Source organism: Halichoerus grypus, chromosome 1, assembly GCF_964656455.1.
Source record: "Halichoerus grypus chromosome 1, mHalGry1.hap1.1, whole genome shotgun sequence".
In the NCBI taxonomy this organism is placed as follows: Eukaryota; Metazoa; Chordata; class Mammalia; order Carnivora; family Phocidae; genus Halichoerus; species Halichoerus grypus.
In genome coordinates this window covers 80,044,255-80,332,612 of record NC_135712.1, presented here as the reverse complement: position 1 = coordinate 80,332,612, position 288,358 = coordinate 80,044,255, and the positions used below count along the sequence as shown (strand labels likewise).

At 40.9% G+C, this 288,358-nt stretch overlaps 4 protein-coding genes across 13 annotated transcripts; 1 reads left to right on the top strand and 3 right to left on the bottom strand.

The window, feature by feature from the left end:
• Nucleotides 1-4,014: 4,014 nt before the first annotated feature.
• On the bottom strand, nt 4,015-51,179 carry EHHADH (enoyl-CoA hydratase and 3-hydroxyacyl CoA dehydrogenase). Of its 2 annotated transcripts, XM_078068200.1 has the most exons (7): nt 51,003-51,179; nt 45,229-45,332; nt 38,323-38,495; nt 34,805-34,916; nt 26,792-26,896; nt 14,896-15,237; nt 4,015-6,929 (listed from the first exon to the last, which is right to left on the bottom strand). In XM_078068200.1, the coding sequence occupies exons 1-7, from the start codon at nt 51,074-51,076 to the stop codon at nt 5,668-5,670; spliced, it is 2,172 nt and encodes a 723-aa protein (XP_077924326.1). In that variant the 5' UTR covers nt 51,077-51,179; the 3' UTR covers nt 4,015-5,667. The 2 variants fall into 2 exon arrangements, with proteins under 2 accessions (XP_077924326.1, XP_077924325.1); XM_078068199.1 differs by lacking the exons at nt 45,229-45,332; nt 51,003-51,179 and adding an exon at nt 39,511-39,633.
• A 10,599-nt stretch (nt 51,180-61,778) lies between these two features.
• On the top strand, nt 61,779-222,788 carry MAP3K13 (mitogen-activated protein kinase kinase kinase 13). Of its 7 annotated transcripts, XM_078068187.1 has the most exons (18): nt 61,779-61,877; nt 63,744-63,870; nt 69,480-69,628; nt 69,745-69,827; nt 70,451-70,494; nt 181,906-182,465; nt 189,304-189,487; nt 193,730-193,921; nt 197,807-197,965; nt 200,357-200,515; nt 200,954-201,062; nt 207,347-207,456; nt 208,233-208,349; nt 209,049-209,186; nt 213,570-214,356; nt 218,027-218,097; nt 220,655-220,952; nt 221,759-222,788. In XM_078068187.1, the coding sequence occupies exons 6-18, from the start codon at nt 181,991-181,993 to the stop codon at nt 221,858-221,860; spliced, it is 2,901 nt and encodes a 966-aa protein (XP_077924313.1). In that variant the 5' UTR covers nt 61,779-61,877; nt 63,744-63,870; nt 69,480-69,628; nt 69,745-69,827; nt 70,451-70,494; nt 181,906-181,990; the 3' UTR covers nt 221,861-222,788. The 7 variants fall into 7 exon arrangements, with proteins under 7 accessions (XP_077924313.1, XP_077924314.1, XP_077924311.1 ...); XM_078068188.1 differs by lacking the exon at nt 69,745-69,827; XM_078068185.1 differs by having other exon boundaries at nt 69,480-69,827.
• A 5,105-nt stretch (nt 222,789-227,893) lies between these two features.
• On the bottom strand, nt 227,894-236,480 carry TMEM41A (transmembrane protein 41A). Of its 3 annotated transcripts, none has more exons than XM_036084703.2 (5): nt 236,253-236,480; nt 234,519-234,672; nt 232,184-232,345; nt 231,281-231,435; nt 227,894-229,715 (listed from the first exon to the last, which is right to left on the bottom strand). In XM_036084703.2, exons 1-5 carry the CDS (start codon nt 236,369-236,371, stop codon nt 229,571-229,573), a joined length of 735 nt encoding a protein of 244 aa, XP_035940596.1. In that variant the 5' UTR covers nt 236,372-236,480; the 3' UTR covers nt 227,894-229,570. The 3 variants fall into 3 exon arrangements, with proteins under 3 accessions (XP_035940596.1, XP_035940595.1, XP_035940597.1); XM_036084702.2 differs by having other exon boundaries at nt 231,297-231,435; nt 236,253-236,479; XM_036084704.1 differs by lacking the exon at nt 234,519-234,672 and having other exon boundaries at nt 231,297-231,435.
• A 7,693-nt stretch (nt 236,481-244,173) lies between these two features.
• Nucleotides 244,174-271,049, bottom strand: LIPH (lipase H). The gene is made up of 9 exons (XM_036084700.2): nt 270,684-271,049; nt 269,381-269,489; nt 264,141-264,242; nt 262,127-262,216; nt 258,734-258,901; nt 257,316-257,411; nt 255,305-255,416; nt 246,070-246,243; nt 244,174-244,848 (listed from the first exon to the last, which is right to left on the bottom strand). The coding sequence occupies exons 1-9, from the start codon at nt 270,969-270,971 to the stop codon at nt 244,761-244,763; spliced, it is 1,227 nt and encodes a 408-aa protein (XP_035940593.2). The 5' UTR covers nt 270,972-271,049; the 3' UTR covers nt 244,174-244,760.
• Between the last annotated feature and the right edge of the window lie 17,309 nt (nt 271,050-288,358).

The following is a 288,358-nucleotide window of genomic DNA, read 5'->3' as shown; positions in this document are numbered from 1 at the left end:
AGGATCTGGGTAAAGGATCACATAAATTTTAGTATACATCTCTAATATGTAGGATGTTTATAAATTGTATAATTTCACTATTATATTGATATATATGCACATTATAAAACACAATAAAATAGAGATTTATAAATGGGGGCACCTGGGTGGCTTGGTTGGTTAGGCATCCGACTCTTGATTTCAGCTCAGGTCTTGATCTCAGGGTCCTGAGTTCAAATCCCACATTGGGCTTCACACTGGGCTTGGGCCTACTTAAAAAAAAAAGACAGAAAAGAAATTTTTAAATGATGAGTTGATGAAATAAATAATGTTAAAATATTTTGCTAATAGGTGATGGTTTTGTCCTATTATTAACTAATATAAGACACAATACACACTTAGGGCAAGCTTCATCATGAATGGTAGATTATAAATCAATATTCCTAATAATCTTCTTGATAATTTCAAAGCTTTTTGGTCAACTTCTTGCTGGATCTGACTAAATAATTCTACTTTGTAATGCGCCTGACAAAAAGCTGGTATCAGACCTACCAGCTCTGCAATTTTCTTGTTGTTTACCTTTGTTTGTATTATTTGCATTATCTTCAATTGTGCTTTCTTTCAAGGAGTCTTTTGTGAGGGTTAATTTAGTTAGATTAAATAATTAAGTCTAAATATCCACTTATCCCAGCATACGTAATCTGCAATATCTCTCAACATGCTGACAGCAAATGAAAGAGGGAGGAAGCCTCTCTGTATGTTGGAATTTGCCCTCTCCCTGCAGGATACTTCATTCCTGACGTATGCCTGTCTGAGATGCAACCTGGTGAGGCCAACAGTGTCCATATATACGTGAAATATTAATAAAGATTAATTTCTTATTTTTTAGACAAAGATAAGTAGCAATCATTTCTAATATTTTCTGCCTGTACCTCTATGAATCATCTTTTACACTTCTTTGGGTAAAGGCGCCCCATTTTGGAGATCTCTGATCTACTGAGCGGAAAGTTCCTGTACTTCAGATTTATCACCATCCTTCTGGTCAGTGCTGAGAGATATTATTTGTTTAATTCAAGATATCTTTTCTTGAATTATTCTTCTTTTCCTTCGTGCCATTGTTGACCACCTTTCCTTCCCATAATGCAAACTTTCTTTGGGTGTTTTTGTCTCTCATTAAGTAGGAGTCATCTGAGGTTCAAATAGGACTGTGAGACTAATTCCTACTAAATATTGATTTAAAGCCCTATTCTCAGGTTCTTTGGCATCTCCATGAACTGCCTACAACAATTCTACATGAAACATAACATAAAAATTTATGAGCAATTCAATATCAAGTTGAAAATCACATCACACTGGCAAATTTTTTTCTTGAAATAAGAAATCCTGTTTAATGAGACTGGATTCTTGAGCCTGCCTGTGCATCAGAATTACCTATGGCACTGAGAAAAACACAAACAAACAAAAACAAAAACCCACTGATTCCTGGGCCCTACCTGTGATAATTAAAGACCTACAATAACACTGGCTTACTTACACATGATAGGAATTGATTTCTCTCTCACATAAGTGGCTGTTGGAAGGCAGAGTGGCAACTCTGCTCCAGGAGGTCTTTGGGGGACCAAGCTCTTTACGGCCCTCCATTCTGCTATCCCTAAGGCATTACCTTTGTCCTCATGGCCCAGGATAGTGGTTGGACTCCAGCTGTCACATCTGTGTTCCAGGCAGCAAAATGGAAGAAGGGACAAAAAAGAAATGGGCAAAGGAAGCACATCAGATGACTTCTAAGGGAGGTTCCCCAAAGCTGCCATGTGATGCTTCTATATACATCCCATTGTCTAGATCTCAGTCACATGTTCACAACTGGATGCAAGAGAAGCTGACAAATATATTGTGTATTTTGAGCAGCCTAATGCTCAGCTAAAAAAATTCGAGAAATGTATTACTACAGAAGAAGAAAAACATTGGGGGACAGCCAACAGTCTCTGCCAAAATGTACAAATTAACAACTGTCTAGGCCTTGGCAGATTCCGGGAATCCAAGTGCAGTGATGGTTTGGTTGGAGAAGGTTTTGCCCTACCTACCCTAAGGATTTCACATTATGGCTAGAATTAACAACTGTTTCCTCTTAGAGAAGGTGGAATAACTGTAACCACAGTGAAAGAGATAGATTGCATCAGCTCTGCTCTTGTCACCTTATCAGATGCATTCAGGCACTCATTCTGCTAGGCTATTTTAAGTTTGGTGAAAGAGAATAAATAAATATTACAATTGAAATGTCCTGGAACACTTTAGACAAGAATTAAAAAGCCCTGTTCATCTCTTATGTTCCTCTTTGTCAGAATGCTAGAAAAAAAAAGTACTAAGATGAACAGACAAGATGAAATCTTTGTAAAATTTTGGTCTCATTAGAGACACCAATCTAAAGGGAAACTTTCCTTTTGTCAGCTAACTTTTGGTTATAAAGATACTTATAGCAATAAACAGGAAAGAGTTTTTGACTTGAAAACAATACCAGGTGTTGCACAACTCTAGGGGGTGCTATTCACATTATTTTTATGTGAATGCCCACCTCTTGGAACACACTATGAGTGGTGTCCTTCAGAGTTGTATAATGCTGCTGTCCTACCAGGAAGCAGTGCAACTTGTTTGTTAATCTCAAAATTATAAGCTGGCAAGATGAGCAGATGGCATTGATCATCTCAAGAATAGTCAAAGACTATTCTGTTCTTGCAGAAGGCTGTTTGTAGTCCAGAGAACTTCTTTTCTATTATTCTCATCAATGGCCACCGAGAAGGGTCAGCCAATCTAGTAAGCCTACAATATTTCTGATTTTTAGGTGTCTAAAGACAAATGTAAGACCCAAGAAATTTCAGGTTCCTAACTGCTGTGGGGTATGATTTGCATACACAATTCTGAAACATCATTAATCAGGGGAGTTTAGGATCCCACACTTTATCACTCTCACGCACACCTGTTCTTGCTGGAAGTGAATAAGTAGATAGCAACCACAGCTGCATGGTGGCTTTACTGATTTAAGGAACATCGTTAGTCTCATCTATAAAGCTGGAGAATTACGGCAAAGCTTCAAGAGTGCTTCTAATATATAGTTCTCGTCAGAGTCGATTACCATTAGAACACATTTTTAAAATGTCATTCTGAGGCTGTTTTTTTTTAAAAAAAGACAGGCAGTTTTAAAGTTATCAATAACAACAACAAAAGAAGCCTTTGAAGCAAGTACATTTTCAAGGATGAAATAGAATATCCTGGACAGATTTCATCATATTATCCACTGTTGTATGTAGGACCCAAGAAATTTAAATTAGTTTTGCCTCTTTGATATAAAATAAGAATAAATGAACTCCTATTTCTTCTTCCCATATTATATAGAGAATATTAATCCTTAAAACCTTTATTGGGTCACAGACACTTTTGAAAATATGACGTAAGACGTGGTACCTCTTCTAAGCAATATACTCATATACATATATACAAACATCAGCATCAGATTTCAGGGATTTTTGACTCACAAAATCTATTTATAGACACTCCAGTTTCAAAGGTCCACCCTAGAGGGTAGTGTAGGGTGAAAATGAGTTTTAAGAACTCAAAATAAAATCCACTCAGGGTCTAAAGAAGAAAAGGTGTGTGTGTGTGTGTGTGTGCGCGTGTGTGTGTGCGTGTGCGTGTGTGTGTGTGTGTGCAGGCGCATGCACAGGTCAGTCCTTTAACATTCATTTGAAGATAAGTCAATTTGCAGACAAAGTCACCACTTCCCAAATTTTTTAAAATTTTCTTTAATTTAAAGGACCAATTTATATAAAATCCAGCAATACACAATTTAAAAATGATTCTAAATTAAACTACAATTGAAGGCACACTCTAGAGTTTTTGTTTTTGTTTTTGATAATGGAAAACTTACAGTATATTCATTCAAGATTCCTCTATCAGAACTTTTGCTAATTTTGCTTGGATTCACAGGTGAAAATACAGTGAAAATAGTTCATTTACATCACATTGGAGGACAAATTGAGCCCATTTGTTTATTTACTTATTTATTGACAATTCTGAGTTATAATTCACATACCATACGATTCGCCCATTTAAAATTATACAACTCAATGGTTTTTAGTAGATTCACAGAGTTATGTAACCATCACCACAGTAATTTCAGAACATCTTCATCAACCCAAAAAGAAACCTGTCCTCATTAGGTCCCTCCCCATTCCCTAGCTCCTAATGATTCCAGCCTTAGGCATCCTCTGATCTGTTTCTGTCTTTATAGATTTGCCTATTTTATTTCACATAAATGTCCATACAACATATGGCCTTTTGTGATTGGTGTCTTTGATTTAGCATAATATTTTGAAGGCTCGTTATGTCATAGCATGTATCTATGCTTGCTTTATTTCGTTCTATGGCCAAATATTCTACCCTACGACTATTCCACACTTTGTTTATCCATTCATCTGTTGATGGAGCTTTAGGTTGTTTCCAGTTTGGGGCTATTATGAATAATACTGCTATAAACACTTGTGGACCAGTTTTTGTGTTGACCAGCCCCTCAACTTTTAACCCCACAAAAAAGTAAAAAGAGAAGAACTCTTATAACAAAACTATACAGAATCTGTTTTGCAGTAATTTCAGACTTTCCAAGATTCAACAATTTCCATACCCAGCATCACAGAGGCTCATCATGACAGAGAGACTGGCATCATGACTCTATCATAGAATCAGAGGAGGTTAGACATGTTTTCTAAGATAAGATCCCTTCCTACATGAAGTCAACAATTGCTACTTTCTGTTACTTCTCCATGCATAGAAAAGAATGATAGACATCCCCTGGTCCCCAGGAAGTTATCAACAAACGTTACTGAGCCCCTTGCAAGCAGCAAGCACGACTGTGCACATGTAACTGCTCTGTGGACAGAAGTCATACGCCAAGTATGAGCTGCCAAGCTACTCTGAGTTCCCCATTCTAGTCTGAAGCACTTGACGCCCTCACTACTTCCCACCTGGGTTCTGCCTATAACATTAGCACTGTTATACCTTTGACACCCTGCCTTTCTTTCTGGTTACTCCTTCCGCCTCCCCGTGGGTGATGTTCCGTACTCACAGAGACCCTCCCTGCTGACTCGACCCTGCCAACTATCTCCACTCCACCTCTGAGACTATGGCCTAAGCTTCATCACAGCTTTCCCTGCTGAATTAATGCCCCTCTGGACTCTGGGTTTGCCAAGTGCTGGGCAAAATGCTCAGGAGGTGCACAGTGAATGTTTGTTGAGTAGAGGACCCGTAAGATTTCCTATCAGGGCCGTGTGTGTGAGGTGGAAAGGGGTCAGAATGAATTTGTGGCTTAGTGGCATTTATCAGTGATTAATTGTTGACATCTCCAATGATCAAAGCACTTGGAAACCTCAACTTAATCCTGAGTCTCTCTCCTTAGCTATTATGGTATTAATACAAGTTTATTCACTGGGATCAAAATGATTTATCTGATAAAGACAGACTCAGAGGCATAGGAAGCACATTCCTAAAGATTTGACCCACTAGAATAATCAGACAGAAGACCCAAAGAGAAGGTTTAGCTGACCACTTATTTCTTTTGCTTTGTATTTCAGAGCAATCTTATTTTGGATCTTTGGATTTAATATCAATGAAATTCCATGAGGCATAACCTGGAAGGCTGAATCATAATCTACTGTTACGGGGTCCTGCTAAGCTTTGCCATTCTTTCAGAGGAGGGTTGCCCAGGGAAGCCAATTTTTTCAGATAGTCACAAGGCTCTAGTTGTGGAATATCAGGATTCTGCCTGTAATATTTTTGCAACTTCTCTAGCACTGTGGGCAACCCAACTGTGGAGGCGTAGAACATGGGCCCACCCCTGTGCCTTGGCCATCCATACCCATGTAAATAGACAACATCGATGTGCTCTGGAGTACCAGCCATCCCTTCTCCCAAGATACGGAATGCTTCATTGATGAGTGAATATAAGCAGCGCTCAAGGATCTCATCCTGACTAATGATACGTGCCTCAATGTGATACGTTTCTCTGTACCGTGACAGAAATTCAGAAAGCCAGGGGTCAGGTTTGTGAATCCTACCCAATGGCTTATCATATTGGTACCAACCCTTACCTGTCTTCTGGCCAAATCGTCCTGATTCACAGAGCATATCAGGAATTGGGCAATATCTCCCATTGCCTCGCTTTCGGGCAGGAGTTCCTAAAGGCAACATAGGTCCAGTAAGACCTTGCCCTTGTCGAGATTTCCAACCCACATCCAATCCAGCAAGATCTGACACTCTAAAAGGTCCCATTTTGAAACCAAACTCTTCCAGCACCTGATCGATCTCCTCTGGCTTACTGCCTTCTTCTAACAAGAAATACGTCTGATTGTAATAAGGCTTCAACATTCGATTGCCAACAAATCCAAAACAGTTACCTACAACTACTCCAATTTTTTTAATCTTTTTTGCTAAATTCATAACTGTGGCAATGGTAGTGGGGGAAGAGTACTGGCTGGGAATAATCTCTAACAACTTCATCACATGAGCTGGTGAGAAGAAGTGAGTGCCAATGACCAAGTGAGGGCGATGAGTGGAAGAAGCAATCTCATCAATGTCCAAGGCTGAAGTGTTGGTGCACAGAAAAGCTTCTGGCTTGCACACAGCTGACAGTTCAGCAAAGACCTGCTTCTTCAGGTTAATTTCCTCAAATACTGCTTCAATGACTAAATCCACACCACCAAGCTCCTTCATAGATGCAGTTAACCTGGGTTTTGGTCCTAACCAAGGGTGGCTGTTATGCTGCATTTTGGATGCTTCCTTTTCCAGGAGGGAGGTTATTATCTTATCGGCAGTCTCTAGCTGCTTCTTGTCCGAGTCCATAGCAATCACGGGGATCTTGGCCTTCGCAAGAGAAATGACAATGCCCCGGCCCATTGTTCCCAAGCCTGCAGATAAGAGTGAAGAAGAAAAAGAATGATTCAATGATATTGGGAACTGAAACATTACTCAGTAAATGGGAGGCTTCTGTGGCAATAGGACATTTAAAGAGATCAATTCAAGGAATACAAATGGATTGAATATTAATTAAGATTAGGCACTGTGTTAAGTGCTCCAGAGGATGTGACATTGAGTAATATTCACGGACACGGACACACACACACACACACACACACACACACACACTGTTAGAATTAATAAACAAGTTCAGCAGTGGTTGTATAATATAAGATCTATATACAAAAATCAATTGTATTTCTATATACAAGCAATGAACAATCAGAATATGAAGTTAAGAAAACAATTCTACTTATAATAGCATTAAAAAGAATAAAATACTTCAGAATAAATTTAAGAAAGAATTGTAAGACTTACACACTAAAAACCACAAAACATTGCTGAAATAAAGAAGACCTGATAAATAGAAAGACATCCCATGTTCATAGATCAGAAGACTTAATATTGTTAGTATGGCAATACTACACAAACTGATCTGCATCTCCAATGCAATCCCTACCAAAAGTTCAACTGGCTTTTTGCAGAAATTAACAAATTAAATTAAGCTGATCCTAAAATTCATACATAAATCAAGGAATCAAGAATAACCAAAACGATATTAAAAAAGAAGAACAAAGTTGGAGGATTCACTCTTCCCAATTTAAAAACTCATGACAAAGCTACAGTATTCAAGACAGTGTGGTATAAGGGTAGACCTATAGATCAATAATCTCATAACTTATGGCCAATTGATTTTTGACAAGGGTGCCAAGACAATTCAATATGGAAAGAACAGTCTTTTCAACAAATGATGCTGGGGCAACTGGATATCCACAGGCAAAAGAAATGATGCTGGACTCCTACTTCACACCATATACAAAAATTAATTCAAAATGGATCACAGACTGAAGTAACATCTAAAACCATAAAACTCTTATGAGTAAATCTCCATGATCTTGGATAAGGCAATGGTTTCTTTTTTTTTTTTAATTTAACTCTTTTCTAAAATTTAAATTCAATTAATTAGCATGTAATGTATTATTTGTTTCAGGGGTACAGGCCTGTGATTCATCAGTCTTATATAATACCCGGTGCTCATTACCACACATACCCTCCCCAATGTCCATCACCCAATTACTCCATCCCTCCCACCCTCCACCCCTCCAGCAACCCTCAGTTTGTTTCCTATGATTAAGAGTCTCTTATGGTTTATCTCCCTCTCTCGTTTTGTCTTGTTTCATTTTTTTCCTCTCTTCCCTTATAATCTTCTGCCTTGTTTCTTAAATTCTACATGTCAGTGAGATCATATGATAATTGTCTTTCTCTGATTGACTTATTTCACTTAGCATAATACCCTCAAGGCAATGGTTTCTTATGACAACAAAAACATAAGAAACAAAAGAAAAAAATAGATGAATTAGACACCATCAAAATTAAAAAATTTTTGTGCTTCAAAGGACACCATAAAGAAAGTAAAAAGAACCCATGGAATCATATATCTAATAAGGGACTTGTATCAAAATATATAAAGAACTCTCACAACTCACAATAAAAATACAATTTAATTTAAACATTTCTCCAAAGAAAATATACAAATAGCTAATAAGCATATGTGAAGATGCATCATTAATCATGAAGGAAATGCAAATCGAAACCACCATGAGCTACAACTTCACACCCACTAGGAGAGATATCATTAAAAAGAGAGATGCAGAGGTGAGGAGGTAGTGAAATTAAAAACCTGACACATTGCTGAAGATTGTAAAATAGTGCAGCTGCTTTGGAAAACAATTTGGAAGTTCTTCAAAATGCTAAACATGGAATTACCATATGACCCAGCAATTCCACTCCTAGGTAAGTAGGTAAGCAGGTGAGTTTGTGTATATATATCCCCAAGAGAATTGCAGACATATGTCCACACAAAACTTTTACATAAATGTTCATAGCAGCAATATTCAAAATAGCCAAAAAGTAGAAAGAAGCTGAATGTCCATCAACTGATGAATGGATAAACAAAATGTATCCCTACAGTGGAATATCATTCAGCTATTAAAAGGAATGAAGTACTGATATGAATAAAGAATGAAGTCCTATAACATGGATGAACCTTAAAAACATTATGCTAAGTTAAAGAAGCTGGACACAAAAGGCCACATATTGTATGATTCTATTTATATGAAATGTCCAGAATAGGCAAATCCATGCAGGCAGAAAGTAGATTAGTGGTTGCCAGGGGCTGGGGGAAGGGTAATGAGGAATGACTGCTAATGGGTACAGGGCTTCTTTTTAGGGTGATGAAAATGTCCTAAAATTGATTGTGGTTGGGAGCCTGGGTGGCTCAGTTAGTTAAGCATACGACTTTGGCTCAGGTCATGATCTCAGGGTCCTGGGATCGAGCCCCGTGTCAGTCCCCGTGCTCAGCAGGGAGCCTGCTTCTCCCTCTCCCTCTGCCCCTCTCCCTGCTCATGCTCTCTTTCTCTCTGATATAAATAAATAAAATCTTTAAAAAAAATTTTTAAATAAAAATAAAATTGATTGTGGCAATGGTTGCACAAGTTTGAAATACCTAAAAACTATTGAAGTGTATTCTTTTTTGGGGGACATTGTTACAATGCACTTAAACTTCTTTTGAATTGTGGTAAAATACACATAACATAAAATTTACCATCATAACCATCTTTTAAGTGTGCAGTTATCGGCATTTGTATATTGACATTATTGTGCAACCAGTACCACCATCCATCTCTATAACTCCTTTCATCTTGCAAAGCTGAAATTCCATACCCATTAAAAAATAACCCATCCCTGTCCTCCCTCCCCAACCCACTGCAATCATCATTCTACCTTCTATCTCTATGATTTGACTTCTCTGGGTACCTCACATAAGTGGAATCATATAGCACTTGTTCTTTTGTGACTAGCTTATTTCACTTAGCAGAATATCCTTAAGGTTTATTCATGTGGTAGCAGAATTTCTTATCTTTTTAAGGCTGAATAATATCCCATTGTATGTATATTCCACATTTTGTTTATCTATTCATCTGTCAGTGGACACTTGAGTTGCTTCTACTTCTAGGCTATTATGAATGATGCTGCTATGAACATGAGTGTACAAATATCTGTTTGAGTCCCTGCTTTCAATTCTTTTGGGTGCATACCCGGAAGTGGAATTGCTGGATCATACAGTAATTCTATTTTTAATTTTGTGAGGAACTGCCATACTGTTTTCCATAGAAGTTACTCTATTTTACACTGAACTGTGAATTTTATTGTATATGAGTTTCATCTCAATAAAGTTGTTATAAAGAATATGAGTAGTATCAACCTTCAGTGAGCTTTTAATCTAGAGGCGGGAAGAAGAAAAGTTCACAAATATCCATTCTATAAGGTAAAGGAAGTGATATGAGAAGTTCAAATTTCTTTGATGAGTCAAAGGAAAGAGATTATTTTTGGTTGGATGAATCAAGAAAAGCTTCAAGATAAAGTTATTTGTAGAAATATTTGAGGAAAGATCATATTGAAATAGGTGAAACTGGGGAAGTTGAACCAACCAGACTGGGGAAGGGAAAAGGAAAGTATTACTTTAGGCAAAGGCAAGAAGAACAGAAAATGTAGACAAATTATTTGATGACAAAGATGTCACTGTTACTTCCCCATACCATTTCATTTTTCTTCTGGGCGCATAGAAGACTATTCTGGACTCTCCGTATCCTGATAGGGCCTGTGACTAATTCTGGTCAATGAAATGGGAAAGGAGGGTGGTGTGGGATCACGACTGGCCTCCAGAATCTCCCACAAGACCTTCATTACTACCAGGATGTAGAGGATGCAGAGAACAACTGTAAGCCTTGGAGGAGACCCTTGAGCAAACTAGTGTCTGTGCGCCAAAGCCATCCTAATGCCTATTTTTGTACTGCCTGTGAGCTAAGAATGGTTTTGCCTTTCAAATAGTTGAAAAAAACCCAAAAGAACAACATTTTGTGACACATGCAAATTATGTCAAATTCAAATTTCAGTCTCATAAATAAAGTTTTATTAGAATACAACCACATTAATTTGTTTCCATATTATCTGTGGCTGTTTTTGTGTGCAGAGTCGAGTAGCTGCAAAAGAGATCATATGACCCAGAAAGCCTAAAATATTTATTATCTGGCCTTTAAAAAAAAGTTTCCTGCCCTTGTTCAGGAGAATGGCAGAGTCATTTAGTTAGAAAAAACCTTGTCCTAGAATGAACCTTATGGAGCAAGCAGGAAATAAATCTTTATTGTGTTAAACCACTGAGATTGTTATCTGTTACAGCAGCAAGTTATGTTACCTAATCAACCCATTGTGGTTGAAGCCACATATTTATTTTTAATATTTACATATTACTCTTCTATACTTCTCTTTGATTAGCTTTGGGGATTGGTTTGTTTTGTTTTGTTTTTTGGGAATTGGTTTTGAATATAGAATGTTATCAGTCATCAGAAATCCTTATTTCTCTGGAATATATTTAATTTTCAAATTGCATTAACTTATTTAATTTAATAAACATATTAAATTATTTAAAAACATTTCATTTTCCAAAATTAATAAACATCTGCATTTCACCCAGTAGCAAGAGGGCTGGATAGCTCTCTCTGCTATAGCAACTTGTATCCGAAACTTTAGCCTGGGTAAGTAGGAGGTAGAGCATGGGGTTCAAAAACGCTGGCCTCCCAGCTTTTGGTCCCAAGCTTCACATAAAATTTCTAACAGTATAGAAATTATAATCTCACAGAGACAATGAGGACTAACAAGATGCAATGTGAAAGTACTTTGTAAAGTGTCACGTAAGGTAGGTGAGATCTCAGAACCGACCACAGAGCAGTGAAGGAAAGGCACCTGCGAAGGTCGAGCGCAGCTCTTCAGCGCTCACCTCACGGAGCAGATCTGCTGAATGACCTGTGGGGCTACAAATCAACTTAGAATCCAAATCATAAAGTAGACCAGACTAAGGCTTTTTGCAAGTGTCCTAGCCATAATTTTAGATTCTCTTTAGCCCTATAAACGGACACATTTCATATAATCACCGAAACAAAAACATACATGAAAACACAATATATATTTATTTCAAAAAGTTCTTAGCTCCAGGGTGCCTGGGTGGCTCAAGTCAGTTGAGCGGCTGACTCTTGGTATTGGCTCAGGTCAGGATCTCAGGGTTCTGGGATAGAGCCCCACATACGGCTCTGCACTCAGTGGGGAGTCTGCTTGAGATTCTCTCCCTCTCTCTTTGCCCCTCCCCCTGCCCACACACGCTCTCTCTCCCCTCTTCTCTCTCACCCAAACAAATAAATAAATCGTAAAAAAAATAAACAGTTCTTAGCTCCCAATTTCTCTTCTCACAAACTTGTGGTCTCAAAGATCTCCAAAAAAACCCCAAGCTTTTCACTGTTGGTAATTATGTTTCCAAAGGTGCATATTATATTTATATTGAATTTAGTTTCCTAAGTTTTCCTCATTAAACACATAGAGGGGTAAGGGGTCTCGCTTCCCTAACAACTCATTGCCTTTAACTGCCATGGAATTAATTCTGGTCAAGAACCTCTTCTATTGACAGAAGTAAAGAAAGAATAAAGGATGCTTTCACTATTGGTTCTGTAGTTTTGGTCAACTGCGTCTTCTCCCTTTTGGATGGCTCTGAGAGCCCAGGCAAGGGGGGTGGACATGAGCTTGCAGTGCTGCTGACCCGTTCTGAGAAGCCTGGAAATGGGCTCATGGAGGTGCACACCTGGGGTTTTGCCAGGGGGCAGAGTGAAAGGGCGATGAGTCACGGAGTTCGAGGACCCTGACAAGACAGTGGCTGAAGGGATGACCCTGGAAGTGAAATTTGAAAAGAGAAGAAAGTAAAGATAAGGGGAGCCGATCAAGTAATGGATGTAGACGGAATAACCAAGGAAGAGATGTAGGAAGATACAAGGTTGTCGGGGAAAGGTCAGAGTTTGAATTTCAGACGGGGAGAAATATTCAAGGTAAAGGCAAGACCTACGGAAAAGGCGTAAGTAGGCGTCATGGAAGGGAAGTGAGGTGAACATCACTGGATCTGAGGAGGCAAAGGCACCGGAAAGCAACAGCACCGGATGTATTGTCCACACAGGCGATGAAGGCAATCAAGGTGGCAGCAGGATTTGGGGGAAAGTGGATAACTGTGAGCCAGCCACAATTTTCGGCAAACGGGGGTACGAGGGGTAATGACAGTAATGAGGAGGGAGAGAGCGATCAGACCAGATGGCAGAACCACAGAGGAGCGTCCTGAAAGAGACAATGGTCTGAGAAGGGAACTGGGAAGTGGCACCGGGGCCGTGGACTGTGAGAGAAGCAGCAGTATTCTCCTAAGAGGCCTGCAGGAGGAGCGGGTGCCCAGAGTAAGCCGAGTCTCAGGCAGGAAGCAGATCAGGCTGTAGGAACGTTCCAGAGGGCACAGGGAGCCGCGGGAGGCTGCGTCACAATGATCACGTGCGCAGCAGTATGGGGATAGACGTGACAAAGGGGGAAATGACCAAACTCTCTCTCACTTTATTTGTATCCAAGTTATCTTCCATGGATTTTAAATGCTTCTTCAAATATTTTTCTGAACAATACGGGGTACACTTAAAAAAACAAAACTACAAACTTTTAGACATTTCATGCCAGACATGAATCTGAAATCTTTTTTAAAAGGCTCACAACAAGGAAATAGGGAAACTCTCAAACAATGGTTGATGAACACAATACTGATAAATTTCATCTTTGCTGTTATATTGCATTAATTATTCTTGGCTTGAAGGAACATAGGGAAGAAACAGAGTAAGTGCACAGCAACTAGAAACAAGTATTGGCGTTGCTGAAAAAAAGCACAAAAAAGAAACACTCAGAGTTCTCTGTCACACTCTCTGTTCACCTCCTTTAAAAATCACGAGTGGGGAGATGGGGTAACTGGGGGATGGGCATTAAGGAGGGCACATGATGGAATGAGCACTGGGTGTTATATGCAACTGATGAATCCCTGAACTCTACCTTTGAAACTAATAACACACTATATGTTAATTAGTTGAATTTAAATAAAATAAAATTTTAAAAATCACAAGTGAACAGAGTCAATGCCAGAAAGAGCACAGTGTGACTGATAACAGAAGACTGAGAAGATGTAGCGTGGGGTCTTTCCCTCCAAACTGGGTTGGTGCTGGACAGCTGGGTGAGGGTTAAGAAAGTTGACACTTTCAGTAAACTATGGACCTCCTTCCTCAGAAGACCATATATAAGCTGACACATACAACATTTTGCTTACCATTTCAGGGGAGTTTAAAATCCACCAAAGACCATTCTTGGGTCAAGACTAAGAACAAGGGAAGCTTAGGAAAGTAGCCCAAAGAAGCCAATCAGAAGGCTAGCTTCTGAGGAAAGAAGACGTTTTGTTTGTAAAAATTCCAGAGGGAAAAAGTAGGGAGGTCACTGTTTCAGGGTGCAGAGAGATTTGAGGACAGTGGTGTTGAATGAGAAGTGAATGAATCCAGGGAGCAGAAAAGGCAAAGAGCCTTCATTCCAAACACTTAGCTACAAGAGTGACAGACCATACTTGGAAATGTGGTACAAATAATAATCATTGCTGGGAAATCCAGGAGTGAGAGATTCATGCAGGGAAGAGGAGGCAATGAGTAAGGAAAAAATACCCAGAGTCTAGAGTCAGACAGACCTAGCGCCAGACCCTCACACCGCTTGTGTTTAGCTCACTCTTGAGGAGGTTGGTGTCTCTAGGCCTCACATGTAGAATGAAGATAACTCACAGGCTGGGGTGAAAACCAAGTTAGCCACACAAATAACATGCTTAGTATAGAGCCTGGTACCTGGTGGCCCTAAGCAAATGGCAGCACTTCCTATGTGCAGATTTGGAGAATGACTTTAACCCCACCACGTTCTTACCAACAACGCCAACCGAGGAGATGGGCTGTGCTGTTGCTGTTTTCCAGGATGCTCCCGAGGGGGTTGACCACTTACTGGCATTCCTCTCCGCAAAGAAAACATATTGCAGGGCTCTAGCCTGCCCTGATTTCTGAAGGTACATGAACAACTCCTCCTCCTTCTTGATGCCCACTTCATAGGGATACTGGACGGCAGCCTGGACTGCACGGACACACGTCTCCTGAGAAAGGCACCCAGGATGCTGCTTCCGCATCTTCAGAAGGGCTTCACTGAAAATGCTGTCCATGTTGGACAAGCTCTGAATTGGCTTGTTGCAGAGTCTACGGGATTCTAAAGGCTGATCTGGAAGGAAGAAGAAAGAAAATCAGATCTTTGGAAATGTTACTTATACCAAGGGACTAGGAGTATGTAATAATAATAATAATAATAGACAACAACCTGCTCCAATTCAAAGCACAAAATTAAATACTATTCATCAAGATATTTTAACACTAACATCAAAATATCTGATGCACCTTAGTCTGGTAAGATAGAATTTAACAGATTCGACGCAATTTTCAAGTTACCTCATGTAGGCATAAAAGTTTCCTTTTCCTTCTGTTCCAAAGCCAAGACAGTGTTATAATAGATTAAATATTAAACTCTCAGTGAGTTTAAGGAAAATATTTCTGAGTTAAGAATATTTTAGATTCAAAATAATCTCAACTCCATTCCTGATAGTAACAAACACTTAAAAAGACCTAGAAACAGAAGGGAGTGTTATATTGGTACAAGGGGAGACATACGAATCAGTGGAAGATAATTGAGAGTTCAGAAATAAGTCCTGGCACTCCGAGCCAACTGATTTTCAGCACAGGTGCCAAAACAATTCAATGAAAGGAGAGTTTTTTCAATAAACAGTGCTGAAATAACTAGATAGCTATATGCAAAAGAAAAAAAAAATTAGATCCTTACCTAGAACCATATATAAAAATTAACTCAAAAAATTGGATCATAGGGCGCCTGGGTGGCTCAGTCGGTTAAGTGACTGCCTTCGGCTCAGGTCATGATCCCAGAGTCCTGGGATCAAGTCTCACATCGGGCTCCCTGCTCTGCGGGAAGCCTGCTTCTCCCTCTCCCACTCCCCCTGCTTGTGTTCCCTCTCTCGCTGTGTCTCTCTCTGTCAAATAAATAAATAAAATCTTTAAAAAAAAATTGGATCATAAATCAAAATGGAAGAGCTAAAACTATAAAAACTTCTAGAAGAAAACATAAGGAAAATCTTTAGGACCTTGGGTTAAGCAAAGTATTCTTAGCATGATTCATGAACGAAAAAAAAAAAAATCAATAAACTGGATGTCATCAAAACTTAAGACTTTGTACTTCAAAGGATACCATTAAGAAAATGAAACGATAAACCATAGACTGGGAGAAAATATTTGTATGGTAGGCAGAGTAATGCTGCACGCCCCCAATGTCTACTTCCTAATCCCTAGAACCTATGAGTATATAACCTTACATTGCAAAGGGACTCTACAGATATGATTAATGGTAAAGAACTTGAGATGTGGAGATTATCCTTTCTTGTCTAGATGTTCCCAACCTAAGCATAAGAGTCCTTAAAAGAGGAGACCCTTTCCCAGCTATGCTGAAAGAGACATTGATAATGAGGAAGGGTCAGAGAGACACAACATGGGGAAGATTTGACCTGTTGGTGATGATATGGCTTAGACGATGGAGGAAGGGGGCCAAGAATCAAGGAATTCAGTGGCCTCTGGGCCATTCCCTTGACTTAGAACCAGCAAGAACATGAGGACCTTGGTCTTACAACACAAGATAGTGAATTGTGCCAACCACCTGAGTGAGCAGGAAACAGATTCTCCCCTAGAGCCTCCAAAAGGAGTATGGCTGCAGAAACCTGCATTTTAGACCAGTGAGACCCAAACAGCAGACTTCTGACCTATAGATCTGTAAGATAATAAATTTGTGTCATTTAAACTACTAAGCTTCCAGTAATTTGTTATCAAAGCAATAGAAAACCAATACAATTTGTAAATCAAATATCTAATGCAGTATTTGCATCCAGAGTATAGAAAGAATTCTTGTGACTCAGTAATAAGAAGGCAAACCACTCAGTTTTTTAAATGGGCAAAAACTTGAGTAGCTATTTCACCAAAGAGGATATATGAATGGCTAATACATATGTGAAAAGGTGTTCAACAGCATTAGTCATTAAGGAAATGCAAATAAAAACCACAGTGATAAAAAAAAACCATAGTGAATGTGGTGGGTTGTCTCTAAGTAATAGGGTGTCGTTTCTGAGATTAAGGTACAAAAAGACTCTGGCTTCAGTCTTGTTCACCCTCTCTTGCTCTCTCACTCGTTCATTCTGATGGAAGTCAGTTGCCACGTGTGAGCAGCCCTTTGGTGAAGCCCACGTGGCAAAGAACTGAAGGAGACATTCAGCCAACAGCCAGTGAGGGGCTAAGGCCCTCAGTCCAACAGACCACATGGAACTGAATCCTACTAACAACTACTTGAGTCAACTTGGAAGCAGATCCTCCCCCAGTCAAGCCTTGAGGTGGAAAGCCACAGATAATACCTTGAAGGCAATCTTATGTGGAATCCTAAACCAGAGAACCTAGTTCACCACGCCTATATTCCTGACCCACAGAGACTGCCAGGTAATAAATGTTTGATTTTAAGCAGTTAAATTTTGGAGTAATTTGTTATGTAGCTAGAGGTAACTAAGACAGACCCACTAGAATGACTATTATTGAAAAGACATCAATACCAGGTGTTGGTGATGATGTGGAGTAACTGGAATCCTCAGCCGTTGTTTGTGAAAATCTAAAACAGGACAGTACATCTACTTTGGAAAACAGTTTGGCAGTTCCTTAAAAAGATAAGCTTATTGTTCAACCCAGCAATTTCACTCCAAGGAATCTACCTAAGAGAAATGAAGACATATGTCCCCATACACCTTATATACAAATATCCGTAACAGTATTATTCATACCAGCTCATCAACTGATGAAGGGATGAAGAAAATGTGGTAGAGCTATGCAGAATACTGTTCAGCAATAAAAATACTATCCGCAAATTACTGATACATGCTGCAATTCAAATGAGCCTCAAAAACATTATGCAAACTGAAAAGAAGCCAGATCAAAAGATTACATATGATATGATGCCGTTCATGGTAAATGTCCAGAAAAGGCAAATCTGTAGAGACAGAAAGATCAGTGGTTGCCTAAGGCCGGGGGTGGAAGTGGGAGAAGTTGCAACAAAATATGAGGGAAATTTTGGGGGTGGTGACAAGTCCTAAAACTGACTCATGGTGATGGCTGTGCAACTCTATACAGTGAATCTACCTCATTAAAGCTATTTTTAAAAATGCCTAAAAATGAATTTATCAAGAAACATACAAGACCTTTAAGAAGATAACTATACCATTTTATTGAAGAACATATAAAGACTTTAATAAAGAGAGAGACTCCATGTTCCTGGATATAAACATTTCATAACATAAAAATATAAGTATTTTCCATATATATTATATATGAATTTCTAATCAAAACCCTTGTGGTTCTATATTTTTTAAAAAACTCAACAGGGGCGCCTCGCTGGCCCAGTTGGTAGAGCGTGTGACTCGATCTCAGGGCCATAAGCTTGAGCCCCACATCGGGCGTGGAACCTACTTAAAAAAATAATAATAATAAAAGTAAAAATAACTTAATGGAATTGAGTATAACTCAACAGAATGATGATTCTGAAGTTTGCATCAAAGGATAAATGTGTATGAGAAGCATTATCAAATAAGATGTGATATTAAACTTTAAATCTGTTATGTCCTGGTATAATGTTATCAGTCATAATTTTAAGATGTATGTCACAGAAATAACCAAATTCTTTTGCCAGTTGCAATATAATAAACTCTCTTGTCAATTGCATTAAAATAAATGCATTATCAGATCTTCAAATAAAAAGAATAAATGTGTAACAAATTATATTACCAAAACTGCTGTCTAAAACACTATGCCAGAAACTGTTTTTTTTAAAGTGTTACCATCTCTTCAAGAATACACCATTACATCAAAAATGCACACTTCAGTTAATTAGACAGAAAACCTACCAGAGGTTATAAAGCAGCTTCAGTATAAAAAGGCGTATGAACATGAACCTGTCTGGTATTGGTGTGTTACAAAGTGTGCAAGGGAGACTGAGTAAGGTTTGGATTTAATCATGTACACATGTAAGTTTATCTTTGAGGCACTGCATAATCTCAAACTTTTTTTAACCTAGGAGGCAACTAATACTTCCTAATGCCTGATAACTAAGTAGACTCGAAAATAATGGATTTTTATTTATTTATTTTTAAAGATTTTATTTATTTATTTGACAGAGAGAAAGAGGGAGAGAGAGAGCACAAGCAGTGGGAGCAGCAGGGAGAGGGAGAAGCAGACTCCCTGCCGAGCAGACAGCCAGATATGGGGCTCGATCCCAGGACCCTGGGATCATGACCTGAGCCGAAGGCAGACGTTTAACCGACTGAGCCACCCAGGCGTCCCCCAAAATAATGGATTTTTAAATTAATGCTTTCCCATATGATGTTGAGAACAGGAAAGGAGGGGAAGACAGTGGTTAGACATGTGGTCCCTGTGTGCCCTCCTATTGTTGGAGAGACATGAACTCTACCCAACAGGTTTCCAATGACTTGCTCAATTATCCAATGTGTTAGCCCAATCCTCAATTTCCAGGAAGGCAAGTTCAGCAGAAAAGGATGGAGCCCCTTCCAGGGTCTACAGCTGATTTAATTTCCTGGTGGCCCCAAAGGGAGGCAAGAGGGGACAAGTATGTGGAGGACGAAGTGCATGAGGAAAGGGGATGGAGCCGCCAATGCTGTGGCATGAACAGGCAGCTGGGGCAGTCTGTGCCGGGAACAGGGCATATCTTAGAGCTGAATCTCTGTCCTTGTGACACTACCAGAATTCCCATCTGATTAGGACTGATTCTCAACACCATAGTACACATCAAGAGTTATCCAAGGAATTTAAAAAGTTCAGATGCCCATGCCCCACTGGAGACCCAGCTAACAATATTTAAGGGTGGGGCCTACACATGTGTATTTTTAAAACTTCAACACTTGATTTTGAGGTGTAGCTTCTGGAAAGTGCAAGAGCAGAGCATTAGGTCAGCCAGGATCTGGATCAAGGACAGCTGCAGCTCCTGGCAAACTCTGCCCTGGACCAGACACTGAAAAGGGAAGAAAGAAAGAAAAAAACAAAAAACAGAGAGAAAAGAAAAAAGGAAAGCCTGCTTAATTGTGTGCAGTAATTATTGCTGATCAGCATAATGCTATTATCCTGGGGATACTCAGAATCTATCCGACTGCAGATGGGCATTCTGGGAACTACCTGTGGTGCCTGTCCAGACCAGTCTAGGGCCAAGCTGAGCACATCCACTGGAGAATTGTGGAGCCAGGCGCAAATACAGATGCTTTTTCCCTGCTCAATTTCCTATCTCTTTCCTGCTGCAGCTATAAAGGATGCTATTACCTTACAAATTCGTTCTATTGAACAAAATATATTCAGAATTTCCCCTTTGGGTCTACAGGTATGCTGTTTTCAACGTGTGTTTCTTATACACTTGGTTGTTTTAACGTCTTGGTGGTTTTAAATTCACTCAGCTGTACCTACAGAATAAGGGAGGCAGGTATGGGCAGGTCAGCACCAGCAAATGAGGTCAGCACCCAGGAAAATGAGGAGAAGAGGAACTAATTAGTGATTCAAATATGCTTATAATTGAATTCTTTCCTTGACCCATTCACATTTTTTTCTTAATTCTTTGAGGTATTGTAAGGCAGAAGAATACTCAAGTTTTGATTTAAAAAAAAAAAATAAGTGAATCACCCTCCTGAAGGAAGAATAGGAGGTGATTATTTTCCCTCTTTTCTTTCTGGTAAACTGACAGGAAGAGATTTTCTCTGCCTAGTTTAAAGAGAGGCATAACATGTAATTTACAGAAATGGTTACCTAAGGCATAAAGGATGGTTTCTTCTCCAGTTCTGATAAACAGTAAGTAAGCTGTGTTTGTCACAGAAGCTCTGCAAAGGACAGACAGGACAACTGTACTTTTTCAGTCTTGCAGGAGGTCACCCACAGAACTCTGGTATTACAAAAAAAGGCAGCTCAATTTAGACATGCGCTTAGGCCTTCTCTGTGAGGCAGGGTCACTCTGTTCTTGTGAAACGTGTATATAAAGGTTCACAGAGAGCAAAAATAAATTACAAAAAGCAAAAGATAAAATGGAGAGAAAGACGATGATACCATTAAGATTTGTTTAAAGTCACAAAATCAAAATGAACACACAGACCAAAGTCTGTAGGCAGAATTAGAATCACTAAAAATGGCTAACACGGTGTCATAACCATAACAGAACCAGGGTTTGTTACAGGGACAAAAACATCATTAGGTTCCTGAGTTGAGGCCCCCCAGCTGGATGTCTCCTGTGCCCATCTTTGAATAACAGCACATACTTTCAGCTTCATGCTAGAAACATGCACGTGGGAACGGGGAGTTCTTACTCAGTTTGGGAATAAGCAGGTTGCTGGCCAAATGCAAATGCAAATAAATAGCATTTTATGGGACCCTCTCCTCCCCAGTTGAGCCAAAGCAATCTGGTTTGACCAAGTAATTCTGAATTGCTCTGCTTAATCCATTGCACTGCAGTAGTCTGAGAAGCTTCATATAACAAGAGCACTGAGATGCATGACGCTAATTGACTTTCACAGTCAACTCTCCTCTCCAGGATGCATGTTAAATTGTAAGAGAAATTTGCAGCTAATTCCCAAATCATATATATATATATATATATATATATACTGTGGAGCTTGAACTCACAACCCTGAAATCAAGACTTGAGCTAAGATCAAGAGTCAGATGCTCAACCAAATGAACCACCCAGGTACCCCCAAGTCATATTTTTAGATACATGCTAACCTCCTATAATCCCCTTCTATCCATAACTGGTTCTAAACTGCTGATTGCAACATTGACCATTGGAAATTCCCTTCCTTCTCCCCTTTCTTATTGGATGTGGAAACTAAGTAAGTTCCTTAATCTTTTCCCTGTTATTACATTTTATATATATATATATACATATATACATATATCCTTGTTATTATTATTATTGTTATTGTTTTTATTTTTTTTTATTTTTTATTTTTTTTAAAGATTTTATTTATTCATTTGAGACACAGAGATACAGAGAGAGAGAGCATGAGCAGGGGGAGAGGCAGAGGGAGAGGGAGAAGTAGACTCCCCGCTGAGCCAGGAGCCCGATGTGGGGCTCGATCCCAGGACCCTGGGATCATGACCTGAGCTGAAGGCAGACGCTTAACCATCTGAGCCACCCAGGTGCCCCTATTGTTATTGTTTTTAAGTCAACATTTCAGCTGAAGAAGTTGATCAGGGGTTGGGGGTGAGGATGGGAGGGTGAGATGTAGGAATGGGGTGGGAATAGGCTTAATTAATGGCATATTTTTACAAATGGGAAAGGAGAACTCAATAATTTTACATGTATTTTAAAAATCAAAGTATAGGGGTACCTGAGTGGCTAAGTTGGTTAGGCAGCTGACTCTTGATTTCAGTTCAGGCCACGTTGGGCTCCGTGCTCAGCAGGGAGTCTGCTTGAGGATTCTCTCTCCCTCTCCCTTGCCCCTTCACCCACTCACACACACACTCTCTCTCTAAAATAAATAAATAAATTCTTTCCAAAAAATTGAGGTATAATTCACATACCATAAAAGTCACCATTTTAAAGTTTACAATTCAGTGGTTTTTAGTATACTCACAAATACCCATTATAAAATATAGATCTATATTTATAAAAGATTTTTGTGGAGCCTCTCCTTCAAGTCAATCCATCATCTTGTTCTGCCAAATAACCACATACTAATAGCTATATTTAAAAACAAAGACCAAAAAGAAGAAGAAGGAGGAGAAGGGGAGGAAAGTCTAGAACAAACAGAAAGGAAAAGAACAAGACCTTCAATGAAAGTGAAAGGCAAAATGAACAAGTCTCTCTACGCTATGCATTTTGTAAGATAATAAGTGGCAAATGTACATATGATTCTATGAGATAGTCCTTTGTCAACCTGCACTATTTCTCTACCTTGTATCTCTGGCATTTACCGATTACAAAACAGCACCAAGGAATTGTAGGATTCCAAATAGTGGAACTCATTTTAAAAGCAACAACAGGGGCACCTGGGTGGCTCAGTCAGTTAAGCGTCCGACTCTTGATTTCGGCTCAGGTCATGGTGTCAGGGTCGTGAGACTGAGTGCCTCCTCAGGCTCTGTGCTGGGAGTGGAGCTTGTTTGAGATTCTCCCTCTGCCTCTGCCCTCCGCCCCTCCCCCCCCCGCCAGCTCCCCCCCGCCCCCCCGCCCCCGGCTCATGTATTCGCTCTCTCTCTCTAAAAAAAAAAACAACAAATAAATAAAACCAAACAGGAAATTCCCAGAGTTTCCCAGGGGGATTCTAAGACTTAACCCCCAAGAGACACAGTGTGAGTGTGCATACACGGTGATGGGCAGAGAGAGAGGGAGAGAGAGAGAAGCAGACTCCCCGCTGAGCGCAGAGCCCTACTCCGGACTCTTGATCACACAACCCTGAGATCATGACCCGAGCTGAAATCAAGAGTCGGATGCTTAACTGACCGAGCCACCCAGGCACCCCAAGATAAACATTTTTTTAAAAAAAAAATCAAGAGTCTTCTTTAACTACCACCCAATACAAGCACTGACAAAATTTTTTTAGTTTATTTCCTTATGCAAATATGCATATGAAGACATATACATGCAACTGTGCATTTTCCTATCTGGTTGTTTTCTACAATATTACATGTAAGCATTTTCCCAAGTTCTTCAACTTTCTTTAAAAAATGGAAGTTTAAAAAAAAAAAAATGGAAGTTTTAATGGCTGAATGGGGTTGCTTCATTGTGATCTACCACCTTTTATGTAACTAATCCCCTAAAATTAAGAGTTTTGAGTTGTCTCCAATATTTTACAATGATATCCATACTATGGAATACTATTAGGTAATAAAAAAGAATGAAATATTATTACATGAAACAACATGGGTGAATTTCAAAGATACTATCCTAAGTGAAAGGAGTCAGCCACAAAAGGCTACCTGCTGTATTGTGATTCCAACTATATGCAATTCTGAAAAAGCAAAACTGTATTAACAGAAAGTAGGTCAGTGATTATCTGTGGCCAAGGGGAAGGGAAGAGAATCTACAGGAAAGGGGCATGAAAATACTTTTTTTTTAGGGTAATAGAACTATGTAGTGATTGTGACAGTAGTTAGACAACCATAAACAATTACAAAAATTCTTCAAACTCTACACTTGAAATGGGTGGGTTTTACTGTGTGTAAATTATACCCAAATAAAGCTGGAAGAAATGAAAACAGAAGCAAAGATTACTTATGAAATTTCTTGAAAATAACTTATTTTCATTTTTGCATATTTCCTTTAAATTTTTGGCTATATTCATACTCTATATAGCTATAATTATAGAATTTATGTAAATTTATATTTTAGACATTTTTATACACAATTTTACATATTTCTGTATAGTCTTCATAATTACAATTTAAAATAGTTATATATAATTGTCAAAAGCTAAAAACCATTTCCCTACTGTTAACAGGTGAATTACCAAATTTTAAAGCAGATGATTCCAAAAAAAACGGAAAGAAAAAAAAAAAAAAAAGCAAGTAATTCCTCCTCAATATTTGGATGCCACCAAGTGGACAAACTGTGCAATGTTGCAGAGACCGAGTAGGACATTTTATAAATTTTATAAATAAAAAAATTAACTTAATGTTTAGTTTTCTAATTTAAAAATTATTTTTAAAGTCAAGTACATTTTTAAAATTAAAACAGACCATTTTACAATTTACTAGACTATGATCCTCATCTATCTCTTTTAGTTCCTTAACTCTCAAATCTCAATCTAGGGAAATCAGTTAAGGAAAAGAACTTCCTGTGGAGACCTAGTTCTTTACAAACTAAAGCCATGGGTGTCAATGTTAGACATGGGTCTATCACCAGCCCTAAACCAAAAACTCTTGTACGCATCTCCAAACGCAAAGAGCCTTTGCTATCAGCCAATCAAGTGACTTCTAACACGACAATAAGCCCTCCCGGGAGGCCCAGTGAAATCAGAGACAAAAAGTTGGTGATGATTGTATGGAAGGCAGAGAACGATACCAGGAGGCTCATTCCCTTTTGGGCAAAGACTTGCTAATTCTCTATATGAGTCACAGGATCTTCTCTCTACAGTCCCTGGCTTCTCCAGTTCAAGCTTTTACGGTTGCCTTGAAACCGTAACTGGCTAGAGCCACAAAAAGAAAGATTATTTCAGGGAAGTGTTTGGTCCCTGCCAGGGTCGACAAAAGGACGACTTTTTCAAAAGAATGCCTTTGAATGACACTGAGCCTTTGCCTACCACCAAGCCGAAAGAAGAGCCTGAAGCTCTACCTGTGACCCAACACTGCTCCCCATTATTTTTTCTGGCACTCTTTAACCCTTTCCATCTTGCTGCCAATCTCCATAAATTGAAAAGGAAAAGTTGAAAAGAGGAAAAAGGGAAAACGCTAGGAGTGCCACTCCCAAGGACTCTTAAAGGAATGAATGCCATGAATCCATAAAGTGAGAAACCAGCGAGAGAAAGAAAATACAGCTCACGAGACGTAACTATGGTTTCATTGTGGCAAATTAGAGAGGCTTGTTTCTTTCTTTTTTTTTCCCCCCAAGATTTATTTATTTATTTGAGAGAAAGTAGGGTAAGGGGCAGAGGGAGAGAATTTTCAAGCAGACTCCCCGCTGGGAGTGCAGGCTGATCTCATGACCCTGAGATCATGACCTGAGCCAAAACCAAGAGTTGGATGTTCAACCTGTGCCTGAGCCCCCCAGGCACACTGAGAGTCTTGTTTCTGTTTGCTGAATTGTTGTTTGCTTGTTTTCATTTTAATTATATTTCTTACAGAAAATACATTATTTCAATCCAAATTCAAAAGTACAAAAGGGTAAACAATGAAAAGTTTTCTTCCAAGAGCTTCCCTGGCTGACCAACCCCATTCCCAGAGGCAACCATTAACCATTTCTTGTGAATCTTTACAGAAATATTTTATATGTAGATGAACAGTTACATATATACATTCTCCCCATATAGACATTCAGGTCCATCCCCCTTTTCTTTTTGCATAAATGGTGAACCACTATACACAATGATGTATAGGTTTTTTATTTTATTTTTTTTAAAGATTTTTATTTATTTATCTGAGACAGAGAGAATGAGAGAGAGAGAGCACATGAGAGGGGGGAGGGTCAGAGGGAGAAGCAGGCTCCCCGCCGAGCAGGGAGCCCGATGTGGGACTCGATCCAGGGACTCCAGGATCATGACCTGAGCCGAAGGCAGTCGCCTAACCAACTGAGCCACCCAGGCGCCCTAGGTTTTTTATTTTAAAGATATTTATTTATTTGAGAGAGAGAATGAGAGAGAGAGAGAGCACAAGCGGGGTGAAGGGCAGAGGGAGAAGCAGACTCCCCACTGAGTAGGGAGCCAGATGCGGGACTCGATCCTGAGACTCTAGGATCATGACCTGAGCCGAAGGCAGACTCTTAACTGAGCCACCCAGGGCCCCGGGTGTATAGTGTTTTTCACTTAGTAATACAATATGTCGTGGCATTTATAACGTATTAATATGTAGAGTTTCTTATTCATTTTAAAGCTCCATCATATTTTATCACATGGATGTACCATAAGACATTTAAGGAATTCTTTATTAAAATGAAAGTTTAGCTTGCTTCCAATCTTGTGCTATTTTTATTATTATCTTCTTACCAGAAATTCTCTGGGCTAATTTGATTGCTTCTTCAACCGGGTCTGAGTTCACAATTTCATCTAGAATACCCAGCTTGAGGGCTTCATCTGCCAAAACATGTCTTCCTAAAACAAAACAAAACAAAAATCAAAGAACAATGTGAGGTTAAAGCAAAAGCATTACTCTCTCTAGTAGGGAAGGTTATCTGTCCTGGATACAAACATCTATTATTAAATGAAATAAATAAGCAACACACTGACTATTATAGTAGAAAGGTCACTGTATAGGTAACCAGAAAACTTAGTTCAAGCTTCAGCTCTACCTTCTACTACTATTTGTGTGATGATGAAGAATTGTATGGGGACCACCCCTTCCTCCTAGGCAAATGGGAATAATTATGCTTACCTTGGTAATTCTGAGTATCAAGTGAGAATAACACATTTTCTTTATAGTCTATAAATCTCTATGGAAGCACTTTGTAAAGTATACATTTCTAGAGAAGAGATGATCAAGTTTTGAGACCAATAACAGAGATAGTAACAGCAGAGAGTAGCAGGATCTATCTTACACCAATATACACCGACACATATACCATCACTGATTACAAAAAAAAAAAAAAAAGACAGTCCTGAAACATGAATATAGGTGGGTAAGCAGGGGAAAATTATTGATTAGGTTGACATTATTGAAGTTATAATCAAAATTACACGGGATAAATGGGGTGGACTTGTGTCATTTTTTGCCTACCCAGCATCTCTCTTCGTTTGTGGAGTTGCTATTGTGTGAGTTTTGGAGCCCTGCCTTTTACCACAGAAGCTAAAAGGGAAGCAGAAGTGATCAGACAATTGTTGCTTCAGATCCATGCAGGTAGGGTGTAGCCCGTGACCCCAAGTTTGGAGAAAGGAGTGCTCTACAGAGGGTTGTCAGCCTGGAGTGAGGACAAAAAGGAGCAGCTGGCGACATCTAGTGTCTGATGGCGGTGCTACCAGGAGCTGCTAATGGCCAGGGGTGGCCCTGGCCACCTCCACTATAGAATGGCAGCTGTAGGGTGTTACGAAGTTTGATGAGCATCACTCCTGAGTTCTTCATTGGGTGTAAATACGTAATTTAATCTGAATATTCTGAAGAAGCGAGTTAAGGGATACGAGCATCCCTTAACACAGGGTCAGAAGAAAGGAGACAGTAACACCTTACTTGCTTTCTTGCCAGTACCATCTTGCCTTGTGGAAAAGTGATCATCAAATCAGTCTTGAAGGTAACAGTGTCACAGTCCTTGCTGCTCATACAGTGTTAGTGGAGGTCATCTTTGAGACAAACCCTCCATTCCTGGTTCTTAGTAGTGCTTCAGAGAGTTACAGATGGGTTTTCTTGATCAGAGAGACAGTTCAATGATTTCTGGCAGGGGCCACTCTGCAACATTATCTGGGTGGTGTTCTAGAAGTGCCTTTGAAAACAGGCTCCCAGATTTCCCCCTGGGGCGAGGAGGGCAGTGAAGAGTGGATGAGTGGCTGCAGGGGTCAAGTCTCCTGTATATAAGATCACTTGGGGGCGCCTGGGTGGCTCAGATGGTTGGGTGTCTGCCTTTGGCTCAGGTCACGAACTCCAGGTCCTGGGACCGAGCCCCATGTCGGGCTCCCAGCTCAGTGGGGATTCTGCTTCCCTCCCTCCCCCTGCTTGTGCTCTCTCTCTCTCTCTCAAATGAATAAATAAAAAATCTTTTAAAATAATAAAGTGTTAACTCCATAGTTGGTGTTATGATTCTAGATATCAGCTTAGGCTATGTTTAGTAAGCCTGTTTTAATGTTTCCCTGACTCATTCTTAAGTTTGCAAGGGAGTCTAAAGTGGAGACCCTAAAAAAAAAAAAAATCACTCGGGTAAGGGGTGAATGAATCAGCCTGCCCAGGTTAAGGGCACCAACGGCAGATAAAATGGAAAATGGAAACCTGAATACAAAAAGGATCTTTGGGGCAACTGAGTAGATAATGTGAGCTACCCAGAGGATGTACTGCAAATTCCTTCAGCTGTAATGATTGCTTCTAGCCTGGATTTCACACAAGTGGAGGTGTATCACGACTGTTCTTACAAAGTCAGTGAGATTCTGGGTGCTTTGATTCTGTTTCAAGGGCCTAAAGACACAGCTCTGTATATACAACCCAAATCTTCAGGCTCAGATTTAAACTTGCTTTTTCTCTTGCTGCCCTCGGTGTAGACAACAACCCCTGTCCAATGGACTTTAATAAGAGCCCTGCCTAGAGCTACTATAAGGAGACCCAGGGTAACTGAAGCTGAGATTTCTCTTCTTCAAAGTGGGTAATCTCGATTTTTTCCAATGTTCTTCATGGCTTCTTTTCCAACCTTTAGAAAATCTTTTTCAACATAGAATCCTTTCCAGATGTCATTTTAAAGTCCCCCTAAAATTGTACAGACAACTTAAAAAGATAGGTGTATGATTCTAATGTTAATTTTCTTCTAATTCACTGTGACCTTTTCTATGCAAATCAAAATCCATCATATCCTTACTGTTTGTACTTCTTTTCTTCATCAGGTTAAAAATAGTGATATTTCTATAAGCAGCAGTGCTTTGGAAAAGGCAATCCTTGTTCATTTCTTTTTTGTCAAAGAAGCCAGATTTCTTCTTGATTTTCCCCAAGATATGCTTGCCTTTGAGACTTAATGATGAAAACAGAGACACAAAATTCCTCAATATTTCCCCACATGCTTCAATTTAATAAACCGTAGACTTTACACTCATCTCACACTATTTTAATTTCCCCTATATTTTATTCTGCTTTGCTTCCTTCCTATTTGATCTTTTGCAGAATGAACTATCTTATGCGCTTTGAATTCTGTAGTATATTGGATTGTAAGCACCCTCTTATGAATTTTACATTAGATACTTAACATACTGTACATTCTTAAAAAGTGTACTTATCATACCATTGTAACTTAAGACAATTTCTAATTTAATTTATTGAAAGCAAGAAATTTAATACTTTTAGTTTTTCTAGCTACCCTTTCATACTCTGTACAGATTTATAACAACTCCCCAGCATTTAAAAGAAAAAAAGAAGCATTTTTATGCACATAGACTCATACTCTTTTCTAATTTGGGTCACATATACACAGTTTTGTATTGTGGTTTCTGTGTCAGAAAAAAATACGGATTTCAATTAGCAGTTCTCAAACTTTTTAATCTTAGGACCACTTTGCACTCCTAAAGATAATGGAGGACTCCAAAAAGCTTTTGTTTATGTGGATTATTTCTATCAATATTTATCGTATTACAAATTAAAACTGAGAGCTTTAAAAATGTTTCTTTATTAAATCACTTTAAAATAACAAGGATAAATGTCAATGTTAACATTAATGTTAATATGAATACATTTTAATGCAAAATAACTATATTTTCAAAATTTCAAAAGCTTAGTGAGAAGAGTGTCATTGTTTTACACTTTTGTAAATTTCTTTCATGTCTGGCTTAATGGAAGACAGCTGGGTTCTCATACCTGCTTCTGCATTCCGTCTGTTCTGACACCACATGGAATACAACCACCTCTGGAAAGTTCTTAGAGAATGAGAGTGGAAAAAGCACGTCACGTCCTATTGTTATGAAAGTAGCTCTGACTTCACGAACCGCCCCCAATGGTCTTAGGCATACCCAGGAGTCCCTGGACCACACTTGAAAACTTCTGATATAGATTACCATTTTAAAGATTGTATAGAATCTTAGAATAGGCTTATCATTTTAAAGACTGTATAGGATCCTACATTCATACAGTCTTTAAAATAATAATAACGTAGGGATAATAATGTATGACAAACGTATGGAACATTCATACGCTAGGATCGGGTATTATCTGATTTGATACACACTATCGCTGCCCCGGAGCCCTGGGTACTAGGATCATATATGAATGTTCCATATATTTAGCATTTATTTGTGGCTGGAGTGATTTTAGTTATTTTGAAAGTAATCTTTTGTTTTGTTTTTATCTTTTGGAAGCTTGCAGGATTCCATTTCCTGGAAGTTTAAAATCTTTACTAAAAATACATCAGGCAATTGATATCCCATCAGTTTTTCCCAAGAAAAACGGTGAGTTTGCTGAAATGTAATCTCTGGTTCCATTTCATATCTGAAGAGTTTCTTCTATTTTTTCCTTTGGTTACTGCTTCTCACCTTTTTGCTTCATGTTTTGGGAGCTCTTGTTATTCAAAGCAGAGACCTCGATTACATACCTTCTCTATCTTTTTGTTAAATTCTTCTGAATTTCAGAAATGTGTCTCTATCCTCCACGTTGCTGATGGAGTTGTCTGTTCGATTATGTCTTCTTTTTTTTGCTTCAAAAAGAAGTTATTTGGCCTAATGTTTTGATTTTAGACAGGGTGTTCTTATTTAACAAATACAATATTTTCTTTTCTAATTTAGATTATTTTCTAAAATTTTCATTTTCTTTCATCTTGTTTCACATTAATGCTTCACTCTTCTAATGCCACAGAATATTTTCATAGGTTTTGGGTTCAGTGTTAAATGTTTTTTTGTTTGTCTGTTGGTTTTGGTCACCAAATTATATTTGCTGATATATATTACTACTGCTTGGGAGCCCCGGCTACTAAAATTTACCCTCCACATCTTGTTCATATATAGAGAAAACTTACCTGGACTTAACCCACCTGAAAAGGCAGGTAGGATAAGGATGCCACTCACAACTTCTCCCTGACTATTCTAGGTGGTAAGAAGTATCTCCTCAAAGCCTAGCGCCTGAGGGTATCCCTGTCCTGGGAGTGACCATAAGGAAATTCATGGGCTGGAGCAAAGCTCGATGAGAACAGAGCAGAGACTTTCTATGCTATTCAGTGAACAAGAAGGACAAACCCTAAAAAAAGAAAGCAGAAGCAAGAGCAGGGCACTACAGTCCTTGTCATTTGATTGGACAGAGAACATCAGGGAATGAATCACAATGTGCTCAAGCATCTCTTTTGTGGTTACTGCGGAAGATTCAGCTGTTTTCGGGTAGCATTTTAAGGGAAGTGTGGAAAAGCAATGGTGGTTGTTGTAATTGCTCCACTTTCCAGAATTAGCTCTCTAATGGTTTCCAGAAGATCAGAAAAGGTTAGCTATTTACTTATTAATTTAATCTAACTCTGTTTACTTATTAACTTCCTATGGGCACAGTGCTTACCAAGCTGGTGTTTTTTTCAACATTAATATCAGCAGGGGCTCTTCAACATTCAATAACAATTTTTTTTAGCATACTCTGTTAGAAAAAAAAAAATTTCCAAACCAAACAGCAACAGTCTTAATAGCGTCATTGTTAATAGGTACTGTACTAGTCTCCTCTACAAATTCCCACAAACATAGCACCTTAAAACAACACACATTTCTTATCTTAGTTTAGGATAGCAGAAGTCTAAAATAGGTCAGCAAAACTGTCTGGGGGCTCTAAGGGAGAATCTGTTTCATGGTCTTTTCCTGCCTTTAGAGGCTGCCTGCAGTGCTTGGCTCGTGGCCATTTCCTCCATCTTCAGAGCCAGCTGGGTAACATCTTCTCTCCTCTCTGACCTCCTGCCTCCCTCTTCTAAGGACTCTTGTGATGAATTGGGCCCACCTGAAAAATCCAGAATAATCTCCCATCTTAAGATTCTTAATTTGATCACATCTACAAAGTCCCTTTTGATTATTAGGTAATATATTCAGGAGTTCTGGGGATTAGGACATGGACATCTTTGGGGGGGGGCATTATTTGGCCTGCTACAGTTACCATTCATTAAACGTCTTCTATGTGTCAGGTACTCCACCAGAAGAAAGTCATGTAATTGCATTATTCTTTAAAGCAACCGTGTGGTATTTTTACTGATTAGAAAATGGAGGCTGAGAGGAGATCAGAAAGAGCTCTGTCCTAAATCCCAGGCCAGTTTGTCCAACTGTCTCCTTGACATCTCCACTTGGATGTCTAATAGGCCTCTCAAACTTAACGTGTCCCAAAGTAAGCTCTTGTGATTCCTCCCTACAACCTGCCCCACCAGCAGCAATCCCCGGCTCAATAATGGTGCCACCCTCCCAGCTGCTCAGGCCACCAGAATCACTCCTTCTCCTCTTTCTCGCACATCTCACTTTTGATGGGTCACAAAATCCTGCTGGCTCTCCCCTCATAACACATGCAGAATTTGACCATGTCTCACCATGTACATGGCTACCACACAGGTCCCAGCTCTCCTCATCTCGCCCTTGGAATATTAGAGCAGGCTTCTGCCCTTACCTCCAGTTAATATATTTTCAACAGCCAGAGTGATCTTTTAAAAAAACATAAACGAGAGCACTTGACTCCCTGCTCAAAACACCAATGTCATTCTGCCTGATTTAGAAGAAGAGCCAAAGTTCGTTCTTTCATCTTCAAAGCCCTACACGATGCAACTTCATCCCCTACGTGTCTTCCCCTTACTCACTTCACTCCAGCTCTACCGACCTTCTTGCTTTTCTTTGACACTTCCAAGTACACTGCTGCCTCTGGGCTTTGCATTGGCTATTTTCTCCATGTGGAATATCTTCCTCCAGATATTGGCATAATAAGCCTCCTCACCTCTTTCAGGTCTTCTCCCAGATGTCATCTTGTAGGAAAGCCTTTTTAACCCCTCCATCCCTAACATTTTATATGAAAATATTACCCTTCTGTCCCTCACATTTTATATTCCCACTTTCTGTTTTATCTTTCTCTTTAGCACTTATGTCCATCTAACCTACTATATATGTGACTTACATAATAGGGACGCATATGTGTGAGCATACAGTTGGGGTAGCTAGCCTCCAAAGGGACTACCAGGGAGTTTCACCTCTCAGGGTTCAAGCCCCCTCCCATGTCAGGAAAGACCTCTATAATCAATATCATATATACATTATGTATACATGTATATTATATATGTATGCATGTACATTTTACATATATGTGTGTGTATATGTATATACATACACATATATGTATATACATATGTATGTGTGTGTATATGTGTGTGTATATATACGTATATATGTGTGTGTGTGTATATATACGTGTATATATACACATATATATCGCATATACATAATCAATCAGAAAAGATGGTGCAAGGCTCCAAAGCTAGGTCATAAAAGACATCGCAGCTTTCGCCTTGCTCTGTCTTGGATCACTCACTCCAGAGGAAGCCAGTCTCCATGTTGTGAAGACACTCAGGCAGCTCTAGGGGGAGGTCCATGTGGAGAAGAAATGAAGCCTCCTGCCAAGAGTCAGCACCCACTAGCCATCCATGTGAGGGAGCCAACTTTGAAGTAGATCCTTCAGCCCCACTCAAGTTTTCAGATGACTACAGCTCCAGTCAATGTCTTGACTACAACTTCATGAGAAACCCTGAGCTAGAATCCAACTAAGCTGGTCCCAAATTCCTGACCCATAGAAATAAAGAAAGAAGAAATATTGTCAATCAAAACGTGACTCTTTCTTCCTACCTTACCTCTACTGGAAATCTCTTTATAAGTCTTATGGTAGTTGGTAAATCTAGGGTGTCTAAATGTTTTCTAGTGTTGCATTGTTCACATTCCCTAGTGAGAAGGAACAACCTTTATTTGTAGCTAAAATCTTAATACTTGTGAAATGAAAAATTCAGTCATTTCCACACTAAAACCTGAAACCTTTCTGTGACAATTCTGGTTTTAATTCTTGTTTATATTACAATTTCTAAATTGGGTCTGAACATCATGCACCCTATGTGAATACCAGTGTCTGTGCATGGACACTCGAACTATAATAAAGCCTTACATATAATTGGCGCTTTGTATACACTTTCATTTAGAAGGCACTTACATGTGGTCTTCATGGTAACATCTGAGAAGCTCTCAGGGCAGGTACTCTTTCCATTTTACAGATGAGAAAATTGATCGTCAAAGAAGTTAAAGTATCCTCTTAAGATTAGTAGGGAATGGATGGTCAATATAGAATTTCTCTACATCCTAGTTCAGTTCCTCACATTGCTCTAGACGCTTGTTGGCAGGGTTTGTACTGACCTGAGGTAATTAAGTCAAGTGCAGCAGGAACTCCAATGAGTCTGGGGAGAAGCTGGGTTCCTCTTGCACCAGGAAGGATTCCTAATGTGACTTCTGGGAAGCCAATTTGAGCCTATCAAAGTTTGAAGACATGAAGATCATAAGAGTGAGATGACTTGTAGAGTCAAGGCAAGCATTCCCCTGATTTCCCACACTCTCAAAAACGCTGTTCCATAATATTTGGCAAGAGTTTCTACAGGGCAAATTAGTGTACACTCTACTTAACAGCATAAACAGAGCTGTGCTGTCCCTAAGTCTTCATGTTGAAACACATCCCTAGCTTCTTACACACTTTTTCTCTGACTCCATTATGACCTGTGTGGGCCAAAAAAATGATATTCTCCAGAAACAGCTGTATGGAGCCCTAAAAGAGCCAGGCAGCCAAGAAATTAAAAAGACAACCCACAGAATAGGAGAGAATATTTGCTAATCATATATGTAGAATACATAAAGAACTTTGTCAACTCAGTAATAAAAAGACAATCCAATTAAAAAGGGGCAAAGCATCTGCATAGACATTTCTCCCTAGAAGAGATACAAAATGGCCAACAAGCACATGAAGAGATGTTCAATATCATTAGCCATCAGGAAAATTCAAATCAAAACCACAACAAGATACTACTTCACATCCAATAGGATGACTATAATAAAAAGATAGACAATAACAAGTGTTGGAGAGGAGGTGGAGAATACAAAACCCTCATACATTGTTAGTGGAAATATGAAATGGTACAGTCACTTTGAAAAACAATTTGGCAGTTCCTCAAAGTTTAAACATAGAGTCACCATATGACCCAGCAATTCTACTCCTGGATTTATACCCAAGAGAAATGAAAACACGCCCCCCCACACACACACAAAAGGTACACACATTTTCATAGCATCATTATTCACAAAGGCCAAGAAAATGGAAACAACTCAAATGTCGATTAATTGACGAATGGAAAAAGAAAATGTCGTGTATCTATACAAGGGAATATTATTAGGCCATAGAAAGGAATGAAGTACTGATACAGGCTACCACATGGGTGAACCTTGCAAACATTATGCTAAGAGATAGAAGCCATAAAAGACAACATATTCTATGATTCCATTTATATGAAATGTCTAGAATGGGCAAACCCATAGAGACAGAAAGATTAGTGGTTGCCTAGGACTGGGGGAGAGGGTAGATGGTGGGTTACTCCTAAAGGGTATGAATTTTCTCTTTGGGATAATAAAATGTTCTAAAATCAACTGTGGTAATGGGTACACAACTCTGTGAATATGCTAATATACCATTCAATTGTACACTTCAAATGAGTGCATTATATGGTATGTGAATTTTATCTCAATAAAGCTACTGCAGAAAAATAATCAGGCAACAACCTCAGTCCAGACAAGAGGGTGAGCTTGAGTCCTTTATCACATGCCTCTCATGGCTATTTAAAGGGGGCTAAAGCTCGGGGCATCTGGGTGGCTCAGTTGGTTAAGTGTCTGGCTCTTGATTTTGGTTCAGGTCATGGTCTCAGGGTTGTGAGATCGAGCCCTACATCGGGCTCATGCTGGGTATGGAGCCTATTTGAGATTCTTTCCCTTTCCCTCGGTCTGCACTCCCCACCCCCCACCATCCCCCCTTCTCCCGCTCACACACACATGCTCTCTCCCTCTTTCCATAAAAAAAAAAAAAAAAAGAAAAGTAGCTAAAGCTCTGTTAGTCATCTTCCAGGTACAGGATGGGAGGAGGAGAGTGCTTTAATGCAGACTGTCATTTACCCACATTGTGATGCCAACAGCTCCAAAACAAATATTTGAGCCTCTCTCACACAAGGCTTTCCTAACAGTCAGTCATGATTTTTTCCACCACTGTTCATCCCCATCCCCTGACTTATTATTGCTCATAACTTAGATCTGCCCTCAGTGTGCAGAAGGCATGGTAAGAGGGACACAGAAAAAGGAGCACTTAGGATATATGTCTTTATTCATAAGCCTTTATAAAAATTAAAATGCCCTAAGGAAATAGTTAAATAAATTATGGTATATCTATAAGACAAAATTATACAGTCATTTAAAATGATATTTTTAAAGACTATTTACAATAAGATTAACAGCAAATTTCTCATCAGAAACCATGGAGGCCAAAAGGCAGTGGGATGACATATTCAAAGCACTGAAAGTAAAAACCTGTCAAACAAGAGCTCTATACCTGGCAAAACTAGCTTTTGAAAATGAAGGCAAATTAGGGGTGCCTGAGTGACTCAGTTGGTTAGGTGTCCGGTTAAGTGTCCGACTCTTGGTTTCAGCTCAGGTCATGATCTCACGGGTCATGAGATCGAGCCCAAGCAGGCCTCTGGGCTCAGTGGGGAGTCTGCTTCAAGATTCTCTCCCTCTGCCCCTCCCCTCACTCGTGCACACATGTGTGCATATGTGCTCTCTTTCTCTCTAAAATAAATATTTTTTTAAAAAAGATAGTAAAGGAAAAAAAAGCTGTAAGAAAAAAACTGTTAGGTAGGAAAAAGACCAGAAGAAAACAAAATAGAATGCTAATAGTGGTTATTTCTGAACTGTGAGTTTATGGGTGATTTTAGTTTACATCTTTGTAGTTTCCTGTATTTTCTAGTCTATTACAATGATCAATATTATCTTTATCATTAGAAAAACATGTTACTTACAAAAATGTTACCATTGTTAAGACTGGTATCACAGACCTCATCTACAGACCTAATAGACCAAATTAAATCTATTTACAGAAACAAATGGATTTACAGTTTTGTGCTATTTTCGAAGAGGAAATTGTCTTCTTAGGTACTGATAATCATGAGGGACCACAAAACCGAAACATTTGAGATAGGGAATAAAATTTTAGGGGCACCTGGGTGGCTCAGTTGGTTGGGCAACTGCTTTTGGCTCAGGTCATGATCCCAGGTCAGGGTCCTGGGATGGAGCCCCACATGGGGCTCCCTGCTCAGTGCGGAGCCTGTTTCTCCCTCTCCCTGCTGCTCCCCCTGCCTCTGCTCTCCTGCTCTCTCTCTGTCAAATAAATAAAAATAAAATCTTAAAAAAAATTTTTTTTAAAAAGTACACATACTCAGGATGATAGTCAAAATATTTTATACCTCATACTGCATGAACATGGCTCGGAGGAACCTGACCTGAGCCATACTACTGGAGCAGAGTCCTGGGGGCCCAGTACTGATCCAGGAGTTCCCCTTTAGGTGGTGGATCATGGGGAGACCCAAGGGACAGGGTTAGGGGAAGCAAAGGAACAGTCATGGGGCTCAGGCTAATAGCTATTTACCCATTGGAATGGACATATTTCACCAACTACTACCATTGTGCTGGTACATAGCAGCTGCAAAACCAGTGGCTAAAAATAGATGAGTTGTCAACCAGTGAGCTAGCCCTTTAAAATGAACACCTCTGAGGCTTACACTGCATTTAGGTTTTGCCTTAAAGAAAAGTCCCCCACACGAAGCTCCATACGGAGCTTTAGCTCTTACCTCTGCATGGGCAATCCTATAGTGACAGCCCAGGGCCAGCTCCAGTCCCCCTCCTAAAGCCAGGCCTTGAATAGCTGCCACCACGGGCTTCTCATTTCTCTGTATTTCATCTACTACATGTCCCAGTACGAAGTCAGACATTCTAGGTGTCCCGAAGCTGTGGATATCAGCACCTAAGGACACAGACAAGGAGAAAGAGAGCTGAGAAAGACGTGGGCTCTGTTACATAACAATAAGGCGACAGCTAACTCTCAAGGAATCTCAGACCTCTTAGGGCCCATGAAACATTTCATCCTTTAGTTGGACGCACAGTGAAGAAAAAACAGCCTGGAAAATGGAGAACAACCTGAGAGACAATCCCCAAATCTTTATCAGGAATCCTGTAATCTTCTAAAATATGTCTTTCCATATGATAGGTAGCCACCTTCAAAAAAAATTAAGGGGTGCCTGGGTGGCACAGTTGGTTAAGTGTCTGACTCTTGGTTTCAGCTCAGGTCATGATCCTAGAGTCCTAGGATCGAGCCCCGCATTGGGCTCCTTGCTCAGCATGGAGTCTGCTTGAGATTCTCTCTCTCTCCCTCTCCCTCTGCCCCTCACACTTGTGCTCTCTCTCTAAAATCAATAAATAAAATCTTAAAAAAAATTTTTTTTTTAATTAAAAAGCTCAGGGGCACCTGGGTTCAGTCGGTTGAGCGCCAACTCTTGGTTTCGGCTCAGGTCATGATCTCAGGGTCGTGAGATCCAGCCCCAGGTAGGGCTCCACACTCAGCAGAGTCGGCTTGAGACTCTTTCCCTCTCCCTCTTCCTCCTCCTATGCCCATCCCCCTGCTTACACGTGCACTCTCTCTCTCTCAAATAAATCAATATATAAAATCTTAAAAAAAAAACAAAAACATTAAAAAGCCCAGAGAAGGGAAATAGAGAATCTGAAGTTGAGCCAGCCCTTCCTATTTTTTTTGCATGGTATTCCTCACCAACCTTATTCACAGCAATTTAGACCCAGATCTTCATTAAGAGCATGAAGGCATTACAACATAAAACTTCAGCATGAAACATATACATATTTATGAGTCATATGTTCATCAACCAGCTTGGAATTATGTTTTCATAATAGATTTTTTTTGTGATCAAGAAAAGTAACAAAATTTATTGGTTTCCCTAATCATGAAAATAACACATGTGGGGCACCTGGGTGGCTCAGTTGGTTATCCGTCTGCCTTCGGCTCAGGTCATGGGGATGGAGCCCCTGCTCAGCGGGAAGCCTGCTTCTCCCTCTCCCTCTGCTGCTCCCTCTGCTTGTGCTCACTCTCTCTAATAAATAAATAAAATCTTAAAAAAAAATACATGCATTACAGAAAATTTGAAAAATATCCAGAATAATAAAGAACATAAAGACCACCTCAAAAATCACACAGAGGGGCGCCTGGGTGGCTCAGTCGTTAAGCGTCTGCCTTCAGCTCAGGTCATGATCCCAGCGTCCTGGGATGGAGCCCCGCATCGGGCTCTCTGCTCAGCGGGAAGCCTGCTTCTCCCTCTCCCACTCCCCCTGCTTGTGTTCCCTCTTTCGCTGTGTTTCTCTCTGTCAAATAAATAAAATCTTTTTAAAAAAAAAAATCACCACACAGAGATAACAATGTAATATTTTGGTGAATTCTTAGTTGTTTCCCAGTGCATATATGTAAATGGCTTTGTGACCTTCAGTAAGTTATTTATTTAGCCTTTTAATCTCAACACCTATCCTAAATGACTTATGAGAGAATTAAACGAAAGTTTATTATAATATATATTTAACAATATTGAGAGCATTCTATAACATCATTTTTCATATTTTCCTTTTTTCACATAACATTATAAATAATGAGCATTTTCCCTATAGCATTATCTATTCTTTAAAAACATTAAGCAAGGGTGTCTAGGTGGCTCAGTTGGTTAAGCCTCTGCCTTCAGATCAGGTCATGACCCCAGGGTCCTGGGATCAAGTCCGAATCAGGCTCCTTGTTCAGCAGGGAGCCTGCTTCTCCCTCTACCTCTGCCGCTCCCCCGACTGTGTGCCCTCTCTCTCTGTCAAACAAATAAATAAAATCTTAAAAAAAAAAAAAGCAGCTCTTTCTGCCCATGGGTCCTGTCCCTGTGCTTTAATAAAACCATCCTTTTGCACCCAAATATATAAATAAATGAATAAATAAAAACATTAAGCTTGGTATAAGTTAAAAAGTTAAAGCAATTATTTCATATTCAGCCTATTCATCTTTTTGTTTCTACCAGCTTCTTAACTAGCATTATGTTTTTTTCTTACCAATCCATTGTATTCACATTCTAATCTAGTGCTATTATTATTGTTATTATTTAGATTCCTTTTTGGCTTAAGAAAAACAAGATCTATTTCAGCCTGCATCTCAGGCCTATCAATCCTGTGACTTTAGATTTAAATGATTTTCATATCCTAAAGCAATTAGCACATATTGGATAAATACTTTACACTGTGCACTGGGCTAAGTAGTTTCATATATTCTCTTACTTCATTTTCTTAACACCGAGATTAAGTGTATAACAATCCCCATTTCACAGGTCAGGAAGGCTTTGAGCCGTTAAGTGGCTAGTTCAAACATATGACCAGTTAATGATTGGTAGAATAAGGATTTGAACTCAGGCAGTTTAACTATATAGCCCACATTCTTAAATGTTATACTACATACATCCTTCTACTTGCAACATAAGGTTAGTATTATTATCCCATTTTACAGAAACCAAGGCACAGACAAGAGTACAGTGATTTCACTTTTTAACTGTGTATTTCTGGCCTATAGAAATGTAATTAATTTTTGGATATTGATTGTACATCCAGCAAAATTCTCATATTAATTCTAACAATTTTCTAATAGATTATTTTGATTTTTCTGCAAACACTATCATATCTTCTGGATAATGAAGTTTCATTTTTTCCTTTCCAATCCCTATACCTTTCATGTGTTTTTCTGGCCTTACTGGGCTGGCCAGGGCCTGGAACACAATGTCAAACAGAAATGGTGATAGCAGCTAGCCATGTCTTCTTCCTTTCTCATAAGGAAAGCTTTCAATTTACCATTTTATTTGATATTTGCTGTAGGTTTTCCAAAATGGATAAAGACATTTTCTTTCTATACCTAGTTTACCAGGAATTTTTATTTTTAATACATGTCAGATGTTATCAAGTGTTTTTTTCTGCATTTCTTGAAAAAAAAATCACATGTTTTTTCTCTTTCAATCTTTCATATAGAATGAAAAACATTAATCTTCTAATGTTCAACCAATCTGGTATTTATGGGAAAAAGGTGATGTCTTCCACTTTTTATATGTTGTTAGATTCAATTTTATAATATATTGTTCAAGATTTTTTATATCTAGGTTTATGAATGAAACTGGCCTTTCATTTTGCCTTTTTTTTTTTTCATTGCAAATTTCATTCACAAATTTTGCTTTTTCATACTGGCCTTGACAGGTGTTGGTACCAAAGTTATGCTAGCCTCACCCAACAAATTGGGAAGTGTACTGGATTGAACCTATGACACTTACTTTATTGGAAATAGGGTCTTTGCAGATATAATTGAGTAATAATGAGGTCATACTGGATAAGGGTGATCTGTATAAGCTCAGGGAAATCTGGACACAGGGGAGAGGCCCATGGGAAGAGAGAGGCAGAGATAGGAGTGAGAGAGCAAGAAGCCAGGGAACACCAAGGGTTGCCAGCAACCACAGAAGCTAGAGAAGGCAAGGAAAGATTCTTCCCTAGAGTCTCCAGAGTAAGAATGGCCTGGCAGATATCTTGATTTTGAACTTCTGCCCTCCAAAACTATGAGAGAACAGATTTCTGTTGTTTTAAGTCACCTAGTTTAAGTCATTTGTTATCACAGCCCTAGGAAACTAATATGGGAAGTGTTCCCTCTTTTTTTACTACCTAAAACATTTGTGTAAAATTAGAATAATATTTTCCTTGACTTTTTAGTTAGAGCTTGCCAAGAGTCATCTGGGGCTGGAATTTACTTTGTGAAATTTTTGATTACTGACTCAATTTCTTTAACGGTTTTCTGTTTCCTCTTGAGTCATATTGGTAAGCCATAATATTTTCATAATATTTTTGTTATGTTTTTTAATGGCTACAACATCTGCAGTGCAATCCCATTCACCATTCCTTACATACATCGTGCCTTCTCTTTTTTTCTTGATCAATCTCTCCAGAGGTTTGTCAATTTTACCAGTCTTTCAAAGAACTAAGTTTTTTTAAAATTTTATTTTATTATGTTATGTTAGTCACCATTCATTACATCATTAGTTTTTGATGTAGTGTTCCATGATTCATTGTTTGTGTATAACACCCAGTGCTCCATTCAGTACATGCCCTCTTTAATACCCATCACCAGGCTAACCCATCCCTCCATCCCTTCCCCTCTAGAACCCTCAGTTTGTTTCTCAGAGTCCATAGTCTCTCATGGTTCGTCTCCCCCTCCAATTTCCCCCTTCGTTTTTCCCTTCCTACTATCTTTCAAAGAACTAACTTTTGACATAATCTTGAATCACATTTGTTTCTATCTCATTAATTTCTCCTCCTCCTTATTCCCTTCCTCCTACTTCCCTGGGTCTATTTCACGCTTGTTTTGTTAGTTCCTTGATACAGATGCTTAGCTTTTTTATGTTTCAGTCTGTTTTCTGATAAATACCTTTATGGTTATAAATCTCCTGCTAAGTTTTGCTTTAGCTGTATCCCTCAAGTTATGTATGTTGCATTTTCACTATCATTTAGTTCAAAATATTTTCTAAATTCTATTATGATTTCTGCTTTGGCTCAGAGATTGTTAAGAAATGAATCTAATTTCTAAACATATGGGTATTTCTAGTTATATTTTTGTTATTGATTTCTAGTTTAATTGCATTGTTGTCAGAGAATGCATTCTAAGTGAAATTTATTGAGACAAGTTTTGTGGTCCAGTATCTGGTCAAATTTGTAAATGTTGCAGATTTAAGAAGAATGTATATTTTCCAATTGTTGAGTGCCTTGTTCTATATAAATCCATTAAGTCTAACAACTTCTAATGCTTTTCTAGGAGAATAATTTTTTTCTGTCCTTGAGCTCTAACCACATTCTCTCTTTTCTACCTCCTTTCTTACAAAGAAATATCAAGTTCTCCATAATTGGGAGCCCTCTCTCCATGCCGCAAAGTCACGATCTTGGGCTCCTGACCTCAAGTTTTCAAACAACAATTAAGCCATTTAATAACTGGTTAACATTTAGCACAGTATTTTAATCTCTCTCGGGCTCATCCTTCTCATCCGTAAATGGAGATGGTAGAATCTACCGAGGGTTAAAATACAATATGTGTAAAAATACTGTTTTCATGGGGCACCTGGGTGGCTCAGATGGTTAAGCGTCTGCCTTCGGCTCAGGTCATGATCTCAGGGTCCTGGGATCGAGTCCCGCATCGGGCTCCCTGCTCCTTGGGAGCCTGCTTCTCCCTCTGCCTCCCTCTCTCTCTCTCTGTCTCTCATGAATAAATAAATAAAACCTTTAAAAAAAAAATACTGTTTTCATTATTAATAAATAAATAACCTACACAACTGGCACATAGTGGGCAAGGTAAATGGCAATTATTATAATGACTGACATTTTTACTTTTTGAAAAAAGATTTTATTTATTTATTTGACAGAGAGAGACACAGCGAGAGAGGGAACACAAGCACGGGGCGTGGGAGAGGGAGAAGCAGGCTTCCCGCGGAGCAGGGAGCCCAATGCGGGGCTCGATCCCAGGACCCTGGGATCATGACCTGAGCCGAAGGCAGACGCTTAACGACTGAGCCACTCAGGCGCCCCCATTTTTGCATTTCTTTATTGTCTTGATTCCAATATCTATTTCTTCTCAGGTTTCAATTAACATGTATTAAATTCCCTTGGCTGCAGTAAGATCACATAGGCCCTCCTATCCACGTGACTTTTGTTAAAGGGCATAAACATATTTAATTGGGAAAAGAAAAGTTGTCACAAATACCACTGAATCCCCATTTCAGATTCTTTTGCCATATGTTTTCAATATTTTTGCATCTTCATGGAATAACCCAATAAAGATCACCATGGTCCCTGAGATGGGTGACCCTCAGAAGAAAAAGAATTCCATTTCAAATTTCTGTGTGAAATAAAAAATAACATTGACTGAACATCTTCCGATGCAGGCAGGCACTGCACTAGGGACTTCCAGATATATCTCACGTAACCTCACAAAAACCTGTTAAGATAGATATTACTACCTACTTTCTCTTTTTTTAAAGATTTTATTTGTTTATTTGAGAAACAGAGAGCAGAAAGAGAAAGAGAGAGAGAGAGTGAGCACGAGCGGGGGGCGGGAGGGGCAGAGGCAGAGGGAGAAGCAGACTTCCCTTGAGCAAGGAGCCCGATGTGGGGCTCAATGTGGGGCTCGATCCCAGGACCCCAGGATCATGACCTGAGCAGAAGGCAGGCACTTAACCGACTGAGCCACCCAGGCAGCCCTACTATCTACTTCTAAGTAGAGAAACTGAGGTTCAGGAGATTACAGGGATTTGCCCAAGCTCACATAGGGTGGAGGTATATGCAGAGCAGAGATGTACGAACACAGTTGCTAGTGGTTAGTGTTAGTTAGTATATACTAGCAGGCATAACACCCATCAAGTCTGGCACTAAATGTCCTCCAAAGGCCCAATCCAATATAAAAGAGAGTAAGGTCAGAGTCTTCTCTGGGTCTCTTTGTGACTCTTTCTCTCTACAATGTTTCTCATTCCACTCAAGTCTCCCATATCCTTTACCCACCCTAAGGCATTACCCACAGAGATAGCGCATGCAGTATGGGTCTCAGTCTGTGGCTGGTTTCCGGAGACAGTGGGAGAGGGTGAGAGACTGGTTACCTGCAGAGAATTTGCCATCCGCTCCACAAATCACAATGGCTTTTACTGTATGGTCTGTTACAGCTTTCTGCAGTCCCTCTCGTATTCCATGGAGTACAGCCGTACTAAGAAAAAAAATACATGAGGCATTAGAATTTAATTTCTACCATCTCAGAGTTTCTTCCTTTTCTAACGATGAAAAATGAAACATACACACAATGGATAAAAACCCTAGTTACTTACTATTCAGTTTTCACTAATTTAATCAACTGACAATATGTATGTTGGGGCGCCTGGGTGGCTCAGTTGGTTAAGAGTCTGCCTTCGGCTCAGGTCGTGATCCCAACGTCCTGGGATCAAGCCCCACGTCGGGGTTGGGCACCCTGCTGAGTGGGGACTCTGCTTCTCCCTCACCCTCTGCCCTTCCACTCCACTCATGCTCTCTCTCTCTCTCTCTCTCTCTCTCGCTCACTCTCACTGTCTCAGATAAATAAAAAATCTTTAAAAAAAATGTATATGTCAACTGTGAATTAAGCACGAAGCTAAATAAATGAATAAACTTTTTTTAAAAAGTATTTTCCTGAACTTTGCTGTAACTTTGACCACTTAGAAGCAGTACTCATCAATTTTAAAATATTACTGTACATCCTCTATGTACTGGAAAAGGAGTTTACAACATCCTAGGAAATAATAAAATATCACACTAAGATGAATGGTGTAATAAAAGTACAAAAAAAGTGATGTGGACGTTCACAAAGAGAACTTACTTAACAATTTGTCATATTAGCAAAATACAAGAAAACTGAAATAGTCTAACAGAAACAACCTAAGAGATGTGTCAGGGGCTTCAAGTTACCCCAAATATCCAACCCTCCCCACTTTCTTCCAAGTATTAAGCATCTAGTTTTTAGCTGGATACATGACTGCCTAAAGTCAAGACTGCATTTTCCAGCCCGCTATGCAGTAAAGCCAGCGTACGGCATTAAGTTCTGGCCAATAAGATGGCTGCAACTTTGGCAAGAGTCCTTAAAGGATTGGGTATGCTTTTCTCTTTTCCTTTTCTGCCAGGAATGGGGATGTGAAGGGTAGATCATGAGCAGCCATCATGGACCAAGAGGTGGAAACCTTGTATTGAGGATGGCAGAGCAAGAGATAAACGGATGGGGTCCCTGATGATTGCAGAGCAGTCATACCACTCAAAGACACTGCTGTGAAAGAAATCAACTTCTTCTTGCTTAGTCCACTACTCTTTTGTGAGTTTTCTGTCTCTGACAGCCAAACCTAGTACTAAGTTAGGAGGCAAAGGCAAGGTCTAGGAAAGAAAAGGCATATAACAGACTGCTAAGTTTCATTGATGAGGGAGTCATCCATAGAAGAGAGTCGAGATTGAATGAGTCTGCCGAAGGAAAAGAGAGCTGAGGGTAAATCCGCTGGATACACCCTCATTGAAGAAGTGGGAGAGGCTCAGCAGAGAGATTCGGTACCAAGGGAGCCCAAAGTCACACAGATCAAGAGAAGAGAATTTGCCAAGAAGTAGAGGATCACTAAGTGCAAGGGATAGTGAAGGAGGAGAACCTAGGAAACGTGATGAGGAATTGCTTAAAGGAAAAATGACAGAACCAGAGTCCAATCAATTTTGCATTGGAATTCTAAGCATTCTGGGTGAAGTGTCTGTTCTAGTATACAGGGTGAAAAAAAAATCTTAAAACAAAACAAAACAAAACAAAACAACAACAAACTCCTAGAAAAGTCAGACTGTTCAGACCAGCAACTACGAATTAACACCTCGGGAAATAAAGGAGATACTGGTATATATTAACGCCCTTTCACCTCGTTACTTTTCATCATTTAACCTAGATGAAACCAAACAAACCCTCTTGGCTTTGACTGGTTAATTAGAAACCAAATCTGCTAAGAGTGCCTGGGCTCAGTTGGTTAAGCACCAACTCTTGATCTCGGCTCAGGTCCTGATCTCAGGGTCATGGGACTAAGTCCCCCAACACAGTCCCCCCCACCACATCCAGCCCCACATGGAGCCCCGAGTTGGCTCAGTGCTCAGCGGGGAGTCTGCTTGAGATACTGTCTCTCCCTCTCCCTCTGCCCCTCGCCCCGTGCTTGCTCACTCTCTCTCCCTCTCTAAAATAAATAAATCTTAAAAAAGAAGAAGAAGAAGAAAGAAAGAAAGAAACCAAATCTACTAATGAGATTTGGAACCATCCAGAATACTCAGAAGCCCAAAAGGCAAGTATTTCCTCTGGGTAAATAATGGCTGCAAAAGTAGCCAAAATCAGTGCCACTGAGGACAAGAAGCTGGCTTCCCCCATTTCAGCCAAACTCTACTCTTCTATTTCTTACGGTCTTGCTAATTTTGCAAAAATGAAACAAAGGGAAATGAAAATGGCTGTAAACAGATACAGCTTTACTAGATTCAAGCCAAGTAAAGGGACCACAGCCTTGTAGCAATGACAAGTTTACAGGGGCTAAGAAATTATTTTGTCCCCTTAATATTGTCCAGGTATGGAGAAATCTAGAGTAAAGATAACATTTTCATGGGTGCTGAGCAAAGCTCTTTAGCTTCTGTGACTTTAGGAGATCTTTCTTGTGACAGTTTTTTTAAAACAAAGGTCATCAAATCAAGTTTGTAGCTTGTGACCAGCACTTTTTAAAAGATTTTATTTATTTATTTATTTATTTGAGAGAGAGAGAGAGAGAGAGAAACAACATGAGAGGGGAGAGGGTCAGAGGGAGAAGCAGGCTCCCTGCTGAGCCGGGAGCCCGATGTGGGACTTGATCCCAGAACTTTGGGATCATGACCTGAGCTGAAGGCAGTCACTTAACCAACTGAGCTACCCAGGCGCCCCAGCATTTTTTTAATCAAAGAAATAGAAGAGAAGAGAAAAATAGAATATGACAAACTATATAACATGTAAGGATAAGGGTGGGGGTGGTTTTTTATTTGTTTTTATTTGTTTTTAGTAGGCTCCACCTCCAGCGCAGAGCCCAGTGCAAGGCTTGAAGTCACAACCTGCCCCCCAGATTCACCTGAGCTGAAATCAAGAGTCAGACGCTTTAACAGACTGAGCCACCCAGGCGCCCCATAGGGATAAGTTTTGTTTCACAAAACTTTGTTTTCATTTATGTGTGTGTATGTGTGTATATCAAGTTGCTATGTAAAACATGGGATTTCTTACTGTATGGATTACAGTAAAAAAAAAAAAGTATGAAAGCCATTGTTCTGCGAGACAGGCCTAGTAATCAGACATGTCCTATACTTATAAAGAGGGTTGGCATTCATCTGAATGGAAGGAAACTTCGCTGGCTAAACTTTTTGGGGGGACAAAAAAAACTTCAAGTAAGAATCAGTGAGCTAGAAAGAAATAATTTCCCATATACAAGTAGGAAGGGGAAAATGAAGGAAAGAAAAGTATAAAGAAAAGAAATGGGGGGAGGCTGCCCGGCTGGCTCAGTCAGTGGTACACGAGACTCTTGATCTTGGGGTTGTGAGTTGGGGCCCCACGTTGGGTATGGAGATTACTTAAAAATAAAATCTTTTATTTTTTTAAAAGATTTTATTTATTCATTCGAGACACAGAGATAGAGAGAGAGAGAGAGAGCATGAGCAGGGGGAGAGGCAGAGGGAGAGGGAGAAGCAGGCTCCGCGCTGAGCCAGGAGCCAGACGTGGGGCTTGATCCCAGGACCCTGGGATCATGACCTGAGCCGAAGGCAGACGCTTAACAATCTGAGCCACCCAGGTGCCCCAAAAATAAAATCTTTAAAAAAGAAAAAAAGACAAATATAGGCAACCTGTTAAACTTGATGAACATGCTGGGATACATACCTCTGTGTAAAATATAACTTCAGAATGGGTGCCTGGCTGGCTCAGTCAGTAGAGCATGCGGTTCTTGATCTTGGGGTCCTAAGTTCAAACCCCACATTGGGTGTAGAGATTACTCAAAAATAAAATCTTAAAAAATGTGTATATATAACTTCAGAAGAAGATAGAAGAAAGGGCGGGAAAGCATTCCCAAGTACAGAAAACTTGATGAAGCTGAAATAAACCCTGGGCAGCCAAGCCTGCTGGAGAGGCTTTCCATGATGGTAGCTAACACCTCCATAAGGACAGTTTATGATCTCCAGCATAGGTAAACTTCACCACAACGTTAGGAGATGATACAAACATTTCTCTTGCAAGGTGGGAAAGGGCAGGCTAAATATGAGAAACGTTTAAAATCGCTATGAGAAAATATTTCTAGTTACGGGTATAAGACTGTGAAACTTTATTCCCAAGTTCGTGATGGGCATGGTTACCTGTTATGAGCAGAGGCTGAGGCAGAGTCCTGATACCTAGTATCTCTAACTAAAACACAGACAAGTCCAAAATGGATATGTAATCATATCACTTATGTTTTTCTTCATCAAACCTGAAATAACAGATATTTTGGGGTTTTTTTTCTGTGAATGGCAAGAAAGTGGACATATTCTTGTATGATTTTATTCCTGCTCTTTTTTTGTATTATTAAATGCAATAACATTAAAAATAAGAAGTACATTAATACTCATGATAAAATCAAATCTGATGACACAGTTAAATTAGCAGATCTCCTCATTCCAGTCTCTTTTTCGACATACCGTAAGAATGTTGACCAAAGATCTTTCTCCCTGTTTTACATATTCTTTGTAAATTATAATTTCTGCTAATCCTACTCCCTGAGGATGGGTGGCTCTTTCCTGGGCTGATGGATCACTTCCCTTTTTACAAAGATATGTAAGAACCAAACCTATATAATTAAACATTTTTTAAATTAAAAACAGAAAGCCACCAGTTTTGAAAGCACGGCTTGTTAGGGGTGCCTGGGTGGCTCAGTCATTAAGTGTCTGCCTTCAGTTTGGGTCGTGATCCCAAAGGCCTGGGATCTAGCCCCGCATGGGGCTCCCTGCTTGGCCGGGAGCCTGCTTCTCCCTCTCCCTCTGCAGCTTCCCCTGCTTGTGCGCTCTCTGTCTCTCTGTCTCTGTCTCTGTCTCTCTGTCTCTCTGTCAAATAAATAAATAAAAACTTTAAGAAAAAAGAAAGCACGGCTGTAAGTACAGGGCACACATCTGTGGGAAACCTTAACAAGGAAGGTGCTCCATGATGAAATAAAAGAAGATAAACTGCACATTCGTTATTCAGGAAATGCGACTTAACGGGCTTCCTCCGAACGTTATCTACCACTGAAACACCAAGGCCTTGAGTTTAGAACAGATCAGGAGAAAGAACTTTGCATTTCTGCGCCACACCACAATTCACCTATTCTCACTGCCTTGGCATGAATGAGGACCTTTGTTAATTTTTTTTTTTTTTTTTACAAACGTGAAGCCACCTTCTCATCGGATTTTTAAATCTTTCAGTCACACACTGTTAGGGTGGCCTGGACTTGAGGTTGGGAAGTGAAGGATCAGGGTCCAGCCAGCATTGTACCTTTGGAACAGAACGTACACCCGAGGAGTCAAAGCTGCTAACGAGCAGAAGGGCTGAGCACGAAGCTGGCACGGACGACCCGGGTTCGAGCCCAGCCCGCCCACTTAGCAGCCATCTGTCTGCCTCTGAGCCTCAGTTTCCTCACCAGTGAAACAGGGATCAGAGCTCGCTGCGAACGTCAACCAAGCTAACCTAAGAGAAGGCCCTGGCATGCGCCGCGGTTCAATCTGTGCGGGTGTCTTTCTGCGTTTAAACCAGCAGGGGGGTCAAAGCCTCAGAGCAGGCAGGCGGCGAAGGGCCCACCGTCCCCCGGCCGCAGGCGACCAACCCCATTACCTGATGGCGTTGACCGGCGGGTTTCGGAGGCGGATCAGCGCCAGGCAGTTCCGCAGCCGCGTGTACTCGGCCATGTCGCGAAGGTCGCCTCCGCCTCCCGCCGCTAGGCGATGGCGCGTTCCCCACGCGCGGGGCCGGCCCCGAGAGGCGGAGCGCCCGCTGGGCCAATGCGAGCCCGGCGCCGCCTCCCGCCGTCCCGGGGCCCGGGGCACCGCCGCCGGTCCTCCCACCCGCTTCTCCCCCTCCACGACCCCAGCACCGCGCTCTGCAGACGCTTGTGGTCTCCTTCTCTGTGTTGGTTCCCATCATATCCTAGATCAGAGAGGACGGTGGAAAATGGGTGCAATTGCCAGCAAGTCGAAGTTTGCAACCCTGCCTTCTCTGGACAACTTCTGGGTTCACTAGGTTGGTGGAGCTGTCCTCATCAGTTTTCATCTTCATGATCCTTCTTAACCGGGATGGATACCTGGGGTCTTGCCAATTAGGTGATAAGACACATGCTTGGAACTTAAAATACATGCACCAGGAATTTCACCTAAACCGGTATGGTACCAACCACTTACAGAATAGTAATTTTATCTGTCATACTATAACGGTGCAACCTAGTGAAAGGTATGGGTATCTTGTCTGCCCCAACCTTCTCTTTTTTTCTTTTTAAACCCCCCCCGCCAGTTTTGTTGATATATAATTGACATACATCACTATACAAGTCAAAGGTGTACAGCATAATGACTCACATAGATTGGAAAATGATTGCCGCAGTAAGTTTAGTTAACATTCTGGCATCTCATATAGATACAAAATAGACCAAAAACAAAAAACAAAAAACAAAACCCTCTCTTTTCTTCTTCTGTCATTCCTAAGGATTGTGATTTCTAATGCTTCATTCATTCATGAATTGAGCAGCTGTTAGGAGCTTGGCCTAGGCAGGAGACTAAAGATAAACCAGGCCCAGGCCCTTCCCTCCAAAAGTGCACCACTGAAACAAGGTTTTTCTAGATGGTATCAGCCTCTGGTGGTCCTCACAGTCCATCAAGTGGTCATAAGGCAGTCTGGAAGTTTCAGAGGAAAACAAAACGAAACAATGGAATGATTTTGTTCACTGATGTTTCACAAATCTCAGCAATGATTAGGGACTATTTTCATATTCTTTTACCTCTTGGAAATAAAAACAGGTTCCAAGTCTGAGGAAAGTAGGATTGCCTTGAAGCCCTGGGAACAAGCAGCAGTCTGAAGGTATCCAACCCATCACAAACAGCCCTCATTTCTAACGGCCAGCCAATCACAAACAATACAGTGCACGCCTCTCAGGGTCAACATTTGACAAAAACCAGCTCCTACAGGTGAGATCTCTGATGCCTCTGAAAATTTGCCAACCCCTGAACTCCACCTTGCTCAAAAACATAATGAAAGATCAACAGTCTGCTCTGCCTGCGAGAAACTGCATGAGGAGCCTAGGTTTCCTTATTATAGGAAGCGACAAATTCAGCTTCATCTTCTTATTTCAGATACTGGTCTCTAGGGAAACAACTCCACAGAGGCCTCCTAGCAACCTTGAGTGTCTCCACAAAGGCCATGGAGGCAAGACTTAATAGTTCTGAATGGCCTGAAATTCTTCCTGGATCAAGAGTTGATGAGCATGGTGTGGAGCTGTCTTGAGGCAGGTTCTCACCTCTATCTTGGAGGTATTAGCCATAGGTCATTTCTCACCTAGTTCCCTAGTTTTAGTTGAATGCAGAACTTTCTCCCTAGTACAAGCTGCAAACTTCTATGTAAATCTATAGAACTGCTCAACAGTAGTTCTAAGGTAGGGACAGGGACTAAGGTAAGCAAGGGAGGCACCCAGTGGGCAAAATGTAAGAGGGCACCCACTCTCAGTTTCCTGCAAGTGCCCACCCTGCCCTTTTCCTCAATAACAGAGCGACTCAGGGTTCCTGTGATCTGTCATGTAGCCTCTATTTGGTGTCATCCTATGGGACTAGGGATACAGGAAGGTGATAACCATATCTTTCTTTTGCTATCTGTGCAAATAATAAACTGTCTGAATCCATTCAGTTTCGGGGCGCCTGGGTGGCTCAGTCGTTAAGCGTCTGCGTTCGGCTCAGGTCATGATCCCAGAGCCCGCATCGGGCTCCCTGCTCCGTGGGAAGCCTGCTTCTCCCTCTCCCACTCCCCCGGCTTGTGTTCAAAATAAAATAAAATAAAATCTTTAAAAAAAAATCCATTCAGTCTCCTTACGGACCAAATCTATGGAAGTGTGGCAAGCCAATCTATCAAGCGCCACCATACTGCCAATGACAGACTGCTTGACCCTTTGACAGTCTCTTGAGCATTGCAATGAATTTTTATATTCTTAAGTTGTCTTCTCATTTGTCTCAACAAGTGCTACTTAACAGGATGTCATTTCTCTTGGCTAGTGCCCTTCAACATCATTTGCATGTTGAATATTAGCTTGAATATTATGTCACTTTCATTGTTGTTGTGTTGCAACTTATGAAAATAGGTCAGTTAATCAGAAGAGGTTTTTGTGTGTGTGTGTGTTTAAGTAAACTCTATGCCCAATGTGGGGCTCGAACTCATGACCCTGAGATCAATCACGACCCTGAGATCAATAACAACCCTGAGATCAAGTGTTGCATGCTCTACCGACTGAGCTAGCCAGGCACACCTAGAAGAGGTTTTTAAAACTTATAAGACAAATAAAAGAATGTAAATATAGAACTTTTGTGTGCTAGATCATGCAAATATGTACTCACAGTAAAAATGGAGATGACTATCTAAACTTGGTTTGTGTTGTGAAACTTCATTCAATAGTGGCATGAAGCCATGAGGGCTAGGGCTGACTTCTCTGGTAAACCAATTAGATTGTTCTGGAACAAATGAAAAATATTGCTTTCCAGCTGGAGTGATAAAATCTTTCACATGTTCTCTTCCACGTCATTTCCCCTTTTACTGTGGGATATAAATGGGCACAAGGCCTCAGAGAAGGAGGGAGCCACAGATAGAAGAAGCCTGACTTCCCAAATGATCTTGTGCGGCAGAGCTGCCTGCTGACTAGAACCAACATGGACTGTTACAAGAGAAAGAAAGAAATGTGGGTCTGTTTGCTAAAGAATTTTAACCTGTCCTAACTATTACAGCAAAGAAATGGGCAGTGAGTACACTCTTCCCCAGTGAAGTTGGCTGACATTTGAGGAGAAAATCTGCTCACATAAGTACTTGAAATAAGAGATGTAATATAAATAATTTCTTTACTGTGCCAATAATATTAGTAATGACAATTTCTATAATTTCCAGTGGCTTGCTCAAGTGTTGGGCTTTGGAGATAACACACACACACACACACACTGTATTCAGTATCTTCATGATGAAGATAAGCTATCAGGATTCCTAAAGAAGTCTCAACTGTGGCAGAAAAATGTCTCAGTCATGTCAATTATCTTCACTGATTGAAATATCAGAGATCAATGATGTATTATGTATGTATGTATGTATTATTGAGCATATTTAAAGATCATGCCCATAGGCTGCAACCAAATCTGAGCTGAATATAGCCAAAACCTGAACCAAGAGCCTATTCACTGCTATCTCCCATATTTCAACCTCTCAGCTTTTCAGTGAGTGCTGCTTGTCACCTGTCATCAGCCAGATCATATTCATGTTTTCTTAACTCACATTCACTCCCTTTTTCCCTATCCAGAAAGACATTTTTCCTTCTAAATTTCAAGTGATATGATCTTTTTTTTTAAAGGATAATGAATTTTTAAATTGAGGTCTAACTCACACACTATACAATTTATTCTTGTAAAGTGTACAATTCACTGATTTTTAGTATATTCACAAGGTGTACACGATCACTACTCTCAAATTCTGGAACATTTTAATCATTCCAAAATAAACCTTGTACCTATTACGCAGATTTGCCTATCCCACATATTTCATATAATTGGAATTATACAACATGTGGCCTTTGCGCCTGGTTTCTTTCACTTAGCATAACATTTTTGTTTGTTTTAGGGAAGGAGTGGTTCCAGGCCTCTCCTAGCTTCAGGTACTTCCCTGGCTTCGTGGCTACATGACTGCAGTCTTCATGTGGTGTTCTCCCTGTGTGGGTGCATCTCTGCATCCAAATTTCCCCTTTTTATAAGGACACTAAATGATCCCATCTTAACTTGATCATCTGCAAAGACCCTATTTCCAAATCAGGTCACATTCACAGGTCTTGTTGGCTAGGACTTCACATCTTTTTGAGGGACACAATTCAAGCCAGAACAGCCCCATGCAGCCGCTGCAGTAGAAGCCCTTTTAGGGGGCAGAGCAACAAAAGTCAGCCTGAGCACCACAAGCAACCACGCAGTCTTGGTATTTGAAGCTACAGAAATGGCAATGACTTCCACCCCTCCGAACCATAAATTCATAGTTTAGGTTAGGTCACATTTGATTTTTCTTTTTTAAAGAAGGCTCCATGCTCAGTGTGGAGCCCAACATAGGACTGAAGTCACGACCCCAAGATTAAGACCTGAGCCAAGATCAAGAGTCAGTCAGACACTCAACCAACCAAACCACCCAGGCACCCTGATTTTTTTTTTCTAAAAGTAAGCAAAACTGTCCAGAGTAGAGAAATATTTATCCTTAAACAACCACACAAGCTAGCTTTTTCCATATAAATCACCACAAGAAGAAAGATTTGAACATTACCAGCCACACCCAAAGGTTACTGGACATTTTAGAAATTAAAATAAACAGAAAAGATGCAGCCTCCATCTGACATTATTTTTTAGGGGAAGGGGACAAAGCCCTTTAAGTTGACAGGATGCACGCCAAAGTAATAAAGGACAACATTTTGAAAAATGGGCTTTCGATGTTTCACGAGAAAAGGCTTAACACTTAAAATTGTGCAAGTTTTCTCCTTTAAAATATGCAGGTAGAACAGTTTATTTTTTTCTTCCATTTAGATGTTCTGTAGAACATTGTATTCAATCCTAACACCATATCGTAATTCAAGTGGTTTCTCCAGCTAAGTACATTAATGATAATAAACACAATAATACAAAATAAGATAATAATGAAACATTTCATTCTTCCCATGTGCCATGCTTTGTCCTAAATGCTTTGCATGTATTAACACATTTCGTCCTCCTCGAAGCTCATGGATAAGGCATCGTTTATCTCCATTTTATGGAAGAGGCACAGAGAGCTAAGTCGTCTAAGGCCACATTGCTACTGAGAAGTGGAACCAAAGTTTTAACCCACAGTGTCTGGCTCTGGAGGCCGTGTTAGCGTGTTTTTAAGATTCATCTATGTTATATAGTATGTATCGGTGTCTCATCTCTTTTAATGGCTGAATAATAGTTCATTTATGTATATACCACATTTTGTTTATCCAGTCATCAATTTATGGATATTTGGGTTGTTTCCACTTTTTGGCTATTTTTAAAAAAGATTTTATTTGAGAGAGAGAGAGAGAACGAGCAGGGGGGAGGAGCAGAGGGAGAGGGAGAAGCCAACTCCCCGCTGAGCGGGGAGCCCGATGCGGGGTTCGATCCCAGGACCCTGAATTCGTGACTTGAGCCGAAGGCAGATGCTTAACTGACTGAGCCACCCAGGCACCCCTCATTTTTGGCTATTGTGAATAATGCTGCTATGAATATTTTATGTGCAAATTTTTGTATAAACCATGATTTTAATTCTCTTTGGCATATACCTAGGAGTAGAATTGCTGGGTCATATGGTAACTATATGTTTAACTTTTAAAAACAATTTTTCTTTGATTGAACTGTAATTAACAGTGTTATATTAGTTTCAGGTGTACAATATAATGATTCAGCATTTCTATACATTACTCATTGCTCATCACAAGCGTACTCCTAATCTCTTTTAACTACTTCCCCCAATTCTCCCCCCATACCTCCCCTCTGGCAACCACTAGTTTGTTCTTGGTTTATTTGTTTCTCAAATTTCACATGGGAGTGAAGTCATATGGTATGTCTTTTCTTATCTGACTTGTTTTACTTAGCATTATATTCTCTAGCTCCATCCACATTGTTGCAAGTGGCAAGATTCGTTCTTTATAATGGCCCTATACTAAAGTTGAAAAGATAAGAATTATAGAGTTGAGTGTCTAGTCCAGAAATAAATGTACATATTTTTAGAAGATTTTATTTATTTATGGGGGGGGGGCATGAGCAAGGGGGAGGGGCAGGGGCAGAGGGAGAAGCAGGCTCCGCACAGAGCAGAGAGTCCAATGAGGGAAGACCCTGGGATCATGACCCGAGCTGAAGGCAGACGCTTAACCAACTGAGCCACCCAGGTGCCCAGAAATGAATGTATATATTTTTTCTCTTTTCTAGCCTGAGAATTGCCCTGGAACTATCGAATGTGTGTCCATCTCCTCTGTGAGTGTGCACAGTATGTAGATATGGGATGAACTGCTACAGCCATTTTGCCACCTTGAGGGAAGCTGGCCATAAACTGAAGCAGATCCTACTGAAGGCAGAGAAGAGAGGGAAAGAAGAATGGGTCGTGAATGATATCATTGAGTTGCTGGAACAACCAACGCTGATGCCTGTCATAACAGTCCATTTGCAGAGGTCAATACATCCCCTGTTGTTGAAGCTTTGTTCTGCTGTGTTTTGTGGAAGATGCAAAGAGGTGCTGCCCAGACTCCCCTTCAAGGAAGGACTTGCTGCACAACTCCAGAGAGTATGGCCAGCTGGCAGCCCCCAGCTGTTAGCTTCTCTGGGGTCTGCCTCAGGGGCAGAGTGCCACCTTGCTTGAAATTGTACCCTGCCCAAGGCAGACTGCATCCAGTACAAAGGGTTGGCCATTTCAGCCTGACCCAGGATACTCTCTGATGGCCACCACTCACTCTGCAGCTCTCTCCCAAGTTGGCTGAACAGTCCTTCAACCTGAGTAGCAGGTCAACAACTTCCTCTGACCAATCCTGCTCTTGTCCATTCCTAATAAAAATCCCCATTTTCATATCAATCTCTACTTCTCAAAAACACAATCTCTGACAAGATTTCTGTCACGTCAGTCAAGAGTATCCAAATTGAGATGCCATGGGAGAGTTTGAACTTGGTCTTAACTAAAGGAAGGGAAATGCACTCATTACCTTATTTTAAACTTTGTGGAAATTTTCAAGCATATACAAAAAGTAGAAAGAATATAATGAAACCAAATATATCCATCTCCAACAACATTAATATATGACCCATCTTTATTATCTGAACTTTTCCATATTATTTTAAAATAAGTCTCAGACATTACATGATTTCATCCATAAATATCACAGTGCACTGCTGTTCGCTTTGGGATGCAATGCAGTGCCTTTTGCATTCTCCTCCCAACCCAGTTCCTATGTGTTGTCTCCTCTTTTCTTCCTCTTTCCACCATCACAGCTTTCAAGAGTATTTGAATAGAAGAAAAGGCAGTAGTAGTAAGAGATAAAAGGGCCCAGAAAGAATCCTAGAATCCACTCATTCTTTCACTCATCCAACAAATATTTTAGGCCTGTCATCTCCTAGAGTCTTGGAATGCACGGTTGTTACTCATATAGGTGGTTGTTCAGATAGGTGGTGTAATGATGTCTTGGTCAGATGAACTAACAAGAAAGAAAAGAAAAAGAAAAGAAAAGAAAGGGAGAGAGAGAGGGTGGGAGAGAAGGATGGAGGGAGGGAGAGGGAGGAAGGACTGGAGGATGGGAGGAAGGAAGAGGAAGGGCAAGAAGGAGGGAGGAAAAGAAAGTGTGTCATCTAGTGGTTACAGTGGGAAATAAACATTGTTTTCTACTACACAGAACAAGACAAGGCTTACTCCAGACAGGACCTTAAAGAGGAAATTGCGGCCCAGAGAAGTGAAGTGATTTGTCTAAGGTCCCATGGCTAGTTAATAGCAGAGATAGGCATATAACCCAAACGCTGACTCTAATACCTATATAAAGATCTATGTAAATTGTGATTGTTTCAGACTCTTAAAAATGTGGTTCAAATGATTTTAAATATGATTAAAACATATTTTTTGCATTTATTTTTGTCAAGTTATGGTATTTTGGTGGCAAAGGGGGAAAAGTGCATTGACTGAAAGAAGGAACTAGATGGACCTATAATAATATTAACACTGAATTATTTTTCCATTAAAAGTTCTGCCTCCATGGGGCACCTGGCTGGCTCAGTCAGTAGAGCATGAGACTCTTGATCTTGGGGTTGTAAGTTTGAGCTTCATGTTGGATATAGAGATTATTTATTTATTTATTATAAATACTTTTAAAAAAGATTTTATTTATTTATTTGACAGAGAGAGCATAAGCAGGGAGAGCAGCAGGCAGAGGGAGAGGGAGAAGCAGGTTCCCCGCTGAGCTAGGAGCCCGATGCGGGATTCGATCCCAGTACCCTGGGATCATGAGCTGAGCTGAAGGCAGACACTTAACCGACTGAGCCACTCAGGTGCGGGATGTAGAGATTATTTAAAAATAAAATCTTTAAAAAAAAAAATAGTTCTGCCTCCCTCACAAGATATAAAATTCCTCAAAAGCAGATTACTTATTCATCTTTTTTTTTTTAAAGACTTATTTATTTGAGAGAGAGAGAGAGCATTTGGTGGGGGCAGAGGGAGAGAGAGAATCTCAAGCAGATTCCACACTGTGCATGGAGCCCGAAGCAGGACTCAATCTCACAACTCTGAGATCATGACCTGAGCCGAAATCAAGAGTTGAATGCTCAACCAACTGACCCACCCAGGCTTCATCTCTGTATACCCAGTGCCTGGCATGGTGTCTCTCCTGAATGAATGAATGAATAAGTGTATGAATGGAATCAGGAGTTTGAGAGTCTAGAACTAATCAGTTCTAGATTCTAGTCAGAACTAGTCATTCTAGATTCTATTCAGTTTTCTACTGACTGCCACTGGCTAACTTTGTGACTTTCAGATTATTTAATTCTTATGATTGATTCATTAAAAATGTCATCTTTTTTTAATGCTAGAGTTGGAAGAAACCTTAAATTTCATCTATCCCAACTACATTATTCTATGGGGTCCACAGAATTACCAGATTATTTGGAACACAGACTTAGTACCAATATTTGAATAATACCCATGCTAGCTTTGTTATATTCCTAGAACAAAGACTGAATATTTAAGAGAAATTGCTTGCAATAGATTAGTCTATAAATAGGATTGTGTCACTTTGGGGCGCCTGGGTGGCTCAGTTGGTTAAGCGTCGGCCTTCAGCTCAGGTCATGATCTCAGGGCCCTGGGATCAAGTCCCACATCGGGCATCGGACTCCCTGCTCAGCGGGGAGTCTGCTTCTCCCTCTCCCTCTCCCCCCTGCTCATGCTCTTGTTTGCTCTCTCTCTCTCAAATGAATAAATAAAAATCTTAAAAAAAAAAAAAAGATTGTGTCACCTCATTGGCAATGCAGTCTTTCTGTTTATCTTTGGTTACTGCTTGGATCAGTTACTTATTCCTGTCTAGCCAGCTAAAACAGAAGATAGAGCTCACAGGAGCTGATACTTAACCCCTCAGTTCTGGGTAAATATAAGAAGTTTCCAGGGGAGAGAGAGCTAACTATTTGAAATGAACTCAGCAGTGCCAGATCAGAACATTCAAATGATCATCAGAATCGTGTGGCATCCGCTAGGTTACATTGCCTCTCTCTCTTGGACTGGGATTTTCCTACTCCTTTTCACTTGAGAGTGAAGGTCTTGAAAGTGAATCTGCTTTTACCTTATTAACACCTTGAGGCAGATTTTGGGAATGGAAGGAGGTGGTGAGCATTTTGGGACTCCACTTCTGGTCCTAGCCCTGGCACTAATTGTGTGACTTTCAGTCAGTTGCTTCTCTGGGTCCAATTTTCCTTACTTGTAACATCAAGAGGTTAACTAAATTCACTTCTAACATTCTGTGAAGTTTTTGTTGTAAGGATAAACCCTCAGCTCAACTGGTCTCCTGTTTTTTCCTAGGTTAGCTTTCTTCCTTCCGTAATTTATTATCTCTATGTTTTTGAGGGCAGAGCCTGGGTTTTATTCACCTTTCTTCCAGTATCTAGCACAATAACCAAGCAGGTAGGTGACTTCAAGTAGGGCTGAAGTTGGTTCCTACACAAAACTCTATCTTTGGAGGAGCTCACACTTCAGAGGAAGGTGCCAAGTATTATTAATCACTTGATTAAAAGCTGAGGATACAACGGGTAACAAGAAAACTGGTTCCAGCTTTCCTAACCACTTACCAGTTCCAACAGGAAAGAAGAGAGTGCTTGTAATCGTTAACACTCGTTGAGCGCTTCATTGTGCCAGAGCTTTCCATGTGTTATCTCAAGAAATACACACACCAACCCTACGTTCTAGGTACTAGTGTCATCTCTGTCTCACAAAGAAACGGGCACAGAAAAGTTAAGTAACGTGCCAGGTTAACACCCTTACATGTGAGAAGCAGCGTTCGAAACTAGACAGTACCACCTCAGAGCCCGCGCTCCCGAGCACTCCACTGAGCAGAAAAATCGGAAAAATCTTGTGTTCAAGACAAAGAGGGAGCAGAGGGAAGTGACTGCAGAAGCCTGCAGAAGCTGGCAAACCAGTCTGAAAAACAAAAAATGAACTTCGAGCGGGACTACACAGCCGTTAAGGAACGCAGCGAGGAAAGAACCCCATAAACAAGATCCGGAGCGCGGGTGGATCCCGGGAAAACCAAGGAAAACGTCGGAAGTGACGTCACTAGCGGGGGTTGGACGCTAAGCGGGACCATCGGGCCTAGCGGAATTTCGGCCGGACGTGATGCACAGGAAGTTACGCCCTGGAGGCGGTCCCTGGTAGTGGAGGGCGTCGCGATGGGCGGGGCGGGGCGTCTGTAGTCCTCCTGGAACCTTGCATCCCGGGCAGGTAACGTGCGGGCCAAACTTGGACCCGGTCAAGGGTGGAAGTTGGTGTTGGTGGCCCAGGTAGTTCGGGCAGGGAGAGAGATGGATCTCGCATTAGGCTGAAGGAAAGTCTCCTTGGCGTCAGACTCCCTGGGGAGGGAGGGGTGCGAGGAACTTTGGGAACGGGGTTGTGAGGACCGAGGTCGTCGGGGAAATACAGCTTGAGACTTTCAGGAATCGGTCATGGCTGGGGGTCGTGGGCTCCTGAGCTTTGGCGCTCTGGGGTGAGAGGTGGAGCCTGGGCGTGAGCCGACGTAGAGTTCATTTCTTACCTACTCCAACCCCCGCCTCTGTTCTGCTAACAGGGGACAGGTACTTCATCTCTTAATCCAAGACAGTGCCTTGCCACTATTAGGCATTCTTTAGATGTTGCTGAACGAATGAATTATGTATTATGAACGCACGAACCAGATTCTCGCTCAGCAGGGGGAACTTCTCCCGAACTTCAGGATCTCTGAGTGTAGAAGTGAGTTCAACGTAGTTTGCTAACCAGTGATTTATGAGGATGCTGGGGGAGTAGAGATTCAGAACACTGTTGTTGTTTTGTGAGATTATTGAAACTTATAAATTTGTTTTAATATTTCGATGGTGGGGTAGAGGATAAAGCGATTAATTCAACTTCTTTCAGATTCCTTTATTTTTCTCGGAAGAACTACAGGTAATGATGGGGGAGGAATAAGCTGCGGTTGTAGCACTGAACTTCTAGTGTTCTAAGTACTTTCTTTTCAGCAGTATAAACTTACTTTCCATTTTCTTCATGTTTTCTTTCTTACATTGGGGTACTTCTTACATTTGAGAGGTAAATAAGAAAGATTTCATAACAAAGATGAAATTAATTTATAAAAATCCAGCCAGAGGTTTCACCTGGTGTGTTCACATAACATAAACTCCTTCCACAGACTTGTAGGAGGCCTCCAAAAGAATGAATCCCTGAAGATTAAATTGTCTTCTTCATAAAATATTTGTCTAGGTGTCTTAAATGTGATGAAGAGTGGCCATAGACCTAAAGAACAAGTGCTGTAACCAGATTGGTTTTGATTGTCAAGTGGAAAAAAGTGCAGAGGACAGACACATCAGGCTGTGTAATGGGATCTGGGCATGGATCATTATCTGGATGCAGTGATTTTGTGTATGGGCTTTGTGCTATCTAATGTGTAGTAGCTCCTAAGAGGTTCTAGAATCTTTTTTAGACTGGATATAATGGAGTAGAAAAACCTGAATTTATGCTTTTGTTTGTTTGTTTTTACAAAGAAGAAACTAGTAAGCATTTTTAGATTTAAAAATCCTAGGGGCACCGGGCTGGCTCATTCTGTGGAGCATTCGACTCCTGATCTTGGGGTTGTGGTTTGGAACCCCACCTTGGGTGTAGCAATTACTTAAAAATAAAATCTTTAAAAAAGAAAAATCCAAGATGTTTTTAAAAATAGTCTGAAAAAACCCAGAAAGTAGACATGTAAGTACATTATTGTAGTCATTTAAATTTTAAAAGTTTGCCTGGCTTTAAAATTTGTTTTCCCAATTTCTGGAAAGTGTTGGTATCCAAATCATTCCCATCTTTACAAGCTCTTACTATGGTGCCACCTTTAGAATACATATAAATATGGTACAAAGCTGTGTTTCGAGATCTTCTAGATTTTGTTAATAGTAATGTCTTACTTAAAAATAAAGTATAATTTTGCTACCTCATTCTGCTGTTCAATGTCATATCCACTAATTTTGCATATCTAAATGTCTATATTCATAATAATAACTTATAATTATTATTCATAATAATTTAGTATCTAAGTGGTAACTTAGGTATGTACATTGACATTCTTGAGGTTTTCAGTTTTGCAGAACACTGATATCTATGGACGCTAACATGGACTTCATTTAAAGAAATCCACGGACCATTAATGGACAAAAACATGAATCAGTTTATGTTGTGGCATTCAAATCCTAGCACTTTGGGAAAGGTAAGTTGTTGACTGTGTTTTATGGTAGGTGAGAAATAGAACAGCCTTGGATTGGTCTAGGAAATTTTAGGATTGTGATTGAAAAATACAGAACAAATCTTCAAATTTTGTTTTAATCTGGATCTTCCAAAGAGAGGTTTGTTCTGTATATATGAGGTAATTATTACTATTTCCTTGTAAAATTGATCAGAAATTAAAGAGATTGGCAAGTTATATTACTCCTGGACGATTACTGCTTTGTTCTCTTTTTTTGGGAGATCTCCTTTCAACACTTTAGAACCTGGTAGAATATATCAGCCTGTGGATACACTGTAGGAATGGGGTTTCAGATAGTCATTTAAATCATCTCACATCCAAGTTTGGCTCTGTGATAATATATGTACCAAATCTTCTGGCCAGTTTTACTTTATATGTTAGGTTAAAGCAAGAAAAAAAGTTTAAAAAATGTCTTCTTTCTCCCTTTATCTTGCTTTATGCTATTTTCCTTTCTTTTCTTTTAAAAAATCACTTGTGGGATTCATTCTACAAGCCTTTTATCTTTCTGTCCCGGGGGTAAATTTTCTCTTTTTTTTTCCTATTTTACCTTAGGAGTTTGTTAACTTTCAAATCTTTAACTTCTAACTTTGTGGTAATATTTGGCACCTTTTAATCACTAAGCATTATACTTGTAGTTTTTCCCAGTTTCCTTTGTAGAGACACTGGCTTCTTGTTTAGAATTTGCTCAATTCCAAAACCAGTTAGTACTTCTAGGAATTCATCTTTTAGATATATTTGCGCCTGCACACAAAAATTTGTATATAAAGATATCATTACTATATTATTTTAAATTAAGAAACAGACAAACTAGGAATAACCTAAACATCCCTCAACAGAGGTCTGATTTAATAAATGCCTTCATGTAATGTAGTACTTTATAACTCTTAGAAAGAATGAAGCTAATCCATAGGCAGAGGTATGGCAAAATTTGATACATTGTTAACAGAAAAACAATATAGAACTGTTTGTATAGTGTGTTTTCATTTGTGTTTTTAAAAGCATACATTTATATATATACGTGCAAAATTTCTTCGGAATCTGTATGAGGAACTATAGACAGGTACTCCTGGTGAATGAGACTATAGGTCTATGGTAGGAAGATGATTCATATTTTTTCTGTGTACTCTTTCTGGCAGATTGGATTTTTAACCATGAACGTGTTTTCATAATACTAGGAAACAAACAAATGACAAGGCTTTAGGTTAGTTTAAGAACTATGGAGCTTACAACTATTCCTTATGACTTTTGTCCTTATAATTATTTGCACTATTCAGAGGGAATGGGGTTGTATAAGTGAGTGAAGTTTTTGTCAGAGCTGCATGGAAGGTTTGGTGACATTATAATAGGTTTTTAACCTTGACATTACATTGTTATTCTTATGAACAAACTAAGTGCTTAGTGCTGCTGAATTTAATACTCATATGCAATTGTAGCATGTTACTGGCCTCCCTAGATAATATGGGTATTATCTTTGTTTGCAGGCTAGGTTTCTGTTGTATTGGCATGATCCTTCTGAGCCTCTCAGTATTACTGAATGTGATGGACTTTGTTTTATTTGAATTGCTATTGAGGGACTCTACTCTTTAAATAAGTCTTATTTACTATTTCACTTTGTTCTTGATGTTTAGAGCTGGCTTAAAGCATTTCAAAGAATGGCTTATTTTCTCTGTTAGCAAAATCAGTAAACCAGAAAGATCCTTTAGATATATATGGATAATCTCCTTTGAAGTGGCTGATTATTTGCCATGGGACTCCGCAAAAATTTCTTGTGACTTGTACTTCTCTAGCCGTCTTTGTCTTTCCACACTTTCATTGTGGGAAATTTGGAATAATAATAATAGGTGAATACAAGAATACAAGAAATTTAAAGATATAGTAATCTTCGTTCATTAGTAATGGGATTTTATTTGAAACTTGCTTGAGAATAAGCTTTGTAAGATACATACCTTTATGATACTACTGATTGTGTATCTTGTTAAAGTCAAAATCAAGGCCATTTATCTGGGGACTGAGTCATGATTAATGGAATAGAACAAATATGGTACGTCTGGTGGTACATAGAAAGGAGCACATGAACATAAAAGTTACATGTAGATAACATAGAATTGGGGAAGATACATGTATATGTGTGTGTGTCTATGCATGTAAATATGTATTTATAAAATGTGTGTGTGTGTGTGTGTATATATATATATAATTTTACACATAATATATATAAAATTTTCCGGAAAACCAGAAGTTCTGGATAAGAAGATATCCAGTTAGCACAGGAAGAAAAAAAGTCAGAATTTTAAGACCTTAGAGCTGGGCCTGTCATGGGCTAATTCATGATTATGAGAGCAGCTTAAAGAATTTTGTATGTTTTAAGATCATTCACAGGTTCAAGTGATAGGAAGGTAGATAGAAGCCTGAGAGAAAATTAAAATCTAGCAAACATGTAAGATTATGGTTGAGGGTATCTTTTAAGATTTGTTTGGTGGTATTATTTTGGGGAGGAGAAGAGAAGGGAGAACTCAAAAATGTATTGCTGTTCAATTTGGATTTGAGCTAGGACCGTAAGTCTTTCATAGCTTTCCAATTGTGTATGACCATGGATGAACTAGATCCATTAACTTATAAAACATTGTTCTACAAAAACTGATTTGATCATTAGATATACCTCAAAGAATAAGAGAACTGTTTTTTTTTTAACTTTTTAAAAAAAAGATTTATTATTTATTTGAGAGTGCGGGGGGAGGGGCAGAGGGAGAGGGAGAGAGAGAATCTCAAGCAGACTCTCCACTGAGCAGGGAGCTTGACACAGGGCTCAATCCCCAGACCCACGAGATCATGACCTGAGCTGAAATCACAAGTTGGTTGCTTAACCAACTGAGTCACTCAGGTGCCCCTGAAAGTTTTTAACCAGTTTTGTGATTATGTAAAAGGATAACTGTGATGATCTAGACTGAGGGGACTGGGACCATTTTGTTCAGAAAATAGAAGAATTTGGAAGAGTTGGAAAAACTGTAGGAAGCACAGTTGTTGTCTGTTATTTGAGGTCAAGTGAGAGAAGGTATAGAACTAGTCAGCAGGGGAGCAGGTTGTGTCCAGAGGCAGTGAACTTTGGGTCATTAGGGCTGTTTAAGCAGAGTTTGAACATCAGGAATGTTGTAGAGGGGATTTCTTACTGTATGGGAGATTGTACTAGATTATTGTAAAGGTTCCTTTCAAATCCTAAAATTTTTTAATACTGCAATGAAGTGTTTATTACAATATGAGTATACATTCTGTTATCCCTGTCTTTAAATACTGATCCCTACTTACCCACTCATCATTTATCCACCAACCTCAACTTCCATGTAACCAGAAAGTAAATTTAAAAATTACCTGAGCTCCCAAATTATAAGACATAAAACCCATACGCTTTTTCTTAGGTCCTTACTCAGTTTATTGACTTTTTTAAAAGATGGTTCTTTTTTTTTTTTTTTAAGATTTTATTTATTTATTTGACAAAGAGAGACAGTGAGAGAGGGAACACAAGCAGGGGGAGTGGGAGAGGGAGAAGCAGGCTCCTCACTGAGCAGGGAGCCTGATGTAGGGCTCAATTCCAGGACCCTGGGATCATGACCCCAGCAAAGGCAGACACTTAACCGACTGAGCCACCCAGGCACCCCTAAAGATAGTTCTAATAGGCTTAATTAACTGGTATCTAACTCCACAGTGTACTAGAAGCAGCAAATTGTGAGTAGGCTGAGGGCTAATATAAGTTTAATATATATTAATGCTAATAATGGTGTTGGCATGCTTAAACAACCTTTTTTTATTATACAAGTGATCCATGTCCACTTGACAGAAATTAGAATATAGAAATATATTTTGGGGTGATGTGAATATATATATCATATAGGTAACTTTATTTCTCTTTTGGTGATAGATTTGTGATATCACCAAAGAGAAATAAAGTTACCTATAATCCCCTACCACTGTTAATATTTTAGTGGCATGCTTTATTTTTAAACTCCTTGACATTCCTGCAGGATGTTACTTCTGAGTAGTGACTGCTGAAACTGATTCTACATTACTCCTGTTTGGAAACTTAAATTAGTCACTATACTCTCTGATCAGAATATCAGAAAATGAAATATTATGACATGGCACAATGCTGATTTGAAAAAAACGTTAGTCCTGGTCAATTTTGTTGCATTGAAACCAGTTTTATAGAGTAATGAGCATAGGTTGATACTCTAGAGCCAAAAGGCCTGAGTTTGAATCCTAACTCCACTATTTACTAGCCAGGTAAACTACCAGAATTTCTTAATTTCTACATGCCTCAGTTTCTTCATTTATAAATTGAGGATAATAATAATAATATCAAATTCATGGGATTCTTGTGAGGATTATGAATTAATCTGCATAAAATGCTTAGAGTAGTGCCCAGCACAAAGTATAGACTCAGTATGTATTAGTTGCTATTGTTATTATTTTTAATTTTTTTTAAGATTTATTTTTTTATTTTAGAGAGAAAGACAGTGCAAGTGGGGGAAGGGGCAGAGGGAGAGAATACCCAAGCAGACTCCCCGACGAGCGTGGAGCCCAATGTGAGGCTTGATCTCACGATCCATGAAATCATGACCTGATCACGACCTAAATCAAGAGTTGGTCACCCAATGGGACGCCTGGGTGGCTCAGTCGGTTAAGTATCTGCCTTTGGCTCAGGTCATGATCTCAGGGCTCTGGGATTGAGTCCTGCATTGGGCTCCCTGCTCTGCAGGGAGCCTGCTTCTCCCTCTGCCTCTGCCTCTCTCTCTGTCTGTCTCTTATGAATAAATAAATAAAATCTTTAAAAAAAAAGAAGAGTTGGTTGCCCAACTGACCGAGCCACCTAGGCACCCCATTATTACTAATTTTTAAAAGCTTAAAGTTTTCTTGGAAAAAAGGCAGGTTTATAGGCATACATAAAATAAAAAGAAACAAGTCAGAATGAGCACAAAAGTAGGCATTGAGATTTAGTATATTTATTTCATAAAAACTTGTAAAGTGGTCTGAATTTTTCCATTGTAAGGAAAAAGAAAAGTAAGAAAGTCTTTTTACTTTTCTCCCTTGTTAAATATTTTCAGACCATAATATTCCTAGTTCAATTTCTCTCTCTACCCCACAAAATCAACTTTATTTTATGCTGTCTCTTCCAACAAATATTTGGCCATGCTTTCAAAGATCAAAAGCCCTTTAAGACAATTGAATATCATGGATAGTGATCAGAGAGATTACAGAAATTATCATTAAATCAGTTTCTCTGACTATAGCCCAAGGTGGTTCTGTAAGAAGTTTGAATTCTGCAATTTAAAGCAAATATTAATCAAAGAGATAAGCCAGTAAACATATTAAGCTATTCTATACACTCTGTCTTTTAAAATCTTTGTTTCCTTTTCTTTTTCTTCTTTATTTCATTTTGATTTTCTCTTTCTATTCTTTCAGCATGGTATCTGGTAGTCTGATTAATTATTGGCCAAAGAGTTAAAGCTTTTCAAAACCCTTAAAAAATTTTATTAGACTTGCTGGTAGAATTTTTTTGTGTGTTTTGTTTTGTTTTAAAGCCTCAAGTACAAGTTTTTGAAGACCCTGGGGCCTACCATCATTATGCATTCAAGATTTGAGTTTGAATAACTTCATCAAGACTTAGATCCTCTTCAAAAGCCTCAAGTCTCATCTGCATTAAAGCTCTCCATTGAACCCTCTCACAAAAGTAAAAGCTTACAGGGACTAAAATCCACTAATACATTCCATTTTATATCCTTTCCTCTGATTTCTCTTCAATTTCTTTGGCCTTTAGAGTCTTTCATATTGCTTATGTTTCTTTAGATTGGAGCCAAGGAAACAGTGCCTTCCAAAAGAACAAATGTCCCGTGGCCCTAAGTTTTCATCGGTAGAGAAGCATAAACTTGGTATAAGTTTACAATCAGGTCTTTTGTTGTATCCTACAAAAACTTGAATCAACAATAAGAAATGAGAATGAAGTGGTAAAAATATTTGAGGTCAGATTATACCATCAGTGGTTTAGAGAAAAGAGCCCTCCACCTAAAAGTTAATGGTTCTTATTATCTGCCTGGGAAAGTCACATAACCTCTCTGGACCTTAATTTCATCTGTAAAGTAAATCTGATATTATTTCCCCTGCCTACCTCACAGGGTTGTTGTGAGGGTCAAATGAAATAATATATATAAAAAGGACTTTTATATAAAATGTGCAATATAGACATAGAGTCCTGTTACAAGTCATTCCCTCAGCTCTTGGGCCTGGGAAGGTAGATGATTTAAGCACACTGAAAGCAAGCACCATGTCCAGGCTGGATACATGGGAAGGAGGAGGCTGTGTTAATTTTTGGTTTCTCTGAGTACACAGAGTACTTTCGTGGGCCAATTCTAAGAAGGAGGAAGACTATACATTTCCCTAAAATTTTAAGTTAGCATTTATAATGCTCTAGAGCAATTATATGCTGTAATTATATTCGTGGCTTGCAACCTTTGTTTACAAGTAGTGACCAGCTTTTTTTTTTTTTTAAATGAAGGAGCATAGAGCAGAACATTTCACACTGCATCCCACCTGGTAAGAGTAAGTATGTTTTCGTTATATGTATGTGTGAATGTGTGTGTGTTTGTGTTTGTGTACTTGGTCATTAAATAAAATATATTTTTTTTCCCTGTGAGTTGCAGTCGCTGATCCAGGTGTGTTATTTTAGTACTAATGCTTTCCTACACATTTGGGTTCTTAGGAAACTTTCTTTTTACTTCATACCACTACTGCTTGTGACAAAGGAATCAATAATTAGTATCAGTTTGATTTTTGGTCTAATTAATGAGATTTTGTAATTTCAGAGCACAGAGGTATTTTATTTAGTAATACCATCCACTTTGACACCTAGACTATTAAAACATGTAAGGTTGGTTCAGCCTCATACTAGTAGAAAGATTGTATCAAATGTTTTTTCTTTTAATTTTTTTTTGCTTTTATTTCTCTGACCTAATGGAAAAAACAAACAAACACACAACTCCCACTTAGTTTAGCAATGTTTGAGGACTCTGTGGAGAATGGCTATAGAGAATATAGTTAGCATGACTAGGAGTTTGATGGTCTCTAGAAGAGAAAATGCCAGTTTTTCTTTCTCTGAGTAACTGGATTTATCTTTAATGATTTAAGATAAGTAAGTCACTGGTATTAACTTATTCAGCTGTTTCCCTAAAAAAAAGGTATCCACCTTTTTGGTGACAGCATTGGTTAGGAATAAGTGGTTTTTCTAGCGTCCATGAACAAGAGGGAATGGCTACTTCCAGGGGTTAATACGTTCCAATTCTTTGGTGAAGAACTAATTCTTCAGTGCTGTAGTGTACTGAAAATTTATATTCGGTGCCTTGGGATTACTTACATAAGCTTTGATAGAATGCTGTAGAAAATACTGATGTTCCCTGCTTACAAATTACATAAATCTATATAGTACTAGCAACATGAGTATTTACCAGAAGATTTAACAGGTAGAATCCAACTGGTTCATTTTTCTGAACAGCCACAGCCAAGTTTCATACATTGGTAGAAACAGAACAAATTGCCTAAATTGTGCAAATTGAGACTCTTTTGTGTATGACAATTGGCAGCAATGGCGTAAAGGCTTATTAGATATATGATCAGCTTTTTCTTGTCCCTCCCCCCAAAAGGAATCATATTGGAATATTTCTTCTCTTGGTGAAGAAGATAGGATCTGTCTATCCAAAAAGATCAAGAAAAGTAGCTGGCAACCTCAGCTATTCAGGACCTTCTTTCTCAACTCTCATGACTCTAATCCATCATCACATTGTCTTTCCTACCTCCTAAGTACCTTTCAAGCTATCCATGTCTTTCTGTTCCCGCATCCACTACACTTATTTACACTCCTGTTATCTTTGCCCAGACTTCTACAATAGCTGTTGATTGACCTCCTGTACTCACTTCTTCCTCCTCTAAGCTCATTGCTTTTAGAGTCATCTTTAAAATATACAACTCTAATCTTGAGCTCCTGCTTTAAACTGTTGGTATCTTATTGCCCTTAGACTTCAACCCCAACTCTTTAGGCATTCTTCTTTGCCTGCTTAGCTCCAGCTGCAGTGGTCTTCAATTCCCTGAAGATGCCTTTGTTTTTTTCCTCAGGGATTTTTGCAGGCACTTTCTGCTTGATGTGTTCTTGTCCCTCTTATCCCTCTTCACTTAACTTGCTCCTACTTATTTTTCCAATCTCACTTTAAATATTTTTTTCTTCCAAGAAGCCTTCCCCTATATCCCAGACTAAATTAGACCTCCCTTCCTCAATTTTCTTTCCAAAATCACCAAGTTCTTCTCATACCTAGTGTAGTTGTAATTACTTGCTTAATCATTTGTTAATATTCTCACCCATAACACTAAAGCTTGGACTGATGTGTCTTTTATTTACCACTATATGCCCAGTGCTTAGGAAAATCCTAGTAAATAGTGTGGATTCAGTAAGTATTTGCAGACTAATGCTTCCCACAGCTACCACTCTTTTCATTTAGACATTTCAGGTACTGTACATTCTTCTAGGTTATGTAACTTCACTTCAGAACCTTCTAGTTGCTTCTCATCTCATTCCATTTATTTATTTATTTTAAAGATTTTATTTATTTGAGAGAGAGCAGGAGAGAGCCAGCAGGGAGGAGGAGCAGAGGGGGAGGGAGAAGCAGGCTCCCCACTGAGCAGGAGCCTAACTCAGGGCTCGATCCCAGGACCCTGGGATCATGACTTGAGCTAAAGGCAGACATTTAACTGACTGAGCCACCCAGGCTCCCCATCATCTCATTCCATTCATAAGCCAAGTCCTTATGATGGTCCAGGGCCTTACCTGATCTGCCTTTGCTCTCCCGTCGTCTCTGGATCATCTGACAGTCCACCTCAGCCACTCTGGTCTCCTAGCTGATCCTCAGAAATGCAAAACTCTCATCTGCCTTAGGAACTTTGTACTTGACACTCCCTGTGCCTGGGATGCTCTTGCCTTAGATATCTATGTGGTTTAAGTCCTCATCTTCAGATCCTTCGGTCATGATCTGTCACCTCAGTAAGGCAGGCCCTCTCTGACCATCTTATTTAAAAATTGTAACCCATGGCATTCCTTTTCCCCTTCCCTGCTTTATTTTTCCCGTGGTCCTTAACTCTGACTAACATACTATTCACCATTGTTTCCCCCAGCTTCCAGAACAGTGCCTAACACATGGTAGGCACTTAGAACATATTTATTAAATGAATGAATTCAACTTGTACTCACAGGTGCATGTTTGGGACAATGAGACCTATAACCTGAATTATTGGGACTTAAGGTTTTTAAATGATTTTAAAAGATGAGTTTATTTTATATCTTACGATGTTCTAACAAATATTTGAAGTGGCTTCTAAAACTGCATATGGTACAATCAGATGAAGACATGAAGAGAACAAAAGAAAGAGAATGTATAGTAACATTAAACTGAGTAAAATTAAGACATAGACTATCTTCCATAATGGTTAAAGGCAGGTTGTAAATTTGAATCATTAAAGAATTAACTTGCTCAGAAATGGTCATTGGACCAGAATCATGAACTTTGTTCTATGACACAGGTCATCACAGACATTTGAGTCTTCCACAGAAATGCAGAAAACCTATTAGATTTAACTATAGGAAGTCATGAAATGACTCTTCTAGAGAGAACTTGCTATCTGTATGAGGAAATTCTCTATTGGTATAAAACATGAATAGTCTATCCATAATAAAGCCTCTGCTACATCTTGAGAGAGGACAGTCATGGCTACCAGCCACCGCTTATGTTGTGTACAGGACATTTCCAAGGTTGATTCAAACTTAGTAATGGAATATTTGTGAAAGTCCACTGTCAAAGATGCCAATCAGAACATTCATTACTCTAGTTTCTCTGACTCTAATCACGAGATAATATGAGATTCCAGTGGTTGTGGCCTCCTTTTTGAGGTAGAGAATTGGCAACTTAGAAATAGTTTTCAGGGTGCCTGGGTGGCTCAGTTGGTTGAGCGACTGCCTTCGGCTCAGGTCATGATCCTGGAGTCCCAGGATCGAGTCCCGCATCAGGCTCCCTGTTCAGCAGGGAGTCTGCTTCTCCCTCTGACCCTCCCCCCTCTCATGTGCTCTCTCTCTCTCTCATTCTGTCTCTCAAATAAATAAATAAAATCTTTAAAAAAAAAGAAATAGAGTTTTCATCCTGTAGTATATACATAGATCAAATCACGATGTCATACACTTTAACCAATGCAAGGTTATATTCAATTATATCTCAATAAAGCTGGAAGAAAAAGAGTTTTACACAATCAGTAACCGAATTGGGGTGAAGGATTGGGAGTAAAGCAGGTGAATTAGACTTCAAGAAATCTCACCAATACAGTAACCAAAATGAGAGCTATCTTGTGTGTGTGTGTGTGTGTGTGTGTGTGTGTGAGTGAAGTTAAATGGGACATTATACAGTACATGCCTTTGTGCTCATGGGATGTATGCTTTCCTAATTCTATTTTGTCTTCTTCGTCATTTAAAACTGAGTCTGAGAATTGTGGAGCTCCCTGCAGGTCAGAGATAAAGCAGGGGAGGTGGGTGGGCGTGGACTGCAGGTCTTGCAGTTAACTATAGGACTTTAAGAGCTGGTATTTTGAAGCAAAAGATGAGACTGTTTAGCTAGATGGGATTCCACTGGCAAAGTGTGCTCTTCTTTGACTTTTCCTTCTTTTTTACCTTTCTCCTTTCAATCTCTGATCCGTAGATAAACAGTACTTTTGAAGTAAAATCTTCTGTCCTGCTCTATTTTTTAGGATTGAAAGAGGAGATCTAAACAACATCAGACTTTCAGAGAAATAATGAAAATGTGTATTTTTTTAAAAAAATCATTTATGTTCTATATATTTCAAAGAAAGAATATGAGGAGACATAATAATTCCACAGAACCATTACAATGGATAATTCTTATAAAGGAAAAGTGATTTTTACCAAAAGCATTATGTAGAACATGTGGCTGACTAATGATCATATTGGGTTATAGTTAATCTATAAATCTACATCGTTCTAACAAAAATATATTAACTGAATGTACTTTACATATTTTATTTATTTGCTGGAACTTTAGATTCATTTTTAAAGAAATCAAGTATCTTTTCATTTTGACATTTGATGAGTAACAGAAAATCTGAGGACAGAACTGTCAGTGTAAAAATAATGCAAAGGTCATATCTTCCAGCATGCAATGGTATAGAAGCAGAAAGATCTTGTTTTCAGTAAGTGTTGAAGTGGCAGAAAGAAAATATCCTCCAACTTCTTTCCTGACACAAATTTTGCTTACAGTGAGGACAAAGAATATGTCCACACTTTTGACTCAATATTTCTCAAATGATGTTAGAATGCCTGACACAGCTAAAAGAGACTCTGTAACCCAAAAGGGTTCAGAATTGACATAAGTTTGGAAAATGTTACGTTTTTTTGAATATTTATTTATTTATTTTATAAAGATTTTATTTATTTATTTGACACAGAGAGAGAGAGAGACAGCGAGAGAGGGAACTCAAGCAGGGGGAGTGTGAGAGGGAGAAGCAGGCTTCCTGCCGAGCAGGGAGCCTGATGCGGGGCTCAGTATGGGGCTCGATCCCAGGACACTGGGATCATGACCCAAGCTGAAGGCAGACGCCTAACGACTGAGTGAGCCACCCAGGCGCCCCGTAAAATTTATAATGCAAATTAGTATTTTACAAACTTAGGTGTGACCAGAACCCTTTTTTGCCCAGAAAATCTTAATAACCCTTAGAATTGTGTTTCAGGAAATGCTCTTCTGGATTTAAAAATAAATTTAAAACATATATACATATAAACATATTTTGTTGTATAATATATTCTACAACAGTATTTGATATACTTTAAAATAAAGTAAATAAGTTCTGATTATCAATAAAATTTTTATCCAATATTCCTTGGTGAAGATAGATGTTAAAATTACTCCAAAATTGGTACATGTGTACTAAATTGAATGTGTCATCATTAAATAATTTGTACAGTATTGACATAGATAATCACTTAAGTTTTCTGGAAATAAACATTATATATTTGGTCTCCAGTATATCACACCCTTTGGGCTTTCCTCCTCCTCTGACTATTCCTTTTAGTCTTCTCTATTGGTTTCTCCTCATTTTCTTGACCTCTAAACATTGGAGTGCCCTAGAGCTCAATCCTAAGACCTTATCCTTTTTTCTACCTAGACTCATTTCTCTTGATCTTACTACTCTCAAGGCTTTAACACCATCTTTACTTGAAAATCTTTATCTCCAGCTTAGGCCTCTCCTCTGAACACCAGACTTGTACATTCAACTGCCAACTTAACATTTCCATTTGTATGCCCAATATTCATCTCAAACTCAACATGTTCAAAATTGAACTCCTAATCTTCCTTCCCATCAAACTTCTTTTTAGGTTTTCCATCTCAGTAACAGCAAAATATTTTGTTGAGGTTTTTTGCATTAGTATTCATCAGAGGTATTGGTGTGTGGTTTTCTTGTGGTATCTTTGTCTCATTTTAGTATTAGGGGAATGCTGGCTTCATGAGTCTGCAATTTTTTGGAAGAGTTTCAAGATTGGTGTTAATTCTTTAAATGTTTGGTAGAATTCTTCAGGGAAGCCATCTTGTCCTGGGTTTTTCTCTGTTGGGAAGTTTATGATTACTGATTTAATGTCCTTACTAATTACAGGGCTGTTCAGATTTTCTATTTCTTCAAGATTCAGTCTTGATAAGTTACATGTTTCTAGAAATTTATCCATTTCGTTCTCTTTTTTTTGGTGCAAATTGGTGGTTTTATTAAAGCACAGGGACAGATGATCCAATTTGTTGGTGTATAATTGTTAATAGTACTCTTCTGATTTTATTTTTGTGGTGTCAGTTGTGGTGTCTCCTCTTTCATTTTGGATTTTTGTTATTTGAGTCTTCTCTTTTTTCTTTGTGTAGCTAAGACTTGTCAATTTTGTTGATCTTTTCAAAAAGTCAGCTCTTAGTTTCAGTGATTTTTAAAAATTTTTCTATTCTCTATTAGTGCACTAATTTTTATTGTTTCCTTCCTTCTGCTAACTGGGTTTAGTTTGTTCTTATTCTAGTTCTTTGAGGTATAAAGTTAAGTTATTGATTTGAGATCTTCCTTCCTTCCTTCTTTTCTTCTTCCTCCCTCCCTCCTTCATCCTCCCTCCTTTCCTTCTTTCCTTCCTTCCTTCCTTCCTTCCTTCCTTCCTTCCTTCTGTAGGCTCTACACCCAGCGTGGAGCCCAGTGCAGGGCTTGAACTTACAACCCTGAGATCAAGACCTGAGCTGAGATCAAGAGTCTGATGCCTAACTGAGCCACCCAGGCACCCAGGATCTTTCTTCTTTTTTAATGAGGGCATTTACTGCTATAAACTCCATTATTAGTACTGCTTTTGCTGCATCCCATAAATTTTGGTATGTTATGTTTCTGTTTTCATTTGTCCCAAAATATTTTCTAATTTCTCATGTGATTTTTTTCTTTGACCCATGGTTACGAGTGTGTTGTTTAATTTCCACATATTTGTAAATTTTCCCATTTGTTTTCAGCTCTAGAATTTCTGTTTGGTTCTTTCTATACTTTCTGTCTTTGTTGATATTCTTGTTTTGTTCATGAGCCATTTTCCTAATTTCCTTTAGTTGTCTGTGCTCTCTTATAGCACATTGAGCATCTTTAAGATGACTATTTTGCGTTTCTTGTCAGGTAATTCATGCACTTCCTTTCCTTTAGGGTCAGTTTCTGGAGATTTATTTTGTTCCCTTGACTATGCCATGTTTCCCTGTTTCTTCATATGCCTTCCTTATTTATTTTGCTGGAATTTGTGCATTTGGAAAAACAACCACCTCTCTCAGTTCTGTGGACTGGCTTCATACAGGGGAGGACCTTCAGTAGTTAGCCTTACTAAAGATTCTGAGGCCTTCTCAAACCTAGTATGGACATGCACTTTCTCTGGGCTTGTGTATGTGCCTTCCCAATTAGAGTTCTCCAGTTGTTTTTATAGGAGTTGGTCATCTATTGCTCCCTCTGGTGTTCGTCACTGATATTGCAGGTTTTCTGGTGCTGCCCCTTGCCTCTGTGCTCTCCCCTGTACTCAGCCTCCCGTAGGCATCCAAAGTATGCCTACTTTCCTTAGCATGCCAAGTCAAATCAGTCTTTCAGGCAGTCCCCCAAATATCTGGAACATTGAACAAACATTCTGCTCTTATCCTGATGGAGAAGCTTTGAGTTGGGTGCTTACTCCTGATCACGCTTAAGTGTGTCAGCTTGGGGGAAGGACTCTAACAGGCGAAATGAAATCTTACCCATTCGATGTGGCTGTTCTTGGCTTTGAGCTTGCCTGAGATACTACAACTTCTTAACTGGTTTTTGAAGGCCACATACAGGCTTTTTAGACCATATATTGTTTTTAAGTTAGTGTCTGTCTGGGGGAACTAGATCTGGCGTTTCCTATTCAGCCATCTTGCTGACCCTCTATGGGGAAATGAGGCCTGGGGCTTCCATGTTTTCTCTTCTAATTAGGATTCTAGTCATGTTGGATTAGGGCCCACCCTATTCCAGTATGACCTCATCTTAACTTGATTACATCTGCAAAGAGCCTATTTCCAAATAAAGTCATATTCACCAGGAATTAGGACTTCAATTTATCTTTTGAGGGGAACACAGTTGCACCTACAACAGCCTCTATCAGTGCTCATAAAAGATTTGAGGGCAAGATAGGAGATTAGAGAGAGCCGCCCTGTAGGACACATAGTTTAAAAACCCTACCCGGGGTACCTGGGTGGTGCAGTCAGTTGAGTGTCTGACTCTTGGTTTTGGCTCAGGTCGTGATCTCAGGGTTGTGAGATTGAGCCCTGCCTGGGGCTCGGCGCTCAGCATGGAGTCTGCTTACAACGCTCTCTCCCCCTTCCCCTTTCTAAAATAAATAAATAAATCTTTAAACCAAACAAATAAATAAAAACCCTGTCCACTTTACCAGTCGTTATCTCATATGAAGCAAAAATCTTAAGCCACTGGGGGAGGGACAGGAAACTCTTCCTTTTTCAGGGTCCAGGCAAAGATTCATTGCTTCTGAGAGTAAGGTAGAAGCAAAAGCTCTCTGTGCTGGGGAGGTGTAGGAAACTCTTCACCAGTAGCTGCTGCTACCTTGTGGTTAGTGTGGGACCTGGGGTGTTGGAGGGTTTTTTGCAGTACTTCCCTATAGATACAAGGCCGAGTTTCATGGCCACGTGGAGTTGGGGAGGGGGTGTAGAAAGCCCCCATACCCAAAGCATAGGATATAGGGCCTGCCTAAGATTGAGGCTGGACCAAGAGAACCAAGACACTTAACACCGAGTAACAAACAACAGCAGTCTGCCTCTTTGGGAGGGGCAAGGATGCAGGGAAAGAACCCGTTCTGTGGCATAGACATGCAGTGGCTTCTGAGAGCTGAGTGTGGAGCAAGAACACTGAGTAAAACCAAGTATCCTAGGTTCCACACGAAGCACAAAGTAGCAGTTGCTCGCTGCTGGAGGAAGATGCGCAGAAGGGAACTATAGCAACAATAAAACCAGCTCGACTACTGACTAGATTATTTCTCTTTGGAATTTCAATTTACCTGCTTGCAGGACCGAAAAATAGGCATGCACATTTCCAAGAGTTACTATTCTTTTACGCAGTTCGTATGATAATTCTATAGGCAATGTGTGGCATTCAAAAATTTTAAAATATGTGAAAAAAACAAGCACCCATTTTTAAGTTACAAAGCAATGAACAGACCCAGACTGAGAGATGACTCATGTTGGAATTCTCAGACAGGAATTTTAATTATGATTAATATGTTAAAGAATCTAGTGGAAAAGGTGGGATATTCGCATGAACAGGTGAAGAATTTTAGCAGAGAAATATAAACTATAAAAAAGCAGAAGGAGAAAATTCAGACATGCTTTTTTTTTTTTTTAATGTGGTGGCCCTTCATACTTGCTGCAGTAATTCTATTAAAACGTTCATTGCATCACTATTTTAAAAGAAAAAGAAAAAAGGAAACAGCCTAAACATCTATTAAGAGGAAAATGGATGAATGAACTTTGTTGGACTATTCATTCATTGGCATAAATTCACCAATGCATTGTAGAGCTTCCCTCAACATGGGTCAATCTCAAAAAAGAATGTTGAGTAAAATAAGTTTCAGGGGTGCCTGGGTGGCTCAGTTGGTTAAGCGTCTGACTCTTGATTTCCACTGAGGTCATGATCTCAGGGTCATGAGATCAAGCCCCACTGCGGCTCCGCACTGAGTGTGAAGCCTGCTTAGGATTCTCTCTCTCCCTCTGCCCTGCCCCCCACCACTCGTGCGGCCCATGCACACGTGCACTCTCTCTGTAAAAAAAAAAAAAAGTTTCAAAAGCATCTTATACATTATCATAAAGATGAAAAATAGTTCTTCTGGGGGGGATGATAAACACTCAGATTCAGAATAGTGATTAAAGTATTACTGAAGAGAATGGGAACTTAGAAGGGTACAGAAGCTGTTTGAAAGTTTTATATTTTGAAAAATATCCAATAGAATCATGAAAAACATAAGATAGTGGTGGGAAAAGGGTGAATTATTGTCAAGTTACCTGTGGACTAGAATAGGAAAGCTCTTTAGACTCTTAGGAAGCTCCAGAGACTGGCTCCTTTCTCTACACAGACTGTGGATTCTAACCATGGAGGAATTACCTTACTGAGTTCGTTAATCACTGTATGACAGGCAGTGCTGCTATGGTAATGCCCCTATCGGGGGCATGGGTCCCTGGGTTATGGAGGGTAGTATATATTGACATAAAATAATGTTTCTCAGATGGTGCAGTAGAGTGCAATAATTCCTGAGAGATCAAGACACAGTCCTTAATCTACTACAGTTTACTTCCCCCTCAGCATCCTCTGCATCTCTATCAGTGAATTACTACCTGGCATTGTAATTATTAAATTTTTGCCTGTCTAACTAGATTGTTAGTTCTTCATGCACTCATTCTCAAGCACATAGTAGGTACTTAATAAGTGTTTGTGGAATGAATGCAAATGAGTGCCCCTTTCCAAGAGATGCAATAAAATTAGTAAAAAATATGCCGTTATACCTCAATATATGAAATATGTGGCCAAATGGGATCTTTTTCATAACTGATGGCTACATTACACATTAGAACAATGGTTCTCAAATTTAAACACCCATCAGAATCACCCCAGAGGAGTAATTTAACAAAAAGCAGGTGTGTGTGTGTGTGTGTGTGTGTGTGTGTGTGTGTGTGTACGTGTTTAAACAAAACCACATATTGCTAGGCCTTACCCTAGAGTTTCTGATTCAGTAGGTCTGGGTGGGACCTGATAATTTGCATTTCTAACAAGTTCCCATGTAATGGTGATGCTGCTGGTCCAGAAACAATAAGCTGAGAGAATCACTATCTTATGAAAATCTTGGAAAAAAACATGGAGATACATAATGAAAATTAACAAAATCACATATACCTTTTCTGCATGTATCATTCCTCTGGGAATACTTCCTACCTAAGGAAATTTTTTTAAAAAAGAAAGGAAAAGAAAAGCAAATTATTTAATTAAAACATAAATTTTGTGACTGTGCCCTGTTGCAAATGGAATATTAACCACCTCTGCTTCCAGGTCTTAATCTGTAAAGTGGGGATGACAGCATATTTTTAAACTGGAGGTATCTCCCAGGGTTGTTGTGAGGATTAAATTGATTAGGTAAAGTGTTCAGAACAATGTCTGGCTTAATATATATATTAGCTATTACTGTGTTGTTGCTTAAGAAATTTCAAAACTAACCATAGAAGAGAAAAGAGAGGTCTAAGTAGAAGACATCAATGTGGAATCATTAAGATGAAAGAGGTCAAGAAGAGAAAGCCCTGAACAACAACAAAAAAAGGCACTGAATATATTTTCCCTTATTTGTGAAAATGAAATTGTATCCTAGAAGCCAAAATACTTCTTGTTTTTGCATTTAAGAGTTTACTGTTTGAGGGGTGCCTGGGTGGCTCAGTCATTAAGTAAGTGTCTGCCTTGGCTCAGGTCATGATCCCAGAGTCCTGGGATCAAGCCCCGCATCGGGCTCCCTGCTCGGTGGGAAGCCTGCTTCTCCCCCTCCCACTCCCCCTGCTTGTGTTCCCTCTCTCGCTGTGTCTCTCTCTGTCAAATAAATAAATAAAATCTTAAAAAAAAAAAAAAAGAGTTTACTGTTTGATAAATAACATCACATAAAAATCTTTGCATTGAATGGCTTATATTTTTATTTTGCAAAATGAAAATAACTATATTAGGAGTTTTTTGGTTATAAATATATTTGAGCCAAAATATATTAAAAATCGTAAAAGGTGTTCTTGAAATCCCCTCCCTCCCCCAAGATGCCATTGCTTTTACGAATATTCTTTTTTTTTTAATTTTTAAAAAACATTTTTAAAATTTCTTTTAAAAACCTGTATTATTGAGATGATTCCAGGCACTATTATAAAATGGTATAGGGATAGTCTAGGGACAGTGTTCAAATGCAATACCTCCTCTGCTGAACTTGCCATGATATAGTCTTTCCCTATTCACTCTACCCTTCATCTCAACTTCTGAGACACTGATCAATTCTGGAGAAACTCAGGTTATGAAATTTTTCATTTTTATCTGTCCTGAACCAGCTTTTGAGAGCAGGATAGATGACTGGGCTAAAATCCCAGGCAACATAATTGTACTTTCATCTGAAAGTGAGGGAAGGAAGAGCCAAGGGTGAAACTAAGGTGTGTGGGGAAATTTTTTTGTTGGGCAAATCTTTTGTTTCTGTTCTAAATCATCCCCACTGTTGCTTACGACTCTATTTAGATTTTTGGTGGTTTCGAGTTAGTTTTGTAATCGCCACACACTGGAAAAGACAGGTTTCCCCATAAGCCTTTCACAATACATCTGAGAGAACTCCCTCTCAGTGAAATTTGGTATTTTAAAAATTCCAAAATGGGGGTACCTGGGTGGCTCAGTCGTTAAGCGTCTGCCTTCGGCTCAGGTCATGATCCCGGGGTCCTGGGATCGAGCCCCATATCGGGCTCCCTGCTCAGCGGGAAGCCTGCTTCTCCCTCTCCCATTCCCCCTGCTTGTGTTCCCTTTCTCGCTGTCTCTCTCTCTGTCAAATAAAATCTTTTAAAAAATGAAAATAAAAAATAAAAATTCCAAAATAAAGCAAAAATAAAAATGCTTTATATTATCTAGATTTTAAGGTAGTTATGCTATTTGTATAACTAATGTTTATGAGTTTATAGGAATTAATTCTTGGCTTAGATTCTCACTTCAGCCTGATATACTCAGTATTTGACATATTTAAAAACTGACCTGTCTTTGAAAGCTTGAAGCTGTATCAAGGGCACATTTCTTGAATTGGGTAAATATGTGAAGGTTTTCTGTGTATAATTGACCCTATAAATATATAATGCCAAATATGTTTAAATGATTTTTTCTTAAATGGCCTAAGGGGAAAAAGAAGCCTTTCATTTTGTGTAAAGTTTATTGATTCATCTGTTATATAAAACACCCAGGTTCAAGGTGCAGAGACAGATACCACTTGGCATACCTTTCCAGTGTATCATGTGAAAGTAGTTTCTGTTTGAAACTTCCAGATAGATACTAGGGAACTGACGGGGAATTCCAGCAAGGTCATTCACCCATTCAAACTTAAGAAAAAAAAAAAGGGAAAAAATTTGCCTTTGTGTAAACATTAACCTATCTGCTGCTAGGTGGTTTTTTCTTTCTTTAAAGGGAGAGCTCACACTGGACTTCTTTTATATTTCAAATCAAAAGTAATAAAATTAATTAATTTAGAGGTTAAGTTGATATCTTTGTGATCTATTATAGCTCTTCTGCATTGGCAAAATATCCAATGCTTACAAAAATGGCTTTCCACTGTCTAGCCCTTAAAATACAAGGAGCCAGAGGACAGGCAGGAATTCTTAAAATGTTTTCATTGTGCTTTCCTTGGTAGTCCTATCAGTTGAAGCAGACCCAGTTCTTGCTCTTGAAGCTTTATAAACTTGCCCTTAAATGACATTGACAAACAGACAGGCATTTGACTAAGCAAACATTGCTGGATATACATGATGAATTAAAGTATTGTCATTCTGTAAATGTCTTTTGTGTGTTCTAAATACACAATGAAACATTGACTGTTTAGAAAATTGCAAGAGGAGTTATTCATCCATAGGCTGGCAGTTAATTCGGTCCCAATTCTTTAAATCCATATTTTAGTTAATGTTAAAATTTGCATATGTGGTACCTCATAAAATGATAGCATATTAAATTTAGTTTTCATTTTAATTATTGTTTAGCTTTTAAATCTTTTATTGTTGCACTCATGTGTGAGTCTGTAGGGCCTTTGTGAAACGTTTGGTGTCTGACCTCCAACATCCAGTATAATTTCCTGCTTTCTGTCCCAATTATTCCATGTCCTTCACACTGTTGCAGGGAAGGCAGATGCATTCACTACTTTTGGACAAAGCAGAACTTTTATAAAAGAGGCTTATTAAATATTGAGTAGATACAAAATGTCTATAAAATATCTGTAAGGCTTGTGGAATAACTATATGGAAAACATTTGTTTCCCTGTAACCTAGTTTTTTAAAAAGCAGTATTATCTTTACCTTTAATATCTCCTATATACTCCTCTCTTCTCCCAAACTTCTCTTGCTTCCTCAGAGGTAAAGTTCTGAATTTTTTGTTAATAATTTTCTTACCTTTGTCAGTGTTTTTTTTTTATCACATACTGTGAGTATTGGTTAGTTTTATGTGTTTTTGAACTTTATAAAAATGGAATCATATCGTATGTATTTTTCTGGGCCTTACTGTTTTTTTTTTTTTAATCGGCATTAGACTCTTAGATTTATCTATGTCAATGCATATAGATATTGCTCATTAGTTTTCACTGCTGTAGAATATTGCATTGTATAAGTATTCCAGAACTTACTAGCAGATGAATTGATTGATAGACATTTGAGATGTTCCAGTTTTTCAGTACTACAAATATTGCTCCTATATATACGTATATTCCTGTCTCTATATCTGCTACGCATGTGCAAGAGCTTCTCTGTCAATGTTTCTCAACCTTTTCCCTGGCATGGCACACATAGAAAGTGATAGAAAATATCTGTTCCATATACTGCATTAAAAGAATGAAGCTGTACCTCTGGCCTGGAAGCTTCTGCTTGGTTGGAGAGCTGAGGAGATCTGTATCTGGGCACACCAGTAACCTATTCGTTGAGTACCAGGGCACCATGGCATAGCAGTTGAGAAGCTCTGCTAGGGTGTGTGCCTGGGAGTTGAATCGCTGGTTGTAGAAACCTGTTTCAACTCTTCTAGGTAATACCAAATGGCATGGTGGTGTTAATAATTCCATTCACTTGACATTCAAAGTGCTTGTATCAATTCACATTCCATGAATATATATTTAAGATGGAAAGGGAATCCTTGAGAATTCAACCAATCTCATGATTATAAAGGTCAAGGAGGAGAAGAAAATAATTTATTATACCTTAGGATATCAATTCAGATTTGCTTTCTCAAAATATGATAAAGTCAAAATTCCTTTACAGGGTGACAGCAGAGAGTTACAGGCCATGGATGATGTTGAGAAGTGATAACATGCCCCCACAGTTGTTATTAATCATGAAAGCCAACAGCCTGAGCTGAAATACTTGTGAGAGCTGTAATTCTGTCTTCCAGGTTTAGTGTTGCATTAGCTTTTTATTTCTTAGCCTTGAGACAATGTATACAAGACACAGTATGAGAGCTTATATGTTACATAACTTGTAGTTTAAAAACCCAAACATTTTGAGAGCTTATATGTTACATAACTTGTAGTTTAAAAACCCAAACATTTATAAAAGAAGCTGGTTTGTTTTGACTGTTCTTAAAATTGATTTTCTTTTAAACAGTAAAAATGTCTTAAGTATCAGAATTGATTAAGATAATAAACGATGATAATTTCTCCATTCAGATAACATTAGACTAGACCTTGATTTTACAAAAATCACCAACCCCACATAGTTTTTCCATGACATTTGCAAGAAGCTCCTGTATATTACTACACTGTTACCGCTCTAATGGCTTTCTCACACAAAAGATAGTAAAAAAATCTTTACTTGGTGGGAAGCATTGCCTTGTGGCCTATACTCCGAAGCTGTTTAAAAGTTGATGGAAAATATCAGAGGAAAGCTTTCAAATTTATGCTTAGCCTGGTATATGATGACCTAATGCAAAGTAACATTTTAATTTACTTGGCAGAGAATTACATATGAAAACTGTACTTCCCTTTTACTGGTATACTGTGTACTACACATAAGGCAGGATTTTAGTTGTTTTTATATAAATTAGAAGCACAGTCACCAATTCTTGTATTAACGCCTATGTTTATAGTACGTGTGTGTGCCACACATATACACATATAAATTATATAGATGTATATATATGTATGCATGTATGGTGGTGTTGGTTGGTTCTTAGTATGTCATGTATTCATCATTCTCAAGGAGTATTGATTAAGCATTTGAGTATAATTAACACTGTGACTTCCATCTAAGCATGTAATTAAGCTCTAGCTACAGACATAAAGGATAAATAATATATGGTTACATAAATAGCAATAGCAAATAGTGGTAAATATGGTAAACTCAAGATTTTTTGTTCATTATTCTTCTTGGAATGTGAAATATTTATTGTAATTCGCCATGTGAGGCCATAGTTCATAAAGTTATTTTTTAAATTATAGACATCCTGAATTTCAATAGCAAGGATACATTTCAGCATAGCTGGCCATTATATCAGTGCTTCTCAGATCTCCACCCAAGAACCCCTTTAAAGAAGTGGAGAATGAATTTGTAGCTCTAGAAGTAGGAAGGTGACCTCCTGTAAAGACATTCTATGCTTGAAATTTCGGGATTTGTCTTCAGAGCTCAAATTTTGCATTCTTTGGTTTCAATATATTTTCCTCCAATTAAAACTGATGTTGCATACAGATCTACCCTGTGGTTTCAAATACCTCAGTTTGAGAAGCATGATAATAAATGGAATCCCATTTCCTAAAGGCCTTTAAGTTAGAAGTGCTTTCTTGTAAGAAAATTGTGACTTCTGTAATCCGATTCCATTTAGGCTTTCCTGAAAGTGAAAAAGTTCTCTTGAGCGACCTCCTTTGCCATCATCGATTTCTCCCTTTTTAACTGTCTTGTGGACTTTTGTAGATCCTCATTTTTTGAACAGTGCATTTGATGGAACCCTTCTTCTTTGATCTTTCTTTTGTCTTGGTTTCCAGGAAATTGCCCTATCCCACTTATTCTTGATACCCTTTGACCATTCCTTCCCTGTCTTCTTTGCTACTCCTCTCTTCCCCTAATTGTGTTTCTGTCCCACGGCTCAGTTTTGGCTTCTCCTTTCTCTGTCTCCGTCACCTTTCTCAGCTATCCCAGTTTGATCCTCTCACCAGAACACTCCCCCTGTAATATCCAGATGCCTTTTGGACAATTGAGCTTGGACATTTTAGGGTCAATTCATACTTGGCATTTATAAACTCACTGACATCCCCAGGGCCTTGCACAGAACCTGGCATGGGGAGGGGGTACCAGCAAATACTTACTGAATGAACAAAATGAATCTCATTCCCCTTTAAAGATTTTTTATTTTTATTTTTATTTATTTATTTGAGAGAGAGAGAGCACAAGAGGGGGGAGCGGGAGAGGGAGAAGCAGACGCCCTGCTGAGCAGGGAGCCCGATGTGGGACCCGATCCCGGGACTCCAGGATCTTGACCTGAGCCGAAGGCAGTCGCTTAACCAACTGAGCCACCCAGGCGCCCCCCTCTCATTCCCCTTTAAACAAGCCTCCTCCTCTCATTTTCATCTTTTGTCACTGGTATCACTGATCTTATCTCTGCTCTCTGCTCTTGTAAATATTTTGTTCATTTTTTTCTTTTGAAATATATCTTGTATCTGCATTAGTTCATTTCATTGTATTTTCATGACTTTTACCCCAATGCACCTCATGCCAAGATTACTCCCACAGTTTCCCAGCTGGCCTCTTTGGTTCTAATCTCTCCTCTTTCCAAGCCATTGCCACCGCAGCTGCCCTAATAACTTTTTAAACGTTAATTTGTTTCTTCTTGTTGTTTTTAAAAAAATGATTTTTATTTATTTATTTGAGAGAGAGATAGCGCGAGAACACGTGCAAGTGAGCACGAGCTGAGGGGAGGAGCAGAGGGAGAGGGAGAAGCAGGCTCCCCGCTGAGCAGGGAGCCTACCTCAGGGCTTGATCCCAGGACCCCGGGATCATGACCTCAGCTGAAGGCAGACACTTAACTGACTGAGCCCCGCTCCCAGACACCCCAGTTTATTTCTTGTTCTAGTAAATTTTTATTTTTGAGATACTTTTAGGTTTATAAAAAGCTGCAAAAATAATACCTTCACCCGGTTTCTCTTGATGTTAACATCTTTCATAACTATGGCTCATTTGTCAAAATTAAGAAATTAACATCGGTACATGACTATTAACTAAAATCCAGACTTTAAGTTTTCACCAGATTTTTTACTACTGTACTGTTTCTATTCCAGGATGCAACATTGCTATTTAGCACATCTATCAAATTTTTGAATAGTTAATACCAACTTTGGCAAGAATTCAAAAAGGACAAAAGGATATAGAAGTTTCCTTCCTACCTCTGAACCATAACTATCCTGTCTCTTCCCTAAAGACAACCCACTGTTTCTGGCTTCTTGGATATTCTTCCTAAGAGATTCTCTGAGTACACACACACACACTCACATACACACACTTTCAAACATACACAAATAGTCGCATTCTAAATATACTGCTATCTTTTTTTAACTTGGTATAGTTTCATCACTTTTTATCAGTAACCAAAGTTGCCTTTTTTAAAAATTTCAGGATCCGGGGCGCCTGGGTGGCTCAGTTGCTTAAGCGACTGCCTTCGGCTCAGGTCATAATCCTGGACTCCCGGGATCGAGTCCCGCATCGGGCTCCCTGCTCGGCAGGGAGTCTGCTTCTCCCTCTGATCCTCCCCCCTCTCATGTGCGCGCTCTCTCTCTCTCTCTAATAAATAAATAGATAAAATCTTTAAAAAAAAAAATTTCAGGACCCTATTGGATATCTGTTCTGCAATTTGATTTGCCAGTTCCCTACTGATTGACATCTTCTACTTTTGCAAATAGTGCTATAGTGAATATCCATGAATATATGTCATTTTACATGTGTATGTTTTTCGTTATTGCTGGGTGAAAGGGTATATGCACTCATAATTTGATGGCCAGTTTGCATTTTAGAGAGTTCCCACCTTTTTTTTTTTTTTTTTTTAAGATTTTATTTATTTATTTGACAGAGACAGAGACAGCGAGAGCAGGAACACAAGCAGGGCGAGTGGGAGAGGGAGAAGCAGGCTTCCCGCTGAGCAGGGAGCCCGACGTGGGACTCGATCCCAGGACTCTAGGATCATGACCTGAGCCGAAGGCAGCCGCTTAACGACTGAGCCACCCAGGCGCCCTGAGTTCCCACCGTTTTATCTTCCATTATTTACCCATAGCCTCACCATTGTGTCTTAATAGACTTTGAAGTTTGCAATTTGATGGGTTAAAGTATAGCTTAAAATTATGTCATTGTACTTTGAATTTGCATTTGTCTTTTTTTTTTTTTAAGATTTTATTTATTTATTTGACAGAGAGAGACACAGCAAGAGAGGGAACACAAGCAGGGGGAGTGGGAGAGGGAGAAGCAGGCTCTCCGCTGAGTAGGGAGCCCAATGCGGGGCTCATCCCACGACCCTGGGATCATGACCTGAGCAGAAGGCAGACGCTTAAGCGACTGAGCCACTCAGGCGCCCTGAATTTGCATTTGTCTTATAATAAGGTGGAGTATCTTTACATATATTTAAGAGCCATTTACATTTTCTCCTGTGAACTGTCCATATACTTTGCCCATTTTTCAATTAGGTTATTAAAGTACTCATTTTACTTTCTTGCTTTAAGATCTTTTAATTCTGTCTATTTTTGTGATACATTAGGTCGCAGGCCTAGTCCCCTTTTTAAGACTTTACATCATATGTTTCAACCCCAGTTCACACTACTCTCCATAACCACTACCGCTCTGACCAGTCTAGTTTTTATACCCTCCCAAGGGCACACTATGCTCATTCCTTCCACCACACCTTCTTTCGTCGTGTTTCTCCTTTTTCCCCTCCACTTACGTCTCCCCTTCTGAGACAGAAGTTGTCACTTCCCTCAATTGGATAAACTTTCTTTTAACTTCAGGTAGACTTCTGGAAACAATAATTAACTGATAGTTTGTAAACTCTTAAAAAAGGAAATGTTAATCATTAAGAGACAACACCGAACTACCAAAAAAAAAAAAAAAAAAACCTTGTTCATATCAAACTAACCACATCTCCTTTTCCAGTAGAGTTCTAGTACGCTGTGGACACATCTTTATTAAGTCATTTTATTCTCTTGATATGTTTGAGAAATTTTTAAAAAGTAAGTTTATGAGAGTAAGTGGTTTTGTAGCTGATCAAACTTGTGTAACTAAAGAGTTTTGATTCATGGATCAATGTCAAACTGAAAGTAATAACAAAACTGTTCTCCATTTCAGAACTCTGTCTTCGATCTTGCTGCTCAATATTTATTTACTAATAATTTGATGAATACATGGGAATTAAATAAATGAAGTTAGGCTTCATAAGGATACTTTCTATGACAGTACAGAGGCATGATTCAACATTATCTTAATAGTTTGGAAGGATGGGCTAAAACCAATAAGGAGAAATTCTTCAATTGAAGTGAATATAAAGCTCTGCATTTTATCTCCAAAATTAGTTGAAAGAAAATGAGGGTAGAGTCAGGCAGCTGGCTTGATGAAGTTTGTGTGACAAAAAGTCCACCAACTTAAGAATATAATGTGTTACAATTGAAATCTTCAGTTGCCTTTATTAATTTATAAAATTACAGCATCAGATTAAGGAATTTAACAGTCCCACAATTATTTTTTTCATCAGAATTCATTTGGAGTGTAGTATTCAGTTCTAGGTATTATATTTTCAAAGGAAATTAATTTTGAAATTAAAGTACCTGTATTATTTTTCTATTGCTATCATAACGAATTATCACAAATTTAGCGGACAAAAAGAACAAAACAATGTACTTTTATCACCTTACAGTTCTGAGGTCAGAAATCAACACAGATCTCAGTAGGCTAAAACCAAGGTATCATCAGGGCTGTATCCCTTTCTGGAGGCTCTAGAAGAGAGTCTGTTTTCCTGCCTTTTCCAGCTTCTAGCGGCCCCCTACCTCCCCCTTCAGAACCAGCAGAAGCAGGTCCAGTCCTCACATTGCTTCTCTCTGGCCACAGCTGGGAAAGGCTCATGTGAAAAGATTGGTCCCATCTGGATAATCTCCCCGTCTCAAAGTCCTTAACCTTAACTGCATTGACTAAGTCCCTTTTGCCGTGTAAAGTAACATATTCACAGATTCTGGTGATGAGAAAATGGACATCTTTGTGGGGGACCATTATCCTGCCCACCACTGTTCTTATTGCAGAGGATCACCAGGATAGTGAAGTGGCTAATTGGATAGAGAAGCAGATTAAGAAGAATTGAAGATGATCCCCAAATATGTTGCCTAGGAGAGAATGAGATAATGTTTATAAAGTGATTAGTGCAGTAAGTGCATAATAAATGGTTTCTGCTTCAACGGCTAATGCTACAAATTACAGAAATATAGTAGCTCAGAAGGGAAAGAAGCTTAGGGATGTGGAAGGGGATGAAGCAGCGTAACATTTTATCTTGCAAAGAACAGATTTTGGGATCCAAGTTCTCACTTTATTCTTAGGGAAGCAGGTGGTTTCAATGTCAGAAAAGAACTAAGTTTAACAAGAACTTGGTGTTATTCCCCTACCTGGTAAAAGAGGGAGAGTGGAGGTGACGGGGACTGTGGTAGAGAAGCGACTTTCTGGCCTCTTTTTGCCATGACTGCACAATGTATAGGTTCTGAGGAGGAGAGCAAACTTATGAAAGGGAGAAAGCACGATTTTTGAAGCTCAGAGGACGACTATATTAGTTTTTCTCCCCCAGGAACATATGGGAAAAAAATGTCCTCTGAAACCAAAGCCCCGCCATCAGAGATGATGAGATTTTTTTTTTTTTAAGATTTTATGTATTTATTTGACACAGAGAGACACAGCGAGAGAGGGAACACAAGCAGGGGGAGTGGGAGAGGGAGAAGCAGCCTTCCCGTGGAGCAGGGAGCCCGATGGGGGGCTCGATCCCAGGACTCTGGGATCATGACCTGAGCCGAAGGCAAACACTTAACAACTAAGCCAGGTGGTCAAGCAGCAGTTAAATTAACAGACCCTCCCACCTCACTCCCGCTGGGTGGTAGCTTCCAAGGCCGCAGTAAATGTGTATCAGTGTGAACCTGATCCAGAAACAGCCAGGAAGGGAACAAAGTTTAGTCTGTGAGGAAATAGGCGGCTGCCGGTAGTTTCATGCTGTCTGTCCAGATTTCAGCTTGCTGTGGGGTAAGTAATTTTTTAAAAATATATTCGAATATAAAAAGATTGTGGGAATAATTCCCATCTAAGATTAAATTAAGGTCCTGCCGGGTGCTAAATCTTGTGTAAGTAGACCTACTTAAAAGAAAATTTCAGCATTTCACAAGTAGTTTTATTTTAAAAATGAAAAGGAAAACCATGAAATTTTCAGCAAATGTTCTGCTAAAACAGGTCCTGCTTGCATAAGATGGTTTTTAATGTCTTGCCTTTGGTTAAGTGAAGATGTTTATGGTCAGAAAATAAAAGTGAGCAAATATGTATCTGGTGCCCAGAGATTATTTCTAGGTAGTGCTTAGATTTCTCCCTCATGTTCTTTCCAGCTGCTTTTCCTTTAGTTTAGGTTCATGTTACAAGTTTATGGTAGCAAATATGTAATACTTTCAGATAGTTAAACTGGAGGTTTTGTGGTTCAAAGAAATGAAATGAATCAGAATAAAGTAGAACTGAATACAGTGTAATAAGCTGTTGAGAGCCTAGATTTAAGAGCAGCATCATGTGTTTTCAAAGAGGAGGAACTTTGTGAAATAGATGTAAATGGCAAGCAGCTTTAGGAATTTTATGCGACTTTAAAGAAATCTGTTTTTAAGATTTTGACATGTGTACTAATTTTCCAGACTAAATTCCCAGTACAATGGCATGTAAAATAAATTTCCTATATGAAATTGGAATTGTTGTATCTCAGCTGTTGCAGTTCTATGTTGAGGTAAACAGTCCAGGAACTACACACATTGTTACCCAAACATCGACTTTATTGAGTGCAGCTATGAGAATGTTAAGGTTGCATTTAGTGTTGGAGAAATTGATATTTTCTATTTATCTTTTGCCATATGTATTTAAAAAAAATTCCTGGTACAGGATAATTTTGTGACTTTGAATCTAGAAGCAAAATTTGATGTCATTGATATATACAAGTTATAAATGCTGGCTGCTAGCCAGTAGCCTTTCAAATCGATCAAGGAGTGCTGAGGACACAGATTGTTTTTGGAGAAGTACACTGGGTTTCCCCTTGCCTCTACCTTCACCTCTGATCTCAGGGACAGTCTGTTTCTCTAGCCTGCCTCACATTCCTGCAGGACTGAGCGGGAGCCCAGGTGATGGAATTGGGCCCTGACTGACATTTGGTGGGATAGAAGCCCAAGATACAGTGTCCTAAGTGGGTTCTAGGACTATAATGAAGTAAAACCTTTATTCACCCTTTAGCTTGCTGAATCTCAGTGACTCTCGGTTCCTGAGCTGATTAACTCCTCCCACTCAACAACCTCTCCTGGGCCAGGTTATTTATGGTTGTTGGTTTATGGGGCAAGAGTTGGGAGAGAAGGGTCTTAGGAAAGGAGCCAACATGGCAGGTGACACTGTTACCAGGGAAGCAGCTATTTCCTAATGCAATTAGAAATATTTCACTCTTTTAACACCTGGAAGGCCATACAGGTGTACTGGCTGACTCTTAAGTCAAGACCCTTTTGGATATTTTTAAATTTGTTTTCCTATTTTTTAAAATTTATTTTTTATTTAAATTCAATTAATTAACATATAGTGTATTATTAGTTTCAGAGGTAGAGTTCATTGTCATCAGTTGTATATAACACCCAGTGCTCATTACATCACGTGCCCACCTTAATGCCCATCACCCAGTTACCCTATCCACCACCCCCTCCAGCAACCCTCAGTTTGTTTCCAATGGTTAAGAGTTTCTTACGGTGGAGCGCCTGGGTGGCTCATTCGTTAGACATCTGCCTTCGGCTCGGGTCGTGATCCCAGGATCCCGGCATCGAGCCCTGAGTCGGGCTCCCTGCTCAGCGGGAAGCCTGCTTCTCCCTCTCCCGCTCCCCCTGCTTGTGTTCCCTCTCTCGCTGTCTCTCTCTCTCTGTCAGATAAATAAATAAAATCTTAAAAAAAAGTTTCTGACAGTATGTTTTTCTATTTCTAATCGTTACATTATATAGTTAGGATTCTATCCAAGCCTGAGGTCTGGGTGAAAGCCCTTTGGGCACTAGGAAGGGACACAAGGCCACAGATGAAACCTCGGTTCATTGCTTCCAGATTGAAGGGACTTGGGACCTCAAACAAACCCTGAGCCACGGGTGGTGCTGTCCTCACCCCCAGGTGTCTGCTGAGTCATGCCCCCCTCCTGTTATGGGAGTGGGGTTGGGAAGGCTGCTCCTTTTCCTTCCTTTCCTTTTTTTTTTTTGTTTTTTAAGTCCAGTGTAGTTGACATAGTGTTATATTAGTTCCAGGTGTTCAATATAGTGATTCAACAATTCCATACAGTATTCAGTGCTCATCATGATAAGTGTACTCTTAATTCCCTTCACCTATTTCACCCATCCCCCACCCACCTCCTCTCTGGTAACCATCTGTTTGTTCACTATAATTAAGAGTCTGTTTTTTAGTTTGTCTACTTTTTCTTTGTTCGTTTGTTTTGTTTCTTAAATTCCATATATGAGTGAAATTGTATGGTATTTCTCTTTCTCTGACTGGCTTATTTTGCTTTATTGTACTCTCTAGATCCATCCATGTTATTGTAAATGGTAAGATTTCACTCTTTTTTATGGCTGAATAATAATCTAGATAGATAGATAAAAACATAGGGGTGTGTCTGTCCCTTCAAATTAGTGTTTTTATATTCTTTGGGTAAATACCCAGTAGTGCAATTATTGGATCAGATGATAGTTCTATTTTTAATTTTTTGAGGAACCTCTATACTGTCTTACACGGTGTTTGTACCAGTTTGCATTCTCATCCACACTGCACAAGGGTTCCTTTTTCTCTACATCCTCGCCAACACTTGTTTCTTGAGTTTTTGATTTTAGCCATTCTAACAGGTGTGACGTGATACCTCATTGTGGTTTTGATTTGCATTTCCCTGATTATAAGTGATGTTCAGTGTGTTTTCATGTGCCTGTTGGCCATCTGTATGTCTTCTTTGGAGAAATATCTGTTCATGTCTTCTGCCCATTTTTTAATTCTTTGGTTTTTTGGTGTTGAGTTGTATAAGTTTTTCATATATTTTGGATACTAACCCTTTATTGGAAATGTCACTTGCAAATATCTTTTCCCATTCAGTAGGTTGTCTTTTGGTTTGTTGATTGTTTCCTTTGTTGTACAGAAGATTTTTATTTTGATGTAGTCCCAATAGTTTATTTTTGCTTTTGTTACCCTTGCCTCAGGAGACATATCTAGAAAGATGTTGTTATGGCTGATGTCAGAGAAATTACTGCATGGGCTCTCTTCTAGGATTTTTTATGGTTTCAGGTCTCATATTTAGGTCTTTGATCCATTTTGAGTTTATTTTTGTGTATAGTATAAGAGAATGGTCCAGTTTCATTCTTTTGTATGTAGCTGTCCCATTTTCCCAACACCATTTGTTGAAGACACTGGCTTTTTCCCGTTGGATAGTCTTTCCTGCTTTGTTGAAGATTAATTGACCATATAATCATGGGTTTATTTCTGGGTTCTTTATTCTGTTCTATTGAACTATAGGTCTTTTTTTGTGCCAGTACCATACTGTTTTGATTACTACAGCTTTGTAATATAACTTGAAGTCTGGAATTGTGAATCTCCAGTTTTGTTTCTTCTTGAAGATTGCTTTGGCTGTTGGGGGTCTTTTGTGGTTCCATACAAATTTTAGGATTGTTTGTTCTAGTTTTGTGAAAAATGCTATTGGTAGGGATTGCATTAAATCTGTAGATTGCTTTGGGTAGTATAGACATTTTAACAATAACTGTTCTTCCAATCCATGAGTATGAAATGTCTTTCCATTTCTTTCATCAATGTTTTATAGTTTTCAGAGTATAGGTCTTTCACCTCTTGGGTTAAGTTTATTCTTAGGTATTTTATTATTTTTGGTGCAATTGTAAATGGGACTGTTTTCTTAATTTCTCTTTCTGCAGCTTCATTATTAGTGTATAGAAATGCAGTGGATTTCTGTACATTGATTTTGTATTCTGTGACCTTAGTGAATTCATTTCTTAGTTCTAGTAGTTATTTGGTGGAGTCTTTCAGGTTTCCTACGTATAGTGTCATGTCATCTGCAAATAGTGAAAGTTTTACTTCTTCCTTACCAATTTGGATGCCTTTTATTCCTTTTTCTTGTCTGATTGCTGTGGCTAGGACTTCCAGTACTATGTTGAATAAAAGTGGTGAGAGTGAACATCCATGTCTTATTCCTGACCTTAGGGGAAAGCTCTCAGTTTTTCCCATTAAGGATGATGTTAGCTATGGATTTTTCATATAAGCCTTTAATATATTGAGGTATGTTCCCTCTAAACCTACTTTATTGAAGGTTTTTATCATGAATGGATGTTGTAGTTTGTCAAATGCTTCTTCTGCATCTATTCAAATGATCATATGGTTTTTATCCTTTCTCTTGATGTGATGTATCATGTTGATGGATTCGTGAATATTAAACCATCCTTGCATCTGGGGGAAAAATCCCATTTGATCATGGTGAATGATTTTCTTTTTAATGTATTGTTGGATTCAGGTTGCTAATATTTTGTTGATGATTTTTACATCTATGTTCATCACAGATATGAGCCTGTAGTTCTCTTTTTTGGTGGTATCGTTATTATCTGGTTTTGTATCAGGGTAATGCTGGCCTCATAGAATGAATTTAGAAGCTTTCCTTCCCCTTGTCTGTTTTGGAAGAGTTTGAGAAGAACAGGTATTAGCTCTTCTTTAGGTGTTTGGTAGAATTCAACTGTGTAGCCATCTGGTCCTGGACTATTGTTTGTTGGGTGTTTTTTGCTTACTGACTCAATTTCATTGATGATAATCAGTCTCTCCAAATTTTCTATTTCCAGAATTCTGCTTCAGTTTTGGTAGATTATACATTTCTAGAAATTCATCCATTTCTTCTAGGTTGTCCAATTTATTGTCATAAAAATTTTTATAATATTCTCTTAAAATTGTTTGTATTTCTGTGATGTCTGTTGTTGTTTCTCCTCTTTCATTTCTGATTTTGTTTGAGTCTTCTCTTTGTCTCTGAGTCTGGCTAGAGGTTTATCAATTTTATTGATCTTTTCAAAGAAACAGCTCCTGGTTTTATTGATCTATTATTTTTTTAGTTTCTCATTTATTTCTGGTCTAATCTTTATTATCTCCTTCCTGCTGATTTTGGATTTTGTTTGTTCTTTTTCTAAGTCCTCTAGATGTCAGGTTCAGTTGTTTGAGATTTTTCTTGCTTCTTGCGGTAGGCCTGTATTACTATAAACTACCCTCTTAAAACTACTTTTGTTGCATCCCAAAGGTTTTGACTGTTGTGTTTTCATTTTCATTTGTCTCCATGTAATTTTTTATTTCTTCTTTGATTTCTTTGTGACCCATTCATTGTTTAGTAGCATGTTATTTAATCTCTATGTACTTGTGGTCTTTCCAGATTTTTTTCTTGTGGTTGATTTCTAGTTTTATAGCGTTATCATCAGAAAAATGCATGGTATGACTTCAATCTTTTTGAATTTATTGAGACTTGTTTTGTGGCCTTATGTGTGACCTATTCTAGAGAATGTTCCATGTGCACTTGAAAAAAATGTATTCTGCTGTTTTGGGATGGAATATTCTGAATATATCTGTTAAATCCATCTGGTCCAGTGTCATTCAAAGCCTATTTTCTTGTTGATTTCTGTTTGGATGATCTGTCCATTGATGTAAGTGGGGTGTTAGAGTCCCCTACTGTTATTGTATTGCTATTGATTAGTTCCTTTATGTTTGTTATTAACTGTTTTATGTATTTGGGTGCTCCCATATTGGGTACATAAATACTTACAATTGTTATATCTTTTTGTTGGATTGTCTCCTTTATGATTACATAGTGTCTTTCTTTGTCTCTTGTTACAGTCTTTTTTTAGTCCATTTTGTTTGCTTTAAGTATTGCTACCCTGACTTTCTTTTCACATCCATTTGTATGATGATAAATGTGTCTCCATCCACTTACTTTCAATTTGCATGTGTCTGTAAGTCTGAAATGAGTCTCTTGTAGGCAGCATATAGATGGGTCTTGTTTTTTAATACATTCTGTCACCCTGTGTCTTTTGATAAGAGCATTTAGTCCATTTATATTGAAAGTAATTATTTATAGATATGTATTTATTTTGATTCTGTCACTTTTTTATGGTTGTTTTTGTACTTCTCTGTTCCTTGCCCTCTTCTCTCATGATAAGTTGGCTTTCTTTAGTGATATACTTGGATTTCCTGCTCTTTATTCTTTGCATATCTATTACTGATTTGTGGTTACCATTACATTTGTATATAACATCTTCTTCATATAACAGTCCATATTAAGTTGATGGATGCTTAAGTTTGAGCCCATTCTTTGCTCCTCTCCCTCCCACATTTTAGGTATCTAGTATCATACTTTACATCCTTTTTTTTTTTTTTTTTTTTTTTTTGTGAGTCCCTTGACTGATTTTTACAGATATAGTTATTTTTATTGCTTTTGTGCTTCCTACTCTTCTTACTTTTACTTATGGTCTTTCCTTTCCACTCAAAGAGTCCCCTTTAACATTTCTTCTAGGGCTGGTTTAGTGTCATGAGTTCTTTTAACTTTTGTTTGTCTGACAAACTCTATTTCTCCTTCTATTCTGAATGATAGTCTTGCTGGATAGAGTATTCTTGGCTGCAGATTTCTTCCTTTCAGCACATTGAATATATCATGCCACTCTCTTCTGGCCTGCAGTGTTTCTGCTAATAGCCTTACAAGTTTCCCCCTTTTTATGTAACTGTCTTCTTTTCTCTTTCTGCTTTTAAAATTCTCTCTTTATCACTACTTTTTGCCACTTTAATTACTATGTGTCTTGGTGTGGACCTCTTTGGGTTGATTTTGTTGGAGATCTCTGTGCCTTCTGGATTTGAATTTGTTTCTTTCCATAGATTTGGCAAGTTTTCAGCTATTATTTCTTCAAATAAATTCTCTGCCCCCTTTTTTTTCTCTTCTTCTTTCAGGATCCCTATAATGCGCATGTTATTATGCTTGATGGAGTTGCTGACTTCCCTAAATCTATTCTCATTTTGCATTACTTTTTTCTCTCATCTGTTCAGCTTTTCCATTACTCTTTCTTGCAGATCGCTGATTCATTCTTCTTTCTCTAGTCTACTATTTATTCCATCTAGTGTATTTTTAATTTCATTTATTGTATTCTTCATCTCTGATTTTTTTTTTTTTATCTCTTTGTTAATGGTCTCACTGATGCCTCCACTTTTTTTCTCAAGTCTAATGAGTATCTTTATGACCATTACTTTAAATTCTTTACCAGGCATAATACTTATTCTGTTTCATTTAGTTCTCTTGCTGTGACTTTGTCCTGTTCTTTCATTTGGGACATATTCCTCTGTCTTCTCATTTTTGTCTAACTCTCTGTGTCTGTTTCTGTGTTTTAGGAAAGTCAGCTATGTCTCCCGCTCTTGAAAGTAGTGGCTTTATGAAGAAGAGGTCCTGTATGCCCTGCAGTAAAATATCCCCTGTTCACCAGAACCTGGTGCTTCAGGGGTGTCTCCTATGTGTGTTGCATGCTCCCTGCTATTGTGGCTGAGCCACTTTTTCCTTCAGTCCAGTCATCTTCAATGGTTCTCTAACAGTTGTGGGCAGGGTTTGATCCCTATGTTGTTAGTGGGCCAATCTGGGGCTGCCTTGGACTTGAGTTTAGTCAGATCAGGCATTTGCCAGAGATGCAGTAGCACCAACTGCAGGGCACTTTCCCTGTGTTGTCCCCTGAGAAGCGTTCGTTGGTGGAGGGGGCCTGTAGTCAGACCAGCTATCTGCCCCAGCCCACTTGGGGGGCCACAGTCTAACTCATTTGTGTGGTTATCTTTCCCTCTCCCCAGGGCAGAAGTCTCTGGAGTGATGCTGGCCCCTTTCAGGGCTGCTTGCACACTGCCAAACTTGTGGCCCTGGTTTGAGTGGGCTCTAGCCAAAAGCCTATCGGAGCGGGCAGATCCACAACATGCTCCAAGGCAGGGCTGCAGTGCCCACAACGTTTGGACACAGGGAAGAAGGGACATGCCTCTACTGCTGGGACGGGACTGGCTGGGCTGATCCATAAAACACTCAGGTGTGGGGCATGCAATTTTAACATGGTGTGTGCAGGGCCTCTGTGAGAGGGGTACCCACTGCTACTGCTGCCAGGACTGAGGCCCCAGAAAGTGCATGGGTCAGGAGACATGGTGTTTGCAAGGCTTTGCTTGGGTCTTCTTGGGGAGGGGACCTGCAGTCCTGGACAGAGGCAAGCCTGACGGAAGAGGGGGACAGGTCTTGGTGTAAGCAAGTTGGGGGGTGGTGCGGGTGAGGGAAATGGCACCTGCCAGCTCTTTTGTTCCTGCAGGGCTCTCCCTGCAGTCCCTAATTCTCCAGGACAGTCTCTAAGATGAGTAAATAACTCTCCCTGTCATATGCCCCAGGCATTTTTCAAACTGCTGCTTCTATGTTGTATCTCCCTGGGCTGTTTGTTGTGTTGTCTCTCTAAGGGCAGGGGCTCAGTTCCCTATCACTTTCCAGGCTTGCCCAGAACGAAGATTTTTAAAATTCCAGGCTTTAAGTCCTGCTGGTTGTGAGTACTCACAAAATTCGGCCCCTCTAGTTTTCAAAGCCAAATATTACGAGGATTCATCTTCCCCATGCAGGCTTCCCAGTGTCATAGTCTATTTCTCTCCCTTCTCTGAGTTCGCGGATCCCTCCCTCCGACAGACAGTCCTGCCAGTCCCTTTAGCTTCCCACGTCCTCTCCGCCCTTCTTACCCTCTTTGATGTGGCCTCTTCTTTACATTTAGTTGTGGAGTTTATTCTGCCAGTCTTTGGGTCATTTTCTGGGTTATTTATACTGATGTGAGTATTATCTAGCTGTATCTGTGGGACAAGGTGAGCTTAGGGTCCTCCTACTCCATCTTCTTCCCAGGCTTCTGGGCCCCTTTCAGATATTTTTAAAAACCTTTAATAGCTGCCTCCAACACCCACATCCTTGCTCCTGCCCTACAAAGCCCACATGATCTGCCTTCTGACCATCTGTTTAACATCATTGTCTACCATTGTTCTCCTCACACAGATTGCTCCGGCTATATAAGTGTTTCTATTGCTTCTGGAATACATCAAACTTTCTTGTGCCTCAGGGTCTTTGCTGCCTGGAAAGCTCTTCCCCTGTATTGTTTCTTCCTTCTCTTCATTCAGATCTCTACTCAAATGCCTACTCTTCAGAGGCATCACTACCCCACTTCCACCACATCACTCTTCCTTTACCTTGAATGACTTTTAACAATATCGCATGATTTAATTCACTTTATGAAAAAATATATATTTAGGGGTGCCTGGGTGGTTCCGTCGGTTAAACTGCTGCCTTCGGCTCAGGTCATGGTCCCAGGGGTCCTAGGATCGAGCCCCATGTCGGGCTCTCTGCTCAGCAGGAGCCTGCTTCTCCCTCTCCCTCTGCTCTCTCTCTGTCAAATAAATAAATAAAATCTTTAAATATATATATATATATATACATACATATATATAAAAAACACATATATACACACACATACACATGATATATATAGTCGAATATATATACTATTTATATTCAGAATTATTTGTATATGTGTGTGTATATTTTTGATAAAATCAACATATATATTCTTTCTCACTAGAATATAAGTTCTATGAGGGGGCAAGAACTTTGTCTTGTTCAGTGCTATATTGCCAGTGTCCAAAATAGTACCTAGTTGACATATAGTAGACACTTGGTAAATATTCATTTTATTAATATATTAGTGTCAGTTGGTGCCATTGAAATTTATTTTTAAGAATAGGAGTTTTTTATTTTCTGAGTAGGTGATATAGTCACATGATTCCAAAACTAAAATATATAGAAAAGTGCTTTTTTTTTTTTTAAAAAAAAAGGTTTATTTATGTATTTGAGAGAAAGAGGGAGAGAGAGAGAGAGAAAGAACAAGCACACACACGGGAGGGCAGGGGCAGAGGGAGAGAGAGGCTTAAGCTGACTCCACATTGAACACAGAGCCTGATGTGGGACTTGATCTCACGATCCTGAGATCATAATCTGAGCCGAAACCAAGAGTTGGGTGCTTAATCAGCTGTGTCACCCAGGTGCCCCATAGAAAAGTGTGCATTGAAACATCTTTCTACCCCAGCTGGTCCCCAATCCATTCAGTTCCTATTCAAGACCCCAAACTACTGTTGTTATTTTTCCACATGTCCTTCCAGAGTTTCTTGATGTGTATGCAAGGAAACATAAATGTACACACAGATTCTTACTTTTCTCTTTTTACTAATACTGTTATACATTACTGTTCTTAATTTTTAAATTTGTAATATATGTTGAATCTCTTTTCATATAAGTATGTGGAGAGTGTCCTCATTTTTAAATAGCTGCATAGTATTCCATTGTATGGACATACTGTAATTTATTTAACCAGTCACCTAGTGATGGGCATATTGGTTGTTTTCAGTATCTTCCTGTTGTAAACAGTGCTGAAGTTCACAACCTGTGCATATATCATTTTATACATGCATACAGTATATCTCTGATTAAATTCAGAGAGTATAATAGGTGCCATAAATATTGCTTAGTTACTTCCATAGGGATTGTACCAATTTGTACTCCCCCAGCAATGAATAAGAGTACTGTTTCCCATATCCTTGCGAACTGAGAGAGTTATCAGACTTTTGGGTTTTTGCCAATCTGATAGGTTAAAAAATGTTTTCAGCATAGTTTTTTTAGAATTCATAATAAAATTTGTGTTAAAGTTTTTAAAAATAATTTTTATATTTTAAATTGTGATAAACATATAAAACATATAAACATATAAAATTCACCATTCACATTTTTAAGTGTTCAGTTCAACAGTATTAAGTATATTAACATTGTTGTGAAACAGATCTCCAGAACTTGTTCACCTTCCAATCTGAAACTCTATACCCACTAAATAACAATTCCCCATTTCCTCCTCCCTCTAGACCCTGGCAACCACCATTCTCCTTCCTGTTTTTGTGAGTTTGACTGCTTTAGATACCTCATGTAAGTGGAATCATACAGTGTTTGTCTTTTTGTGACTGGCTTCTTTCACTTAGTGTAAAGTCCTCAAGTTTCACCTTGGTTGGGCGCCTGGGTGGCTCAGTCGTTAAGCGTCTGCCTTCGGCTCAGGTCATGATCCCAGGGTCCTGGGATCGAGCCCCACATTGGGCTCCCTGCTCAGCGGGAGGCCTGCTTCTCCCTCTCCCACTCCCCCTGCTTGTGTTCCTGCTCTCGCTGTGTCTCTCTCTGTCAAATAAATAAATAAAATCTTAAAAAAAAAAAAAAATTTCACCTTGGGTGTAGCAAATGACAGTATTTCCTTCGCTTTTAAGGCTGAATAATATTCCATTATATACCTCACTTTGTTTATCCATTCATCCATTGATGGACATTTGGATTGTTTCACCTCTTGGCTCTTGTGAATAATGCTGCTACGACTATGGGTGTGCAGATAACATTTTGACCCAGGGTCCTGAGTTCAAGCCCCACATTGGGCATGGAGCCTACTGTAAAATAAATAAATAAATAAATAATAAAGTAAATCTTAAAAAAACAAAACATGATCATGGATTATAAAACTCAAAATTGTTAAGATGCCAGTTCTCCCTAAGTGAATGTATAGATCTAGTGCAGTTCCTATCAAAATTCTAGCAGGTGTTTTTGAAGAAATTGTCAAGCTGATTCTAAAATGTATCTGATAATGCAATAAACATTGCATAGCTAAAACAATCCTGAAAAGGAACAAGTTGGATGATTTATAGTATGTGATTTCAAGATTTAACTGTAAAGCTATTAACTATTACCAACAATGAACTATTGCCCTAAGAATAGGTGAATTATCAGTGGAGCAGAATAGCACATCCAGAAATAGACCCACACACATAAGGTCAATTGATTTTTGATCAAGGTGGCAACTTAATTCAATAGGAAAGGGAGTCTTTTTTTAATTTTTATTTTACTTTTTTTTAAAGATTTTATTTATTTGACAGAGACACAGTGAGAGAGGGAACACAAGGAGGGGGAGTGGGAGAGGGAGAAGCAGGCTTCCCGCAGAGCAGGGAGCCCGAGGCGGGACTCGATCCCAGGTCCCTGTGATCGTGAACTGAGCTGAAGGCAGATGCTTAACGACTGAGCCACCCAGGTGCCCCAGGGAGTCTTTTTTTAAAGATTTATTTATTTATTTATTTATTTATTTAAAGAGAGAAGGAAGATGGGGGGTGGCGAGGACCACTGAAGGAGAGGGTGAGAGAGAGTCTCAAGCAGACTCCCTGCTGAGCCGGGAGCCCCATGCGGGGTTCGATCTCTCGACCCTGAGATCATGACCTGAGCTGAAATCAAGAGTCGGACACTCAACGGACTGAGCCACCCAGGCACTCCAGAAACAGAGTCTTTTTAAACATGTTGCTGAATCAAATGGATTTTCTTATGGGAAAGTACGAAAAGAACTGTCACATCTTTATCTCTCCATACAAAAATTAAATAGACATTGATCATAGATCTAAACATAACAGTCAGAACCAGAATGGTAGAAAAAAAAAAACAATGGAAAATATCTTTGCAGTCTTGGGTATGCAAAGATTTCTTGAACAGGACATTAAAAGCACTAAACATAACAGTAAATAAAATTAAATGAGTTTATATATTTACTGCAAGACTTCTCAGAACCTTTAATATGTTAATGTTTCTAGTAAGAGGGTCATGCAGCATTTCCCTAAGTTTTTGCCACAGAATCCTTTTTTTCATTTGGAGCATTCAGCTAAACTGCAGGAGTCAGTATGCCAAAGAATATACTTGGAGAAGTTGTTGCTTTGGTTCTCTCCTCAAAGCATACTATTTTTGAGAGCTGTAATAAATTAAAGATCAGCTTCCCCCTCTTTATTTTTTTTAAAGATTTTATTTATTTATTTGACAGAGAGAGCAAGAGAGCACAAGCAGGAGGAGCGGTAGAAGGAAAGAGAGAAGCAGGCCCCGCGCAGAGCTGGGAGCCTGGTGCGGGGCTTGATCCCAGCACCCTGAGATCATGACCTGAGCTGAAGGCAGACACTTAACCATCTGAGCCACTCAGGTGCCCTAGTTTCCCCCTCTTTAGTATGAATTAATGTAATTGCATCTATTTTAACAACCAGAGTAAAGAAAACCCTCTGCCAAAAGAACTGTGACCGCACTTTACTCCAAATTGATTGGTCAGCCAGCCAACTGTTAGAATTACTACTACTGGTAGGATTCTAGGTCAGTGTCACATTAGATTGGAATTTACCATAGTAAAAGGAATAGAGTGATTGAAGGTGCCAAGCATTTTGCATTTTCTCTGCACTGGTTCCATGTACTTGTTTGGTCTGCTCTGCCCTGCTTCCTTACTGTCTGTCAAACTCCAGCTTGTTAACCCTCACTCAGATACTCAACTCCTCCCAGTTCCTAATTGCTTGAAAGTCTTTTTTTCTGTGGTGTTTCTGGTCTCTGACTCATACTTCACTGTCCTAATCAGATTCCTTTACCTGCTGTTGCTGCCCATGAACTGATTTTCATGGAATATGGGCTTTCACATAAGAAGTAGGAGAAGAATCAGAAGAGAAGGTAGAACAAAAACAAAGCCAAACTTCACCTAAACCAAAATTTGGCCTAAGACTTTCCCTGTTAGGGAAAGAGATCTCAAGAAGAAGTCAAAATGGGGGCGCCTGGGTGGCTCAGTCATTAAGCGTCTGCCTTCGGCTCAGGTCATAATCCTGGGGTCCTGGGATCGAGCCCTGCATTGGGCTCCCTGCTCGGCGGGAAGCCTGCTTCTCCCTCTCCCACTCCCCCTGCTTATGTTCCCTCTCTCGCTGTCTCTCTCTCTCTCTGTCAAATAAATAAATAAAATCTTTCAAAAAAAAAAAAGTCAAAATGGTATGTAATGGCAGTAGAAATGTATAAAGAACAGAAAGTTTAAGGAAGTGTCCCTATAGTATCTCTGGATTATGTTTTTAAAAATGAACTACTGTAATAGATAGTAGTTTGTCCTGAATGTGGAAAGCTAATAATAATCAGATATAGAAATGTCATCTGTGTCATCTGAATAGAGTTTACTAGAAAGACTAGACTAGAAGTTAAGTAGCTTTAGTTTTAGATCTGCCACTAATTTCCTTTTTGATGATAAGTAAATATATTCTTTTGAAGAGAAAAAAATATGCTCTCCCCCTCATTGCAAATATATATATATTTGCATATATATATATTTGTGTGTATATGTATATGTACACACACACCTACATACATAACAGGCTCTGTCACAGGTATTTTTTCATGTGCTGTCTCATTTAATCATCTCTGTCCATGTCTCCACTTCCTCATCTGGAAAATGAGATAATAATATCTCAGTCTGCCTTCCTCACAGGACAACAAATGGAATGATAACCAGATATAAAATAGATTCCTTTGAGCATTATTCTGGAATTTAAGGAATAAATCTTGAATGTCACATTGTGTGATATATACCAGTGTTTCCATAGTGAAATGGTGTGATGGATCCTGGTAAAATCCATTTCAAAATGTATTTGCAATACAAACTTAGCAGAAACGATTTACACAGGATGTTTTATAGACATCAGAGACAATTACGGAACACCTGTAAAGTATGGAACGACCTTTTTTGTGCTTCTCAGTAAATGCAACATAAAGTAAACGTGGCCCTCATAGTACTTCATGACACACCTCATCAAAGAGAAACAGGCAAGAGAGATACCTGGGCAAATAGGTAGAGGCAGAATAACAGCGTGGATGACAATTAAAAGAATTTTACATTAGATATTGAAAACCATTTTTTAGTCTGTATTAAGATAGGATAGACAGAAGGATGAGAAGTACCACAGAAGGCACCTGGGGCAGCGGGGGTCAATTGGACAGATGCTTATTTAACTCTACTGCTTATTAACCTGGACCCGGGAGCTGAAAGAAACTTGATCTCTTTTCTAGCAGCCTGATCCTTTATTATAATCAGAATGGAAGGTTTCAGAGCTACTGAAGGCTGTCTTTCCATTGTCCTTACAGCTTTCAGAATTTAATAAGATAATGGGGGTGGGAAAGACAATGGGTGCCAAATGTCTAGGAAACTACAAGCTTTTCTCACTAAAGTTTCCTTAGAATGGGGGGATCATACACTAGCAAACAAGTTCATCAAAGGGAAACCATAAAAAGTTACTAATTAAAAATTGAGGAGTACCTGGTTGGCTCAGTCGGTGAAGCGTTTGACTCTTGATCTTAGGGTTGTGAGTTTGAGCCCCATGTTGGGTGTAGAGATTACTTAAAAATAAAATCTTAAATTGAAAAAGGCTGCCTATATAATCTATTATCCTGAAAATGATTAGATAATAAGGTTCATAGGAAGAGACATGAGAAACAAAATGGCTTATATGGCTGCTTTGAGAAAGCAAGATGCACATTAGTAGCAATAAATAGCAAATTGGAAATCACCGACCTATAGGTATGCGTTAATAGTGCTGGTTCACTGACTAAATAAAAAGACAGAAAACATGAAAATTTTACAACCCAGTACAGAAATTACCTTCACTCAATAGCATGACCTTTACATCCATCAGAGAAATTTTTCAATTTTGGTCTTTATTTCTTATTTCTAGCATTTCCTTTTGATTCTTTTTTAATACTTTGATGCTCTACTTTTCTACTAGGTCCTTTAACAGAAGCGGTTATTGTGGTAACAGTTACAAGAGTCCATACATAAGTTAAAACTTGTAGAACTGTACACTATAAAAGTCAATTTTGCTGTGTGTTAATTTACAAAAAAAGGCTATGGCCTGTTCAAAGCAAAAATAACATACACTAGGGTTAAGAGCATATAAAGAAGTAAAATATATAACAACAAGAGTACAAAGGGTGGGAATGAAGTAGTATGATATGAGGTAGACTGTAATGTGTTAACATTGTATAATGTAGTCTCTAAAACTGGTTCTCCAAGTGTGGTCAGCAGACCGGCAGTATCACCATCACCTGGGAACTTGTTAGAGATGAAATTCTCTTGGCTCCACCATAGACCTAACTGAGTTACAAACTCTGGGGGTGTGGCACAATCTGTGATTCTGATACATGCTAAAATTTAAGAACCAGTGCTTTAGAGCAGTGGTTGGGAAATTTTTTCTGTAAAGGACCAGATAGTAAATATTTTAGGCTTTGTGGGCCATATGGTCTCTGTAGCAACTAACTCTGCCTTGGAGCACAAAAGCAGGCACCTCGAGAGTATCTACATCAATTAGCAGGGGTGTATTCTAATAAAGTGTTACTTATACAAACAGGCCTGCTAGATTTGGCCCAGGTACTGTCGTTTGTTGACTTCTTTAGAGTATCCATTAACACATACAGGGACACGCACACATACACATACAGAGATACAGCTACAATGCCAAAAAAGAAGTAAAATGAAATATTTAAAGTACAGATCATCCTAACTTTGCAATGTGGGACCATAAAAATGATCATGCAAGCTGAAATCATGCAAAGCGTTTTTAATATCAATGGGAAGAAATATGGTTGTTCTGTGACCCTGAAAAAATTTTTTTTGTCAAAACTTTTGGCGGGGAAAGGGGAAGAGGATATTTTATTTATTGGGAAGGGCCATTAGGGAACTTTCTAGGGTCCTAGAAATGTTTTAAATCTTGATTTGGTTGGTAGTTATAGATGTAGAGAATTATCAGCATTCATTAGATTGAACACTTGAAATCTGTGCATTTCATGTATGTAAATTATATCAACAAAAGATTTTTAAGTACAAATTAAGGGTCTGGAATAAAATCTGCATTTTACATTAGGTAACATCCTTATTGCAGACAGACTAAGATAAATTACAAGGAATAAGTGAATTCTTTAGGAAGAAAGATGGGGCAAACAGTCCAGGCACAGGAACCATTCGCAACACTTGGGAAGAGGTATGGGAATGCATGATGTTTGGGAAACATTGCTCTATGTGATGGAGAGCCATCAAAAGATTTTCATGAGAGAATTGAAATAACCAGACTGTTTTAGAAAGATCACTACTCAATGAACTGAAGGGGAAAGAGAGTAGAAGTAGGGAGATAAGGAGGCTATTGTTACAGTCCAGGTGAGACATGAAAACTACCTCAGGCAAAGGCTGTGAGAATTAAGAGTAGGGCATAAACTTGAATGATATTTAAAATCAGCTGGGTTTAGTGATTGACTAGATTTATTAAAATATTAGCAAACATTTGTGAGCCAAGCATTGTGCTTTGGGCTGCCATGCCTCGTCTTGTTTAACCTTTACAATAACAATATAGGAAGGTATTAGAATTACCACTATCATTGCTATCCTCATCTCCATGTTACAGATAATGTCACACAATTCGTCCAAGTGACATAGCTTGAAAGTGACCCAGCCATGGTTTATAATATACACTTTCTCAGTAATGAAAATTCTGAAGATAATTTATTTCCAAAATTGCTAACACAAGAGAAAATAACGGAAGGCTAATTTCATGACCAAATTTAGAAAAGTCAAGCAAATTGTAAAATCAAAAGAAATACTTGATTTAAGTAAATCCTTGGAACACACAATCTATGCCATATTTTCAAGGGAACAATTAAAATTTCACATATTCCTTTCTCTATATATTTTCCCCCAAAATCTTCAGTACCAAATATTAAGTTCATTAGTGTACACAAGAAAAAAAACATACAAAAGTGAAATCCTATTGCAGTATCATTAAAAGGAATCAATATTTTTTGCATAAAATATAGAAAAATACTTGTAATAAATAATGCTCAGAAATATTATAAACCAGAGATTAAATTTACATCCTATGAAAAGCCTCGAAAACCCTGCTAAAAGAAAGCTACACTGCATTAAGTTCCTCAAGAAGAAAATAGGTATCAATGACACTGATACATTTTAACATTTAACAATATAATTCAAAAAAATATATAATTCAAAATAAAATTTTCAAGTAATTTTTAACAGTGGTCCTCAAATTATTTAAATTAGTTTAAAATATGCATTATCAAGCAAATTATCACTCAGTATCTCTAATGAACATATACTCACTGATGAAAACTAGGTTATATCTAACAGTAGAAAGTAGTTTAATATCAGAAAAGGAGAGACTGGTACAGCCATTATGGAAATAGTGTAGAGGTTCCTCAAAAAATTAAAAGTAGTACTATAATACTATCCAGCAAGCCCACTAGTGGTTATGTATCCAAAGGAAATGAAATCAAGATCTTGAAGAGCTATCTGTTCTCCCATGTTCATTGCAGCATTGTTCACAATAGCCAAGATATGGAAACAACCTACGTGTCCATCAATAGATGAATGGATAAAGAAAGTATGGTGTAATATACAATGGAATATTATTCAGCCATAAGAAAGGGAAACCCTGCCATTTGTGACAACCCAGAGGATATTATGTTAAGTAAACTAATTCAGAAAGATAAATGCTTTTCTTATTTATATGTGGGATCTGAAAACATGGGACTCAGAAACAGAGAGTAGACCAGTGGTTATCAGGGATTGGGAGGTAGGGAAGATGGAAGATATTGGTTAAAGGATTAATTGATTGTGGTAATCCTTTCATAATGAAAATATATATCAAACCATCACTTTGTACATCTTAAATGTATATAATTTTTATTTGTCAATTATACCTCAAAAAAACTGGAAAAAAGTTTTAAAAAAAGTTGACTATTAATTTCATAACAAGATATGATTTATTTAATATTATAAATACTGTTTAAAAATATTTGATAGACTACAAAATACTTTTTTAGAATTTGTAAATAAGAACAAAGTTTCCTAATTTATTAAAATCACACATATACAACTCTTTAAGTTTTTCGAAGCATGGGAAAATGTTTATGTTTTAATGTTAAGTTTAAAAAGCAAGATACAAAACTGCATAAAAACCACAATCTTGGCTAATTAATAAACACGCAATGAAAAGACTGAAAGGTAATGTACGAAAACATTAACAATGGTTATTCTGGCTTTTGGGGACCGTGACGCTGGAAAGGTTCTGGCCAGCCGAGGACGTCAGGTCTCCCTGTCCTCCTCCCTTTCAACCTTTCCATGAAGCCCCTCAATAAAATGGCTTGATTCCCCCCCCCAAAAAAGAAACAAAACAAAAAAAACAATGGTTATTCTAGGGAGCTACTTTTAATATTTTCTTTTAATTTTTAAGAACAGAAAAAGATCATTTTTAAAAGAGTCCACACCAACCTCTTTGGGAAACTGGTAATATCTGTTAAAGCTGAACAGGTACCTCATGCAACCCAGAAGCTAGTGACATTTACTGAACGCCTATGTGACAGGCCTTGTCCTGAGCACTTCATATGTATGTTGAATTGCAGTGGTGAGGGTGGGCATCCTTGTCTTGTTCCCAATCTCTGAGGAAAAGCATTTCATATTTCATCATAAGCATGATATTGCTGTAAGTTTTTTGTAGATACATTTTATAGTTTGAAGAGGCTGTCTTCTGTTCCTAGTTTTATGAGAATTTTCATTATGAAAAGGTGTTGAATTTTGTCAAATTCATTTGCTATGTCTGTTGGGATGATTGTATCGCTATTCCGTTTTATTCTTTTCATATTATATTGTTTGAGTTTTCTGACATTAAACCAACTTTGCGTTCTTGAAATAAATGCCATTTCAGTCATGTTTTGCTATGTGTTTCAAAAATTCACTAGATTCATGGGGCGCCTCACGGTTAAGCATACAACTCCCTCTCAGCTCAGGTCTTGATCTCAGAGTCGTGGGTTCAAGCCCCATGTTGGGCTCCATGCTGGGCATGAGCCTACAAATCAATCAATCAATCAATAAACACAAGCACTGCAGGTTCAATTTACTAGTGCTTGGCGGACATTTTTGCATCCATGTGGGATGCAACGAGGAATATCAGTATCTATGAAGGATATTGGTCTGTAACTTTATTTTTAAAGATTTTATTTATTTGACAGAGAGAGATACAACGAGAGAGGGAACACAAGCAGGGGGAGTGGGAGAAGGAGAAGCAGGCTTCCCGCTGAGCAGGGAGCCCGATGAGGGGCTTGATCCCAGGACCCTGGGATCATGACCTGAGCCAAAGGCATACGCTTAATGAGTGAGCCACCCAGGCGCCCCTGTAACTGTGTTTTTAATAATGTCTTTGTCATGTTTTTGTACCAGGGTTATGCTGGCATTCTAGAATGAATTATAAGGTATTTCCTCCTCCTGTGTTTTCTGAGTTTGTATAGAATTCGTATTTTTATTGGTAGTAGTGGGTGGTGGTAATGGTGGTAGTGATGGTGGTAAATGTTTGATCTTACCCCTTGGTAAAGCCATGTGGGCCTAGAGCTTTTTCAGGGGGAGAACACTTTTATTACGAATTTGATTCATTATGAATTCTTCAATAGATATGGGGAGACTTAGATTTTTCTAATTCTTTTTAAGTCAGTTTAAGTAATTTGTGTTTTTTAAGATATATCCATATTATCTACATTGTTGCATATATTGGAATAACATTCATAATATCTTTGTATTGTTCTTAGTGTCTTTAGTGTCTGATGTGATATCCCTTCTTTCATTCCTAATGACATTTTTTTATTTGTTTTTTTAATTAATACACTATTTTTAGCAGTTTTAGGTTTATGAGAATGAGCAAAAAGTACAAAAAGTTTCAATATTCTTCCTCATCCCCACACTCAGTTTTCCCTATTATTAATATCTTGTAGTAGTATGGTACATTTGTTACAATTATAAGCCAATAACAATACAGTTTTATTAATTGAAATCTGTAGTTTACATTAGGGTTCATTCTTTGAGTTGTATCATGCAGAACAGTTTCACTGCCATAAAAATCCCTTGTTCTCCATCCCTTCATCCTTCCTCCTTCCCATAGACCGCTTGCAACTGCTGATCTTTATACTGTCTCCATAGTTTTGCCTTTTCCAGAATGCCATATAGTTGGGATTATATGTATGTAACCTTTCAGATTGGCTTCTTTCACTTAACACAATTTGTTTTTTTCTTGTTTCCCTATCAGTTTTGCTAAGGTATTGACAATTTTATTAATATTTTTAAAAATTATCTATAGAAAGTTTATTCATTTTCTGTTTCTTAATTTCATTGGCTTCTGTTCTTTATTATTTCTTGTTCTTTTTTGGGTTTAGTTTGTTCTACTTTTCCCAGCCTTTTTTGGTGGAAACAAATCATTGCTTTTAAATTCTTCTCTAAACTACACATTTAAAGCTATAAAATTTCCTCTAAGTACTGGTTTAATTGTATCTCAAACATTTTGATATGCTTTCTTCATTCTCATTTAGTTTGAAATCTCATTTTCCTTGTGATTTGTTTTTTCACCCATGGACCATTAGATGTGTATTTTTTAGTATCCAAACATTACAGGCAATTTTTTTTAATGATTTATTTATTTATCTTAGAGAATGAGTGTGAGTGTAAGAGCGGTGTGAGGGGCAGAGGGAGATGGAGAGAGAGAGAATCTCAAGCAGATTCCCTGATGAGCATGGAGCCCGATGAGGGGCTCAATCTCACCACCCTGAGATCATGACCTGAGCTGAAACCAAGAGTTGATTGAGCAATCAACTGAGCCACCCAGGCACACCAACAGGGATTTTTTAGAAAAGATATCTTATTGATATATAAAAAAATAGATAAAAAGACTCCAGTCTTTTGAAATTTACTGAGAATCATTTTAAGGCCCTGAATAAGATCTATGTGGGTAAACCTTCTTTGTACAAATTCTGTAGTTTTTAAGTGTGGTGTTCTGTGAATGTCAATTAGGTCAAGATGGTTGAGAATATTGTTTAAATCGATCTGCTTACTGGTTTTGTTTGTTTGTTTGGTCTAGTACTGTTACTGAGAAAGGGGTTTTAAAATCTCTATGATTGTGGACTTACCTATTTCTCTCTTTAGTTCTGTCAGTTTTGTACTTGGAAGCTCTGCTGTTGAGTACAACTGTATTTAGGGTTGTTAGGTCTTCTTGATGAAGTGGCTCTTTTATTTTTATTAAATCTCCCTTTTTATCTCTGCTAATACTGTCTTGAAATCTACTTTGTCTAACTGATAGTATATAGTTACAGGAGCTTTCTTATGCTTAGTGTTTGCTGGTATACCTCCTCCCCACGCCCCAACACCTTTTACTTTCAAATTGTCTGTGGTTTTATATTTGAGGTGTCTTTTTTATAAATAGCATATGGCTGAGTCTAGCTTTTTTTTTAATCCAGTCTCACAGTCTACCTTCTAGTCCTTCTATATTTAATGTATTCATTGATATGGTTGCACTTAGGTGTACTTTTTTCTTTGTTTTCTATTTACCCCATCTGGGTTTTGTGCCCCATTTCCTTCTTTGACTGATTGATTGAAGTTTATCAAATATTTTGTAGTATTCATCTAATTGATTCATCAATGACTGTTGAGCTATATCTTTTATTTTTATTTTTTTTTAAGATTTTATTTATTTATTTGACAGAGAGAGAGAGCACAAGTAGGCAGAGCAGCAGGCAGAGGGAAAGGGAGAAGCAGGCTCCCCGCTGAGCACGGAGCCTGACACAGGGCTCGATCCCAGGACCCCAGGATCACGATCTGAGCGGAAGGCAGACACTTAACCATCTGAGCCACCGAGGCACCCTGGGCTATATCTTTTAGTACTTGCTCCAGAGATTTTACTATGTATCCTTAAATTATTATAGTCTACTTATTAATATTATCCCATTTCTTATAAAATGTAAAAACTGCAGATATAAAATATATGACAGTAAGAACACAAAAGATGGGATGTAGTAGAATTATACTGTGTTAGGGTTAACATGAGGGATACTTGCAGCATTGAAACTCTTTAGTTTCTTAACTGTGGTGGTGGATAAATGAACCTACACAGATGATAAAATCATATAGACTGTAATATACCCACCCACCCACACACACACACACACGTCCAAATAAAACTGGGGAAATCTGAATAAGACCAGCAGATCATATCAATGTCACTATACTGTTTGTGATACATATTATATTCTAGTTTTGCAAAATGTTTCCATTGGGGAAAACTGGACAGAATTTACAAGGGATCTCTCCATATTATTTTTTGTAACTGTATGTGAATCTGCAATTATCTCAATAAAAATAAAAAATGTTCTTGCTGCAAGGTAAGTGAATTTCATTGCTAAAGTAAGGGGCTTTCAGGTATCAAGAAAGAAGAAATACAAAGCACATTTCTACTTTGATTTATGTATTACAAAAATAGAATATTCAACACTACTTCTTAGTTCCTATTGCCTGCTTGGTAGAGAGTGGTAGAAGGGATTCAGAACAGTATTTATCAACATGCCTGCACTTAAGTGTGGCAGATGCAGGCCAGCTGTGCACCAATAGGCCTTCACTGCCCAGGCCTACAGGGACTCTCATAAAAGTAACTATTGGAATATCCAATCCAACCTGCTGTGTTCGTGAAAGACTGGGTTAAAATTATGCCAGCCCAAAGAGATTTTATCCTGTGCTTAAGAATTTATAAGAAGAAAAATCTGTAACTTTATTCAACCAACAAATGTTTCTTGAATGGCTTCTGTTTATTTAACTACTCTGCTAGATGCTGAGGACACAGGAATGAAAATGACACAGTAACTGACTTTAAAAAGCTTAGGGTTTAGTGAAGAATACAAACTTATACTCCAGTCATTATAATAGAAACGTGTTAAATATGCACAGGGTGCTGTGGAAACAGAGGAAGGACCTCCAACAGATCTAAAAAGGTCATCAAGGGTTTCTGAAGGAAGGGGTATTTGAACAAAATCTTAAAGGAGAAGTAGTAGAAAGGAAGACTCGACAGGGCACTCTAGGGAGAGGCAATAGCAAGGTCAAGTACCTATAGGTGAGGAGAATAAGCAGTTCACTTTGGCTGGAGCCTAGAACTAGGAGTGGTAGGAAATGAGGACAGAGAAGGTGGTGGGATCGCTTCAGAAATAGCTTTATGTGCCAAGGTCAGGAGTTTGTACTTTATCCTGAGGATTATGAGGAACTTCCTTTACATATTTTAGGGCTTAAGTGTGTACCCTTTCCTCTTATAAGGACACCAGTCATTGGATTTTAAGACCCATACTCTATCGAGTATGACCTCATATTAACTTAAATAATTACATCTACAAGGACTAATTCCAAATAAGGTCACATTCTAAGGTTCTAGGTGAATATGAATTTGGAGGGGCACACTCTTGTGCGCTGTGGTGGGTTGAAGTATAAGACGAGGAGAGGACACGCAGATATACACATAAAGAAGAGGGCCATGTGAAGACAGAGGGAGAGATTGGAGCAAAGCAGCTACAAACCAAAGAATGCCAAGGATTGCCAGGAGCCACCAGACCTTAGGAAGGGGCAAAGAAGGATTCTTCCCTAGAGTCTTCAGGGGGAGCATGCCCCTGCTAACACCCTGATTTCACACATCTCACCTCAAGAACTGTGAGGGAATACACTTCTGTTGCTTTGTGTATAATTTGTTACAGTAGCCTTAGGAAAGTACTGCAATATGTAACCCACATTCTATGTATTATGGGTTCAGCTCCTTGTCGTAGTTTTAAGATATTTTTATTCCTTCAAGAGGCAGAGCCTGATTCCTCACCCCTTGAGTGTGGGCTGGATCTAATGACTCGCCTCTAATGAATAAAGGGAGAATGAGGGTATCCAGGTTTGAAGACCAGACCAGGGCTTGGCAAACTATGGTCCATGGGCTGGCTGCCAATTTTTATAAATAAAGTTGTACTGGCACGTACCATGCCCATTTGTTTATGTACTGGACGTGGTTGTTTTTGCACGAAGACGACTGAGGTGAGTAGGGTTTGCATGCCATATAGAGACTATAAGGCCTGCAAAACTAAACTATTTCCCGTCTATCCCTTTAAGGAAAAGTTTGCCAATCCCTGAACTAGGTCATAAAAAGCACTGCAGCTTTTTGCTCGCTCTTGATAACTTGCTCTGGGGAAAGCCAGCTGCCCTGTCACGAGGACACTCCGGCAGCCCTGGTGAAAGGTCCACATGGCAAGGAACAGGGCCTCCTGCAAGCAGCCATGTAAGGGAACTGCATCCGTGGTCAACAGCTTGACCGAAACTTCCTGAGACCCTGAGCCAGAACCACCCACCTAAGCTGCTCCCAGATTCTTGACCTTTAGAAACGGTGTGAGATAATACATGTTTGTTGTTTTAAGCTGTTGAGTTTCGGGGCAGTTTGTTATGCTGCAACATGTAACCAATCCTTTCATCCGCCCCTTCTGCAGTTTTGAAAGCATCCTGTGAGCGGCTCTGCATGTCTTATCCATGCCACAGGCTTTGGCTATTTTAGAAACATACCAGGGAATGAAACCTTCGTATAAAGAAACTCCCAGATGACATAGATAAGACTTTTAGGAAACAAAGGATAGTGGCAGGCAAGGGCTCTATTTCACATATTTTTCGTGATCCTCCTTATTAACTAACATAGCACTAGGTGTGATCATGGCTACTGAGATTGGCTGTCGCTGACAAAATATTAGGTTTGTCACCATGCTTATTTGAGTCATCAGGCAGGATGTTTGCTCTGTTATGTTACTCACTATTATTTATATAAAAAGGAGTATGAGATAATGCCATTATAATCTTTATTAGGTGTGTCTCGAGGGTTTTAGTTGCCCTCTGTAAGTGTAAACCAAGTTGTCTCTAGCTGGGATGGTGTTGAGTTGTGTGGGTGTGTTAGTTTTCTATTGCTGCATCACAATATTATCACAGACTTAGTGGCTTAGAACAACACTAAGTTGTTCTAAGTTTATTGCCTCCATTTCTGTGGGAGAGGACTCTGAACATGGCCTAGTTGGGCCTTCTGCTTAGGTCTCACAAGGCTTCAATCAAGGTGTAGCCAGGCTGGATTCTCATCTGGAAGTCCTACTGGGGCACGCCTGTGGTTGTTGACTGCATTCAGTTCCTTGTGGTTGTAGGGCTGAGAGCTTCAGTTTGGGGAGTTTTTCCCCTTTGGTTGTTCTACCTCTTGGCCAGAGGGTGCTGTCAGTTCCTGGGAGCCACCATATTTCCTTGCCATGTGGGGTTTCCCAACATGGCCACTTGCTTTCTCACAGCTAGCCAGTGGAAGATCTCAGCAAGACAGGCACTGTGGTTTTAACTAGCATCATCACAGAATTATGTGCAGGTAATCACATACATCCCAGCACCTTTTCTGTATTTTATTGATGGGAAGTAAGTCTCATTCACTCTCAAGGGCAGGAATCACACAAAGGTGTGAACATTAAGAAGCAGAGGGCATGGGAGCCACCTTACGAATATGTCTGCCACAGTGGACTTGGTGATAATGCAAATCCTACCTGCAAGGTGGAATTAATGTCTCACCAAAGATAATTGCTGCACCTAAAGAAAAAAAAAAAGAATGTAGTGCATTGTTTTTTGTTCTGGGGGTTTGTTGTTGTTTTGTCCTCTGTGCTGCAAATGGTTGACACCTAGGAGGGCGTTGAATTAGAAGAATGGAGGGAAAATGAATAGAGATGGGATAAACAAAAAGCAGAGGAGATAAAAGATATAGCTAATCCTAAAACACACCTCCAGGCTGGAAAATGCTGTAGCTGGAAACAGCTTGGCATGCAGCTAGGTGGACTGACACTAAGCAAAGTCTTCCTGCATATGGGGAGCCTAACCTACCATTGCCAGCAGCACGAAGAGCCCATTTCCACGGGGTCACAGAGCGTAACAAGTTCTATTATTTGTTCCTTTTCAATCATACTGGCATAGGTGGTATTCAAGTTTTAGTAAGACCTTAGAATAAGAAGGGTAACAGTAGATGTGATAGATCCCAAATCTACCTTGATGTGTGACATGCATTCATTCATTCACTCCGTGAATTTCGATTGAATGCTTACCGTATGCGAGGCCCTTTGCCAGCGCTGTTCAATCTTACATGTCTATGATGTGTGGCGATGGAAAGAGTGCCACATCTACTGGCTACACCTGCCGTGGGTGTGAGGGGAGCAGTAGAGGCACATGTGTCTAGTTCTGCCGGCCCTGGCATCTAGTGTTCTTATCAGAAGTTGGGTGGCAAAGAACAGGAAAGTAAGTAGGTAAGTCAGAGGAAATTTTCGAAAGGGAGAGACATGGACGTGGCAAAGGAGAAGGCTAGCCAATAAGAGACTGAAGATGATAGATTTATCTGTGCCCCAAGAATCTGATAGATAGTAGGGACTCAGTTATATCAGTTGTCTTACCTCTCTCTTTACACGGTCTCTCCTCATTTTTTTTTTAAATTTTCTTAAACATCTACTGTTCTACTGTGTGTCACACATAGTAGTAGACACCATGGTAACCAATGGGAACCAAACTGAATATAGCCCTGACCCCTTTCCCTTTATGCCTTGTCCAGCTTGGAACACCATTAGCCATTTCAACAATCCTTTCCTCCCAGTCTTACTTCCTTCACTCTTTGTCAACCTTTGGCTCTTACTCCTCTGACTGTGCCCAACCCAGAGTACTTCCCTAATCATGTTTTCTGCTGCCATGATTGTTCTGCCTCCTTAGTTGGGTCCTCACTGCTGATTGGTGGCCTTTAATTCATATCTATTCACATTTCCCACAGCAGCTATCCAAACCTCTTCTGTTCCCTCTGTTCCCTGTGATTCCAGCTCTGTCCCCCGCTTTCAGCAGGTTACTGTGCCCCCTGAGGGGGTTTCCCAACTTCCTTTCTACTCCTCTTATAATATTCCATTGCCATCCTCACTTTTCTATTTTCTTGTAAAATGAAATAAGTAAATACACACACACACACCTTCTTGTCAAGGCTTTTAGTCCCAAACCCTCCTACCTCCTCAAAGCCTATGCCAGCCATGACCATCCCTCATTCTGGTGAAAAGATATGTTACCTACTACAGCATAGTATATTACAAAATTGTTTCTGGGCAGCTGTGTCTTGAAATTTTGATATCTCCTTTAAAATTACAGGGGAGGGCGCATGGGTGGCCCAGTCATTAAGCGTCTGCCTTCGGCTCAGGTCATGGTCCCAGGGTCCTGGGATTGAGCCCCATGTCGGGCTCCCTGCTCAGCAGGGAGTCTGCTTCTCCCTCTCCCACTGCCCCTGCTTGTGTTCCCTCTCTCGCTGTGTCTCTCTCTGTCAGAAAAATAAAATCTTAAAAAGATAAAATAAAATTACAGGGGAAAAACTGTAATAAGTTTTTAAAAGTTAGAATAAATAAGTTAAAATATCAATGAGCACTTATTGGCAACTTTTAAAACTTCATTTTTTCCAAAAGTAATACAATTTGTACCTCATAGATAATTTAGAAATTTAGATTAAAAGGGAAAAAAATAAAATTATCCCTATCCTAACCATGGTTAATATTATATATAGTCTTCTAGGTGTGTGTGTATATATATATATGTATTGGATCACATAGTACCTATTATCGTGTTACCTTCCTTTTTTCACACTTTGTCATGAAATCTTTATAGCTAGACCCTTTTTGCAAATTTCTGGTTACTTGTTTAGAATAAATCCCTTAGAGTTGAATTTTGGATCAAAGGGTATTTACAATTTAAGCCTACTGATACCTCTTGCCAAATAATTATACTTCAAAGAGAATCTGGTATCTCATTTTGTTTTAATTTGCAGTTCTTTGATACTGACTTTACACATTGTCTTCACTGGTCATTGCATCTCTATTTTTGTGAATTGCCAGTTCATGAACCTTTTCCTCCTTCCCCCACTTCATTTGTATGTTTATCTACCTTGATAATTTTTGAACTCAGAGTTGTTCAAATTAGTAAAAGTGTATTTTCTACTTCAGTTTTCCAGTAGCTATGAATTGGGTTTTTCTGAACACAAAAGATAGACTAGTTTTTGCATATAAGGTAGACCAGAGAAAACATATCTGTCAAGCTGTGGCTTGTTCTTAGGTTATTTACCCTCTTTATGCAACATTAACTTATTGATCATCATTCAAGTTCTTGGAATAATTAGTAGCTTCATTAAAAGTAAAACATAATGACGTTGATCTCAGTCTACTTGTCTGACTTATAAATTATTCTTCAGTAATATACTGCATTTTGTCTTTAAAAATTTTCCAGCATATTTTTCAAGTTTGCAGTAGGTGGCAGCAGCAGAAAACATTCTTTCATTTGCTTCAAAATGTAATCAGGCATTTATGGGGGACAGTATAAAGGAACTTGCCCTAAATGTGAAGAGCTTTGTCATGAAAGCTACTCAGAAATGTACATTCAGCATGAGGTCTGTGAGTATTTCATAGCCTACCTAAAAAGTATGCTCCCAACAAATACTCTTCCTTAGAAAATGCATTTTATTTTTCAAATGTTGCAGTATTTACTAATTAGGCTATGTTTTGCTATTTTTTTTCTGGAATCTTCTTCTCCCCTCACACACATCCTCTTATATTTATAGTGAGAGTAACTTCAAGACACCAGCCTCTTTTCCAGAGGAGTGACCTTTGGAATGATGACCATTTAATATAGAGCTTTGAGTAATTTAATACACTAAAAATACATGCTAAGAAAATGTGGCCTTTTTAGGCCACTCCTTCATTATGGGTGGTCTTCAGTGGGGCTCCACTTTGCTCATGTAAAAATTCAGGGCCAATACATGTTTCAGGAGTATTCGTAATAATTTTCTTTAGATCTTAATACTCCCCCCGAAGTTGAATAAGCATCGTCTGTGATCCTTTCACAACAGGGGCAACCAACACCACAACAGGGGACTTGGGAACACAACCTGCTTTTGTTTTCAGACTACAATGACAGGTGGATATCGTGTTCCATAGGCCAGGAGGGGTGGCTATAAGACAGGCCCTGAGATTGTGGGCTTTGACGGGAAACAGGAACACTTGTGTACTATGGCTAATTGAAAGTGAATGATGATTCTGATGGCAGAGAGACCAGATTATTCTCAACTAGATGCTATAGGAAAAATATAGAACTGTAAGCAATGGCTTCCTTGTCTACCTTTTCTTAAGATTGCCTCAGAATGAAAAAGAACAGAGTGGGATTCGGGAACAAAGTGAAGGTGATCAGGAGTGGTTTTTCCAACTCCAAAGATTAAGGGGTGTTTTTTGAGTGGAGGAGGGGAGGAAGCATTCTTTCACCCTTAATTCCATCCCAGCTCAAACTCTCTATGTGAACATGTAATAAGAAAGGAAAGTTTCCAGTTCCAGACTGTAAAGTTCTTCAGGGTACTATGTATTTATCACCAGATCTCAGCTCAGTGTCAGCACATTACTGAGTGCACAGTGAGTTTTTATGAATGACTAAATGAAGTTAACTACCTCAGAGCAACCCCCTCCTTGCATTCTTTCCTTTCATATCTCCCTAAAACTGCCCCCTTTCTTCATGTGCTGTGGAGCAGACTGTGTGCTTACAATGACACATGCATTAACCCTTCCTCCTCAGCAAGAGTAGAGCTTCCCAGAGAGGTAAAGAATTCTTTCTGGCAAAGAATTCTTGTTGTTGTTGACCAGCCAACACAGAAGAGGTGCCTAGGCTGAAGGCTTTTGGGATGGTTTTTAAAAGATTAAAACATTGAAACTTCCCGGGCTAAGGGAAAAAGGAATTTTGTAAGAATCGAAAATATATTTTCAGGCCCTGACATGTTTAATTAGGTTTCAGTAAAACATTTAAGAATTGATTCAAGTATTCTGCAGTCATATTTTCTGAATTGCAAAAGACTTGTTATCAGGAGTAAACTGCTTCTATAATCCTTGTATGACCATTTCCACTTAGAGCTTGTTGAATCGCTGACTAATTGTTTGGGTCTATGTTCTTGTTTCTTTGTTCTTGTTTTAGTAGTACCATCTCGTTATTCTAGAATTTTGTCTCGTGTTAGATTTCAGTACCTTTGAGACAAAACATGTGACTTTTAAAAATCCTTGCTGGCTTTCCTGTGGAACTGAGGACAGTGTTCTCTATCCCAGGAGGAGTACTGAGTGAGTCTTAACTGTGTCAAGAAAAGAAAGAGGTAGCATTCGTAGTCACTGTTATCTTACAGACAGACAGACAGGATGATGTACTACAAAAACACTCAGGAGACCTGGGATCAATTCCTGGCTCTGGAACAACTTCCAAGACTATGGACAAATCCCTGAACCTCAATTTCTTCATATGTTAAAAAAAAAAAAAAAAAGAGAGAGACAGAATAGATTTGACTTCTAAGGTTTCTCCCAGTCCTTGATCCTCTGAGTCAGTATTTCTTCTCCAGATGTCTGGAACAATCATTTCTTCTTTGTCTCATTTAGGAAATAGCCATATAACACCAGGTAACAAGATACATTAGTTGGGATACAGGCTAGACAGCAGTAACCGTCTCAACAAAATTCGGTGGCTCAGAAAAGGAAGACTGTTATATCAGCCTTCATTAACAATCCTCAAATAGGCAGGTATTTTGGTACAGATAGACGACTCTGATTCACTAGAACATTCAAAGCCCAAAGTTAATGGTCTTGATGCTCTGCTATTGCCTGGGGGTATTATCATCTGCAAGGTAGAAGCTGACTCAGCATGGGAAGGAAGAGAGTCCAGGACCAGCAACTTAGCTTCCTGGTTAGGAAGACCTGGAAGTTGCACACCTCACTTCCGCTCACGTCGCATTGGCTAAAGCTCAGTCATGTGGTCACATCTACAGCCAGGAGAATAAAGTCTTCAGCAGCGTAGCATGCACCCACCTAAAACTTTAAGAATGGGGGTGGGGTAAAAGTTCTATACCTAAAAGGAAAGAGAAGAGATTGAATACTGGGGGACAGACTCCACTTTCTGTTACAATTTTAAGCCACAAAAACAACTTGTATTTTGCTGCTGGTTGTGCTTCTATCTTATTTAATGAAATAAGCTGAGATCGGGATCTGTGATTTATCTGTATATATACACACCCCACAGCACATGTCAAGGTGTCTTGAACATAGATGGCATTCAACAAAAATGTATATTTGATTTATATATTGATTTTTCAGGGCATGAAGTAACCACTATGTTCACACCACCCCACCTATAACCTGCTCTATCTACTTATTGCTTGTTTCGTGGATGTTACATGTAAAACTTCAGTTCTCAATCTAGTTGAGGAGACTTGATTGGGAGCAGGTTGCTCCTAGTAGCAGCTACTGTCTTTTGCTAGTAGTAGTAAAGATGGTTTACCCTATTTTTGGGTAGCATGATTACATGTAATGGAAAATCAAGAGCTTTCCAGTGTGGCTTCATCATTTGGTTTTAAGTGTATTCCCTAGACTTCACATGTAATTCTATTTATGAGTAAACTTTAAAACAGATACTTCCCTGAAATAGTTTTGGGTTCTGTCTTCTCTGTTCCCTTCATTAGTGTTAATAATAAACAACTGACTGTGGTGCTGAGTGTGAGTCTATATAGTGTGAGCCTATTTACGGATAGTCGTGTAAGGGTCCTTTTAAAAACAGGCCAGTTTTGACTCCGTGTTAACAGGTTACCCACTCTGACTTCCGGTGCCATGGCTACAGCTCTCGTACACTTAACACTCTTGTCTTGGAATAAAAGTACCAACATGTGCCTTATCAGTTTTACATTTGATATGAGCTCTTTTTTTTTCTTTCAAGATTTTTATTTATTGATTTGTCAGAGAGAGAGAACACGCACAAGAAGGGGGAGCGGCAGGCAGAGGCAGAGGGAGAAGCAGACACCCCACTGAGCAGGGAACCCGATGCGGGACTGGATCCCAGGATTCTGGGATCATGACCTGAGCTGAAGGCAGATGCTTAACTGACTGAACCACCCAGACGTCCCGATATAAACTGTCTTTGAACAACTCTCCTTATTCTCTCATATCCAGTTTCCCCAAATCCTTCCTCTTCAAGGTCCAGTTCTGGTTGGCCTCCTTTTTATAACCGACTGTAACCACCCAGCCCCAAATAATCATTGTATCAGAAAGAGAGGACCTAGTTCAAGCCCTGGGCAAACTGCAGCATAAGGACAGGGTGTGTTTGTATAAAGACAAACCTTTATTCCCTTTACAAACATGCCAACTTGCCAAAGACAAGTAAACGGCAAGTACTGGGTATGGTCTGGACCAGGAGGAGTGGCTCCCAGCCTTTATTCAGCCTCACCCAACATTCCCAGAGCCCTCGCTGAGCCTCAACACCACGTATCTTTGCTCCTTCTTTGCTCCTCTTGGGACATTTTTCTCCAAAGGACAAGACACCTTTTTCTGCTAAGGGCTTTGATCTTACCTCTGTGTGTCAACAGAGGGCGGCAGAGAGCACCACTCTACAGCCTCCGTAGATCTCAAAGTAAGACAGTCCCAACCCCCTAGTGCCTAGGGAGACAAATATGGGGGACTTTTTTTTTTTTTTTTAGCTATGACAAAGACTGTTGCTGATATAGGCATGGAGAGTGCTAAACATTTTGCATTATGTAGGAACGTCCCATGCAAGCAAGAATATTCTCACCCCCAAATGTCAATTAACTTCCTTCTAGTATTGTTCTCCAACCTCAAAACATCCCTGTCTACCCCACTGATTTAGCACTTTCACCATTTTGTGTAGTGGTTCATCTCACCAAAGCTCCTTGAGACAAAGAATTGGCTTTTTCATCTTTGCATTATTACTGTTTTAGTTCACTTTTAATTTTTAGTCATTGAATGATTGTAGACAGGTCTTTAATGGGGGAGGGACAAGGTGTAATGGACAGAATTTAAAGTAGAGTCAGTAGGTTACAGAGTTTAGATAGAGCTGGATTAGATTAGATGAGCCAATCTTCCTGAACTTTAATGTCCTCACATATGAAACAGGACTACTATCTACCCTATTTTAAAGTACTTTCTAAAATGTAAAGCAAAGTACAGGACTGTTTATAAAGAATGTCTATGAACAGATTTGTTCCCAATCATTATTTCTGGAATTTAGATATCTTATATGTTAAAAGAACATACTTATATAAGGAAGATATTTTAGCACAAAAGGCATGGCCAGCTCTGTGCCATGAGTTCGCTCTTGGAGCCCTAGCTTCAGGTGGCTTCGGCTCCCTCTGAAGCACCGAAGGGCTGAGATTGGTGGAGAGACAGTGTTCTCAAATGCAGAAGATGCAGGAGCAGACTAAAAACAAAATGGCAGATGTTCACTATTCCTATGTTTTGCTCTTCAGTTCTCTTGCTTGCAGTATGAAGCTAAAGTTCAACAGAAGAACAGAAGTTAGATGGTTTACCTGGCCTCTCAGAAGTAGTACAAATTCTCTGTGGATGAGTAAAGTAATATATAAATTTTCCTTTTACTCTTTTCAATATGGAAAGTGCCTTTATAAACTCAAGATATTATTTCTAGCCCCACAAAGGTTAGGTTTATAGTACCTTGCCAGAATTTGTTTATTATGGAATGGTGTATTTCAGGGGTGCTAAATATTTTACTAATTGAGAAATCTATTTGCTTTTGATTTATTTCAGTGCATCTTCATTATTGATCAGAGAAGAATTCTTACATCCTTCATTTGTAGTCCTCTTTTTGACAGGGATAATACATTAAAACTTCATTAAGCTGTTGAGATTTAGTCTAAATAGCACATAAAATCTCTAAGCAATTGCTTTTCTCCAGCTGACTAGATGTTGTATTATACTTTGTTAAAAAATATTAAAGACTTCAATTCCATTTAACTCAAAATATTTTTCAAAGTTTGCCATAATTATGGGTTTTCTTTTATCATAAAGATGATTGTAGAATTTATGGACATGAGACTTTCATCTTTTTAAAAGTTGATATGTGTTCAGTGTACATTTTTATTTATAGTCTGTTTCAAAAAGGATTTGAAGTCCTTACCATGAAGTATATATACAATAAGGTTAATAAAAGGGAAATCAAACCCAAAGCAGGGAAGAGAAAGCAAATATGCTAACCACAAAAGCTAAAATAGATACAGATATATAAATTGATTGATAGACAGATTTGAGCATAAACTTGGCTTTGAGCTTCCCACCAGCAGGGATTAAAAAAAAAATGGAAATTCAGTGGATTACATTGTTGTTATCAAAAATGTGGGTGCCTAATAATTTTTCAAGAACAGAAAACTTTTCCCTGGTATTAAGTTCTAAAATGAATTCTTCGTGTGAATTGCTTGCATATGAGACATCATGCATGGTAATGGACAACACAGAAACAGTATTGCTGTTCCTTATAATAATTCTTGATCAAAGAAAGGCCGTAACACGCAGGCTGTGACAATGATTCTGCTCAGGGGCACTAGGTTAATGATAGTTAGGTAACAGGTAGCTTTCTGAGGATCCATCTATCTGCCTTGATACAAGGATAAATCTTAGTGATACTTAACTGACTGAGCCACCCAGGCACCCACATTTTAGTGGTACTTAAAAGAATTTTTTTTTTCCTTAGATGTTTCTTAAAAATCGCTTTCTCAGCTAGGCATTTAATGGGAGCTAGACAGCAGCAGCAGTAACAATAAAATTGAAGTAATAGTTTGCTGCAGCCTTTGAATATTGAAATTTGAATATTGACATTGCTATCCACGCTATCAAACCATACACTTTGAAAACAGGGAAAGTTAGAGTTAACATTCTGATATGAAAGTAAAGAATTTCAGCCAATGTTCCCACCTAGTAGGTTGTTTTCCATATCAGTTCAAATGATTGTATGTAAACTACAGGTTTTCTTGGGAAATTTTAGCATGATTTTTTGTTTGGTTTTTTGGTGAACAGAGTTTTCAGTCACCTAGCTTAACCTCCTGAGGGTTCACCCCTCCTCAGCTACAGAACCTCAAAGAGTATTATTCCCTAGTCTCCCAAAGAAAAATGATTTGGATGAGCTTTTCATTGGAAAATGTGTCCCTAGTACATATTTTTTAAGAATTTCCTACAAAGAGGGGTGCCTGGGTGGTTCAGTCATTAACCGTCTGCCTTCAGCTCAGGTCATGATCTCAGGGTTCTGGGATCGAGCCCCGCATAGGGCTCCCTGCTCTGCGGGAAGCCTGCTTCTCCCTCTCCCACTCCCCCTGCTTGTGTTCCCTCTCTCGCTGTGTCTCTCTCTGTCAAATAAATAAAATCTTAAAAAAAAAAAAAGTGCATGTTTAAAAAAAAAGAATTTCCTACGAAGATCTGTTCAAGCTTATTATAAGCAAAATAAAGATGTTGTGTTTTTCTCTGTGGTTTTTAATCCCTGGATCTGCACAGTTGTTGAAATTTCCCTTGCTGAGAATAGAAAGGCCCATGGTATTTGAATAACAACCGCAATAAAACAAAAACAGCGACCAGTATCATTTGCTGAGTATCTTCTATATTACAGATTCTGTGCTAGTCTTCTCATGTATTAACTTTCACATAATAAGCATGGCCTATTATTATCCCCATTTTAATAATGAGAACATGGAAACTCCAGTTTGCCTGAACTTACATAACTAATAAGTGGCAGAGTCAGGATTTGAACCCAGATCTCTTTACTAGCTTTTAACTACTACACACTGGTGCCTGTGGCAGAAATGTGAATCTTCATGTATTAGCCTTGAGGTCATTATCCTCTTTCTTTTTCGTGGTATTTCTGACAAAAATTGTCACTGGGTCAGTATACTTTGAGCTTCTCTTAGATTCTGGTTTAATGAGTCATTTTCCTTTAAAAAAACAATTTTAAAAAACAATCCTAGAATAGCTCATATTTTTATAGCAAAATAATTGTACCTTACCTTCTATTCTTAGGTTGTCTTCTAATAATGAAATTTGAATATCTTCTTGAGAAATAAGACCAGAGTTATCTTCCAGTCATTACTGAGATTTGAAGAAGTTCATTTGACTCTTAAAAGTGCTTACTCATTTAGATACTGGCTTTGTAGTCCTCCACACTTAGCATGCCCACATGCTGAAATAAAGAATTACTTGTAATGATGGGACTTGGCTTGATATCTCTAGAGTTGCTGTGTCCCATACAGTAGCCACCAGCCAGCCACATGTGACTATTTATTTTAAAATTTAGATGTACTATATGGTGGCTAACTGAACATAATAAAAATAAAATAAAATAAAATTTAAATGAACTAAAATATAATTTAAAATTCAGATCTTCAATCACATTAGCCACATTTTATTTTATTATTTTTTAAATTTTATTTTATTATGTTTTGTTAGTCACCATACATTACATCATTAGTTTTTGATGTAGTGTTCCATGATTCATTGTTTGCGAATAACACCCAGTGCTCCATTCAATACATGCCCTCCTTAATATCCATCACCGGGCTAACCCATTCCCCCACCCCCCTCCCCTCCAAAAGCCTCAGCTTGTTTCTCAGAGTCCATAGTCTCATGGTTCATCTCCCCCTCTGATTTCCACCCCCTTCATTTTTCCCTTCCTACTATCTTTTTTTTTTTTTTTTTAACATATAATGTATTATTTGTTTCAGAGGTACAGGTCTGTGATTCATTAGTCTTACACAATTCACAGCGCTCACCATAGCACATACCCTCCCCAGTGTTATCACCCAGCCACCCCATCCCTCCTACCCCCCACCACTCCAGCAACCCTCAGTTTGTTTCCTGAGATTAAGAATTCCTCATATCAGTGAGATCATATGATACTTGTCTTTCTCTGATTGACTTATTTCGCTTAGCATAATATCCTCTAGTTCCATCCACGTCGTTGCAAATGGCAAGATTTCGTGTTTTTTGATGGCTGCATAATATTCCATTGTATACCACATCTTCTTCATCTGTTGATGGACATCTTGCACATTAGCCACATTTTAAATGCTAAACAGTCACATGTGGCTACTGTATTAGTGCAAGTTATAGAACATTTCCATCACTGCAGGAAGTTCTTGGGCAGTGCCGCACTAGAATGTACATTTCTCATGGTCCCCTCTCCCTACCTTCTTTCTGTTCCAAAAACAACAATGGCTTCCTCCAAGAATGACCTCTACAGTTTCTGTAATTTGGGGGAGAGAACTTATCTTCCCAATGATTTCCCATGATATTCAACAGGAGAAATTGTTGGCCCTGTTAATATTTCTGTGGTACAGGGAAGCACGCTAACCCAGATCAAGTTCATCTTACTAAATGGCAAGTCCATAGAGCCAGCTCGTTTTTATTTGCCAGATTACATATTGAGCCAACTTCTTAGGTAGCTGTGTTTAAAACCATTTACAGACTGTTTTTTTGAATTGCACCAGAGACACCCTGATCCCTGGTAAACTTGTTGAGTAATGATGTTGCTGTCAAATCTTACAGCAAATCGTTGGCTTCCATAACAGAGTTGGCCATCTTCTTGACATGTTCCACAAAAAGGTTGCCTCCTTCTACTAGTCAGTCTGTATTATTTTCCAGAATAATAATACAGACTAACTAATAAATAGTAATAATACAAAATAATACAGACTACCTTTTGGGGGAAAAAACAATTATTTTCTAATAAATCTGATTCTTTTAGTGTATCCTGGTTAGTTTTGAATGCTGTTAAAAGGGACAGAGATGTATGTTCTTAATTCCTTTCCATTTATGGGTTCTAAAATAATCTTGGTACATGGACATATACACCAATGTGGTGCACTAAGGCCTACTAGGAATGTACCAGTCCTGCATTTGTCTTGAGCACTCCTATCTTACAGGGGTAAACTTCGGTCTATCTTTTCCAAAGTGATATTCCACAGTAAGCTCCTTTAGAGAAATTTGTTGAATCTGTTATTTGCCAATGATATTCTATTGTTTGAGTATATAGAACAGTGCCTTGAACATCTTTGCTGTGTGTAAAATAGTGCTGGAGAGTTTTGTTGCATTTTGTTTTTCCAAATGAGCTAAGCAGGGTGCAATAGTCACTAGTGTCATGCTTGAACCCTCCATAGCCACACAGAGACCGGCAGCCACTCTCCTCTCAGCTGTACAAATAGTCTGATGAAGAGATAGAGTAAGATCTCTGTTCAGAATGTTCTTGGTCACTGGACACCTCATAATGGAGGCCTTATATTAACCACTGTTGTTCCAGCTTCAAGGATTTCCCAAGTTCAAGAAAGTTGTGATCAGTTTTAGTAAAGTATTGGTAATCATGAAGTGAAATGATGGGGTATAGGGGCAGTGAATTATATTAATCTCCACTTCTGTATAACTTCTAACATTTTTAAAATAAAGAGTAAAGAAACATCATGATTTCTTTATTTTGCTGTCATGTTTTATGAGTTCCTTATATATTTTGGAAATTAACCTTTTATCAGATATGTGTTTTACAAATGTTTTCTCCTGTAGGTTGCCTTTTCATTCTGTTGATTAAAGATTTTTAGTTTGATGTAGTCCCACTTGTCTATTTTTGCTTTTGTTGCCTGTGCTTTTGGTGTCATTTCTAGAAATTATTGCCAAAACCAATGTCAAGAATGGGCAAAGGACTTGAATAGACGTTTCCTCAAAGAAGACATACATATGACCATTAGGCATATGAAAAGGTGCCCAACATCATTAATTGTCAGAGAAATGCAAAGCAAAACCTCAGTGAGATATCACCTCACATCTCTTAGGATGGCTACTATTTAGAAAAGGGTAACATATGTTGGCAAGGTTTGGAGAAATTAGAACCCTTGTACAGTGTTGGTGGGAATGTAAAATGGTGCAGCAACTATGGAAAACAGTATGGAGATTCCTCATAAAATTAAAAATAGAACTACCATATGATTCAGCAACCGCACTTCTGGATATATGCCCAGAAGAACTGAAATCAGGATCTCCAAGAGATACCTGCACTCCTATGTTCATTGCAGCACTGAATAGCCAACATATAGAAACAACCCAAGTGCCCATCAGCAGATGAACAGATAAAGAAAATGTGGTGTATACATACAATGGAATATATTCAGCCTTAAAAAAAGGAAATTCTGTCATTTGTGACAACATGGATGAGCCTGAAGGATGTTATGCCAAGTGAAACAAGCCAGTCACAAAAAGACAAATACTGTATGATTCTGCTTCTATGAGATATCTACAAGAGTCAAACTCGTAGAAGCAGAGAATACAATAGTGGTTGCCAGAGATGGGAGGGAGGAGAGGGAAATAGGAGTTGTTACTCAGTGGGTGTAAAGTTTCAGTTTTACTAGACGAGTAAGTTCTAGAGATCTGCTCCACAGTATTGTGCCTATAGTTAACAATGTGGTCTTATATTGTGCACTTCAAAATTTGCTAAGAGAGTAGATCTCACATGAAGTATTCATACCACAAAAACAAACCAAAAAACCCGCAAAGGAACACAAGAAAACCCTCTGATATGTCTACTGTCTTGACTGTGGTGATGGTGTTGAGGATGTTTGCATAACTCTAAGCTCATCCAATAGTACACATTACATATGTGCATTTCTTTGCATATCAATTATATCTCAATAAAGCTGGTAAAATTATTTAAATTAGAAAAAAATTTTTTTAAGATTTTATTTATTTATTTGACAGAGAGACACAGCCAGAGAGGGAACCCAAGCAGGAGGAGTGGGAGAGGGAGAAGCCGGCTTCCCGCTGAGCAGGGAGCCCAATGCTGGGCTCCATCCCAGGACCCTGGGATTATGACCTGAGCCGAAGGCAGAAGCTTAACGACTGAGCCATCCAGGCGCCCCTAAATTAGAAAAAAAATTTAAATGTCATGAGCTCTTGGGTGAATTTAATATAGCTGTTTCTGCTGTTTATAGTAAGGCATCTTATTAAAACCAAAATTTGCTCTAAGAATCATTAAGAGCTCTTTTGGAGCTGTGTCTTAATGAGGAAATACGTACCTTATTTAAATGCAGCATTGCTCTTCCACACCCACTTTGATGCATCACAAAGGTGAGCAAGATGATATTGTTCTAAAAAATAATTACATTTATGCAATATTGTCTTATATATTTATATTTCTTAATCACTAGGTTATTCCCATTAATATTTCCCTACTGTTTTGCTTTTACAAGCCTTGGTGAGCAGGGCATACATTTTTTACTGGTCACTAGTTTTAGGAACTGTTTCCCTGACTTTGATTTGTTTTTATCACTTGGGAGCAGGCACGTTGCTGGACAGCAAGAAAAGAGTTAAAGAAAATAGCTCTAATGAATAAAAATGTGATTCTTCTATATGCATTTTTGGTAACCCCAATTCCACTGAAATTCTATTTTGATTCCCTCATTCAATAGCAATAATAATGTTTTCATGACTATCACAGCTACACACACACACACACACACACACACACACACTCCCGTCCCCCGCCCCCCCCTCCCTTCCCGCACCCCCTCTAGCTGCCAGTCTGTCTTAAGGCAGTGGCAGACGCCTGATTGGCGGGCTCTGTTTATTCTTTGACCAGATTCCTCCTAAAAGAAGGCAGGCCATGAGTGCCTGAAGCCTATTGGTCCGGCCTGCTCTGGACCCTCCCTTTCTTTTTCATGGCACACACCACAGCGAAGTCTGTGCGGAATCCTAAACCGGCCCAATTTACATCCATTCATGAATCTGTGACGTCAGCAAGCCTTTGGGCTTCTTTGCGGTGGGCTGGAGGATTGTGTGGGTGGAATCCCCCTCCCCCTTATTTTTCTAATTCTGCAAGGCTTTTTAAATTAACCTTCCATCTTTTTAAAGCAAGAAAATGGAACGGCATGTGTAGGAATTCTTCATTGTTGTGAGTATCACACTCTTTTTTTCCTGTTTCATCAGCATTTATTTCACAAGGACAGATGGAGAAGGTATTTGAGATTTGAGTTGATTAGAAAGCTGATATTATTGAGGGAGACACGGTGAGAAAGACAGAGCGAAAGAGTAACCTGAAACCCCGTTAGAGCTCGGAGCCTTCGAAACTGACAGCTGGTTTTCCCTTTGCTCGTCTGCTTGCTTGCTAGACGTGGACATTTTTCATTTACGGTTCTGCACGTTACCTCTGGATGCTGGCTTGGCTTTCCTTAAAGGGAGATTCATTTCTCGGAGAAGAGGATGTGGGTCGCGTGAGAGGCAAAGCCCCGAACTGGTACCAGAAAGGTGCTGGGGGGGAAGCCGGGCCAGCTAGACGGAGCAGGTTCTAGCCTGCTGAGCTCTGGTCTTCCTTTCTGCTGCCCTTTCTGTTGTGTGTCACCCTTCACCTCCCCTTTGTTTCATAATTGTGTACCAGTCAGGGTCTTGAGCTTGCAATCTGGGGAAGATGAATACTTGTCCGACCATTTTTTTCCCCCCCGAAAGCTTTTATTATGGGAGTCACAGGAGTGTATTTATACATCTTTGCAGCTCTTTCTGTCACTCTGTGCTTTTTATTTATATTTTCAAAAACTTGAAAGCCTGCACCAGAGGCAAAAGGGGAATGATCCTTAAATCCTGATCTGTAAAATATCCCCGAACGAAAATTAAGAAGTGGTTTCGTAATATATTCCATAATTATATTGCATAGAAATGCATATGAGTGTTTTCTGAAGATGAACTCTCAGCTGAAAATAGTTTATCCCCCTGTACTTGGCAAACATGGAAAAGTTCTGATATGTTCCATGTATTAAGTTAAGGTTTGATACTTTGCTTGGAGTTTCAACAAAAAGTTAGTATTTGTGATCGTATTTATTTTCCAAGGTTCTGGATTATATTCTGGTGAAAGTTGGGATGATAAAGAAGAGGAATGGGACACTGTGACATGTTCTGCCCCAGGGCAGCTCCTCAACCTAGATAACCTAATAGCATTTTCCACCTCCCTCACTTGAGCAAATTATATTCTAGTTGGCAGCGTGTACCTGGTCCACCTCTCCAGTGAGAGGGAAAGCAAAATGTGTCTGTTAATTTCTTATCATCCAGCCTTGTCATGTTTACCTTGTATAATCAATACTTAGTTTTGAGATTTTCCTATTATAATCTTTTCTCATGAAATAGGGCTTCTAAATTAGGACTCAGATGATCTAATTTGAAGATTATTAGTGAATCTTTCAACTGTAAACTCATTCAAAATTACCTGAGGTAATTGGAGTTTTCTTTTGTTTCTCATCTTGGCATTGCCCTTATTCATTTTGTTTTTCTGGGTGCAACTGAACTCACTAGAGCTATAGAAGGGAAAACTTCTGCCTCATTCTAAATCAGATCTTTGTCCTCTACTCAGACAACTATGGCTTCATATTTTGCTATTTTTTTATATGCTGGGTTGAACAAATGACACAATTTCCCTGTATTTGTAAGCATCTAGGCTTACTTCATCATTTTCTTCTTTTGTATACTTTCAGACTTTGTTGAAAGTAGCAATTGCAAACTTATTTCAAATTATTGAAGTCTAGATCATTGCTAGATCAAAAGACTGAACTCTTAGGGTTTTTTTTTTTTAATGTGTTTATATAATCTAACTCAAGAAATGTTCGTCAGATTCTGTCTTTTCTATACGTTTTGGCAAGAGGGCTTTATTTCCATGAAAGAAATACAGTCGCACTTTGCATTTATTAAAGTAAAACTATCCCTTTAAGGCACAGAGTAGATATAGAATCTCCCTCTCTCTCCACTCCTAGTGGCTGTATTCTAGATTATATTTATTTTCCTGTATAGTGTACTTGTAGGGGAAAAAAAAAACAATAACTCTTAATTGTTTAATATCAAACAATAAAATCCTGTGTATCAGTGACTGTCAATAGATGGCTTTCTGTTTCAAAATTGAAGCTACTCCAGAAGTAGGAATTAATTTATTTAGTAAACAAAGTCAGTCAAACCAGAGCCCTATCCTGGGGAACTGTCAAAAGCATGGTTCCTAAGGACCAGAGGCCACATCCACTGGTAGAGGACAGAACAACAGTACTTTGGATGGCAGAACCGGTCAGTTTGGTTTGCACTGTCTACCTACCCTCTCTCTCTGGGCTACAGCTGAATTAATTGCTTGGGGAGCTCAAGTGAATCAAGATAGCCAAGATGACCGATGCTGCCAGGTGGCAGCCTGACTCTTGCAATTTTGATTAAAATAAAAAACATTCACCAAGAACACTCTTTACTTAAAAAAAAAAGTCATTTAAGAGTTATCACCCTCCTGCTCTGTGTCTCTTATTCCTTAAGAATATGGGAGGAGAGAAAGATTTAGAAGATGCCATATTTACTCCTAAGGAATGTAGAAGGTAAGATACCATACATATATAGTATTGTAAAGACTGGAATTACTTGGGGGAACTTTCTGTCTCTCTGTTTGTTCAGTATGTTCTTAGAGTTGATCAACCATCACCGCAATCAATTTTAAAATATTTTTATCATTGTAAAAAAACAAACAAACAAACCAATACACATTAGCAGTCACTCCTCATTTCCCCTCAGCCCCCCAGCCCTAGGCAATCACTAATCTTCGTTCTTTATACAGAGATTTGCCTATTCTGATCATTTCATATTAATGAAATCACATAACATACAGTCTTTCATGACTAGCTTCTTTCCCTTAGAATAAGGTTTTTAGAGTTCTCCATGTTATAGCATATATCAGGGCTTCATTCCTTTTATTGCGGAATAATATTCCATTGTACAGATATACCATGTTTTACTGATCCATCCATCACTTGATGGACATTTGGGTTGTTTCTACTTTTTGGCTGTTATGAATAATGCTGCTATGAACATTTGCATATAAGTTTTTGTGTGAACATAGTTTTCATTTCTCTTGAGTATATACCTAGCAGTGGAATTGCTGGGTCCTATGATAACTATATGTTTCACATTTTCAGGAACTGCCAAACTGTTTTCCAAAGCAGCTGCACCATTTTACATTCCCACCAGCAGTATAGGAGGCTTTCAATCTCTCCACATCCTTGGCAACACTTCTTAGTGCCTCTAATTTTGATAAGAGGGATCTTAGTGAATTTGAAGTGCTATCTCCTTGTGGTTTTGGTATACATTCCCCTAATGGTTAATGATGTTGAGCATCTTTTTAGGCGCTTATTGGCCCTCTGTATTTCTTCTTTGGAGAAATGTCTATTCAGATCTTTTGCCCATTTAAAAAATTTATTTCTCTTTTTATTATTGAGTTTAAGAGTCTTTGATATGTTTTAGTTACAAGTTCTTTATCAGATATATGGTTTGCAAATATTTTCTTTCATTCTGTGAGTTGTCTTTTTACTTTCTTGCTGATATTGTTTGCAGCGCCACATTTTTAAATTTTGATGAAACTCAGTTTCTTCACTTTTGTTGTAGTTGCTTGTGCTCTTAGTGTCCTATCCAAGAAGACTTTGCCTAACCCAAGGTTATGAAGATTTATCCCTATTTTTTAAAGAGCTTTATAGTTTTAGCTCTTACATTCATATCTATGATCCATTTTGAGTTAATTTTTGTGCATGGTATAAGGAAGTGTTCAACTGCATTCTTTTGAATGAGGATATCCAGTTCCAGCAATATTTGTTGAAAAGACTGTTCTCTCTCCCATTGAATTGTCTTGGCACCCTACCAGGGAACTTAAAAAAAATACTGATACCATGCTCCTGCCTCCAGAGAGTCATATTTAATTGGTCTGTGGTGGGACCCAGACATCTGCATTTTTTTAAAAGCTCCCCAGATGATTTTTTAAAAAGATTTTATTTATTTATTTGACAGAGAGAGACACAGCGAGAGAGGGAACACACGTAGGGGGAGTGGGAGAGGGAGAAGCAGCAGGGAGCCCGATGTGGGGCTTGATCCCAGGACCCTGGGATCATGACGGGAGCCGAAGGCAGAAGCTTAACAACTGAGCCACCCAGGCGCCCCTCCCCAGATGATTCTAATGTGCAGCCAGGGTAAAAACTATTTGCATGGATAGAGAGCTAGTTTTAGAAAAGAAGAGGGACACTACTTCTGAATCAAGAAAACAGAGTGAAGACATAGAGTTCTATATGGAAAGGAGGGAAGAGAGGAAAATTAAGATTCATAGCAGAGAGCATGGATTTTCTTGCTAAGTAGTAGTTAGTCATTTTCAAAGAGGTTAGTGAGATACATTAAAGGAAGAGAAGGAGCTGACACTTATCAAGCAACTTCTACATGCCTAGAAATTTGGGAGCTTTCACATACATTATTTCATTTAAAATATAATCCTCGTGGTATGAAGTAGGTACACTACCCCCATTGTACAGATGAAAAAACAGGCTCAGGAAGGTTGCTGACTCAGCAAAGACACGAGGCAGTGCACCTGTACCCAATTCTCAAATCCAGGTCTAATTCTTCACCCCATTCTCTTTCTTCTGTATACCGTGGATTTTGAACATTGAAGCCTACCTTGACTTGTTATTGGTTCGGTCTAGCATGACTCTAAGGTCTTCTCTTGCAGTGCTCTGGACTGGACAATGGAGTAAGATAAGTTGGATGGTGGGGGTAATATAGGGTTAAGTGTTGGTTCAGCAGGTGCGGTGGAAGATAAGAGGGTGTGTGTAAATGAAGATTGTCATGTGACAGTTAATCATGGAGCCCATGCTAACTACACTATACCTAGATATAGCCAGCAGGAAAAATCCTAAGAGGACAGAGGAGCAGTATACTAGGGATGAGAGAATGATTGAAGGGGATAGTGGGGAGACTGTCATGGGAAAGAGGATGTATCAAATAGAACTTGTAGGTGTCGAAGTGTTGACATTCTTTTAATCAACAAATATTGAGCATTTAGTATGTGTTCTAGGTACTGAGTACACAGCAGTAGGGGGAAAAAAACAAAAATTCTTGCCCTCTTGGGGGCTTATTTTATTGGGGAAGACAAACAATGAAGTAAATTAGTTTAGGCAGTGGTAAATGTTAAAGAGAAGTGTAAAGGTGGGGGATGAATAAAGTGTGCTGGGGGTGGGGTAAAGTCAAAAAGGAAATTTTTCAGGGTGCCTGGCTGGTTCAATCAGTAGAGCATGCGGCTGTTGATCTTAGCGTCGTGAGTTCAAAGCCCGTGTTGGGTGTGGAGCCTACTTAAACAATAATTAAATTAAAATAAATTAAAATTTAAGAAAGGGACTTTTCATTGTATGCTGTATTTGCGGATATAGATTCAGAGAGATTCAGAGAGCTTAAGGAACTATCAAACCCAGGGGTCGGTGGTTGACAAATCAGGCACAATGGGTATACAAAGAGAGCTGCTCTAAGACTAAAACTCAGAGTGAATATTTAGTATTCACTGTTTGTTCATCACTTTATAGCCTATGTCTGGCACAGAGTAGACACTTTCCTTTTGGTCTACATTTGTTTATTGTAGAGAATCCCCCCTTTTTTTTTTTTTGATTAATGATTTTTCTGCTGGGTAGAGGCCAGAGCAGAGGTGGTATTTGGGAAACTTTTTCAAATTTTGCTTGCTGCCCTATTAGGATAAATCCTTCTAAGTATGGGGGTGGATGTGTGTGTGTGGGGGGGGGACTGGGGGAATGTCCTTTCATAATGTCACCACCAAGAATTGCTGCATGGTGAGTGATAGTCAATGAGGAGGATGTGTTCTAGTTCTCAGATGAAGCAAGCAAAGAACCACCAGTGTAGGCTTAAATATCTTTTGCTTATTACGCTTTAGCAGAAGATTCGCATGCACCACAGTGAACAGAGGATGAATCGAACCTTTGTAAAGTTTTTAATAATGAGGTTCTTTTATGCAACCATATACCTACCTTCTTTCTTTATCTTAAAGATTACTTAAAATGGATAAAATCAATGTGCTTTCTATTTGCCTGCTTTATAAGGCACAAAGATGCAATGGAAAAAGAATCGGACTAAGGCAGTAAGTACCTCTGTAGCCATATCAGATCATCCTTGGCAAGACAATTCTCTCAAATTCTTTAAAATTTGTCTTCAGCTTTCATTTCAAAATATGAGATGAAGACTTTTTTTAGTGATCTCAAATGTCCTTTCTAACTCTAACATTGTGACATTCTTGGAATCTCATTATTACCAACATCAAACAGACAAGTGACAACTTCTAAGACAATCTGGTTAAAATCTACTTTTACTCCAGTTCTTTCATAGTACTTTTCTAGAAGTTTAGCCTCCATTGGGATACTGCTACAGCTGAGGAGGAGGGGAAAATGTCATGAGTGTTTCAGATGGAGATATCTGGGTGAGACACAGAAAGATTAAGTCACTTTGAGATTTGCCCACGGACTTCCTCATAAGCAGGAAATAGAATCCTGATGAGATCTGACCTTGCCACCTTTAGGCAGGACCATATAAAGGTCACTTGTCTTGGCCATTATTCTTTGTGGTCAAGAGAGAGCTTCCATTAGACTGGTGATTTGGTGGTCTGGGCTAATAGGGAATATGGCAACAGATAATCTAATAACCTTAGTTTGGTTGTGTGTTACAGCCTTTCCTTGATCTGACCTTTTTTAGTGCTCTTAAGAAGCAAAATTCAGGGCGCCTGGGTGGCTCAGTTGGTTAAGTGTCTGCCTTCAGCTCAGGTCATGATCCCAGGTCATGGAGCCCCGCAAAGTGATCACACCGGCTGCTTCTGTCCATCTCTCACTACCTCCTATCATTCTTTAAATCAGGCTGAAGCATGATGAAGGGTGAAAGACTATATTAAATAAGAAAATGAGAACCACTAAATCCATAAATGGTACAACCAGTCTTTGAAAAAAATAAGATTTTTGTGAAAAAAATAAGATTTTGGTATTTTGTATGAGATTTGCCAGCTTTTGAAAATTATTCTTCCCGGAATTCTCCAAATAACAAGTTGGTTGATGGATTGGTGTTTTGAGTTTGCAGATTTTGTCAAGGAAAAAGATAAATTGTAAAAATTGCAAAACAGAAAACATCCTTTCCATTTTAGTGTTCATTTCATCAGTCTAGAATTTTTCTTGTATTCTTTTTCATTTGTATAATAGTCAAGCAGAGAGGCCTCATGTCTAGTCCTAACAGCTATAATAATTTCAGATGGTGGGTTCCATTTGGTAATAATACTTGTGTGTGTACCAGTGTGGTAAAACCATCTTGCAAAACGCAATCATGTATTACAGAGAAGGTGTAGTAAATGTGCAATTTTAGTTGTTTAAAAATTAGGGAAAAACGATGTAGGATTTCCCAATGACAGATGGTAATTGTCTTCAATCTGCTAATTTGTACTGAATTCCTGGGCTGGGATAATAGTTGAGCAGTACTAGGAGGACATTTTAGTGAAACTCTAAATTCCAAAAAGGCCAGAGAAGTAGAAAAAAGGCTTAGGAAATAGTCAAAGACAAAGGACTGGAGAAAGGTGACAGAAAAAAGAAAGGGGTGGGGGATGGGGAGACAGAGCCCAGGGAGCCTGTGGTTGGGCTGATGGTTCACCATGGGCAGGTGGCAGTGAGGAGAGCAGTTTCCATCTTAAATCAAAGACAATGGATTTGGGAGCCAGAATGGAGGAAAAAAAAAAAAAAGACTCATTTAGAGTCCTAAAGAGGCCTGTCACAGTTGCTATTACTAAAGAGGGCTCAATTTGCAAAATAAGCCCACCGAGGCTTCTTATTACCCCGAGGCACTGTGCCTGCATTCGTGGTAGCTGTCCTGTCTGCCTCTGATGGGACGCATGAGGCTCTCCGGAGGCGCAGGTAACCACAGATAATTGAGACTAGTGAGATCAAGCCCACCAAAATACAAAGCCATGGTTGCTTTTTCCAGGGAAGATAATCTTTTGATTAAAGTGAGATTAAACATTTTACTAATTACTCACCAATTATTTCCTCTCACGGAACAAATTCAAATACATATGCACACTAAGAAGAAACAGATGCAACATACCTTTGGATATTTTCAGTCACTACTCTCTAGGCCTAAAAGTACAGACTCATTTAAAACCTTTGCTAAGCATAGAAACTCCTGGGAGATACCCACCTGATATTGCAGCAGCTAGGGCTCAGGAGCCAATGTGAAAAGAAACTGTACTCCTTTGCCAGGTTCTCCCCCTCCCCACCCCACCCCCCATCTTCCTCCTCCTGTTTCTGGCCATTTTTGAACAGAACCCCTTCCATCTGTTTGCCTAATCAAAAATAACTGAACATTTGCTTTATACTGCTTATGTTAATGATCAAAGCCAGGCTTTAATCTAACCTTTAAGTATTCTCAGAGACCTGGAGACCAGAGTAGATTTCTTCGAGAAAGAGAAACAATCACATAATCCTTTATGTTTTCTATTATGGCAGAAGCCCTGATTGGAGAAAATATCGTAACACTGAAACAGTACTCACTCCCCATCACCGGTTCTCCTTTGATCACAAGGTTATCTACACTGATAAGGGCTTCCTTTAACTGAACCTTACACCTTTGATACTGGCTTTTGTTAGAGTCAAACTGCTTTTGCCACAGATGGTCTTATAAATGGCCTCCGTCTTTTTCCTGCTAACTATTAAAAAGGCTGTGGCATGGTTTTAAAAACCAAAGAACAACTAGCCACCCAGATTCTAAAAGCCTTGGACCAAGTCTGGAAAGGGAAAAGGAATGACCAAGAGAACCTCATTATTAATGCAGAGCAAGAAGGTCCCCTAGGGTAAGGGAAAGGGAGTCACTCCAAGGGAGTACCTATCCAGGAGACTGACTATACTTCATTAAATCTTCGCCAAGCTCAAGAGCAATGTGAAATGGTAATTGTGATTTACCTGAGATGCATATGGCTTGTACCCAGAGATGTCTTTATGCCAGAGAACAATTATGCATGGGGATTGACCTGAAGGCTCAGAATGAGGAAACTGTAGTCTCAGGGCTTCCATCTTCTAAGACAAATCTCTTCTGGCTTATTCCTGGGTGGTTGCAGCTAAGGATTTGCCAAAGCAAACTAAGCTTGTGGGCCTGGTTTGGGGACTTATCCTTTCATTACTATGTATTGTCACAGGAAACTAAAAAAGTAAAAAAAAAAAAAAATTCTTTGACACTTTTTACCAAGCAGATTCTTCAGATTATCCTATTTTGTATATAATTCATAAAATATGGTTTGTGAAAAACTACTCAATAAGTTTTTTTCAGATACTTTAATATTAGATTTTGTATAAAGTACCAAATAACAAGAGAAAAAAAACAATTTTTTTTCTTTATTTCTATTTCTCAGTTGACCCAACCATATTGGCCTCCCCCCACCAACCATGACTAGGTCTAACCATCCTGGCTAGCTAGCTCGCCTCCACAAAACCTGGTGTGGATTTCTTTCTTTCTTTTTTTTTTTTTTTTTAAGATTTTATTTATTTATGAGAGAGAGAGATGGCAGAGGGAGAGGGAGAAGCAGACTTGCAGCTGAGCAGAGAGCCTGATGCGGGGCTCGATCCCAGGACCCTGAGATCATGACCTGAGCCTAAGGCAGACGCTCAACTGACTGAGCCTCCCAGGTGCCCCTGGTGTGCATTTCTTTTGATGAGCTATGTATCGATTATTTTCCCACCCTTCCCGCCCTCCCTGCAAAAAAGACGTATTACCGGTTTAAAAACTGCAAGTTTAAATCCTGCAAGAGACCTACTCATGAAGCAGCTTACACAGTGGTTCTCAAAGTGTGGTCCTAGAACCAGGACCATCAGTATCACCTGGGAACTTGTTAGAAATGCAGATTCTCAGGCCACTCCCCAGATGTTCTGAATCAGATGCTGGGGATGGGGGTGCCCAGGCAGCTGTGTCTAAACAAGCAGGCTGGGTGATGCTGTTGAGTACTCAAGTGTGAGAATCCTTGGTTTATAGTGGGTCTTGTCAGACTGCTCGTGTGCGAGGGAATCACCTTGGATTTTGTTAAAAACCAGATTCTGATTCACTTTGTCTTGGGTGATTTTTGTCAGCATTTCTAATGCTGGTGATGCTGATGTCAGTAGTCCTTGGACCACACTTTGAAAGTAGTGAGGATCTGAAGAATCTCGACATGAGCCGTTCCAAGAACTGCACTGAGTAGGCTTTGCCAAAATTGTAACTATCCCAGTAGTTCCTAAGGAAATACTCCTAAAAGAGGAGGAAGTTTGAGGCCTAAAGATTTAATCATAGTATTATTTTAATAGGAAAAATAGCCCAACTGTTCAATAGTAGGAAAATACAGTTGATACTATTTGCAGATTGTGTATTTGTTAATTCACCTACTCACTAAAATTTATTTTTAACCCCCAAATCAATACTTGGGGTGCTTTTACAGTCATTCACAGACAGACATGTGCAAAACAGAGAAAAATTTGAGTTGCCTGAAATACACACTCCCAGTTCAGATGGAGCAAGGTGATGCTCTCTCCCTTCATGTTTCAACATTCATACTGTAAACAAGTGCCTTCTCAAAGTCAATTTCATGGGGCACCCGGGTGGCTCAGTTGGTTAAGCACCAACTCTTGATTTTGGCTCAGGTCATGATCTCAGGGGCTTGGGATCAAGCCCTAGGCTCCCTGCTCAGCGGGGAGTCTGCTTCTCTCCTTCTCCCACTGTCCCTCCATGCTCTCTCTCTCTCAAGTAAATAAATAAATCTTTTTTTTTTTAAAGTCGATTTGGTGCTGTGTTTTTCATTTTTGTGCTTTTTGTTGGTGATTTTGCTGTTTAAAATAGCCCCAAGCATAGTGCTGAAGTGTTGCCCAGTATTCCTAGGTGCAAGAAGGCTGTGATATGCCTTACAGAGAAAATATGCTTCGTTGAGGCATGATTACTGTGCCATTGGCCATGAATTCAGCATTAATGAATCAACAATGTATATCAAGTAAAGTGTCTTTAAATAGAAACACACATAAAACAAGGTTATGTATTGATCAGCTGACAAAATGTTGTGACCAGAAACCTACCCCCGTATTTCTCCTAGGAGCTGTGTGGTTCAGGATCCACTAATCCACTGTTCGCAGTGACTTTATGGAACAAGAAAAATAACCAGAGTCAACTATAGTTAATAGCCAATTAATAGAATATATGCTGCCATTTTAAAATGAGGATGATGTAATCTGCGCAAATGAAAAATGTGTATGATGTTTTGGTAAGAGAAAAGAGACTGGAGTCAAAATTTCAAGAGTAGCACAGAGTTACGTTTACGATTTTTTCAAGTAAAAAATTGAAGGAAGTATGCCAAAATTTTTTGAGTTAAGGTGATAGAATTATTTTTTTCTCTATTTCTCGAGTTTTTGTAATACCATTAATTTGCTTTTATAATGTTACACTCTAAAATGTGTGTCTTACTAGTACTTTCAGAGTTATAAGATAGTAAGAGGGACCACCTTTTCGCCTCCTTTAGAGACAGAGGCAACACACTCTGGGTAAGGAATTGGCCGTCTTTTTTTTTTTTTTTTTTAAAGATTTTTATTTATTTGACAGAGAGAGACACAGGGAGAGAGGGAACACAAGCAGGGGGAGTGGGAGAGGGAGAAGCAGGCTTCCCACCGAGCAGGGAGCCTGATGTGGGGCTTGATGCGGGGCTCGATCCCAGGACCCTGGGATCATGACCTGAGCCGAAGGCAGATGCCCAACGACTGAGCCACCCAGGCGCCCCAAGGAATTGGCCTTCTTAAGAAAGACCTTACTAACATTAGTGTAAGAGAGTATGTTCTTTGTGTTAAATCACTCAAAATTGTTCCAAGTTACATGTGAATATCAAAGAGAAATCTAGAATTGCAAACCCCTAGCAAAGGTAAACCAAGTACTTGGTAGGTACTACTGAAACCAAGCTTTGTCAATAATTTATCTTGCCTAAACATAGTTTTTCTAACTTCTGTTTTCCACTCTTTCAACGTGATTAATAGCTTGGCTTCTGAAGTCAGAGAGGTGAGTCGTGGCAGTTCCATCTATTAGCTATCTATGCCCTTTAAGTTACTGAACACTTCTAAGTTTCCCCCCATGGATATAATGAGGGTCATTATAGAACCTAATGAGTGTTCGACAAAAGGCTGAGCGTGTGTGCTGTGGTCATTTCACGTGATTCTGGCCTTCTCTTTCCTTCCTCATGCTTTTTTTCTTCTCCCATTCCCTTTTTCTTGCCATAGAGAAAGTAAAAACTGTCTTTCATCTCTCCTAGGAATGGCCATTTTATGGAACTGTTCACGATTTAAAAAGCAAATGAGTTGAATATTTCACTCTGACTCCATAAAATAAAAGCCTAAAACTGAAGTACACGCATTCTATTTGAGTGTAACCTATGCTTTTTGTGTGGGGGAGGGGTGGGGTGGGTCACAGAAGGATTTGTATAGGAAAGTTCCTGTTATTATCCTGGGACCCTGTGGAGAACACAGCTTTCAGCATATGTTCTTGAATGACAACTATGTGCTGGATGCTGTATCATGTGCTGGGATATAGTGGTGAACAACCCAGCTATGGCTCCTGCCTTCACAGAACTTACAGTCTAATAGGGGAGCTAGTCAAAGAGTCATTATAGTAGAGAAATATGTGTTGTGGGGGGAGGGGGTCAAGGGGTCAATGAGTATAGGCTGCTAGAGGAGGACGTAAGTGGGGCATCTCACCCAGACTTGAGTGATCCAGGAACATGAACCCTAAAGAACAATCAAGAGATGGGTGGGAAGACGGTGGTACAGAATGCATTGCATGCAAAGGGGACTACAAGTGCCCAGAAGAGAGAGGGCAGTGAATTCCGAGAACTGAAATGTGAATTGCAGGGCTGTATCCCAAACATGAGGCTAGAGAAGCAAATCAGGCCAAGAGGGTTGGACTTGATTCTAGGAGCAGGAGATTTTACAAAGTTAAGTTGTATGTTCAGAATTACATGCTAGAAAAAGCACTCTGGCTATGGAGAGAATGGAATAGGATGGAGAGACTAGAGACAAGGCTACAATTAGGGGATTGTTAAAATAATCTAGGCAACAGTGAAGATGAGCTGTGCTAGGAAGGGTTATTGCGATGGAAAGAAGTGCATAAATTTAAAGAGATATTCAGAATGTTAAAGGATACTTTTTTAAAGGGGGTAAAATAATGATTTATATACATATAAAATGAATGTGTGTCAAATATTGTACTTAACTCATTAATTAATGAGGGAACCAGTAAGATGCTAGAAGGAAAATTCCAAGAGCACGTATATACATAGACAATAAGGAATGATGGCGTGCCAAAATGAATGTGTAACTAGGGGCAAAACCAATCAATATCCAAAGAGCATTAATAATCCACTGCATTCCACCAGACATGATTCATTTACATTCCTATGGACAAGAATCAGTTGCATTACTAGATGTTTGCTACAATTTTTGGCTGTAAATATCTCAAAGCCAAGAAAAGTCTCCTGTAAACTGGGAGTGGTGCCTTAGGCAAGGATACCCGGTAGTATTTTTGCCCATTTCAAAGTCTTTGACAATTTTCCCTGACAAGAAAATATCTACAGGACTTTGATGATTAGTTAGATGTGGTGATGGTAAGTGAAGAGGAAAAGAGAAAAGTCAACTGTGCCGTTTCATTCATTCAAGGAAGTTGAGGGAGCATGCAGCCAAGAAGTTGAAAATGGAACAAGAGGGGCCAATCGGAAAGTTTCAGAGGGAAGAGAGAGTGGGAGATTGGGTCAGGGAAGAGGATGCACAGAAAAGTACAGGGTTGAGACTCTCAGCTGGAGTTGCTTACTTACATCTTGGGCAGTAACAAAGGAGAACAGGAATGTGATGCAGGGTGGGATTAGCTGGCTATAAGGTTTGAAGAATTATTCCCAGTAGTCCTCTGATCTGTAGCGTCCACGTTAGAACTCTTCCTTTATCTTATGTCCCTCTGGGCACTTGCCTCTCCGTACCTCCTTGCTTGGAGTAGAAGTCTAAAAGAATGGTGTTAAGAATGTAGAAAGTGATTTTGACTTAACTAAATCGATTTAATGCAAATAAACTCTGAGGACAGAGAAAGTCTTATGTATCTTTTTTTGTCCCTGTGATGTCTACCATAACATCCAGTAATGATATTTCATAAATAGATAGAATGAAAGACTAACATATTGGATTACAGCCTGAAGAACTTGAGGGCTTACTCGACATCATATAGCTGCTTATATAAGGATTCTAGGATTCAAACCCAATTCTTCTGACTCTAAAGCTCATGTCACTAGGATGAGTGAGTTAAGTTACAACCTCATGGAATTTTCAGCCTACCAATTTTTAGGAGAGATGAAAAGGTGCTTCTTTATTTTTTAATTTCTTATGGTTCCAGGAAACAAATATAACTGCAAATTTTAGATATGCTTTTTTTTAAAAAGATTTTATTTATTTATTTGACAGAGAGAGACACAGTGAGAGAAGGAACACAAACAGGGGGAATGGGAGAGGGAGAAGCAGGCTTCCCGCTGAGCAGGGAGCCCGATGTGGGGCTTGATCCCAGGACTCTGGGATCATGACCTGAGCTGAAGGCAGACACTTAATGACTGAACCACCCAGGCTCCCCTAGATATGCTTTTTTAGGGAGAGGTAACCTTCTAAAAGGACCCAGCTAGAAATCAAATAGACCTAACAAGCCATCCACTAACTGTGTGACCTTGGACAAGTTATTTGGCCTCTCAGAGCCTCAGTTTTCTGTCTATAAAATGGTGATAATATTGACCTCCATGAAGATATAAAGATTAAATGAGATAAAGTATATAAAAAGTAGAAGCATAGTAGGTGCCTTAACAGATGTTAGCATGTTTTTCTTCTAAGGCTTAAAGCTTTTAGATGCTTACTTTATACCAAAATCTGCCTCTATTTTAACATGGAATATATTTAGGACTTAAATCCTTTGCTTAATTCTAGTCCAACCTAAACTTAGTTTTTTTAAATATAATTTCTGTAAAAAAGTATTTGTTTCTTGGTATGTTTACCACCTATTTCAAATCCTTTGCTTTTCTTTCTTCCCAGTATACTAACCTTTACCATTACATGTTTCTAGAATCACATTGCTATATTACAACTTAAATTGGGTTTGGTTAGTTATAGCATTTTGGTTCCCTTTATTTCTCAGATTCAACAGGCATTTTGAATTTAACATCTATTTCTTTTTTTTTTTTTTTTTAAGATTTTTAATTATTTGGGACGGGGGGCGAGGGGCAGAGGGAGAAGCAGGCTCCCTGCTCAGTGGGCGGGGCTCAATCCCAGGACCTGAGCATGACCTGAGCCAAAGGCAGACACTTAACCAACTGAGCCACCCAGGTGCCACTTAACATCTATTTCTAATTCAGCTTTGAAAATACCATTACAATTCAGGATTGTTGTTGGTTTCCTTTTTAAAAATCATTTCCTCAAATTCCATAAGAATATTCTATGCCTCTGCCATTTCCTGAAATATGCAAATATACTGAAATCATAAACAGATAGATATATCCTGCCAGACCTCTTGTGACAAAAGCATGTCAAGGAGTTGAAAGTGATATAATGAGGATTTGATCCATTTCCCACTATTGGGAAAGGGGAATGTTACTAAACCCTGGTAAGCCTCAGTTTTCCTCGGAGAAGGGTCAGTAATAACTGCTCTGTTCACCTCACAGGTCTCCTATGGGGCTCAAAGGAAATTCAAATATATGGCATTACCTTGGAAACTGAGCTCCATATATAAATGTAAGATAACGCAGTGATTATTGCTATTTTTTGCCATTCTTTTGATGCACGTCCCTAAGAACATAGGGTAATGGAGCACGCTGCAGGGAGTGTCTGTATGCCCCCAGACAAATGAGAGCCAATTGTGATCCTTTTCTGTCCTTCCTTAGTATTTCTGACTGGCAGTCAGAAGGCTTTATGTGATGAAATCCTATATGCTCACTTTGGAGCGACTGAAGGCATTTAGAACTTTTCATTGCTGGGTGTTGTGTTTGCAGAGTTATTTACACCACCTAGCAACCTGGCCCAAGACAAACAGTCCCTATTAGCTACACAGTGACTTGCTATACCTGTCATTGCTCTGTTAATGTAACAGCAAACATGTACTGTACCTAGAAGATGGTGTTCTCCTCCCCCCCCTTTACTATTAATCTTATTCTGTAATTGTTTTATAATCTCCAAAAGTAATCTGTAACGTGAGAGAATCTTACAGCTGAAAGACATAGGAGAGGTCATTTGGTTCAATCTTCTTTACTAAAGCAGGAATCTTATAATTTCTCTAATAGATTGAACATTTCCAGTTATGGGGAGAGCGAATCAGTTTTGATATATCCGTTTGCATTGTTGGTTGTTTTGATGCTTTATATTCACAGAATGGTTTTTTGTTTTTGTTTTTGTTTTTGCTAAAAGGGATCTTAGAGACCATTCTAGTTCAATTCCTTCCATTTGCAGATGAGGATATTAAGGCCCATAGAGGTTAGGTGACTTGCCCAAGGCTAAACAACTAATTTATGACACAGGTGGGACTCCTGATTCCTGGTAGCTTCTTTCCAAATCATTAAACTGCAAAATTACTGAAGTCATAAATGCTGAGTAGTATTAATGCTATTATACAATATATAAATGCTTTAGTATGCAGCATATTTTAGCATGGCCAATATTTATGTTGTAATATAGATAAATTTATTTTGATTTTGGTGGAGAAAATCTAAATCTTTCCTTATAATTATGTACAAACATCTCCTTAAAGCTTCATGAGAAACTCACTGTTTTGAACCGGACCTTTTTTCTTTGCTTTCCTTTTTTTGGGGGGGGTGGGTGGGGGGGAAGAAGTCATCAGCCTGATTCTTATATCTAAGAAGTCACATGGCCAAAAAAGACACAAAACCACATTTTTCTGCCTCACATGAGGTTTGGGGAGTGGACTGGAGCCAGGGGCTTTTTTCTATTCCTGTCAGGCTTTGGTCCCAGGCCTGTCAGTGGCAATGAGGATAAGACAGGAGTAGAGCCTGCCCATATGCCAAGGGGACTTTGAAAGGTTGCCTGGCCTATTCCTGCCTTCTGGAAGGACTGCATTTAAAGGGAAGCTGCAGCCTTTTTTTTTTTTGTCCTGTGAAATTACTTGCTGGAAGCTCTAGGATGACCCCTTGTCCTGTATGTGGGATGGGTGGTGAAGAGGAAGACAGAACACTGATTGGCTATGATGGGAGAAACCGATAGACTCAGGGATCTGAGACGTGTGGACAGATTTGGGGGAAGGAACATTGGAATTGGTGTGCTGTAGTAAAGCGCTGACAAGCAGTGCTCTCTGTTCGAAGAAATAACCAAGACCTCAGAGGGAGGACCTGGCAGCAGCTTTGGGCCTGTCATCCAACGGGCTAACCTCAATTCCTTGTCTGTTATAGATCAAAAATATTAAGGCTTGTCAGTTGCATCAACAAGAAAGACATTTGCTCCCCAAATTTCAAACTGTTGGTCTCTTATCCTTGTGAAGACAGATGAACAGACTCTTGTTCCCCAAAGCAGAAAGATGAATCTATTATTTATTATCCCACTGTACTTTGCACCTCCGTCATAAGCAGTTATTATGGCCTGCCTTCATTTGTGTTTGTGACTATCTTCCCTACGGGACTTGGGTTCTCAAGAGCAAGGACCATTGGTTTTCATTATGGAATATCTAAGGCATACCAAAAGATAAAGAAGATGCCATCTTTACATCTTTATATCCCCACATAGCTTTTAAGTACGCACCCAGTACTCAGCAGGCGCTCAGGAAATGTTTGTTGAATTGCAGTACTAACGTCTTTTCTTGTGCTTGTGCAGTCATGCTTCCTACCCCTTGCAGATTTATGCAGAATCAGAATCATTTTCTCTTGGACCTAAACTCTCAGGGTCAATGCAAATATACTCTGATAGTCATAGAAATAGTAGCTGCTCTGAAAGGCCTTTGGAACAATGGTGCCCACATTAGACGGTCCTAATTGTTGATGGTCATTAGCACTCAGAAGTAGTGTTCTATTCAGATGTGCTCTATTCGAAGTTTAGATAAAGGAATGAAACAATAAAGGTGTAAATAACTAATGGGAATATGGACTTGACCTTAATGATAAAAGTAGTTTGTTATCTGTGTTCACTGTTGTACCCATTAGCCATCACTGATTTTTTTTTTATTAAAGATTTTATTTATTTATTTGACAGAGAGAGACACAGCGAGAGAGGGAACACGAGCAGGGGGAGTGGGAGAGGGAGAAGCAGGCTTCCCGCTGAGCAGGGAGCCCAATGCGGGGTTCAATCCCAGGACCCCAGGATCATGACCTGAGCTGAAGGCAGACGCTTAACGACTGAGCCACCCAGGTGCCCCCATCACTGATTTTTTGAGGGGACCCAGAAAGTGGCTCATGGAAGACAGGACTGATTTGAAGAAAGGAACACCCTTGGATTTAGGAAAGGGTAAGAGGGGATTATTTGTGTATGTGGTGTGTGGTGTGGGCAATGGTGAAGAGCTTTTGGTAGATTGGGGAGGATTGTGAAAGAAAGGAAAATATAAAATAACCCTTGGCACCAAGCTAAGGGTGAAGTGAGTCCATAAAATGTATGACTCTCCTGATGTGAGTATAATAATTACGTGAAACTTTTCTATCATGTTTGTCTCCCCAACAGTATTCGCAGCCCTTTGTCCCAGTTTCAGTTTAGCTACTTCCTTATTCCATTTCCTGCTGCTTTGCCTGATAGAATATGTGAAAGTGGAAACCCTAACTTGTTACCTTCTCATTGAATTTCCCACCTTCTTTTTTTTTTTAATTTTTTATTGTTATGTTAATCCCCATACATTACATCATTAGTTTTAGATATAGTGTTCCATGATTCATTGTTTGTGCATAACACCCAGTGCTCCATGCAGAACGTGCCCTCCTCAATACCCATCACCAGGCTAACCCATCCTCCCACCCCCCTCCCCTCTAGAACCCTCAGTTTGTTTTTCACCTTGTCACCTTTTCTGGATCTTCTGTCTTGATTAGTGGTAACACCCAGTCCTCCTCACTAGAAAACTCTCTCTGACCATCACACCCAGCTAGTCACGATGTCCTGTCAATTCTGTCTTCAAAATAACTCTCAAATTCTTCCCAGTCTCTCCATAGTAGCTTTCCCCGTACTTTAGCATCCATCCATACATCTTCTCCCCTTAAACAGAATCATCTTTCAAATCTAATCACACCACTTCCCTTCACCTCTCCATGCTTCTTTGACCATAGGAGAAAAAAAAAAAACCCAACAAAAGCAATCCTCTAATCTACCTTTCCAGCCTTATCTTCTCATCTCTCAACACCACCCTCCAGTACCTGCTGGCATTTTCGCCTCTCCCCAGATAACCACATGGTTTCTTTCACACATTCCTCTGACTGATATTTTTTGGGGGCTGATATTCTTTATACCCCTTCCCTATTCATCCTGGACAGCAATTTTCTCTTCTTCAAACTTCAAAATTTGTACCCATTCTTCTGAGAGAGCTTCTCGTGCTACATAGTAATCATTTATTTATATATTTCTCCTCTAATAGATTGTAAGCTCCTCCAGAGCAGAAGTCCACCATCTTGTTCATCTTTGCATCCTCGTTATTGCTTGACAGGGCCAGCACCCTAGGGGATTAGCAAAGAATTTGTTGAATCCATGAATGAGCTGAACAGCAGATATCAGATAAGCAACCACCTTCCTCACAGAAATGAGAATTTTTCCATGCCCTCTCGTGATTTCAGTGGTAAATCTGATGACTGCCTTTCTCAGATAGCTGTGGTGAGAGCTAATGTGAGAAGGTCCCTAAAAGGCCGTAAGTATCTTAGAAGATGTGATAGGTCTAAGCTTTAGGTATTTAAGCAACATAGAAAAAAAAAAAAAAAACCAGTTGTTTTAGCACTTCTAACTTGTACTTTCTTTTTTTTTTTTTTTAAGATTTTATTTATTTATTTGACAGAGACACAGTGAGAGAGGGAACACAAGCAGGGGGAGTGGGAGAGGGAGAAGCAGGCTTCCCGTGGAGCAGGGAGCCCGATGTGGGGCTCGATCCCAGGACCCTGGGATCACGACCTGAGCCGAAGGCAGACGCTTAACGACTGAGCCACCCAGGTGCCCCTACTCTCTTTTTTTTAGAGAGAGAACACGCATGCGAGAGAGAGCCAGAGCAGGGAGAGAGGGAGAGAGAGAAACTTAAGCAGGCTCGGCACCAAACCTGGCCCACAAGAGGCAAAGTGGGCCATTGCAGCTGATGGACTGAAGGCAAACGAGGCTCAGACATAACAGTGTGGAGCCCCGCACGAGGCTCAGTGCCAGGACCCCGAGATCATGACCTGAGCCAAAATCAAGAGTCGGACGCTTAACCAACTGTGCCACCCAGGCGCCCCACTTGTATTCTCTTTCTAAGAATGATCTCAGGTGCCCTTTGAGGTTTAATGTAAGACCTCAAAAAGTATCCTAAGTTTTTCTTTCCACTTGTAATTTTCTGATTAATTTTATAAACTTGATTCTCTGCACTGTTTTCCTTCTTATTAGGATCATTCCTATCTTCAGTCTTCTTTTTACTTGCTTATACCATTTTTGAAATTATCATATTTGGAGGAAATAGTCCAAAGCAACTAAACCCTTAGGCTGAGGTAAGAGGCAGAAGAGAATTATCAGCCACTAGGGCACCTTGTTTGGGGGTGTGCAACTTTCCACAAGCATATTCATGCAAAATCGTGAAGCTTCTTGCTAGGTTAACTTCTCAGTAGTATTCTTTTCCTTTTTTTTTTTTTTTTTTAAGATTTTATTATTATTATTATTATTTTTTTTAAAGATTTTATTTATTTATTTGACAGAGAGACAGCGAGAGAGGGAACACAAGTAGGGAGAGTGGGAGAGGGAGAAGCAGGCTCCCCGCTCAGCGGGGAGCCCGATGCGGGGCTCGATCCCAGGACCCTGGGATCATGACCTGAGCCGAAGGCAGCCGCTTAACTGACTGAGCCACCCAGGCGTCCCTTATTATTATTTTTTAAGTAATCTGTACACTGAATGTGGGGCTGGAACTCATGACCCCTAGATCAAGAGTCAGAGTTGCATATTCTACATGACTGAGGCAGCCAGGCGCTCCTCTCAGTTGTTTTCATTCTGTGGTATATAACGTCACCTTTTTCTTTTCGAGACATATTTGTAAGTTCACTAAAGGTAGATGAAACATCTCGGAACCTACTGTTTGTCTCTTTCACTTGAGAACTTCTTTTTGCCCAGAGCTTCTCAAATCCTTGACTTCCCTTTATTTGCCAATATTTAAAGTAGGAGAACTCTCCCTATAATTTTCTGAATTCAGAAATTTGGTGTGGGGGTCGGGTGAAGGGGGGAGGTGGTGTCTGAGAGTTGCTTTTGAAAACCTGCCAGCTGTGTGTCCTTCTGCTGCAGCAGAGTCCCTTGTCTGGACCTGGAGCTGCCCTTTGCTTCAGTCCCTTCTATGGATGGCTGCACTGATAGATGGATTCTCCTAGGGGAGCTTCATGGATCAGTCCTCTGTCCATTACCATGTAGCAGGATTATAATTTATAGCCCCAGATGGTGACTCACACCCCCCTCCCCATTTACTCAGTAGAGCAGCAGAGCTATTAACTATTGAATTGCTTCATTCTTTTTAAAAAATAATTGTTGGTATTTGCAAAGGGCTTTGTATAAAAATACTTCTAAAAACACTGAAAAAAAATAAAGTTTCATCAGAGCATGAAGCATGTTATGAGTTATAATAAAAAATAACCACACAGTCAGGCTTATTTTTCTTGGCCTAATTCTATGTAGAACTGAGGTTTTTAAGGCACTGATTTGGGTCAGATTCCTGAATTTTCATAGAAGGGCATCAGCTCTTTCTTCTTGGTTGATTGTTAAAGCTTATGGGTCTACCCCTTATAAGAAAACCAAGAATATTTCCTTGCCAGGTCCTTGCCAGAGAATAGAAAACAGCTACTCAGATTTTTTGAAAGCTTGAGCATGATTAATAATGGTTTATTATTAAATAGTAATATTAAATAATACTATAATAATACTAAATAAGGAGAGGATTTCCTGAAGAAGGTGTAGTCCATGCCCTTCTGGATTAAATCAGAATTTCTAAGCACTATTTGCTTGGAATCCCTTACTGTAAGCATTGCTGTTCTGGAATACCCGAGAATCTCATCTTGTAGGGAGAGGGGCCCTGAAAACTGTCTTAGGAAAGATGCTACTGTATTTGTTGAGGCTGTTTTTCTTCCTCGTTTTGTGCGGATCCATGGAAGAAAGGCCTCACAGGACTTAGTACAAGTAAAAACTGCTTCTCCTGGACAATTGGTGTGTTTTTATCTTACTTGAATAATTAATTGTATCTTTCTCTTTCATTTGATCCATAGAAAGCTATGGTCCAGATTTGTACCTTTTTTAATGGTTGTTAGCATACAAATTATTTTTGTTCACTGGTTTTACTTTGGCATTTTTTTTTTTTACCCTTCAGTCTTATTTTCCCTTTATCTATTTACCTCTTGTATTATGTGCATTTTTGTCAACAGTCTCAAGTCCTTTTTAGGACAAAGTCCATGTATCTGTCTCCTAATATGTATTTGCCTATTTTAACCAATTTAAGATGCTTATTCTATTGGGTCTCAAGTAAACCATAAATGTACCACTTTTTGAATTTCAGTATTTAGCTGTATATGGTTTTAAACTCTTGAGACCTTTAACAGCTCTACAACGTGAACCATGGACAGCATTTATTGGACAGGATATAGAAGCCAGATGACGCCTGGAAGTCTTACTGTGTAATTTAATCCTGGTGCTGTGTTGTTTGGCTTCACTGGACTCTGAGTGTGCATATATAATTACGTGCACATGTGTAAAAAGCCCAGCCCTGATAGGAAAGAGAGGGAGGAACATCATTAGCAGAGATTAGATTTGTCTCTCCAGCTGGGCAGTGTGCCTCTGAATTCCAAGGGCTTTCCCCAGTGTAAATTATTAGACTGTACTCAGCTGTTGTTCAGTTCCCCTCTGGCTGAGCTGCTTCTGCTAATGCTATTAAGCTGTGTTCTCAGGTACTAGATATATCTCTGCATGTAAAAAGGAAAACCCTTGTCATATTCACAGGACAGTAGTATATAGCCTTCTCAAAGACAGAATAGAAAGGCAAAATGAAACAAAAGACAAACTGTGGGCCAAACTTCAGCTACATATACAATTTGGAAATTGTTAGTAGACCAAAATAATTCCTTTCTAACTAAAACAAATAGGAGTAATGTAATACAAAGAGTTTAATTCCGATCAGTTGAGCATTGCACTTCTGGAATGCTCATCTGACTTTAGATGTTCTGAAACTGGTGAAGTCTAAACAAATTAACCCCACTTAACACTCTGAACCAAATAAGGTTGAAGGCCACTGGGGTTCTTCAGTGATAATAATACACTAACAATATAAAAACTTACACTCTTTTAATAGAGCATGAAGCAGGGGTGCCTGGGTGGCTCAGTTGTTAAGCGTCTGCCTTCGGCTCGGGTCATGATCCCCAGGTCCTGGGATTGAGCCCCACATCGGGCTCCCTGCTCAGTGGGAAGCCTGCTTCTCCCTCTCCCACTCCCCCTGCTTGTGTTCCCTCTCTCGCTGTGTCTCTCTCTGTCAAATAAATAAATAAAATCTTTCAAAAAAAAAAAAGCATGAAGCATAAGGCTCAGTGCAATATACATACCAATTAGGTCAGTAGAATTCACTTCTACAGTAAATGATCTGTTTCAGTTTTTCCTATTGACAGTTAATACTATGTATATGATGGACTAGCACAACTCAAAAAGACACGTCTTTTCTCCATGATTTTATTGCCTAGCATAGCCAACTTATTGATGGAGATGAACCAATTTATCCATTGAAGGTCAGGGAAAATAAATGAAGTGCACAGATAATAGAGACACTCTTAAGTGATCATTTTATTTTTTTCCTTACCAACCCTATTAACAAATAACAAAATTGGCTGACTGAAGTCTTTTTTCTCCTCCTCCTTCCTTTGGGGAACATGTTCATGTGCTGAGGAAGAGGGCTAAAACATAAAGAACCAGGAGGTCACGTAGCAGTGGGGTCACCGCTGGTCGGTTTCCCGGCGCGGGACCTGGGTGCTCCACTATCCATCACTGTTCTCAGCAGCAGTAGCAGCTCTGTGTACGCTCTGCAGAAATAGTAGCTCCAATAGTGCATCAATTCAAGATTAAGCGCTGGATGTGGTTGAGAACTTACCTCCTACTTATGACTTTCTGAAGAGGGGAATTTTTAAACATAAAAGATTAAAGAGAGAGGGCCTATTTTCAGTGCACAGAAGATTGGCATTATAAGAATAGATGAGAAAGCCCGCACCTCTCTAAGAAAGGCTCTCGTGTAGTCACCCTTGCCAGCAAAGCTGAGAGGAAAGCACACTGGCGGGGATGGGGTTAATCCTGGGGGTACATCCGTGGCAGCAGTTCACACTTGGATGGGACGGCTGCTTTACACAAGGCAGCCTGTGGAAACCAAGTGGACGATCATTAAGATTTAGAGTTGGCCATCAGACCGGCTTCATGGGTGCATAACCACAGGGCCCCACGGATGACTTCATACTCTGCTGTCTCTGCCTTGAAATTCTTATTAGTTCTTGAACAGAGGGTCTAGAATTTTCATTTTGTAGTCGTCCTGCAAATTTCATAGCCAGTCTTGTTAATCTGTAGAATTGTCATAAGCCCTTAGATGGTGTTCTTACTAGCAGAGCATCTCAGGATGTTGAACCTTTCCTATGGCATGTTCCTTTTGCTCAAAGGCCAGCATGCGTATTCCTTCCTGGCTCCTGTTAGATTTCTAGAAGTGGCTCTGAAGAATGTGTTTGTGTCAATGAATGACTTAACAGGAAACTCTGCCTCAATTTCATGCTCCCAAACAATTCTATTTTGTTAATAAGGTATACAGGTATTATTTAGTGTAATAGCATGATTTCAGAAACTACATATTTTGCTCATTCCAGTTACTGTGGGCTTGAACAAAAGTTTTTTGGTCATTGCATGAGTAATGAGTAGTGGCTTTTATGAAACCAAGTTCTTCTGATCAGAAAAAAGAGACTTGTTAGCTCAGCATTCACAACCTTCCCTGATGCAACATCACCCCATAGTTATAGCCGTGCTGATCACGGCCCTCCAGTGCACCTTATGTTCCAACCCTCCCAGACTGCTTGCTATTCCTGGGAAATGCCTTTTATTTTCTCGCCCTCCATTCTTTTCTTTATGAAATTCTTTTTGATGGGAATATATGTGTTCTCCAAATAGCACCCCTGTCTCCCCCATCCTCTGCCCTTTCTCCCCTGGCGTGACTCTTACTTCGACGTCCCACTTTGTTGATGAAATTCCTCTTCCTCTATGGCATTTTCCCCTGATATTCTCAGAATTAGTTATTGCACCCCCTGCTGTGCCATCTACTGTGCTGGGCATTTTATAGCCCGGTAGATTCTAGCTGAATCTTCGCTCTTGAAGCCTTACTTAATGCTGCCCTGTACTACAGTTACTTGTTTACTTGCCTCTCTGACATGCTAGGTTGCATGCTCCCCGAGGGTAGGACAGTCTAATATATCTCTATTCCATCATCCGTGGCATCATCATTGTCGGGCACATGCTCAGTGCGTGTTTACCAAGTGTCTTTGTCCATTCAGGCTGCTGTAACAAAACACCACAGACCAGGGAGAAATTTATGGCTCATAGCTCTGGAGGGTGGAAGTCAGATCAGAGTGCCGGCATGGTTGGATGAGGGCCCTCTTCTGGGTCCCAGACTTCTTGTTGTATTCTCCCATGGTGGGAGGGCGAGGGATCTCTCTAGAGCCTCTTTTATAGGGGCACTAATCCCATTCATGAGGACTCTACTCTCATGACCTAAGCATCTCCTGAAGGCCCCACCTACTAACACCATCACTTTTAGGGGTTAGGAGCTCAACACATGAACTTTGGGGAGACCCAGACATTCTGATGATTGCATTGAGGGAATTGGAAGGACTGCCCTCGTTCCTTTACAGCATTACCTTGTGTGTTTAGAGTACTTGGCTATAATTCCCTAAAGTGAAACAACCAGCTGACATCCATTGATCTTGTGGGAAATAGCTTCGACGTTGAGAATCATTTGTGGAAGAGAGAAATAATAAAAGCGAGGCTGTCATAGGGAAGGAGGCCTCCTAGAATTGTGTAATGGAGGGGTCATGGGTGGAAGAGGACTGAGAGTCCAGTAGCAGAAAAGTTAAAAAAGACCGGAGGGCGCCAGAGTAGTCAGGAAAAATTACCGACAACAGTTTGAAGTCAGAAAAACAGGAAGCCTAGGGTACCACTTGACTCTCAATTTAGCCATCCCTAGCCAGCAATTTAGTTCTCAACTTCTCTTTTTGTAGCACCTTCCCTTAATTAAATTATCCTGCCATGTGAACAAGAAAGGGCTTGAAATAAAGCCAGGAGCATGGCAGGCCTATTTAGGAGTATGCTAAATACATTTTTATTCTACCTATTTGACTCTTAAACTAAATCGTAGCTATTGCGGAATTGTCTTTTCTCTTGATTCTGCCTAGGCTGTAAGGAGAGAGAAAAAGAGAATAAATCAGAATCAGAAGCTGAATCTACTGGGGTTAAAAAATAATCAGATTCTTCTTTGAGCTTCTCTGTGTCCACTGCCAAGCATGCCTTTAATTTTGTCCCTTAGGATTAGACATATGTAGGCTAAAGGAAAAAAGCCACTAATCCCCAAACCTGGATTGTCCAAGGCATTGTAAGTGGCTTAATTTCTAAATTACTGATACAACTAGTGGACCATCCTAGCCCTATTGTTATTTCAATGATTACGAGAAGAAAGTCATTTGGTTGACTAGGTGTAAGGGCTTTGTGATTCCTCGTAGGTACTAGTGATTTATTTTCATATTTTAAGTGTTGGTGCTCAATTCATTTTAGTCCAGTGAGATTGAAAGGATACTTCATTGCAAAACCCTTTCCCACCAGTGAATCTACTTGTTTTTATACTGGGCAAGTAGAAAGGGCTCTGTAGAAAAATCTTTCAAATGAAAGTTGGAAATTATAGAATGGGGGTAGGATCATCCCAGAAGAGATGTGGGGTCTATTCCACAAAATTTTATCCAGTGAAATAAAGTATAAAAATTAACATTGAAAGCATGCCTGGAAAGGAAAATCATAAAAGGATAGTAGAAACCCTAAAGATTTTATGGGAGGAACACTTTGATTTGCCTCAGTAAGTGAGGGAAAGGATTCATGAGCTGATTATGTGTTTGTCTGTGAACACCCTGGATCTTTACCTTAACCTTTAACTCACACTGACTCTGAGGTGGGAAAATCCAGGGGTGGCTTTTAGACTCTGAGGACATGTAACCTGGACTGTACTAAATTCTTATTTTATTCTCTAGACTCATATTTATTTTCATTTAGAAACACCTAGAGGTACCTCTATGGCAAAGGATGTTAAAGAATTCGAAATATAAAATTAATTCTAATGTATACACCTACGGAAAGTTGTAAAGCAATGTGATTGCTAACAACTCACACAACTAAATGGACTGTCCTTATCAAAAGCATTGTAGTAAACGTGGCGGAAAGAGTAGCAGTGTATTGAGAACACTGATGGTTTCCAAGGAGTCTATGGCAAGGCTGTTGATGTGTTCCGGCAGTCCTGCCATTGCCTAGGGCAGCTCAGGGACTTTGCTTTCAGAATGCCTTTTGAACATCTCAGTACTAGAGTTAGGGGGGAAAAAAGCCCAAATCGGTCCCCTCTCATCTGCCCCTGCCCATTAATAACCATTGTTCTGTTTTCTGTCCCTGTGGTTTTGTGTTTCCTATAAATCAATTTCATATAAATGGAATCATGGTATGTAGCCTTTGTGTTGGCTTTTTTTTTTTTCTTAGCATAGTGCTTTTGAGATTCATCCATGTTATTGCATAATATATCTTTTCTTTTTCTTTCTTTCTTCCTTCCTTCTTTCCCTTGGCCATACTTTCATCTTAGTGTGAGTTGGTGTAGGGATGGGGAGAACTGCAGATAAAATGTGTTCAGTCTTCCAGGTTTAGCTAGAACTCTTGTTAACTAGGAAAAATCAGAAGGTGTGAGTATAGAGTGAAATATTCCTATTTTGCAGTTGAAATTAAATGTATTTTGGTGAGAAATGCCAAGATGACAGAAGGAAACCCTTTGAAGATTTCAGAGTCTTGTTTATAGTAAGAACTCAATAAAATGCTCATTAGGGGATTTTTTTTTGGAGCTATAATTGACATGCAATATTAGTTTCAGGTATACAATAACATGACTAGATATTTGTATATATCATGAAATAATCACCACAATAAGTCTAGTTAACATCCATCACCATACATAGTTACAACAAATTTTTTTCTTGTTATGAGAACTTTTAAGATTTACTCTCTTAGCAACTTTCAAATATGCAGTACTGTATTAGTAACTGTCGACACCATGCTTTATATTACATCCTCATGACTTATTTATGTTATAACAGGAAGCTTGTGCCTTTTGACTGCCTTTACCTATTTTGCCCACCCTACCCCCTGCCTCTGGCAACCACCAATCTGTTCTCTGTATCTGTGAACATGGGTTTTTTGCTTTGTTTTTTTAGATTCCATGTATAAGTGAGATCATATGTTATGTCTTTCTCTGCTGACTTATTTCACTCAGCATAATGCCCTCAAGTCCCATCCACTGTTGTTGCAAATGGCAAGATTTCATTCTTTGTTGTGGCTGGATAATATTCCATTGTATATTTATACATACCACATTTTCTTTATCCATTCATCTATCGATAGACACTTAGGTTCCTTCTATGTCTTCACTATTGTAAATAAAAAATGCCTGTTAGTTTGATTTGCATCTACAACAACTCTAAAAGGGAGGCTTATTAATGCCAATATACAAATGAGGCATTTCTATAACTTGTTGAAGAAGTAAATGACAGAGCTAGGTAAGTGGCAAAGCTAGGATTCAAATAAGGTCTTTCCAACTCGAAACCATATTCTTTCCTATTACAACACGTCATAAGCATAATGTAATGGGACGTGGGGAAAACAACTATTCATAATATTCATCATGGTCTGGTTCATTACGGTCCTGGGAGGAATTTTGCTGTAATGGCAAGTTATTCACTGATGAAATGTGCTCAGTGTATGATCATGACCCACTAGCATGTTGGACATCATCAGAAGGGGTCTAGCAATGAAATAAAAACCAGTCTCCTCTCCTTAATCTACAACCACAGGATCAGTGACATTTGGAGCATGATTCTGAGTGGTAATCTGAAGGAAAGATGAAGTGAAGTTGGAGATGGAGATGGATCAAAAGCAATTGAAATGATTCAAGGGATGTATGTGTCCTGCCTTAGGAATGTAGGCTGGAACTTTTAAGACCCATCAGTGTTGAAGAACACAGGTGATATTTATAAAATCATGGTGCATAAATTCTGGAATTCTAGACTTCAAGAGCATCACCTGAAGCTTAAAAGCATTTGGAACACATTTTTTAAAAGTCTTACTTTTAAATTTTTAAAGGCATTTTTACCTCAATTCATGAATTCATAAGAACTTTATTCATGTCAGGTTCCATGCTAGGTGTTGGGGAAAACAGTAATAAGATAATAAGATAGACCCTACCCTCAGCAAGCTTCTCTTCTAGTGAAAGAAACATACGTATTAAAGAGATCATTTATAATATTAAGTGTTAGTAATAAAATAAAGGCATTAAGTTTAATACGAAAATAAGCTCAACACATGAATAAGATTCTTTAATGGATTATGAAGGGAAGCAAGTGACGATTATATTATATCCATTCCTTTTGGAAGTAGAAGTCACAAAAAACAATTTTTCCCCCTTCAAAGCTATTATATGGCCAAAAGGGCCACTGGCATTTTGTAGGTTCTCCATTTTGTAGGTTCCACAGGTTGTCTCTTCTTGTCCTCACTTTATAAGGTGTTGTGACTATAGATCATGCTATATTTTAAGAACAGCTAAACACACATACACGTAAGTTTGCCAACAGTTATTTAGAACCAGAAAAGGGCAGCGGGGGGCTGGGGGGGGGTATTTCCACATAGGCATAATAGACATCATAAAGTCCATATACCAACCCTCATGGTTTACTCATAAGAAGATTCTTCAAGCCTTTGTACAAAACCTAATTGCTATTATTTTGCACACATTTTAAACAAGTTTGGTTGTCTGGTTCCCAGTCCAGGACAAATGATAAGGACATATTAACTACTCAGACTGATTTACTAAGAGCCATGAGAAGCAATGGCTAGTGAGTTGACTAGTGGCTTCATACCAGACACTGAGTCAGAAGAAAATCAAATTAACAAAAAAGTACAATAATAAAGCAATCATTACCATTTCAAAAGGGTTTTCCACCTTGCAAATGATTTACTAGTATTACTTCAAATAGTACTTTATATTGGGGATTTTTAAATTTTAGCTCTTTTATTTTAAAAATGTAATTTATACACAACTTTTTAGAAACACATATTTTGAAAATGTGCACTCATAATGAGTTCAGATTATAATTTTTGAAGGGAGGCAGCTGAATATGTCTTTAAATTCTATCCTATGTAATATAAATCTTTGTATTGAGGGACTACATCCTGTTTTCTATCATAGTTATTCTGCATTTATTTTTCTTTCCATTAGAACTGTCTTGTACATTTATTATTTTTTTAACACTTAGAATAAATATTTAATACTTATTGATGTTCTTCCTTGTCATCCTGATCTTGGACAGATGGGACTTACCAAGGATCCTTTAGTAGTCTGCAAATTTCAGCTATATATTGGAAATAGAAATGGAAACTACCCCAATGAATAATTAAAGAACGGGTTTAGATTACTCTCTAGCATAAAGTCAAATTCACCTTCCAAAACAATGACATGGGCCAGGTGAAAAATGATTGAGATTTGCCAATTTCAAATTTCTATTCTTGGTAAAGCCCAAAACGTTCTATTTTCTAGGGTACATTTTCTAGGGTATCATCTGGATTGAATCATTATCTTAAAAAATTAAAACTCAGGACTGATTCTGTGAGTAAAAACAATGTTGAGTAAGGAGAACAAAACAACGTTAAGTTAAAAGTCTAAAGCAGTGGGATCTTTCACTAATACGATTTTGATTACTTCTCAATTAAAATTGGACATTGGATCCAGAGTCTAGAGTTCCTTGCTCCTCCTGGAGTTTTTATCATCGTTATCTCTAATACAGTCTTGTCTGAGAAGAGACAAGAGCTGTTGGTGATTTGGTAGAAACTTCTGGTCTTGTTCCCCCTTCCCTCCATTAGCCCTCCCTTACTTCTCTGCCTTTCACCTACACTAGTCTTGTGATTAGAGACTTCAAGGAAGGATAATTATGAAAATAGCAATAATACAATTTCATCTTTGAAATTCTCCACAAATGACTGTTGAAACTACTTAGGTATTTGAAAATTATTCCTTTGGCTTTTCTCATAATTTTAGATACTGGGTTATGGTCTCTTGGAAAATCCTTTTATTATTTTTTAAATTTTTAAAAGATTTATTTAATTATTTTAGAGAGCACGTGCATATGCTTGGGTTCAGGGAGGGAAGACCGGGAAAGAGAGTCTTAGTTGATTAAGCGTCTGCCTTCAGCTCAGGTCATGATCCCAGGGTCCTGGGATGGAGCCTGGCATTGGGCTCTCTGTTCAGCAGGGAGCCTGTTTTCTCCCTCTCCTGCCCCCCCTGCTTGTGCTCTCTCTCTCTGTCAAATAAATAAAATCCTTAAGCAGACTCTGTGCGAAGTGTAGAGCCCAACATGGGGCTCGATCTCAAGACCCTAAGATCACAACCTGAGCCAAAACCAAGAGTTGGTCACTTAACCGACTGCACCACACAGGCATCCCTTGGAAAATCCTTTTTAAAAATCTCTAATTTGAGGCGCTTGGGTGGCTCACTCAGTTAAGCACCTGCCTTTGGCTCAGGTCATGATCCCAGGGTCCTGGGATCGAGTACTGCATTGGGCTCCTTGCTCAGCGGGGAGCCTGCTTCTCCCTCTGCCTGCCACTCCCCCCGCTTGTATGCACACACGCGCTCTCTCTCTCTCAAATAAATAAATAAATAATCTTAAAAAAAAAAAACAACACCTCTAATTTGATCCTGGCAAAGTCATTGGAATGAGCTGTATTTAAATAATTTCATTCACAGATATTACTAAAATTTGATAGCAAACCTGTTATTTTAAAAGAAGTAATGGAGTTCTATGCATTTAACAAATCCTCATGTACAAAGGGAAGCTACTATCTTTATCAGTTCTCACAAAAAAACAAATCTATTAAGGCGAGTAGAACATATAGAGCACAGCTGTACAATAGAACTATCTGTGATGGAAGTGCAGTGTCCTATTTTGCACCGTCTGGTATGGTTGCCACTAGCCACATGTGGCTACTGAGCACTTGAAATGGACTAGGGCAAATTAGGAACTGAATTTTTAATTTAATTTAATTTAATTTTAATTCATTTAAGTTAAATAGCCACATATGACTAGAAGCTACAGTTTTAGTGTGGGTTTAGAAGTTAAATGTTAAAATATAATGGAGTAAACCCTACAGAAGGTGGGCATATTTTAGAATTCTCCACTTTATTTGTTGCTAGGAGTTTTTAGCTTTACCCTAAACATAGAACCTCAGCTCAAGGTAAAATGTGAGTCAAATCCATATTTTTCTGATTTAGACATTTCTTAATTAAACAGACGCCCATTATAATATTGACAGTAGAGTGGGCCATGGACTTGGACTCAGGCTCAGGCTTTGGGACTGGAGTGGAGCTGGGCTTACCTCCTGTCTTTACCACTTAGTAAGCTGTAGTGAGTTATTTGAACTTCCTGTGCCTCGATTTCTTTATCAGTTCTTATCAAGGGTAATAATAATGCTTTTCTCAAAGGGTTGATGTGAGGATTAAAAAAGTTAATGTAAGTGAAGTGGTCAGAGAAGTGAATGGCAATAATCTCAACAAATGTTAGCTGTTGTTATTAATATACTGTTTATCACATTGCTCTCTCTGTGTGAATGTGTGAGTTTGTGCATATGTAAAATTCTCTCATCCAACAAGTAAATTACATCATATTATGTCAGGTTCTGAATTAAGCGTTGAAGCTGGAAAGAAGGGAAAGAAGAGGGACAAGGTACAGACATAAATGTTACTTGGCTTTAGCTCCTGGTGAATTTACAAAGTAATGAGTTATTTCTGTTGAAAAATAGGAGTCATGACCTAATCTTTGCTCCCTCCAATTCTAACAATCTATGATTCTGTCATTCCTAAGCAATCCGAGGATAGCAGAAGGACCCTTGATGACTTCTTGCCTGCCAAGTACATGGAGGACTTGCACAGGAACCCTGTGCAGGATCTGCTGCTTTGTGGGACATTCCAAATATATCATTGGAAATCTGTTACTGATGCTCTTCAGTAACTCTGTTATATCAAGCTGGCAATGTATTATTTGGTTTGAATGTTATATAGAATAAAACAAGTGCAGAATGTGTTCTACTCATATCCCTACTTCAGTTATATTTTACTATTCAACTAAATAGTCCAAATAATGACAGTAAATTTAATGGGAAAAGAGAACTTTCATAATATAGTTTTATTCAAAAAGATTTTCTCCTCTTTCTCACTTGCTTAGAGTCATGAACAGTAGCTCTGATAGCAAAGCTAACCAACTCTTATCAAGCAGTACACTATCCGTCACCTCCCTATGGCTGGCATATATTTGAATAGCAACAACTAGCATCAGAATACTACCCTGTAGATTAAAAAGCACTTTCAGGTCTGTTATCTCATTTAATACTCACATGAATCCCATGAAGATGCCCATTTTTCAGAACCCCTGTATAGCAAAATGCCTCCACAGTAAGTATTTTGTTGTTGTTGTTTAAAGGTTTTATTTACTTATTAGAGAGGGAGAGGGAGAGCACAAGCAGGTTGGGGGGGGTAGAGGGAGAGGGAGAAGCAGACTCCCCAGTGAGCAGGGAGCCTGATGCGGGACTCGATCCCAGGACCCTGGGATCATGACCTGAGTTGAAGGAAGCCGCCTAACCGACTGAGCCACCCAGGTGCCCCCACAGTAAGTATTTAATCACAATATAGATATCATTTAGTTTTCATTGATGAGGTGCTTTTTTGGGAACATATTTTACAGTATTGAAATTCATGGATGACCTAAATGTAATAAATAGAATTTTATATGTTTAGAGAGAAAAATATTCCCCACCCCAGGTTGGACAGTTGTCCAACGGACACCCAACTGCTGTAGAGCCCATGACTGACACCAGAGTTCAAGTTTTCTCACCAAACCAAAAGATTCAGAAGCCAGAGGTAGACCTCTTAGTAGCTGAGGCTCAGCACTGTGGGTTGCATTTCCAGCTTTGACCTTTATGTCTCTGCCTTTAGCAGCAGGATCTCCACTGGTATGGTGCTTAGGATCAGATCCACTTCCTGCCCTTCTCAAAGCACCCTGTTCTGTGTCTCTGGACATTGACTTGTATGGACTGCATCGGTGGACTTCCTTGCCCTCTGGTTTTCTATTAGGTTCAACCAATGGGAAGCACCTGCAGGCTCTTTGAAAGCAAGAGGAGAATGAGGTTGGGGTTCAGCATTAACTTCCCTGGCTCCCTCCCTCTCAGGTCAGTGCACTTTGGTTGCACTGCTCATACCAAAGGCTGCAGCTCTTGTTGGATGAACTTCTTCTGTAGCCACACTCTCCAGGTTCTGGTGATCATTCTTTCCCCTCCCCAGTTAAAGCCTGCTGGCTGTTCCTAGCTCTGGGGCATAATACTATCCCTGTTGCTCTTCCTGCTCCTGCCTTTTGTAAGCAGTCTCATTGAATTCTCCTCATTTGCCCCATTTGCCAGGGCTTAGGCTAATTGAGGGTCCTACTTCAGTGATCGTGCCTGCTTCTACTGCTTGTTCATCATACAAACAGTATCCACACAGACTTCAGAAAATCTTAATTCAGAAAAATGATTATGTACAGCATAAAAAGTTTCCTTCAGTTTAATCCCTAGTACATTTGGAATATGAATTAATCTCTAATTAGATTCTGCTTATTTTGTTCTTTAAAAGCATATCTAGTCTGGGGCACCTGGGTGGCTCAGTCAGCTAAACGTCCAGCTCTTGGTTTTGGCTCAGGTCATGATCTCATGGGTCATGAGATTGAGCCCCACGCTGGGCTCCGTGCTCATCGGGGAGTCTGCTTGAAGATTCTCTCCCTCTGCCCCTCTCCCCACTCTCATGCGTGTGCACTCTCTCTCTCTCTCTAATAATAAATAATATTAAAAGAGAAACATACCTAGTCTACAAAGGAAGATGCAGGTGACATAGTAAACAAGTGTAGTTACTGTGTATGTTAAGATCGTGATACTTACGAGAAGTAAGTATTAATTATGTGTTTATTGTCAACATCAGAGTACTAACTTGTGCTACTCATGCTATCTTCTAGTGAGAGGATTATTGGGATTCTTCAAATTAGATCCTTTTTTTTTTTTCAAACTAGACGAGGCATAGAGACACAAAAATGGTCAAAGGGGATTCAGGGCCTGGGGCCAATGAATAGTGAGGTCAAATCCTGCAGGACAGGCCATTGCTTATTTCTGGGCTAAGTTGCTCTACTTAACCCCTTGGAAATAAATGTCTTTTCATTATAAAATGGAAATAACCATCCTTTGGGACAACTTTAAGGTTTCCTTTTTCCGTGGTTATAGCCCTGAAATAACCAAGGACAAATCTGTTTTAATATTCTCTGTACAGCCAAGGAAACCATTAACAAAATGAAAAGGCAACCTACTGGATGGGAAAAGATGTTTGCAAATGATATATCTGATAAGGGGTTAATATCCAAAATATGTAAAGAACTTATATAACTTAACACCCCCCACCAAAAAAAGCCAAACAATCTGATTTTAAAAAGGACAGAGGACATGAATAGACATTTTTCCAAAGAGGACCTGCAGATAGCAGGTATCTGCAGAGATATTTTCTTGAATCAATGAAATTAACTCCTAATTTAACAATGCAATGTTAGAAGCATGGGAATTAGTTTTTTCTCCCAAGTATCAGAATGATGTAGCGTTAATACTCTCCCAAACATTATAGCTACCTACAGCCTTCCTTGTTATTTCCTAATTTAGATAAAACCTGGAATGTAAAAACAGCTGCTATAATTAAATTAAAGACAAAGGAATTTAAATATGAAAAAGAAGTTGCACACATTTGGGCTTTTCCTCTCCTGTTTTCCATCTTACTTTTGCCCTTTTGACCCCGTATCTCTCTGTTGATTGATTCTTTGTGCCTTCATTTATAATTTCAAATGAATGTTAAAAGCTCAGTGTGTCTCAATTTCTAAGTGTATTGATCTCCCTCCTCTTACCATTTTTCTCATTTTTCTACTTTCCTTAAGAAAAATTTGTCCTGGGGCGCCTGGGTGGCTCAGTCGTTAAGCGTCTGCCTTCGGCTCAGGTCACGATCCCAGCGTCCTGGGATGGAGCCCCGCATCGGGCTCCCTGCTCAGCGGGAAGCCTGCTTCTCCCTCTCCCACTCCCCCTGCTTGTGTTCCCTCTCTCGCTGTGTCTCTCTCTGTCAAATAAATAAATAAAATCTTTTAAAAAAAAAAAAGAAAAATTTGTCCTCCATTTGCCCTTCCTCTCATGTCCCTTGATTTCACATGTATATTGAGCATATTGACATACGTCTTTTTATTCTAGTTTTTCTAGTTAAAGATTTGGAGAGCTAACAGGCATGGAGGAATCAGTGTGTACTGGGCGTGTTATATATGCATGATCTCATGTAATTATCTATTCTATGAATTGGGATCTGTTGTTATCACCAGTTATAGATAGAATGACATTGAGTTGGAGAGTTAAGGGTGACTTAATGATGAGGATCTGAATCCAGGTCTATCTTCCTGCAGTCCTTTCCCTCCTATCCCCTCACAGTATTGCTCTCCATATAATGAAAGCCATAGAAGGTTCTAAGTGGATTGATTTGGGCTATCATGCATGCTTTAAAATTATTTCCCAATTGAAAAAATAATTTTAAATAATAGTTTTAAAATGATTTCAATTGTCATTTCAATTGTTCTCCTGAACTACTTACATTTTTTACACTAGGCTTCCCAACAATGTCCTTAACATTTCATGTGATCTTTCCTATATGCAAAAGTAGTAAAGTTGGCTCATTAGTCTGTATGTTTAAAGCAGCAGATTTGGATTGAAAACTTCTGATTAAGTAATGCATGCTAATAATAGAAATTTGGGGAGGGGCATCTGGGTGGCATAGTCAGTTAAGGGTCTGACTCTTGATTTCGGTTCAGGTCATGATCTCAGGGTCCTGAGATTGAGCCCTGAGTCGGGACTCCATGCTCAGTGGGGAATCTGCTTCTCTCTCTCTCCTCCTCTCCATCTGCCCCTCCCCAACCCTCAAGCTCATTTTCTCTCTCTCTCAAAACAAATAAGTCTTTTAAAAAAAAAAATTGAGGAAATAAAGAAAATTTAAAAGAACAACAGTGATAACTACTGTTGACCTTTTAAACCTATTTTCTTATGTTCTTGGAATGCGTATATGATTATTTTTATATTAATATTTGTATATTTAAAGGCATATATGTCTGTGTCTTATTATTTAAGACATTTTAAGTGCATTTATTTAGTTATTGATTTGCTTCATATGGCAAGTCAGATTTAGGTCAAAATGTTGATTCTATCCTGGAATATTTGTACTTATAACAGTACATGTTATTTATTAAAGTTTTATGGAGTTATAGAGAAATCATTCCTTTGGTCAAGAAATAAAGCATTTGAGGTATGTAGCATTTAGCACTTAAGGTATATTGGGAGCCTTACAGATTGCTATTTCTTGATAAGTTTATAGTCTACAACTTTGAAAATAAAGCATCTTTTATGCATTTTAAAACCTACATAGGGCGCCTGGGTGGCTCAGTCGGTTAAGCGTCTGCCTTCGGCTCAGGTCATGATCCCAGGGTCCTGGGATCGAGCCCCGCATCAGGCTCCCTGCTCGGCAGGAAGCCTGCTTCTCCCTCTCCCACTCCCCCTGCTTGTGTTCCTGCTCTTGCTATCGCTCTCTCTGTCAAATAAATAAATAAAATCTTAAAAAAACCCAAAAACCTGTATAAAGGGGCGCCTGGGTGGCTCAGTCGGTTAAGCATCCAACTCTTGATCTCAGCCCAGGTCTTGATCTCAGGGTCGTGAGTTCAGGCCCCGTGTTGGGCCCCCACTGCTGTGGCCGAGCCTCGTTTGCCTTCCGTGCAGTCAGCTGCAATGGCTCACTTTGCCGCTTGAGGGCCAGGTTTGGTGTCTGTGCTGTTAAGGGCCTGCCTGAGGCCGCTGTGGGCTTGTAGTTGGGCAGTGTCAGCAATCAGACCCGATACCTGCCCTCTCAACCGGTTTGCCCAGGTCACACTGGGCTGCAGGACGCTCTCCCGGTATTGTCCCTTGAGAAGCTTTCATTGGTGGGCAGGCCCTGCAGACAAACCAGATACCTGCCTCCAATCCTTCTGCCCCAGGGCGGCAGTGACCCTGAACTACAGGGCTCTCTCCGTGTGCTGCCTTTGAGAGGTTTTTGTGGGTGGGCAAGGCCGGTAGTCAGAGCAGGGCACTGTCTCCACACTGCCAGTTATAAGATTTCCTGCCTTGGCTGCAGTGGACCTGGTGCGTGTGGTTCTTTTCCTCTCTCCCCAGGGCAGGAGTCACTTTGGAGTGGTGCTGGTCCCTGCTGGGGCTGCTTGCTGGATGAGATGTGGCTGGAGCTGCTTTGGAGGGATGTGTAGGCCACTCTTTTGATCTGATTGTAAATACATACTTAGGATTTTTTAATTCCGTTAGAAAAAGCTGTGTAATTTTTTTTAAGTTCTAATCAAGACAGACCTCTCAGTGACAGACCTCTATCCTGGGAAGATCAATATGTGTTATTACTATGAACAAGTAGCTTAATCCCAGTTTTAAAATGGGCTGATGCCCTAATAGCAGAAGTCCTTCTTATGCTCTAGATATTGTTATATGAATTTTAGAGATGGCAGAGTTGTGTTCATTGTAAAGCAAGAAAATGCCAAGTGAAGAGAAGACAGCTTGGGAAGATCTTAGCACCACACAAGAAATCTCAGCACTAATTCTTAATTTATAAATTTATTCAATTTTAGTCACACTGAAAACTTGATGGGGTAAAATTTTCCAAAATCTTTGGTTTGCACGTATTTATGATAGAAAACTCGAAATCGGATCTACTATAAAATTACCCTGTATTAGCAACTTGGGGAGTTTGTATTTGTATTATAGAATAAAAGCACAAGAATTCAAGGGCTATTTGGCCACGTTGCCTCTCCCATTCCTTTTCCTCTGTGCTGAATCCATTTGGGCACAAAGCCAAGGTAATTTCCAGAAATTGGCAGTGCCCTGGCAAATGCACAGCTGCCGCCGTCTCCAACCCTTGCTTACTAATTTTGCACAAACCACTTCCTCCTCTTGAGACTGAGAAATTCAAAGGGCAAGGGAGGTGTGCCTGGAGGGCACTACCTTGAGCTCCTGGTAGCTTCAGGAGCCCCTAAGGATGGCAGCAGCATCACGTCCCCTGCCGCCCTCCCCAGAGAGCTTCCTGCTGATAAAAGTGACATTCCAACCTCACCCTTGTACCCTCCTGCTCTTGCTTAGCTTTTTCCATTTGACTCTCGATGTTTAAAAAAATTTGCCTCATTTTTTTCAGTTCCCTTCTAGTAAATACTAGTTCTGACTTCTCATGAATCAAAAGATCCAAACCATCAGTTGCCACGAGGGTACCGGAGCCAAATCTGGGCAGGGAGAGAGGAGCAGAGAGGGCAAAAGACAGAGCAGAGATGGTGGGGCTGCCTGTGTTCCTTGTTTCCACGTACCAGCTTCTCCACTGTGCAATGGCAGTGTGTGGGTGTACACGTACACACAGGTAAAAGTTAGACAATTTTATCCTCCCACACTCTTCTTAAACGTAGTCAGCTCTGATCATATTTTAAGAGAGTCATGGGGATGATTTTTTTCCCCTTTGTTCTTGTGCCTCTCCATCTCTCTGCCTTTGTTGGTGGAGATTGGACCTGATATTCTTGGTGGGCAGAGGGAAGCCTCTGGGACTACACACATCTTGAGACGTGCTTCGAGGGGTCTCTTGCTCTGCCCCCTCCCAGAGCACAGCTGAGTTACCAGTAGCTGGATGGCCTCTCACTGCTCTGTTGACTGGTGCAGTCACCCCTCTAGGTGGGCGCTTGTCCTTCCTTGGGAGTAGCTCTAGGACATCTAGAATAACACTGCGAATTACTATTATTTTTTCATCAGTGGTCATGATATCGTAGCTATTTGTTTCTCTTTGTCTGCATAAACAAACAACCAGACCAGGGAAAGAGTGTAGCATGAGGAAGGAGGACTCATCCCAGCTCTGCTGCTGATTAGCTGTTGTATCAAGCAAGTCGGCAGTATCCTATGAATTTGAATTTGGACACATGAATGTCATCTCAGAGGTGAAGCAAGTGGGTTGGACTATAGTCCTTGATAGACATTCCTTGATAAATACCAAACCGAGTGTGATGAGTGTGCTGAAATCCTCTTCCTTTAACTCATTCGCAGTGCCAGTGGGCACAACTCTACTTCACGTGCATCCTTAACCTCTTAGAAAGGGGTAGAGATTACAAAACAAACTCGTGTTTTTCTAACTTTTTGGTATGAGCCCATCCCAATATGGTGTCATTAGGGAGAAACTCAGGATAAAGACGGACAAAATGGAAATTTACCGGAATTAACATAAAGTCCTGTAGTTTGCTTCAAAGAACAAACTGCACAAATAGGTGTTTGGCTGAAATTCACATACACTTTTAGGTATTTGCATTATCCTCAAGTTTGATGTGAGCCAAAAGTATAATGTACACCCCGTGCTGCACAGGGTAACCACAAGTCCCGACAGCAAAGGCAGATGGGAAGTAACTGCTGAGGCAGTGGCCAGGTCAGATGGGATCAAGTCAGCAGTCCTAAAAGACCTCAGGCAGAGCAACGTAAGAGAGGCCAAAGGCAAGAGAGCTCCAGGTTGTGGCAGGAGATCAGCCAGAAAAGCAAATGAAGGGATCAGTAATGTCAAAGCTGAGAGATCAGCTTAAAAGGAATGGGGTGGGGAGGATGGGGTGAGGGAAATCGGGGTCAATTCAGCAAATAGCTGTTGCTGTAACAGAGGGCTTCAGCTATTATTACTATCTTTTCTTTCTCCTCCCTCCAGCCTTACATTCCCAGGCAGCTTCCTAGCCCCTAAATTTCTGCATGCCCTAGAATTTCAGTCCCCCCAACCTAACCTCATCCCACCCAACTTCATCTCTCTGATTTGTTTAAAGGGAAAAATCATCTGCATTATTTCATAAGGTTTCAGAGCCCATATACGAAGGTAAGGCATTACTGTTACTGCTCCCAACATTAGCTGGCTAATTTCATTATTTCTGAGTTACCAGCCTTCTCACACATGCCCTGGTGGTTTCTGCTTGCTTCTTCTAATGCTCTTAGCCTCCCTGACTTCCTTTCTTTTTATTTTTTTAAATTTTATTTTATTATGTTATATTAATCACCATACATTACATCATTAGTTTTTGATGTAGTGTTCCATGATTCATTGTTTGCATATAACACCCAGTGCTCCATTCAATAAGTGCCCTCTTTAATACCCATCACCTGGCTAACCCATCCCCCCAACCCCCTCCCCTCTAGAACCCTCAGTTTGTTTGTTTCTTTTTTTTTTTTAAGATTTTATTTATTTATTTGGCAGAGAGAGACACAGCGAGAGAGGGAACACAAGCAGGGGGAGAGGGAGAGGGAGAAGCAGGCTTCCCGCCGAGCAGGGAGCCCGATGCGGGGCTCGATCCCAGGACCCTGGGATCATGACCTGAGCCAAAGGCAGACGCTTAACGACTGAGGCACCCAAGCGCCCCCCTCAGTTTGTTTCTCAGAGTCCACAGTCTCTCATGGTTCATCTCCCCCTCCAATTTCCCCCCCTTCATTTTTCCCTTCCTGCTATCTTCTTCTTCTTCTTCTTTTTTTTTTTTTAACATATAATGTATTATTTGTTTCAGAGGTACGGGTCTGTAATTCATCAGTCTTACACAATTCACAGCGCTCACCATAGCACATGCCCTCCCCAATGTCTATCATCTAGCCACCCCATCCCTCCCACCCCCCACCACTCCAGCAACCCTCAGTTTGTTTCCTGAGATTAAGAATTCCTCATATCAGTGAGATTATATGATACTTGTCTTTCTCTGATTGACTTATTTCGCTTAGCATAATACCCTCTAGTTCCGTCCACATCATTGCAAATGACAAGATTTCGGGGGGTTTTTTGATGGCTGCATAATATTCCATTGTATATATATACCACATCTTCTTTATCCATTCATCTGTTGATGGACATCTTGGCTCTTTCCATGGTTTGGCTACTGTAGACATTGCTCCTATAAACATTGGGGTGCATGTACCCCTTTGGGTCACTATATTTGTATCTTTGGGGTAAATACCCAGTAGTGCAATTGCTGGTCGTACAGTAGCTCTATTTTCAATTTTTTAAGGAACCTCCATACTGTTTTCCAGAGTGGCTGCACCAGCTTGCATTCCCACCAACAGTGTAGGAGGGTTCCCCTTTCTCTGCATCCTCGCCAACATCTGTCGTTTCCTGACTTGTTAATTTTAGCCATTCTGACTGGTGTGAGGTGGTATCTCATTGAGGTTTTTATTTGGATTTCCCTGATGTTGAGCACTTTTTCATGTGTCTGTTGGCCATTTGGATGTCTTCTTTGGAAAATGTCTGTTCATGTCTGTTCATGTCCTCTGCCCATTTCTTGATTGGATTATTTGTTCTTTGGGTGTTGAGTTTGATAAGTTCTTTATAGATTTTGGATACTAGCCCTTTATCTGATATGTCATTTGCAAATATCTTCTCCCATTCTGTTGGTTGTCTTTTGGTTTTGTTGACTGTTTCCTTTGCTGTGCAAAAGCTTTTATCTTGATGAAGTCCCAATAGTTCCCAAGTTTTTACCCTTGCTTCCCTTGCCTTTGGCGATGTTTCTAGGAAGAAGTTGCTGCGGCTGAGGTCAAAGAGGTTGCTGCCTGTGTTCTCCTCTAGGATTTTGATGGACTCCTGTCTCACATTTAGGTCTTTCATCCATTTTGAGTCTATTTTTGTGTGTGGTGTAAGGAAATGGTCCAGTTTCATTCTTCTGCATGTGGCTGCCTGACTTCCTTTCTTCTGTGGGTCTCAAATCATCTTCCTTTCAAAGGTTCGTCTCAAATCCTACCTCTTTCATTCAGCCTGAGTGAACTACTCTAGTCCCCATTACTGTTTGCCCTCTGCACAGGTCTGTATAACAGAACACGGCACATTTGTCATGGGGGGAAGGAGAGGAGGAGGCAATTCCTTCCATGTAATTATTAACTCCTTAAGTAGTTTATAAGCTTTGGAAGGAAGGAACTTTGTCTTACAGAGACTACATGTGTCGGTAAGAGATAGAGTTTTGGAATTAGGAAAAATAATCTGGTATTCAATCTTGGCTCCATGACCTTTAGCAAAATACCTCTCTGTAGACCTTAGTTTTTGTGAAGACTAGGCATAATGATTCCATGCCCTGACTTCCTTGCACAGGGATCAAATGTTTAGATCAAGATCATAGCCTACAGGGGCGCCTGGGTGGCTCAGTCGGTCAAGCGACTGCCTTCGGCTCGGGTCATAATCCTGGAGTCCTGGGATCGAGTCCCACATCGGTCTCCTGGCTCAGCAGGGAGCCTGCTTCTCCCTCTGACCCTCTCCCCTCTCATGCTGTTTCTCACTCTCTCTCTCTCTCTCTCTCAAATAAATAAATAAAATCTTAAAAAAAAAAATCATAGCCCACAGCACTTTATTAACCTGTGAAGCACTCTAAGGAAGCAAGGGGTTATTATAAGAGGTGCTATGGTGTTATAAAAAAGGCAAGGGAATTTGGGAATCTGAATTTTGAGTCATATTTGTATTTCTGCTCTACCACTTACCCAGTTTATGACCTTAAAACGTTTTTTATTTCTTTGTAAAATGAGAATGACACTATTACAAGGATTATAGTGCTGGTGCTGACTTACACACCAATTTGTAAGAGCCGATTGAAACTTTGCAAGTAGGTTACTAAACTATTATTAGCTTGAAATCTGCCATGGTGGGAGTATTTATACCAGAGAAATGAGTAAACACTACAAATCAGAGTGTCCCGGTGTTTTTTTTCCTTTTTTTTTTGGTTTTGTTTTGTTTTGTTTTCTGCAGAGCTGTTTTACCAGTATATTGCTGATTATGCATACTGGGCTGTGTAAATTGTAAGACACTTTGTCTCATTTATCATTAGAAGTAGTAATTGTAACAGTAATGCTTTGTATCCACAGAACTTAGCTTAGTGCAAAGCACAGCTCCTAGTATCTATTTAATAAGTATATTTTTAATTTAACTTGGGTTCACCCTTGTATTATTTTGATACTTCTGCCTTGAGCTAAAGGAGCACTCCCATCCCATCCTCCCACATCCCTCTCTACAAAGTGTCTTTTTAAAATCAGATAACATAAATAAAAGCCTGGTACAGTGCATTAACACACACAATAGGACTTAAACCCTCCATGTCTGTAACTGAGCTAATTACCTTTTTTCCAAACCTTTCTTTCTTCTGCTATTTCATATCTCAGTTAATGATATTGCCCATCTATCCATTATCCCAAGTAAGTTATCTGAAAGTCTTCCTCTCTTTTCCCTTTTCCTTACCCACACCCAGGTCTAATCAATCACTAGATCTTGCTTATTCTACCTCTTCAATCTTTCTCCTCCTCCTCATTACCACTGCTCCTGCCTTGGTTCAGGCCCTCATCATTCCCACTTGAACTCTTTCTCCTAAGTGACATCTTCACTTTCAGTGTTTCCCCTTCAATCCAACCTCTACTTCTATAGATGTAATTTTAAATTACAAATTTGAGGAGCGCCTGGGTGGCTCAGTCAGTTAAGTGTCTGCCTTCGGCTCAGGTCATGATCAGAGGTCCTGATCCGGGGATCAGCCCTGCATCGCATGGGGCTTCCTGCTCAGCGGGGAGTCTCTTCCCTCTTCCCCTCCCCCCGCGTGCATGCATGCGTGCTCTCTCAAAATCTTTTAAAAATAAATTAATTAAAAATTTGACCAAATCCCTCCCCCGATTAAAATTTCTTAATGGCTCTCTGTTGTCTTGAGGATAAAAATCCAAAAACTTTAGTTTGTCATCTGGGTCCACCACATTCTGACCTTTGGCTACCTTTTATAAGAGTTATCTCCTGCTGCTCCCCAATACTTCCTGCAATGTCTAGTCTCACTTTTACCTGGTTTACCCTCCAACCCAAACAACATTTCCTCTATGACTTCTCTGGACATATTTGATGTTTATTTTTCTGAGCTCCTGTTGCACCTTGTTCATGTCTGTGTACCATATATCTAACCATGTGACTCTTATTATCAATTGGTCTTTCCCTCTGGATTGTAAGTTCCTATAGAGTAGAAGCCTATGTACCATTCATTAATTCCTAACACATCGTGTAGCATATAATAGGAGCTCAATACATATTTACATGAATGAATGAGTCTTCAAAGGATAGGGTATTTTCATTGGTTCATTCACACAAGCTACTCATAGGATATGGCAATGAAAAAAAACGCTTAAAATTTGGATCTCAGTAATTCAGATGAGAAATTAATAACATAGGGGTAGTTTCTTTTTATCCATAACCCCCAATCTGGGATACTATGACCCGTGTCACCTTCAGGATAAAATCCAAGCCTTTTAGCCTAGCATACAAATCTCCTTGCAAAATGGTCCCTGACTGTCTTTTTTTTAAGAAAATTTTTAAAAGATTTTATGTGTTCATTTGAGAAAGAGTATGAGAGAGAAAGAGAACACAAGCAGGGGGAGAGGCAGACAGGGAGAGAGAAGCAGACTCCCCACTGAGCCTGACGTGGGGCTCTATCCCAGGACATGGAGATCATGACCCGAGCCAAAGGCAGGGGTTTAACCATCTGAGCCACCCAGGTGCCCCTGGTTCCTGACTTTCTCTCCTTTCTTATCTTTCTCTCTATATATACATATAACCCTACATTCCAGCCACTTCAATTTGTCATATATTCCATAGTCTTTCATGCATCCTTGCCCTTGTTCATACTTTCTCCACATCTGTGGTATCCTCTCCCTCTTCTCTCACTCACCCCTTTCCTGCCAACCCGATGAGGTTCTACACTTCTAACACTGATCAATAGTTACCACCTTTGGGCAGCTAGCCCTGAAAGTATCCCTCCCTCTTCTGTGCTCCCAGAGCACTTGGTTGATTCATGATAAGCACTGTACTGTCAATCATTGTTGGTCTGTTTCTTGCCCCCTCCGTAAAGTGAGATTCTCTTTATACCCTGGTTCCTATTAAACATATTCTAAATGTTTAATTCAGAGTGAAGGAAGAAATAACTATTATATAGGGATTTGTAAAGAAAGTAAATTTCTGACATACAATGAATAAATTTAAGATTGAATTTGCATGAACTGGCCAATCTAGACAATCCCATGTCTTTATTTTCAGAGGTTGGGTGGCCCTGAGAAATTGGTGCTAATGGACAGATCAGAAGCAAAGAATAAGTTTAAAGCACTGGGGCTTAGTTTGTTGCCCCAGATTTGGTGCATTACAGTAAAAACAGATTTTATATCTTAGGAATTTGTGTTGTCACATACATAAGACATTTACCTACATGACTTAATGAATACCTTAGGAAGTAAAACAATGCCCCAGGAGAAAAAACACTAAAGAAAATAGAAAAAATATGAGCAGGATGTTGTTCCTAATAAAACAGTGTTTATCAAGACATTTAATTTCTCTTTGGGAAGGGAAACATTTTTTTTTTAATATTTTTAAATATTTATCAGTCTGTTTAGGCTGCTATAACAAAAATACCATAAACTAGATGGCTCAGACAACAAATACGTATTTCTCACAGTTCTGGAGGCTGGGAAGTCCACGATCAAGGCCCTGGCATATTTGACGTGTCTGTGAGGGCTCCACCCGTATGACCTAATCACTTCCCAAAGGCCCCACTTCCAAATACTATCACATTGGGGATTGGGTTTCAGCATATGAATTTTGGAGCAAGGGGACACAACCATTCACTCTATAGCAACATATTAATGCAGAATGCTTGGAATAAAGCCCTCCCAAATCTAACCACCTAGCTTAACAGTAGTTAATAGTTAACAATAGTTAATTCTTGGGATATATTCTTCCAGTCTTTTTCTTATGTATGTGTTCGTGTGTCCTTTCCAGTAAAAGGTGGGGGGGTGGGTGAAACAGGTGATGGGGGTTAAGGAGGACGCTTGTGATGAGCACCAGGTAATGTATGGAAGTGTTGAATCACTATATTGTCACCTGAAACTAATATTACATTGTGTATTCACTGGAATTTAAATAAAAACTAAAAAATTGTAAGGGCTTATGTTGTATATATTGTTCTAACCTATTTTTTATATTAACATGTCATGAACGTTTTCGCAGGTTCGTAAATGCTCTTCTACAACATGATCTGTAATTGCTGCATAGTATTCCACCATTTGGATGTATACCGTGTTTAACCAATCCCCATTGCTTCAGTGTTTTTGTTATTATAAACAGAAGTGTGGTAGTGTGGGTGACTAAAAGAAGGGTGATCTCATGTCCTCCTCCTATCTTCCCCAGGTTCTGGAGCCCTCTCTTGCATCAGAATTCTGTCCCGATAATCCTCTGAGTGTCATCTCAGGACCCTGGGCACACTCATGGCACCATGGCCAACCCTCAGGAGCACCTGAGCTGCTCCTCTTCCTCACACTTACCCTCGAGTGAAAGCAGAACCTTCAACGGACTACAAGATGAACTCACACCTGTGGGGAGCCACCTATCACCCAAGCTCCTTAAGGACCAGCAGGAAAAGGGGGTGGTACAAACAGAGCTAACCGAGAGCATGAACTGCCCCATCACCACGACAGTGTTGACAAGCGTGAGTGAGGATTCCAGGGACCAGTTTGAGAACAGCGTTCTTCAGCTAAGGGAACAAGATGAATCAGAGATGGCCATGTCTCAGGGGAACAGCAACACCGTGGATGGAGAGAGCACAAGTGGAACTGAAGACATCAAGATTCAGTTCAGCAGGTCGGGCAGCGGCAGTGGTGGGTTTCTGGAAGGACTGTTTGGATGCTTAAGGCCTGTCTGGAATATCATTGGGAAGGCATATTCCACTGACTACAAATTACAGCAGCAAGGTAAGGTAGAGTGTGGACCTGGGAAATAGTCCCTGCCATCACCACCATTCACTGGATAACCTTGGATTAAAACCCTAGTGCCCGATGAATACCCTATACCAATCTCCTATAAACCTTCTGACTGGAACAGATTCACATTTGGTTGGTCTTTTCTGGCCAAAGCCCATCTTTTGTAGCTGTCCAGTCTAGGGGTGTCAAGTAGAGTACATAGAAGACAATCTACAGTGTTACGAGGAAGAAAATGTTAGAGCTCCTGTTCCTTGTATCATCATTTTAAGTTTCTATTTTCATGCATGTTTTCATATATATTTGGTATTTTAATAAAGTTGTGCAGATACATAACTTTTAAATAAATCACCTAGTGCATGTTTACAAATTTTTTTATTGAAAGTTCATGCAATCAAAAAGTCTGATGGCCACTGGATTAACTCAAAACCAGACAGACGCCACATGGTTCTCTGCCTAAAGCTTGTGCCCTGGTTTAGGTTGTAGTAAAAAGGAATCATTTTCTTACAGCCCAGGCACAGAAAGCTCAGTGAGGAAAGAACAAATATACAACCAATCTTGAGAAGCATTATTATGTCTAGATCCCACAGCTTTTTAAAAAGTAAATTAACTCCCATCACGGTGTAACATGCATATTCATATATTCCAATCCAAGCATTATGCTTCTGAAGGAAAGAGAACACATGGCCCTAGTGTTCTTTATAACTTCATTTATATTCTTTAAAAGAATTTTTTTCTTCCTGATAGCAAAAATAATATATGTGGTTAAGTTGGAATATACAGGTAAGTTTCCCCCCAAAAGTAAAAATATTTATCTATGATCCTCAGTCTTCACTATTAATGTTTTTGGTATATATTATGTTAGTCTTATTATCTGTGTGTGTGCTTTAAAAAAAAAAAAACAGAGTCAAACTATTTCATTATGCCTTTTCACTTCACATTTTGAACATTTCCCATATCATGAAATATACTTCTTCAGCATTTTTAATGCCTACACAGTATTAAATTGTGTGAATGTGCCAAGATTTCTTTAAGCAATCCTCTATTCCTTGGCAATTTGTTATCTTTAGTGATCATATGCTATACTGCAATGAACATCTGTTTATTACTTAATTTTCACACATACCCTTCATTATGTCTGTGATCATTCTTATTATATCTTTGATTTCCTTAAGATAAGTTTTTAGAAGACAAATGGTTGAGTTAAAATGGTTCATGGCTTTTTAAGGCTTTTGATACATATATTTGTAGTATTATGTAAATGATTCCATTGTTAATAGTTCTCTCATCAAGAAATTTTGGAAAGGACCAGAAATGTAGACCAGAAATGAGATTCTGTCTTATTTATTTTATATCTGAATGTTGGACTCTGTGACCCTCTCTTAGAAATATATTCATGTTGGGGCTCCTGGGTGGCTCAGTTGGTTGAGCATCTGACTTTGGCTCAGATCATTATCTGGGAGTCCTGGGATCGAGCCCTACATCGGGGAGCCTGCTTCTCCCTCTCCCTCTGCCCCTCCCCCCACTCGTGAGCTCTTTCTCTCAAATAAATAAAAATCTTTTTAAAAATTAAATATATATATATATATATACACATATATTCGTATCTTTCAGTCGAGACTGTTGACAGCTTTTCCACAACAGCCAGTCGACCTCAGTCACTATTGACCACTTTTCTCGTGCGTTCTATTTTTCTGATTTCTGAAATATTTTCTCTTAAACCAATACCTCTCTTAAACCTCTCCCTCTATACCCTTTCCCAGTATGTGTATTGGATTTGCTGGTAAATCAATTGATCCCAGGTGTGCTTTCCAGGATTTGTCAGTCAGAGCGTCCATTCCTGTACATGCAGAAAGTCTTTGTGTCCCTGGGGTTGGTCTGTCTGTCTGTCTCACTGTCTTTCATACATCCTCCCATCCCATCTACCCTGCACATTCCACCCTTCTTTCCCCCTCTATGGTCTTAAGGTTTCAAGAAATTAAAAAGTTGTTCCTTGTCACACAAAGGTTGGGGGTTTCAATGTTAAACAGTATTATTATTTTAAAAATTGGGAATTAAGATAAGCACAAAGAGGAAAATAAAAAATAACTTGTTATCCCACAACCCAGAGATAACCACCCTTAGTTTATTATTTTTTAAAAAGTTCCCTCTCCTCTGCTTAGACACAAAACCTACTAATATCTGCTTACGTGATAAAATTGCATTTGGCTTTTAGGGTCTTAACTTGTCCAGTCTAATAATTATTTTGGTGGTAATTTGGAGATCTCAGGATACAAATGCAGCATTGAGGTTCAGGCTCATAAAGAGGGGCAGCAGATACATCCTATGTGTCTGTCAAAAGGACCTTTCAAATTTGGGGGGGGGAGTGCCTGGGTGGCTCAGTCCGTTATGTGTCCGAATCTCCATCTCAGCTCAGGTCTTGGTCTCAGGGTTGTGAGTTCAAACCCCCTAAATGGGCGTGGAGTCTACTTAAAAAAAAATTTTTTTTTAATTGTCCTGTAAACTTGTATTTAATCAGTCTTCTGATTATGGGACTGCCAGAAAGGCTTATTTCAAGAGTAAATAAGAAACAGGCCTGGTCAGCTTAAGCTTACAAGGCAGCTTATAGCTGCCTAGCTCTTCAGCAGATGACAGGATACCCTACTGTGGGCTGGTGTTGCGGGGGGCCGTGAAAGGGATTCACTAGCCAGAAACTAAGGTAGTTTTTTCCTTGTCAGCTCTGGGATCAGGGAGCTAATCTTTAATCCTGGATTACAGTCATCCAAAGGATAGCACACAGAACAGATGTGTCTCTGCATTTGGTACTTATGAGGAAACTTCACTTGATTTTTCAAAAATTTTAATGACATCTTCATCTCCCATTTAGTATGTTGGTAGTGAAATCCAAGTAAGGTAGTATGTGTAATTGAAATTTTTTACTGCCAAATAGTTCGCAGTCCTAAAGCAAGTATTATATCATAGCCATGTCTGAATACAAACAACGGAGAACTTATGCCTTAAAAGTGGGTGGGCATGGGGCTTTTTCTCAGTCTTAGAGATCATGGTAGATATTGGAATTAAGATAATAGTCATAGTGATGAATCAGAAGATAGAAGCTGGGGAAGAGTACCAATGGACAGGATTCCATTTTCTATAAAAGCAGAAAGTCTGGTATTAACCCTGGAGTGAACACAGCCAGGTTCCATTGTTATGTCGTTATCTTGCTGTCAGTTATCAGGGCCCCCAGTTTTGCACATCCTCATTGCTAACATTCTTTTTTCTTTTTTTTTTTTTAAGATATTTATTTATCTGAGAGAGAGAGAAACAGCATGAGAGGGGAGAGGGTCAGAGGGAGAAGCAGGCTCCCCGCTGAGCTGGGAGCCCGATGTGGGACTTGATCCCAGGACCCCAGGATCATGACCTGAGCCGAAGGCAGACGCTTAATGACTGAGCCACCCAGGCGCCCCATAAAATACAAAGTCTTTTTAAAAAACATTCTCTTAATATGTGTCAAAGAAATAGAAAACTCCTTCAAATTTATGAGGACTATGAGACCCCCGACAGATAAATGCACAAAGCATAAATGTGGCAATTCATGCAGAGCAGATGTGAGCATTAAACAAATGTGGAGAAAATATTCTACTTCACTGGCAATTAAAGTAGTGCAAACTTGGGGTGCCTGGGTGGCACAGTCGGTTGAGCGCCTAACTCTTGGTTTCAGCTCAGGTGGTGATCTCTGTGTTGGGAGATTGAGCCCTGCATTGGGCTCCCTGCTCAGTGAGGAGGCTGCTTGGGATTCTCTCCCTCTCCCTCTGCCCCCGTGCTCGCTCTCTCTTTCTCAAATAAATAAGTCTTTTAAATAAATAAATAAAGTAGTGCAAGCTTATAAAACATTACTTTACACCTAAATAACTTAGAACCCAAAAAACTATCAACAATATTCATTGCTGGCAAAGTAAAAGGGACACACACACTCCTGCATTACTACTGTCAGCAAAAACTAGCAAAGCCCTTTTGTATGGCAAGTTAGAATGTATAGCAAAAGCCAGGAAACTGTACTCTAACCTAAGAACTGAGTCTGAGGAAATAATATAAAGAAAGAAAAAAGTATCAAATTTAAGCCAGCAAACAAAAAGATGGAAGGACTTAAGTACGGAAAAGGTAAAAGGGTACAGTAAGCTACTATTGAAGCTTATAACGAAAGCTGTATATACACGGGGGATACACAATACATGAGAAAAGTAGAAAAGATTATGTGTCACCTACCACTTCTCCGTAGCTGCACACATATGAGCAAAGACTGGAAGAGAAGGTGATAACTGAATATGGAATGGGATTGCGGATAACATACTTTATTTTCTAATATTTGCTGGTGTTTCTAGCATTTAACAATAAATAAAGATTGAGTAAATAGGGAAAAACACACAAGAGGTCTAATTTTAGTATTTTAGTAGTTATGAAAAATTAGGATAACTTGGGCTTTTATAAAGTTTTTCAGAAAAATATTGCCCAGGATGTTCTTGCCCCAGAATCCAGTAATAGTCCTTTTATTTGGCCCCGGAATGGCCAAAGTAACACTGTGTCTAGTTCTTCACCAGACCTCTCCCGAGTAAAACCCTCTGACAGTATGCCATCGATAATCTGGGTCCTGTGTGTGCTACACAGATAAGCCTGTGGGGATGAAAGTGGGACTGCGTGAGACACTTTACACTTGTCAGTCATTCGAAGCCAGAAAGATCCTCAAAGCAGTCAAGCCCATAACTCACTCTTTCCTCCCGCATCTCACTTGGTATCATTTGTTTATTCGGTGATTTCGTGTTTGTGAGCTATTTGTATTTTAGGGAAATTTGTTTTTATGTAACGTCTATCTAACTTCAATAGAGCAGATATCTTTAATCTGCTCAGAACAGAAGAATGGGTTAAATATCTGTGCTGTCAAACACCCTCACTATAATTTGTTCTGCTCTATGTCATCCTCTCTGGAAGGTCATGTTTTAACCACTGTAATGAGAAGCCACATTTTATTAAGAGTATACGGGATTTATTTTCTCTCAAGTTTGAGAAAATGAGAGAAGAGGGAAATGTAGTTCCCTTCCAGGTACTGATGACCTCTTTCTGCTGCTTCATCACCATAGTAGATGTGAGTTGATTTGCTTTCAAGACCAGAATATCTTCAAAGCTGACTCAACACTACCTTGTTCAGTATTCTGCAAACAGTGACCTTTTAGTGATTGGTGATCTAATGAAAATCCCCCATAACCTTTAACATTGTCATTATCCTCTCCTCACTCCATGGGACTCCTCGTTCTTTGATGTTTATTTCTTACCAGTGTAGTGACAATGCACTGATAAAAAGGGGGACAAGGAGATGGATCAATGGATCATATTCTCCTTTTTAAGTTCCATGAGATTAGAGCATGTATTGATTGAATTTTTGAAGTGCTTCATTTAAAATAGCATTTTAGGGCGCCTGGGTGGCTCAGTTGGTTAAGCAACTACCTTCGGCTCAGGTCATGATCCTGGAGTCCCGGAATCGAGTCCCACGTCGGGCTCCCTGCTCGGCAGGGAGTCTGCTTCTCCCTCTGACCCTCCCCCGTCTCATGCTCTCTCTCTCTCGTTCTCTCTCTCAAATAAATAAATAAAATCTTTAAAAAAAATAAAAAATAAAATAGCATTTTATTCATTACAAAAGTAATACAGGCTCATGGTAAAAAAAAAATACAGCATAGGATAAAGAGCATAATATGAATCATCAATAATGTCACCACTTAGAAGTGACTCCTGTTACTTTTTTGGTGCAAAGAAAATCAAATTCTAAGAAAGAGAGAAACTTGAAAATACTGCATCTATATGAGTAAACCTATTATGGCTAATGACCCTCTCAATTACTTCGCAAGAGGCAATGTGGTATTAGTGGAGAAAGCACTGTCCCTGGAATCAGCCAATTCTTGAGATCTGCCACTTACCAGCTGTATGACCTTGGGTAAGTTACTTAATCTCCCTGGCTCAGTTTTCTCATCTATAAATAACCATAATAAGGCCAGACTTCCAAGATTGTTGAAAGGATCAGCACATGAGATACATAAAGCTTTATGCTAGTGTCTGGCACGTAGTAAGTACTCAATAAAAGCGAAATATGAATATAAGTTTTGTGCATAATTAGGTCCTTGGGAGAGTATCATTGAAAATTCATTCAGGAAAGATTAATTGAGCATCTACACTAGAAATTCAAAGAGGAATAAAACAACACTGACTTACAATGGGTAATGGGATAGGGATAGTGGTATAGAGACAGATAAGTGGATTGAACGTGCAAGCTTGAAGTGAGGAAGTGGGGCCATGGGAATGTCAAGATATGCTTTGTTTGGAGGAGAGTATATTGGAGATCTCCGATCTGCTTGATTTCATTGGTTAAAAATTGATACAAACTGGGGCGCCTGGGTGGCTCAGTCAGCTAAGCATCTGCCTTCAGCTCAGGTCATGATCCCAGGGTCCTGGGATCGAGCCCCACATCCACGTAGGACTCCCCACTCAGCAGGGAGTCTGCTTCTCCTCTGACCCTCCCCCCTTCTCGTGCTCTCTCTCTCTCTCTCTTTCTCTTTCACTCACTCTCTCTCTCTCAAATAAATAAAATCTTTAAAGAAAATGACACGAACTAACACATGAGAATATCTGATCTATTGTACCAAGACCCATAGGAAGGTTATATATTTTGGTGCGTTACAGGTGGGAGTCCAAAGGTAGAGATCATTTTGGGTGACGCTGAAGTTGGTACCTTCAGAGTGGCCTTATAGAACGGTCCCTGAGCAAATCCCGAGATCTCTCTAAGTTTGTTTCTCGCTTGTGTGCCTAGATACTTGGGAGGTGCCGTTTGAGGAGATCTCAGAGCTGCAGTGGCTGGGTAGTGGAGCCCAAGGAGCTGTCTTCTTGGGCAAGTTCCGAGCGGAGGAGGTGGCCATCAAGAAAGTGAGAGAACAGAATGAGACGGATATCAAGCATTTGAGGAAGTTGAAGCACCCTAACATCATCGCTTTCAAGTAGGTCAAGGCTTTCTTTTTTTTTTTTTTTTAAGAAATAGAGAGATTTTCTTTCTCCCAATATCTACATATGAGTTCCTGCTTTGAAAGACATATGGAAAATACTCTATAGACTTAGTACTGGGCTAGGTATTTTGGGAGGGCACCAAAGAATGATTAAATGAAGGTCATGTCTTTAAGAATCGTATAATCTGGTAGTTCTTTTTGCCAGAGCACACCCTTCTCAGAAAGGATATACATGGGACAGAGAGGGAGCGATGGATTCTTACCAAGCAATCATATCTGATGAATCAACCTCGTTCACCAGTGGGATGATGGAGGTCACTCTGAGATAACCTGCCCATCCGAAAATTCAGTTAAGAAAACAAAGCTGATATCTGAAGTGATCATAGAACAATTAGTCCCTGTGTAACAGAGAGGAATTTTTTTTATTAGTTTCTATTAGCCTCCCTTCTTAAATATGAACTTGTAGTAAGAGGCACCTTCAGAGTGTTTCTCCCTGCCCCGGTTTTGCTAGATCCCTTTTCAAGTAATGCCAAACACTCAGCTTTCTAAGTCTAATGACACTGGAATACTGATGAGAGTAAGTTATATGCTATGTTCATTCCACAATGTAGTTGTTTTCAAGAGTGTATGAACGTATCTTTCTAGTTCAGACTGTTATTTTCATAATACTGGCGGGGATCACTAGCAAAAGGGGAGGCACAAAGGTACATTTGTGGCAGTCCCCAAACCTGACAGTGCTGAGCTCTAAATATGTGTAATCTCTTCTGCCTGTACCTTTCCCTTGAGGTCCCTCTCTTGCTGGGCTTTAAATTCTGCCCTAGCCTGAAACAAATGAATGACGAGTGGCTTTACAGGAGGGAAGGTGAAGAACAGGAAAGCTAGTCTTCAGGTGGAATGATAGTTTAGAAACTAGAGCTTCTTGATACGTTTGACATATATGTATTTCAGTCCTGGAAAATAGTATGACTGATGAGGCTACCACTAAAAGGGGAATAATTTACAAATTCCCCTTCCCAAAACTAAGAGGAACTTCTCCCAGCCCCCAAGAGGGATCCTCTCTCGATAAAACTCTCATTGTAAAGGTAAACATGTCATGGGATCATTTTTCATTGGAATCACATCCCTAAAGTAAGGAATAGAAATCTTGGGGATAGGTTTTGTAGAATGGGTTTAAATGAGTATTGATGTTGAGTTTTGATTCCCTTTATGGAAAGGGAAAGAGATGTGGAAAGGAGAGAAGCATTCAGCTGGGATACTAAATGAAGTGCTTGGATGTATCTCCTTGTGGAAGGGACATGCATACAGTGGGCATGGGAGAGAGCTTCGGTTGCCCTCTTGATCCCATCCTTTGTTGTGCTGTTAGGGCCAGGAGGATGTGAGACGAAAATGAAATGCTATAGAGACTAATTATACTCTTTCCAAAGATGATACATTTCAAAAGACAGCAGAAGGATTATTTTTAAGCAGACAGACTATCAGAGACTCACTTCTTTCCTTCATTTTACTTCACTGAGAAAATCATCCCTTCTAGCATCCTACATCCTAAATGGAAGGAAGGGCCTTTCATTTAACTTCCGTTTAACGAAACTTTCAAGCTTCAATCACTAGGATGCTGAGTTTGAGACACAGAATATTCTACAGATTAGCATGGCTTCTTGGCCTCCTGATGTGGGCTGGGCTGTCTGTCCCAGGTACGAGGGCTTACCACCAGGATGTCCTGGCAGAAATGTGTCCCAAGAGTATGGGTGTGAGAAGCTTTATTTTTCCTTCCTTCCTTTTGCTTTTTCCTCTTTCCTTTTTCCTCGCAACCTGTTCCGTACCTCACTCTTCTGACCCTCCTACCTACATGTGCAGTTTTCTGCATTTTGGACGAGTACTGCCATGCCAGTGCCCCACTTTTTAGGCTGAAGATGCTCGAATAGTCTTTACCTCTACATGGAAACCAATAGTGAGACGGTGTCCCTGGTTCATTACACCATGCTCTTGAGGCTTTGGGCAGTGTTGTGTGTGCAGCCATCTGTGCCATGAGTTGCTTGGCCAATGAGTCATTCAGGACCGTCTGGAAGATACGAGGCATGATTAGATTTGAGTGTGTCTCTCTGGATGCTGATTGCTGTGCTTACAGCTTCCTTTGAAGTAAGAACCATGTACGGAAGGGGAAGTGAAAGAAAAGAATTCTGTATTTTCTTCGTCCAATTTTTTGAAAGCAATCTTTTAGGAAGACCTAATCTGACTGTTCCTAATGGAATTGGGTGCCAAGGGGAAGAAAAGGTGGCAATTAGAAGTGATTAGAGAGCTGCTATTTATAGCTACTAAGAAGCCTTGTCATAGTACAGGGTTGATGGAATGATTGCCTCTCATCAGTCAAGAAAGATGAAAAGTACATAACATATCACTGTTACCCCTTTCTCTCTGTTTGCAACAAGTTAAAACAGGGTTAAATAGAATGCTGAGTAGCTTCAAACAGATATTTATTTTGATATTCTTAAGCACATTACATTATTCCTGCCTATCCTTTGTTTTTCTGTAATGAAAATTAAATTGTCTGATTATAGTTGTGGTCTATCTGTGCTCCGCCAAGTGCTCCTAAAAGTCAAGTAACAGAAACTTGAAAAAAGTTTTTCATTAGAAATGAAGATGAGAATTCTGGGTAGCTTAGAAAATGATCGGAGAGTAGTAGAAATAGCTCTGTGGCATTTGACAGGCATATCATGGCAGGGAAAATGAAGACTAATTTTACTTCTTCATAACCTGCTGTCGTTATAGGACTTTCCCATGGTCTCAAGCTATGGCCTCTTCATTCCCTCATCACTTACAGCTGCCTAAGAGAGAAGACATGAGTTGCCTAAGAGAGAAGACATGGAGGACTTTAGCTGGGCATCTTGTAGATAAAATACTCTCAACTCCTCTAGAAAGTTTTGAAAGAAGGCGTACATACTATTAAGAGATGGGATACCGAGAATTGTATATGATAATTGTTCTCTTTTCTCATCTTCAGAACAAAAGTGTGAAGTAGAGTTAATTATCACTTTTCTAAGGTAACATTGATATAGGAATCCCCAATATGCTTGTGTATACAGAAGTTACAAAGCACAGAGGGAGGGGAGTATAGCAGAGTGTGTAGAAGAAGCATAGGCTTTGACGTTAGACTGGATTTGAATCTAAGCTCTGTCATAGGTATATCATCTAGGGCAGGTCACTTTCCCTCTCTGAACCTTACCCATAGAAATGGAAGAGGGTGTATGTGTTGTGCAATGGTTTGGGGCAGATTAAATCAGACAATTACATAAACATGGAACATTCCTGACAAATAGAAGTTCTTCCATGCTAGTTCCCCTCTTCCTACCCCGTGCACCTGCACGTGTTTGTGCAAAGGGTCAGCAGCAAAGAAAGTTAAGGTGAAGTTAAGAAATATTTGTCAAGGACTTGCTGTGAACTTCTAGACCTTAAGGTAGAAAGAAAAGAAATTGAAGACCTTTCCCTTCCAGGAGCCAATGATCTGTATGGGGAGAGGAAATTTGCATATTAAAAAAAACTAATGGCTCCCGGGTAGCATAAGAATTTAGAGAAAGATCTTCTTGGACTGGAATCGTCAGGAAAGGCTTTGTGGAAGATGTAGGAATTGATGGAAATATAGGCCACATAGAAATAGGTTACATTGTATGATATTGTTTTTATTCTAAGCAGAAATGTTTTTCCAAAGACTATATAATACACAAAATTGACTCTTTTTTTGGTCCTCAGACTAGTTACCTTAAATTTGACTAATTTAAAATTCAACAATTAATAGTAAAAATAGCAGTATTTTATTTGAATTCTCTTTCTGTACCCTATATATAAAACCTTCTATTTAATTTTAAAAGGAAGATATTTCAGTTACTCTTAACAATCTAACACAACACAGCGCCTGGCCTACACAAGTCTCAGGGAATGTGCTCTTTGTCCCAGAATGGAATGGCCCCACAGAAAAGCACTGGATCCAGCACAACATAGGGATAATCTGGAATGAACAAAAGGAACTAAAATTGTCCATATGCATAATAGAGAAGCTTGCAGACTAGAGGGGGTTTAATGGTAATTGAAGAATTGGGAAAGATTATGCCTTTTAAAAATTATATGGACAGAGAACTGGTCTTAATCGTTAAATGTATTAAATATTCTTAAAATATAAATATGTATACAGGTACGTTTGTATGTATGTGTGAATTTATAAACATATTTGTGTTTTCTTGAAAGGGGCGTTTGTACTCAGGCCCCCTGTTACTGCATCATCATGGAATACTGTGCCCACGGACAACTCTATGAGGTTTTGCGAGCCGGCAGGAAGATCACACCTCGATTGCTAGTGGACTGGTCCACGGGAATTGCAAGTGGAATGAATTATTTGCACCTCCATAAAATTATTCATCGTGATCTCAAATCACCTAAGTGAGTTTGGGAGCTGATTTTTCGGCCATTTTGTTTTATTGCTTTGAAATAAGGGAATTTTTATCAAGCACGGTTGTTTTCAGACATCATACTTTCTCGGTTGAGTTTAAATCGGCACAGTGGGTAATTCTCTTTGCATGTTTTCTGGATTCTTGTTGACCAACTGACCTATGTGGCAGATAGCTCCAAGCACCTGACACTAGTTTTCCCTTTGTGTTGCTTTTTAACTGTGCAGCTGTGAAACAAGATTCATTACTAACTGAAGTATTCACTCTCCATCATCCCAGATACTTAATGCCAAACTTTCCCACCTGAAGGCTTGATTTGTTGTGTTAAAAACTGAGTTTCAGAAATGTAGGCAATAGGATAAAAATGGATGAATAAGAGACTGAGGCAAAGAGAAAATAAGAACATTAGAACTAAAGCTTGCTCACAAAAGGTATGCCACAAGATTCGTACAGTTGGTAGAGGTGGACTGTAGATCTGGCTCTGACCTTCCTAGAGTCTAAGCAAAGAAGGAAATAAATAGTCACAAGGTTCACAGTGTCCATAAGATAATATCAACTGGCTATTTAAGAGAAGCAGAGTTGTTTCTAGTGATCTGTTTTCAAAATGATTCTTTGGCTGTCAATAACCACTTTAAGAGGAGTGTTTATTCATTTCCCCAGACCACATCAAGGGAAGAAAGGAATTGATAAAATGGTGTATATCATCGTAGCTCCTGTTTTTAAACTTTTTTTTTTTTTGTATGATTTCTCATCACATTTTGGTTTAGAGAAGCAGAGAGGAATTAGCCTTTTTTCAAAAACATGTCTGCGTAGTGCTTTCATGGTTTATGGTATTTTTTTAAATATCCGTTGTCACATCTGGTTTGATGTTGGCAAAAATTGTGTGGGGGTAGTTGCAACAAGTATCATTCTTCTTATTTTATATAAGAAACATGGGGGACACCTGGGTGGCTCAGTCGGTTAAGCGTCCGACTCTTGATTTTGGCTCAGGTCGTGATCTTGGGGTTGTGAGCGGGGCTGGAGCCTGCTTGTGATTCTCTCTCTTCCTCTGCCCCACTTCCCCCCTTCTCCATTTCTAAAAAAGAAAGAAAAGAAAAAGAAAAATGAGGGCTCATAGCCCAAAGTCATGGAGCTAGGACTTGAGCCCAGAACTTTTAGACTTAAAGCCCCAGCCTGCATCCTCCTCGTCATGTGAAGGTGAGGGATTCACAATGATTTCTGCCTCCTGTCCATGGAAGATACAAATCAGTCCTTGATTATAAACTTCAAAGCAGCTCTTGCTTATCACCCTCGTTCTCTGCAGTGCTTATCATAGTCGTTAGCTCCCTGAACAGCCCCCTCCTTGCTTTACTTGCAAATAAACTTTATTATAGTCTTTATTCCATCTGCTCACATTCTTACACAACCTGTTGGTTTTGTCATCCACTACATACACACAAAGGACACAAAATACTTGCCAAAGGCCTCTTTGAATGGTCTCCTTCTTAACCACCTTGTTCCCCTTGAGAATTAACTGTAGAGGAAGAAGTCAGGAAGTTTTAGAATGTATAAAATCACATGCTACTTTCTTTAACTCCTGTCATTTACAGATTAGGGTAATAAGTTACCCAATAAGACTTTCCCTCTGTTATCAGTACTCCCTTGAACTTCCGGCAGCCTTGGCCTCTTTGGGTTTCAAACTAACTTTGAGAAGACAAAGATCAGTCTGGCTTGCTTTAAAGAGAGATTTCATTACCCACATTAAATCTTAGGCTGTGTGACCCCAGCTTTGTCTCAGAGACTTTACACAAGTTCTAACCTCATGTGCCCTGTAGTCTCTCCCCATGTCCATTCCTCCTTGCCATAGCAGGAAGTCTCGTAGTGACCTGGGCACCTGGGTGGCTCAGTCATTAAGCGTCTGCCTTCGGCTCAGGTCATGGTCCCAGAGTCCTGGGATTGAGCCCCACATCGGGCTCCCTGCTCGGCGGGAAGTCTGCTTCTCCCTCTCCCACTCCCCCTGCTTGTGTTCCCTCTCTCGCTGTGTCTCTCTCTGTCAAATAAAGAAATAAAATAAAATGTCTAACCCAACACTTGTCACATCTTTAAAAAAAAAAAAAAGTCTCATAGTGAGCAGCACAAAAGAGGCCGAAGAGGAAGCTTCTAGTGTTTTTCTTTCTAGGGGCTTATCACCTTTTCTGACTTTCAGGGTAAATGATACCATCAGCTCTGAAACTATGTCAGATATCCCATGATATTTAAATCCATATGCATTTTCACCATGACTAACACCATTAAATCCAAATTTCCAAAGTATGTAAATTTTACATATCAGGTGCAAAACTAGGGGTCGGTTGTGGATGAAGGTATTCTAAAGCAGTTGTAAGCAGAGCCGTTTGGTAACTAGACAGCCGTGTGATACTGGCATGGAGAGGGACAAATGTGAAGTCCCTGGTTCAGAGAAGGGAGGAGAGAGACTGAGAAGTTTTCTGTTTTCTAGCCACCTCAATTCTGATACCTTGCATATCAAGCCTTTTTCTTATTAAGTCTCTAGATCATTAAGCCCCTGAAACCCTAACTCATTAACATTCTAAAGTTCTAAACAGGTTATTTCAAGTGAATTCAGTCTAGTTTGTAAGTATACTAATATTTTGAATTAGACTGGTACCAGATGTATTCATCTTTAATGCTAGAAAAGCAATTTCCTCCAGGTCACATTTCAGATAAATACCATAAAAAGGCAAACATGACTTGTGTGGAATCTACTTAAGCCTAAATTTATTCCAGCTTTTCCTTATCAACATTGGTGGAATCCCAGCATACTTATTAGCCTTTTAATGTAAAAATCCCTAGTGTCATGTGCTATGTGTGATTTTAGTTGGCCATCATTTAAACAGTGTTTTGTTTTGTTTTGTTTTGTTTTTATTCATGAAAGTCAGAGAGAGAGAGAGAGGCAGAGGCAGAGGGAGAAGCAGGCTCCCCGCCTAGCAGGGAGCCCGATGCGGGACTCGATCCCAGGACCCTGGGATCATGACCTGAGCCGAAGGCAGATGCTTAACCATCTGAGCCACCCAGGCGCCCCTAAACAGTGTTTTAAAAGAAGTGTTTTTTGGGGCGCCTGGGTGGCTCAGTCGTTAAGCATCTGCCTTCGGCTCAGGTCATGGTCCCAGGGTCCTGGGATCGAGCCCCACATTGGGCTCCCTGCTCCGCGGGGAGCCTGTTTCTCCCTCTCCCACTCCTCCTGCTTGTGTTGTGTCTCTCTCTGTCAAATAAATAAATAAAATCTTTAAAAAAAAAAAAAGTGTTTTTCTTAGTGGTTTGTCTGAGACTGGCAAGGTGGAAACCAATATTTATTGAGCATGGGTGTTTTACATCTCTTCTTTTAATTCAAGTGAAAATTCCATAGCCCATAATTCCTTAGCAAAAACTCTTGGAGGATTTCAGAAAGGCAACATAGTGCATTACCTCACACACCAAGCAAAGTCTAGGACAGCACTCTCTAATGAGCCACAGATGAATAAAATGAGTTTGCTTGATATAGATGAGAAAATATTTATACACCGTGCTCAGAGTTTTCTGCATGCTTGAATCGTGGGTAAGATCACTGGGACCTGAGTTGTCTCCATCTTACGATGAGAAAGCTGGCTTAGAAGAATCAGGTAGCTTGGCAGAGGTCACAACGTTAGCAAGCGGTGGAGGCAGGATGAGACCAGGGGGAGCTGTGCTGTGTGGCCTCCCGGTGTGAGTGATGCTCTGTCTAGCATGTAGCTAATGCCCCGGTGATACCGGAACTCACAGGCCGAAATCTACAAGGTAGGAGGCAGCACACAAAGTTGCCAATTACAGTCATGATTTGTATTAGTACTAATGATCTGGGTGTTCTCTTTATTTCTTTTTAAAGTGTTTTGGTGACTCACACAGATGCGGTAAAGATTTCAGATTTTGGCACATCTAAGGAACTCAGTGACAAAAGTACCAAGATGTCCTTCGCCGGCACGGTTGCATGGATGGCACCAGAGGTGATACGGAACGAACCTGTCTCTGAAAAAGTCGATATATGGTGAGCGGTGCCATCGTCCCGACGAGAAAGCCTTTCCCGCTTCACTGTATGAGTCCTTTCCTCCTCCAACACTTCTGCTTTCCCAAAGTATTCTTTAGTGTTACTCACTGCTGGTTGATTTCAGCCTCCTATTATCTGAGGTACTACCCAGCGTCATGATGAATGTGGAGAGAAGGATTGGAAGGGGAATTAGGGTGAATGTCTATTTAGTAAATCATCAGTTTGGGAGACCTTCACAGAATATGCTGAACTTTCTGGAAAATGGGAAGTTTACTTCAAATAGGCATTTGGCATAAAAGTCTTCAGGAGATATGTTACCTAATTCTTACCTTCTTAAATAAAATACATTAAACAAAGTTTACCTAGTCTTGGTGCCTCAGACTATCACTGAGTGTATCAGTGATGTACTTTGCTGTGATACGGTTATGTGCTTTAGAGCTATTTGAAGCGTATAATAGGGTTGTTTGCCCTTTTTGTAAACATCCCGTATGAGCTATGCTTTTTTATTTTTTGGCCTTTTAAAAATCTTTATCAGCTTTTCCTTTGAGATTACGAATCTTTACTATTAATAGTATATTTCCCTGTAGTCACTTTTCTCCCATCCTTAAAACCGGCTACTAATAACTTTTAGGCTTAAAACCAAAATAATAGCATGTGTTAAAATTACATGTAACACCAGAGTAAGTAAGATAAAGTAGAAATGTGGGATCATTTGTAATTTGGGTAATTATCACCAACATGTCCTCCTTTGGGATTATACCAATTACGTTCCCAACAGAAATGGATAAGTGTTTTCTCAGTCTCACCAACAAAATGTGCTAACTTCCTGGATTTTTGCCAACCATCTAGGTAACACATGGTGTCTTGGGTGCAGCTTTAATGTGCATTCCCCTTCTTATAACTTATAAGTTAGGTTGTACGTTTTTTCATGTATTTACAAACCATTGGTAATTTCTTATTTGTGAGCTATTCTGATCCTTTGCTAAGCTCTCTGATCTTGATTCTCATCAATTTATAAGAGTATTTTATATATTAAGGAGATTAGCCTTTTGTGTGTATGAATTATGGATACTTTTCACATTTTGTTATTTTGTTTATGGTGGAGTTCTTTCTCCATGCTAGGTTTTTTTTTTTTAAATGCAATTTAACTGATCAATGTCTCCGTTTGTGGCTTCTGGATTTCATAATTAGAAAGCTTTCACCAGGGGCGCCTGGGTGGCTCAGTTGGTTAAGCGACTGCCTTCGGCTCAGGTCATGATCCTGGAGTCCCTGGATCGAGTCCCACATCGGGCTCCCTGCTCGGCGGGGAGTCTGTTTCTCCCTCTGACCCTCCCCCCTCTCATGTGCTTTCTCTCTCTCATTCTCTCTCTCTCAAATAAATAAATAAAATCTTTAAAAAAAAAAAAAAAAAAAAAAAAGAAAGCTTTCACCACTCTAAGATTAGTAAAAAGAAAAAAATTTCCCATGTATTCTTTCAGGGGTTTATGGTTTCATTTTTTCTTTTCACATTTGAATTTTTGATTCATTTAGAATGTATCTTGATGTAAGATGAGCGATAGATTTAATTTTACCCTCAGTTGTCCCAACAGCATTTACTGACTAATCAGCGTTCCTGCACTGGTTTGGGATACCCTTCTATCATATACTCAAGTCCTATATGTATTTGGCCTATTTATGGATTTCTGTTCCCTTCCATTAGTCTGGCTGTCTATTCACACACCAGAGTTAATTACCGAAGCCTTATGATATGTCTTTTTTTTTTTTTAAGATTTTATTTATTTATTTGCTAGAGAGAGAGAGCATAGGCGAGAGAGAGAGTGAGCGAGAGTACAAGCAGGGGGAGCTGCAGGCAGAGGGAGAAGCAGACTCCCTGCTGAGCAAGGAGCCCGATGCAGGACTCGATCCCAGGACCCTGGGATCGTGACCTGAGCTGAAGGCAGCCGCTTCCTTCACCCAGGCGTCCCGCCTTATGATATGTCTTAATATCAAGCAGTGTTGATTATCCCTCACTGAGTTTCTTTTCCAGAGTTTTCCTGGCTGTTTCTGTTCTTCTTATGGCGGTATTAGAATTTTGAAACTGGGTATATATATATATTTTTTTTTTTTTTTAAAGATTTTATTTATTTATTTGACAGAGAGAGACACAGCGAGAGAGGGAACACAAGCAGGGGGAGTGGGAGAGGGAGAAGCAGGCCTCCTGCGGAGCAGGGAGCCCGATGCGGGGCTCGATCCCAGGACCCTGAGATCATGACCTGAGCTGAAGGCAGACGCTTAATGACTGAGCCACCCAGGCGCCCCTGGGTATATATTTGATTAAACATGAATAAAGAACTAAAATACCAACCAGTCTTTCTGCACTGTCTTTGGTACCTGTTCCTGGTACTACTGTAGGTCTTTCGGAGTGGTGCTTTGGGAGCTGCTGACAGGAGAGATTCCTTACAAAGATGTAGACTCTTCAGCCATTATTTGGGGTGTTGGAAGCAATAGCCTACACCTTCCAGTTCCTTCCACTTGCCCTGATGGATTCAAAATCCTTATGAAACAGACGTGGTAAGAAATCTCTTTCTCCTAAGATTCTCTTTTACCTTCTTCCTCAAAACCACGTTTAAAATTTCTCTGAAACCGCAGGGAAGTCTCCGATACGGATTTGGAGCGAATCACCTGGTTAAAGCCTGGCAGACTTGGAGTTATTGATAAATAAAGAACTTGGTATATCCTGAAACAGTAGGCCTTATTAAATGATAGCTATTATGACTTTACTAGTCCTAAGGGACTGTTATTATCAAACAGGCCATTGATCCTAGAGATTTCCATTTTATCATTACAGGTATCTCCTGATTACGTTTTCCTTTTGCTCTTCAGCATGTGCACAAGGCCTGAGGTATAGCCATGCGTGGAGCCAAAAATGTTTTCGATAAAGTAGAATAAAATCTTTATCCTCCCAGACACAGCCTCAGCAACGCACAAGCTATCTTTTCTAACTTGTAGGCAGAGTAAACCTCGCAACCGGCCTTCTTTCCGGCAGACACTCATGCATTTAGACATCGCCTCTGCAGACGTTCTTGCTACCCCACAAGAAACCTACTTCAAGTCTCAGGTAAGTCTGGAAGCTCTCCCCCGGTGTACTGAACACGCAGCTGGGGAACTCGTGGTAAAAAAGAGGAACGCTTAGAACCATTCTGATTCTCGTAGCAATTCTAGAGCTCTAGCCAGTGTGAAGCAATGGCTGGGACACCTCACACATGGGAAATTTTGGAGTTTTTTAAACACTTAAGATATATCATTATCTCATTTGAAAGGAACATGTGTCAGAATGTCATCCTCAGGGTAGTGAAATTGTTGAAGAGAAAAGAGAAATACTTGAATTAGAATTACTGCTGACCAGGGCGCCTGGCTGGCTCAGTTGGAAGAGCATGAGACTCTTGATCTCTGGGTTGTGAGTTCAAGCCCCATGTTGGGTGTAGAGATTACTTAAATTTAAAAAAAAAAGACTTAAAAAAAAGTTACTGCCAACCTTCATGAAAGGGTTGCTTCCCTTGTTTCCTTGAAGGAGAAAAATCTCAAGTATGGTGGAGGGAAGTTAAGGACCAGAGAGCCCAGGATAGAATTAGGCCCAGAGAGAACATTTCCCCTAACTCTATGTGTCACCTATTAGCACCAGGTAAAATATAATTTAATGTACCTGTTAGCCTTTACTGTCTTACAGACCATTCCAGACTTATGGCTTAAAATATTCAGATAAACTCCTTGAGAACTATTAACACTATTGCCTATCTATTCAAATACGTGTAAGTCTGGGGCACGGGAAAAGCAATCTGTCCAATCTCTGTGTTCGTGTTCAGAAAAAGACTTAGGCCCTTTTGTGAAATGAAAGAGAATAGTGAGTACTTTCTAGGGAATCTTTCAAACTTTAGGATACGGTTGCAACTACAGCTTTGCTTCCTTTCCCATGAAAGTATGCACACCCCAGTTTGGAAAAGCAGTTTTTGGTGAGAGTACTAAGTCACAAGCCATTGAGACAGTATAACTGTGTACTTGGAAAACTTTAAACTGGAAACCGATTTTACTTGAATGCTCCCAGAATGTCACTCCTGAAGCCAGCGCCACATCTTCTGAGTGCCCACCGTGTGCAAAGCACTGCATAGTGTGGCTAAGTGCCCACATCCAGTAGCCTCATTTGTACAACTCACGTTTACCAATACGTGCGGCAGTAAGATTGAACTCAGAAAAGTTTCTTTTGCAGCAAGAATATGAAGTGGAGAGGAAGAGGAAGGAGAGGAAGGGGAAGACATTACACTGGGCATCTTTTAATATTAATTCTTCCACATGTTTCTCCCAACATAAAATTTTACCTCTCCTTAAATAGCCCCAAATCTGCTATGCATGCCAGTTCCTAGGATTATTTCAGGTACTTACAAGCTGGTTTGTCTCTGGGTCTGAAATTCAGACCCTCTCTGGCTACTGATAAAGTTTTTATGAACTAGCTACTGAAGTACTAAGAAAAGCAACAGACGTGAGTCTACCCCTTGTCCTATGATCTTGGATAAGTCACTAAAATCTCTAAACCTCAGTGTACTCATCAAAAAAACCATGAAGATTATCGTGTCTTCTCTTCCTTATGGGGTTTTAGCTAGGACCAAATGAGAAGACAAAAATGCAGCTGTATTGGAAACTAAAGAACTGCTCGATTGTAAGATGTTATTCACTGCCCGCGAAGCTACAGAAATGAAGCCTCCTTTGGGTTGTTACATTCTGGTGAACTCCTGAGATGGACAAGGTGGCAGCTGGGGGACTCCTCTCCATGGTGCTTTGACTCCATGCCACTCGGATGGGGATGGAGCTGACTATTTAGCACCTGGTTTTGCTAGTCTGCAGTCTCATACCTGAGGCTTCCTCTCCCCCTGCCTGCTGACAGAGCCCGGTCCACATCCTGTCCGTGGTTGGAAGCCACGGGTCTCCACTTTCCACCAAAACTGTCGTCAGGAGTACTGCCAGGAGCCCAGCTGACTCCTTCCGCTGTTTCTCAGCAGCTTCTATAGCACAGATGAACACAGCAGCCGATTCCACTACAGTATTCCATTCTGCCAAAGCTGCTTCTCATTCCTACACAGTAACCTATTTCTCCTGGTATTCAACTGCATTTGCTATCAGTCTTTTTCTTTTTCTTTCTTTTTTTTTTTTTTTGTGAGCTCTACGCCCAATGTGGAGCTTGAACTCACAACCCTGGATCGAGAGCCGCATGCTGTGCTGACCGAGTCAGCCAGGCACCCCAGCACTGGATATCAGTTGTTAGAAAACATTTCAGTGGGGTCCCAGATCCCCATTGCTAGGTGGGCCTTGTGCTCTGCTTCTAAGCCCTTCCCCCACACTCTGCTTTGCACCAGTCTGGTTCCCTTTTGAGTACCACTGCGACCACCCAGAAATTCAGAGGCTAGGAATTGCAGACACACAAAGTTCATTATAGGGACAGACTGTACTCCTTAAAAGTAATCTCATCATGGGGCCCCTGGCTGGCTCAGTTGGAAGGGCATACAACTCTTGAACTTGGGGTCATGAGTTTGAGCCCCACGTGGGGTAGAGAGATTACTTAAATAAATTTTTAAAACTTAAGAAAAAAAAAACAAAACAATTTCATCACGAGCAAGTAGGTCCTTAGGTAGAGGCTGGGCACTCACCCGGGAAGGGAGTAAAGAGGATTCCTGTGCCAGTCAAGAGTTGGACTTGATGACCTCTTGAGTCTTTTCTGACTCAGAATCTCTGATTTCCTGCTACTTAGCCCCACAACACCCTGCTTCTCTATTCCTCCAGCTAGGCTGGAACTGGCTCCACTTCTTTTTTTCCTTTTTAAAAAATTGCGGTAAAATATGAATAATGCAAAATTTTCCATTTTAACCATTTTGAAGTGTACAGTTCAGTGACGTTAATTAAATTGACAACATTGTGAAACTGTCACCACTATTTCCAAAAGTTTTCATCACCCCATTAAGCAGTCATTTCCCATTCCCTCCTCCCCTTGGCCCCTGGTAATCTCTGTTCTACTTTCTGTCTCTCTGAATTTACCTGTTCAATCTACTGATTGAATAACTGGAAGGCTGGAGAAGACAAAAACCTTTTAAATGGGATGGCCTTTCCCAGGCCTTATCTAGGATATAAAAAGGATCCCACTAATGGTAAAAACCCAAGTTTCACTGGATTTTTCCCTTACCTGCTTCCCCGGGACTTGAATACCTTGTGAAGCACCCCCTACTCCCTCCCTTGACCCCTTCACATGCATTTGGAGGGAATCCCCAGTGAAGAGTGGGGATCTCAGTAACCTCATAGTAACATCTGCTCTGCTTTCCACTGACTGGCCTGACACAGCAGTCTCCTGCTGGTGTCTGCGAGGTATTACCTTGTGGGTTAGCTCTGTTTTCTGCTACAAGACCACAGGCCCAGCTGGCATCCACTGGATGCCGCCATATCCTAAGGCACTGCCTCACCCATCAGGAGCTGCCATTTCCTCCTGTAACTAAAGCTCTGGACTCCTCAAGATTCCAAAGCTGCACATTGTTCTATTTACACAATGAACTCTTCCAATTTCGCTGTTGAGTTACACTTGGTTAAAGGTAACAGAGCAGTGCTGGTTATGGCCCAGTGTTTTACAGATATTTTAATGAAACACTGGGAAATGCTCCTCCACTCCTATGATGGTGGCTTTGTTACAGGTCAGGTTCATGCAGGATTTCTCCTTTCTCTTGTGCCACATTCTCTCTCAGAGGCACCTCAGTCTCTGTGCAAACTGGCTTCCGGCCTACCCACCTTCCATTTCTTCAGATATGCCCAGACATGTCTGAACTGAAGGTTAAGTGCAAATTGGAGCTCCTATTATGTAAAGATTCTAAGCATGATGGAACTCCAAAATTAACCTCTTCCAGTAACACCATAGCTTTGGGGGAAATACATTATGAATCAGGACCTGGGGTTTTCCCACACATCCTGTTCCCTCTTCATGGTGGGGGGGGAGGGGGGACTTCTTTTTGAAAATCTACTTTTTTAATAGGTTTCAATATTCAATCTTCAAAAGGTTCTCTTTATTTCCATTCCCATAAGCTAGATATTAGGAGGTTTATTTCCTCAAGATTTTCAAGAATTTAAAAAAAAAAAAATCTGTTCTGTGACAGCTGATTCCTGACCACCAGAGGGAGATATTCCTTTTCCTGGTCCTTTCTTTAGGTATTGTACTGGTGTCTACAGATATGTTTTTGCATAAAAGAGGACACTTTAAGGCCCAAACCTGGCCCTCTCCCTTACCTTTTTTTGGTCTAACAACTCTTGATTGTCAATCTTAGGCTTCTTAAAGCTCAGGTATTCTTCCTTCAGACTTTGATCTGATGATTGCAAGAACAGCATTACTGGAGGCTCAACCAAACTTGCATTCATTGCTTAATACTGTCAAAGACTGTTACCAAACAATGGGCAGCGCATTCTGGATCTGAGTTTCTGATGACCTTCACTTTCTGACGACCTTTACTTTCTGATGACGTTGTTTGGCAGGTTTGGTCCCAAAAGTCAACTGACTGACAGAAATCTTTCTCCAATGGTCAGTCAATATATATATATATACATATATATATATATATATATATATATATATATATATATATATATATATATGAAGATCTAGCATATTATAAGCAGATAAGCAGGATGATCACTTTCTAAATAATTACAATATAATTTCCTTTATAAAAGTAAATGAGAGGGGTGCCTGGGTGGCTCAGTTGGTTAGGCGTCTGCCTTCGGCTCAGGTCTTGATCCCAGGGTCCTGGGATCCAGCCCCACGTCAGGCTCCCTGCTCAGCAGGGAGTCTGCTTCTCCCTCTCCCTTCTACTCCCCCTGCTTATGCTCTCTCTCTCTGTCAAAAAATAAATAAAATCCTAAAAAAAAAAAGTAAATGATAAACAGCAAATTTGGGGAGAAACCTTCTGTAATTTCACAATTACTTAAGCATGACTTCTTCCATGATCTAGAGAAATCATTTTAAACATGAATCTCAAGGTAATAGAATAGCTCCAGAGGAAGAATATTTAGAGGCATTTAGTTATACATTTAGTCTTTACTGGAAATTATCTTAATCTCATTAGCTTCTTGTGATTGTAATTTATATGTAATTTGAGGAGACATCTCCTTTAGCTGTTTTCTAGAAACTGTCTGTAGACTATATTCCAGCAGAGGTTTTTCTAACCCCTAAAATTTAGATAAAATTGGCTTGGAATTCCATGCCTTGTGGAAATCCCAGTGTCCTAACATAGTCTGTGAATTCCTGGGAGATTTATAATTTCATGGTCACTCTCACTCTGCCTTCCTAAAATTTTTGGGCCCCATCCCTGCCATTTTGTGGTTGTTCCTTTATCTTTATCCTGTCATTGACCCAAACATGAAGTTCAGCACCTTTTCTTGATGTCTAAAAAAAAAACAAAACACTCATCCAAAGTCAAAGGTGAATGTCAGAGACTTTATTAAAGTTTTTGGAAATTGGAAGAGGCTTACATTTTGAATAACTGAAATCACATATTAGGTATTCATCCCCATTCTAAAAATTTTGTCGAACTACTACATTGTTTAGCCATACTTTTTCTCCTCCTCTTTCTCTTTTCCTGTTCTTTCCCTCACTCCCCAATTCCTGTAGAATTCCCTATGTTTTTATTCCCGAGTCCTGCTGTTCATGCCCTGTTCTTCTACTCCAAATATTTTTTCAAGATATTTTCTTTTTTTCTTTTTAAGATTTTATTTATTCATGAGACACAGAGAGAGGCAGGCAGAGGTAGAGGGAAAGGCAGACTCCCCACAGAGCAGGGAGCCTGATGTGGGGCTCGATCCCAGGACCCCGGGATCATGACCTGAGCCAAAGGCAGATGCTTAACCGACTGAGCCACCAGGCGCCCCAAGATATTTTCATAAACAAAACCTAAGAGAAATTCTGGTGCCAATTAAACACGATCATATTCTCACTGGCACGTACTTATACCAGATGGTTAGAAGAGCTCTCTTTTTGGCCAGGCCATCTCAGCCATCATCTTCACTTAAAACTGAGCTCTCTTGTTCCAGAGGTGATGGCCAGTATGCCGGCTGTGATATTTCTGGTGGCCAGTATGGCAAGGAAACTGGAAAAGAGATGGCATCCCACGTTGGACTAAATACAGAAAATGAGGTCATGGTGGGGGGGGCTGCAGATACAGGAGCATGAGCTATTTTGCTATCAACTAATATTTATTGAACGTTTATTCTGTAAGCTCTTCAGTAAAAACGTGTAGGGGAATACCATCCCGCGCCTGACCCTATGGTTTTATCAGGGGCTGAAACTCCTCGGGTACTAACAAATTCTATTTTGTCCTCACCCAGGCTGAATGGAGAGAAGAGGTGAAAAAACACTTTGAGAAGATCAAAAGTGAGGGAACTTGTATACACCGATTAGATGAAGAACTGATTCGGAGGCGCAGAGAAGAGCTCAGGTGGGCTGCTCTCTCCTCCACCTCGTCTCATCCCTAGATCTGCAGATACTGGCAGGAACTCGCTTTGTGAATCACCATTTCACCTTCTACACACCTTTCACCTCTGCTACTTCCTGTTAATTCTCTTTAAAAGTTGCCCCCAAAGTGAGCCCTCCTTTGTCCCACTGTCCCATCCACTCCCTGTAACTTTGTTATCCTCCTTTAATATATCTCTGCAGCCAGCGCTCCTGGAGCCATGCTCTTTCTTCCTTCGGTGCCTGTCCTAGGTGATGTGGAAGGCAGCGCTTTATAAGATGTAGTTCCTGGTCTCAAGATGCTTATGACTGTTTGAGGGGTACAAAATGTAGCCATAGATACCCATCGTATTAGGCAGGATCTGTGCCGTAGATAAGTACGGGGCCAGGGGGTCAGCCTTAATTGCATATTTCCATGAACATGAGTATATTATACAGTATTCTTATTAAGGTATTGTCAATGCCTCACAGACAAAGGCTACACATTATACACAAATCACAATCTGATTTTTATCTGTGCCTCCCTCTGGCTATTCTGTATGGCTGGATGTGGCCCCTAAGGATAAACCAAGGGAAAGCTTGGTTGCCCATCTCCCACTCCATCTTGTCCGAGTCATTACATCAGACAAGGAATCCTTAAATTTAGACAGCCCTCAGACAAATGCTTTTGAGATAAACCATCCTGGTTCTTATTTCATTAGAACTGTTCTTTGTTCTCCCCCAAGGTAGTCAGCTTCGCTGATCCTCTCTTTTCTTTGATAGGCATGCTCTGGATATTCGTGAACACTATGAGAGAAAACTTGAGCGGGCTAATAATTTATACATGGAACTGAGTGCTATTATGCTGCAGCTAGAAATGCGGGAGAAGGAGCTCATTAAGTATGTATCCAGACTTCTGTCTGTTGTTCCTGAGTCGGGTCTATCAATCAGCCCAAATACTGTTCCACCATGTTGGTACTACTCAAACCTAAAATGGCAGATACTTTATTCACTCACCCAGCATTCCTTAAGGGATGTGCTGTGCCCAGGTCCCTTCCTCGGTGAAGTTTCAGTTGGGTGGAGTTGCTGTAGAGTTTGTTATAGAGGAATGAGCATTTGACCAACATTTGCAACTTCACCCTGCCAAAGGGCTCCAGGAAGGGAGTCCTCATCTCAAGAAATCTCAAGAAAAGCTTGGTGTGGATGAGGGGGAGGCTTTTGCCCCCTGGGGAAATAAGGTGGCTGAGGAAAGTGGTTTAAGGGATTCTTGACAATGACAGGAGACCCCGGTCGGTGGTCCCGACCAAAACAATAACTGAAAATAAGTAGGTCTTCTACTGTGTCTCTCATGAGGTATGTTGGGGGAGGGAAGGTCAGCCCCTGAGTGCACCAGAGAGTGGAAGAGCACAGTGAAGTCAGATTAGTTGAATTGAGCATCTTTTTTTTTTCCTTTTAACCTGAATTGTAGTGTTGTTATTCAAATAGTGTGTATCTGTTAAGGGTGACCAGAATCTGTGAGTGGAATTAGCCTGTGAAAACTTCCTGCCCATCTTTTCTGTCTGCCGTGACTGAGCTGTGGCTCTTCCTTTCATTCCGCAGGCGTGAGCAAGCAGTGGAAAAGAAGTATCCTGGAACCTACAAACGACACCCCGTCCGTCCAATAATCCACCCCAATGCCATGGAGAAACTCATGAAGAGGAAAGGCACGCCTCATAAATCAGGGATGCAGACCAAACGGTGAGACATCTGGGCCAACCTGACATTCAGAGAAATGGGAAAATATCCCCCAAAATACATTATCCCGTGATGGTGTGTCCACTCTGTAGCTCATCACGGGCACCCTTGCCTCTAGATAAAACAGAGTAGGAAAGTGAGAGGATGTGTCATGAACTCTAGGAATCTAGTTTTTACTCTCTGAGACGTACATATTTATTGTCTTAGCATGGCATAGGGAAAAGAAAAATAAACTGAGGACCAGGCGGACGTGAATTCAAATCCCAGCTCTGCCTATTATTACAAGCTGTATGATGTGGGCCGTGTCACTTGACCTCTTTCAGCCCCATGGGTAAAATGGCATAATGATCACACATGAGATTTCTTTTTCTCCTTTTGACTCCTAGTGCACAGAATTGGGTTAATCATAATTCTTGTTTTATGCGACATTGATCCACGTGTGTCCCACTTTTACTTACTCATTTAGTTAGTTCTTTTTAATAATGTAATAAGTGCCTGTAAATCCACTGCCAAAAAACAAAAGCAGGGGCTCTGATAATTACCTGTACCTAACCATGTAGGGCCCCTCATTGTATTCCTGCATGGGATTTCTGCGAAGTTTAAATAAGAGAAATGTGAAATCACCTTACAAATCACAGGTGCTAAAAAATGAGTTTTTGTATAGTTAAAAAAAAAAAGGAAGATTACCCTTTCCTTTACAATGCATTTTCCTTATACTAGTTTAATATTAGAATGCTCTTCCAGTCAGTTTTTATTACCAGGCTCTACTAGATGCCCATTCCTCCCAAATAGTGGAGAGTGGATTCTATTCTAGCCAAGTTAATGTAAAGGAAAGAAATGTCCCTAAAACCTGGGGTGTAGACCCAATGGTCTACTGTAAAATGCAGTAAGAATAAAGGTCATGACAAAATGCAAACAAAGAATGTATTTTAAGGCTTCCAGAATGGCAGCCATACTACCATAGCATGACTAATATAAATCTAAACTACTAAAGAGTAATTATATGGATTAATTCCAGTTTTGCTTTTACTTCCCACCCCCGATCACCTTCTAGTCAAGTTCTGAGAAATTGCAGATGGCACCTGGCAAAACCCTCTGAGGATCCCAGCACCTCTTTCTTTTAATGTCTTAATTGGAGACTGAGTTCACCTGCTGGCTCCTCCCTGCATTCTGCTACAGTTAAAACTAAGAGCTTTGGAGGAGAAAATAGTACTGTTTCATTTTTCCAAATGTGAGCTCATGTTTACTTTTACTGTTGGCTGTGAGGAATATGTTTGGGAGAGTTTGCCATCACCAGCAGATGCTTAGTGGACAAGCTGACTGAACTCATGCAGGAAGACAATCTGGAATGGGTCTTTGAGCTGCAAAGAGTTCTGCTCTCAGTTGATTGGCCCCTGGAGGATGTCAGTTACAGATTATTTGGACAGTCCAGTGATTAAGTCAGAAGTCCAGTGACCTGGGAGGAGATCAGAGAGGGAAAACCATCCACCATCCTTTGGCCTAGGTGTAAATGTGGGTTCAGCTGGGGACTAAAAAGAAGAGAATCAGACTCAATTATGGATCCACAAAGCCTGTTACAAGTGAGTGTAATCCAATACAATGGTCTAAATACTCATAATAAGGAGAGGCTTGGAATGGGGCAAGAACTATTCCTTAATGTCAAAAGACTTGAGTGCCAGTTAGGAGTTCTGCCGTTTACTTCCTTTGTGATGGACACAAGCCAATTAACCTCTCGATCCCTCAGTGCCTTTATCTGTAAAATGAATATTGGAAAAATGAATAGTAGGAAATAAGTGTTTTATATACTGTAAAGTGCTTTGTCAACTGTGAAGTGCTGTATCATTGTTATTCTGTGATTTTTGCACTGCCAGGTTCAATAAAAGCAGCCTTCACCTGACTTAGGACACTTTCACCGCAACCCTCTTCTAGATCCCACCATAGCTAGTCGCTGTGTAAGTAGATGCCCCTAACTGGGCCTCAGAGGGCTCTCTTGCCTCAATAAAAGCCCCAGGACCTCCTCAGTCCACAGACTTTCTGTGGCACAAGGTGGCCAGCTGACCACAGAACCATGAACCTGAGACAGGAAGATGCTCACAGCAGCACAATACTCTGCCCACCTTGTCATAGACCAGTATTACCTGGGACTTCTGTGCTCAGACAAGCCTTTAACTGTTCTCCCAAAAAAAGAAGGAAAACACATCTCCTACAGCCTCATGCTGGCTCATTTCCTATTCACATGTGGTCCTCATTTCAGCACCACATGAGAGTGTGTTAGAAATGCAGACTCTTGGGCCCCATCTTAGACCTGACCGACTCAACCATTTTAATAAGCCCTGAGTGATTTGTCGGCACCTTTAACCTTGTCCTCTGAATCTCCAATAAGCCAGTCTGGGGATTAGGAGAGACTTCTTGTCTGGATTCTGCTGGTAATGCACTGTGAGACCATGAGCCACCTTGGGTTTCGGTTTCCTCATCACATAAGGTAGAGGTGGGACTATATCTGTGGTTTTCAAGCAAGGTCTGGGACACCCTAGGGCTTGCAGAGAGATGTCAGGGATTATTGCAGAAGTCGAGAGGACAAGGAGGGGGAGCCCAGCAAGGAGGGGCTTCTGCTCTCCCCTCCCCCCAACTGTCCCACTATATCTGGGGCAGGGGCGGGGGGGGACTATGAGATATAATTGACATATTATATTAGTTTGGAGTGTACAACATAACCTCTCAATATACATATATATTATGAAATAATTACCACGATAAGTCTAGTTAACATCCATTCATCACCACAAATAGTTATATATATTTTTTCTTGTGATAAGAACTTTTGAGATGTCTTAGAGACTTTCAGATATACCACGTGGTACAGCTGACTCTTGAACAACACAGGTTTGAGCTGCACAGTTCCACTGACATGTGAATTTTTTGCAATACAGTACCATAAATGTATTTTCTCTTATGATTTTCTTAACATTTTCTTTTCTCTAGCTTACTTTAAGAATACAGAATATAATACATATAATATACAAAATATGTATTAATCGACTGTTTATGTTACCAATAAGGCAGCTGGTCAACAGTAGGCTATTTTTAAGTTTTTTTAGAGTCAAAAGTTATACCTGGATTTTTGACCAAGATTATACTTGGTCCAAGTATAATCCAAGTTATACTTGGATTTTTTACCCAAGGGGCAACTGTACTATTAGCTATAGTCTCCAGGCTGTACATTACATCCCTGGACTCAGATATTTTATAACTGCAAGTTTATACCTTTTGACCCTCTTCCTTCATTTCACCCATTCCCCCACCCCCCACTTCTGGTAACCACCAATCTGTTCTCTTACTATATCTATTTTATATACTGAGTTTCTCATAATTCATTTGAGAAAGGCATCTGTTGTTAAAAAAAAAAAAAAAAAAAAAGTCTGGGTCCTTCAGCTCTGTAATCTGAAGATTCGTGTCTGTTTGGTTCCAAAGAAGGAAGGCAGTAGTGGTGCTCTCTGGTGTCCTCGAGTCTCCACCTGTACCCGTCCCTCGGTTCAGAAGCCATTTATTGTTTGCCTGTGCACCCTGAAATCAGTGTGTGCTCTGGCTCGCTCTTGCACATGATCTGCATGGCCAGCCCAGGGAGCACTCGACAGCAGGACTAGGAGAGGAGCCGGGACCATGCCAGACCACTCCTCACAAGCCCTCTTGATGGCTCTGTCCAACCTCCTAGGCTCTGTACTGTTTCCCTCTCCTCAGTCCCCACCCCATTTCCCCACTTCCTTAAACATGGTTGAGTACTGAGTGTGAGCAAGGCTCCCTGCTAGTGTCCTTCCCATACACAGATGGATGGACAGAGTCCCAGACCTCAAGCAGACCATGTCTAGACCAAAGTCCCTGAATTTGGCCTCTTGCCTAATTAACCTGAGGTTTCCTTCTCTTGTGCCAGATCCCTGTGATTTGTGATCTTCTGTGGGATCCCTCTAGATCCATCATCGGACAGATTCCTGATCGTGGGCAAACCTTTGCCTCTGCCTTGGCATGTTGGCACCGGGCTGATAGCTGAGGTTATAAGGAAGAGATCTAGAAACCTGTAGGGTAGAATTAGACTGTAAAGGGGATTGGGTACCTCAGCTAGTGAGGCACAGAATAAAATCCAGAAGGAATGAAGGAACCATAGGTGGACATCTAGGTTGTTTCTAATTTTCTGCTATTTTAAACTAGAGTATATAACATAACGTCCTGGAAACACACATCTTCATGCGCATCTGTCATCTCCGTCGGATAAATCTCTGCATACGTGCCTCCTGTTTCAAGGGGTGTGTGTATTTTAAGGTTTGGGTTACATTTCCCCCAACTTGCATGTGTTTTCATCTGTTTAAAACGAAATCTTTCCTTCCCTCCCAGGCCAGATCTGCTGAGATCTGAAGGTATCCCCAGTGTGGAGGTGGCTCCCACTGCTTCCCCTTTGTCCGGAAGTCCCAAAATGTCCACCTCAAGCAGCAAGAGCCGCTACCGGAGCAAACCACGCCACCGCCGAGGGAATAGCAGAGGCAGCCATGGTGACTTCGCAGGGATCTTGAAAAACCAGCCAGCGCAGGAAAATTCACCGCATCCCACTTACCTACACCACGCTCCGTCCCAGTACCCTTCTCCCCATCACCATCATCCTCCGCAGCGGCAGTACCAGCAAGCCCCTCCTGCCGTGTCTCAGAGTCACCATCCCAGACTCAATATGCACGGACAGGACATTGCGACCTGCGCCAACAACCTGAGATATTTTGGCCCAGCAGCAGCCCTGAGGAGCCCACTCAGCAACCATGCTCAAAGACAGATGCCTGGCTCCAGCCCTGATCTCATCTCCACGGCCATGGCAGCAGATTGCTGGAGAAGCTCTGAGCCCGACGAGGGCCCAGCCGGCCCCTGGGGCTGTTGTCAGGCTGAGCCTTATGAGCCCTGCCTCCAGTGCAGGCCAGAACAGTGTGGGTCCCTAGACATACCCTCTGCTGAGCCAGTGGGGAGGAGCCCCGACCTTTTCAAGTCACCAGCACACAATCCCCTCTCGGAAGATGCCCAAGGTTCCGAGGAAATGGAAGAAAATGAATTCAAAGGCTGTAGGTCTGCGTCATCCCTTGGCATCCCTCATCACATCACCCCCCCAATGCTACCTCGAAACACAAGGCCCCTGCAAAAGGTAAGCTGTAATGACAGCCTCAGCACGGGATGTCAGAGCCCGTCATGTGCGCGTTAGAAAACCTGCATTGTGCGTCTATTTTGTAAAAGGAAGAGATGACAAAAGCATGAACAGAGGTTTCTTTGACTTTCAATAATCTCTCGCCCCACTGCTTAAGGGATAGATTAGAGACTGTGCTTTAGGAACTACTGAACCAGAGGACCGATTCAAATGTATCTAATTTAGAAATAGATAAATAACCATATACTAAGGATATGTAATCAAAACTAGAACTACCCTAGCCTAGTCCTGATGGATGTTGCAAGAAGGAAGGATCCCATTATAAAACAAGTTTGGAAAACATAGTATTCTCTGTCCCCTCTTGGAGATTCCTAGTGCACATCGACAAATCCTAGGCTTTAAAAAATCATATGGTTCCTTGTTTAATCCAGCATTTCCCTCACCTATTTGGCCGTAATGGCTTTAAAAATAACATCTATTAATATCCCATGGAATTAGCTTTCTTCACAATGTATTTTGGATGGGTGCCTGGCTGGCTCACTCGGCAGAGCATGTGACTCTCGAGCTTGGGGTCATGAGTTCAAGCCCCACGTTGGGTGTGGAGCTTACTTAAGAAAAAATAAAAGATTTTTAAAAACCAATATATTTTGGAAAACACTGCCTTTATGAATAACCATCATGACCCAGTGAGGTCTCCATCACTGAAACCTGTTCCTCTCCTCCTCACCCACTGGCTGCCTAGGGTTTATGAGCTTGGAGGCAATCTACCATAGTGAACCTGGCAGCCAGAGAGATCTGAGTTCAAAGCAAGGCTCTTCCACTTAGAACCTCTGTGAACATTGGTGTCCTTGTCTATAAATGGGGCGCATAGTGGACGCTGCCTCATTGGTTGATGTGAAGATTAAGTGAGTTAACACATATAAAGCACTTAGAACAGGACCTGGCATGTAACAACCTTCCAAAAATGTTAGCTCATCTTGCTAATGAGTTAAAAATAAGATTATGTGTGAAAAGTGTTTAGTACAGCGCAAACACCCACTCAGTTCTCAGCATTGCTTCATCTCGTCAGCATTCATCAGGAGTGCAGTTGAAGGAATGAAAGGGTCTAAAATGTAAATTAGTATGTTTCAGTCAACTAGACATTTAAAAGAAGTTGACATACCTGTCAGGATGGCTAGAATCAAAAAGACAAGAAATAACAAGTTGGAGAGGATGTGGAGAAAAGGGAACTCGTGTGCACTGTTGGTGGGAATGCAAACTGGTGCAGCCACTGTGGAAAACAGTATGGAGGTTCCACAAAAAATTAAAAATAGAAATACCATGTGATCCAGTAATTTCACTTCTGGGTATTTACCCAAAGAAAACAAAATAACTAATTAGGAAAAATATATGCACCTCTGTGTTTATTACAGTATTGTTTACAATGGCCAAGATATGGAAACAACCGTCAATGGATGAATGGATAAAGAAGATGTGGGGTGTGTGTGTGTGTGTGTGTGTGTGTATACATACATTCATACATATATACAATGGGATATACTCATCCATAAAAAAGAATGAAATCTTGCCATTCATGACAACATGGATGGACCTATAGGGTATTATGCTAAGCAAAATAAGTCAGAAAAAGACCAGTACCATATCATTCACTTACAGGTGGAATCTAAAAAAAACAAAACAAATGAACAAACACAAAGACCCAGAAATAGATTCATAAATATGAAAAACAAATTAGTAGTTGCCAAAGGGGAGGAGGGTGGGGGAATGGGTGAAATAGGTAAAGGGGATTAAGAGGTTCAAACTCCCAGTTACAAAATAACTCACAAGGGGTGAAGAGTAAAGCATAGGGAATATAGTCAATAACGTTGTAATAACTGTGTAAGGTAACAGATGATAACTGTATTTATTTTGGCAAGCAGAGAATAATATATACAATTGTTGAATCACTACGTTACACACCTGAAACTAATATAATACTGTAAATCAACTATACTTCAATTAAAAAAAAAAAGTTGAGGCTCCGAGCTACTGTCTCAGAACTGTGTTTCTTCCCCTACATACAGTGCTGCTGCTGACAAAGCATTCCCAGAGATTACATTGTGTTTTGGGTGGTGAATTTGGGTTCATCTGTTCTCTGCTCCCCCCACCCCTATATGGCCAGTAACGTGTATTTTTTTGGTAACAACTTTATTGAGATATAACTCACGTATCATAAAGTTCTCCCATTAAATGTACCACTCAGTTCTTTTATTCACAGTTATGCAGTCATCACCAATTTTAGAATATTTTCATCATCCTAAAAAGAAACCCTGTACCTTTTAGCAGTCATCCCAGTCCACTCTTGAGTAACATGTATCTTTGAACCATCCTAATGCCATTTTGATGCACTCTGTGGGCTGGCAGCCCAGGGAGCACACACCCTATACATTTGGCCTCATTGGAAAAGTACTCCCACAAGGCAATTCAACTTCTCTTGACCGAGATCCACTTCCACGGTGCCTCGGGTAAATGTTCATCTTGGCAGTCAATATAACCCCATGCCTGTCCTTTCTACTCAAAAAAGCATATCAGAATACAAATGGATAAGAGTGATGGTATATTAAAACTGACTTTAAAAGTAAATTATCCTCAACCTTTGGTATAATTACTTGGACCCAGTTACCCACCTCACAATGGATGGTACTAATCCAGTGCATCATGATTCTGTGGGTAAGGACAGTTGATTTTAAGTTTGGCTTTTCTTATGTTCTTGAAGAGAGATGGACTCTTCCCGGTGAAGGAAGATCATCTTCTCAGACAAGACACTTACTCAGCCTTCCAGATCAACCACAGAGCCCTGGCAATCCCAAGGCCTCAGATATCCCAACCAGAGCTCCCCCATCCTTACCAACATGCTGACTCCATAATGCACTACGCACCTGTTTTGTATTCATGGTGAAATGAGAAATACGGTACAAGATATGGTTTGACCCTCAAATAATGTATGCCTTAGCAGTGCAAATGAGCATAGTAACTATAATATTAGTGAAAAGGTGATTGGTACATAGAAGGGAAAAAGTAGTTTTTGGGTTTTGAAGAACTGAAAGAGCACTTCTTGGTGGAGTCCCTATGTCAGGGCCTGGAACCATGAATGACAATGATTACAAGAGACTGCCCCCAAATCCAAGACCTTCTCTCTAGTTTCCCCTCCCCATCACTCACCTTGGATAGTCTCATGGAGTCCTTACCTACTGGAGGGCAAAACTCATTTACTCGGTTCTGTGTGTCTTCCAGCATCTAGGACAGAGCCTGTCCTCGTGGACACCGAGGAAAGGTTGCTGAATGAAAGTATCTATGTTTATTTTTTTTAAGATTTTATTTGAGAGAGAGAGCACAATCAGGGGGAGTGGCAGGTAGAGGGAGAAGCAGACTCCCCGCTGAGCAGGGAGCCCAATGTGGGGCTCAATCCCAGGACCCTGGGATCCTGACCTGAGCTGAAGGCAGATGCTTAACTGACTGAGCCACCCAGGCTCCCCTGAAAATATATATGTTTAAAGATGACACTCAGCAAACTGCTATTCAGTGCCTTCTGATTATAATTAAATCTTTTACAAGGAGTGTGTGTGTGAGAGAGAGAGAGAGAGAAAGAGAGACAGATTGAGATAAAACTCTTTCTCCTTGTTCTCCTCAGAGTGGAGATGACTCCTCTGAAGAGGAAGAAGGGGAAGTAGATAGTGAAGTTGAATTTCCACGAAGACAGAGGTAAAACCAACAAACACATGTACTGCTTTCCGGGTAATGGGGAAAATCCTGAGTTTGGCATACCTCCTGTTCAGTCATAGGTCACCTTCGAACAACCACCTTATCGGGAGATTCGAATTCACCATTCCTGTTTTCCCATTGCCACATTTTGGCCGCTCACTATGCATGGCGGATCCTAGTTCATCAGAATTCATTTCTTAGGAACTTCAAGATAAGGAACATAAATTTGAATTCAGGGTTACAATTGAGAATGGAGTGGGCATTTTATGAGAGATGGCCATGCTGTTTTGTGGATAATTTGATGAGTTTCTGGTGTACCTTCCTGTATTAGTCTCTGGCTGCTCTAATAAAATACCACAGGCTGGTGGCTTAAATAATGGGAATTTATCTTTCACAGTTCTGGAGGCTGGGAAGTCCAAGATCGGGGTTCCTGGTGAGGACTCTCTTCCTAGCTTGCAGACAGCAGCCTTCTTGCTGTGTCCTTACAGGGCTGGTGTGGGGGGAGAGGGGTGGTATGGAAGAGAGGGGTGCGGAAGGGAAGGGAAGGGAAGAGATCTTCCTCTTATAAGGTCACAGTCCCATGGGATTATGGCTGCACCCTTATGATCTCATTTGACTTTAATTACCTCCTAAGAACCTATGTCCAGATTCAGTCACACTAGGGGTAGGGCTTCAACATATGAATTGGGGTGGGGGAGGTGGTGGACACAATTCAGTCCATAGTACTCTCCATGCCTTTGGATAGTATGCCTCAAGTTAAGTATAATTAATTAGGTTGAGTTGTCCTTCAGCCCAGCCTTAAAAATAGCTTCCTGTCTAGCCAGAAAGAATAATTTTGCTGGTAGGATTAAATTTAAGAAGGACCACATCCCCCTACTTCTAGAAGAAGAGCTGCCTTCATGTAGGAGTAGGGAAGCTAGTTTTCCTCCAAGAAAGCCTTTTCTGTGAGTACACGGTCTGTTCTTGAAGAGTAAAGCTCTAAGAACCCTCCAGGAAGGCTTGTGTACCTGCCCAGAAACAGGAATTCTCTGCAAACCAAGAGACTCCTTTGGTAAATTGTATTCTGGGTCCCCACACTGCACAAAAATGAAATCTGTTCTCATCCCCTGAGCTACTCTTGCCACATTGCTATTGCTACCTTATTATCTCCTTGGTTTCTCCTACGCAGTGAGATTGGATCCCAGTAAAATGTCTTTTCATTCTCTGAACTCACTCTACTGACATCACAGTTACATTACTTCCAGCTTTGTTCCCATGAAACACCATGAACTCAGCCCACTTAATGGCTTCCTGCCCTTAGCTGCAAATTACATGTATGTTTTTACTGCATGGTTTTGCTTTTCATATTATAACATTTTTCTCGCTATCTCCTTTCTGTTACCAGCCTTGAGATGTTGTATGAATCCTACTTTAATTTCCCTTTCCCACATGGGCTCTTTTCAGGTGTCCTTGATTCCCCCCGCCGACCACCACCACTCCCAACCTCAGCCTATCACCTGGCCTGGTCAGTGGCAAGCCTCAGATCATATGCCATCAAAATCACTTTGTACTGAGAGATACAGAAAGATCAGACAATGACAGAGGAAAAAGGCAGTCTTCTTTTATTATTTGTTTTGAAACCAACGTAAGCTAACAGCATTCTTATTTACTAGTCTACTTATAAACAACGGGAAAGAAATGAACTTTTGCAAATTATCCCGCCCCCTGCCTGCCCCCCACAGATTTGGCCTCATCTGAGCTAAACTCACGTGTTAACTGGAATGAGCCATTAACTGACGAGGCAGTGCCCCCAGCTGCAGGGTGAATGTTCCTTCCAAGCTCATCCCCACTGGGGGTCAGCTGACAGGGCAAAGGCACTTGGCCTTTCAGGGCTGCCATGCCCAATAGGCAACGCAGCTGGGGTTGAGGGAGAGGTAGAGAATGACACGGAGCGGGCTTTGAGTAGACCCAACCCAAGCTGCAGCTCTGCCTTCTCAGGTGATGTGGCCTGGAACAAGCCACTTTCCTTCTCTGGCTCCAGTTTTATGTCTGGGAAATGAGTTAGGCCAAGAATCTCCCAAGACTCTCTTACGTGTAAGAATCTGAGAGGTCTGTGCATAAGAAGCAGGACGGCTCCACACCATGCGTGCGTGTGCACACCGTGACCCGACCGGCTGAGGTTTTCAAAGACCAGTGGTAGCCATCGGCTTTGGAATATAGTGTTTAGCCACATAAACATACAAACCAAATGAAAAGGGCGAGTCACATTTCCTTCTCCTTTGCTTTAAAATTAAATAGTGTCCATCTATCTGTATTTGAATCTCCCTCAGGGGTCGGGAGAAACCGAGATGACCTCTTGGCGAGGCTGTGATTGACAGGCGAGGGAAGCGAGGCTGTGATTGACAGGCGAGGGAAGCGAGGCTGTGATTGACAGGCGAGGGAAGCGAGGCTGTGATTGACAGGCGAGGGAAGCGAGGCTGTGATTGACAGGCGAGGGAAGCGAGGCTGTGATTGACAGGCGAGGGAAGAACAGCAGTTGTGCCTGTGATGAAGATCCTCTGGTTCTTTGTGGTTCTAGGCCCCATCGCTGTATCAGCAGCTGCCAGTCGTATTCCACCTTTAGCTCTGAGAATTTCTCTGTGTCTGATGGAGAGGAGGGAAATACCAGCGACCACTCCAACAGTCCTGATGAGTTAGCGGACAAACTTGAAGACCGCCTGGCGGAGAAGCTAGATGACCTGCTGTCCCAGACGCCAGAGATCCCCATTGAGATATCCTCGCATTCAGACGGGCTCTCTGACAAGGAGTGCGCTGTGCGCCGCGTGAAGACGCAGATGTCTCTGGGCAAGCTGTGCGCAGAGGAACGTGGCTATGAGGTGGGGCTTCTCCCTCCTCCTCTCCTCACTGTAGCTCTTTGGGGTCAGAGCGTGCCTGGGTCCCTACGGCCTTTATAATTATTAAGTATATGAGATAAAACAGGTGCCTCCAAGAAGTAAGTAGAGTACAGAGATACACAGAGCTCCCCAGTAAGGGCAGGTCTCCCAAGTGAGACTCAAACATCGAACGGCTCAGGCCTCCTTCATTCTAAGATTAGGTCAAACATCACCTGCTCCTGACCCCGTCTCGCTCCTCCATGTCCCCACCGTCCCCTGGATGATGCTCTCATAGCACATGGGACGCTCGAGGTCTTGCACAGCACAGGACTGTCCCTGTCTTGGGAGGCAGGATAGCATGGTGGCCAAGAGTGCACACCCAGCCTCCGACGGCCTGGATGCCAAGCCCAGTTGGGGTTCTCTCCTGGCTGCCACGCTGGGCCAGCTGCTAACCTCTCTGTGGGTCAGTGCCCTCGTCTGCAAGGGGGAGTGATGACGGCATCTGTCTCCTAGAGTGCTTGTGAGGATTAAGTGAATTTCTAGACGTAAAGCCCTACAGCAGTGCCCAGATCATAGCCAACACTCTGCAAGCGGGGCTGAGGTGGTCCTGCTGTAACTGCCATCATCATCATCGCTGTCATCACCTCTCTAGGTCTTCTTTCTCCAGAAGCCCAGCAAGGGCGGGACCTGGGCTCATTTGTCTTAGCCAGCAACCCAGTATGGTGCCTGTCATGTGGGAGGTGTCCGATACGTGTTTACTAAATGATTGCCCAAATGGATTAATGTTTTATTTTGTCTCGACTTTGCAGAATCCTATGCAGTTTGAAGAATCGGACTGTGACTCTTCCGATGGAGAGTGTTCTGATGCCACAGTTAGGACCAATAAACACTACAGCTCTGCTACTTGGTAATGGAGGAAAACCCATCCTGAAGATCTCATGACTATACTGGCATTTCAGATCGTTCCCCCCCCTCCCCCCAGACTCTTTCCCCTCTCTCCTTGCTTTTTTGTCTGGGAAGAGAGCTGCCCCATCTTTCTTACCCCTAGAAATGAGCTGCAATAACAGGAACATGAGACTTCGCAAATCTCTGGAAAAAAATATCCAAATGAAATTAAGTCTCACTGAACATTTCAATCAAGAATGGCAGGGATCTATTTTATTGAATATTCTAGCTACTGTAACATTGATATTTATTTTTGTTTGACATTTTAACACTTTGTACTGTAAAGAGTGAACTATATATGATATATATAGAGAGACAATAATTCTTGCAAAAAAAAAAGAGAGAGTGAGAGAGAGATAAAGGAAGAAAGAAAAGAAAGAAGTGGAATTTAGGAGCAACATCCTTGGGAATTTGTGGGGCCAGGAGGTATTACTGCTACTTGAACAGGGGACCAGTTTTTTGGCCATAAGTGACTGAAGAAGAGCCAGAGCAAGACATATGGATTATTTTAGAAAACAAAGAACAACAAAGGAAAAGCAATTCCAGGTAACTTGTGAACAGACCACATTAAGTTCAACCAGCTTGTCCACACAGGTGATGGAAATGGCCTAGAAAAGATTGATGACCAGATACTTGCACCCAAGGCCTTTGAGGGCATGTGCTTACTCTAGGAGGAAAAAGACAACTACACCTGTGGAAGCTGATTTCATTTTAAAAATTTGAAGCAGCATCTGGTAGTGAGACTTACAGATAGCGTCAAACCTTGTCTTTGACAAATACTTCCCTTTTTAATGCTGTCATCGTCATGACCTTGACAAACGTGTGACCTTGACCAGTGTGTTGATTTTTCAGACTCAAGTGCCATTTTCTTCTAGCCTATTTCCTTTCCACCTGTTGACCACTTCCTTTAGGAAAAAAGGCGGGGGGTGGGGTGCTGATAAGAGAAAAAGGGGATTTACAACAGTATTAGAAAAGCAAATGTGGAATTTGTGAAAGTACATTCTAACAGTGTCTCAGTTCCACCTCGTGCAGAAGATGGGACCGCCCCTTTGTGGAACCAGGTTGCTTGTCTACTAGAGTCATATTCATTCAAACAGAACAGACTTTGAAGGCAGCTAGCATGTGTGTGAGTCTGTCCAGTGTCCAACCGCAAACCACCCCCCTCGTTTTCATTCATTAACTCATTCCATCCGGGAAGCTTTAGGGCCCGGCTACCCCTAGCAGGCATAAAGGCAAAAGAAGCGACTGGCAAAAGGCAACCCCTTTCCCACCACAACAGCATTTTCCTTAAATGCAACTTGTAAAGTATATTTTACTGCACTCCGGATCAATGCAGTTTGGAACAATTGGATTTGGAAATTTCTGGAAAGAACTGATGCCGAGCAGCAGTTAGAAAGATCTGACACTGTCCAAGGCATGAGGTCCTGCTTGGCTCCGGGGTCCTGGGCTTTGAAAAGCACCCCAAGGTACTTCATGGTGCCTTGGCTTCAAGGAAATTTTTATCTAGAATTTTATATAAAAACAGGTGTTGGCCTAGTTTCCGTCTCTTTCTCCAAGAAAGGTTACTGTCAAATAACCTCTCTAGGCTCAAGACCTGAAGACCCTGGCTCAACTCTTTGACACTGCATCACGTTGGACATTAGGAAAGACTTACACATACAGGTATTAAACTATTTCCAACACAGATGAAACTGTTGCCCCCCCTTCCCTCGGTGTCACTGATTGCATCAGCCAAAAAGGAAAGGCGGAGGGAATTTAGAGCAGTTCCTTTTGCTTGTTTGATCCCTCCATTTGTTTACACTTTATGTTGAGACATTGATTTAAAATTTAGTGTCTATAATTTATAGTGCTTAGGTAGGATGAAGGAGAATGTTTAACTTATACAGAGAGCAGTATTGTTTGCATTAAATTATTCCATTTTGTATAAATTCTGTAGCTGGACTACATGAAAGATCTTAAGTTATGGCATTATTATCATTGTTATTTTATTTTATAATAATTATTCTCATTTTCTGTCGATCAGAAGGTGTGGTTTACAGTGTAGCACAATGATTGTGTGTATTGCTAACCATGAGTAATGATGGCTTTTTATGATCTTTATGAAAGAATGAAAATGGAACTGCCATTTGGGAGCTCCCTGGTATTCATCTTAGTTGTATTCCCTCATTTTCTGTGTGCAACAACAATCATCTGAGGATGCGGGTTCTGCCCTGGAGCCCGGTGGATACACTGTGGTTTTGACTTGATCCTAAAAGCTCCTGGGTGGGCAGATGACTGAGTGGATGGACAAATACTTCAAAAGCTGTAAACTTTCTCAAGTTTCTTAAGAAATAAAATCATGGGACTACATTAGAAGCAAAAAGAGAATTCTTTAGTGCCCTGGGAGGAACCGACCTAGGGGGTTGCCGCCTGGGGCCCGTAGGTCAGGCAGCGCTGGGAGCGGGCAGCAGGTTGTCCTCTCCCTCCTGCCGGGTCCCAGAGCACCAAACCCTTTTTTTTCTCCTGGCTGGGAATAGCAAAGAAACATTAAAACAAAATGACATAAAATGCCTGGCTGTGATGTCATCCAGTAAAAGATGAGAGAAATTCTAGAAGGAGGCCTAGTCACTTAGAGGGTCATACGGCTGGAAAGGTACCTTGAAAGGCCAGAGTTTCCATCCTTGGACCTTAGACCCACACTGTCCTCTGACTCTCTCTGCTTCGTTGCTTCTGGGAACAGAGAGGCTACAAGTCTACATCCTCTTTCTCTCTAGCATAAAACACACTTCAGCTCGTCCAGTTCTTGCCCACCTCTAGTGGCAAAAGAGAAACATGAGGGTCAGCTTCTGTCTTAGCACCTTTCAGTGATGGTCTTCCTAGAAAATCTGATACCTGATACCTCATAATTTTGATGTTTTTTTGAATTACCATCTTGACTGCCTGTCATGATTATGCCATATATACCCATCTGGGTTACTGTTATGAGCATGCTAGGCTAGCAGACAGTGTTGAATCTTTAGTCATTCACCGTATTGTCAAGAGTTGAATAAAGTTCCACACTGAACATTTTTATTTTTAGTAGAAGTGACTAGAGGCTTCAGAAGAGAACAGTGTCCATAGTCTAGGTGAAAAGCCTTCTCTATCCCAGCCTGGCCCTTCACTGCCTGCCTTGAGCTAACCAGGACAGTTGTGAATCGGTGTGTGTTTCTTTGAGAACAACTTCACAGTCATCTGAAGAGTGCTGCATCCAGAGCTCAGGGAATCGAAGAGTGGATTCTTCAGTCCTCAGGACCATGCAACATGCTGTAAGGAGCCTCACAAGACTATGATTTCAAGCTTCAGTGTTGACTGAAAGTTTAACCCCTTTGGGATGAGTGTTCACATTCATTTAGCATCTGTTTTTGACTGACTGCAAGATAATGGGTTTTGTCTTGCAGATGAACATTTGGTTCTGATTTTCATCTATTTCTAGATCATGTCCTCTGATAACAATTCCTATTAAAATGGCTTAGCAGAGGGACTGAGAAGCCGACATCCACTTTGAAATAATAGACCTTACCGCCAGTGAAGTTTCAACCTGTTCGCAAGATTGTGGGAGCTCCTACTCAAAAAGGGTAGCGATGCTAGCTAGCTCTGCCGTAAGATGATTTGGTACAGCCTACTTGAATTTCAGATATTTAAAAACTTTAGTATCAACAAATCATCATTCTAGAATTAAGGATTTTTAAAGTAGGACTTAGTAAATACTAGACATACATTTCAGAGCCTCATTTTTGCTAAATTTCCCTCTCACCCCAAGTAATAGATGTGATGGTATTGGATTTTCCTGGTACCAACCCAATTTTAAATGCCCTCCCCTACTATGAAGAATTGACATCCTTTCCATGTGAATGCAGCCTTATTGATCAAATAATTTACTTTTTTATCCCCATGCCCTTTTGTCTCAAGTTTTCCCCCTTTTCGTAAAATGTTCCCACTTGAACTTTCTGGAACTGAACTCTCCAGAAGAGAACATATTTGGAACCCAAGGAATTCCTGCCCTGCCCTGCCCTGCAGTATAGTGTGTTTTGTTTTTCCACTAGAAAAAGAAACCAGAAACCAAAATACTACTGCATACCGCCATCTACCACCTCCACCCTGAACACCCAAGACTGGTGTTATTTATTGATCGTCATATTCTTTCCACAGCCTCAGAACCTCTCACAGCAGGGCACTGGGGACAACCACCACTTGATTGGAATTGGTGTGTAGGGGGAGATCCGTTTTGGCATCCCAATCCTAAGCTCATAATTAATTTTCTCAAGGTGGTTTGATATCTTGAGTTAGCTCTGAAGGGAGAGTGACAGGATCACACCAGTGTCCTCCTTATGGAGCCCACCCTGTGGCTGTTGGGGCGTCAGCACCATTGGCAGGAAAAAAGGCCACTTGCTTCCGCCCACTGCCCTTTTGGATGACAATTCCAACTGAATAATTTCCAATCACTGATGAATGGAATTCCAAAGTGTCTCTTCATTTACATCATTTCATTGTGTTCAGTAAGCATGTTCCTCCCTCCCCTTCTATGAACAAAGTTAATACGTGAAGTCCCAGTTACTTGCTTCTTTCTTAGACTCCGTGAGGCTAATGTACCAAAACAATGTGATATTCTTTTTAAGACTTTGACTTGTACTGTCGGTATGAATTTAGTGCCTTTCCAGGCAGCAAGATTTTTCTTCTTTGCTGATTTCATAGAATAAATGCCCTAGTATACTCCTACCACCGTTACCAACCTCATAGACTAGCACATAAGAATTACATTAGTCGGCTTGTTTGCATGCTACCGCCAATATTGCAAGCGCCTATTCAAACTGGAATGAACAAGGTTGCCAAGTGGAAGACCCTTCTGGAACCCGGAACACTTCTCAGGGACAAATGGCAGAAGAAGGGGAGCTCTCAAAGCACTGCTTTGAGAAACAGGGTTACCTCCAAAGAGTTGGGGTAAGGCTTCTGTTAACTGTCACGTGATGAGGGCATCGTGGCAGGATTTCACAGAGACAGCCCCCTACGTGGATGCAAGGCCGCTGTAAGGAAACCTTCAGCTGAATGCCAGGCTTACTCCCTGGAGCCACTTCACCGCACTTGGGAGCGCTAGCCCCTGGCCCCAGGTTGCTGCCCGGTGTCCTGGCAGAAAGGGTCCTCCGATGGTGCCACGCAGAGGGCCCCACAGTCAGAATGTGCCAGCTCTTAGGAAGATGGCCCTTAGGGACCGTATCACCTGGGCGGCTCTCCACCACTCGGATTCTTTATTGCAATAATTGGAGTTCCTATCAGTTTGGAGCAAATTCTTTCCTGTGGTTAAGTCTCAAAATGAGCTTCCTCATCTGTCTCCCCGGGGTCTCCAGTCCTGTCAGTCCCCCGCTCCCTGTGGTTTCGGATGCCAGCTCCATTTGTACTGAGCAATTGTACCGTGAGGGGAACGGGAGTGACGATCGAAGCAAACCAATGCATGGAATTAAACAAAAAGTGTGCTTCACTCCTTTCTGGTCCTGTCTTTTCCTAAGGTGCTATGTGGGTCCTGACAGCTGCCTTCACCTGTCCGGGCACTTGTCAGAGCTTTCGGGAAGGGAAGACTCGACAGGCAGGGTGTCCTGCGGCCAGGAAAGCCGGGGGTGGAGAAGCTGGTTTCTGTGGCTCTGTTGTTTCAGACACACCCACAGAAGGAAGGGAAACCATCGTTTTCTTTCCTCATAGTCTCTTCTTGTTTTGTCACAGCCTGGACAGGTGTCCTCTTGCCTTCCCACGGCTTCCCCGCTGCCCATCTTGTAGGTCCTCCTCTGTTTCTAGTGACCCCACTATCGAGTGAGTGCAGAGAAGAAAAAGGGGAAAACAAAAATCTGGCGTCCAAAGAATCATAGTGGTGAGAAGCCTCCCAAGAGTGGAAAGCTAAAACACCATTTTGGATCGTCTGCTTTTCAGCCAATCCTAATTCCCACTGGCAAGGGGAATGGAAAGTTAGCAACATGTCCAACACACACCACACAGAACATTAATATCCATTTATTTGGGAAATTGCTTTACCTGTAAACTCACAACTGGTAAGGCACATTGTAGCAAAATCATGGGGGGAGAGACAAACACAAGGATCTGTGAAGGGCAAAGGGCACATACTTGCAATAGTGTAGAAGACGCTGGTTTCCCCCTTCCCTCCTCCTCCTCCAGAACACAAAAAGCTACAGATTTCACACAGCCTTCTCCTCACCCCCCACTCATTACCAAGCTTCTTTGAAAGCAACACATCTTTAAAAATGAAGTCCTTGTTGTGTTTTTTTGGATCATACCATGTCCCTAAAGCACAGCTTGGGAACTGATGCTTCCTACTGAACAGGAGCATTCTCAGGAATGCATGTAGAACAGTGGGCCAAGTGAAAGCCTTGGCAAGACTTTGGCCAAGCCAGATCAAAACCCAGCAGGTGACGCCCAAAGGCAACAGTTCCGGTAAGAAACGATGAGTTACTCCTGTAGGGTCCGGGATGCCAGAGCTGGTCAGTTTAGGTGCCAAGGTCCTTGTGTCCCTGGCAGCATTAACCCAGGCCTGTGCCCGTTCAATACCACAGCTGCAAGAAGCAATGACAGCTACAGAACATTAAAACGTCACACAACAAAGTAATCCAAAACCAAGTTTCCCTCTTTGGATTAAAAGATAAAAGTATTCCTCAGTTATTCTCGACAAATGACAACATGAAAAAAAATAGAGGGCACACTGGCTGATAGCTGAGTGTACTGAATCCATTCTCTTAGCAGGAGGATGGAGAAAGGATTCATACACAGAAAGGATAGATTAGAAAATGTACTGATAGTCATTTGGTTCAAGTGAGCCAAGGACGCTGCCCCATTCAGACAGGTAAGAATTTCTCCAGAACATACCTACAACATAGAGTTTGCTGCATTCGTATTTAATCTATTTGCAATCAGCTTATTTGTCAGGACATGCAGCTAAGAGGTTTGACATATATGGTTAAGGTCAGTGCATCTGAACACAAAGAGCATCACGGAGATCACTGTGCATTTGAGCTGTACGTGCAAGTTCTGTGCAGTCCGTCAGCTTGTTGCCCTTGGTTTATGGAAGAGGTAGCTCATCAGCAAAAAAGTAGTACACAATACTCTTCGAGAGGCTAACAAGATGAAGGGTAATGTCAGTGATGCGGGTTCACGTCATCATTTATACCACGAACACCCACTAGGGACTTAACAGGAGAACACCTATCACAACAGCCTACCACTTAGCAAAAGAGGCACTCTGGACAAGGACAATCAGCATCTTCTCCTAAGGCAGCTCAGGGCTTGGCAAGAGGCAAATACAACAGACCACCCTGAGTTCCTTGTTATTCAATAGAATATAAATAGGATTTTCTAGAAGGCCATCCGTTTCACAGAGTGTCCTGCTAAGCCAGGACTGGTGTGAGGACCTGGTGCAATCCCCCTTCTAGGGCACAGAAAGTCCTTTATGAAAACACTGCACACAGATGAAGAGTGTCCAAATCACCTGTTGAGGGTAATTAAAAACGATGAGGGGCTGCAGAGGACCACACCATCACACAAATAAGCAACAGAGTCCAGGGACGTGGCAAACAAAAAACCAAGATCACGTGTCCTTTCTACTATTTAGGTGATTAGTGTTGCTTATTTCATTCAAATGCAGGTCCTTCTGACTAAATTTTTTAATGAGGGTTCCAGGAACTAAGGCCACCAGGGCAATGGCCAAAAGCTTGAAGACTGTTTCCCAGGAGAAAAGAGCATCCAGAGAGGTAAGAGTTGACAGGATGGAACCTGTCTGCACACAGATAAAATTGTACGGGACCAAACCTGGAAGAAAGGGAAAGAGCCTGTTACCAGGGGCAGCAAGATGAGAAACAATAACCCCTCAGAAACGTCCCCAGGAATTCACAACCATGACTCCAGATTTTTTTTGCCCAACTCCTGACCCCTAAGCACATTACCTCTTTCCCCTCTCCACCTCTTCCCCTCCTTTCCTCACTTCCCATAAACTGCCCTGTTTAACAAAAAGACTTGAGATGATTTACAAAAAATGCATGTGGCACAATAAGATAAAAATATTTTTACTAGGAAACAAAAAAATAAATGAAGGATAAAAGAAATCAGGAGATACAATTAGTACGAAAAAGTGTAAGGTTCACACATTTGCTAGAAGTGCCCTCAAACTGGGTTCTGAGGACCCAACAGCCTAAGTAATGAGAGGCACCAGCATTATGAGATTTATAATATGCATAAGATAAAAACAAGTTTCTTAGAAACAGCACTACTTTCGCGTTCTATACTGTCTCTAAGAGATCATCAAATCCACTGGATCCCCGAGAAGTCTGACTGGTGGCCAGACAGGCTGGCTGTTTAACAATCCCCTGGGGAAGCTGTTAAAAACACATCCTTGGGCTCCCCCCACCCTCCCCCAAGATTCTGGTTACCTGGGCCTGGAGTAAAACCCAGGAACCTGCATCCTAACAGCTTCTCCTGACTGCCACTCCTGAGACTAATTGGTTTGGGACCCCCTGATCACTCAGTCCTCCCCTACAGTAGACGATGCCTCAAGATCACAGAGCACTCAAGGTCACACAGCTTGTCAGAGAGGAGACTGGAAGCCCGGTCTCCAGAGTCTTTCCCGGCCTCCTGCCACCTAGGTAATCACAGGCTGCTAAGTGAGGAACCAAGACACTTTGTCTGAAAGCCAATATGACCGGAATGAGCTGTGGTCGATTTTGCTTCGACTTAAGATCTCAATTTCTCTCTCAAGCATTCCCTACTAATAGCAGCTGCTCAACCACAGATTTGTTCTGTCCGACCTAGAAGTCCTGAGTAGTCAGTCTTTCTCTCCATGCTCTCAAGTAGGTTTACGAGCAGCGCTCCTTGCCTTAGGCTTACAGAGGGCGGTTCACCTCCAATGTGAAGACGACAACAGTCACTGACTTTACGGGCTGATCCGAGGCCCAGACCCGGAGAAACCATGCTCTTGTCCCAGCCCCTCACCTGGCCAAGCTGCTCTGCTCCTCTCTTCAGCCTCCACCCTTTCTTCACCCACACCCCCTCACTCCAGCTCGGCTTTCCTGCCGGCATTTCCTGAGACCTGGCTAAGGGCCAAGTGACTCATCTTCCACAGAGGATGCTACCAAACCCCGTGCCCAGCACAGTGCTGCCCACAACAGGCGCTAAGCACCGCTGTGGGGTGAACTATCCTTACTTCTCCCAAAAGTATTTTTATAGGTTTTCTGTTCAGCCCTGAGCAGATCTGAAATCAGGAATAATTACTGGAGGTCGCGACTCTTGATGCTGTTCTTCACAAACCTGGGCTCTCAGAGGCAGACACAGGCCCACATGGGTAGGCCTCCGACACAGCAATGCTCAAGACTCAGACTTACCCCACCAGCTTCTTACCAATCAGAACAGAGAAGAAGAAATGCACAATCGGGATGTTCAGAATCGGAGCTGAGAGGTTCAAGAACCAGTTTGGCGTCATGGGGAAAAGTCTCAAAAACAGCAAGAAAAAAAACAGGCTATTTCTATTCTCCTCCACCTGTAGCCAAAAAAGACAAGGCCATTAAGAAGCAGAGAATCTCTAGATATTGAAAATCTGATAGCACCAAGCACTGTTCTAGATACTTCATATATTCTGTTCCTGAATCTCCCAACAAACCTCCAGGGTAAAGACTATTTTCTTCATTTTTTTAAATTGAGATTTTATTTATTAATTTGACAGAGAGAGAGAGCACAAGCAGGGGAGTAGCAGAGGGAGAGGGAGAAGCAGGCTCAATCCCAAGACCCTGGGACAGGGGCAGACACTTAACCGACTGAGCCGCCCAGGCGCCCCTGTTTTCCTCATTTTTAAAATGGAAGTACTGGGGTGCCAGGGTGGCTCAGTCGTTAAGCATCTGCCTTCGGCTCAGGTCATGATCCCAGGGTCCCAGGATCGAGCACCGCATCAGGCTCCCTGCTCCGCGGGGAGCCTGCTTCTCCTTCTCCCCCTCCTGTGTTCCCTCTCTCGCTGTGTCTCTGTCAAATAAATAAATATTTTTAAAAAATAAAATAAAATGGAAGTACCTGAGACTCAGAGAAGTCAGGAATTTGCCCAAAGTCACAGAGCGCATAATGATGAAGCCGGAATTTGATCCCAGGTCTGTGCCTCATGAACAGACCAAAAGGAGCCCCTAAGAGCTCCAAAGCAGGGCGGGGGACCACGGTAGGAAATTCCTGCCTGCACACCCCTCAGGGCCCTGAGGTGACCGTCAGGGGGCCCAGCACTAGGTTGCGGCCCCTCCCCTTACCTTCCTCTGCAGCAGGGACACTTTCTCAGGAAAGTAGGAGACCACCAGCTGCTTGCCAAAGACACTGGAGAGCAGGTAGCAGCACGTGGCGCCCACTGATGTCAACACACAGCACAGCAGAAGCCCCAGCCATGGTCCGAACAAAGCACCAGCTAAAATATTCTGCAAAAATAAAACAAACCCCTCAGCCGTTAGAACATCTGCTGGCTACCAGTCACCTTGTACTGGGGCCCAAGAGTCATAGGTTCCCTCCTCTTCCAGTGATTTTCCCAACCCACACTCAACTCCCATTCTAAAGGGGTGAATGAACAGTGATGACAGGGCTGGGAACTGTACCCCTGGCCTTGGTCTCTTCACCTTCCAAACAGGGATGAGGTGAACACTTCAGAAGGCAGGAGAACATTCTCTGGGACAACATGGGTATACAGCCCCCCGGCCTGCTGCGCGGGCTGTGGGAGGTCCTGCGATCAGGAGTGCTCCAAGAAGGGAGAAATGCAACTCACACGTTATTGTTACCATTTTAAATGAACAGAAACCATGAATTTTCCTTCAGTAAGACCACCCAAGCTATATAAAACGTCCTCTTTCTTTGCTTCCTGCTGGAATTACATCTGTGGTAGAGAACACTGGGGGTTCCATGTTGACCAGAGCTCTAGCTGACACTCAAAAAAGTCTTAGATTCAGAAAAATGAAAAGTGAGCAAATACATCCTAAATACAGTTTGGCCGGTAGACGTCACCCTGCCAAACATGGGATCCAAGAGAGAAAGTAAAAGGGGAACTTCCAAGTGAGACGGTGGGGGTCTGATGAGCACCTACTATAAGTGAAGTGCTTGACTACATGTCTTATTTCATCCTTACAACGACCCTGTGTCATATGCCATCCTTACAGCATTCTCGCAGGGAGAGATTAAGTATCGTGCCCAAGCTCCTCCACTAGACAGAGACAGGATTCACTCCCAGGTAGCATCTGACTCTGCCCTGAATAGGGATCAGCTCAAGAGGGGAGGCAGGGGGCGCCTGACTGGCTCAGTCAGTAGAGCCTCTGACTTTGATCTCAGGGTGGTGAGTTTAAGCCCCATGTTGGGCATGGAGCCTACTTAAAAAAAAGAAAGAGGGAAGGCAGCTACAGGGGCACCCCCAAGAAGTCAGTCCCAGACCTCAAGCACCACACACCTCCCTGTCTCTCTTGACATGGACATGTTTGCTTTTCTTCCAGTTTCCAGCCCGAGCCTGGAGTAAAGATGCCAAGGCAGGAGAAAAAAGCAGGACGGAAGGAAGCTTTCAGGGTCTCCTGCTCAGTCACTTAGTCATTCAACAAGTGCTGAGGGCCACTGTGCACCAGGCACCATCACCGAGCCAGGTGCTCTCCACGCACCGTTCCATTTAACCCTCCACAAGACAACGCGCAGGAGTAGCCCCAATTTCCAGATGAGGAAACAGAGTTGGAGAAGTTAAAGGGTTGCCCGTGGTTACACAGCTGAGATTCAAGCTCACCCCAAGCCCTAAAATACACACACATTGACATGAAACAGCTGAAAATGCTGTGGGGAGGACAGCAAGGTTCTTCCTTAGAGCCTTAGGCAGCAACTGAACAGAAGCAGCCCGCAGCGAGAGTGCACACCCAGGCCCAGCACCACGGCTCCGAGGGCGGTGGGGGGGGCCGCCTGGGAAGTCAGGACGATTCGTCCTCCCCACACCCTCCCCACGCAGGGAGGTCTCCCCGGCCTCTCCAGCCTCACATCATCATCAACAACTTGCATCTGTTCGTCAAACATCTGGGAAGGCACTTCCCTGAGCCGGGCAAAGAAACACAAAGCCGAGAATCAGGAATGGGCCCGGTTCTCAAAGAACTCAACGACTAGTGGAGAACACGGATTTTCAAAAAGTAATAGAAAACGGTGCCAAGATGCAGAACGTTCTGGAAGCTCCGAGAGGAACAGCTCACCCAGCCCGGACTGTGTGTGTGTCTCTGGGACAGCGCGCAGCCATCAAGGCCTTGGAAACAAGAGGAGAGGCCGACTCTGGGGCCAGGGAGACACGGGTTCAGCCCCCCAGCCCCGCCCCTCCTCTCCCTGTCACCTCGGACAGTCCCTTCCCACCGCAGTGTTTCCTTATCTGTAAAATGGGATCATGACGCCCACACGCTAAGGCTGCTAGGAGAGTTAAATAAGGTCAGGAAAACAACCAGGACAGTGTTTGACCCAGGGGAGGCTGTCGACAAATGGCCGCCACAGTACTCTTCCTCTGGACTGTGTGATTTGCAGCCTAAGGGCCCCTCTGCAAAGACAGAAGGTGGATTCCTGGCGGGCACAGAAGGAGGGCAGGGCACTGACCAGGAAGCTGGAGCCAGGGATGGCAAAGCCCTGTTTGTAGAGGTAGGCGCCGCAGAAGAGCAGGAACACGTAGGCCGGGTGCTCCTTCCGGTACTCTCGAAGGACCTCGGAGAGCTCCCGCAGCTCCGCCAGGTCTGAGGGGAACCACAGTGACCTGGGGATTTGGAAAAGCGCATGGAAACGTGAGTCCAGATCGGCCTAGGACCTAGGAAAGTCACTTGTGCCTTCATTCCAAAGTAGGTTTATAAATGTGCCCATCATCTGGTTTGCTGGGAACGCACACATACTGGGAGCCCAGGGTGACAGGGGACCTGATACCACACAGCGGAGGAAGACAGAAGAGCCCTGGTTTGGGAAGCAAGACCTGGGTTAACATCTCAACTCTGCTGCTATCCAGCAGTGTGATCTCGGGCTAGTCCCTGGGCCTCAGTTTCCTTATAGAAAAAATGAGTGGTAAGTGCCCTTTTAGTTCTCAGGTTTTATGATGTATTCTTAAGAGGCAAACGCATTCATTTTCAGGCAAGAACTAAATGTCCTAAATTGGCTTCCCTTCATGGAACGCCCCCTCCCCCACAAGCTTCAGGCCAAGGACAATTGAAACTTCACAGTGCTCCCCAGTTACTAGGTAAAAAGACTGTTTTATCAGTCACTAACAGGCCAATTAAAGATTCTCTGGGAAAGTATATCTGTCCCATATCATAAACATAAGCTTCTTGGTAACATGTCAGGCTTGAAACCAACCCTTTCAAAGAGGCTCCCCCCTCCCCAACTCTTTATCTGGCCATTAGGGCATTCTGAATCCTGTACAAGGGTTACAGTGTAAAGGCTACCTTGCCTTTGAGATAAGAGTAACCCTTGAATCCATCAATGATCAATTATGAGCAAACCCGCCTACTTGTCATCAGAATGTTTCTCTTAGTATGTCTGACATCCACAGCACAGCCTTCTCAACTAGAGCAAAAGAATACTGTAACTGAACACAGTTATCCTCATATTCAAATATAAGTAACATCCTTGCCAACGCAAGGCTGTGCCAGGCACACTTCCATAAACTTCATAAACTGTATGCTACACTCCCGGGGAATCAGCCCGGCGGCGCCGCCTCCCGCCCCACCAAGTCGGTCATGAGAAGGCAAAAAGGAGAGACAGCCAGGAAGACGGGCGGACCTGATCATTAGTTCGTGAATAATTTAAAGTCCATGCAACACTCCTGAAGACCGAATGCCTGCAAGCCCCAACGGCAGAGCTGACGGGAAGCGAGATGGGGTGGGGAGGACGGAGGAGGGAGGCTGATAGCAGTTGTGGAGAGGGGGGCTGCCGGTCCACCCCGGGGCGAGGGTCGGGTTAGGGCTGGGCCCGGGAAGGCGACGGGCGCACGGCTCCCGCGGCGACGCCACCGCGCCGACAGAGGCGCGCGAACGGGCGCCGCGGGGATAAGACGCCGCGTTTCCCTCTGCAAATCACCGCCCTGCGTGCAAAGCCAGCGATCGCGCGCCCAAACTGCACACCGCGCAGCCGGCAGCCGGCAGCCCCAGCCAGGGCCCCGACTCCCATCCACCCCGCCGGCCCGACACCGGACAGATGCGGCCGGGCCACCAGACCCCGATCCCCAGTCCCAGAACCGAACCCCCGCCCCCGACGCCTCCGCTCCCGGAACCGAATCTCCCACTCCCAGACCCCCTCCTCGGACCTGGCTCCCTTCCTCTGACCCGAACGGCGGCCCCCGCCACGCACCTGCCTCCGGTCTCCTCGCCGGAGCCCAGCGTCCGCCCCCGGGGCAGTCGCGTCGACAGCAAGTACAGGGCGAAGGTGGAGCCGACGAAGACCAGCAGGAGGCCGAGCAGGGGGCGCATCTCGGCGCCCGCTCCCGGACCCGCCGAGCCGCCGGGGAACCTGCAGGCAGCTCCCGGCCCGGGGCTGCGCGCGGCCTGCGCCTGCGGAGCGCATTCACGGACGGACCGGGGCGGGGTCCGCACCAAGCCCCGCCCCTGGACCCCGGCCCCGCCCCCGGCCTGGGCTCCGCGGGCTGAGCGGGCTTGTTGAGATTCCAGCCGAGATTCCAGCCGAAACCTGTCTTGCAGCAGCTCTACTGTGCGTCTGCCCTCCTTCCGTCTGCGCATCTTTTTCCATGTTTACCTCTGTCTCTTTCTCTGCTTATTTGCAGGCTCTTTGCCAGGCGCTGGGAGATCCAGAGGTGATTCACGAGCCCTGCCTACAGCGAGCTTGCAGTCTAGTGCTCAACACTCTCTTGTCCACCCCCAGCTGTGATACAAAGCAGATACAGCCCGTGCTCCAATCAAGTGCGGTGGGACGGTCATAATGACCACAGAAATAATGAAAATTACTTTTTATTGAGCCCATTATCCCTACCCCTCACAACAATCCGGCAAGGTTGGTATTTTTGTCTTTATTTAACAGATGAAAAAATCTGAGTCTCAGATTAAGTGACATCCCCAGAAAAGAGAGCCCTGATTACTGTTGCGGAGGACCACCTGAGCTAGGGCGTCTCAAGCTCTTTGTTGGTCTCTGATGGCTCTGGCGGTAGTCAGCTATTTTGTTAACAGTTCTGGTAAAACTGCTCATCATAGCTTCTGGGCCCGCTGTGCCTGCTCCAAGCCATGAACCTATGATTCTAAAGTATGAGTTAAACTGATCTCTGGAATATCCCGCAGGAAGGTGGCAGCCTGGGCTGTGGCCACAGCTTTTTTTTTTTTTTTTTTTTTTTTTTTTTTGAGAGAGAGAGCAGGGGGAAGGGGGAGAAGCAGACTCCCGCTGAGCAGGGAGCCTGATGTGGGGATCCCAGGGCCCTGAGACCATGACCTGAGCTGAAGGCAGACCCTTAACAGACTGAGCAGTAACTTTCTATTACTGATAAGTCTCTTGACTCTCTTGAGTGAGGTTTGGGGTAGTGGCTATAATCATTTTAAGAATAATAAGAGCGATTGTTAGGTATCCTAGAAAACATGCATCAGTAAGGCCTCCAACTATTAAGACATTCATAAGCCCAAGGCTGGTGATCATATCCACAAATGAAAATGTATCCCCCTGGTGGGCAGAGGACTCCAAATGTTAAAAGAGAGAGAGAGAGTCAGGATTAGAATCCAAGTCAACCTGGGTACAAAACTAATGGTCCCACACTGCGTGGATTCATGGAGGAGGCAGGGTTTGAGTTTACCTTAAAGATGAGCAGGATTTCCACAACAGAGAAAGGAAGGAGAGGGTGAGCTAGGGGCCCAAGTAAGGCACCAGAGTCCAGTTTCGTGAAGCCTAAACTATATGAGAAATGAGAAGTTGGAGACAAACTGGAAAGCATTGGAAGGCAGGCTTGGGAGCTGGATTTTTCAATATTGTGCATGGTGAGACAGGAACAGAGGTGTTTAAACAAGAGAATGATTTAGTTCCCGTTTTAGGATGTTTGCTCTGGCAGATGATTAGAACACGTTCTGAGTTGGTAGTTGCAACTGTCCTAGTAAGAAAGGATGCAGGCTGAGACAGGACCACAGCAATGAGAATGAAGGGAGGAGGATGGACACACGAGGAGGAGCTGAGTTGGTAGGAAATATGACGGATTACATGGAGAAGAGGCAGAGAGGACTCCATAATGCCACAAGCCTAGACAACAGAGAGAAAGCGTCTTCATCATATCATTCAGAGCACCTCTTGGGCCAAGTAAGAAGCACCTGTCAGAATTTGAAGTGTAGCAGGTCCTAGCAATTCCGTGTCCAGGAATTTAACTTAGAGATATGCTCACAGACAAAGATGTATGTTCCAGGGTATTCCCTCAGCTTTGTTTTGGTATTACGAGATTGGGAACAACCTAAATGCCCATCAGTTGGGGACTAGTGAGATTATTTGTGGTATATTCAAAAAGGAACACTAAGTAGCTTCCTAAAAGAGGGAGTCAACTCTATATCATGATAGAGCGCAGTCGCCATGGAGATAGCAGGGATAAACAGCGAACAGACAAGTCGCATTGTTAGAGCATACCATGATACATCTATAGAAAGAAAAAAGGGATATGCTTTCCCTTTTCAAACTACTGAAGTATTTATGAATGAAATGATTCAGTCTGGGATTTGCATCAAAATAATGGGATGCGAGTTTAGTGGTAGGGATAGAAATCAAAAAGATTGGCCATTGAATTGGTAATTGTTGAAGCTGGCTGATGGGCACGTGGAGGAGGATTTTATACATGTATTCTATTTCCGTATGTTTGAAATTTTCCATTTAAAAAATGTGGGGAAATTGTCTCAGCCCTCCATTCGTTCTCTCCCTTCAAACCCTCCATACCAGCTGAGCATGCACCATGTTAGTTCATGTCTTACAACGCTCTTCCCTCTCTCTTGGGCAATCTCTGCCTGAAAAATTGCTACTCTTTCATAACCACACAGGGCAATTGTCACCTCCTCTGAGAAGCCTTCTCCAGCTCCCACATTCAGAAAGGTTGTTCCTTCTCTGTGCTTGGGGTTCCCTGTGAAGTGTCTGTATTCCTATTATTACAAATACTGTGTCATTATCCATCTCCCCAGTGGACAGTAAACATTTCTCTAAATGAGACAATGTCTCATCTATCTTTTGTCTGTCCCAGCCCTTAGGCCTGTGCTTGGCTTATAATTGGCACTTAACAAATGTTTGTTAAATTAATGGGTCAGGTCTAGCGAGGAAATGATTAGTTGTTTGGATGGGTACATGTTGATTTGAGAAGTCAGAGGAATACAGGAGGAGAGAAAGTAAATGAACAACTAACATTATTGAGCCTGTGCCAGGAGTGTGCTGGGGCCGAGAACAGTAGTGAACAAGAAGGCAAGGCTTCTACTCTCAAGGACTTGACTCTCCCTTTGGTTGGGGGACAGCATGGGGAGAGTTATCATTTTAGAGTAGAATAGGTGCTCTGGGGGAAATAGATATGGCAAAGCTTATTCAACTCCAGAGAAGCAAGTATCATGAACCCACTTAATGAGTGCATGGGTGAGCAGGTGTTCAGATGAAGGCTCTTTGTGAGTGCTGCTGAAGGCCACAGCTGTGAGTGCTGAATAAGACGCAACCCCCGTCTGCCCCTCCTGAGCCCCTGCTCCTTCCTCTGTCCTGCAGTGCATCTCAACAAGCAGGTGAAAATCCAGAGCTCCAATTGCATTCGGATCTGGAGATCATCTTTCTAGAGTAGAGAGTCGAAACAAGGGGATGGGAGAAGGTCTCCTAGACAGACCATGAGACTTTGGAAAGGAACAGCAGCTGAGAGTCACTGAGTACTTAGTACACTCCAGACCGCACAGAAAGCATTTTACATGCATGCATGACAGCAGTTATTCCACATAACGTCCCTTATGAAGCAGGGACTTTTTTTAATTTTAATTTTTTAAATATTAATTTAATTTTTATTTTTTTTAAAGCTTTTATTTATTTGACAGAGAGAGAGCGCACAAGCAGGGGGAGTGGCAGGCAGAGGGAGAAGCAGGCTCCCCGCTGAGCAGGGGGAGCCCGATGTGGGACTCGATCCCAGGACCCTGGGATCATGACCCAAGCCAAAGGCACTCACCTAACCGAGCCACCCAGGCGCCCTGAAGCAGGGACTCTTAACAGCCCCACTTTACAGTCCAGGAAAGGGAAGCTTAGGAAGAGTTAAGTAAGTTGACAGAGGTCACACACCAGAGCCTAATCTCTTACCCTACGCTACCTTCTTGAGAAAGAGAGGACTGAGATCAGAAGTCTGGTAAGGAAATCATGGAATCAGAGAACAAGATGGCTCACTCAGGGATGTCGGTGAGGGGGAGGAGTGTCCCAAGAGCCCAAGAAGCAGTGTTAGAAAAGGAAGCAGTGTGCAGTGTCAGAGTCTGTGGGAAAACCCAGCAGGCACACCTGAGGGTTGTGGGATTCCGCGAACCTGGGGGGGGAAGAGACCTTTGACAGAGCTCTTTTGGGGGATGCAAACCTGATTTCCCACAGGCTCACCACCCAAGCCACTGCTTGCTGCCTGATCCACCCCACTCCCCGGGATTCCTATTCTGATTCCTCCTGCTCAACCTGTCTGCATGGGAAAGAAGCCTTAAACTGGGTTCCTCACTCCCATCCCACCTCCACGCTGATCTGTCTCCCTGACCCAGCACCTGCAGAGCTAACTCTAACCAGCTGGTGCACCACCTGGCATATACACTAGCCTCTGTTGAGCCCATTCATTTACAGCACATGCCCAGGCAGCCTGACAAAGGACAGCAGTAACCCCCGACCAGGGACACATGCTGGACTGAGAAGCAGGTAGGTGCCAGTTGCTCAGGGAAGTGGGAGGGAAGAAAAGGCAAGAGTTCCAGTGAGAGTGGATTAGCCAGGCACTCACTGAGGCTCTTTGTCAATAGCACTCAAGCTCCTTTATTGGCTGGATTGGATCTGCACAGAGCAGTTGAAAGGAGTAGCTCAAGGACCACAGGATTTAGCTACCCTACCCCGTTCCAGCCATAACTGATTGGAACGGGATGGACACCTTCCCCAAGAGGAGGATCTAAGTGCCGCTTCCTCTCCCTGGATTTTGGAATTGGGCCACCTAGTGATTGAATAGCTGGGGACACAATGGTACCAATGATCTCAGGGGTCCACAGCTGCCCTGTGAGGGAGCCAAGCTGGGTCAGAGACTCAAGGTAGAGCACAGGGTCAACAAAGGCCCATGAACTCTTGCTAAAGGCTCGGGGCTGCCCCATCCCTGCCCTTCCTGAAGGCTGATGGTTGAGCTCTTGGGTTTCCACAAATCCCCTCTCTAGTAAAATTTGCATTAGTATGAGTAGATTTCCCTTACTGGCTTCAAAGTCTTCTGGCTAAGCTAGGGTTTTGCAGGACTGGGAGCATGGCGCATGGGTCCAAGGATGAGAGGTTCCAGATTTAGGGTTTGGGAAGTAACAGTGTTAAGTGTATTGATGTCTAAATCCAAGTGGAGGTGACTCCCTCAAGTCCTAAAGATGAGTCCACTCCATTCTGTTCAGCAGACATTTATCGAATACTTGCTTTGCGCCTCACACTGTGCTAGGTGCTGGGGCAACAAATAAGCCACCGCTGCCTCTGCAGTGCTCACAGTCTCAGAGGGGGGACAGACACAGAAATACAGTACAATACAGCGTAAGAAAAGCAGTGATGGTGCACGTACAAAGTCAGTGGCAGAAGGGAGTTGTGGAAAGCAAGGGGGGACTTTGAACCACAGCTTGGAGTCATCCAGGAATGCTGGAGGGGCCTGGAGGGTTTTAGCCAAGGCTCTAAAATGGGGAAGTGAAGGAAAGCAAAATCTCCTTGCCTTCAGGACTGGTGGTTTTGGTGAAGAAGGGTGTCAGGACCATCTGGAAGGTTCTAAAGAGGAGTGAAAAAAGAGCCAACCTCTCTTTTTTCCCGGGGAGCCTGGGAGATGGGTAATGGGTCTCCAGAGAGAATGGAAACAGTAAAGAAGTGCTGGGGGGGCGCCTGGGTGGCTCAGTCGTTAAGCGTCTGCCTTCGGCTCAGGTCATGATCTCAGGGTCCTGGGATCAAGCCCCGCATCGGGCTCCCTGCTCCGCGGGAAGCCTGCTTCTCCCTCTCCCACTCCCCCTGCTTGTGTTCCCTCTCTCTCTGTGTCTGTCACATAAATAAATAAAATCTTTAAAAAAAAAAAAAAAAGAAGTGCTGGGAAAGAAGGCTAAGGCAGAGAAGGCTGTGCGCCTCCGTGGAAATGGGCAATGGCTGGGAGTAGGGGGAGCTCTTACAACTGAACATGGTTCCATAGGGTTCAGAAGATCATGATGAGCATTCATTTAATATGCCCTGAGCACAGACTACGTTGTAGGCGCCACATTAGGCTCATTGCCCCTGCCTTGCAGAGCAGTCTAGTAAAGACAGACATTAACCAAATAATCACACCAATAAATGTAAGGGGGAAAAAAGCTCAGTAGGAGATAATTGATGAAGATGGGAGGGAAGTGGGTAGACTGCAATTTAATTGCATCTTGGATTTGGGATTCAGACAGAGACTCTGACAAAGAGGAGGGAGGAGAGGCAAGGATAGCAAGAGTGGAAAGTTCAGGGGCCTTGGGAGAACCTGTGAAGGGAGTGGCCACACCTGCCCTCACTTCTCTGGATCACTGTCACTTGAGACTCATTGAAATTCATCTCCATCCAGTGAACAAACTTCCTTCAAACTTCCTTCCGTTAATCATTCATTGATCCATCCGTTTGTCCATTCATCCACCCATTCCCCAGTGAGCCAGGTACTGTGCTAAGAGACACCAGAGAAGCCGAGACAGACCCCCTGGCACGAGGAGTTCATGATGATAGCAATGCTATTCTGACATTTTCTTGCTGTTGTTTTGGCCCCTGCCTACCAGGTGAGGGAAAGAGGACAGAGAAATGGCGGTGCTAATCAAGATATGGGACCAGGGCGCCTGGGTGGCTTAGTCCGTTATGCGTCTGCCTTTGGCTCAGGTCATGATCCCAGGGTCCCTGGGATCGAGCCCCTTGTCTGGCTGTCTGCTCAGTGAGGAGTCTGCTTCTCCCTCTGCCTCTGCTCCTTCCTCCAGCTCATGCTCTCTCTCTCTCTCTCTCACTCGCTCGCTGTCTCTCTCTCCCAAATAAATAAATAAAATCTTAAAAAAAAAAAATACAGGATCAGTAAAACTCTAAAAAGAAATCAGGGCCTATCAGCACACTGATCTCTCTGTGCACAACTGCTGGAGAAATGTGGAAGAGGGAGGAAGGATGAGAAGATAGCCAAGTGGGCAGGAGCATCTCTGAGCCGCCTTCCTTCCCAAGTTCAGGCTCCACACGATGCATACAGAAACCTGTACAAGATGTGCCACACAGGAATGTATGTATAGAGTTCTATAGTTTATCAAATAAAGACTCCATTTCTTTTAAAAGGGCTGTTCTCACAGAAAGGAGAACAATCACTTGGATGAGGAGGGGGTTATGGGCCTGTGACACTCCGGAATCTCAGGAACCTTCCTGCAGTGGCCACAGCTGCGGGATGGGTTGTGCCCCCCCCTTTGGCTCTGTGCCTGCACTGGGCATCAGGCCCCGGGGATGGTCCTCCCCTGGTTCTGGCCTCTCTGGCCTTGGCCCTCCAGGGCCTCTTGACCGAGCGGCTGTTGTCACTCCAGATGCACTGAGCATACCCACTCCTGGGGCAGCCCAAGGATTTTTCAAACTGGAGCACACCGGTGTATGCTTTGAATTCACATGTTAGCAACACAAGTTATTTAGCATCATTCCAGAAGGTTAGCATTCATGACCTCCAACAGGTGGATCATAGATAGCGTATGTTCATTTTGCATCTATGTATTCTCTATAAATTTCCTTCAGATAAGCATGGATTGCATCAGTAACAAGGAAAAATGAACATTTCTGAAGGACTGCTTAAAGTGAGGGTTGCCTGGAAAGTGACCCTTCTTCACCTCAAGTGAAAACCAAGCTTTTTCTCTCCTACCTCTCACCGCATCCACGGTCACTGTGAGCGAGCCTGTCCTACCACCGCTTCGTCTGCCTTTCTTCCCTCGGGCGCTTACTGTCTAGTCCCAGCAGCTGCCCCCACCCCCGTGCTGTCCCTGTGTCCCCACTGCCTCCACGCACCAACCCACTTTAGAGCGGGGTGTGGCTTTCCTGTCTTCCCAGAGCAAACAGCTCAAGAGACAGGCTGCTGTTGAGGAGGACAAGCTCTCTTATTGTATATTACATCAGCCCTATCAAAATAAATAAAAGCATATTCACATTTATCAAACCACTCACGGATGTGGCACCGGGATTTCCAAGAACCATTCACAGACTTGCCCCCAAACCCACACGACAGCCCTGTGAGGTAGGTCAGGCTCCATTCCTTCCTATGTGCAAGGACCTGGAGGAGTTTGGCACAGGGAGTGCGGGGTCGAGTCCGAAGTGAGGTCTCCAGCCAGTCCTTCCCTTTCAGGTGCTTGACCAGCCACAGCGCTGAGCAGAGCTGCCCGAGTGACTGGCAGCAGAGCTGACAGGCCGGGACAAAGAGGCCCCAGGATGCAGCCAGACAGGCGCTGGGCTCTTGGGAGCCTGGCTATTTCTGACTTGCCCTACTTAGGGGCTCCCTTCCCAGGACCGTTCCATAATCCAAGGTCGTTTGACATTTTGCAATGTGACATCCATGGGACGCTGCTGGAAAAACACCCATAATTTTTTCTGCCTTGAGGAAAAGGTGAGGTGACGCTTTAAAAAAAAGCCTACAGTTGTAGCTTTCTTGACGTTACTGGTGCCCGAGTGTCCCAACAACAGTTACATCAGCAACTTGGGGCACAGGATGGGTTGGAAGACCGTCTCCATGTTCTCCATCAGCACAAGATCATACCGACACAACTGGGGCCTGCAAACACGAGACAGAATAGCCTTGTCAATCAAGTAGTAAACAGAGCCCGTTCTAGGAAAAGAAATCATATTCTGTCCTTAGGATCTAATATCGTGGAGCAATTATTTCTAATGTGATAGGAAAATGCTTATGGTAAATAAGCAGAGCAAGATCAGCAACAATAAGAAAGCAGGATGTAAGATGTTATTTGCCACCTAACTTCGTCTAGCTTTGTTTTTTTTTAAGATTTTATTTATTTATTTTCATCTAGGTTTAAAGCAATAATAGAAAGGAGATTAGAAAGAAATAACCCAAACTATTAACAACTGTTGCCTCTGAATAATGACATGATGGGTGATATCGTTCTGCTTCTTAACACCTTTGTACTTTCCAGGTTTTATGAAATCAACATGTATTCCTTTGATGATCAGAGAAAAAAAAGTATTAAAAAGTCCCATGGTTTTAAGATGTAATGACTGTCCTCTTAGAAGAAAGGTGTATTATGAAATGTTTTAGAGTACCCTAAACCTTCAGGAGAAAGGCAGTCATAAGCATAAATCACTGACTGCTCACAGCATTGTCCACCTCTGTCTTGTTGACAGATTGGATGCTAGGACTATATGTTGGAGTGGCATTAGTCGCAAAGCGCCCATGCCACCACAGCTTTGCTCTTTCTCCCCCAATTTGACTGTCCCCCCGTACACACACACACACACACACACAAACACAGTTGCTTATTTTTTCTGACCCAATTGAGAATAGGTTGCTTACCCCTTAATACTTCAATGTGTATTTCCTAAGAACAAGGACATTCTCTGTGCAGTTATCAAATTCATCATCGAGATAGTACTTTCATACTGTATCAATGGAATAAAATATTCGTTATTCTGTACCTTTTTTTATATGAGGCTCTGTGTTTGCCAAATTATATGAGGCTCTTTTCCACAACAAAAATACTTGCAAGCAGTGTGGGTGGAGTGATTAGGGAAGAATTATATAACTATAAGCGTGTAACATTATTTCTTTGGATTACTGGGCCATTTATCTTTAAGTGCCTACCAGTAAAATTCTCTTGAATTATGGGGCTACTGGCTTTCATCAAGTCTGTTTTTGGAAAACCCCTCCCCTCCTTCATTATAATGGATGAAGTCCTATTAAAACATCAGACCAAGCAGATTGGACAGGAACGGAGAAGGTCTTTGGAAAACAAGGGCTTGTCAAACCCTGCCAATGGCTCACCTCTCTGGATGGGCAAGTGACCTTAACTTCATGCGGAGAATCCTGAGCTTGTACTTGGGGCCTATAACAGATCCGGTAGAGAACACCAAGGAAATGTTCGCCACTTTATCCAAGTCTTGATTAAATCTTGCAAGCAGACTCACTTGGTGGTATTTCTGAAATACTGCAGGTTCACTGGAAGGAAGAGATAATAATTTTTAAGTGGATGTAGACTGCTAATGAAGCCTACAAATCACTCATAAGCAGGTAACCACTTGACCCCAAAGTTCTGCTGGGTTCCAAAGGACTGCGTAAGTGAAGCTTCTGGCCCCAGGAATGATGACATACTGTGGCACGAGAGAGGTATGCCTGCCTACCATACACCAGTTAGCATCCTCAGCTCTTGACATGTCTCCATTCCCCCGAAAGATTCTTCAAGATGAGTGTTATTCATTTTACAGACAAGGAAACAGATGCTTATAGAGCTTAAACTCCCCCAGGTCACAGGGCTTGTCTGCACCAGTGCAGGGACTCATACTCACTTCTGAGTTCAAAATTAGTCTTTCCATGAAACTGCATTGCTAGAAGCGTATTATATCATTAGCCCAGCTGGCTAACTAACTGAAAAGTTGTGCTTCAGCATCTGTTTTTTTCAGTCCTGCCTCTCAAATAAGAGAGCTAAATCCCAGGTTCCAATACTTTTTCCCAAGTGTGCAATGTTTCCTACAGTTGGAATCTCACATTGAGCCTAAGGTAAATCCACTGGGGAGGTTTAGCTGGGTCAATGTCCCTCTGGGGAGCTGGGGGAGGAGACTCCGGAGACCCTCCCTGGGCTCAGAAATGGGAGGCTTGCTCTAGAAATCAATCCTTAATTTGGAGGTGGGAATGGGGGCTGAGGGGGGGTGTGTCACCCCAGCCTCACTAGAATCATGTGTAAGTCCTGTGGAGAGCAAACATGCCACATGTAAAACTAATCTGAAAGGTCCCCAGATTTTAGTTTCTAAACACCATCCTCACTAAAACCTCCTTCTTCCAGGAGAAACGGCTGATTCCAGGGCTAGGTCAGGGAAAGTGCAAAGCGAGCCTGCAACAACTGTGTGCCTAAAAATGAGAAGTGCTCAAAGAATGGCGGGAGATGTTCCAGAGGATCTAGAATCACTTCACACTCATCCAGATGGCTACTATTCAAAAAAAAACAAAAACAAAAAACAAAAAACTGAAAATAAGTGTTGACGAGGAGATGGAGAAATCATGCACTGTTGCTAGGAATGGAAGGTGGTACGACCACAATGGCAAAGGGTCTGGGGTCTCTTTGAAGAAGGAAAAATAGAATTACCTCATGATCCAGCAATTCTACTTCTGGGAAAGCAAGGTCTTAAAAAGATATTTGCACACCCACGTTCATAGCAACATCATTCACAAGAGACAAGAGGTGGAAGCAACCCAAATGTCCATCAATGGCTGGATGGATAAACACCATGTGGTATCTACATACAATGGAATATTATTCAGCCATAAAAAGGAAGGAAATTCTGCCATATGCTACAACATGGATGGACCTTGAGGACATTATGCTAAATGAAATAAGCCAGTCACAAAAAGATAAATATTGTTGGACTCCATTTATATAAGACATCTAGAGTAATCAAAGTCATAGAAACAGAAAGTCGAATGGTAGTTACCAGAGGCTGGAGGAAGAAGGAAAAGGGAGCTATTGATCAATGGGCATAGAGTTTCAGTTTGCAAGATGAAAACGTTCTGGAGATTTATTTCACAATAATGTGGATATTCTTAACACTACTGAGCTGGACACTTAAAAATGATTAAGATAACAAATTTTACATTATGTGTCTTCATCATGATCAAAAATGCATTTTAAAAAAAGGGCACAGACCCAGTTTGAAGAGATTTCACTGGCCAGATTTGAGACAATTTAAATAAATAATGGTAGTAACTGAGTGTAAGTCCCCATTAACAAAATAAAAATCCATGAGTCCATCTTGATATAACCAACTAAAGGAATAAATAAATGGGGAGAAGAGAAAGCTTTTCCTAAAGGACGAATTAGAAAAATCACCATCTGGCAACCATCGTAGTAACAATTCAACCACAAAACATCAAAACTAGTGGGTAGAAGTTTGAGGAGTAATGGAACATTTACATGGTCTTGAAGTACCTCTGTGCAACATACTTATTAATACAAAGGAAAAACAGACCTTGATAGTGAAGAAACTTGGCAGAAACCACCTTAATGAACTGATCCACGTTCATGGAAAGTTGTGGGCTGCCTGATAGGGCACGCTGAGCCAAACACAACATCAATTCTTGCTAGAGATGCGTGATCTGAATGTAATCACGAGGAAGCATCAGACAAACCCAAACTGAAGACATTCTGAAAATAACTGACCTGTAAGTGTCAAAGTAAAGAAAGTCAAGGAAAGATGGAAGGTTCCAAGTGAGGACTAAAGAGACAGGATAACCAACTGCAGCCAGTGACCCCGAACTGGATCCCTCTCCGAGAACATCTGTGCAACCACGAGCATGCAGGGACTTCAAGAGGGGGTGATGCCACCAGCAGATGGCAAAACCCAGCGTGGGCAGACGGAAGGCAGGAGAGGGAAAAGCCTTCCTGCAGCTGAGAAGCCTGTCTACGAGTACAGGTGGAACCCGCTCTTCCACCTGGAGGGATGTCTGGAAAGACTGGGTGCGGCACTCCCCAAGGGATTGGGCTCATACCCGAATAAAGGGAATGACAGCCAGTGAGCTACAGATTATGACCGATGATAGGAGCCAGATGTTTGTTTCTGGTAGCACGGTGCACTAAACAGCCTGAAAACAACTCCTGGTGATGGCTACAATTCAAACAAAAACAAAACTAAAAACCCTCTAAATTGCACCGAAGGGGAAAGTGAAGAATACTGAGAAGGCTCAAAAATATGTGGAGGCAGAAATACTGAAATCACATCACCTTTTGTTGTCCTCTTGCGAAAGCTAGTAATGGGTTTTCTTTTTCATGGCCTTGCAGGGCAGTAGGACAGGGAACAAAGCCACTCAAGGAGGGGAGTTGAGGGCACCTGGGTGGCTCAGTCGTTAAGCGTCTGCCTTCAGCTCGGGTAATGATCTCAGGGTCCTGGGATCAAGTCCCGCAACGGGACTGAGCAGGGAGCCTGCTTCCCCCTCTCCCACCCCCCCTACTTGTGTTCCCTCTCTCGCTGTGTCTCTCTCTGTCAAATAAATAAATAAAATCTTAAAAAAAAAAAAAAAGGTGGGGAGTTGAATGGGAGACTCCGGGGAGGGGTGAACTAAAAATGAATTCTAAGTAAACAACCCTCCTACCTCCTCAGGGGCAGAAACAATCTCTATCAAAATCCCGGCTGCCTTATTTTTTTTTTCCAGAGACTGACAAACTAATTTAAAATCCATATGGAAATTCAAGAGACCCAGAATAGTCAAACAACTTTGAAAAGGACCAAACTTGGGGTGCCTGGGTGGCTCAGTCAATTAAGCATCTGACTCTTGATTTCACCTCAGGTCACGATGTCAGGGTCCTGAGATCAAGCCCCACGGTGGACTCCATGCCTGGCGTGGAGGCTGCTTAGGACTGTCTCTCTCCCTCTGCCCACCACACCCCCTGCCCAGCATGCACTCTCTCTCTCTCTAAATAAAAAAGAAAGGAAAAAGACCAAATTTGGGGGATTCATACTTCCTGATTTCAAAATTTGTTAGAAAGCTTCAATAATGCTATAGTGAGCTACATGACACTGTGGTACTTGCATTAGGATAAATACATAGATCGATAGAAGAAAATTCAGAGTGCAGAAATAAACCTTTCCGTTGACTGTCAATTGATTTAGGCAAGGGTGTCAAGACAGTCACAGAGAAAGAATAGGTTTTTCAATAAAGGGTGCTGTGACAACTGGATATCCACAGGCAAAGGAATGAAGTCGGACCCCCTACCTCACTCTACATGCGAAAATGAACTCAAAATGAATCAAAGACCTAAATGTGAGGCCTAAAACTATAAGGACTTGTGCCAGAGTATTTACAGAACTCTTGCAACTCAACAATAAAAAGATAAATAACCCAATTTTAAAGTGAGTGAGGCACACAAAAACCTGCACCCAGATGTTTCTAGCAGCATTATTCAGAATTATCAAGACTTGGAAGTAGCCAAGATTCTTTCAGTAGAAGAACGGATAAATAAACTGTAGTACATCCAGACAACGGAGTATTATTCCGTGCTAAAAGGAAATCAGCTAGTAAGCTATGGAAATACATGAAGAAAACTTAAAGCCCATTACTAAGTGAAAGAAGCCACTCTGGAAAGGTTACATACTGTATGAGTCCAACTACATGACATTCTGGAAAAGGCAAAACTGTGGAGACAGTACAAAGACCAGTGGTTCCCAAAGGTTAAAGGGAAGAGATGGATACAATAGGCAGAACACAGAAGATTTTTAGGATTATAGGATCTACTCCATGATCTTATAATGGTAGATAAATGTCATTATACTTTGGCAAAACCCACAGAATGTACACCACCAACAGTGAACCCTAATGTAAACTATGGACTTTGGGTGATGATAATGTGTCAGTCTTAACAGGTGTACCACTCTATTATCCAGACTTTGATAGTCGGGGAGGCTGTGTGTATGGGGCCAAGAGTGTATATGGGAAATCTCTGCACTTCTGTTCAATTTTGGGAATCTAAAACTGCTCTAAAAAATGAAGTCTATTGAAAAGGGAAAAAATGAGTAAAGGACCCGAATAGACATTTCTCAAAAAAAGATATAGAATTGGCCAGTAAGCACATGAAAGAAACTCAAAGTTATTAATCATTTGGGAATTACAAGTCAAAACCATAATGAGATATAACATAATGCCCACTAGAATGGCTACAATAAGGAAGACAGACATGCCTGTGATATATACAGAAAACGTGAAACATACACACAAAGGAATATTATTCAGCCTTTATAAAACAAGAGAAATCCTGTCTCATGCTGCAACCTGGATGAACCTTGATATTATGCTAGGTGAAATAAGCCAACCACAAAAAGATGAATATTGTGTGATTCCACTTATATGAGTGGAATCTAAAGTAGTCAAATTCGTAGAAACATTAGGATGGTGCTCGCTAGGGGCTAGGGGGTGGGGGGAAATGGGAGTTGTTATTTAACGGGTATAGAGTCTCAGTTTTGCAAGATGAGAAAGTTCTGGAGGTCTGTTTCACAACAATGTGAACTATACTTAACACTACTAAACTCAGAAATGATTAAGATGGTAAATTTTATGTTCTGTATTTTTTAATCACAATGCAAAAGAAAAAAATTTTAAACAGGTATTAACAGTGTTGGCAAGGATGTAGAGAAATTAGAAGTCTTACACATGGCTGGTGGGAATGTAAAATGGTGCAGCTGCTTTGGAAAACAATTTGGCAGTTCCTGAAAATGTGAAATACATGGTTATCATACGATAACCAGCAATTCCACTTGTAGGTATATACCCAAGATAAATGAAAACGTATGTCTACACAGAAACTTGTACACATATGTTTGTAGCCAAAAAAGTTGAAACAACCCAAATGTCCATCAACTGACAAAAGGATAAATAAAATGTGGTATGTGTGAAGAGTGGCACAGTGGGAGTGAGCTGGGCCCATAACCCAGAGGTCAGTGGATCGAAATACAATGGGTCTATCCATACCACGGAGTATTATTTGGCCATAAAAAAATGAAGTACTGATACATGCTATCAAATCTTGAAGACATTATGCTAAGCAAAAAAAAAAAAAAAACCCAGACACAAAAAGGCCACATACTGTATGATTTCATTTATGTGACACACCCAGAATGTGGAAATCTATAGAGATAGAAAGCAGATGAGTGGTTGACAGGAGCTGGAGAGGAAGGAGGAATGAGGAATTACTAATAGGTATGGGGTTGCTTTTTGAGTTTTTAAGGTTTTTTTTTTTTAAGATTATTTATTTATTTAACAAAGAGCACAAGCAAGGGAGTGGCGGGGTGGGGGTGGGGAAGGAAGCAGGCTCTCTGCTGAGCAAGGAGCCTGATACAGGGCTCAACTGAAATGAGCCACCCAGGTGCCCCTGGGGTTGCTATTTGAGATGATAAAAATGTTCTGGAATTAGATGATAGTAATGTTTGTCCATTTTGTGAATATACTAAAAACCACTGAAATGTAAACTTTAAAAGGGTGAATTTTATGGTATGTGAATTATATCTTAACTTTTAAAAAAGGTTTAAAAATAAAAAAAGCAATACATCCAAGACATGGATACAGGGAGAGTCACCAGGCAGATAGTATCTTTGAATGTGACTCCATTTGTACCCATAGTCTGGTAAGACTGAATAAACCCAGGGCACATTCTCTGATATTATTTTCCCTTTCTTAAACTATAAAAACACTAAATACTAAAAACTAAAAGTTTACCTTGCAAAAAAGAGAAAAGTAGACATAATCTCACCATGGAATAGAACAACCATTTTCTTTTTTCCCGTATATTCTCTGATTGGTGATGACTCTTTCACAAACATGACTAAACTAAGAATGACTAAACGTGAATAGAACAGAGATGTTAAGGTCTCTCTCTTAATCAAGAAAAAACCCTTCACATTTAGAAAGGCCTACTTGGGAGAAATTTACTACAGAAAATTAAAATTTCTAAGACATGTAAAGCCAATATGTAACCAGTTATTGGCATGAATAACCAAATTTTGTTAAGTGAGCATTTCTCATTATAGGACTGCATAATTTCCCCTGCTATTTCTTAGAATCTCCAGATGAGGTCTCTGCCTAGCTTCCTTACTGAAGATCACAGCCTATAAACTGCCTGTCGCTGGTTATTCAAGATGCGCCCCCCAGCGGTGCCCTCCCTGAAAATGCAGCCCTACTGGGTTTGGGGACATCTGAGCCTCCGTTTCCTTATATATAAAATACAGATAGTAATACCACCTCACAGGTTTTAGTGTGACTTGCATTAGCCAGCGTGTGTAATGTGCCTAGTTCAATAAACAAAGGCTGTTATTATTATGATCCCAGGATGTCTTAAAAAAAAGTCACCTCCAGACCACCAACACACACCTTTTCTATTCATCTACACAGTGAAGCCATAGGCAATTGCCAGTTTCAGATGACATTCCAGTTGGTTCTCTATGAGTGAAGCCAACAGACAACCCAAGTGCCTAGTAGATAATAGGACCCCCCAAAAATGTTTCCTGAGTAAATGAATAAAATGAGCCTTAAATTTCTTTGCTTAAAGGTTTTGAGTTATTTTCCCCCTTTTCCTGATTATAAATTAATGGATGAAAACAATTAACTATTTTTAAACTATATATATATATATATATATATACACAACTGCATATAAAAGTAAAAGAGAAAGTAAAGAGAAGCTGAAAAAAGAAAAGTAAAGAGAAGCTTAAAAAAGCACTCATATTCCTACCACTAAGGGACAATCTAACATATTAGACATATTTCTTTTTCAGTTTTTTGGCATTGTTGAACTAATTTTATACTTTATATAATTTGATATCCTGCATTTTCCACTTCGCACATTATAAGCACTTCATTTAATATAGTTTCATAAATGAACGTATAAATAATATTATATGAGAATATTTAATTAACCATTTCCCCATCATTGGATTTTTAGGGTGTTTCCAATTTTCTATTGCAAATTACATTTTCTGAGTTTCAGAAACATACATATATATGTTTATATATATGTATGAGCTCACAAAAAATTGAAATGTGTGTGGGGGTGGGTGCCTTTAGGTGTGGGATTGTTGGGATGGGGCATTTGCATGTTTATGTTACATATTTTATGCTATATATTTCTTTTTTTTAAATTTATTTGTCAGAGAGAGAGAGAGCACAAGGAGGGGGAGCGGCAGGCAGAGGGAGAAGCAGGCTCCCCACTGAGAAGGGAGCCCAATGCAGGACTCGATCCCAGGACCCTGGGATCATGACCTCAACCGATTGAGCCACCCAGGCGCCCCTTTATGCTATGTATTTATTTACTGTTTAAATCCTTTATAGCAGGGGCGCCTGGGTGGCTCAGTTGTTAAGCATCTGCCTTCGGCTCAGGTCATGATTCCAGGGTCCTGGGATCGAGCCCCACGTCGGGCTCCCTGCTTGGCAGAAAGCCTGCTTCTCCCTCTCCCACTCCCACTCCCCCTGCTTCTGTTCCCTCTCTCGCTGTGTCTCTCTCTGTCAAATAAATAAATAAAATCTTAAAAAAAAAAAAAATCCTTTATAGCAAGCAAGGATGACTTTTGTAATTAAATGTTTTTTAAAAATGAAGCAGAAGAGGGAGGAAGGGAGGGAAGAGTGAGAGAGGGAGGAAAGAAGGAAGTGAGGGAAGAAGGAAGGAAGGGAAGGAGGGGGGTAAGGAAGGGAGGGAGGAAAGAGGAAAAGAAAATAAATCTCTGTACCACTTTCATTTGTAAAGAGCCTAGAAGATCAAGAGCCCCAAGAAGCGATTGCTCCCTACCCTACGACCCAGCAATTGCACTACTGGGTTTTTACCCCAAAGATACAAATGTAGTGACCCAAAGGGGCACCTGCACCCCAGTGTTTATAGCAGCAATGTCCACAATAGCCAAACTATGGAAAGAGCACAGATGTCCATCAACAGATGAATGGATAAAGAAGATGTGGTATATACATACAGTGGAATATTATGCAGCCCTCAAAAAAATGAAATCTTGCCATTTGCAATGACGTGGATGGAACTAGAGGGTATTATACTAAGCAAAGTAAGTCAATCAGAGAAAGACAATTATCATATGATCTCACTCATATGTGGAATTTGAGAAGGCAGAGGATCATAGGGGAAGGGAGGGAAAAATGAAACAAGACGAAACCAGAGAGGGAGACAAACCATAAGAGACTCTTAATCTCAGGAAACAAACTGAGGGTTGCTGGAATGGAGGGGGGTGGGAGGGATGGGGTGGCTGGGTGATGGACACTGGGGAGGGTATATGCTATGGTGAGCGCTGTGAATTGTGTAAGACTGATGAATCACAGTCCTGTACCCCTGAAACAAATAATACATTATATGTTAATAAAAAAATATGTATCTATCTATATATAAAAGCAGCAATTACTCCCTTAAATCTTTTGTAGAACAAAGACAAGTACAAACCCATAAATAAGAAAGTCAGTATATTTGGGATTTAATTTCTCTGTGCAAAAAGGGAGAGAGCAAACTGCAAACCATCCCAGCCCAACTTACTGATTGATTTTGGATTCTGTGATGTTTCCATCTCTGTCTCTCAATTTGATTGTAATGGACCCTCTTCTTATGCTCTTGTTCCAAGTTATAATATCCACAAAGTAATGATATACTGCAAAACAAGGAGAGAGCACAGTAAGAGAGGGACACTCTCAACTGCTCCCCTGAAAGGTCAATTCCTAGAAACCCAACCTCCCTCATAACTTGAGTCTCTTGTTCTCTTCCTCCCTAGTTTCTCTGCAAAGATCTAAGGCAGCATTTTCTAATATTCCTTTCCATTCTTTTTGGTAAAGATGGCCTGGGTGATGGCAGGATTCAGTGGTCTCCAGTTGTCATGTTTAGGCATCACAGTTGGACTGGTGTTCCCACCTTACTGACTGAGGTATCATGGTCTACTGCTGACTATGATTGGTTCACCGCAATCCCTGCCCTCTTAGACAAAACCAACCAGGCGGCCATGTAGAGACTCTCCAGAGCTGATAAGGTCTTCCATAATCTGGGCCATGCCCACCAGCCCCCCTCATGTCTTCCCCAGTCATGCCATATCTAACCTGCACTGCCAGGCTGTCTCTTGCTCCTGGGCCTTCTCCCCACTTGGACACTCTGACTTTGCCCCCTTTGCCAGCTCATCCTTCAAGTTTCGGCTTAATGTCCCTTCCTCCAGGAGGCCTTCACTGACCCTCAGACTAAGTCAGGTTTCCCTCTTAGAATTCTTATCATGCTCGGGTATTCTCCCATCATTAGTCAGCACACTTACCTATATTTACAAAATGCAAGAGAAAAAAGTGATAATCAAAAAAGTGGTAACTATATGGGTGTATCTAAGCAAATATTGCCTGAGTAATGTCTTATGCAGTTAAAAAAATAAAGCTAAAATATACTATAGGAGTAGCTGGGAAGGGATGCCTCTTTGTAACCCTGGCAGTGGTACCATATGCGCTTGGTGTGTTCCTACTGAACCAGTGAGAGTGCATGATGTGTTCAGAGAATTCTTCTTCCTCCCCACTCTTTGCTTCCCAAGGTCAATGATGCTTTGGGAAGATGGGGATCCCACCATGATAGCCAGATTGGCTATCTCTTGATCAGACTTGCAAAGAAGGGGACAGAGGCTCAGGGAGATGTTGGTCCCATGAAGGAATAAGGTTAGCCCTAGAGTTGCCATTTCATGGCCCCTTATTACTCGGGCACTTGCCTCACTTGGACCGGGCAGACAGCAAACCCTGGGCTGCCATGCATAGCTCCAAAGGAGGAGGGAAACCCACTGATCTGCAACCTCTTTTATTAGGGTTGCTCCTAAGAAAAGTGAAAAGGGGAACAAGATTGCAAGACATGCCCAGGAAAATCCCTACTTGATTCCCAGGGCATCTAATCATCTGTTGCCCCATTTAGCCCCCATCTGGAATACCCAAGCCCTCAATGTCTTTAGAAGGTCATCACAATTGCTTTGGAGCTGACCCAGAGATGTGGCTGTAACCTGATTTTACCTAGCGGCGATCTCAGGTCTTTGGGGAGTTAAGCAAATTTTCTGGAAGATCTTAGTGATTAGAATGGCTCACAGGGGACACCTGGCTGGCTCAGTCAGTAGACCATGCAACTCTTGATCTTGGGGTCATGAGTTCAAGCCCCACATGAGGTGTAGAGTTTACTTTAAATATATATATGTATATTTTTATAAATATACATATATTTATATAAAAAAAAGAATAACCATCCAGTGAAGCTAACAGTCATGATTTGTTGAGATTTAATCCCTGTAACCCAGAAGATAGGCATTGTTATCCCTATTTCACCTAGCAGGACACTGAGACTCAGAGAGGTTAAATGTCTTGACCAAGGTCACAGAGCTACTATGTGTTAGAGTCAGGACTCGACCCAACTCCTTCCAGCTCCAAAGTCCACACTCCACCATGGCCTTCATTTGCCAAGAGGTAGCCAGGAAGCTGAGGCTCAGCCATTTTAAAAAAAAAAGGAGGGAGTTGGGCCAAAGCAAACAACCACATCCACCACTCACTGCAGTATGGTTCCTCCTCGGCTGTGTCAAAGAACGCTTTAGTCATAGGAGGGTCTTTCCGCTTTAAATACTCTTTCCAATTATCAGCATAATAGCCTGTAAAGCAAGTTGGAAAAATGTAACATTAACATGTATTATATAAGTGTCAAAGTAGCTGGGAAGGTAGTGAGTGAAGTGAATTTGACCACCCACACCACCAAGACAACCTCCCTCTTCCACCCACCCCCTACGGGGAGGACCTCCAGAGCCACCAGCGCATGCCTCCCCTGCATCCACCATACCTTGCTTGCTACCCTATCCCTCAGAGCTGGGACTTGCAAAATGACCCCACAGTGGCTCTCCCCCATTTTTACTGACATTATATCACCCTGGTTCTTAGTAGCACACTAGTTCTCTCACACACTGGGTAGACTAAGAATAGCGCTGACATTTTTCAGTAATACATTCATTTTATAGATTAAAACAGATTCAGGTTTATACCTAAAATAGCATCACTCTTGCCAAGCATTGTGCTTTCTTGAAGAACTACAATGAGGCCCCTAAATTGCACAGAACCTGAGCTTGCCATGACTATGTCAACAAGCAGGGGACTCTTCTCCTTCATGTCTGCGCCTGCAGGAATGAGGCTGAGTGCTATCAGTGAGGTCTCTCTCTCTCTCCTGTCCCCACCCCTAGAGAATGGCCTTCACATGCTGACTTGACTGATCCGGAATGGGAACATGAGTAATTTTTAAAAGCTCCCTAGAGCTTTCCAATTAACTTAGGCACAATCTAGGTTGAAAACCCCTTGTGTCTAGCATGCCCTGATATTAACATGGGTTTTTCTGGGTTTTTCCTTTGAACAATTAGAAAATTCTCATGATCTTCCAGTTTCAAAGTCCTCGTCTGGAATATTTCTACCAATCCTTAGCAAATATGCAAGCAGCCTCCACAGTATATCTGTGACCCCCACTCCACCCTGCACACGCACATAAGAGTCAGGGTTCAGTGTGAGGGCATTTACAGACACAGTTTGTTGGAAGGAGTCATTTGACAGGAGAGTCTGGGCCCACTGTGACTCTCCCCCAGCGGAGAGGTTGCGTGCATGAAGAGGATGTTTCTGTCCCCAGGGGAGCTGGCTATGTAAGGTGACTATGCCCTGGGTGGGCTTGGAAACTCAATTGTAACTTTCTTTTTTATGCTAGCGTGTCCAGGGAGGTTGCACTGCCCTCTAGATGAAATCGTATACAAATGGCTTTTCTAACACATGAGTAGGAGGTCCCAGAGGACTTCACTGAACAAATTGGCTGGAAAAAGCTAAGTAAAATTTTCTTTAAACCACGTAACTTTCAGGCCCATTTTTAGAGAGTAAAATGGTGCTAGGATTCTACCAAAAATGAACTCTTTGTGAATCAAAGGGGAAAACTGCTTGGACTTACCCAGGAGGGGACAGGACTCCTTTTGCGGTATACCACAGTGGATACACTTGCCGTTTCTATAATCCCGGTAGGAGTCACAGGGATACGCGGTGATAGAACAGTTCTCTCTCAGAGAAGAAAGGTACAGGTACACAGACCTCTGGTGGTCACACTTAAAATACCGCAATCCTTGATTGTAAAAGGAAGGATCAAAGAGGAGAGCAGTTGCAGCATTTAACTATAGCGCATCACACGGTATATACACGCACGATTCATCATCTGTCTCCTATAGGCCAGGCACTGTGCTAACAGCTTCAATGTATTTTATTCCACTGAATCCTTATAAAAACCCATAGATCAGGATTCATGCTGGCACGTGGCAGGATAAAAGAAGATAGACATGATTATCCCCATTTTACGCAGCAGGACACTGAGACTCAGAGAGCTTAAATGACTTGACCAAGGTCACACAGGTATTATGTGGTAGAATCAGTATTCAACCTATGTCCTTCCTTTGTCATTGAAAAGGAAGAGAAAAATCCAATGATAGTTTCTCCAGAGATTTTCAGCAGAAGGCAAGCACATTGAAACTAGTGGACAGAGAAAGAAGGTATTGAGGATTACTCCCAAGGAGGGGAGGCAGAGGAGACAGCTTTTTAAAAGAATGGGGGATGCTTCCACCCTGGGGACACAAGGGAACAGGACAGTCAAGACTGACCTTGTAAACTAAAATGAGGAGAGATAGAATGGCTCCCTCAGGTGAGAACTTAATCTAAGTAAAAAGGCACATTTAGGTCACCTTTAAGAGGTGAGGGTTTATAGGTAGGGAGATTTTCAGAATAGAAGCATGAGGGGTGATCATAGGGAGTCGGCAAGAGATAAACGTAAGGATTCTCTAGTTTTTTGTTTTTTTAAAGATTGTATTTATTTGACAGAGAGACACAGCGAGAGAGGGAACACAAGCAGGGAGGAGTGGGAGAGGGAGAAGCAGGCTTCCCGCGGAGCAGGGAGCCTGATGCGGGCCTTGATCCCAGGACCCTGGGACCATGACCTGAGCTGAAGGCAGACGCTTAATGACTGAGCCACCCAGGCACCCCAAGGATTCTCTAGTATTTTTGAGAACCATGGAAAAGTTAGCAAGTTTGCCTGGACCTTGTACTCAATTAACAAGGCTCCATGACAGCTCCAGAATGTTCTCACGCCAAGGTGGGGGCTGACCTGGCAGAGACCTAAGGGGTTCTCTAACAGGCGTACACAGGGCATTCATGAGAGAAGCCCAGAGGTAGGGGTTCCATTTCCGCTACAGGGTGAAGGGTGAAGTAAGAGAGAATGAACAATGGGAAGTGGCACTGCAAGCTATGAATGGGCAAGAAGAGGTGAGGCAAGCCTCCAGTTAATTCCTAGCGGGTGCCACGCAGTGCAATGGTGAGAGAGGAAAGCTGCAAGGTGAGGAGATGGCATCAGGAGGGTTGGACATGATGAAGCACCACAGCACACAGCACTGAAAGGTTGTTGGAAGGTGGATGGGTCCGATGATGAAGTAAGTCATTCAGAAAAGGGAGCGGGGTCCCAAAGATGGGTAAACAAAGGAGGTGAGGATCTGAGTAGGAAACAGTGAACCCCAGGAAAAGAGGAGTTATGATTATGAGTTCGTGGCTTGGAGAGGCATTGAGTGCTGGAATCAGACCCATGTTTCCTCTTCCCTCTGAGTCCACTTATGCCCATAGAGGAGATCAGTGAAGGACAGAAATAAACTGGGGCAAGAGAAGAGAAGCATGGGTTGGCATGGGGCCAAGCTGGACTGGACTAAATCTGACAGGTCAGTATTGACTTATTGTTCCTGGAACTTCCACTTGCAGAAACAATGACATTGATAACAATACAGAGAATGTCCTTTATAAACAAGGCACATTATCTTTGGCTCCTGAGAGGTAGTTACGCTACACTACAAGGACAGAATTTGAGCATGCACCATTTATGGTACAATATGGTAGACCCTACTAATGCCATTTCATCTGGATCATTTCCAAACACCATGTCATTCCCAAGGGGCTGTATACAACTACCATTTTGTAACAAGATCATCTTTTTCTAGAATCATATCCTTGATTATTTAACTTTCTCTAGCAATGGTGAAATACATATTCAGAGCACTTAAGGATGGGTTTTTTTTATTCTGTCCCCCACATTACTTTTATGTTGCCCTCTAACTACCCATTTTTTGTTTTGTGAGTTTTTTCTCATTATAAAATAACAAATGCTCATTTAGAGAATACAACAGGAAATGATGATGCAAAAATCACCTAGAAGTCCAATATCCACAGTTTACCACTAATAATTATTTGCAGCATTTATGTTTAGTCTTTTCTTCTATACTTAACACATGTACAAATACACATTTAAAAAAAACAAATGGGCATCATACTGTATAGTTTTGTGTCTTTCACACTTAATATCCTATTGTAAGCATTTTCATTAATCTGAAAATATGACTTTTTAACAATTATATTCCTTTATGTGGGCATACCATAGTTATTTAACCATTTTCCATGTTGGATATTTAGACTATTTCTAAAAATTTAGCTATTATAAATAATGCTGTGTCAGGTATCTTTGCACTTTGATTTTTGTCTACCTTTTCCATTACTTCTCTAGGAGAGATTCCTAGATATGGAATTTCTAGATCAAGCACACACCTTTTCAAGAGAGAGAAATAATTCATAATAGCTTTTAATCATATGGTTATGGTTATTTTTTAAAATTTATTTTTTTAACTAAGTATAATTAACATAGTGTTATATTGGTTTCAGATGTACAATACAGTGATTCAGCAATTCTATACATTACTCAGTGCTCATCATGATAAGTGTACTCTTAATCCCCTTGACCTATTTCACCTGTCCCCCCACCCACCTCCTCTCTGGTAGCCATCAGTTTGTTCTCTATAGTTAAGAGTCTGTTCTTCGTCTCTTTTTTCTTTGTTCGTTTGTTTTGTTTCTTAAATTCCACATTTGAGTGAAATCATGTGGTATTTGTCTTTCTCTGACTAATTTCACTTAGCATAATACCCTCTAGTTCCATTTATGTTGTGGCAAATGATTTGATGCATTCCTTTTTATGGCTGAGCAATATTACATTGTATAAATATACCACATCTTCTTTATCCATTCATCTATCAATGGATACTTGGGTTGCTTCCATATCTAGGCTATTGTAAATAATGCTGCAATGGGTCTTTTTTAAAGTAGTATATTTGAATAATAATTTTTAAGATATAATTTATATTTATACTATCTCTATCTTCTCAAATGATTTGTTTTCTATTAAAAACTATTATCCAGAGAATAAGATCAGATTTTTAAAATATGCCTTTTAAAACCACTACTGTACAATATGTAAAGTATCTGCACTTACCTCCCAATATTGTTTTGGGACAACCGGGTTGATCCAATCCTCCATTTGGGTAGAAGTCTATGTTTCCTAATGGCTCCTTGTAGCCCAGTGCTAAAGGAGAATACATTAGGCTTTTATTTTTGAACTTTTCACATTGCATAGTTCACTTGCTCGAAGGATATAGGCAGGGACTGTGGTGTTGTTGTTGTTATACTTATTTAAATATTTTGCCCAAAGTTACCCAGCTAATTGGTTAGAAAGAATTGTAGATTGATTTAATAATTGCTTATTCTCTTTAACCTTGTAACCACAAAACAATCAGTAAAATGCTTGATTTAAATGATTATTTGTACACATATACATATAGAGTGCATCACTGCAATAATAAGAGCTATTACATATTGAGAACCTACATGTGTCTGTGGGCATGGGACTAGGTGTTATATATACTTGTCCTCTAATTTTCACCATGTCTAAAAAAGTAGCCATTGGTAAATTCAGATGAAGTAAGTTACAGATGATGACACCGAGGTTCAGAGATTTACTGAACAAAATGACACCACTAGAAAGGACAGAACCTGGGATCTGAGCCTCCCTCTGCCTGACTGCAAAGCTTATTCTCTTTCCTCAAAATTCACTCTCTCTCCAAGAATAAAAAATAAATCACTCCATTCCATCAAGCATTAAAATGGCATTGAGGTACTGCACTTAAGGAAGGTAATACTTTGCAAACTACATAGTATGAATGCAGCCATTTCACAGAGACATTTCCTCTAAGGCCAACAATTGCTGAATATCACACCGGAGAACCTGTGATAGGTGGTCAAGGGTTTTTCTTTTTCTTTTTTTTTCAAAGATGGCAGTTTCTTTCTTTCTTTCTTTCTTTCTTTCTTTCTTTCTTTCTTTTCTTTTTTTTCTTTCTTTCTTTCTTTCTTTCTTTCTTTCTTTCTTCTTTCTTTCTTTCTTTCTTTCTTCTTTCTTTCTTTCTTTCTTTAGATTTTATTTATTTATTTAGGGACAGGGAATGAGGGGTAGGGGAGGAGCAGAGCAGAGGGAGAAGGACAAGCAGACTCTGCACTGAGCATGGAGCCAGATGGGGGGCTCGATCCCCTGACCTGAGATCATCACCTGAGCTGAAATCAAGAGTCGGATGCTTAACAGACCCAGCCACCCAGGCGCCCCCGATTAAGGGTTTTTCAGGTGGTTGTATCACAAAGAGGGTGTATTATTAAAGACTACTCTGCTCTGTTTCCTCAACCCTCCGCAGGTTCCTACTCTGGCTCTTCTCCCAGACACCTGGATATAAAGACCCATCTTTAACATCACCCCAACCCCCATATCATGTACCCAACCCCTCATACAAAATCAGCCCCATAAAAGACATAAATGGCCAAGAAGAGCCACAGAGAGCTGGAGAACTATAGATGGCTCAGAATTCTCTCCATAGAGACACAATACTTGAACATATCTTTCAGCTTACGAAAATAAAACATAAATCATACATCCAAAGCCCGCTGCATATATGGAAACATTTCTCCACATGGTGTGCAAATCAGCCTGCACTTGATTGGTCAAGATGATCACCTTAAAAATAAGAAATGTTGGGCGCCTGGGTGGCTCAGTTGGTTAAGCGACTGCCTTCGGCTCAGGTCATGATCCTGGAGTCCCGGGATCGAGTCCCGCATCGGGCTCCCTGCTCGGCAGGGAGCCTGCTTCTCCCTCTGACCCTCCCCCCTCTCATGCTCTCTGTCTCTCATTCTCTCTCTCAAATAAATAAATAAAATCTTTAAAAAAAAAAAAAAAAAAAAATAAGAAATGTTGATGGGAAAAGCACCTCCGCTCCAGCAAGACATCTTGGATGCCTACATTAAACCAGTGTCCCTTCAGTATTTCGGTGGATTTGGAACCCTGCCCTGCAGGAAAAGAGGGAATCTGGAGGAACCTGATCCACCCCTGCATGATGATCCCCTCAGGGGGAGACTCTTTAGGAGCGTGGGAGGGGGTACTCACTGACCCACAAGGACAGAACTGTTACCGTCAATGTCGGAATGGATGACGTCAACGAACTGTGCATCACCAGGATCTAATCTGTCCTCAGGAGGTCTCCCATTGAATAAAGGGCCCGCAGGGTCGAGACCTGGAAAGGAAACAGAGTTGGCTTGGCAGCCCCACGCCATGAGTCACCGGCAGCCCGGCTTTTGATCCCTCCGCATGAGGATGGCAAACTGGCTGCGGGGCACTCTCGGGTGGGCAAGCACTCACATTCTCATCTTGCTTTGTCAGGCACCTTTCCACAGCCCTGTAGCCTTTTCCCACAGAAGAGATGGCTATCCTGGCAGTGTCCCCTGGAAATGGCATCCAGACCCCATTAGGAGCTGTATCTGGTGCAGGGCTCAACAGCAGGGAATGCACACAGGGGGACCAGGGCATGGGGATAAACTGGTTCCTCAGGAAAAAAGCGCCTGAGGGTACATATAAAAAGCAGATGCTATGCTTATGCTTATTGCATCTTAAATGATCCAGAAACCTCCCTCAACCTTTCCTTCTTGTTATTAATAAAACTCCTTTACAGTGTCAGTTTTTATTCATATATACTTGCTCATATGATCCACATCACAAGCCTGTTGGGAGGCTGAGTAGCTATTATTCCCATTTTACAGATGCAGGAAGCGAGGTTCCGGGAGATCAAGTGTCTTAACAAGAGCCGCAGCCTCACAATGCAATGACCTCTCTCTGTCGAGCTCTTGGTTTCACTGCCAAACCCAGTGGAAAAGCGTGAAACTCACTGGTCAGGCCAGGTATCATGGAGGGAGTTCCTGCAGAACTAACCCACCCCCTAAATGCCTGAGCTGATTTCTTGCCCTTGGTCAATGCGAGCTGGGCATTCCTAACCATCAGCTGGAAAAACAAAGAGTGCAGCTCTGGTGAAGTAACCACAAACTAAAAACTTTAAAAACAACAGTCAACAACGAACCACCAGAGGTTCCCAAAGGCCCTGCTTACTAGCAACCTACCTGGAGTGAAGAAGGTTCCAAGGGATGTCTCAGAGTCCTGACTCTATGAAAGTCATTTTAAATGTCATCTTCCATCCCCTGGTGTTAGATATAAAATCCAAGAGATGGCATTCTTGCCTGACTTCCCTGGTTCTGGCTTCAATCTTTCTATTTCTCCTCTCCCAACTCTCTTGCTTCCTTGAGGCTTGTCTTGATCTGCCTCCCTTCTTTATCTTTCTCTTCCCCACCCCTCTAGCTTTTCTTCTTCCATTTGCTCTCCACTGAAACTGATGTGGGTGGAGATGGACCAACACCCAGACACCCAGGTCCACAGGACATTCTCAACACAGCAAGAGAAACTCATGACCTTAGAAAGAGTTTGCTAAGGAAACCCCCTTCCCCCCATAAGATAGCAGCACTTTTGGTCTAAGAAAAGGAATAGTGAGAGCCCCAGTTTATAGCAGCCTCCAGATCCACGGCAGAGAAATCCGCAGAGAAATCAGTTTGAATGAACGAACATTCAAACCACAGCAATTTTGAGAGTGATGAAGGTGCTACTGAGAATTAGGACAGAAGGCACAAATGGAGACGGGGATAGGAAGTTTGGATATATCATCACCTTGGTGACAATTCATAGCAAATAACTGGCCTACAATGTCAGCCAAAAATCACAGTTACAGTGCCCTAAAAAGCTATATATTTTGTGTGGACAGAGACCACTGGAGTCAGAGAGATGTGACTTGGGGCTGCAAACCTACCACCCACCAGCTAGATGACCTCAGGTGGGTTACTTTACTTCTCTGAACCTCAGTTTTTTTTTTAATCTGCAAAATGGAGGTAGAATTAACAGCTACTTCAGAAGACTTATAAAAGGACTCCTGGATCTGAATCCAGAACATTTTGAGATGACTGTAGAATAGAAACACAGTGGGAAAATGGAGCTCTTTCTTATTGCTCAAAGATCACCAGAAGTGTCTAGATGGTGCTCATTGACTTTTATTACAGCATTAACCAATCTGAGAATTTGAAGAAAGCTCTACATCTCTCCCCAGACAGACAGACATCCAACATAAACCTCTCTGCAGACAGACAGACATCCAACATAGACCCCTCCACAGACAGACATCTGATACTTTGTGCGCGGTTTCAGGGGCCTCCTTTTCCCATCCCCAACTTCACCGTGAACTCTCCAAGTGAGCTACATATATAATTTTAAAATTTCTAGAAGCCAATTTAAAAAGTAAATAGAAATAAGAAGAATTAATTTAATAATACACTGTATTTAACCCTGTTTATTTAACCTGGCATATCCAGAATATTATCATTTCAACATGTAATCAATATAAAAAATTTGAGGTTTCTTAATATCACTTTTTTAACCTAGTCTTTGAAATCCAGTGTGTGTCTTGTACTGACAGAACATCTCAATTTGTATTAGCCACATTTCAAGTGCTCAGTGGCTACATGTAGCTAGTGGCTACTGGATTGGACAGCATAGCTCCAAGGTCATTTCTCAAAGTATGGTGTTCAGACCACCTGAATCTTCTGCTTAAAGGTAGACTCCTGGACCCCAACCCCAGACTGCTGGTTCAGGAGGTTGGTATTGTAACCAGCACCCCTAAGGGGATTTTGACACACCCTTAAGTTTGAGAAGCAAAGGCAATGTATTATCAAGTGATGTAGGTACTTGGAATATTTTAAAATCCACTTAAGGTCCACCATCTTGTGTTAAAGAAGTTAATGAGAAATAGGGGACGCCTGGCTGGCTTGGTCAGTAGAGCACACGACTCTTAATCTCAGGGTCATGAGTTCAAGAGCCACGTTGGGCAGGGAGCCTATTCAAAATTAAAAACAACAACAACAACAACAACATTAAAAAGTTAATGAGAGGGGTGCCTGGGTGGCTCAGGCGTTAAGCGTCTGCCTTCGGCTCAGGTCATGATCCCAGGGTCCTGGGATCGAGCCCCGCATCGGGCTCCCTGCTCAGCGGGAAGCCTGCTTCTCCCTCTCCCACTCCCCCTGCTTGTGTTCCCTCTCTCGCTGTGTCTTGCTCTGCCAAATACATAAATAAAATCTTAAAAAAAAAAAGTTAATGAGAAATAAAACCAGGAGAGGTGCCCAGAGAGAAAAAGCAAAAGGAAGGGCAGATGAAAGGAGAGATATGGAGGAAATGAAGCAGCCATTATGGTCTAGCTAATTAACAAGCAGAACCATCCAATGTGGGGGAGTTGGGTGTGAATTGTGTCTCCAGGCAACAGGCCCAATTCCTACTCCACAATCCAGTGAGGCCAGTCAGAAAAGGTGGTGGAAGGTGAGCAGAGAAGGGAAACGCTTCACTCCGAAGCTGCTCTGGGGGACAGCTGAGATTGACTGTGGGGATCAGAGAGGATAAGGCATCTGGAGAACGTGCGGAAGTCAGGGGAGCCAGAAAATTGAGCTGTGAACCATTAGTGGTACCCAGGCCCAGAATGGAAGGCAGGCTGGCTTGGGGACTTCCCATCCATGGTCAGAAACCAGGTTACACCGCACTCACATTCATAGTAGTGGTGGGAACAGGTTTGCTGGGAGCAAAATGGGGCGTGAGACAGAATGAGGCAGTGGTGGGCTGGAGTCTGCTAGGGCAAGCACTAGACTATAGACTTTGCTCATCTCTTCCCAAACTTTGTGACTGGGGATGACAGGTTGGCAGCTTGAAATCAGCACTGGTGAGCATATTCAAACCATGGAGATCAGGAAACACTACAAATCAGGACTATGGGGGTGGGGCAGGGTGGGGAGAGCTGTGCGGGTTCTTAACGCACCACTGGGGAAAGTCCCACCCGCCAGAAGAGCTCCCAACAGATAAGGGATACAAGCAGATTCAAGCTATCTATCCTTTGATCCCATAAAGGAAATGAAACATGCTCTCTCTTTCTCTCTCACTCTGTCTCTCAAATACATTATTTACAGTTCTTAGGAGAAACAAAGTAAATACCATACATACATACATTATTCATGTATTTGAGAGAGAGAGAGAGAACGATTGCGGGGAAGGGCAGAGGGACAAGCAGACTCCCCGCGGAGCAGGGAGCCTGATGGCGGGGCTCGATCCCAGGACCCCGGGATCATGACCTGAGCCGAAGGCAGACGCTTCACCGACCGAGCCACCCAGGCGCCCCAGGAAATGAAACTTTTTAGAAAGGACATGTTGCTTTCTAAAAAATAAAAATAATCATGTTAAAAACTTAAAAAGAACTCTGCCTCCCTAGAAAGCAGGTAAATAAAATGAGGGTGGCCTTGGCCACTTTCACTAATGTGAAAGTGAGAAAAAAAGAACCAGGAAAAACAAAACAAGTAGCGGGCTAGAGGAGACACCAGTGATGTGTGTGTGAGAGAAAGAGAGAGCATGGGAATGGCCTGCTCAGGGTACCAGTCAAGTAGCACATTCAGAGATGTGACGCTAAAAGTTTACCTCACTAATACAATTGGCTTGAATCTCTCCTTCCTCTGTTCACTTCTACCCTCCAGATTCCCTAGATTGAGAACAGCTCTCTCTGTGTGAGGATGGATTCTGGGAAGGGTATGAATTGGGGGGACAAGCCTTGAGCCTCTGAAACAGAAAGCCTCCCTCAGCCTGTCCTCTGTGGCTGTGGAAAAGTTACCTGAGCAGTAGGCAAGAGAACCCAGCAAGGGGGCCTTTGTTTGGGGTTTCACCTGCTGTATTTCTGAGTTTTCATTCAGCTTGGTCCTGAAAGCTGATATTCAGAGGGTAAAACCCCACTATCAAAATTCCTATCTCATCTTTCTATCATGAGACTCCAGCTGTGTCTGGGGATGGAAACATATTAGGTATGTGGCTCAGGCTATCTTAGATTAAGTGAAAGGAAGATGGCTATCTGTTTGGAGGGCACAGATCAAATCCCCAAAGGCCACAGCTGTATTTTCTCACCAGAAGAGAAATAGTTACCACCAATCTTTTCTATGGCATATACAATTTACAAAGTGCTTTTTTATTAAATATATTTTTATATTATATATTTTTAAATTTATTATTTTTTAATTTTATTTATATATTTTTATATTATATATTTTATATCATTTACAAAGTGTATTTTACTAAGTAATAACCTGTGGTCAGTATTATCATGGTCTCTCCTTTGCACAAGAGGACACACACTCAGAGGGGTTAAGTAATTAGAAGAGCTGGCCTTGAACCCAAGGACGTGGATTGCCTGCATCATGTTCCCTCAGTGAACATCCCACCCAGGCTGACTAACCTGTGCCCATTCACAGGAAGCCTTACCTGTAATTCTCCCCAGCTGCCCATTGTACATCTTTCCAACAAACCCGGCTATGTGGGCTCCTAGACTTACTCCAATCATATAAATGTCGTCAAGAGAAGCTCCTTGTACCTGGAATTTCAAGAGGTCCATCATTATAAATTGTGAGGGGCCGAGGAGTTGACAACACTTAGAGAAATTTCCTCAACTTGACTTCGGAAACAGTTCTTGGGAGAAACATTTCTAAGCAACTTACATCTATGAGCTCACTTAAATGTCACAACAACCCCACGAAGTAAATACCATTCTTTTGATTATACAGAAGAGGAAACTGAGGCCCAGAGTCAAAGTAACCTGCCCAGTATCAGGCAGGTGGGGAGGGGCAGAGCAGGAGTCAAACCAGTCTGTTCAACGCAAAGCCTGGGCCTTAACCTTTATGCCATGGTCTCCATCGATGCTTCTGCTAGAAATCAAGCTTGGACATCTCTAATTCCCTCCCAGTTGAGGAAAAGGGCAATGAAACATTTTGGTGAACTCCTTTATCTTCATGCTGGCTCAGTTAATGAAGTCACCAGGGACAGAGAAGGAAGGAAAGGAAAGGAAGGAGTGGGGGTGGGGACAACACTGACTGCAGTCAGCTGGGACAGCCTGTGGTGAGTCATGTTAATATTATTCACTCTCCCAGGGCTGTGGCTTAAGTGGGGAGCTTTTGTGAAAATTCTGTTGCCCCTGGCCTACAGTGGCCACCAGGCCTGATTCTCTCTGAGGTAGTTTTGATATAAAGTCACTTTTTTTGGTTGTTTTGAGTCCTCTAAAAACATAAATCATACACAAAAATCTCTCATCAGACCACGTGTATCAGTTTTGGCTGTGGATAATCAGGTCGGTAAACTTTAGGCATTTCTAGGAAAGGGAATAGCTCGAGAAGATGAGGAAACTCTACACAGTGAAGCCAGAACCCCCCCCAGACAGAACCTCTCTTACCCATAAGACACCTTTATGTGAATTAGAAAAAGATGTCCCTTCCTGAGGACACTTAACTGGGAAAACATCATAATAAATATATAGATCTACAATGTGTACCATAACATTGGTGCTCCCTTAGATGGGTGCCCTGTGCAGTGCACAACTTGCACAACCATACCTATGGGCCTTCCCTCCAGCTGTGCTCTCTACCTTCCCTGAGACTTAGTTGGGTTTTCAAAATAGTCCCTCTTGGTTTTATCTTTTTATCTTTTAAAACCAAGATATTTCTTGGTTTTAAATCTCCAGACAACAGGCCAGTTTTAATTTGGCTCTGAATCATATAAGAGAATTCTCTCTTACCAACATCTGGTCGATAAATCCCTTCAAGACTATTGCTACTTTTCTGGTCTTACTAGAGGCATGGTTGTATATTACAGTTGTAGCTCCTCGATTCCAATCAACAACAACCACATTCATGTCTTCTACATCGAGCAAACCCTGTACTAAGTCCTCCATCCAAACTGGAGCGGAGCCTGTAGGCCTGAATCCATGGACAATGAAGGTGGTTTTCTTGGTCACATTCAAGTTCCCCAAAACTGTGGAGTTGATCACTTGTGCACAGGTCCGGTTTCTTCTTGCGTAGAGCATCAACTTCACATTTAGTCCTGTACCAACCACTGCACTGTGAAAGCTCAGTCTGGTGAATGAAGGACATGTTTCATCTGTGTCTGAAAATAAAAATTAGATGGCATCATGACGGTTCTTTCCTTAGTTGGGGGTCAAGCAAGAGTGCTGCCCTACATTCACTGGCCTTCTTTCTGTGCTTCACAGCACCCAGCAGGAGACTGGATCTAGTTGAATGAAGTTGCAAAGTCATACCTGATTCAGCATAACTAAGCAGTGACTTTTTTTTTCACCAGGAAAACCAGTTTTCCAAATCTTACTCTCCTCCAAGATCTAACCCAAGTCACCTCGATGAAACCTACTCCAACTCTCCCAGCTTTAAATACTGTCTTTCAACCCAGAACTCCCAAAACCCCTGTATGTACCTTATTGACAGCAAAATGAAAGCACTTGCAGGGGTGTATTATGGGTATTTATGGACATGTGTGTCTTATTTTGTTGGACCACCTCCTTGGAATGGGTGTCTTCTAATCTGTGTATCCCTCACAGTGCCCAGCACATAGTAGAGGTCTCAGTAACTGCATCTGCATGATCCAAATATATCTTTCCTTTTCTAGAGAACCTGCCTGGGACAAGAGTGGAAAAGGTGATGTGCCCTGTCCTGAGCCTTTCAGTAACATCTGAAACAGTGGACCACGGTGCCTTCTTGAACCCTCTCCTTATTCTTTAAGCACCATCTTCAAGCATTCCTCCTGCTCTGTAATCTCTAAGAATGGCCTTAGGAGAAAGTTGGGGGATGGGGTGGAAGCAAAAGATCAGGCTGGAGCATCTTGTTATGGCAGAAAGTAAGAGACTATTTAAAAATTTGGGACGCCTGGCTGGCTCAGTTGGTTAAGCGTCTGCCTTCAGCTCAGGTCATGATCCCAGGACCCCTACTCAGCAAGGAGCCTGCTTCTCCCTCTGCCTGCCACTCCCCGTTTGTGTGCACTCTCTCTGTCTCTCTGTCTCTCCCCGACAAATAAATAAAAATAAAATCTAATAAATAAATAAAAATGTGTCATAAGGACATAGAAAGCGAGATTGAAAGGGCTTCCACTGGCCAGATCTGGGATATTTGAGCACTAAATAATTAAGGACAGTAATGATTTATGGACCTTTGGAGAAAATTAGAGATCCATGATTCCGTAACAAATAGACAAGCAAAGAAAGAAATCAATGGAAGCGAGAGGAGGACTCTTGCAGTATAGTGCTGAATGTCAACTGGTAAATGTGGGGTGAATGCTGGGGGTGAAACTCATCATTTTGTAGTCATCATAATAAAGATTGGTTAGGCAGGAATAATTGGTGGATGCTAAAACTGAGGAGGTGGTTTATTTTGAGAAGGAGCACATGTATATGGTCTTAAGTTTTGTCCCCCAGATTGCTAATTAGTAAGCAGGGGGAAAGTAGTAACTATATAATGGAGAAATTGAACAACACCTTGACTAGGTTATCAAACTGAACATTACCCACGAGGGGCAGACAGACACATGTGCCTTTAGCTGTAGTATTCCAGAGGGGAATGTATAACCTGAACCTAACCCCAGGGTAAAAATCACACAAACACAAAATGAGGAGTAATCTGTTTTTAAAAAGAGTACCTGTAGGGGGGGCGCCTGGGTGGCTCAGTCGTTAAGCGTCTGCCTTCGGCTCAGGTCATGATCCCGGGGTCCTGGGATCGAGCCCCGCATCCAGCTCCTTGCTCCGCAGGAAGCCTGCTTCTCCCTCTCCCACTCCCCCTGCTTGTGTTTCTGCTCTCGCTATCTCTCTCTCTGTCAAATAAATAAATAAAATCTTAAAAAAAAAAAAAAAAAGAATACCTGTAGGGTTTGGGTGTGATGTAACTGTGGCCGGCACTGGCAGGGAAGGGGGCTTGTGGTACCCAAAAAATGCCTTTTTTTTTTTTTAAGATTTTATTTATTTATTTGAGAGAGAGGGAGAGAGTGCAAGCAGGAGGAGGAGCAGAGGGGGAAAGAATCTCAAGCAGACTTCATGCTGAGCACGGAGCCCAACGTGGGGCTCTATGCCATGACCTGAGATCATGACCTGAGCCAAAACTAAGAGTCAGATGCTCAACTGACTGAGCCAGCCAGGTGCCCCCCAAAAAAATTCTCAAAGAAAAAACATTTTTTAAAGATTAAAAATAAAAAGGGACCCATATTCTTAAAAAAGATCAATGTCATAAAGGACAAAGAAAGGCTGTGGAAATGTTCTAGATTAAAGGAGATTGAAGAGATGGGATAAACAAATGCAATATCTGGTCTTAGATTGGATCCTGTAATGGAAGAAAAAAATTTCATACAAGAAATCATTGGAGGGGCGCCTGGGTGGCTCAGTCGTTAAGTGTCTGCCCTCGGCTCAGGTCATGATCCCAGGGTCCTGGGATCGAGCCCTGCATCAGGCTCCCTGCTCCGTGGGAAGCCTGCTTTTCCCTCTCCCACTCCCCCTGCTTGTGTTCCCTCTCTCGCTGTGTCTCGCTCTGTCAAATAAATAAATAAAATCTTAAAAAAAAAGAAAAGAAATCATTGGATTAATTTACAAAATTGGGATATGAACACTAAATTAGATAAAAGTATGGTATCAGCATTATATTAATTGAGGTTGATAACTATACAGTAGTTATGTAGGAGAAAATCTTAATTCTTTTTTTTTTTTAAGATTTATTTATTTATTTGAGAGAGAGAGAATGAGAGAGAGAGCACATGAGACGGGGGATGGTCAGAGGGAGAAGCAGACTCCCTTCAGGGAGCCCGATGCAGGACTGGATCCTAGGACTCCAGGATCATGACCTGAGCTGAAGGCAGTTGCTTAACCAACTGAGCCACCCAGGTGCCCAAAAATCCTAATTCTTAGGAAATACAACTTAAGTATTTATAACTAAATGGCCAACTTATTCTCAAATGGTTCAGAAAAAAAAATTGGGGCAGAGAGATAGACAGCAAATGATAAAGCATATATAGCCAGATGTTAACAGAAGGTGAATCCGTGTAAAGGGTTACTGGTGTTCTGAGTATTTTTTTTTTAATTCTTGTAGCTTTTCTGCAAGTTTGAAATTATTTCCAAATAAAAAACTTAAATAAAAGGAAAAAGAAAGGGGACAGGGCCATATCCGTGAGATGCAAAGTGGGAGTGAGGTTGTGAGCTCTGATATCAGAAAATGAAAATAGGTAAGAATGCTGAAGTCTTCTGTTTGAAAGGGAACAGGGAGTTGGAAATAAACTAAAGATCAAGATGCAAGGTGAAAGAGGGGTTAGGAAGGGAGGGCTTTGGGGTCCTTGGGTACTGAAACAGGATGTTACTTCTGCAACATTAGGTAAGGTCTTGATCAAGAACCACAATCAAAGGGCGCCTGGGTGGCTCAGTCCGTTAAGCATCTGCCTTCAGCTCGGGTCGTGATCCCGGGGGCCTGGGACTGAGCCCTGAGTTAGGCTTTCTGCTTGGCAGGGAGTCTGCTTCTCCCTCTCCCTCTGCTCCCATTCCACCCCCTCGAGTTCTCGCTAGTCTGCTTGCTCTCTCAAATAAATTAATAAATCTTAAAAAAAAAAAAAAAAGAACCACAATCAAAAGTTAAAAGTAAACCTCTGATCAACACTGGCATGCAGATCCAAAATATAATGTTTGGGAAGACTGTTTTTTTTTTTAATTATAAAAATTATTTGAAACTATGTTATGACCAACTCTCCTACATCCTATTTGGCTGAGAGAGAAGCCAAGTTGGAGGTAAGTGAAGCAACAATCAGTCCCTAGGTGCAAGCTGGAGATCGTCCTTTAGGACATTCAGGAGAGGGGGCAAAGTCCGACGGACGACCATTCTTTGTGCGAGGGAATAGAAGGGGAAGACTATTGACTTGCAAGTGGTCAACAGGAGACTAGACGGCCTTGGGAAACACCTGTTCTATCTTCCTCCGATAGAAATTTAAGAACCATTTGCCCTTTGCCTTTATTCTCAGTGAATCTACCCAGGAATAACTCTTCCCTCATTCTGAGCCTCAGAACATACTTCATCCTGGCATCTCTACCCTTTCTCAATAACCTGGGTCCATTCAGGGGTCCCTGGATGGCCCAGTTGTTTAAGCGTCTGACTCTTGGTTTTGCTCAGGTTGTGATCTCAGGGTCGTGAGATCAAGCCCTGTGTCAGGCTGTGTGCTCAGCACAGAGTCCGCTTGGGACTCTCTCTCCCTCTCCCTCTGTCCCCGCCCTCTGTGCTTGCTCTCTTTCTCAAATAAATAGATAAATCTTTTTTTAAAAAAAGAACCTGGGTCCATTCATGTATGCTTTTATTTGAAACTTCTTGCAAAGGCTGTGGTACTCAGCCATGAATGAAGTTCCAAATAGAATGAACAGAAGAAGCTCAAACAGAAGGTTAAAAACTGGGGTTTTTGAAATTCCTCACCCTAGGGAAAACTGGTTAAAAATTGAGCCCCATACTCACATATTCCTCCGTTTGCTCTAGCGTGTACAGTGAGGCGTGCTCACAACTGCCTGTCCTCCCCTCTCCCCCAGCTTTATTGAGATATAATTGACAACACTGTGTAGGTTTAAGGTATAAAGCATGATGATTTGATATATGTGTACATCGTAAAATGATCTCCACAATAAGGTTAACACACCCATCATCTCACATAGTTACACGTTTTTGTGTGTGTGGCGAGAACATTTAAGATCTACTCTCTTAGCAAATTTCAAGGATACGGTACAGTATAATTAACTAAAGTCACTATGTTGTGCATTAAATGGCAGACCTTACTCATCTATGTAACCATTTTCCCATTCTCTTGGCCTTTTCCATTTTTCTCTTCCTGTAGATTGCATGCTCCTGGAGAACGTGGACTCTGAAACTTGTCTGGTGTTTGTAGAGCAAGACCCAGAGCAAATAATTGACTGTTTAATTAGTCATTTTACTGAAGAGGAGGTGTCACGAGGTAGGGCTGAGCCTCTTGGTCTTAGCCACCAGTAAAACTGGGCTTTGTTCCTAGTTGTGCAACTGACTCACCAGGCAACCTGGGGAAATTACGTCATTTTTCACTTACCTACCTGCCCGAGAGAGGAATGCTGTGGAGATTAATTAGGAATGAGGCCATATCGGGGAAGGTAGAGATCCCCTTCCAAAGGAGGGGACTATTTAATTGCTAGGTCTGTTCATTTTGAGCCATATTAGGCCAGTGTGTCAAAAATCACACATCTGGGTCATTGGAAGGCTGAGACTAGAGTCATGAAGTTTGGGCCAGAGCTATTTTCAGCACATGTGCCACTTTCTATGTCTACGGAATGGCTCAACCAACCTCTTTGACTTGCTGAGTCTTTACTAGACCCCTTACAATGGACAGTTACTGAAAGGCAAGAAGGGCAGAACAAGCGGATTTTTATTTACTTTTTTAAAGTAGGCTCCATGCTCAGCGTAGAGCCCAAGGTGCGGCTTGAACTCCCAAGCCTGAGATCAGGACCTGAGCGGAGATCAAGAGTTGAACAATTAACTGACTGAGCCACCCAGGCGCCCCCAGAACAAGTGGATTTTTTTTTTTTTTTTTAAGATTTTATTTATTTGTGAGAGAGAGAATGAGAGACAGAGAGCATGAGAGGGAGGAGGGTCAGAGGGAGAAGCAGACTCCCTGCTGAGCAGGGAGCCCGATGCGGGACTCAATCCCAGGACTCCAGGATCATGACCTGAGCCGAAGGCAGTCGCTTAACCAACTGAGCCACCCAGGCGCCCAACAAGTGGATTTTTATTTTTCATTTGCTAGAACCAGTCTGACTTCATTTTTTTTTTTTAAAGATTTTATTTATTTATTCATGAGAGACAGAGAGAGAGAGAGACAGAGGCAGAGGGAGAAGCAGGCTCCCCGCGGAGCAGGGAGCCCGATGCGGGACTCGATCCCAGGACCCCGGGATCACGACCTGAGCCGAAGGCAGACGCTTAACCGACTGAGCCACCCAGGCATCCCTGACTTCATATATTTTTAATGTCTTATTTTTATAACGGCATTGGGCTCTGGAGAAGCCCATTGTTAAGTACTGAATGAAAAATGAATTTCCTTGTTCCTCTCTCTCAGTACAAAATACTGTAACAGCTTTATATGTATTCTCTCTCATCCTCAGAGGAAATGTGCAATTCATCCATAAGTCTACCCTCCCTTAGGTTCTGGATCAGGTGGCATTTTAGAGTGTGAGTCAGGCAGTAATGAAATCAAACACACAAATAAGTATGAAACTGCAAACTTGATATATGCCATGTAAAGGAGACATTGTATAAAACAAGAATTTAAATAGGGAGTTTCCCCTGGGAATCAAGAATCTTCTTCTCTTACATCAGCTTGAAATCATGTATCTAAATGCTAAGAATGGAAGATCCCTTTAGCAAAGTATAACATTACACTGAGGGACAAATTCAAGTTCCCAAACTATTAAGTTTTGATTTCATGCATTTTTACTTTTATTACCTAGACTTAATGTTTCAGGTATTATATCCTTTTTCATTTTAACGTGTTTTCTTTGCTTGAATCCCATCAAACGATCATAACTAGGCTTTCTTTTTGTTAGCATTTACCTAGCATGATTTTATCCTTTTTACCCTTTGAATCCCTCTGTTTTAAGAGGTCTTTCATATAGCGTCTAGCTGGGTTTTATTTTACGGCCCAATCTGAGAGCAGGTGAGTTCACGTTTATTGGCGTAACAGATATAATTGGTGCGGAGGCCACAGACGTGCCTCCCTCAGATCTGCCTTCAAGAGAACCTGCCACGGGGAGTATGGTGAAGTCACCTGCGTCTCTAGCCACTCCGCAGTGTTCACACGAACCCGTGGCTCCCCAGCCCGCCCCCCCCCCCCACCAGGCTGCTCCCAGCCGGTGACCTAGCACGGCGGGGTGTTTGAGCCAGACCAGGCTGGCTCGTCCTGCCTCCCGGGGGACTCCCAGAACAGGCCACTTTGGCTCAGGGATACCCCATCAGCGCGGCTGAAACAGTCTCACAACCGTACCGCAGCTCTCCCTACGCAACCCTTCCTTGCCTCCCTTCCCGGATGTCAGATGTGCATCACGGTGTGCAGGCTCTCTCGGCCGGCCACCACCTCCTTTCTCCTTCCTGCGCAGTTCCTTCGGTAGATCTCTTGCGTGTCCCATCCCATGCTGGTGTCTGCTTCTGGGAGGACCCGAGCTGACCCACTTGGACTTAATACTCTAGTTATCCACCAAGGTGAACCCCTGGCAAGGATTCTTGGGCGTCTGGAAGGTGCATTTCTGACTGCCGTGGAGCACATTTCTAACTTCTGCCATGCTTCCTACTGCTTTCCTTTGCCAGAACAGTTCTTTCCCCTCTCGGCTCTAGTCCTTGCTTTAGTAACTTGAGACAGTATCGAACGATCCTCCCTTACAAATAATGAGGGCATCAGCACACCCAGTACTTCTCCTCACTGACCCAATGTCTATCTCCTGATTTTCGTTAGTTATAAAATTATTTTTAATACATCTAGTGATTCCTTTTTTAGTTTAAAAAATAAACAATATTTAAGCCTCTATGTATTGATGCATCAACAGAAACAGAGAGTTTCTGTTGTATTTATTGTATCTGTTCTAACACACATTGTCTTTCATACCCTCCCTGGCCCCTCCTTCAGAACATACACACACACTCACACAAACGTACACTTTTTGTTCCTATTGTCAGAATACAGTCAATCCCCATTATTTGTGGATTTCGTATTTATGAATTCACCTACTCACTAAAATTTATTTGTAACCCCCCCAAATCAATACTTGGGGTGCTTTTGCTGTCGTCCGTGGACATGTGCAGAATGACAAAAAAATTGGGTTGCCCCACATGCCCACTCTCAAATAAAGTCAAACATGGTGACACTCTGCCTTCTTGTTTCAGCTTCCATAACCAATGTCCTTTTCCCAGTCTATTTACTGGCAAGTGTTTTGCTTCTTGTACTTTTTCTTGGTGATTTCACCCTTTTATGCGGTCCCCAAGCACAATCCTGAAGTGCTGTGAAGTACCTTACAGAGAAAATATGTATCTCAGATAAGCTTCACTCAGGCATGAGTTATAGTGCTGTTGGCCGTGAGTTCAGTGTTATGAGTAAACAATATATATTAAATAAAATGTCTTTATTTTTTAATTTTTTTTAAAGATTTATTTATTTATTTATTTTAAAGAGCAAGAGTGCAGGGGGCAGGGGAATCTCAAGCAGACTCCCTGCTGAGTGTGGAGCCCGATGCGGGGCTCAATCTCACCACCCTGAGATCATGACCTGAGCCGAAATCAAGAGTCAGACGCTCAACTGACTGAGCCACTCAGGCGCCCTAAATAAAGTGTCTTTAAACAGAAACATACATAAAATAAGATTATGTATTGATTGGTCAACAAAAATGTTGTAACCAAAGGCTTGCAGGAACCTAACCCTGTATTGCCCCTAGGAGCAATGGTTCAGTCTTTGCTAATTCAGTGTTTGCCGGTCCTTTATGGCACATTAACTACCATGATTAACGAGAATGGGCTGTATATAAAAATTATCTTCTGGAACCGTAGTTCTCATTATTTCCCCGGTTATGCAGTTTTAGCGCTATAATGTACACAATCATTGCTCCCCGTGAATCCTTTTCCTAGGCTTCTGCCTTCACCCCTGGGTGAGAGCTCTTGCTGTCTTTTCAAGAAGGGCTAATGGATAATACAGCTCCTAAGTTCATTCATATCCATAAAGAATTCCTAGGCCTCAATGATGACCTGGCTTCAAACAATATTCTTGCCCCCAGGATTTATAGGTATTATTCTACTTTCTTCTTCTATTGAATCCCATTCTAGAGAACTTTGACCCTTCTATGCTACTTGCTTTTTTCCTACCACACACCTGAAGCATTCTTTTCTTGTTCTGAAATAACTTTCCCTCCGGTGTCCATGCTCCAAAATAACTGCTCTGTTTATTGTTGTATACCCAGTGCCAACAACAGAGCCTGGCTTAGAGCTGACATCAATAAATGTTTCGTGAATAAGCAAGTATCACATTATTCAGCCATTCAGAATGATCCATCTGGATACCACAAGTGGTATATGATATAATGATATAATGTTCATGAAATAAATGGAGTATGAAATGACACATGCATTATGACTACATTGTGTAAAAATATGTCTGCAGGTAACAAGGCCTGCAAAATAATGTGCAAACAAAAATGGGTTCTGCATTCCATTTCTGATGTTCTCTGCTTAAAACTACCTGAGGCGGGGCGCCTGGGTGGCTCAGTTGGTTAAGCAACTGCCTTCGGCTCAGGTCATGATCCTGGAGTCCCGGGATCGAGTCCCGCATCGGACTCCCTGCTCAGCGGGGAGTCTGCTTCTCCCTCTGATCCTCCCCCTCTCATGCTCTCTGTCTCCCATTCTCTCTCTCAGATAAATAAATAAAAAAAAAAAAAAAATCTTTAAAAAAAAAAAAAAAAAAAAAAACTACCTGAGGCTATTCATTCTTCTCCCCTCAGAATTAATAACATTTTAAAAGAAAATATTAAATTTATCTCCTTTTGGACCATGTTACAAGTTAGTTTAAGCTCCTTGAGGGCCAGTGTTGTCTTGTTTTTTGTCTAGTATTATGCCCCAGCACATAGAGCTGGAACGTGTCTTGTTGGACCCAAATTCTCAGGCAATTTGGAGGGCAGGCAGGCAATTTGGAGGCAAGGACTAGGTATCTGTGAATAGCAAATCTGTTAAATTGCTTCACCCTCATAAATATAGTTCGCTATATTTATATTTAATTTCTAGTTTATATTTCTAAAATAATTAACTACTTGTACGCCTTCAGAAAGCAAACCTCTTTCTGCTTATTGTGTTGTTTTGTTACGAAGTCAAATTTACTTGGAAGTAGTATTAACAGGGCCTTTAACCAAATAACCACAGAACATGTTAAACTGGATTCTAAAGCTTAACCTCTTCTATTATTAGAGTTTATTTGAAGCAGAAAAACATGGTCTTTCCTCTTCAGTCTACTTTGAAATTCAATTCCTCTGAAATGCCAGTTAGTGTTAACGAACGATTGGAAAATTACAACTGAATGGGTGATGTCTCCCATCCAATGAGGAATTCAGACTCCGATGGAGAACAGGCTGAGATGCGAGCAGAGTAGAGTAAGATGTCAAAGAAACCTGGATAGAACATCTTCAGAGATAACATAGTTGTCCCCGAGGTATTTTGTCCTGGTCTAACGCATGGTCACCCATGGGCCAAGTATGGCCATGACCATTTACGCATCATCTATGGCCGCTTTCCTGTTATAAGACCGAGTTGAGTGGTTGTAAAATGACCAATGGCCCACAAAGCTGAAAATATTTATTATCTGGCTCTTGACAGAAAAAGTTTGCCAACCTTGGTCTAATGTCCTAAACAAAATACAACATGATTTTGGAGCACGGATTTCAGAGTCAGGTCAACTCCATTGCCTCCTAGCTACGTGACCCTTGGTAATTAATTACCTAACCTCTCTGAGCCTCAGTTTCACATGTGTAAAATGATCATGGTCATGCCAGTCTGTCAGGCAGTGCTCTGCAGAGCCATACAGAGCCCGAGGCAAGAGGAAAAAAACAACAACAAACAGCAACTACATATTTACTTACCGAAGTATCCTCCCAGATTTTGAACCAAGTGGGGAAAAGTTTATAAAACCTCGATAGTCAAAAACCATGACCACAGATATAGTCCTTTGCTATTGAGTCTGTTCAGATACCACTATCAACTCTCATAAACCAAATCACCTAGCAAGGAAATGAAGATGGCATGGGCCCAGGGACAGCGGGCTGACTGGAAATGACTTCTCCTATATATATAATAACACAGAGTTGTAAAACAAATAATAGTCTGTCTTTACGTAAAATTTAGATTTTTTTTCTTTTTTTTGATGTAGTGTTCCATGATTCATTGTTTGCGTATAACAAAAAGATTTATTTATTTATTTTAGAGAGAGAGAGCGCGCGCGCACATAAGTGGGGGGAAGGGCAGAGGGAAAGAAAGAATCCCAAGCAGAATCCCTGCTGATTGTGGAGCCTGATGCAGGCCTCAGACTCACAGCCCTGAGATCATGACCTGAGCCAAAGCCAAGAATCAGACGCTTACCCTACTGAGCCACCCAGGTGCCCCTGATATTTTTTTCATCACTGACTTATTTGCATTGATTTTCATTTTCAAAGATATCACTTATGCCTATCAAAATATCAAATATCAAAATATCATTTTATGCCTAAAAATGTCACTTATGCCTATCATTTATTATGTACTGTGAGAATGCATTATTAATGATATACATATTATTTGCAGTAAAATATTACTTAAACATTAAAATATCATTTACATACTGCATTAAAATATCATGAAAAATATTTTCTTTTTTAAAAGATTTTATTTATTTGACAGAGAGAGAGGCAGGGAGAGAGGGAACACAAGCAGGGGGAGTGGGAGAGGGAGAAGCAGGCTTCCCGCTGAGCAGGGAGCCCGATGCGGGGCTCGATCCCAGGACCCTGGGATCATGACCTGAGCCGGAGGCAGATGGCTGAGCCACCCAGGCCCCCCATGAAAACTATTTTTGTTGCATTAAAATCATAAATGTAATTTATCTTGATTATTGAGTTATGGTCTCCCTTACCCCCTTAAATTTTGCACCTGGTCAGTGCTTCACTGACCTTACCCTAATCCCAGCCCTGCTATCAGGATTGTGGTGAGAATTAGAGATAATGTGTATGAAGTATCTAAAGTACTAGGTGGTGCATAGTAAATGCTAAAAAATTAGTAATTGTCGATGATGTGGATGATGAGTTGGGTTAATATTTGTAGAGGCCAAGGGCAGTCCACTCTAACATGGACTACTTGACATGAAGATTATTTTGAATTAAAAAGCAATCAAAACCCAGTGGATTCATGAAAAGCCTTTACCTCCCCCTCAACAGCCTAAAAAGAATTTAGATAGAGGACCAGCTCCAGGAGGAGAGCTGTCACCATAGATAACTACACTGTTATGAATTAGGTGTGGTAGACAGGGAGGAACCTAGTAAGGCCTCTTTGATCAAAGTCTCTATGTCCCATTGTTTCTGAGTGGCCCAGCAAACACATTTACCAAACACTTAATTCTTTTTCATTTTCCTGTGAATTCATTCCTTCCCTTTGGAAGTCCCAGACCTCTACCTACTTCTCCTTAATTCAGAATGACATATATACCTCATTTTGCCTGACTGTCCTTTGGAATATCCATGTCTGTGTGGATTCCCCATAGGTACTAAATTAAATTTGATTTTCTGCTGTTAATCTGTCTCATGCTCATTTGATTCCTGGTCTGGCTTGAAGGGGACAGGAAATTCATGCTCCCTGACAAAGTACTGATCTCATAGGGTTGTTATGAAGGTCAAGTAAAATAAGTAAATTGCTTAGCATGGGATCTGATATAAAGCAAGTGCTCAATAAATACTAGCTACTTTCCTTCCATCACTTTGGAAGGATTTTGGAAGGAAAAGGGAAGCATATTAGCCATTATACAGGGGACAGTGCTTCTCCCTGGCCAGAGAACTGGGTTTGGTTCTGGCGCTGTCATTAATCAGTAAAACAAATAACCTCTTTGGGCCCTCCTTGTCCTCATATTGACAGATTGGTTCCTCATTCCTTAGAGATTTAGCTAATCTCTTGCATTCCTTTTGGACACAAAATTCTAAGATCTGCCCAAGCTAGCTGATTTGAAAGGACGTGAGGCACCTAATTTAGGAAAATAAATTTCCAGGGCAGTCTTACTAACCAAAGACAACCCAAATCTAAAAAAATTAATATAGCAAGAAATTAAAATTTCTTTTAATTTTAATTAAAAGATCTGAAAATAACCATACATTACTCTTGGAATTAAAATGTTGACCAGGGGCACCTGGCTGGCTCCATTGGTAGAGCATGGAAATTTTGGTCTCAGGGTTGTGAGTTCGAGCCCCACGTTGGGTGCAGAGATTACTTAAAAATAAAATCTTTAAAATAATAAACAAACAAAATAAAATGTTGACCAACTAGGTGTTTTGTCACCTTTATGCTAAGCAGGAATTTTTGGCTAATTAAATACCCTTTGGTTAACAAACATGCTTCCATATGCTATAATAAGGATGACTCTTGAAAGCATTATGATAAATGAAGAAGCTAATCACAAAAGACCATAAATCATATTACTCCATTCATATGAAATGTCCAGAGTAGGGGAATCTATAGAAACAGAAAGTAGATCAGTGGTTGCTAAGGGCTGGGGGAAGGAGGTAGTTGGGGAAATAGGGTGCAGTAGCTAAAGGGTGCCAGGTTCCTTTCTGAGGTCATGAAAATGTTCTAAAATTGACTGGTGATTGTTGCACATATCTGTGAATATACTAAAAACCATTGAGTAACAGTTTAAATGGGAGAATTGTATGTATGAATTATATTGCAATACAACTGTTTTAAGAAATGGTTCCTATAATTTCAAACTTTCATAGAAAGACCAGAGTGAAAAGATGAAAAGTCTTTTGGGGGTAAATGGGCAGAAGTTTCACTTTTTCTGTCAACATCAAAAGAAGCCCCCAGTTTTCCATTTTTTTCTTACCCCTTGGGGACTGAGTGATGGACCTCTGAATAAAGCCCCCACTTCAGTTAGTCTGTTGTGGGAGGGTTTGTACCTATTCCTGCAAAAATAAACTACTCTTGGGGCGCCTGGGTGGCTCAGTCGTTAAGCGTCTGCCTTCGGCTCAGGTCATGATCCCAGGGTCCTGGGATCGAGCCCCGCATTGGGCTCCCTGCTCCGCGGGAAGCCTGCTTCTCCCTCTCCCACTCCCCCTGCTTGTGTTCCCTCTCTCGCTGTGTCTCTCTCTGTCAAATAAATAAAAAATCTTCAAAAAAAAAAAATAAATAAATAAATAAACTACTCTTATTCTCAGGCTTAGGAACTACTTAACAGCTGTTAGCTTGTTTTATCTTTGCCAGAGAAAACTGTGCTGGATAGACAAAATGCCCTCTTGATTGCAAGGACACCTCCAATCTTTTAACCACTGGCTATATTTACTTAGGATACAACAGAGAAAACAGATAGACCTCTGTTTCCCTAGATTGACCTATTTCAGCTGAGTCCCAGCTGGAGAGAAAAGCGTGATTCCCTCAGACTGATCACTGACCACCCCACTCCCTTTCTGATGAGACTTCCAAGGGATACTTTTGCTTTATCGTCACAAGACCTACAGCCCTGAAGCGAAACGAAGCCACACAAGCGGTCTTGGTGGCACACACAGTTCTAGCCTTTTAGCTTCTACGTGCTTTGGGAACTGATTTCATTTCCCACATTTCTGACTGGGGGAAAGCTTCTACAAAAAGAGGCTCCTCATTCATATCCAAAGAGGTGTCAGTGAAAAGAGAAGATAGAATTATGGACAGAAATAACCCACTGATAAAGCGATTGTGAGTGAGGGCAGCAGGAGAGAAAGTTCTGAGATTCTCTGAGAATCAGTAAGTACAGGTAGGTTCATATTCAGTCTCTCAATGTGGCTGAGTCAACTGATTAAAAACGAAAGTATCAGTTTCTCTTAGACTTATGGTTGGTGAAGTGTAGTCCACTAGCAAGCCCAAGTGACAGGGTTTAATTTAATCTCGATGCATGGTATTCAGTCAGGAAGTAAAACAAGGATGGCCCTGACTCACACTTCTTTTATTTCAAGTTTTGGGTTTCAAGGTGTGTCAAGCTATCGTTTCTCCCACCCCCAAACATGACACAGGTGTTAATAACTTCTTTAGAACAGAGATCCCACGGACAGGTATACTGACTTGATGTTTCCTGAAAGTATTTACTGATACCAAGATTAAGGGATACATTGTCAAGGATTCCACATTCTGGGCTACGAATACTAGTCAGTGTCTGAGACACAGCTCGCCACATGTTAGTTGGTGAAGTCAGGATGTTTCCTGTAACCCACACTAGAGCACATTTTTATGCTTGCGTGAAAACACTGTTCTGAAGTAATTTCCAAAAGTCCCAGAAATAAAAATCCCTTTAGGCCAGAAACTGCCGTGGAGAAAACAAACAAACAAACAAACAAACAAAAAAGAATATGAGCTGGACTCCTATTTTTTTTTAAAGATATTATTTATTTGACAGAGAGAGAAGGAACACAAGCAGAGGGAGAGGGAGAGAGAGAAGCAGGCTTCCCGCTGAGCAGGAAGCCCAATGTGGAACTTGATCCCAGGACCTTGGGACCATGACCTGAGCCAAAAGCAGATGCTTAATGACTAAGCCACCCAGGCACCCGGACTCCTATTTTTAAAAAGAGGTAGAAGGGGGAAGTGACATTTTCCTACTATGAAATTCTATTAAATTTTTTAAATCTGGAAAGTAACTCAGTTCATATATTTTTTAATGCAGAGGAACCACACTGAATTTGGCATTAGAAATCTGTTCTGAACCAGATGGTGAAGGGTAGGGGTCAAGGGCAGGCTGCCCCCAAATAGGCCACTTTGGCATGAAGATTATTTTGAATTAAAAGCAATCAGTGGGGCACCTGGGTGGTTCAGTGGGGTAAGCATCTGACTCTTGATTTCAGCTCAGGTCATGATCTCAGGGTTGTGAGATTGAGCCCCATGTCAGGCTCCACGCTGGGCATGGAGCCTGCTTAAGATTCTCTCTCTCTACATCTCCCTGTGCGTCTCCCCAACCATCTCACTCTCTCTCTTAAAACTAACTAACTAACTAACTAACTAAATAAATAAATAAAAGGCAATCAAAACCCAGGAGATTCAAGAAAAGCTCTTTACCTCGCCCTCAACAGCCTAAAAAGAATTTAGATAGAGGACCAGCTCCAGGAGGAGAGCTGTCACCATAGATAACTACACTGTTATGAATTAGGTGTGGTAGACAGGGAGGAACCTAGTAAGGCCTCTTTGATCAAAGTCTCTATGTCCCATTGTTTCTGAGTGGCCCAGCAAACACATTTACCAAACACTTAATTCTTTTTCATTTTCCTGTGAATTCATTCCTTCCCTTTGAAGTCCCAGACCTCTACCTACTTCTCCTTAATTCAGAATGACATATATACCTCATTTTGCCTGACTGTCCCTTGGAATTTCCGTGGACTCCCCATAGGTACTAAATTAAATTTGATTTTCTGCTGTTAATCTGTCTTATGTCATTTTGATTCTTGATCTAGCCTGAAGCACCTTGAAGGGGACAGGACATTCTTGCTCGCAGACTGAAACATTCCCAGTTGGCTAGGGCCAAACCTGGTGGAGTATCTCATTTCTTTTTTAAAACCCCAACAGGGGCGCCTGGGTGGCTCAGTCGTTAAGCGTCTGCCTTCGGCTCAGGTCATGGTCCCAGGGTCCTGGGATCGAGCCCCGCATCGGGCCCTGCTCAGCGGGAAGCCTGCTTCTCCCTCTCCCACTCCCCTTGCTTGTGTTCCCTCTCTCGCTGTATCTCTCAAATAAAGAAATAAAATCTTTAAAAAAAAATAAAATAAAAAATAAAACCCCAACAAATACAGGCAAGAAGCATATGGGCAAGAAGCATATGCCATCCTGGTTGGACATTTCTGCTTTTAACCACCAGCATAACTTCTAGGATACAACTGAGAAAACAAATGAGATACTATATTTCCTCATTCTCATCTCTTAATCATGTGCATAGGGGCGCCTGGGTGGCTCAGTTGGTTAAGCGACTGCCTTCGGCTCAGGTCATGATCCCAGGGTCCTGGGATCGAGCCCCGCATCGGGCTCCCTGCTCGGCGGGAAGCCTGCTTCTCCCACTCCCACTTCCCCTGCTTGTGTTCCCTCTCTCGCTGTGTGTGTGTGTGTGTGTGTGTGTGTGTCAATTAAATAAATAAAATCTTTAGAAAAAAAAATTAAAAAAAAAAATCATGTGCATAAATATGCACATTCATACTCTACCACCTCTCACCTTTGTCTCCCTGTCAGAGAAGGGTAAGTCTGTCACACACACACACACACACACCACGGAGTTATAAATTATCTCGGGAGGCCTTCAAATATTCGAGGAAATAATTCTCTGTTTTGGGCACTAAGCTATTTTCTCTAGGCAAATATCTATGTAGTTTTACACAGGTTTCCATAAGCCAAAGTATTGATAGAAGAGTAACTTTAAAATATATTTATGACCACAGCCTTAATTTAGAACAATAGTTATCAGCATTTGTTCTTTGGATCACCTCCAGCTGCAAAAACCAGAGGTTTTGTTAGAAATGCCGATTCCAGGATCTCACCCTAGACCCATTGAGTCTGGATCTTTGGGGATGGTCTGCATTTTAAACAAGTCCCCGGGTGATTCTAGTGCACACTAGAGCTTGCTAGCCATTACTTTGTTCACTGGTAAAATTATGGCAAATATTCCTATCATGATTTCACAAAGGTT

Excerpts from the sequence above, each read along its gene's own strand:
- EHHADH (XM_078068200.1), bottom strand. The coding sequence starts at position 51,076 with ATGGCCGAGTACACGCGGCTGCGGAACTGCCTGGCGCTGATCCGCCTC. Across the intron at positions 38,496-45,228 it reads GGATGGCAAATTCTCTGCAG|GTGCTGATATCCACAGCTTC; the intron begins GTAACCAGTCTC and ends CTGTGTCCTTAG. Across the intron at positions 15,238-26,791 it reads ATTAGCCCAGAGAATTTCTG|ATCAGCCTTTAGAATCCCGT; the intron begins GTAAGAAGATAA and ends TCTTCCTTCCAG.
- MAP3K13 (XM_078068190.1), top strand. The coding sequence starts at position 181,991 with ATGGCCAACCCTCAGGAGCACCTGAGCTGCTCCTCTTCCTCACACTTA. Across the intron at positions 207,457-208,232 it reads AGGCGCAGAGAAGAGCTCAG|GCATGCTCTGGATATTCGTG; the intron begins GTGGGCTGCTCT and ends TTTCTTTGATAG. Across the intron at positions 214,357-218,026 it reads ACACAAGGCCCCTGCAAAAG|AGTGGAGATGACTCCTCTGA; the intron begins GTAAGCTGTAAT and ends TGTTCTCCTCAG.
- TMEM41A (XM_036084702.2), bottom strand. The coding sequence starts at position 236,371 with ATGCGCCCCCTGCTCGGCCTCCTGCTGGTCTTCGTCGGCTCCACCTTC. Across the intron at positions 234,673-236,252 it reads GGCGAGGAGACCGGAGGCAG|GTCACTGTGGTTCCCCTCAG; the intron begins GTGCGTGGCGGG and ends CCAAATCCCCAG. Across the intron at positions 229,716-231,296 it reads CTTCTTCTCTGTTCTGATTG|GTTTGGTCCCGTACAATTTT; the intron begins GTAAGAAGCTGG and ends CCTTTCTTCCAG.
- LIPH (XM_036084700.2), bottom strand. The coding sequence starts at position 270,971 with ATGCTCTACGCAAGAAGAAACCGGACCTGTGCACAAGTGATCAACTCC. Across the intron at positions 264,243-269,380 it reads GCAGCTGGGGAGAATTACAG|GTCTCGACCCTGCGGGCCCT; the intron begins GTAAGGCTTCCT and ends TTTCCTTTCCAG. Across the intron at positions 257,412-258,733 it reads GGAGTCCTGTCCCCTCCTGG|GCTATTATGCTGATAATTGG; the intron begins GTAAGTCCAAGC and ends CTTGCTTTACAG.